The sequence below is a fragment of the Pleurodeles waltl genome, chromosome 9 (assembly GCF_031143425.1).
Source record: "Pleurodeles waltl isolate 20211129_DDA chromosome 9, aPleWal1.hap1.20221129, whole genome shotgun sequence".
Lineage (NCBI taxonomy): Eukaryota > Metazoa > Chordata > Amphibia > Caudata > Salamandridae > Pleurodeles > Pleurodeles waltl.
The window spans coordinates 984,239,206-984,527,563 of NC_090448.1; the positions used below are offsets into that span (position 1 = coordinate 984,239,206).

Here is a 288,358-nt window from a genome sequence, read left to right on the forward strand (position 1 = left end):
TTGGCTTGATTCTAGACTAAAGAAACTCACTTCTCTGTCATTCCCTAAGTATAGCTAGCTTCACTCAGAGCACTTCTACATGCTGTGGCCTGCTTTGTTACCAGACACATGAAATGTAACCACATCATACCAATGCTGCTGTCCCTCTAATGGCTACCTATTGAGGCGAGAGCTAAATTTAATACAGTTTGCATCACACATAAGGTCTTGCATCCTTGTTTGCCTACCTATCAAACAGAAGAACTGAACATTTCAGCCATAGAAGACGGTTCGCAATACACAAAACCTTTCTCCTGGAGCCAACCTCCCACCTTCAAAAGAGAATGATACATGAAGCAATCATTCTCAGTAAGTGACACAAAATCTGGAACTCTCCGACCGTCCATATGACCATATGCTGTGTTACCTTTAAAAAGCAACTTAAGGCTCTTCTCTTTGAAAGTCACTAGGACCAAATCTGTGAACTATCAAACACTCTAGAATGTCTGTTTTTCACTGTACTGTACAACCACAGTGTCAAATATACACTTGCAATGATTATTGGAGACTGTACTTTTTTAAAGCACTCTGATGTCCCTGGGCCATGTCTGCACTATATACAATCACAAAATAATAAATGAAAAATAAATCACAACACTGAAAATGTGGGAGGAGGTAACAGCACTCTGCAAAGCTTCAACACAACGTCCCAAAAAAAGTCAGTAACGGTATAAACCCTCCATTCCTGGTCAAGCCCCATTGATCATGAATAAGGGAATGAAAGGGGGTGAACATGTAAGCCTAATCCAACACAAGAAAACACTGCAAAACAGCATAAAAACCCACTAGAGCACTTATCTGACTGCCGAGTAGGAAGAAAAGAGGAGGTGCTAAGCTCTGAGGAACACTATGAGCATGGACTATAGACTGGGATTGGTTGGTCCTGTGTACTTTATGACATATTTTCTTACTTATGGGAAACATAGTCTTAAAGGAGTTGTACTGACTTTTATAAAGCTGTTGAGAAGTAATATAGAAGAAGTACGTAATACTCAACTCCAGTCTTGTTAGGAGAAAAAAGGCCCTGCATGGTGATAGATGTGCACCTCTGCCACAAGTGTAATGATGTCTGGATCCCTACTACTGATTTTAGTTGTCACGACTAAACATGGATCATGCGAGTGCGCCATGACATTGGCCTTTCTCGCGGATTGGGCTCTTTTCGGACTGGTAGGGCCACCCGAAGCTCCATCCTCGTAGTGGTGAAAGGCTACTGCCTTTACCAGGAGTTAATCAGCACAAGCATATTTGAGGGGGTCAAAAGAACTGAAGGGAACTTACCTGTGGTGGGAGACCGCAATCCTCTGATGTCTACAATAAAACTCCAACTAAATAGGAAAAAACTACGGATGGTCAGGAAGGCAAGGAGAGGCAAAAGTAAAAAATGACACAGAGAAACAAAGGGGAGGAGGACAGAGACAGGAAGAAACACCGAAAATAACAAAGGACTGCTCTGTGCAGGAGGGGGACATAGCCAAGAGAGGTAAAAGTTCAGAGGACTCTGAACAGAGGGCAATCAAAAGAGGAGCAATGAGTAAAGCCCGACCTGGAAGAGGACGACGGAGCCAAGAAAGAGGGCGCACGAGAAGAGTGGCGAGTGCAGAGCACAGAGGAGAATAATCTGGCACAGAGAGAAGTCGAGGAGGCCAAGGAAACCGAAAGGAAGGAAGGAGGAGGACGAGTGGTGCAAAGTCTGGTCAATGCCACCAGCAGTTGCAAGGGAGTCAGCCACAACTCAGGAGCGTTGTGGCCCACGATGTGAGTGACCGGGAATATATATCAAAGGGGGAAGATAAAGGAGGGCGAGAGGAAATTTTGTTTCATTCCCATTATTTGTGTTAATTTCTTCAACATTTGGGGAATACCTGTGTCACATCTGGGTGTCGGCCTATTTGTTTCACTGTCTGGGAAAAGGGGAGGAGCGATACAGAGAACTGCTCCTTGTTCTTGCTAAGAGGGAATTCCGACGGTAAGAAAGGGACAAATTACCCATTCCTCACAAGGAGTCAAACCTTGGGTGACTTGGGGCCTTTCCTTAGTATCTCCCCTTAGAATGCATGCTCACAACTGGGTGAACTAGGTATTAGGTACAGATAATATTAACAATAAGGCTAAAGCTGAAAAGACAAATATAAACCAAGGCAAAAGGAAATTGATGCACCATACATATACTTACCTTGGTGTTCTGATTTTAAAGGTGCTAGTAGCATTGGTCCAACAGACCTAGGAGAAAGAAGAACCTCATTAAGCCTCGTGGGAAGGACAACCCCCTAGTAGTCACTCAGACTAAGGACTTTCCACACGTGACCATTTTTTTTCTTTTTTTTATGATTCCCTTCTAAGGCAACCTCTTGGACCGGGCCCCTTTTGCAAGGCCATCCCCAAACTTTTTGCCTCCCTCCTCCTGTTTTTCTGACCCTCTTTTGATGGATTTAGGTCTCTGGGCACATGGGGCCAGATGTAGCACACAGTTTGCACATCGCAAACAGCAAATTTAGCTGTTTGCGACATGCAAACTGCACTTGGCAATGCACAAAACCCCTTTTGCGATTCGGTAACCTAGTTATCGAATCGCAAAACAGGTTTGCGAGTCGCAATTAGGAAGGGGAGTCCCCTTCCTAATTGCGAGTCGCAGTGCAATGCCAGATTGCTTTGTGACCGCGAACGCGGTCGCAAAGCAATCGCAGTTAGTACCCATTTCAAATGGGTTCTAACCCATTCGCAAAAGGGAAGGCATTCCCATGGGACCCCTTCCCCTTTGTGAATGGCATTAAAAACATTTTTCCAGAGCAGGCAGTGGTCATATGGACCACTGCCTGCTCTGAAAAAATGAAACGAAAACGTTTAATTTTTTATTTTTGTAATGCAGCTCGTTTTCCTTAAAGGAAAACGGGCTGCATTACAAAAAAATTAAAAAACTGCTTTATTTAAAAGTAGTCACAGACATGGTGGTCTGCTCTCTCCACCAGGCCACCATGCCTGTGAGTGCCGCGAGTCTCAAGTGGGTCGCAAATTGCGACCCACCTCATTAATATTAATATTTTGAGACCAATGTGTTTTTCTTGCTGATCATGTATGTACATCCTAGCAAAATACATTTGCCTGCCCAGGATATCCACTTATGGGTCTATGGTGCCCTGGGATGAAGCGTGTGTTTCACTGATACTAAGGTGCTTGAGGGAACACTTTGCACTCTATGTGTGTGATCATTGTATTTTGTGCACTAATGTTATTACATATGTTGTTTTGACCTTTGCAGGGTCAGGATAACAAGTATCATTTCAGGACTGCGTAACCAGTAGTGATGTTTTTGGTGACTGATGGATATTCTACATTGCATAATGATATGTTGTGCCCTGAATGTTTATACTGTCTTTCAGGACCTGCTGTAATATTATCTATCATTTTTGCCTTGTTAGGGTGATGAGAATATTCCCAGGATCTGCCTTGTGTACACAGGGAGGGTGTGTTTTTATGACAGGTGCAATGGGGAAATATTTCTTTTACTTGCACTATGATGATGTGACAGCTGCCTAGTTGGCAAAGTAGTATGTGGTCTATGATTTAGATGTGATACAGTTTATTTTCATATAATTTTGTGTGGAGTCTCTTAAGTGGTGTATTTATTGTGTCAGTGGTGTGAGTGTTGTGCAAAAGCTTTACACATTGCCTCAGAGATAAGCCTGACTGCTCTTGCCAAGCTACCAAGGGAGTGAGCAGGGATCATCTTTGGTGTGTAACTGACTCACCCTGACTAGAGTGATGATTTCTGCCTGGCTGAGGTGTGTGCTCTAGCCAACCAGAAACCCCATTTCTAACACAACTCTAATGAAGAGTAATTATTAGAAAATCTGAGAAGCCTCCAAAGCCGTATTTCTGATCATCCCTCCAGAAAGTGGTTTCAGAGGTGGGATGGGAGAAAATGGAGGCTGTTGTTGCCAAACTTACAGATGGCCAAAAACAGTTAGAGAGAGTCTTTGTGAAAGTTAGGATTATGCGAAAGAGAATAGAGAGTCATTCAAGAAAGCCTTTAAAAGCCAAGCAGAACAAATAGACAAAGTGTCGCAGAGTCAAGATACAGCCATAGAAAAATGTGTCAATGTTTTGGGACCACAACAAGACCATACCGCTTTACCCTCTGTTGTTCTACAGACATACTAAAGGGGAAGATCTTGATTTTTTCTTTAATAATTTTGAAAGAACGTCTCAGTCTGCCGCGTTGCCAGAAGAGTGTTGGAGGACAATATTTGGAACCTTTATTAACAGGGGAACTCTGAACAGCTTATCAAGCCATTAATCTGTGAGTAACAACCCCTCTATGCTGAGATTAAAAAGAGTGTTTTGGAAATATTAGGTGGAGATGAAGAAACGCATAAGATCAGACTGCACCAAATAAAAGAAGGGGTCAATAAAACACCACAGGTTTTGTTTTTCAGAGCTGAAGACTTAACAGATAGGTGGTTGAGACCAGAGAAAGCTACCAAGAAGAAACTGCTGAAAAAAATATATCTAGAACAATTTCTGAACTCTCTCCACCCACCAGTACAACAGTGTGTGAAACAACACCCAGTGTACCTTAGAGACTGTTGTTGACCTAGCAGAGGCTTATAAAAAAAAGACCAGGAAAGTAGGAGTATCTCGGGAAGGCCTCACTCCAGTGACACGGGTTAAAAAGGACCTGTTCGCTCCTATTAATCACTACACTCCATGCTGCCACCACTGCACTTTTGCTGCCAAATTCCTATTGAAGGCAGTAGCCTTCCACCACTATAAGGGTAGTGCTTTGGGTACTCCTCCCGAGCCAACAAGACCCAATCCATGAGACAGGCCTATGCCATGGCGCACATGCATGAACCGTGTTTGACTCTGACAACAAAAAATTAGGATCCAGACAGCCGTACAGCTGGGCACTCAGGGCAGGGGTACACAACATTGTTCAGCCTCTTGCCACTTTGTTCAGCTTCTTAGTGCTACTTTAGGCCCTTAACGTCTACTCAGGACTTGCAGCCAGCTTAAGGTGTGTGTATGGGCCTGAGCCTGCCTTAATGTACTTTACCTGATGCAGTGTCAAGAAAGCCTTTCCCGGGGAGGAGCTGGCGGTAGCAATACAGGCAAAGAATAAGTTACTAACAAATGTTAAACATGGACTTGTATTTTAGTGGGGCTTTTGAGCGGTTTCACCTGTGGCTACCATCCATGATTCTCTTCTCTCTGACACTGTGCATAGCCTGGCTGATTCCAGTGTTGACTTGGTTCATTGCAGCGATTTATGTTGCATCTATATATCTGGGTATTAATAGTCTTAATTTCCTGCAGCAGGCAGAAAGAATTGCAATGCTGTGTATCAGCTTAATTTAGGTGCAGGATTTGTTGCTGAATGCAAACTTTCTTATTTATCCTATGGCATGTCGAAGTTAGTTTCTGGCAGCTAGCTTGTCTCTGCCTTCATTTTGCACTGCCCTGGGAATAGTTTTCAATGGCTTCTAACCTGTAACACTAATCACGCTTAGTTTTCATTGCAATTGTATAAATTCCAATGGGTTTGTTTCGACTGACATGGGTTGAGGGATGTACTGGGCGGATTCCAATCACTGCTTTTCCTTACGATACATTTACTGATTTGGACACCGACTCCTGTTCATTCACTCAACACTCATGCACGTCACACTTCCCCCTCCCTGTCTCCGCCCCTCCTTCAGAGCAGGTAATGGCTTAGATCCGGATATTTCAAGACGCCCTCGACTGAAGCTAAACACATTTACAAGGCCGCTATAGTATGGAGGCTCCCTGCGGCCCGACCTGACAGCAGGGGTGCAGCCAGAAGAGAACTTTTTATTTTGAAGAAAAGGGCTACTGTTAGTCTAGAGTCAGTGCTGCTTTTATATTATTCACTTTATGTACCAGAGTTTGTTGAGGTATGTTAAAGATATGGCACACAACCTCTCTCTGAAGTCCATTATGACTTATTTATCTGAGACCTGTGTCTTCAGCGAACAACTCCAACTCCGCCTCCGTCCCCCCACCACCAACGATAAATTAACTACCCTCTCGACCCGTAACAAAATGAGAGAAAATGTTTCCTCTGCACACAAAGTAAAACATTTATAATAACAATAAAAATAAATGCCCTTATGTTTCAAACAAGGGCGGGTGGAACTATGCCAGAGCTGAGTGCTAAAAATGTCAAATGGGTGGGTATATGCTGCAGAACCAGTTAAGGTTGATGCTTCTTTCAAATGGCCTTGCACTGCTGTTCTCCAGACACAGCCTTTGAGAAATGATGCCCCTCTCAGAGGGTAGTCTCTGGCCTACAGCTTCCAAAACAGAGGCACAAAGAGTTGAGAACACTCAGTACTTCCCTGCCATCAGCCAAACTGATAGTGTGAGGAACGGCTAGGCCTCACCTAAAAGGTCTTCTTACCTTTGCTTAACCAAATCTGCAGTTCCACCCCTCACCCCTACGATGTGTTAAAAGGCAGCTCTACGTGAAATCTAACCAGCAGTACCTTGCTAACAACGTTTTTGTTTAATTTCTTAAGGAAACCCCCTCACCTCAGGGTCTGCATATACAACCACAGGAATGCAGGCAAACCACTTCCATTGTCTGGAGAAACTGTCATCACCCTCCATTGTGAACCATGTCAAACAAGAAGACCCCACTATGTTTTAGAATTAATACTGCAGGTCAAACTTGAACTGAACATGAATAAACATTCACTCTAGCACTTGCAGAATCACCTTTCAAAGCTTGTGTCCAGCCATTAATGCATTTCTGAAAATTGATCATAACTCATTTCAAGTAGCAAGTAGCACAACCTTCCATTTTTGGGGAAGTGAAACCCCTCCAACCTAATACTAACTACATACATGCAAACATTTTTGAAGAGGTAAGTGGGTGATTTACAAAAAAAAAAAAATATATATATATATATATATATATATATATATATATATATATATATATATGTATGTATGGAGAATGTTTTTCACTTATTGACTTATATTGAAACAGTCAATTTCAGGAAGGAGAAAATTGGCAGTCTCCCGTCTGAATCGGGTCTGTTTGCAACTAATCTCTTCTATCATGTTCATGAACCATATGTTGGAACTCACATACACGTCTTCCTCACTAATGATCACACTTCACTCCTATTTTTAACCTAATACAAAAAATAAGTGAAAACATGGAATGGTTTGCTTCATTGCACAAGTTTAATACCAGTAACCAACAATAACCAATACCATTAGCCTGACCACTAACCTTAGATCTGGAGATGTGCACTGCTCGGTGTGAAGTGTGTCAATACTTCGCCAAGAGTTGCAGTTGCTATGTAAATGCAATTACTAAATACAGAGGCACACATGGATGAGAAGTAGGGATGATGGAAGAGAAGCAGGGATGATGGAAGAGAAGTAGGGGTGATGGATGAGAAGTAGGGATGATGGATGAGAAGTAGGGATGATATATGATGGATGAGAAGTAGAGATGATGGAAGAGAAGCAGGGCTGATGGAAGAGAAGCAGGGATGATGGATGAGAAGTAGGGATGATGGATGAGAAGTAGGGATGATGGATAAGAAGCAGGTATGAGACGCAGGGATGAGAAGTAGGAATGATGGATGAGAAGTAGGGATGATGGGTGAGAAGTAGGGATAATATATGATGGATGAGAAGTAGGGATGATGGATGAGAAGTAGGGATGATGGATGAGAAGCAGGGATGAAAAGTAGGAATGAGGAGTGAGGAATGAGGATGTCCTAAAATTGATGCTGTAAGTGTGGCTGCTGTGGAGCATGGGTAAAAGTTAGTGTTCGAGAGTCGAGTGAAGTGGAACAGAGTTGAGTGGCAAAGAGTGGAGTAGAGTGCTTTAGAGAGGAGTGGAGTGTTTTGGACTGGAGTGGAGTATAGTGGAGGGGCACCGAGTGGAATAAAGTGCTGTAGAGTGGAGTGTTATAGAGTGGTGTATAGAGTAGAGTAGTTAGTTGTAAGTGGAGTGGTGCAGAGCGACCTAGAATGAAGTAGAGTCGAGTAGTGGCGTAGAGTGGAGTAGGAATGGGGCATAGGGGAGTAGAGTGTCAGAGTGGAGGAACGCAGGGGGGGAATACAATTTTGGAGAGCAGAGTGACGAAGTGTAGAGTGGAGTAAAGTATCAAGAGTGGAGTGTCGTAGAGCGGAGTAAAGTGTCACAGAATGGGTTAGAGTGAAGTGGCAAAGAATGAAGTGCAGTGTTGTGGACTGTCGTGGTGTTGTAGAGTGGCTTAGAGCGCCGTAGAGTGGAGGGGGACAGAGTGTAGTAATGTGGTATAGTGTGGGAGTGGCATAATGTGGAATATGCATAGTGTGGTAGCGCACTGACATTATAGAGAACACATTTTCAATTGAAATGACTTAAATTTGCACAGTTGTACTGATGAAACTATACAACGTCCAAACGATAATGTGTGGAAATGGCATCATCTTAATCTGTGTTGATCATATTAAAATATTTATTTCCCCCACACTTATGGATTACAAAAAAATTAGCTTTTTTTGTGCTTGCCTAATTGTGATATATTCTGAAATGTGTGCACAGTTTACTAACGGACATTTAAATTGTGTTGTATGGTAGAAAAAAACCTTTTCTTTTCCAGTACCAGTCAAGATTGTCTCATAAATCCTCTCACTTTGGAGTCAGAGAAAAAAAAGTAAAGACTAAGGGCCAGCTGCAGTAAACTCCAATTTTGCGACTTGCAAATTGCGAGTCTGACCGACTCGCAATTTGCAACTCGCAAAATTGGATGCAGAAAGGTGTCTCAGACACCTTCTGCGACTCGCTATGGGGTCGCAAAGACCCACCTCATCAATATTCATGAGGTGGGTCGCAGTTTGCGACCCCATAGCAAGTCCCTGCACTCACAGGGATGATGGCCTGCTGTAGTCAGCAGACCTCCATGTCTGTGACTGCTTTGTCAATAAAGCAGTTTTTTTTTTCATTTTGCAGCCCGTTTTCCTTAAAGGAAAACGAGCTGCAAAATGAAAACTAAACCAATGGTTTCGTTTTTTTCAGAGCAGGCAGTGGTCCATAGGACCACTGCCTGCTCGGAAAAAATATTTTTTTCGGCATTCACCAAGGGGAAGGGGTCCCATGGGGACCCCTTCCCTTTTGCGAATGAGTTACCACCAGTGTGACACTGGTGGTAACTGCGAGTTGGTTTGCGACCGCATTTGCGGTCACAAAGCAACTCTGAATGGCGATGTGGTCGCAAATAGGAAAGGAACACCCCTTCCTATTTACGAGTCGCATTCCCAAATTGCGAGTCGGTACCGACTCGCAATTTGGGGATGAGCATCGCGTTCTGCCTTTTGCATGCCGCAAACTGCGTTTTTCGCAGTTTGCGACATGCAAAAGGCTTCGTACATCTGGCCCTAAGCTCCCTTGGAAGAGAGAGCCTGACATGTGACCCGTCTTTGAACTCACAGCAACTGTGAGAAGAAAAAACATGTAAATGCCTGTTTACAGAAAGGAGGACTCGTGGAAGAATACAATGGTGAACAGGCTTTGCTCCACAGAACTGACGATGCTATGCTGTGTACAGCCTAAAACAAATAAAACCAGTAAATACTAAGTCAGAAAAATGTGAATTACAAACAGCAAAACTGCACTGTCTGGTAGCCTTCAACCAAAAAGAGGACTTGCGCGCTGAAACCAAAATTTCAGTTATTTCAAAATACAATGGGTAATATGGGTTCCGCAGCTACAAAAAAGGTTTTCTCGGCCTGCTGCGTAGTAGTGTAGCTGCTGCGCTAAACCCAAAATGTCTCTTATTTCAAAATACAATGGTTATGGGTCCCGAAGCTAAAAAAAACATTTTCCAGGCCTGTTGCCTAGGAAAGTGTAGATGCTGCACCCGTTCTGAGCCTGCGGCCTAAGAAGGTGTGATTCAACAGCTGAGGCCTGCACTCACTACCTTCTTCCTTCCCGCAGCTCACTATCTATAGTCAGACCGCAGGGATGTGTGACGCTACTCACAAAAGAGGCGGGGCCTGAGAGAGTGGGTGTGACCTCCTGCTCAGACCCAATGGCATTTCAGAGCCGTTCCCTGCGAGACGTGAAGCGCCGGACGTGAAGCTTCACGAGCTCGATTAGCGTCTACAGAAAATACTCAGGTACTTTTATTTTTTCTTGTACTGGAGGTCAGCTGACGGATTTTTCTTCTGAAAGGCGGGTCATAAGCCAAAACAAGGCCTTTGTCACCAGGTATCTCAGTTCTCCGCACCCTGACTCTGGCCTACAGTTTGTGTGCGCTTCTAAGGCTTGTGGACCTTTGTTTTGCCAGCTGAATTTGGGTCGCTGACAGCCACGTTGTAAGAACAGAGGGCGGGAGATTACGGGGCAGAACTTCATATAATATAGAGGGGGTCTTACAGAGTTTCAACGCCGCACAAAGGCCGTTTTTACGGCAACGAGAAGCAGATAAAGGACCTCGTAACCGGTGATGCTGCAACAGTGTTCAGAGTACAGGTGCTCATTGCTGCCTTCAGTGTTGCATCACCTAAGTTACTGCGATTTAGAAAAATCAAAGCGTCACACAGAGGGCAAGTGTAGTAATTGTGACGCATTCAGCTGGAGAGTGGTAGGGGTGTATTATGTAGCCGGTGGTGCACTTAGGAGCACACTGCTGCAAATATATTACTAAGAATGGGGAGATCGCCCACGGTAATTTACAGATCACATTTTCTGTTGAAATGGCAAGATAATTTGCAGAGACACGCAGGTTTAAGTAGGACACAATCCAGGTGTGAACGTTAGGCTTTTCCATAACCTGTGTTGTGGAACTGTCACTTTTGGAGACACTCCTGCTGTTCCAGATTGTTTTTCCAAGACTAAGTGAGAGCAAAGGAGTAGGCACTTAAAAAGAAGCAACCCCCTTCCAACAATTTGATCCTAATAAAATATTTGTTTTCATCTTACATCATAATTACAGTTAATTGCTTCATTCGTGCTTTCCTGACTGTTGACATATTTTTAAATATCTGTCTAGTTCATTTAACGATAATTTACTTTTGTTGCGTGATAAAAGCAAGTTGACATCTTTCAGCCTTCCCTGCAACACTCTATACCCCAACAAGATTGTCACATATTTCACTTTACAAACTGATCTCACTTTGAAGTCATAGAAAGAAAAGTAAACACCAGTTTTGTTAGTAAAAGCTGAAGCAGCGATTTGTCCTAAGACACAATCTGACATTTAACCTTTGTACTTAAACACACTGCATATTTGACAAAATAAAAAAAATTAAAGGCATCTTTATTGCTCATTCACCTTCTGAACTCAACTCCAGCATGCCTACTTAAGGGGTGCATCAGCACCCTCTGCACCTCTGCTTCAAGCTCCTATGTTTAAAACCTGGAGCAAATTAGTAGCAGTTGATGTACAATCTCATAAACTAGAAAACACTTAGACAAAGTAGGACACCAGAGGTGGTGACTCGATCAACAACCCATAAGGTGAGACCTATTGCTGCATGTTCTCAGACATTGGGCTCTGCACAGCTCACACAGCTTCTCACATCTTTGGCACACTGTTAGAAATGGGGTTCCTGGTTGGCTAGGATAGGCACCTTAAACAGGCAGGGACCTCCACTCTATTCAGGGCAAGAGAGCTTCAAACCCACGATAACCCCTGCTTGCCCCCTTGGTAGCTTGGCATGAGCAGTCAGGCTTATCCCAGAGAGGCAAGGCGTAAAGCATTTGCACAACAGTAGTGACACAATAAATCCATCACAAAAAAACTCCACAGCAGGTTATATAAAAATACATTGTATTGCATAAAAATTAGACCAAAAACTACCTAAATCAGCAGTACTCTGCTAAGCAAGCAGTTGTCAGATCATCATCATTATGAATGCAAAAAAGCAAACACACCCTCCTGTTGCATACAAGCAGATCCTGAAAATGTGTCACTCCAACATGGCAGGCACGACAAGCAGCATTAATCTGGTCATAAAAAGAAATGCAGCGTAGATAATGAGGGAAAAAACATTGTGGGGAAATATAGCCTTGCCAGTAATCAACAGCACTTCCTACATGAATGTGGCAGGGCGTCTGTGCTTTTTATGCAAGGTATGCAGTACCATAACCTACCCCCACATGTCTGGTTTAGAAGCTCCTGTGCTCCTACCACCATAACTGTGGTAAAGTACCTAATCGACCTAGCAGGATCGGGGACCTCCGTCGACGGTCACCACCCAGTCCTGCTATCTGTACAATCAATGCCATACCACCCCTCCCGCAGGTCAGGGTAAAGGAGAAGGGCTCGCATACAGCGTCCACTAAAGAGAGGAACTACTTGGGTCCCTTGCGAGTGAGGAAGTCACCAGGCAGCCATCCGCTCGCTACCTGGAAGACAAAAGCCCTGGCGCTCCTACCAGGGGGACTGCGGCCTTGCACGACCGTAGCAACTGGGGTGAGAACTTCCCTCTGGTTGGACAGCGACCCGTCAGGAGTAAGGTCTCGGGCATACACCACGTGGCAAAGCAGTCAGGCATGCCGTGCACACCCCTCCGAGCCGGCAAAGGGTGAGAGAGGCTGGTTTCCCTCTGTCTGCTGCAGAGGTGGGGATCTGTTAGGGGGATTTTCACCAGAGCAGTTCTGTTGCTCCCTGATAGCCTGGGGGTGCAACAGGACGGCACTTATCCTCACTTTCTTCACATCGCAGCCCCCTTTCCACAGAAGGTAAAGAATCACAAAGGAGGGGGGTGGCATGTGAACATCATCAAGGTGGGGCGAGCTCCCCTTACGCCACGGCCCACAAACTCGCAAATTACGGGAAAGCCACGAGGTGGTGGATAAGGAGCACTCTAGTCCAGCTACACATGATCAGGACTTAAGAGTTCTTCCCTCGCTCTGTTGTCAAAACTTCACTCCAGACTCCTCAATACTGGTTAGCCCTCCAGCACCTCATCTAGCGCTTCCAGTAAAAGAATATAGCACTCTCCAAGCGCTAGTAATAACATGGGAGAACAACTGGGGGGAGGGGGCACACCACTTAGCCCCTGGAGATCACTGGGAGAACACAGTGCAGAGGGAAAGCAACAGACCAGCTCACTAGGGTCCTTGCAGAGTAAATGGCAGACCCTCTTGGGGCTTAGCAGGCCCCAGGTCTGCACAACATTAGTCAGTCCATTGGCGGTTCCTTGCAGCATAACAGCCCCCCCTCCAGCAGCGTCTGGTTCCAGGTCCAATCAATGTCTCTGTGTCCCAGTGTCTCTCAACATGAGGAACAACCCCTATACTTATACTCCTTTTCTCTTTGATCTCAGGGGACACTTCGAAGGACCTTCAGAAGTGCACAACACCCCCCTTCAACCGCAGCCCTGGCTCCAGACATCAGTAGTGGGTAAACAAGCCCTTTGTGTGAGGGCAGGACATAGCCTATACAAATGTAAGTGCGGCCTGGCATCTAACCCTCTCAGCACAGGAAGACCACTCAATATGCAGATGTAATCTTATCACACCTCCACCCATCCTATGTGATGGTTGTCTGGAAGGTAAGCACAAAGCCCAGCTGTCCCTCTACCCCCAGATGTGGATTGGAGTCAGATTGCAAAGCACAAGAGTAATAAGCATAGAGAAATGCCCACGTTCTAAAAGTGCAATTTTTACAATGGTAATAAAAAATCCACCTACACCAGTAAGCAGCTTTTCTCACTACCATTCCAACCATAACAAACATGCCAGCGCCACCCCTCATAGATCAGAAAATACCACTTAGCCATATGAAAGGGCATTCCCAATGCACTCATTTGAGACAAACAGCACTCATGAAAGTGGGAAACCAAATAGGCTGTTTGCCACTACTAGGACAGGCCACACAACAGAGCACATGTCCTACCTCTTACTTACACATTACCCTGTCCATAGGGCTACCTAGAGCCTACCTTAGAGGTGTCCTAAATGCGGTAAAAGGGGAGTTCCAGGCCTGGAAAGTAAATTTAGATATCAAGCCAATGTGGCAGTAAACTGCACCTGCAGGCCCTGCGGTGGCAGACCTGAGACAGGTTTAAAAGGCTACTTCTGTGGGTGACGCAAGATGCGCTGCAGGCCCACTAGTAGCATTTAATTTACAGACCCCGAGTATAAGAGATACCTCTATGCAAGGGACTTACAGGTAAATTAAATAAGCCAATCAGGTGTATGTTAATCATACCAAGTTTAGGAGGGAGCACGCATACACTTTAGCACTGATCAGCAGTGATAAAGTCCCCAGAGTCCTAGAGCCATCAAAAAAAGGTCAGAAAAATAGGAAAAGGAAGGCAAAAAGTTTGGGGATGACCCTGCAAAAAGGGCCATGTCCAACACACACCTTGCACCAGGCATCACCTCCTATCTCGGCAGCTGATTAGAAGGCCATACTTTCCAAAGATGCACATTAATTACTGTGACTGAATTACCGGTAATCTTCATTGCTTAAAGTGTAGTTCTTATTTGTCACAGTCCTCAAATATAATGCCCTCCCCCAATGAAAGGGCATTGGCTAGCTAATAAATCTCAATAAAATGTCATAAATATCCACTCGCTCTTAAGGAATTTCCTCTAACCTTAACACTTCCAATAATGTAGCAAGTCAGGAAAGACCAGTGGGCGCCTGCTACCCCATTTGTAGAACTGTAGCAAGGAAGAACTAGATTTCAATAATGAGGATTATCAGTAAGTAATATATATTTTCTGTTCACCGCCCTCAATAATGAGAATACGGCCAACTGAGTAGATGTCCAGCATAACACAGAAGACAATATCAAACAGACTGCAATGCACACAGAAAATTCTTTAATAAAGGCTTATAATCTAGAGCTATATTAGAACAGAAATAAACATCCCTTCAGCTCTTTATAGGGGATACAAAAGCCACAGTAGAGCTGCTGGATGTCACAGGAGCAGTGGCAGAACATGCCGTAGCTCTGACAACAGCAGAACCAAAACAAGGAGATGCAACCTGGAGCCTGCCGTGATTATTAAAAATGTCAGGAGATGCCCAAGTAGTCTAGTTTCAGATTTCCAAAATGGAAACTCATGTACACGTAGCCGATAAAGCCTCAATACCCCTTATAGGCTGAATATGAACTGTAAAAAAAGGGACATTTTAAAAGGATTCGTAGATCAATGTAATGGTTAACTCAATCCATCTAGTTATTGTGGAGACAGATGGTGTACTTTCCAAATGGTGCAATCCAGAAACAGCAACAACAAAAAATCTGAGTTTTAAAATTATTCTGTTTTGAAAATGTAGATCCAAATTGCACAGTCTACATCCAGGAATCGTCAGGACAAAAAATGTGTAGCTCTCGCTCCTGAATGGAATTCAATGATGACTGAATCTTAGGTTTAAAGAAAGGAGATGAATGAGAAGTACACCATCATAGAGACCTATTAGATAAAGAGCAGTACATAGAAACGTTCCAAACTCACCCACTTATGGTATGATAATTCAACCCCACTGATTCCAAAGTCCCAAAATGAGCAGTCCGGAGGGCTACAAAGACAAGTGGAAGTTCTCTGGAGGGAAGAAATGGATGCATCTTAGATGTAGTTATTTCAGAACTATAGAGAAGATAAACACAGAGTGATTTATTGTCTCAAACCCACCCTGGTGATTCTGTCAATTGTCATGAGGATCCTAAAGTCACTCCCCACATGCGCTGTTGTCATCTGTTTTTAGGGTTAGGGGACTAGGAGGGCGAAAAGGGACACAGATGAAGCTTTTTCAACTGCCATTAGAGAGCCATACAAATAATTGTGACAGGGATCCGATACTCGTAAACCTTGGATTATGGATTCCACCAACAACATATATTAGATCAGAGTTTTCAAATGAAGCATTCTCAGGCTTACAAATCCCGTTATTTATGAGGTGCACATGCATGTTTGACTGAGGAGATGGAGAGGAAAACATATGCTGAGAAACTCGGTCATAGACCTTTTTGCATACATTGCTGGAAATGGAATGTCTATTTGTTTTACATTTATGGGAGTGCTGGGCAAAGACAGCCTTTCTGCTTGCTAACATGTCTTTTCAGCCTTGTGCTGTCTTTCTTACTTTAACTGTCATTGACACTTAGTGCAAATGAAAATCTTAATATAAATGGTTCATAAATGTGCTTCGGTATTAGATTAGCGCAGAGATGGATGCACTAGTCAGTTGCCCTCCAACCGAGCTTCTCCCTAGCATTGCTTGTATTTGCTTCAAATGAAGGTTTCTCCTGGTTGTCTTCCTAGATGTGAATTCTTGGACAGCCACAACATCAGAAGCCAACTGCAACTGCTTTTCCATTCCTTCAACCAGCGTGCAAAAATCATCTCCCTTCATTATCCTAAAACAGAGTTTGGAAATCCTTCAGCAGTTATAGTGCTGTGTGTGCAGCAAAAGTCTCAAAATGTAAGGCAAACATGGATGTGGGGTGAGCATATTTGTGGGCAATCTCCATCATTTTATTGGAGGAGGCTGGCCTGGTTTGCAGTGGGTACCTAAGGTACTTACACCTTATATCAGGTCCAGTGATCCCTTATTAGTGAAATGTAGGCAGTGTTCTAGCAGTTTAGGCTGTCTAGGGGTAGCTGTAGCAGAGCAACCAAGGCTGAACTAGGAGACATGGAAAGCTCCTGCAATACCACTATAGTTACACAGTACTTATACACAATAAAAGACAATACTCAGTGTTAACAAAAAATAAAGGTACTTTAATTTAGTGACAAAAGGACAAAAATATCTTTAGAGGCAATACTCCTTCTGGAGGTAAGTATTATACACAATATATACACTAGTAACCAAAATCAGGTAAGTAAACAGCCATAGAATAGTGCAAACAGAAAATACAATAGATTGCAATGCGCCTAGGGCAACACAAACCATATACTAAAATAGTGGAATGTGAATGTCGAATATCCCCCCCTAGGCAAGTGTAGTGTGTAGAGGGGCGCTGGGAGTGTAAGAAAACACCAAAGGTAAGTTAAGTACCCCAACCACAGAGCCCAGGAAAGCAGGAGTAAAGTACAGCAAGTTTCCACAGCACACACTACAAGTCGTGATGAAGGATTATGCAAGAACCAAGCAAGACTGCAAGCAACAAACAATGGATTCCTGGTCCTGAAGACCTGTGAAGAGAGGTGACCAGGTCCAGAAGTTGAAGAGTCCAGGAAGAACAGGGGCCCCTGCCAACCTGGAAGAAGGTGCAAAAGTGGATTCTCCGGTTAGAAGAAAAGTACAGAAATGCCCCAAAGAAGATAGCTGCGGGTTCCTGCTTGGTGCAAGAGATGTCCCACGTCGAGTTGTTGGATGCAGGCTGCTTGCGTCGCTGGATTCCGCCAACAAGCCTTGGTTCAAGCAAATACGTGGTTTGTGTCAAAGAGGAGCTACCTGGACCCAGGAAGGCCTGGGGGTCTCAACTCAGACTGAGGAGACAGAGGGGGCTCTCAGCACTTCAGAGAGCCCTCAGAAGACCAGGCAGCACCCACGAGAGTCTCAGAACACGGGGACAAAGAAGATGCAAAGTGCGGTCATCGCAGCACTACACGGGAGGGTCCCACGTCGCCGCAGAACAGCTCAGAGAGCTGTGCGTCACAGGATGGAGTGCTGGGGACCTGGGCTATGCTGTGCACGAAGAACTTTTGGAATAAGTGCACTGAAGCCCAAGGAACTGCAGAAGACATGGTGCACCGGAGTACTGTCGCAGGATGGGGAGGCAAGCTCTTACCTCCACCAAATTTGGACAGCTGGACCTTTGGACAGTCTGGGTCACCTTGGTCCACCACCTGTGTTCCAAGGAGCATGCTCACTGTCAGGAGAGGAGTCCCAGAGTACCGGTTGTCATCGCAGAAGGGTGCCTGCTGAAGCAGGGAAGTGACTCTGTCACTCCACAGGAGATTTCTTCGGTTCTTCTGGTGCAGGGTGAAGACAGGAATTCCTCAGAGCGTGCACAGCTTGGAAACTGTTGCAAATGCTGGCTGGAGCTGAAGTTGCAGATCACAGGAGTCGTCCTGGATACTTTGTTGCAGTTGCAGCGGTTCTTGGTGCAGTCTGCAGTTGATCCGACTGTCAGAAGCTGATGCAGACTCCTGGAGGAATCTTGCAAACCGAATCTGAGGAGAGACCCTAAATAGCCCTGAGAGGGGGATTGGCTACCTAACCAGGTATGCACCCATCAGGAGGGATCTCTGATGTCACCTGCTGGCACTGGTCACTCAGAGGTCTCCAGAGGGTCCCCACACCTTGGAATCCAAGATGGCTAACGCCAGGGACACACTGGAGGAGCTCTGGGCACCACGCCTGGGGTGGTGATGGACAGGGGAGTGGTCACTCCCCTTTCCTTTGTCCAGTTTTGTGCCAGAGCATGGACTGGGGGTCCCTGAACCAGTGTAGACTGGATTATGCACCGTTTGTGCCCTTCAAAGCATTTCCAGAGGCTCTGGGAGGATACCCCTCCCCTGCCTGAAACACCTATTTCCAATGGGAGAGGGTGTAACTCTCCTAAAGGAAATGCATTGTTCTGCCTTCCTGGGATTGAGCTGCTCAATCCCCAGAAGGGCAGAAACCTGTCTGTGAGGTGGCAGCTGCTGGGGCTGCAGTGGAAACCTCAGAGAGCTGGTTCGGCATTACTGGGGGTCCATGGTCGAGCCCCAAGGGTGCATGGGATTGGTCCCCCAATACCAGATTTGGATTGGGGGGCCAGTTCCATGATGTTAGACACCTCACATGGCCATATTTGGAGTTACCATTGTGAAACTACATATATTTATTGACATATATGTAGTGCACGCTTATAATGGTGCCTTTGCTAGTGCAAGGGTGTCCTCACACACAGTAACCTTGCACCTAGTCTTCAGTAAAAGAAGGTTAGACATATAGGTGACTTATAATTTACATAGTGCAGTGAAAAATGGCTGTGAAATAGTGTGTGCACTATTTCACCCAGGCTGCAGTGACAGTCCTGATGAAAGGTTTGTATGAGCTCCTTATGGGTGGCAAAATAATTCCTGCAGACCATAAGGATCTCGTGGAACCCCAATGCCCTGGGTACCTCAGTACCATGTAATAGGGACTGATAAGGGTGGTCCAGTGTGCCAATCAGAATTGGAATAGGGACTCATTTGGTAAGTAGAGAGAGCATAAGACTGGAGTTCTGGTTAGCAGAACTTCAGTGACACAGTCAAGCAAACTGACAACACATGTAGGCCACAAACTATGAGCGCTGGGGTCCTGGCCAGCAGGACTGCAGTGAGACAGGCAAAACACACTGACAAATTGGGTTTTAAACTATGAGCACTGGGGTCCTGGCTAGCAGGATCCTAGTGAGACAGTAAAAACACACTGACAAACAGGCCAAAAATGGGGGTAACCATGCTAGAAAGAGGCTACTTTCTCACATTTATTAACAGAATCATGGGTACTTTGTCCTCCGTGGTGAAATTAGTGTTCCTTGTCCGTACTAGAGATACTAGGTGACCATCCATGTCGGAGACCTAGTTGTTGAAGTCGTCAAAAGACAGCAGAACATCCATGAATCTGATAAGAGACAACCTCCCACTGTGCCACCCTCTGTCACAGCATGGCTGTTGGGAAAGCATGAAGGACCTCAACTTGTTGACAAAGACTTAAAAATCAGAGCAGTTCTGCAAGAATTGCCTGCAGCCTAGGTCTTCCGTGGATACTCAGCATGCACACCAGCCAGACAGTGATTTACTCATTATGACAGTATTTATGGAATGCTTCTTTGGATCTCTGAGGGAGGATCTGCTCCCCATAAAGCAAGATATAACTAGGGAACTCTGGGATGTGACGAAGGACCTTATGGACATAGAAAACAGAATATTCATTCTCAAGGACACTGAGCGGCCCAGAAAGAATGTTTGTGTAGAGTTTCATAAAGTGCATGGCTGCCAAACTAGGTCTTCATGCGCTAAAAAAACACAGAAATGTATGCTCACTTAGAAAAGCCAGGGTTTAAGCTGGTTCCAGAAGATGGCTTTGCTAGGGCTATGATGAAGTTGAGGGGAAGTGAATTCCAAAGTTTGGAAGCAAGGAATTTAAAATACTGTATTCTGTGTTTTGAATCTTCTAAACTTAACTAGGGACAGCAGTCTTAAACTAGAAGATCTTGAATCTCTCCTAAGGATGTAAGGCTGTATCGGATGCCTAAGCAACAGAGGGCCTGAGTCTGAGAAAGTCCAGAAAGCAAAGCACAAGGCCTTATATTAAACCCACTTCTCCACAGGAAGCCACTGGAGGTTAGTGAGATGGAAAAAGACTGACTAAAAACTAGGTATGTGTAGCAGGACCCGAGCCTCTGCATACTGGATGATTTGCAGTTGTTTAATAGAAGACTGGGAGGGACCCAGATAAAGGACATTCCAATAATCCAAGCAAGATGCAGTTGGCCTGAGCTACAGTTTTTTTTTTTTTATGTGATTAGATTAGGCAAGGTCCATTTTGAGTGTGATTAGGCAAGGTCCAAAGTATCCTTCTATGGCTTTTTAAAAGTCCAAAGCAGAACCTGACAGCTTTTAAATCAGGTGGTCCATAGTAAGTCTTTTGTCCTTCGGGATGCCAAGTTTTTTTTATTTACTCTCCTTTTTGGAATGGAGAAAGGGCTTAGTTGGTGAGGCCACCAAGCAGGTAACCAGAGACACGCTGGTTCCCTACCACCAAGACTTCTGTCTTTCTACCATTGAGATGCAGGCAGTTATGGCTCATCCAATTGGATACAGCTGTGAGACAGCTCTTAAGTTGTCCCAAGAAGCTACCCTGCTCTGGTGCCAGCGAGTGGAGTATCATCCACATAAGAAAACAGGGTAAAACCAAAATATTCCACAACATCTGTCGAAGGACAGATGTAAATATTGAACAGGGTTGGGCTCGGAGGGACCCCACAAGAAATGGGTAATTTGTCAGAGAAAAGTGGTTTGTCAAAAACCATGAAGTTATGGTCCTTTAAATACAAAAAGAACCTGTCTATAGCCTTGCTGTTAAGCCCACAGTCCCATAAACATCTGAGCAGCATGTTGTGGGAAAAGAGGGTCAAACGCTGCACAGCGTCTAGACGGGTGACGATCCAGAGTCCATTTCTCTGAAATAGAAAGTAAGGCAGACTCAGTGCTAAGGTGTGGTTGGAGTCCCGACTAAGGTGCGTGAAGCAGGTTGCGGGATATAAGATACATGGAAGGTTGCAGATTGGTGTGTTTTTCATGCAAATTAGCAAAGAAAGGGAGCAAGGACCAGGCATTTTCCAGATTTAGAAGCATTCAGCAAGGGTTTTTGAGCAGTGGAACAATAACTACATTCTTCCATGCAGTGGAGACCGTGGCAGTGGAGATGGACGAAATAAGGAAGTTAAACAAAACTGACTAGATAACTGCTGAGGCCGATTTTAAGACACCTGTCTGAGAAGGATTCTTGGGTGAACCAAATTTAACCGTGACAGCTAAGGCCGTACGATAATCAAGAAGAAGTTGAGATGCTGCAACAAGAAATCATGGTGAAAGAACAGCAACTGGACTTGAAAGCACTAGCAGAAGACTTGGAAAACTGCATTTCAGTGGGAAATGTGGTTATTCCAATGGAAAATGTGCTTGCTGTAAATCACAGTCCACAACCATATCATTCTTCTTTAATATATTTATTAAAGGTAAGAGTTTTTAAACATTACCTGAGAAATATTCCTGCTGCCTGCCCTGATGAAATCACTGTTAGTGACCTAAGAGGAAAGCCGGGGGTTATGTGTACACTCTTTGTAGGCTAGCTTTGTATTATACATGAAGCAAAAGTTTAAACTATTAAACAAGAGTACAGCAGACATGCTGTAAGCACATATTTGAAGGTGCTCACATGTGATCATGGAGAAAAAGCAAGAACTGTGAAATAAGATATTTGCTCAGGATCACACAAGTTGAGCCAAGTTTATGGGTCAAAAGCATTACAGTTAGGTCGAGTAGATTATTCAAGTCAATAGACCTGCAGGTCTGCTAACATTTTTATGTGGTCTGTAGCACCGATTTAATCTTGATTATTTAACTAATTTCCTGAAAGCGGCTCTCTCGCGTCTTCAATGCTAGAGGCATCTACAGCAGTCATACCTAAAATGGACAGAAGCACATCACAATGTGGCTCAAATAGACATAGCTCACTTATTAATATAGATGCTAACCTACATGCCTGGCTTGGTTGATCTCGGCTAAGTGGGATTTACCCCTGAAAGACGATGTACAGATAACACAAAAATAATACTTAGTATCATAGATAATATGGATAGATCAGCAAAGAGTGCCTTACTGTTTTCCATTGAAACTGAAAACACATTTGACAGAGTACATTAGCCATACCTCATGGAGACTCTCAATGCTTTGGATTAGGGCTAGGTTTTGCTAGTGTATTCACTGCAGATATACCTCTCCCAGACCCACAGAGTAAGAGTAAACAGAGTCTTTTTGCTCCCCTTTTTTATCCAAAGAGGGACACAACAAAGCTACCCTTTGTCGCCATTACTGTTTGCTCTATATTTTGAGCCATTGTCCCAGAGAGGGAGAGCCAATGTCAAAATCAAGGAATTGACATTGGGCAGGAAACACAGTAGGTTTGTATGCAAGCAATGTGATTGCTGCTTTCACAGACCCCATTTGCTGTTTGTCAATGTTAATAGAATAAATGGACTTCTCTGCATAAAGCACAAATTCTGATTTTTTTTGTCCCACTTCAACAACAAGATACACACTCAGTTTCCAATCTCATGGGTGACCAAACACATACCCTATCTAGGAATAGAAGTAGCTAACACATTCGCTACAACTACCACTCTCAATTACCAAAACCTTTGCTGCAAACATGCTCCATACTAGGTAAAAATACAGATTATCTTGGTTGGGAAGAATAGGTGTCCTAACAATGAGTACTCTCCCGAAAAGTCAGTTTGCTTCAATTCCTTCCACTCCAGCCAACCTCTGAGAACATTACAAAGGGAGGTGAATAAATGTCCCTTGGGAGATCAAAAGCCACGTATATCCCATAAGCTAGCCTACAGGCACCTAAAGGAGGATAGGGTGGGAATTACACATTTAAGCATTGGTGTTTCATATATGAATTTATAGCAAGAATGCATATTTGGAAAGTTCTGTTACTACACAGGGGGCAAAGTGTTTGGGGACTATACTCCACCCTAGTTACTAGATCCTCTTTAACAGTATGAGATAAAGTTGCAGAGAAAAAAAAAGCTTACTCCTGTTCCTTTCACAGCTCACACCAATAATACCTAAAAGAGACTTTACATCTGTGTTTCCAGGGAGTCGCTTTAGAAACCTGCAGTGTATGCGATATAAACCAATTGATAATCTTTTTGAACAAGTGGGAGAGATCCCTTTGATGAATTAAAGAAAGTCTACGACCTCCTGTAACCGAACATATGCAGTACATGCTGTTCAGCCATTGGTCCTGTGCAATGCAAATACGTTTACCTCTGCCCTGAATGCCCAACTGTACTGTTGTCTGGATCCTTAATGCTGACTTCTTGTTGTCGTAAGCGAACACGGTTCACATTTGTGTGCTCTGACATAGGCCTGTCTCACGGACTGCAGTCTTATTGGACCGGGAGGGGTGCCCAAAGGGCTAAGCTCATAGTGTAGGAAGGCTACTGCCTTCTGCAGTACTTAAGCAGCACAAGCGCGGTGGTGGCAGTATAGGGTGAAGTGATCAGTATTACTGAACAGGACCTTTTTACCTTGTGTCAATGGAGTGAGGCCTTCAGGCTCACTCACATTTTTAAAAGGTATTCTGCTGTATGCTTAACTAACCCTTTGCCTACATCAAGTAGAATGTGTGGTACTGCATAGTGCTGGGGTAGTGACTCTATGCTGGATGTATATGTGTCTGGGAAGTTTACAGTACTGATTAGAGCAGTACAGGGTAGTGAATATGTTGAGAATACATGTATTTGAGTGTATGTATCCCTAAGAGGAGTACATTACTTGAGAGATGTGCTGCGCAGTGCGTGCACAATGAGAGCATGTGCTGGATGTGTGTGCTTGAGTGAAGTACAATACCTGAAGGTTGAAGTGTTGTGCAGTGCACTCATGGTAAGTATGTGCTGGCAGTATGTGTATTTGTAAATAGCACACCCTGGTTAAACATAGAAAAGCTTCACTACTGAACAGTGCATGAAGAAAGAAAGAGAGCTGAATGAATGTGTACATCTGAAGGTAAGAGTGCCGGGCCAAAAGTGTGCGTGAAGGTACACTGAGTGAGTGTGCCTGCAGTGGTACATTGCATGGATGACCCTGGGTTCCATTGAGGGAAGCCAAGGCTTGCCTGGTGAAAACATGAGGGGGAGACGAATCCCCCAAGACAGATTTGTGGATGGCTGTATTCCTGTGGACTGGGAGGGCCACACATTGGAGGGAAGGTAGAGATTTCCTTTGCATTTCAAGAGGTAGCTCTTTAATTCACTGATAGATCACAAGGATAGGGCCAGGGCACCCCTCAGAAAGGGGGATGGGTCTGATAAGGGAATCATAAAGAAAAGGGCTGAGAACCTAAGGTGAACCTTTTGATACACATATCACTGTAGCTGACATCCAGGTGTGAACTCCGGTCACTCACTCCTATGAATTGTGTTGTAAGTCAATCAGCCTCAGTCATGCCTGTTGTAACATACATTTTTCATGAGCAAAGAGAAATAGAGAAGTGTCCTTGATAAAAATAAAAGCAGAACCCCAACATCAAACTTTAAAAACTCAAACCTTAAATCACATATGGAGCCCTGAAAAGGACTATGAAAAGGGGAGGTTGATTCCCCAAATATTGGTCATCTGCCAAACAGCCAGACAAGCTGTTAGAGAAGTGGAAGCTCTACAAGACTTCTGCCTGTGACCAAACTGAGGGTCCAAGGCTTGCTAGTCTCCTTTCTGGGTGAGGAGACATCACCCAGGGAAACTAAGACCAAGTGTCCCTGGAGTACCAGTGCCTTCCTTTTTGCTTAGACCAGTGTGCCCTGTGAGGAAGAGGAGATGGCTGGATAGAGCAAGGTCCAGTGGGGAGCCCTACCATGCCATGAGAATTCCCTGTGCAAGGTGTGAGGATTCAGCTGTGCACTGATCGGGCCGTCGCCTGTGTGCAGTATTGTTTTTGGTGACACTGCCCTGCCCCCCACCCCTCCCTAGTTTGTCAGGAAAGGGCAGACGTAGACAGCTGTGTGTTGAGTACCATGTGAGTCTTGCAACACCCACACTGCTGTGCTGCAGTGACCCCATATGCCAGAAGGGGTCACCAGTAAAGGTGACAATTCAAAAAATGCCAAGACTTGTGACAGTCTGAGCAAGTGCGCTAGTCCTGGAAGAGGCTACGCCGGTATAACCACGTACTGTGGCAACCCTATATGCGAGGAGGGTGGATGCAGTTCCGACGTTGCCAAAGGATTCAGACCACTGACTGAAGGACAGACTTGAGGCTACAATCCGTGGGTTGGACTCGCACTGTGAGGGAACTGCCTCCGATTTACTGGAGAGGAGTGCCAGAGACGCTGTGGACAACGTCACATCCTTGCTGGCTCCTTTCAGAAGCTGAAGAAAGGATTCCCCCCTCAGTTGAGCAAAGGCAACTTACCACGTCTTCGCGAGCAGGGAGCTGCCTGACATCTGGGTGACCTCCAGCAGTGTTGCGCAGGAGAGAGGGCCTGCGCCTCTGGTGCTGCCATGTGGGCTGTGATGAAGGCTCTTGCTCCATCGATGAACTCTTCCATGCTGCGAGTTTGGGTAAAATGTAAACTGGACAAGTTGGATGTCGGTGGACTCGCTGCTAGCACTGCTGCGGCACCATAGACACTATTTTTGACTCAATTCCTAACCAGTCAAAGGAAGAACTCTTGAGTACGACGTAATAGTTTGCATTCTCTGATGTGGCCATCAGTGAATGGGGAATAGCCCTGAACGTGGTACATGAAGGGGGATTGGACAATAATGGCTTAAAATTGCTCAGAGTGTATGTCTTGTTTGTTTGTGAGGCGGGGGTTACCTCTTTTTTTCTGTACTGTCAGCCCCAGGGTTGTAGGTGACTCATAAAGGTATTCCTTGCTTTTGGGCTGCACACCTAACTCCTCTTCTCCATTGCTGCTTTCAAGTGGGTAATGATCCAGACTCTTAGGTAGCGTCAATTCTACTAACTAGTTTAAAGAAAGACTAATCACCTTATAAAACATGCAAGCTAAATATTATGCACCAAAGTTAATTCCCCACTATGAAGCCCATCAGCAGAATAACATTGAGTTTCAATGGGCAGTTTTGGAACAAGTATTTGGCTCCAAGAAGAAATTAATTGACTGTGACTGTGTAAAGAACAAAAATGAATCCTTACTCAAAAACTGATACAGATGGTCTGAATGAGAAATTTGATTTTATAGTTGTCACTAGCTCTGGCTTTGCAGTTTCCCAAAAATGTTTGAAAATTAAAAAAGTATGTTAGAAAACTTACTGCGTAGTAAGAACTTTTTTACCCTGGCACAGAACCTTTCAATTGAGCAAGGGAAATGGGGGTTTTCTTAGCAAAGGTTGTAACAACGTATTCCATTATGGCGTCTTTTGTTTCCTGACAACCTATTGTGTCCTAGTTGAGTCTTTTCCGTTAATCATGTTGAAGTCTATGTGGTTTGAAGTAGTCTTGGATTGTTTCTCTGTATTGCAATGACCGGGCTTTTGAAAATGTTCTATCCACTATGGCATGTGGAGGATGCTTCCTGCACCTCTGTAACACTGGAGCTTGAGTCACGTGGTGGGATGTTCTATAGAAATGATTGGGCTATTTGGTCAATTCTAGCCTCCATTAAGTCTATGGTTTCGGCAGTGTCTCAATGATGTCGTCTGACTCTCTGTTTAGTATTCAGCGTTCACTAAGGTCATATTTTCATTTTTGAGATACACCGTTAGCATTAAAAATATCTAAATTTTTGTGGGGTTGTCTATAATTTTGATGTATTATAGTGTTAGTGCATAAACAATTTGCGTATTCATTCCTGTGGGTTTGCCACACAGCCATTAGTTTTGGTTTCTTCCCTGTGGTCATGAGAGAAGGATATTTACTTATTTTGGTATGTGCTATTAAAGAACAGGGTTTTGCTACACAAAAAAACACCCCCTGTTTTGAAATTGGACATATCTCCTTTAACAGGGAAAGGGCTGTTGTTTTAAGAGTGGCCCCACTGTTGACAGGTTAACAGATATAATGATAAGTTGCCCATAATGGACGTATGCCAGGTTATTTTGGATGTTTTCTTGGTGGAGGATTTCACAGTTCCTTAAGAGTACTTCTTTGAAGTGATATTACCTCGGTGTTCCACTCCTTTAGATAATAATGGTGGTGACTGGAGGGCTCTGTTACTCTATTAAAAATTACAAAAATACTTTTTGTGTTACAGGCAGTTGCTTACAAATAAAACAGATGGTGGTGTATGCATGAGTATTTGGAATAATATTCAACGAGTGCCCAAACAACATTCTGTCCTGATGAATCTGTGAAAACATGTAGACTGTTTTTTAAAATTGTTTTTATTTTAACACCTTGTTATTATCGAGACACCAGTAATAAGGTTTTAGGAGGTTAGGTAATTTCTGACAGTATTTTTCTTTTTGCCTGTGCGCAAATATTTTTTCAGCACTGTGGGACTTCTAGATCACCTACTTTGGTAAGGGGTGAGCATAGAATAGGGCATATAGTAAAAGGCAGCAACACCATCCAGCACTAGATTAGATAGGCAGGGACAGAGTCAGATGTCAATGGGAAGGGCAAGATGAGCAAAAACTCAGTTTAGTTAATTTTATGAGACTAAACTGTATACTTTATAACTTCCACAACTTTGGACTCCTCTAATGAAAAATACAGGGTGCCACAATGATCATCTGATGTAGACCCCACTGGTGTTGCTCTCGTGAGGTGTCTATAGTTTTTACTTCATACCTTTTTTTGTTTCTTACTGTTTTCTGTGTAGCCTCTTACTTTTACTTTTCTTTGCCTCTTTTTTCACAAATAATTACATTGTGGTTAGACTGTGACTTCAAATTTACTACAAGCAGATTGTGTACCTTTTAAGCAGGGTGTTGGGCATTGCTTCAGTTGAGACAATCCCCAAATTGATGTTCTCTACTAGAGAGTGATTGGTCCAATTTTTGATGTGGTCAAGGCCAAATTCATGCCAACCTTAACTGAAGGATTAGTTGCTTTTCCTGGAGGGACTTGCAAAACTCTAGAAACAGTGCAGTCAGCTTCCTACAGGATGTTAATTAATCTCCCCAAAAAAGCCCCTATCAATCATAGGTCCACGTGGAATTCGCCTTTCAGTAGCAGTTTCCTCTCTTTGCTGCCGATTAGCTTAAATAAGTCATCCGCTCAGGAGCTCCAGGGCCCAGTTATTTAAATATTTAACATGGGTTGCCATTGCCTAAAAGCAGGAGGTTTACACAGTCTTTGGGTACAATACTGGAGGACTTTTTGAAAACATTGTATGGTACTGTTCAATAGGGTTCTAATCCTTCTTTCCTCAAACTGAAATCTAGACAAGATAAAAATCTCTCACACAAAGAAGATCTGAATTACTTTATGAAAAAAAGATAACATGTGCTACTGTTGATTCATACAGATCAGGTGTACGACAGGGATGCCTCTGCAAAACCATGAGCAGTGGAAGTTTGGATGATTGAGGATTTTTCAGATCCCAATTAGATAGTTTAGAGCTAGTTGAACAACTGATATTGTTACTGGCAGCTGCTTTTGCTTTAGTGGTATCAAAATCAGTCCTTAGTTCAACTTATGTACACAGTGTCTGAGTTAGAATCTGTGCAAACAACACTTTTTATTATTCTGTATGAATAAAGGCTGGCATTAGGAGCTGCCAAAGAGCCGTGTTGCACTGCTTCTCGGTGGTAATCTGCTAAATTTGTAGAAGTTATGGCTACGTTGATGAAAAATAAACTCATTTTATGTTTACTTGTTGAATTGGAGTTTGATGATAACATCTTTTTAAAATTCTGTTTCTAGGTCCAGTTATCCAATTCTCTTGCACTCTTATTAAGTTTTAATGAGGTGGCATTGTAAGATTTAAGTAATCAAACAATACAGATGTGAACTGAACTGACTACTCATCCTCCCCTAATTTTGGAGAAAGCACTGTAATTGTAATTTGATATTTTTTAAAAAAAACCCTTACTATTGTCTCAGTCTGTTTTCATGGAGTCTTCCAGTCTGAAATAATCTGAGGTCTTTCAGGCCCAAAAGTGTTGTAACCAAAGGATCAGGACATGTTAGATTGAAAACAGGCTTTCTCGAGTTGGTGACTGCCTTGTGTCAGACCTGCATGCCTTACAGAAATACAGGCGCAATGTGTCCCTGTAATTGTGAAGTGACTTACTCTCTTTACCCACTACTGAGAAATCATATGCCATGTGAGACTTCTTTGTCCAACTCTAGCAGGCTTTCAAGGATCAGTCTCGAAGACAATAGCATGGTGAAAAATGTCCTAATTAGAAAGTGCAGAGGATGTCATTTATAATTCATTGTTGTGTTCATTTTGTTGAAAAAGTAGCCAACATCTTAGGTATTGGTGTAAACCTCACAAATCTTAACACTGGGAATTCTAAAGCACATACTTGGTCACAAAGTTTCTGAACTTAAACTGAGATTTGCGAGCTGGAGGAAGCCTTTTTCTGAGCTTGCAGTAATACTGCCATTGGGTTGTAAGTATGGCATTCCCAGGTTCTTTTTAGATGTATTTCCTGAGAACCAATAGAGTCCCTGATTGTGTCAACTGATTGAGAAACCAAAGCTTTGGATATGGCTTGAAAGAAGACTACCCCAACTCATAAACTAATTCTAAACCAAGCTAGTTTGTGTGTGTTGTTCTTCAAATACCCCCAATTGCTCTGGGATGGTTTGAGTCACTATATGCCTATGCATTAGGAATCTTACTGAGAAACAAATTGAGATTTTTGAAAAAGGAGGTTACAGGTGTGACTGTGGAAGCTGATTTCTATAGATAGATCTGAGACTTGTAAAGGGTTATGGCTTCAAGAATTTGCTTGCCTTTTGTTTTGAAAACTGAATTATAGACTTCTCTTTTGATAACCTTCAGCTCCAAAGATAATAAGATTCTAGAGACATTCATGGCCTCAGATGTCAAGCTCTGGTATAAATATTTGTTCGCTTTCCGGTATATAATTTTCCCTTTCTCTAGAAACAATCCAATATCGGCTCCAACCTAAGGATGTCAGAGTTCTCACTTGCACGCTGTGCGCTTCTGTGTTTCAGACCTCCATTGTTATATTCTCCATTGTTGGTTTATTCTACAGTACTCTTCAAAGACTTCCACCTGTTGTGATTGTTGTGATTTGGGAGGTATAAAGGCTTTCCAGGAGATAATTAGTTATATTCTTGCTTTCCACTGTGCTTATTAAATCAGATTGGGTTTGTTATACTTAATATTAACACTAACATGTTTTTCTCCTGATAAATTCAGCTTGTTGGTCCACATGCTTGCTGGGTTCCATATACCAAGAAAACTGGCCTCCTTTTCAGTGTTTTACTAACTACCTCATTTCTGTTCTCCAGTGTATGGTAGAGACCTTGATTTATTGTATATTATTACTGCAGCTATCTATTGTTTATTCTTAAAATGCAACCTGTACTGTTCAGCAACTGTCTTTCTGTCATATACCTATCATGCAGAAACTCGACCTTTAGAAACTATTCTTGTAACTAGTTAAGCAACCTTTCCTTCTCTATACATTAAACATTCACTTCAAATTTATATGCTTGATTTCCTGGGTTTTCTTTTTCATTATTCTTTGTGCTCAAATGGAATACAAAATCTAGCAACACCAGAAATACAGCTATTATTGAGTTGACAAATGGCAAGCCACTTTGTTATATGTTCGTGCCAGATGATAATGGAAGCTCGTTCCAAAATCTATAGGCCAAACTGGCTAAGGTGAACTTGCATTTAGCAAACACAACAGAAAAAAAATACAGAAGATATAAGTTTGAGTCTTTTATTTGGTGACTGAGTTGTGTATCACAATGTCATAGAATCATGGAAGGACCCTCACTAGGTATTGACAGAATTCCGGCGTGTTGATTTTAATTTGGCGAGAAGCACTTTTGTCCAGGGGCACAGCACAACATTGTTTAAGACTAACTCAGGAACCCACATCCTGCTCCCTGGTTTATTTACTTCTCTGTATCACTTCAGTGAGCGTGTTAGCATCATCATTAACTTCACATAAGCCCAGGAAATAATATTTTTTTTCAGAATTTTGTGTTTTTTTTTTTCATTTACTTTGTCTACGACCCTGCCTCCCCAGTGTGTTCTCCCTGCACTCAGAGAATACACCCCAACTTGCAAAACTCACAGAAGGCACATGCTTGTTCTGCATTCACATATTCACTATATGCGTATCAACTCTAGTGTAACTCTTTTCATGTTCGCTCTACATACTCTGAACCTTGTGCATGTCATCCTTCTGCTTGGTCATCCCACAGCAAATTTGTATGGTGTTCTGTTGCCGGCATCCTCACTGAGTTGAAGGTAGCACCCCAGCAGTCACCAAAATGTGTGACGTCATGTGTTCATCAGGAAATCAACGGGGAGCCAAAGTCTTCATTGTGGGACCCCACCCGGCTCGTGTAATGAGTTTGAGTGATTTTAGGGAATCAAGTTTCAGCTTAAAGGTGCTATGAGTTGACGACTTGTGGATGTTGTTTTTTTCTGTTTTGGTCCCTAAATACTGGACCACCCTCCTGTTCACACAACTATCTTTTCTTCTTCAAATTCTCAATGACATTTTTAGTTCCATCATAATCTTTCTTCTCATCTTTTCTCTTTCACTCATTCATCTGTTTAAGGTAGGCCCCAGAACATGTCTAGGAATGATTGCACGCTTTACAAAAATCTTATGACCAGATTTTTTGGTATTTTTTTTAATTTGAAAAACATTTGTCCTGTAAAAATAAAAACTTTAGACAAAGCACTCGATTTAGCTATGGACATTGAAATATCATAAGAAGATCTCAGAGAGTTAGATACTGTTCTTGGTCTGCCCAGCAACAGTGCAATAGTGCATAGAAATTCTGACAGATTGCATTTTCACAAGTATCAACAGAACCTTCCCAAAAGCCAAAACAAGTAACCACGCGAGGCAATAGGGGCAGTAGGAGTGTCAGCTTCAAGTGTGAATTGGCCATGCATTTTACCAAATCTGGCCAAAGTTCTAGACTGTAGGAAATATGGGACGTTTGGCCATTTTAGCAAGGTATGCTGGATTAAATTGGAGTTGTTGTATCCTTAATAGAGACATTAATTGTATTAAAGAAAGCAGTGCCTTGTATGTGGCATAGATAATTTAGTTTGGGTGGTTGAAATGTTTGCTTCTACAAGAGAAACTGCAAAGATCCCAAGGTTAAGGATACCACTGATTTAAAAAAAATAAAATAAATAAATAAATAATCCATTTAGTGGTAGATTCAGGGGCGATGACCGCTATTCTTTCTAGCGAAACCATAAAAAAGTTAGTCGCAAAGTTATTGCAGTGGCTTTTGAAAGCATCAGAATTGATTTATTAGGCTATTACTGTGCTGATATTGCTTTTATGGATTGTGTCATTAAGGAGAAGGTGTGCATGGCAAAGAAATGACTCAATATGCTTGGGTGGTGGTATCTAACTGATTTCAAAATCCTGTTGAGACCTGGGGAAAAAGGTACAGGTTTCTCTCTTTGGAGAAAAAGTTGCTGACAATTTATTGGTGAAATACAAAAGTGTGCTTAAAGACAGGTTGGATGGAATTACAGATTTTACACATAATAAAAGTAAAGAAAGAATGTTCAGTCGTCAGACATGTTAGAATTGGGGTTTCTGGTTTGTTAGGGTAGGCACCTCAGCCTGGCAGAATCCACCACTCAAGTCAGGGCAAGAGAGCTACACACTCCAGATAACCCCTATTCACCCCCTTGGTAGCTTGGCACAAGCAGTCAGGCTTATTCCAGAGGCAATGTGTAAAGCACACAACACCAGTGACACAATAAATACACCACAAAGAAAACTCCACAACAAGTTATATAAAAATAAACGGTATTGCACGAAACAACATTAGACCAAAAACGACATACATCAGTAATATCCTGCTACACATGCAGTTGTCAGATCAGCACATAGTTTACTAGTACTCTGCAAAACCAGCATTTGTTAGGTCATCACTGTTCATAGATACAGATAGGAAGTAACAACTCCTCCCTCTACACATGTACTATAAAACATCTCAGTGAATTCCCGTAGAAGGAAACATCTCTCCATGGTCTATGTCATAAACATACAATGCCTTCCCCAAACATATAATGTATATTCTGAAACTGCCCATCATTATATTATAACAAAACAGAGAGGCATGATACGCCCAGAGGGCATGAGACCGTCATAGTAGAGAGAGGCAGAACATAAAGGGATCGCTCCAGAACCCTTTCGACCGAAAAGTCAAAGCACATTGGCGCTTCTCCTACAGAGTGTGCATGGTAATTGCCAAACCCTCTCACTCAGCACTGAAGCCTCCGCGCTCCTATTATAGGGAATAGAGTAATCAGATAAAAAGGGCTGGCAGGCACAGGTCCTCCATCGAGGATTCCCCTCCCTGTCCTGCCAGTTGTAATGCCCTGCTTCCCCAAGATATGAATAAGGCCTTACATGCAGCACCCAAAGCCCCCCATGGCCTCTGGTACTTATGCAGCGTGTGGAGGGGGGCTAGGGCAAAGGCAATCAAAGCAGCTCACCACTCTTTGGGGCGCAAGGGATACCTCTCCTGGTCTCCCTGCGTAGACATTCCAGTGCAGCAGCCCGTTACCACGCAGTGTGGCTGGCATGGTGGTTTACTGCACTCCGCAAGACCTCTGAGAGCGTGTTCAGAGCCCTCCAGGGCATGCTGAGTTGATACCGTGCTCCTCAGGGCATCCACCCAGCCTTTGGGGCTCCTCCAGATGCTTGTGAGCCGCGGGCCGGCTGGGCCTTCGTTCCCGCCCGGACAGCGGCGGTGATTCCTCTACGGAGGCACTAAAGGCAGCACTCGTCCACGGGGCTCCCAGCGACCTATCCTACGTAGGGGGGGGGGAACCCACAACCATGATGACAAGGGCACTCTCTGCATCCGCAGTAAAAAAAACAGCAACAAAGCGCTGTTCACGTGCTGTTTCAGGTCAGGTGGAGCGCTCCTCACACGCTGAACCACTCAATGAAAATTAAGCACTGTCCTTGCACCATGGGCTGAAGTCAAGCTTAGGTAAAGCGCTCCTCAAGTGCTACCATGAACGAATGCAGTGCTAATGAAACAGAAATGCAGGGGGACAGGAGGCACACCACCCAGGCCCTGAGACAGCAGTGGGGGCACAAGGGAGTAGGACCTAAGCAAGCAGGCCAGCACAAGGGTCCAACAGAAAGCAGTAGCAGTCCCTCTAGAGCCCTAGCGGGTTACAACAGTCCAACAGCTGAGCAGTCCCAAGGCGGTACCTGGCGAGTCCCTCCATCAGCATCTAGTGTCCAGTCCATCAGTGTCTGTTCTCTTTCACATGGAGGACAACCTCTATACTAATACTTAGTTTGCTCAGCTTCTAGAAGTGGGGAGAAGGTTCCAACCAGTTCCAGGAATGCCCCTTCTCCTCCGCACTGGCTCAGACATCAGTAGGGGGTAAAAAAAAAAAACTTTGGAGTCGGGGCAGGACACAGGCTATACAAATGTAAGTGTGCCCCACCTCTACCTCGCCCAGCCCAGGAAGACCACTCAGTAGATGTACTCCTCTTTCACACCCAGCCCTTCCTGTTTTACGGCTGTCTGGAAAGTATGCACCAAGTGGCACTGTCACTCTGCCCCCAGACTTGGATTGGAGTTAGGATGCAAAAGCACTAGAGCTCTAAGAACAGAGAAATGCCCACTTTTTAAAAGTGCCATTTCTACAATGGTAATAAAGATCCACCTACACCAGTAAGCAGCATCTCTCACTACCATTATAAGCATACCAAACATGCCCACACCACCCCTCAAAAATTCGAACATACCACTTAGCCATATGAAAGGGCATTTCAAATGCACTCCTATGAGACAGACATCACTCACAGTAGCGATAAACCAAATAGGCTGTTTGTCACTACTAGGACAGGCCACACAACAAGGCACCTGTCCTGTCCTTTACCTACACAGCACTCTGTCTATGGCATTGCTTAGGGGGTGACGTACATGTAGTATAAGGGGAGTTCCAGGCCTGGCATCTAAATGTAGATGCCAGGTCCATGTGGCAGTAAACTGCGCACGTAGGCCCTGCAGTGGCCGGCCTGAGACAGGTTTGAAAGGCTACATCAGTGGGTGGTGCAAGCTGTGCTGCAGGCCCAGAAGTAGCATTTAATTTACAGGCCCTGGGTATAAGTGATACCTTTGTACAAGGGACTTGCAGGTAAATTTAATACGCCAATCAGGTGTAAGCCAATCAAACCAAATTTAGAAGGAAGAGCACCTGTACTTTAGCAGTGATCAGCAGTGATACAGTGCCAAGAGTCCTAGAGCCAACAAAAAGAGGCCAGAAAAATAGGAGGAGGAAGGCAAAATGTTTGGGGATGACCCTGCAAAAAGGGCCAGGTCCAACAAGACACAAATTGTGAAGTTTCCTACATAGTGTTTAAGGTGAACTAGACTGAGATATATATATATATATATATATATATATATATATATATATATATATATAAACATGTTTAAGCAAGATATTATAAAACCCGTGGATTCCACTGTTTGGTTATCGCTTATTGTTCTTGCTCATAAAGTCAGGAGAGTTGCACATGAGAATAGATCTGTGGAGTTTAAACAAGACTCCCGGGATTGAAAGTTATCCTCCACTAAGGATGGAGGGTCTCTTGAATCCAGGAGGTCCGGCCAAATGGTACACAAGATTATATCTGACGACTGGTTACCGACAGATTATGCTACATCTTCATCCTTTCCATTTCACCCCATTTGTCACACCTATGTGTACGTACCAATTTTGTATGGTGCTTGGCGTTTGCGACTTCAGTGATTCAACAGGTGAAGATTTGGGCTTATGAGAAATGTGTATCATTTTTAGAGCTACATTGATTTTTTTTGGAGCTAGCCTTGAAAAATATAACTGTTGCGAATGTTTAAAAGGTGAGGGTGGAATATACCTTCAGGAATGACATGTTTGCGTTTAGAACTAATAAGACTGAATTCTTTGGTCATGTATTAGCAGACAATGATGTGAAACTGAGATCCAGATTGATTGACTGCATCTCAAATGATCTGTTACGAGTGAAGAATGATCAGTTAAGTTTTTGATTGTGTGAATTCTTTGGCAAGTTTTTAAAGGGATTTGCTAGCATTATTGAATGTTATAGATCTCTTCTGAAAAAGGCTAAATACGATCTAAACAGTGAATGTCAGCACGACTTTCATCAGGATCAAAAACATGGTTATTGAAGCACCCTCAATGCAGTTATTTGTCGAGGAATACCTGACTTGCGACATAGTGGATGCCATTTCATATGGGCTAGGTGCAGTTTTGAGTCATGTGGAAGGCAAAAACTAGTTCACATTTGCATCAAGACTGTTAAAGGATTTTCAGCTTCCATTATTAAGTAATTGAGAATGACATGTTGGCTTTTGTATAGTGTTTTAAAAAGTGTAAAGCATACTTTTGGGGAAGACAATTTGTATTGAGATTGGAAAATCATCTTTTAGTAGATTTTCTCTCTGGTCACAAGATAAATAGAATGAAGGCATATGTGGCTGGACTTTCAATGAAATTGTCGGAATATAATTTCAGACAAGATTATAAGGAGAATGTACTGTCCATGCAAATTGTTATCTAGGTTGCCTTTTGGAAGTGGATAAATTGCAAGATGTGGAAGGGTGCATTATTGCAGAAGCCTTTGTGGAGGTGGTGGTTTGTGAGGACATGCATTAAAGAAAGATGGAAGTGAGAAAGGATGCAGTGAGGTAAAAGGTTCTCAAATTCATGGCCAAGAGAGCGAGAAAGAGAAAGTTGAAATGGAGATTCAACCATTTTGGAAGATTTCAGGTGAATAGTCTGAGGTGGATGGAATTATGTTAGGGGAGAAAAATTGGTTCCTCCTGAAGGTCTACATTATAAACGTTTGTGTGTAGCACATGAAGGCCCATGGGTGCATCATTTACCAAATGATGTGCACATGAGCAGTACTGGTGGTCTTGCATGGATGCAGATATTGCTAGAGCAGTTGAGGAGTACAGTCATTGAGCTTTAAGTGAGAAGGATGTTGTAACGAGGTCTCCCTAAGAAAACCCACTCCTTGTCATAACAAGAGTTGACAAATGTAGGATTGAATTTCTTGGGTCTCTTCTCTGCGCAGCCTCATGGGATGCATCAAATATTAGTTTCCATTGATGATCTTTCAGGGTGGGTATTAGTCAAAAATGGAGGTCATTAGATTTTGCAGGACATTTTTGTTAAAGAAGGGATGCCATGATCTATCTGCATGATCAATGGGGTCTAATTTACTTCGAAAGACATGGCAGAATGTTTAAGGAGTTGTCGTAGTAACCATTTAAGGACACCATTGTAAAGACTGTAGAGTAACAGAAGGATCAGGAGTACCTGCAGAAAATGTAGAAGTGTTTGCGAAACATCGAAGAAATTGTTATGGGCTTATTGATCGACTCCTCGTGTAGCTACTGAGAATTAAAAAGGTGTGGAGAAGGATGTAAGGATGTTGTCTGAGGTGAATTCTCTAATATTGATATCAAGGAAGGAGCAACCTTTGTGTGGCCTTTCAATGAAGCCAAGAGCAACCTGATAAATAGAATACGTGGAATGGAACGTGCTTGAGTGGACTCAAGTTATGTCTGTGGAAAGTCAATGACTGGATAAGGGTGAAAAACCTTCTACTACAGAAGAAGGGGCTATCAAACTTTAGGGAGCTGATACACATGATGGAGGTGAAAGGCAATGCAATGAAGCTAGACAATGTGCAACGTTGACATGAGGAAAGACTTACCAAAATTACAAGCACACGTTCCAAGGCCGGCACCATTTTGGCTGATCCTTGTGAGGTGATTCTTCATAAAGGCAACCAGCATGATGGCCCACATAATGTTGCTGAGTCCACTATGCCTTCTCTATAACATTGTCTTCTGTTAACTGTGGCAAAAGTTGTATTTGCAGCTGCTTTGGGGCTTCTAGAGTGGAGTAAGTTTTTTTAACATTATTTCTAATTATCTCATCTTGTTTGATATTTTATGTGTAGGACTGTGTTTCCCATTGGAAAAGGAGATATGTGGTCCATGATGGTAGAGCATCATGGAAGGCCACTCAGTACGTCTTGACAGACTTTCAGCATGTCTGTCAACAACTAGGCAGTTGAGAGAAGCGGTGTAACTTTCTCCTGAGCCTCAAATAAACTGCCGCATATCCATTACTGGCGTAAGTCGGGAGGTCATTTCCTGCAACAAAAGCTGTTACTGGTTTTCATTGACAAAACAACTATCAGAACATGCCCACTTACATATTGGGACTGCTGCCTAAATCTGAGACCAATATTCAAGTTTTAAGGATTGTAATAGTAATAATTTTGATACTGGTCGCTCTTTCTACTAACTGGGACAATGATATGACAACATGCACTTCCAGGTTTATTTATTATGCCTATGTTCGTGTTCCAGATGTCACCTGCACCGCTTATGGGTTAGATTGGGTTTTGACACAGTGCACCCACTGTTACCACCTGTGCTATAATCGTCTCTTTATGAATGCTACACAGCTGCATTTATGAAAAGGTGTATTCTCAGACTTTTGAAAGCTGTATGTCTTGATTATATGTGCAGCATTTTTGCTATTTTATATATTCTGTGTTTTATAATCTCTATCTGAGAAATTGGAGTTTATTTTATATTTCAAACTCTAAGCAGACAAATTATGAGAATAAAGTAATTCCCGTTCTCTGCACAGACTGTCAACCCATGTTAACTATTAATGACTCAGCTCCTGATCTAGTAAATATGTCCCTATTCAGGAGACTTTAAAATCTAAACCGTGGTGCTGGATATTAATGGGCTCTCACTAGTGGCATAAAGGAAGGGTGAAGACAAACTGAGATAGTATGTTTGCTTTTGATACAACTTTAAGATTGATCACATCTCATCTGTGGTGACAAAGAAGGTGGTATTTCCTGAATTAAATGGTATTATATGTTGACTGATTTCCTGTAAACTCTTCTAGCATCTTGTTGTCAGAACAGGGCCATGATCCATACACCTCATTTTGTGGACTGTGCTTTTTTGGGGAGTGGGGGGTTTACAAACAGAACAAAGTAGACACCCCTGCAGATCATAGACTGGGAGGCTCCTTGAAACTGAAAAGCAAATTCACATTCAGTAGTACTGATATGGATAAACCAGAAAAAAACAGTGATAATGGCTAGAGATGCTATGTATTAGATACTCTCATGGTGATCACTGTGTGTGAAAGATCTTATATATATCAGTTTGTAGTATTGCTTGCCTGCACTTGCTGAGTCTTAAGTGGTAAACTCTGCCGCCTGGCGTGCTTCATGACACTACTTTAGCTGTTCAGCTTGCTAGACTTGGAGCCTACCCAGAAGAGACCAGAGTCCCAGAAGAGAGCCATAGTCCTGGCGTCCAAGAGCCAGGTGGCAGTGCAATAGAACCCAATTGGATGTCCCAGAGTGTGTGGTCGTGGATCCATATTCTAAACATAGAGTGGCCGGAAACCTACTACCAAGTGACACTGAGTCACAGTCTCTCTTGTGAACCCTTTGTGCTTGCTTGTCCTGGGTTTGGGGTGAACAGGAACTCTGTATCAACTGCTAGTCTCCCATTAACTACCATCAATATTTACCATTGATGATCTGTCAATCAGTCACAGAGTGGATGGACTTTGTGGTTTCATTTGAGTGGAAGGTTTGTGGTGTACCTTAGCAACCTACTGATTAACATTCATACCCCTCTTATGCATAGGTGTGGGGAAGACCCGCTCCAGTTACAAAAAAAAAGCCTATGCAGTAATTTTTCTTCTAGATCACCCTTACGTTTCTCTATTTTACACAGGAGTTGATAAATGAAACCTGGCACTGGTCATGAAATGAAAGACAGGATAACATTCATTATCACAGACCGTGTCATTTATTTCATACAACTAATTGTTAATACAGCATTGAAAAAAAGATTCTCAATCAAGTGCCCACTAGAGACTTTATTAAAAAATAAATGTTGCAGCCACTTTTCCACTCATGCCGACCGTTGCCTCTATGCATACACCATCCAATCCATATTGTAAATATTCACCTACTCATAAAGCCATTTTTTTTCTATGATAGTATTTAATCATGGGATGATTTAAAAATGTTGAAACATTGTTTTGGTAGAAACTTTTTTCTTTTTATCCACCTTTTTCAGGACAAAAAGCCGAAGGAAAAAATAATTGTATGAAATAAATGCAACTGTGTGCTAAAAAAAAATTATTCTGTTTTTCACCTCATACCAGGTGCAAGATGTGATGTGAATTGCGTAGACCTTAGGAACATAGAGAATGAATGATCTGGGATAGAAGAAAGACAACAGGATAGGCATCTGTTTGTAATTGTCTTCTTGAGCAACCTTGCTAAAGACATGCAGAAGACTGCGGTGCTCCAGGGATCATGGGACTGCAACCTGCATTGTCCAGACACTTCACCAAGAGCTGTTCCGTCCACAACTTCTTCCAATGGTGGTCTACTACAAAAAAAGAACTGTAGTCTGTGCAAGGGCTCCCGAAGGGTGCAATGTTGGGAAAGATTCAAAAGCCAATCCAAGAACTGTGAGCAGTGGAGGGGTTACTGTGGGTACGGGATCTTGGCCATGAGCAGTAAGAATTGCCTGGATTATAACTCCCATAGTGCACCATGCATAGCTCTGCTAAAAGCCTGGAGAAAATCTGTGTGAGTTGGCTTATTACACAGAGCTCGGTCCCAGAAACGCATTGGGAGTACACTGCAAATACAAGCTAGAGCCTTCTGATTACCTGGATTAAATTGGCTGTATACCATGTCTGTGACATTGAATGCGTAGTACTGAGCTGTTGTCAGAATAAAAGTACTAGTACCACAACAAACAACAGCAAATCAATGAGCACAGTTCCCTGTGTAAGCCTTGGACTGCGTCCCTTTTATAACCTAAGGGACAAGTGCTAAAGAGATTTGCTTTATGATCCGATTAGGCACAGGCTATAGTTAAGGTCTGGCATATAGGAAGTAAATAACCTAATTGATGGAATCAGTGCCCAATAGCCCCTGGGTTTACCCAGGACTCCCAAACCACTTAATTTCCCCTTCCATCTTGCCAGCAGCTGGAATTCTGATTGTGGCATAATATAATTTCCTGGCTCTGCAATAGGATGTATTTTTGTTATTCCTGGTTCTTTCATTTTTGTGTCATGAGATTATATGTAGTTGCCCCTTAGATGCGACTTTTGATCCTGGTGAGTAATCCGGGGTGTAATTCTTTCAGCTCCTGCAACACTTGAGGATGTTCTTTGATCCACAATGGCACGGTGCCATGGCTGTGGCATTATATACAACAATAATAATGATTAATTTTTGTAGCTTATTCCCTTGTTACTCCATGGTCATGGACAGTAACATCAGGTCAGATCATATGTGCATCACCTTACCTCAGGATCTTCATAGGATTGCGAAAGGAGTGCTATGTGTGGATGCAACCCCTTTCCACTTCATAGTCACTGTTTAATATGCAAAGGAAACCAACCCATGAGCTACAGAGTGCAGAATTTGCACACTAAAGGCACATAGGCAAGAATTAATTGGTGTGATTTCAGCATTTGTAAAGCAGAGCAGTATTACAATTAAACCAACGGTTCTGTTATGTCCACATTCCAACATGCAACACTGTGATTGTTGAACCATATCAAAAATGAGTTTCATATTTGGGAAAGACATGGCACTGATGCATCATCAACCCGGAACAGTGATGGTTTTTACTGGCGGAGGTTAAATGACATTATGACAAGGGACTTATGTTTTGTCTTGTAACCCGAGGTGTAAGGTTTTCTAAATAAAAGCTCAGATGCGAATCTTCGAAGTCGTCAGACTTATGAACAATGGTTAAATGTTACCTTTCTCTGAAGAAAGGCTTATTATTATACTTGTTACTTCAGAATGATTACCTGTTCAAAGCAGCAGCATCTAGCAATGTTTTTGGTTTACGTTGTTGGAAAATTTGTTCTTATTCTTCTGTGTAATTGATTCCCCTCTGTTATGTTACTGTCACTTGTGTTGGATGTGTTGATGCAGGTCAGTACTAGCTCGGCTGAGCTGCGTGAGAAAATGTTAAACATTTTTTGTCCCAGCTTGCACACTGGGTGATCCAGATTCAGAAGAAACACTTGGAAGATTGTAATTATGTCAGGCTTTTTCCTGGTGCTGTTTAAAACCTACATGTAGACCCTTTTACAAGATAGGGCAAGCAGTTGACAATAAATGCCTCAATGGATTTAACAATCCGGGATCTCTGTATAACTCTAATTGATTACTGTAGGAATCTGGCATGGTGTGTGGTGAGCACTAATGGTGTTATCACCTTATACCAGGTATCCCCTGTTAGTGAAGTGTAGGCAGTATCTAGGAAGCCAGTGCTCTCTCGAGGTATGTGTGGATGAGCAGCCAAGACCTATCTAGCAGACATGCAAAGCTTATGCAATACCACTATGGCCACACATCACTTACACACGTTAAAGGACCACACAGTGGTTCATAAATTAAGGTCCTTTATTAGGGTAACACAAATTCTAGAATACTGAATAGGCAGTCCCCCAACTGGTGGTAAGTAAACACACTATTATATACACATTTGCAATCAGTAAATGGCATAGGAAGCAATAAGCATTGGTAAAAATAATAGCAAATAGTGAGGGCCAAACCATATTCTAAAAAAGTGGAATGTGAAAGGCAGTCCCCCACACAAGGAAGTGGAATCAGTAGAAGGGAGCTGGAGGAAATAGGAACCCCAAGAGGTGATTACCAGAGTGACCCCCAGCGACTAGGAAAGCAGAGGTAAATACCTGGTTTTCCCAAAAACCAACATGAGGACTTAGGAGAAGGATTATGCAAGACCCAAACAAGACTGGTAGGAACCCAAAGCTGGATCCCGACAAAAGAGGACCTGCAAAAGAAGGGGACCAAGTCTAGTTTGTGATGGAGTGTCCGGTTGTGGCAGGAGCCACTACCCACCCTTCTGTGGATGCAGGACCAGGTCGACGGTGGATGAAGAGGGTCAGCATTGAAGCACAGGAGATGAGGAGAAGTCTGAGAAGTGATGCAAGTGATGTCCTAAGTCTGCGGTCGAGATGCAGTCAGTTAGTGGTGCTGGAAAACCACCAATGAGGTCCAGGGGACTCGACCCAACGAGGGGAGTCCGGGGTGACCCTCAGCAGCTGGGAGAGTCACAAGAAGAGGAGACATCCCCCACAGCAACCCACGGGCAGTAGGCAAAGGAGTCGCAGTGAGGCCTACACAGCGCACCTGTAGAGGAATCCCATTTCGCTGAAGCAGCAGACAGGAGACTGTGCTTAGTAGAAAGGAGTGCTGGGGCCGGTGCTGCACGGAGCCAGAAGATCCCTTGGAGGAGAAGCAAAGAAGCCTTGGTAGCTGCAAGAGTCATAGTGGACAGGGGTACTGTCCTGCAAGGAGAGGAAAGGACTTACCATCTCCCAAGTTGGTCAGCTGCTAGAGAGGACCTTGGGGACCACTCCAGACCACCACCTATGATGCAGGATCCACACAGTTCTGGATGATAGAAGATCCACACAGCCGGTGATCGTTGCAGTTGGTGCCTGCAGATGCAGGGGAGTGACTCCTTCACTCCAAGGGAGATTCCTTCTTACTTCTTGTGCAGGCGGAAGACTCGCCTTCCTCAGAGGATGCACAGCTGGGGAAATGTTGCAGTTGCTGGAAGGAGACGGAGAAACAATGTTGCAGAACGGAGTCGTCCCTGAAGTTGCAGATTGTTGGTTCCTCGAGGGTCCAGAAGATGAAGTTAACAATGCAGAGGAGTTGTGCTGAAATCTTGTACATCTAATCTGAGGACCTACCCAAGAGGGAGACCCTAAATAGCCCAGGAAGTGGGATTGGTCACCTAGCAGGGTGATCAACTATCAGGATAGGGCTGTGCCGTCACCTATCTGACCTGGCCACTCAGATGCTCCCAGGGGTCTCTGCCCACCTTGGATTCAAGATAGCAGAATCAAGGGGCCAACCGGAGGAGCTCTGGGCACCACCGCTAGGGTGGTGATGGACAGGGGAGTGGTCACTCCCCTTTCTTTTGTACAGTTACGTGCCAGAGTAGGGACCAGGGGTCCCTGGACTGGTGCATACCGGTTTATGCAAGGAGGGCACCAAATGTGCCCTTCAAAGCATACCGGTGGCTTGGGGAGGCTACCCCTCCCAAGCCATGTAACACCTATTTTCAAGGGAGAAGGTGTTTGCCTCCCTCTCCCACTGGAAATCCTTTGTTCTGTCTTCCTCTACCTGAACTGGTCAAGCAGCAGGAGGGCAGAAATCTGTCTGAGGGGTGGCAGCAGCGCGGGCTACCCAGAAAACCCCAGAAGACTGGTAGGAGCAATGCTGGGGGGTCTTCTAAGGAGCCCCAGAGTGCATGGAATCATACAACCAATACTGGGGTATGATTCCAACATGTTTGATACCAAATATGCTCAGGTTCGGAGTTACCATTATGTAGCTGGACACAGGTAGTAGTGACCTGTCCGGTACACAAGTAAAATGGCTTCCCCACACTTACGAAGTCCAGTGTAATGGAGCTGGAGTTCGTAGGGGCACCTCTGCTCATGCAGGGGTGTCCTCACACACAGGTACCTGCACCCTGCCCTCTGGGCTAGGAGGGCCTACCATAGTGGTGATTTGAAGTGACCTGTGGTGAAAGGGTGCATGCACCTTTTCACGCTGGCTGCAGTGGCAGGCCAGCAGACACATTTTGCATGGGCTCACGTGGGGAGCACAATACATGCTGCAGCCCATGGGGAACACCTGGTGCCTCAATGCCATGGGTACCCAAGTACCATATACTAGGGACTTATATGGGGGCACCAGTATGTCAATTGTGGGGTGTGCAAAGTCCTAAGCAACTAAATTTGGAGGGAGAGAGCACAATCACTGGGGTCCTTGTTAGTAGGATCCCAGTGAAAATAGTCAAAGCATACTGACAGCAGGCAAAAAGTGGGGGTCACCATGCCATAAATAGGGTACTTTCCTACAATTATGCCCTAAGCTTGATGTTTTTTTGGCTTCACTATGGGGTGTGCTACAGTCAGTCACCGTAGAGACGATGCTCAAGGAAAATAGATCGGTAATAGTGGGGACATGAGGTGATAACCCTGAAAATAAGCATTGCCAAAGCCAATAGGTTTCACCTTTGTCTTTTTTTCCTATGTAACTGGCTTACAAATATTAGAAAAATGTTATAATAATGTTTGTTTGTAATTTGATAAACATTATTATTAAATTTTTCTGTTATTTGCAATCCTGTTAGAAAGACAAAAGCGAAACCCATTGGCATGCTGGTTAGAAGACAAAAGATGCCTGAAGACAGAAGGCGTGAGAAAACAGAAAATGACAGAAGACCAGAGCAAAGACCAAAGACAGCATGCAGTAAAGAAGACAGCGAAGACTGAAGACGGCATGGGGGAATGATGCAAGAAGATAGCAAAGGCAGTGTGCAGAAATAAAAAAGAAGACTGTCGGCAACGAAGAAAGAAGACAGAGAAGAAGGCATCAAAGAAAAAAGACATCAGCGAAGAAAGAAGACAGCATGCAAGAAAAAAAAAGTACCTTCAGCGTTGCAGCCAGAGGAAGGACACTGGGCAGTGTCCAATAGGATGTGACCAGAAGGAGTACTTGGTCCACAGGCAACTCAACGGCAATGCCGGCGAAGAAGACGATGACAGGAAGTGGCGGGAAGACAACATGTTGCCCAATCCGAAGCATATAAATCAGAGCAACGTTGGAGTAAGCCAATGGTTAGTAAGGGGCTAGTTCTAAGCCCCATTTATGATTTTTTTTTTTTTTTAATAACAAAACAATTTGCAAGTGTGTGTGTGCAGGTGAAACCTAAAAATTACTCAAACTTGCTTGCAGCCCAGGGTTGGAAAGCATTGATCTGATTAAACTATGGGGCAGTCAGAAAATATTGACATTTGAGGCATGTTTTCGAATGTGGACCTTGTAAGGAGGAGTTATATATGAGGTGAGAAGGCATCAAAAGACATTTGAAAAAGTTTTGGGAAAGAGGGTTCATTAAAAGGTCGGTAGAGAAAAATGCGACTTGCATGAAGTAACTGGGGACTGTGTTTGACTTTTCTGGTCTGGGGTTTATAACCAGAGTAAGCAATGTATTCTTACAATTATACTACTTGTATGACATGTTGGTTGCTGATCCAGTAACTGATCCAGTGGTTTTGTGGTTTTATATGTGTGATTGAAGCACTGAAAACCAAGGAAATATAATTTTGAGATAAAAAGCATTGTCCCAGCTGTGGATAGCCAGTGGAATGAATCACACAGAGTCTACCAAAAGTAGGCTGCAGGAGTTGAAAATGTATATGTTGCACTACCACAGAAGTAGGCTTTCAAAAAATGTCTTCCAGATCCCCTGCCCCTCCAGAAATGGAATGAACATAGTCCACAGATTAAAAGCTGATCAGCAAAATCCAAAGCAGTCGAGTGGCACCTTTAATTATCAAGAAGCTGTTACAGAGATCTTGTTGACAAAATGTGAATGAGAGCTGTGCTGTAGAACAGCAAAACGAATAACTTCTTTCAGAGACAAATAACAAAGCAGACTTAAGTTGTTATAAGAAAGACACTTTGCATGTTGCAAAGATAGCGTTAGAGGTGGACTGCATTTGTTATCATGATTGTTGTAGCAGATTAGTTGTGTACAGGCAGTCATGGGTGTAAGGTTCTATCTTCAGGCCAGTTATTGAAGATTGTGTTCTTGACATGACGCTCAGTGCAACTGATTTGTTCAGCAAGAATGTTGAAACCTTGAAAATTAATGATCACTTGGCATCCCACAAAGATTACTGACTTTTTTATCATCTAAATGGAAGTTGTTGAAAAATACCACCCAGTACAACATTCATTCTAACTAGTGGAGTTTCCATCCTGGTGGCCATAGAGTAAAAGATCTTCATAGCTTTCGTTCAGTGCATCCACATAGAGATGCAGAGAAGGAGACAACAAAAGCAGGCTAAACCTCCCCATTAGGCCATCTCATCTGGGGGCTAAGGCACCCATTATGCTTCCAAACTGACTGACATAATATCAGGCCATTTGTTAATGTGGCCAGTTTAACATTGGGTCAAGTTTAGGAATTCATATCTAAACAAACTCATCAGTCTTCATTCAACCACACATACACCATTGGTGAGACAGCTGCTTCTTTCACTGATTGAAAGGGAGTTATACAGCTAGTTTTTAGACAGGGGCAAAACAATAATTTGTGTCATTTTCTTGTGTAAACGAGGTTTGAGAACATCAGACACTTGACCCAAGTAACAGTAGCAAATCAATCCAATCTTTCTGGATAGCTACATTGGCTCTTAGTTTGCCAAACCGCCAGCCAGGAGATCTCATCAGTTTTCTTTGCTTACAAGATACATCTTTTCACATCCCCATTTAACTGATATTCTGTTTGCTGTGTGCGGTTTCTGCCAACACACTGTCAGATTACTACCCTGCACCTAGTACTGGCTTTTGCATTATGTCTTTTAACAAGTGCATGCTCTCCTAGATGATAGTTAAATAAAAACGCAATTTCAGTGCTAAGCAGAAATTCTACAAACAAAGCCCTAGTTAAACTTGTTGAAATCAAACCACCAGCAATCTTCTCTTCTGGGAGAAAAGCCTAATATCATTCTAGGTGCCATAAGCCTGGCAAACCAAAATTCAAACAATGATTACCATGGCTCAAGAATTGGTGGTTGCATTCTCACTCACTGTAAGAAAGCACAACAACCATCTTAGTTACACTCATCCTGCATTCTAATGATCCTTTTCTGTAGGTCAAAGATGAGTGCTTCAGAAATAATTTCACTTTTCATGGGATGGTGGACACCAGACTAAGAAGAGACAGTCTTTACAACAAGTTACATGAAGAAGGCTGAAATGGTGGACCATTTGTAGAACCTGGCGATGAGGGACATGCATCTGCAGATATAACAATCATACAATAACTATTGGGGGATTTCTTGATGGTCTACATCAGGGAAAATGTTTACACAAAGTTGACCTGGCTTTCCAAATAAACACAATAAATTTGGACATGTACCTATAAATGTTGTCTAGTTAGCACCCTACCTGCTATACGTGGCAATGAAAGGGCAGATTGTCTTAGGCAGTACTTTAAAAGTTGCTTACAAATGTGAAGTGGGTTAAAAAAACATTGGCCAACACCAATCTCTTGGGGTTAGACAGTCAATGGTGGTAGGAAATTTCTGTGTTCATTCAAATGATTTGTGAAACTGTGTAGTGGGATTAGGAGGACATTTTGAGTTTCATCATGTAGTACGGAAGGTGCTAACGTGCACGAAGGTGAAACTCGTTATGTGGCAGATGATTAAAGAAAAATAGGGCAAACAAGGGGAGGTTGATAGGGACAGGAGAAACGTAAAGTGAAATCATGCTCGTTGTCTTGAATGGTCAGTGGTCGCTGCATGTTTGAGGTGCTATGTATTCTTTAGTCTTGTGTAATAAAATTGAATTGGTAATCATGTTGAATTCCATTCTTTGTTGCAGATGTAATACAATTATGTCAATGTTTCTTGGTTTCATACTAGTTGTCTTTATCGTGTGAGATGTTGTTCATTTTGTGCGGTTGACTAATTCTGCGATTTATGCAAGTGAAGATCTGGAAAGGTGGACTATCTTTGCCGTTTCTATTGTCTTTATGTTATGTTCTCTTCAAAGGGAGACTAGGCAGGTGGTGCATATGCCTGTATTGGTGGGGAGGGCTGCCGATGGTCGTATTAATAAAGCAAACTTATTTTCCATGATGTCATTTTGAGAACTGCCAGCTTTTGACCAGTCTCCTGAATTCGAGGTGGATCATGATGGCTTTTATCTTTGTTGGCGAAGGAATAATTTGGGAGCCTGTATGGAGAAAGTGCTGACACGCAGCTTTTTTTTTTCCTGTACTATAATAATTAGCTGTGATGCTAGGCGGAAACCAAAGTTCCTTTTTTTGAGAATGTTTTGATTTTTATTTTTTATTTTTTTATTTTTTGTGTGCCTAAACATAGGGCCATTATCATTTATCACGCTTTGGGTGACTCATGATGACTTGAAAGATTATCATCTTCCATCTGGTAACCAGTGTAGAGCCTTCAGCACAGGAGAGAGACAGTCTCAGGAGAGAGTAACAGTCTTGTTGTTGAGTTATGAATTCTTTTTAGCCTTTCCTAGCTGAGAGCGAGTTTTTGTGGCACATTTAACTAGGGAATCTAATTTTGACAGGATTAATGATGTTGCTTGAATTGTTTGAAGAAATCTGAGATGTGTAAATATACACGATAGGGTTTTCATGAAGGATTTGGTGGATTTGGATTGTTGGTGTGCTTATATGTTCATAGACTGTACAGAGTCAATGATAATTCTAAGATTTCATATATCTTTAACTGTTTTTGGTGGAGGTCCCAGTTTGTGCAGCCAGAAGGATAAAGAATCATAATTTTTCCATTAACAAAAATCGGATATTTCAGTTTTTCAAGCATTAAGTTTGAAGTGATTCTGTATCATTAATTGGTCTATGATAATGAGGTGGGTGTTAAGTTTCCATTAGTTCTGGTGACTGTTTCCAGATAATGCTGAAAAGGAGGAGGTGATAAATTATTTTGCTGCTACTTCTGTTGGAATACTGAAGCCAGGGCAGATTCCTGAAACGTGCTAAAATGAAGAAAACACCTTAGTCTGCCTTCCAGGTGTTAACTGCGTGCTATCTTTTGTAAATAAACACATAAGTATATAGATGCACTGATTCTGTAAAAAATATTTATGTGCAAATATAATTCTCCATCCTCGACATCTTTCATAATCAAATCAAATCATTAACATTTATAAAGCGCGCTACTCACCCGTGCGGGTCTCAAGGCGCTAGGGGGAAAAGGGGGGGTTATCGCTGCTCGAACAGCCAAGTCTTTAGGAGTCTCCGGAAAGCGGAGTGGTCCTGGGTGGTCCTGAGGCTGGTGGGGAGGGAGTTCCAGGTCTTGGCCGCCAGGAAGGAGAAAGATCTCCCACCCGCCGTGGAGCGGCGGGTGCGAGGGACGGCAGCAAGTGCGAGGCCAGCGGAGGGTAGGGGGCGGGTGGGGACGTAGAAGCTGAGGCGTCTGTTGAGGTATTCCGGTCCCTTGTTGTGGAGGGCTTTGTGTGCGTGGGTGAGAAGACGGAAGGTGATCCTTTTGCTGACTGGGAGCCAATGCAGGTGTCTCAGGTGTGCGGAGATGTGGCTGTTGCGGGGTACGTCGAGGATGAGGCGGGCCGAGGCGTTTTGGATGCGTTGGAGGCGGTTTTGGAGTTTGGCGGTGGTCCCGGCGTAGAGGGTGTTGCCGTAGTCCAGGCGACTCGTGACAAGGGCGTGGGTCACGGTTTTTCTGGTGTCGGCGGGGATCCAGCGGAAGATCTTGCGGAGCATGCGGAGAGTGAGGAAGCAGGCGGAGGACACGGCGTTGACTTGCTTGGTCATGGTGAGAAGAGGGTCCAAGATGAAGCCGAGGTTGCGGGCGTGGTCTGCGGGGGTCGGTGCGGTGCCGAGGGCCGTGGGCCACCAGGAGTCGTCCCAGGCGGACGGGGTGTTGCCGAGGATGAGGACTTCCGTTTTTTCAGAGTTCAGCTTTAGGCGGCTGAGCCTCATCCAATCTGCGACGTCCTTCATACCCTCTTGTAGGTTGGTCTTGGCGCTGGCGGGGTCCTTGGTGAGGGAGAGTACAAGTTGGGTGTCGTCGGCGTAGGAGGTGATGATGATGTCGTGCTTGCGTACGATGTCGGCGAGGGGGCTCATGTAGACATTGAAGAGTGTCGGGCTGAGCGATGAGCCTTGAGGTACGCCGCAGATGATCTTGGTGGGTTCTGAGCGAAACGGAGGGAGGTAAACTCTTTGGGAGCGGTTAGCGAGGAAGGAGGCGATCCAGTCCAGGGCCTGGCCTTGGATCCCGGTGGAGCGTAGGCGGGTGATTAGGGTGCGGTGACAGACGGTGTCAAAGGCAGCCGAGAGGTCGAGGAGAATGAGGGCGACTGTTTCACCGTTGTCCATCAGGGTTCTGATGTCGTCTGTGACTGAGATGAGGGCGGTTTCCGTGCTGTGGTTGGTTCGGAATCCGGTTTGTGAAGGGTCGAGCAGGTTGTTGTCTTCCAGGAAGGTGGTCAGCTGTTTGTTGACGGTCTTTTCTATTACCTTGGCTGGGAAAGGTAGAAGAGAGATGGGGCGGAAGTTTTTCAGGTCGCTTGGGTCAGCCGTAGGTTTCTTTAGTAGGGCGTTGACTTCAGCGTGCTTCCAGCATTCGGGGAAGGTAGCAGAAGAAAAAGAAGAGTTGATGACGGTCTGGAGGTGCGGGGCGATGATGTCGTCGGCTTTGTTAAAGATGAAGTGCGGGCAGGGGTCCGAAGGGGCGCCGGAGTGGATAGAGTTCATGATGGATTTGGTTTCTTCCGTGTTGATGTGGGTCCAGTTGTTGAGGGTGATGTCCGGGGAAGCGGGTTCAGTGGTGTATGGTTGGGTCTGGTGTCCGAAGCTGTCGTGGAGGTCGCTGATCTTGCGATGGAAGAAAGTGGCGAGGGATTCGCACAAATCCTGTGAGGGCGTGACGGCGTTGGCGCTGGCGCTGGGGTTGGAGAACTCTTTGACGATGCTGAAGAGTTCTCTGCTGTTGTGGCTGTTTTTGTCATAGGTTCATTTGTGACCACCCTAAGAGGAACTATACAGGTAACAACATTTGTACACTATTATGATTACTGTTTCCTAGACCTTCGGTCTTCCCCCTTCTAATATGATATATCTGTCCTGCCCTTTATAATTATTCTGGTCCGGAAGGAAAGATTTGTAGTTCAACCTAAGTTGACTCTGGGCAGGGAGCAGTCTGTGCATGCTTTCATGGTTCATTCTGCTATGTTAAACCTGTCATTATATAGGAAACTGACTTCCCACACTTATAAAGGAATGGGGAAGGGAACTGGAAGTGTGAGTGTGAGAGTCGCAATGGTGAGTATTTTTCTCCACATTGCAGGACACTGTAGTTTGGGTTAATCATATTTGTCTTTGAGAATTACCTCCTTCCGAGAGACAAAATGCATAGGTTTTCTCCTGGAAACATGAATAGAGTTCATGTGTGTAATGTACATAACCAAACTGGAACTGATTTAAGGTGATTTTCTTAGAAAAAGTGAGAAAATGTGTTTTTGTTTTAGAAAGAAAAAATAGCTTACAAATATTTTTTTTATATATTTATTTTTTAGGATTTCTAAAGTGATCTTCGTGGGTTATGAATTGCTTCTAAACTATGAGAGTTGAGGAGCCTCCGTACCCAGCCTGAACTGCTATGATTCAAAGCTTGCCTGCTGAAGTACGAGCTCGTCTGCGGTCTGGAGTGACCATATGTTCTTTTGGGCAATGTGTGGAGGAACTCCTCCTCAACAGCACCGATGCCTCTGCCTCCTGTGTGGCCATCCGAGTGGACATAGAAACTTTTCGGATCCAAGTAGTAGATAATGGCACCGGGATGTCGCGAGAAGATGTGGAGTTAGTTGGGAAGCGTTACTTCACTAGCAAATGCCATTCGGTTGGAGATTTGGAGAACTTAAATAGCTCTGGATTTCGAGGTGAGGCAGTGGTAAGCATAGCAAACATGGCAAGTCTTGTGGAGATCTTGTCAAAATCCAACAAGTCATCAAAGACGTTTACCAAGATGTTTCAGAACGGGAAAGCATTGGAAGTCTGCGAAGCAGAGGTGAGCAGGCCAAGTGCAGGCACCACAGTGACCGTCTGTAACCTTTTCTACAACCTCCCTGTGAGGCGCCAGTGCCTCGACCATGTCCTTGAGTTAGAAAGGACACGGCAGAAGGTGGAAGCCATTTCTTTTATGTACCCTGCCATTTCCTTTTCCTTGCGTAATGATGCTGCAGGTTCCATGTTACTCCAGCTCCCCAAAACCAAGGATGTGTGTTCCCGTTTTTGTCAGATCTATGGTCTGTCTAAATCCCAAAAGCTACGACCTGTACAGTTTGAGCATCGTGGATTTGCAGTCAGTGGCTACATAAGCTGTGAGGGCCATTATAACAAGAACATGCAGTTTTTGTATGTAAACAAGAGACTGGTGCTGAAAACAAGACTACATAAACTGATTGATTTTTTGCTAAGAAAAGAGAGTGTGATATGCAAGGCAAAAGCTGTCCCTCCTTGCAAGCAGATTAGTCCTTCAAGGCACCGTGCTGGACCAGAGCTTCATGGAATCTATGTTATCAATATAAATTGCAGTTACTGCGAATACGACATTTGCCTTGAGCCTGCAAAGACTCTCATTGAGTTTAGAGACTGGGATGGAGTTCTAAAGTGTGTTGAGGAAGGGGTCAAACTGTTTTTAAACTGTGAACACTTATTTATGGAACCCTCTAATGACGACATTACAGAATTTAATGAAAAAAATGATTTTACTCTTTCGCGCCCTGATATTCATCCCAATATTCCTCGTAGGAATGCTGTTCAGGAAAACTTTAAGGAAAGATGTGGTACTGTTACCAATTCCTTTGAATTTTCTAATCTTAAATCCAAAGATGTTTTAAGGAGGAAAGTAACAAACACTGAATTGTTTAATAATGTGACTCCTGATGTTAACACAGAAGTAATACAAACTCCAGCCCAAAAGACCCATTTATGTGTAGGAACTGAACAAAGGAGACCGTGTGAGCCTTTATCTAAGGGGGAGGAAGGAGTGCAAAGCGAAAAACTAAGCACATTTATTTCAGGAGCAGAAGAAACCGTGAAAGAGAAAAGGAACGAGCACCATAACATTGAATTACTTCCTCGTTCAATAGGCAGCCAAGTTGACAAGGTCCCCTGTACAGAGGCCATGTCTGATATTTCGGAGCAAACCAGTTGTGTAGGAACTGAAAACTGTGTACAACTAACACTTCCCACCCCTAGAAATTCAGTACTTTCCAACGTTCTCGGCAATCCTGAGGATATTTCCGTCAGTGGCGACAACCCGGAAGTGAGTCATGAGTGTGGCTTTGAAATGGAAGCTTGGCCCAGTATTTCTTTGGAAGGAGCATCCTCGGAAATGTGTGACATGCTCAAGAATACAGAGCCTCGTAAAGGCAGACCAGGAACAAAGCCAATACGTGACAGGTTGTGTTTAACTGGCTTTATAACTCATCTTGCCTCCAGTCCAGTGAATGAAATCAACCTAACACATAATTCAGGACAAGACATTTTGGGCCTCGGTATGAGCATCGCAAAACCCGATCCTAGTGGGACAAACTCTGCAGTTGCTTTGACAAATAAAAATGCTAATTTGCATAGCAAAATGGAAGACGGATGCAATGACCACAGGATAAGCACAATTCATACACAAGAGACTTGCATATATAGCAGCTGGAGTGGCAGTAATATGAGATTACCTTTACAAAAGTCACATACTGTGACTTCAACATTTTGTTCTTCACGTAAATTCAATACAGAAAGCAATGTACATAAAGGCAACACAGCAAGCAATGCCCAGAGCACAACAAAGCAGTCTGTGTTTGCCAAGTCTCGAGCTAGCAGAAAGCTTTCCTTGAGTGCTCATTTGGGATCACTAGAGCGATTTAGAAGATGGTGTGGAAATATGCAGAATTCATCACCACACTCATCATTTACTCAGAACAGTGAGAATGGAAGTTGTATTGCACCCAAAATCTTATGTGCAGAACCCGAACATATCCTACCTCCCTGTACCAATGGACAACCCATTCAGTGCCTTGATCCAACTCTGACACCTGAAGCTAAAAGTAATATCGCTGCAGCTCCTTTGACAGAAGGTTACCCTGACCTGATAGTGGAGACACCTCCAATCACTACTGAAGATGTAATGTTGCGACATGAGCATAAGATGGAGACCCCCCTGACACTGTATGATTATACTCAGTCCAAACAAACGGTCTCTACAACCGTGCCCTTGAGATCACTAGCTTCAAAGTTGTCCAAAATGAGGGGTGTCCATAAAGAAACTCCTACAGTAGAAAAAAATGATCATTATAGAGGTGCATCCTTGATTGATTTCAATGACAATGTAATATGCAAACATGTCTTAGAACAGGAGCCCGATACCCAGGCCAGCCAAAAGCTCCAATTGTGTCATGGAGTTTTAGGAGGTGGTAACTCTAGGCTCAACCAGGACATCGATAATTACCAGATCCTTCACCACGGTGGAGAGAACACGGTCAGTGGTAGCAAACCTCCTGAATGCTTGAGCAAACACTCCATGTATATTAACGCAACAGGCAATGACTTATCCTGTGGGGGTGTTAGCTTAGCTATGGGAAGCGCAAAGCTCTGCTCTAACAGTAAAAATGAAGATACATGTGGTAAAACTGCATTTTTAAATGTGAGTTCAAAGGCCACAGAAGGTCCTGTTGAGCCGTTTCCCAATAACTTGGATTGTGACACAACAGACATGGTTTGTCTGAGGGTAGATAATAATCCAAACCCTTGCTCTTCAGGTTGGCTGCAGCATTTTGATGCGTCGCTTGGTCGGATAGTATATATCAATACAGCAACTGGACTCAGCAGTTACACTGCGCCAATTGAAGATAGTCATACCACTTGTACCAAGGACCTAACAAATTTGGCTGTGAATGTTGTCTCCAGAACTGGTATGTACTGTTTGACTTTTTAAGTTGTGACGATTAATGTTAAGGAGCTCCTTGTAACCTGACTGGCAAGCTTGATGAGGTGAATGTTAATGGCTATTTTCCAACAAGCTATCTACTTAGGGCAAGGTGCTGTTGTATCTGAATACAGCTGGGGTGACTGTCTCAGGACTGTAAGACATATTGTTCTGATAGATAAGAAACGCTATTCTCTGGTAGCACATCTGAAGAAAAGTGCCTTACTTGTTTGTTGTTTTATTAACTGCTTGTCCGCTATCAAGGTACTAGAGAATTTGTGACACCCTCTTGCACAAACTGTTTTTCTTGGTTTTCTCTAGCCCTTTCTGCTCGTTATCCCTTCATTCGGAGAACAGCTGAAGCGATTCTCCCTACGCGGTGGTGCTAAGCCTGTTCATAGCATTTAAACATTCTCAGAATGTAGACTCTAAAAGTGTAGACAAAGAAAAGGTTAACAACTTATGCTTGAGGCACATCCCTGTACAGAATATTTATAGAAAAGATTATTTATTTGCAGATGTGCTCCTTTCCGCTTTTTCAAATGACAGCTCCTCACTACTACACCCCTTGGCCAACTAGAGTGGGGGTCTTGCCAACTAGCATTAGCTTTGCATATGTGTTTTCCTTCCTCTCTTTTGAACATCTCACCTATCAAGTCTCACAACTGGACTTGGGCTAAACGCTTTGGGGAACAAATAAGTTATCTTTTAGTAAATTAATCTTAATTAGAAATTTTACATACTAAGCAAGAGAAGACAAATACTAAGACCCATATGCATATTTTCAAATACACATTAGAACAAGCTCAGCGCCTCCCTAGAATTCCCATATTTACATTTCTGTATAGTTATTGTTAGTTCTAGATTGGCAGGGAGTGTCTTCGTAAATGCGTCATTTGGTAGACATGTGAAGGGGAAAGTCCTACTCCGAAAAGCCTTATTTATGCCAGTGCAGTACAAGGATATTTTCCACAGCTATTTTCTGAGTACTAAGGGACTTATCAGCATGTACATAACACATAGAGCATAGTGAGGTTTCTATAGAATCTTGATTTCTGATAGATACTAATATACACAGATCCCTCACCTTGTAAATATCTCAAGGCACAAGACTGGATCCAGAAGATTTTTGAAGCATAGCCCGTTTGTGCCATTAGGTGGTGTTCTGTGACTCTGCTTCAACTTCTGCGTCCGGAATTGATGTTCAGAGCTGCATATAAGTGCCAGCCTTGTGCACTGGAATACTTTCCTTTATTTCTGTGTTTTTGTACGTGAATCCAGAGCTAGCTCCCAACTTCTTCAGTTGACACAGATTTTCTCAAACGTCTGATTTTCCAATGTGCAAGGGGCCCTGTCTCATACTAAAACCAGGTAAACCTTGTAGGGACTGTCACAAACAGATGTCTGTGACAGGTCCTCACAGCGTGTGTGTCTGGTGTTAGAGTTTGGGCCACGACTTCAAGATGTGCAAGAAGTGTGTACTTATGGATCTGAAGGCGATCCGGTAACGCAAATCCAAGCTGTTTCTTGCTGAACACCAAAAGAAGTCTCATAAATCCCATCTCAGCTTGATGTTGAGGGCGCTGACCTGTTTCCACTATGCTGCCGCTCACATGGCAGGTCTTTGTTACGGTCCAAGTTTAGAATAAGTCAAAAGCAAAGGCACAAGAAGGCCAAGTGGTTCTTGTCCCAGTCTCTGCACTCTCTTCCTGTAAAGTTATGAGGACGGCAAGGTGCCTCTTGAGCTTACTTCTGGCCCCCAGCCGAGAAGATGATTCTGGCTCAGATTACTATGCACCCCAATATCCAAAATCCGAGGTCGTCTGCGACGTTTCAACAGATTAAGGCTTTCAAAGAAGCCATTTTGCACCCTTCCAGTTATCTCTAGTGTGCATTCAGGCCTCACAGGTCTGTGGAGGCCTCCAGTCTGATTACTTATGGCAGATCAGTCTCTGGTGCTTTTTGCGCCCCACTAACCCATTGTGGATTCAGGACTGACTTCAGACCAGGCACCAAGATCCATGCTGGTTCCTGACACACCGACGACAGAAGAATGCTGTTCCAATTGTTGTGACTGGCTTCAAGCTGGTGTTTTGACCAAGGTTGCGTCCCAGAACAGTTCCAACTTGTCCGGTGTCATTTTATTATGACTGTGACACAACTTTTCCTTTACCTAGGAACTGCCCTCCAGTGGTCCACCAACTTTTTGGATCAGACTCTGACAACTGCTGGCTGTTTGTTGATGATGGATTATCCACACAGTATGATGACAATTTCTACATGGATCTACAAGAGGCCTGCGGGTTGGCTACTTCCCCTGATACTGGGTTGTGTTCTCCCCTTAGCCCCTCAGCTGAAGAGACAGCCTCATTTGCTGTGGTCACCAAGCATGCAGCTGAATTCCTAGACTAACAGTTGCCTTCTGTTGAGGGAAAAACAACAGTGTCCTCACTGAAGTTTTGCAACCTAGGCAAGCTTCGTCCAATCTCTTGTTGCCATTCAGCAAAGCTGTGACTGACAGTTTAATCGGTACCTCGGCTAAGACTTTCTCTTGTCCATTTGTGAATTGGCAGGTATTGTGACTCCACAGGCTTTTCCAGGTGATCTTGCTTTCCTGGCACAGCGCCACACACCTGCCAATCCTGAATAGCTTGTGCCATGTTGGCATGCAGTTCCTCCAGGATGGAGGGCAAGATCTCGGCAACCATGTCCCATAATGCATGGAAATACCTAACACAGCAAACAGCTGGTGCTGACTGACCAAAGGGCTTGGCTGGCCAAGAAGAATATTTGTTTCCCAAATGCTTTGAGTTTTTTTTTTTTATTCACTGCCTGGGGATGAAAGGGCCATAGATAAAGAGTTAGGATCAACTATGCTGACAGATTCCTGAACTACCAGGCTCCCAGGGTTCCTCCACCTTTTGTGTATGGAGCCTCATTGGTGGGATGAGGGCAAAAGGAAGGCTTCACTAGTGTTTGGATGCTGTGTGAAGAACAAGAAGAACAGAGATCTGGAAACCATTACTTGCAAACAAAATGATTTGCATCTAAGCAGATGCAATCATGTTGTCATGGCAAGGCTTTTGAAGCTCTGCCCATTGTGACATCAAAACTCTAGTGGGGATTGAGGGTATTTATACCTTGAGAGCTGCAACTGACACCAACTCCTCCACCAAGTCCAGGACTGGCCATAGAACCCCAGGTTTTTAGGTTCAGACATTTGAAGGAAGCCTTTCTCTGCGGTTGCCATCAAAATAGTTGAACACCATATCACGGATCCCCTGGCACTGTCCACACTTTGGGCCTCAATATGAATGCCCTTTACTGTATCCCAGTAACTCCAACCCCCAATGTTACCAATGCCAGGGGAGTAGAGTATTACTTGAGGTATTTGGGAACCCAAAGGTCTCTGTAGAAATTAGAAATTACAGGGGGAATCTTCAGATCTGGTGCTGATTTCCCAGTCCCACTCTGCCCCTGGTATTTCACCTCGAAAAGGGGAGTCTTGGGATGAACATGCCACATCCATGGAGTTACAACAGATCTTGTGATCCTGACGGGTCTGGTAAGAAGAAGAGAGCCCATTCAGACATACGGACATGGAGGCAAGGTGTTTTGAGACAAATGGGAAGATGATGGCCCACTATGGTACCCTCTCTCTCACACAGCCCAGTGCAACCAATATGGCCAGCTATTGTCTTCACCTCTGGCACAAATCTGCCTCCTTGTTTCTGGAGTGCGGCAAGAAAGGGTGCAACCTTTTGCTCATCTTTGGTAATTATGGCAGGAAGCACAGGGACCTCATTGAAATAGGAACCGAGATTTGTATCTGGCCATGTGGCATAAGTTGTAGCTGGAGACCCATGATAAAGTCATCAATATCTCATTCTAAGGGAAGATAATGTGCAAACCGCTATGGATAAGGTCATCCAGAAACCGAAAATTTGAACTTTCAGGGCCATATTATGTAGTGCAAATCCCATTGACACCGGGCAGGCAGCCTCATCTTTTCCAGATGAAGAAGACCTTCCAGTCTTTAAAGGCTCAGCTAGTCCTTTTGGAATCCAGGTTCAATCTGGTAGCTCCTGTTTTTCAAGATGTGGCCAGTAGGCAGGCAAAGATAAGGCACTTCAAGGAGGGAAAGTCTGGTCATCCTACGTCAGCCAATGACAAGAGATTCCACTGACTTCCCCATGAGCTAGTCACTCTCCTTGGAACAATCTCAGTCGCCATACTCAATGCCTTTGAAGGGAAGGCTTTCCTCAACTGCCATAGATGGACACAAATCACCAAAAGCGCATGGATTGTTTCAGAGGGTAGGAATGGCTATGCTCTCAAAATGCCAATGCCACCATAATTAGGATACCTCTGCATCAGTCAGCATCCAAAAAACATCTGCAGGAGACATAAAGGCTCTACCTTTGAAGAGCAACGAACCTAATCCAAGCCTTGAAAAGGCTGTATGGATATGATTGCCATTACTACATTGAAAGGGAAAGAAGTGAACATTCTGCTCTTCCTAGACCATAACAATTTAAAGCAATTACGCTCCCTTAAAAAGTTTAAAATACTGACTTCGACTCAGTTACTAGGAGCTGTACTGAATAATGACTGGTTTACTCAGTTGATCTTTAGGATGCCTACTTTTATGTTCCATTTCAGAAGGAACACATGCAGTGCCTCCAGTTCACAATAGGAAACCAGCACAATCGGTAACTGATACTGCTATTCAAAATTTCCCTTCTTAGATCTTTATAAATATCATGTTACCAGTGTCTTCTTTCTGTAACATCAAAATGTCTACTGTTGCCCATAATGAGATGATCGTCTCTATCGAAAGGCCTCCAGGGATGGTGCAAACAAATAAGCCAATTCTATTTTAAAGAGCCACTTCTCTTAAAGATATTATAACAACTTTTTCGTAAGCCTTTTTGATAGAAAACGAGAATGTAAAGCTGGGCAGCGTACCCAGACAGGCTGCAGTCTTAACCTGCTTTAAAACTGACACTACTGCTTTACGAAAGAGTACTTCACGTTTATTCCACTCTCCACTATCAATGACTTTGAGTCATTTCTGTGTTCCTGCAAACAAGGTACTAAAACACTAAATTTGGCCTTTCTGGCATTTTACCTTTGTTAAGCTTTCCAAACCACATTACTCGATGTCATTTATTGCAGAGAGTCAATTTTGTTTGTTTTCTGACAGCATTAATTTGGTTTTTCAACAGAATTCAGTTTCTCTATGTAAAAGGAGCTTCCTTGGTAGGGAGAAGGGACGGACAGAGCTTTATAATGTTTGTGTACTTTGGCTGCAGGATTCCCATGTAATAGAGAAAGGGCCATTTTGTCAAAAAATTTGCAAGAGGGCTTTAAAGAAAGATTCGTCTTCAGAGCCTGATTCTACATCAGGACTTCTGATGGGCATGGAGAGTGGGCTCCTCTACATTAGCTTGTTCATCCAACTTAAGGGACTCCTAGAGAAAGTGATCCAAAGAGGTCTCAACATGAGGAACACTGTTGCTGCAGTTTGACGTTGAGGTCCATGACATCAAAGACTGCCATATACTCACTGTCAACAGCAAGTATGCTGTCAAGCTGCTATTGTCAGAGGAGAAAATAAAAACATCAGTGTTCAAGCTCCCTCAATGTCAAAATGTAATTTGATGTGAAAGGACTCAACACCAAGTAGGTGTTTTCACTTTTCAGCAAAAAGAGCTTGCAGGATAAGAAACAGAAGAGTTGCTGGAAACTTGGCCATGGAGTATTGCAGGTTGAATTCACCTATATGTAAGTCCATGCCAGCAGTGAATCTGTCCTTGGCCTCCACCTATCTGTGAACTACTTCTCCACAGTGCCAGCATTTCAATACCTGCTTCTTCCTTGCTTACTTCTCCAATGGATCCAGCAGCTCCTCAACCAGTGACTCCTCCACAGCCACCTTCACTGACTTCCCCAACCAAGTCTTTTTGCAGGAAGTCTCCTAAACCTATGAGAAGATGTAGGACTCCATACAGACACTCCAATGGTATAGCCATCACTCATTTCATTCCAGATAGTCCAGGTGATGTTCCCGAATGTCTTGTAGTTCTCGTGCATATACATTCTTTGTTCTTTTCTATTCTTTCTAGAATATTACTAATTGATGACATCACTACATTCACTTGTGATAGGCAGAAGTTTTCAAAGCTGAACATTCTTATAATAGGCATCTTTGAGAAGATGCATCATCACTGATTCTCAAAACCACGTTTACCTCTGGTCCAAGGGTTATTACACCCAGCAATAGAACTGCTCATAATGTTGGCTCCTGTTTTGTCTGTGTGTGCTTAGACACAATGAAAACAACAAGTGCTACTCCTTTCCTAAGCAGTTATGACAGATGTCCATGGGACTCTCTGCATCCATTCACTGAAAAGCTTCTTTCAGTGAACAATTAGAATTCTCAAAAAGTCAACCAGGAAGGTATGATGGTTCCTAATAAGCTCATCAAGGCACAAACTGCCTTCTTAGACATGGCTTTGCATGGCTTCTGACATGGTCTGGGCATGCAGCATATATCTAGTCTACAACTTACAAACTTGAAGCTGGAAACTCAGAAGATAATTTTAAACCTTCTCTTTTCTGGTAGTTCTTTATTTGGCTTGCATGTAGTTACATAATGTAATACATGAAGACTGAGTTGTAACTCCACAGGGCTGTTAAACTGGAAAGAAATACTATAGATAGAAAGAATCAGTTTAAGCCTTATGAATGCTGGTTCTAATCCCTCAGTGACTGCAGCAATATAATTGCCAGCTGAGGAAACATTACCAGCCAAGAAAGTTATCAGAAGGTGGAGGTGGCTGCCTTCATCTGCAGAAAAGCCACCTATCAAACAGTTACTCCTTCCTTCACACTACTCCTCTCTACATGGCTATGAGAAAGCATCTGTACTGACGTGCCATAATAGAAACAAATCACAAAAAAATTGTTGGGTGCTGAATATTATTTAAATTGGGTAATCAAGGAGGTTCAGTTTCTCAAACAGACATACTTCCAAAAAAGGTATTTCTGTGCCTCAAACAAATGCTTCAACAACAGGACAAGAACACCGTGCAGGGGGTCATTCATTCCAAAAAAGAAAACAGGAATTTATTCTCATTACTCTCTTGTTCGAAAGAAGGGTCCCATACAACAGTTCAGACACATTCTCAATCTGAAAACTGCAAACATGGATTAAAAAAGAAGCGTTTTGAATGTTGGCCCTCCATTGGTTGTACCCAAAATTTCCCAAAGCGACTGGATGTGTACCATAAATCTCATCGAAACTTATTTTCCTATTCCATATCAAACATCGAAAGTTCCTGAGGTTCAAGGTGGGCAATAACCACTACTAATTCTGAGTTCTTCCATTTGGTTTCAAATTGTCTCCAAGAGCTTTATTGTGGTGCATGATGGTAGTCGCCTATCATCTCAGGCCGAAAAGGATTTTCGTGTGTATCCTTACATGAGACTAGCTTATCAAAGGGACGTCAGTGGTTTAGCAACACTTCCACATGGTTATCTCCACCCTTCTACACTGCGTTCTTTGCGTAAATAAGGCAAAATCAATAATGGTTACAGTTTAGTCCATCCATTATCTGGAGCAGTCTTGTGGTGCAAGCAGCAATGGTGTATCCTAATGAGGAGAGACATCCTTCTTCAGTCTAAAGTGCTGCGTGCATAGATCAGACAGCCAGTCAAACTTAATCCCTGCTGGGATCCATGTCATTGTGCAGACAAATACAGCACTCTTTGGAAGATCAATGGTGCCAATATTCAGGTACCTGAAAAGATGTTCACTGTCATAAAGACAGTGACCTAGTTTCTTCCTTGTTGGTGCTGATTGGGAACTTCCCTGGAAGGAGTACCATTTTTCCATGATGCTCCATCACACACAGTAGCTAGGATGCCTCTCTTGTGGAATCGGAGGCGGGCACACATTGTTCACTTTCAAGTACAAGGGATGTGGTTGAAAAAAAGAGAGATCCTACCAGATCAGTTTCAAGTTGTTCCTTCTAGCGTTCAAATCAAACTCTCTTGTCATTCAGATGGACAACACTACCTGAGTCCTGGTTCTTTCTGACACAGTTGATGTGAAAATGGCTAATTGCTAGAATTCTTCACAGCAGTGCTGTCCACCTCCCTGGTGTACAAAAGGCGCCCCTACACTCTATCAACAGAACCTTTCAAGAGAATTATGAGTGGGTGTTAATTAAAGCAGTACGTATTCACATCTTTTGTGAATGGGGTGGCTCCTCGGATATCTGTTTGCCGATACAGAAAACAAAAAATTCCTAAACTACACTTGAGGTTTTATCAACCAGGCACAGATGGGAATCTCCTGTTGATGAACTGGTAAAGGCACTATTTAATAGGCCTTTACTCCGATACCTATAATCCATCGATCATCATCAAGCTACAATACACCAAGGATCAAAAGATCCTAATTGCCTTGGAATGGACACATCAGTGGTTGTTAACCAATTTTCTTCACTTCACTGAGCACCCTCACAAGAAACTGCTGTGCACATAGTATCTCCTGTTCAAGTCTGTTGTCCGTATCTTCTATCCCAACTTTCATGTTGTTGAACCTGTCAGTCTGTCTCTACAACTCCTGTGTTATGAACAGCCATGATTGTTATTTTTAACCAATCGGCTTGGCTTCCTGCTTGCATTAACGACCAGCCCCAGAGATTTTAGATGAACTTTTCAATTACCTTATATATTTTTTCATAATTGCCAGAGTTTGGCAAAGTCCCTTTTCCCTTTTCTATTGGTAATTTGTTATTTTAAAGAGTTTTTGCTTAGCAACAAATAATCTCAGCCATAAATTAGCCCTGCATTATGATGATTTGATGTGTTTTCCATATACAATTTCAAAGTGTCCCACTTTGCCTTAATGCTAGGCACTAACCACAGGATTTCAATCCGGGTATTACATTAATCATTCTATCTTATTCTACATGTGCAGATTCAAACCATTTTCTTGCTGGAACCCTTAAAAGTGCACCTCCACTTAGGGTCAAGGCTTGTGATTATCATTCCTTTTGGGGTAGGCCACAATTTGAAAATGAAGGCAAAATAGAACTCTTGTAATAAAGTATAATCTAACAATGTAGGGTTCTTTTGTGGAAATAAGTCAATTGGGCAGGCATGTGTGTTGAATCTCACAATTAGCACGATAAGGCTATAATGTAAATATTATTTTATTAACCCAGCATTATGGGTTTGATGTTAGTTTACGAACATATGCTTAGTTAAAGCCAGATCCCACCTCAGCAGATCCTCCAAAAAAGTGATTTGTAATAAATAAATTACTATTAAAACGGGCTGTTATTAGAATGACTCCTCCTGCCCCTTGTGGATTGGAGAATCACTTTTACTACTTTATAGAGGGGTCCATGCAAAGCAGAAATATCCCTGACTAACCTGGGTGGAAAATAAATATTATTGTATGTTTATTTACAGATTTGAAAAAAATAGCAGTTTTTTATTCTAGTTCTTGAATGTCTTTATGCCTATGTCTGACCTGCATTGCTCAGTCTAATGTAGTTGATATGAAAGCGATGAGCATGCTGCGTGCAGAATAATTTGAATTCTTAGTCACTGGTACCTTGTAGTTTGGGATTGTTCGAGCCTCTCCCCAGTATTCTTGCAGACATATGAACTGGAACGCTTCTGAAAAGATAGGTAAAGGTTTATCTGAATTATTTAGGTTCTTTCCGGATACTGCATTGTTCCACAACTCTTTTTTTAAATTCGTATTTTGATCACCACTTTATTCCACAAAATACCTAATTCAGCTAGAAGTTTCCATGTGGAGGGATGCTAACTTTGCCAAGGATGTTTTGCAGAACCCCAGAGGCTCAAGTTTCCTGAGTTGGCTTCTGCTCCTCTTTTTCTTGTGCTCTTTTGCTTTGAACTGTTCCCACCGGGGTGCAGTGGGCAACAGACAGGACATAAGGGCAGGATAGTTACCTTTATGGAGGCTGTTATTTTTTGTCCACAGGCTCTTACCGTTCTTTAAAGCCCTACTGCCATCCTTTCAGTCATCAGTCAGAAGGGGCACAATGATCAGCTCCTTTTTATAAATGTAAAGAATCAGGAAAGGACGTACAAACATGCAGGGTTAGGGAAGTTCTGATTATGACATATGTATGAGTATGTGGTAGTGGGGCACAAATCTCTGTCTTAAAATAGCTGTAGCTGCAATTCCTGGTTCCATCTCTTGGTGCAAGGGTGACCTTTTGTTGACAATGGGAATGGGGTTAGTGACTATGAGTGACAGTTACCTTAAAGGTAACATTATTGTTGTAATGATAAGGTGAGATCTCCAACATAAATATAAATACATTTGGGTTTATTAGCATGTAGCTCCTTTCCAAACACCTTGCTAGCTTCTCAGCCAACCACCAGTACCTGTCTCTCCGAACCTTCAGCATCATCTATCAGACGTTTCTATCATGAAAGAACTAGGGATGAAGATACCTTGAAACGTACCATGGTAGAAAGGGACAAGGAAGAAAAGGAGGGAAAGGAGCTGCTCCATAAATAGAAATACATTTGGAGTGCTCTTGCAGTAAAATATAACGGGTACATTGTATGGATGACTTTAGATACCCATTGCCAGTCTATTTGCAATCACCTTGCATATATCACTGACTGACCAGGATGTGGAAAAAAGAGGTGGATATACAGCTATATTGCAAACATGGGTTGCCCAGTTGATGTATAGCATCCCTGAACGCAACAACAGCTTTAAGAAACAGTACTTGGTCTCGCCATAAGGTGTTCTCTCAGTGCTTAATGAGATTAGTGAAAGGTGAAAGTCTAATGCAGTGATTCCCAACCTTTTGACTTTTTACTTTTGTGGACCCCCACTTTATCCCGGGGACCCCCATTGAATCATTATTGAATTCGAGACCCCCTATCCCCCCCCAAATGGAGCTAGTTCTGAAAGCTGGGGAACTAATCTGTTAATATTATTTAATTTTCAAAGCAGTCGCGAACCCGCTGAGGAGGCTTTGCGGACCCCCAGGTGTCCCTGGACCACCGGTTCGGAACCTCAACACTAAGACAAGTTTCCCCTTCTTCAGTCCTTGTATCGTTAATAATTTTTCAAACAACCTGTCAGGGCTCTTAGTCAAAGTTTGTTGGCTGCTCCTTATACGTGTCCCACCAAATTTAACATAGATTTCAGAACTGGGCAGTATTTCAGCCGTTTAGTTGGTGGATGAAGTTTGAGTTTAAATTATGGTAACACTAGAAAATTCAAGTTGCTTAAGTATAACATATTACAGATGCCTCTCCTTGTCTCCAAATGGTATTTTATAATCCTATGAATGTATAAAAGACCCTAGTTGGAGATCCAGTTATAGGTAAGTCAGTCATCCTCACTCTAAGAATGGAACCATGCCAAATAGATTGAGGTGAGTTTTGCAGTCAAGTATATTGTTAGCCAGTGTGAAAAGAGCATTACATTTATTCTGGGATTATAAAATCTTTAGGAGGTTATTACCATCCCAATTTGTGCCTTTATCCGTTTGAACAGCAGATTTGTTGTGCATCGGGCATTGTGGGAACATCTCTCTTGGGTGAAAGTTTACGTCTAATTGCAGTGCCCAAGGAACAAGGATTGTCTTCATTTTGAGGTTTGATAGCACATCTAGGAAAGTGTAACGACATAGAGACAGTGAAAGGGAGACAGTTCCATCTCTTTCAGCTTCCAAATAGCTGTTTAGTCAGACTTAGTATAGTTCCTAATTTGAAATATATGTTCCCCATTAGTGCTTGCTTGAAAACATGCAATATTGAAAATAATCTTCTAAATACATTTGAGGAGTGTCACGACAGCACAGACATATTTGGTTGTGAACCCTAAAGCAAATACTGTTATTACTGTCCTATATTGTAGCAACTGTATTATATGCACCTTATTTAGAGTTGGGTAGATGTAGGTCATCGTCCAAAATGTAGCAGATGGTCCTTTCTGTCGTATTAACGATGTATTGATGTAAATACCACTGTAAATATAGTGGCCATCTGCCACTTCTTGGAGGGTGTCCCGCGCCACCAAAATAAGGCACTACATTTGCATCTAGTTAATCCTTGTGCAGCCACATACTGATCGGTGACCATATCCATGCTCTTCTGCTGTCCCTTCTGCCTAGGGTTTCGGTACTGGTGCCATCCCTTTAGGAGTGAGCTGCTTCTCCCCTTCCTTCCTAGGCCCAGAGAAGAGCGGACTGCTGCCGCTCTGCAGCCTGCAGGTAGGATAGTGTGAGGAATATGAATAGTAAATATTATGCATAAATGGGACAAAATTATGTTTTATAGTAACTGTTATTAGAAGAATATATTTTTTGTTTTCTTTTAGTCAGAGGCTGTTACAGGTGCCTGTGTGCCTGCTGGGGGACTGAGCATCTTAAGGTGAATTCTACAGGGAAACAATATTTGACATTTTCATTATTCAAACCACTGCCAGTATATTTTTTTCTTGTCACGTTACAAGAGGATGGAGTGGCCGCACACAAACCAAACTTTCTGGTATTTCTTTAATGAGACGTGGCAGGTTTGGCCTTTTCTTTTGAAACATTCTCTTCTCGGTATGATGTCATTTCTAGTTTCACACATTGCCAGACGTGTTTTAATTTTGTTTACTTTCACAACGAAACTTGGCAATATAATCATTTAGCACAAAAGTGTTGCCTGTTGCTAAGCAGGTAAAAATACAATAGCAAGTGTCTGCATATACATACGTTCTATTGTCGTGAGGTTATTTTAGCATTTTTACGGGCACATTATTTTAGCTCTGAGCCTGTGCCTATGCCCTTTCACCTAATTACATTTTATATTTATTCCTCTGATTATTTCAGCAAAGCTTCATTTCAGTGGAGATGTTTTATTATTTTTTATCAGTTGCCCCCATGCAGAATTTGTTATTATTTCTTTGCACAACATTTTCATCCTGTGCTCACCCAAGCCTGCACACAATGTTTTACCTGGTATTGACGGTACACAGAAAAATATGTATTGTCACTTCTGAGCAGTTCTTAGGACATCAGATGTTTTCATTATAAAACACCACACTGCCCCCACCACCCTGGAGAGGACATTGCAGTCAGCCTGCAATCTCATGTTGCACGGTGTTGTTTCAGCTTCTGCTGAAACTCTGCATCTTCTCTTCAACCATGTGCGAGGACTCCCAGCAGACCAACAGACCTCATCTCTACCTGTAGCACAGGTAAGGGGATTGGGTTTTCTTCCAGGGACTAGATGGGCAGATTCGGGCTAACACTGCTATTGCTCTCATGTAGAATCATAGTAGTGCAGGTAGGGATTTTAGAACCACTATTGTCACAGTATGGTCTAGAGCTCCCATCCCAGCTAGGGGAAATGGTGGGCATAATCCTGACCTCAGGCTGAGCGGAGCCATATGAGACGGTGAACCACCAGAGCACTTGCGGATATGGAGGGGGCCTGATTCTGCCTGTTTCGGCGGGCGGGTCGACTTACGGTACACTGGGTGATGGCCCTTTAAGATGGCAGCCATTCGATTCTGCTAGAGTGGCCGCCGATTGCTGTGCAGCTTTTGGGGACTGATTGGTGTTGCTAGACTTTGGGCCTGATTACAACTTTGGAGGACGGTGTTAATCCGTCCCAAATGTGACATACATTATATCCTATGGAACTCGTAATACGGTAGGTGGTATATCCGTCACATTTGGGACGGATTAACACCGTCCTCCAAAGTTGTAGTCAGCCCCTTTGTGTTGAAGCCCTGATTGCCAACCCAGAGACAAACCTAATCGATGCCTTGGGTGGCCTGAGATCTGCAGCAGCCCCTGGAGGAGCAGAACACGCAGAGAGAGGAGCAGCGGCAGGAGTTGCGCTGATAGCCTTACTCAGCTGCCGTGAAATGTGCTTCCAGGAGTCCTGGAGTGGGAGCAGCCGGTGGTGTATTGTCTCTCTCACCATCCCAGCCCCGTGGTGAAAAGGTCTGAGACTGTTGGGTTGGCCCGCGGGGAAACTCAAGGTGGATGCCACAAAGGCAAGATGGCTGCTGCTTGGAGGTTTTGATGCGGCTGCCGGATTTGAAATCTAGAAAGTCACTGAACTAGATTTTTGTGCGAAAATAGACACTCTGTGGGGATGCGGTGCGCAAGGGGGGTGAAATAAGAAGAGGAGAAATTCTTGGAATGTGCATGCGACCCGCCCTCAAACAGAACAAGATAATGGCTTCTGTGTAAAGGGGAAAGATATAGCCTTGGCACCTTGGGGGATAGATCTATCCCTCATTTAATAGTCTGTGTGCTCCCTGCCTGAGCCGCTGTCTCTCTGGTTGTACCCCTGGTGCTGAAGACTCTGAAGGTGAGCATCTTGAGAACCCTGTCACAGGGAGAGAGACCTGGATCGACATTCTGGATAAGGGGGCTGTGCTGCAGGATGCTTCAGACACAGGGCTATCAGGCTGTCTGGTGGACCTAAACAACTGTAGATTCTCCACTAAAGATGTAGTGGATCCTGCTGCGTACAGCTTCTCCACTAATGTATCCTGAGTGAAGGGGCTATAGTGGCCTGAAAAGATGCTCTGAAATACCACTGGGGTGTATCTGTGTAGACACTCTGATTGCAAACATGGTCAAACCAAGAGCCACCAAGGAGGAGCTCTCATATGGGGCGCCTTAGGGAGCCCCCCAGGGAAAGTGGATGAATCGGAGACCCTGGCTGCGCACACAGCCGTGATATTAGAGGCAATAAAAGGTACCACAAAACTCTGGAGGCGCAAATCACAATGATTGTGGGGGAAGTTGGACTCCTCAGAGAAGACCAAAGAAAGCTTGCTGACCATGTGAAGGAGACTGAAGGTATATTAGAGACTACGGTGCCAAAGGTGAATGACCTTAACAAGAGGGTCTCCTATGGAAAAAGAACTGAAGACTTTGCCAAATAAATTTGAAAATTGGAGGGTAGGTCTCGTCACCACAATATTCGCTTGGTGGGGGTTCCTGAGAGTTTGGAGGGGTCATTGTTGGAGCTCTACGTGGAGGAATGGTTGGCTGTAGTGGTCCTGGGGGTGCCCCCTCAAAATTCTTCTCTGTAGAATATGCCCACATTCCCAGCAAGCCCGCCACCGCCTGGAGCGAACCCTCGACCTATTATCTCACGGTTGATGAACTTCCTGGATGGGATATGATCCTCCAGATAGCGAGGAACCATGTCCCTGAACGATAGATGGCCAAGAGATTGACCTTCACCCTGACTACACCACCTGTGTTGAACAGTTGAAGGGGGCAAATGTCCCGGTGAAAAAGTTAATGCGCCAGTTGAAATATGCACTCCGTTATTCAGCAACGCTGGGAGTGGAATACAGGGGGCACCTCAGGGAATCTGCGAATAGCTAGAAACATAGGGGCTGTGTCATGATTGATTGTTGGACACAGAGCTGGGGGATGGCCCGAAAAGACAATTGAATAAGCACAGGTATAACAGTAAATGTAATAAGACTGCTCTGACACAGGAGCAGATGAAAGCTGCGCAGGTCAAAACTGTGTTAGAGATAGGGGCATCTTGAACAGCAATAAATTGTGGACTCTGGCACTGGAGGGCAGCGGTAGTGGATCGGACCATACAGCGACAGATCAAGTCTCAGGTGACGAACAACTACCAGTTGTTACACCCTTGCTGGCGGACAAGCTGTGTTAGGATGAGCCTATTGTGGGTGACCTGGAAGCGGGGTTGAACACTTGGCGACCACTCTGGCCTAAGGGACTTGATTCCCTCTGGAAACACCTAGATGATGCTGGCGACTGGTCGCGCCCCGGCGATGGACTCATATCCTGTTGGTTTGTTTTTCAGGTTTGGGGACTGAAAACACTGTGTCAACACGATGTAGTAGGTTGGGGGGAGGGGGGGTAGTTTTCGGTTGTCATTATTTTTCTTGTTTTTCTGTCTGTCTTCACATGACAGCATAAGAAAAGTATGGGTTAGACGTTCACAGAACTCATTGATATGGAGGGGCAGCAGAGGGGAGATATGCAATGGTACATCCCAAACAGCTGTCGATAGTGACATGGAATGCTAATGGGTTGGACAACAAGGTAAAAAGAGGGCTGGTCCATAAAGCACTATCTCGTTACCAACCTAACATTATTTACCTGCAGGAGACCCATCTAGCAGATGCACAGCACCGAGGTATTGAAAGGGGGAAGTACAAGCTGATTGGTCATGCTCAACACACGTCGGGCTCTAGGGCTGTCTTTGTGCTTATCCGTAGATCCTTCCTGTTCCACACACTTCGAACATGGATTGTTGCACTTGGGTGCTAAATAGTGATTCTGGGGGAGTATGATTAGTTACCTTTGCTATTTAATGTATATGCACACCCTGGGCTACAGAGACTTCAGGAAGTGGGGGCAATCCTGACTGAGGCACCAAATGTAGACATGATGATGCAGGGGTGACTTCACCTTAGTACTGGATATGCACCTAGATGGACTAGCAAAAGAATGCAAGTGGGGCGACGAAGGGCAGATTAGGAGGGTTTGTGCAGGCATTGGGGCTTTGTGATGTAGGGAGATCCTTACATGGACAAGAGAGGGGATATTCCTTTTACTCTGGCTCCCACAGACTTTTCTCCTGGTTAGATTATTTTTTCACAACAACATGCCTATTACCCAGCTTTGGCAAGGCAGAATGCCTAGCAAGAGGCATCAGTGATCACTCTCCATTAAAAGTAAGATTGATCCTTCGGCCGCACACCTGTATGAGGTTGGTAATAAGGCTGGGAAATTACTTGCACGGATTGGGAGCATGGGAAGAGAGAATAAGTTCATTAGAGAACTACCCCATTGGCAGATCTATAGTCTCCCTTGATGCCAATAAAGCCTTTGACTCTGTAGAGTGGACGATTCTCTTTGGAGTGCTGGAAAAGATGGGATTTGGCCCCAGGTAGAGTATTACATTGCTCTATGACAGACCCAGTGCAAGGCTGAGGGTCAATGGCAGTGCCTCTCATGAGTTCTGGCTCTACAGGGTTACGAGGCAGGGCTGCTTCTTGTTGCCAATGCTGTTTGTACTGGTTATAGAGGGTCTGCTGGAATGGATACAGGTGGATGCGCAGATCTGGGGATAGCTGGGTGGCTCAGGTGGGGAAGAAAAAAATCTCCCTGTATGCAGAGGATATTTTATTATACTTTCCTCAGGTGCCTGTGACACTTTAAAGGTTGCAGGGCATCTTTCAGGTCTATGGGGAGGTCTCTGGGTTTGCTATAAATTGGGATAAATCCCTACTGTTTCAGAAGGTTTGCTGGGGTCAGAACCATTGGCTCTGTCTTTCAGAGTGGAGAGTACTCAATTTAAATATTTGGGGATCTGGATCACCAGAAGCTTGGATGTGTAATATGAAGCTAACCTAGTCCTTCTACTGGCGTGCTTTGACCAAGATGTAAGACACTGGCAGTCTCTGCCTATTTCCCTGATGGGAAGGTGACAATTTTTAAGATGTTGTTTCTTCCCAGATTTCTAAACACTCTTCAGAACTCACCATATAGAATCCCAGACACATTCTTCACACGAGTTGAGACGTAGGTGCGCACCTTGCTATGGGTGGGTGGGCAGCTGATGGTGGTGCTACATACTTTCCAGCAATCCAAATACGAAGGGGGGGATAGCGCTGCCAAACATTCACGAGTATTTTGAGGCTGTGTAGTTAACCATTGGGCATCTGCCCAATTGGGGAACCCAGCATTGTGGGCTTACTGCCAGGCTATGGGGACTAGAAGCTATCTGTATTGACAATACGGAGGCAGACTGGATTTGACACTATGTCCAACTACGGAATTGGTGGTTCGGACCTGGAGGAAGTTAAACAAAGAAATTGGATGGTGCATTCGATTGACCCCGAGAGCACTATTGTGGTAGGGAGCCAGGCTCCAAATTGTGATGATCTTGAAAGGGTTTTGCTGTTGGAACAATATAGGTACCTCGACACTGGGGGCAGGAGGGGGAGGGGGGGTGAAAGGGGTTGTACACCAATTAAGTAGTCTCCTTTGCACATTTGCAAAAAGAATAACGGATGCCTGCCATGCAGTGGTTGAAATATGCCCAGTTTAGGGCTGTTCTCCGGCACAGCACCCCACGGATGCAGAGACACAAGAGGATTCGCCACTGGAGAGGAGATTGCTGGATGTGATAGGAAAAGAAAAACTGATCTTCCTTGCTTATGCGATATTGATGAGGAACACACAGCCTTCCTCGTCTAGACTTCTGAACAGATGGGTGTGAAATTATGGAGTTCTAGAGGAGAATGGTTGATGCGAGGCAGTCATGTTCCCGGTGGAGACGGCCATTCCGGCGTCTCTCCTACTTATAGAATTCAAAATCCTACAGAGAGTCTACTATATGCGCCCGCTGCTTTTATAGGCAGGGCAGGGTGGCAAATTCTGGTTGTCTCAAGGGGTACGTTCAAGAGGGCACCTTTTATCATACGATGTGGAGCTGCCTTAGAGTTGGGGTCCTCTGGGCGGCGGTTAGAGAAACATTGGAGGGGGTAAGAGGGATACCTGTGGAATTGAGGCCCGAGCTAGCGCTACTGGCTGTATGGGGACAGATGGACCACACGTGATGCCACAAACTATTAATCAGTCTATGGTGGTGAAACAGGATATTGCCAGGAAGTGGGGGTCAGGGATTGTTCCTCAACACCAAGAGTGGCTAGATAGTATGGACCCTGCAGAATATTAGACAAGGAAATATTTTGTGGTAGGGGATGTGAACAGAAATACTAAAAGGTCTGGGGGGCTGGGTGTTGGGGTCTGGTTGAAAGGAGTACCCATAGTGGAGATACCACTTGCATGAAGTGAAGTCCAAACGCTGATGCCACAGGCTAAGGGCAGGACCAATCGAGAGCTGGGACTAGGAGAAAATCAACAAGGATTGGAATACTGTGACAAACTTAACATAAACTCTGTACAGTTAATGTATATATGTACTGTGGTGGTGTGGGGGGGTGGGGGGGTGGAGCGTGTTTGGTTATGTTTTGATATTGCATAAAACTAATAGAAACATTTAATTAAAAAAAATCCCACATGTTTCTCTTCTTGCCTGAAAAAAAAGGTTGATCTGTGTGTGGAAATGTTGCTTGTGCAGTCGTGAGCTGGCAGTCACACAGTAATGTGTAAAAACAATTAATTGAATCAGACTGCATGACTGTAATGCTATCTTTATTTAACCACCAGTTCCATCTTGACCACTAACTCAATTTTGTGCTTAGCTTAGCTTTAAACGCCGTTACATTGATGGCGCAGGTATTTTTCCACGCACAGCTTGTTAAAGTGTTTTTCTTTTTCTCACTAGGAAAGGGAATATAGCATGGGGGAGGAATGTAGATAAGGATATACCAGGCTGAGAATGTTTATGGCAGAGCAGGGTACAGCTCGGTCTTGGAAATACACTGTGAGATCTGGTCAGTCTATGTCTTTTTTCAGCACTGACCAGGTACTGCCAGCACTTGAATTTTACAACTTACTCAAGGGGAGGGGGGTTTCTAGAAACTTCCTCTTAAGTTTGTTTAATGTATATAAGGTTGGGAAGCTTGACAGCTGAAAGAGGAAGGAACTCACCTCTGGGGGAAACAGAAGTAGCAGAAGTTTATTTTAAATGTATGTACCACATGCAGAAAATGCTATTGCACACAAACATGCCCGACCCCTGTCCTATGCCTCACTTTTCATCACTTGCCAGGTTTTTGGAAAAAAAATTGTTTGTCTTTAATCAATGTTGGCATCTTAGGCCTGCTACATTTTTGCTTCCCCAGGCTATCTTGAGTTCTCTCACTTCTCCTGTCACTTTTTTTGCTCATAGATGCATCAGATGCCACAGGTGATGGGAAGTCTCTCGAAGTATTGTTCTCAGAATGGGAAAATCCAATCTTTGCTCGTTATCCCCAGGTCTGTCTGAATAAAAGAAGAAACGTGAATTTTCTGTGTCTTATGCTGGGTCTCAGAAAAGCTGTACACTTTACTTGGCATGTTAGCACAATGTCTGCTTTCCAAGGGAGTACATAAATGGGGAAGGTTAGTTCCACTGTCTGACTATTTAAGCATGGCAAATTCCATGCTATAATGAATTTGTTTGTTGTCAGTATTTGCAATTGCATTTAAGGTCTGTGGGTGGTTCTACCATCCTCAATCTAGAAATGTTGCTTAATTTGTTATACTTTTATTTTGTTCGTGTTTGATTATGGTTAAATGTATTCCTTTACATTTGAGGAATGTTGGCTGATGCAGTGAAGTCTAAGTTTTTCCTTGGATCATAATTCGGAGCTGGATTGTGTGACATTGTAACCAATAAATGTAGAATATGGCCTGCTGTGTCCCCCTGATCTCTCCAAGGATCGTGTTTTCACCTGGTGTCCCCTCTCGTTTTGATCATCTTGTATAGTGTGATGTCAATGAGTGTTGATCTCCTCTTTGATATGTGTGTGCAGTGCCTCATAAGCTTTGAGCTCTTCAGTTGATAAACACATAGTATGTGTTGTTAACAGGAATTTTCCTTTGATCCTTTTTTTATTTTTATTTTTCGAGTGATTTGATTTAAAATTTGTCTTGGGTATATTTGTATAGTATCTTTTTTGGCATGACCCTTCATTTTGAATTGTTCATGTCATATCGTATATTATGTGGCTTGATGTTTTTTTTTTCATTTCATCAGAAGTGTTTGTTTTTTAATTTCATCAGCTTGAGAAGTGTTTGTTTTTTAATTTCATCAGCTTGAGAAGTGTGTGATTTTTGGCTTATTACATCTCCCCTTTTGCAATGTCCCAGTTCCTTTATTGCTATGAGAAGGTAGTCCTCCTGAAGGATGGGACTGGATATCAGGTCGGCATATACTTTAAAAAGCTTTTGAGCCTGAATTGTAGATGTATGAGAGTTGGTGGCTCCAACTAACTATGTGGCTTCTGCCATTTCCTAGTTATTTCCTGCAGTACAGATCTATATCACGGGAGTTTCCATTAAACTCGTAAAAATTGAATCGCCCCACCTCGGTCTAGGATAGTGGAACACTTTTTTGTTTTAAGACCACTGCCTCTTTCCAAATAAATATTTTATTTATTTTCAAAACAGACGCATACCTAAAAGCCAAAGCTTCTGTATTTTTTTAATATATAACCAGTTTGAATTAAAAACCAAGTTCTAACAAGCAAGACTGAAAAGCCCACGAGTTCTTCCTTTTTTGAAAGGAAAGAATGCTGGAAATGGGGTTATTATTCTAGAGATATGCTACATTGCGCTGCAGTACTGTGTAAGTTAGTTAATGTTTCCCCTTTAAAGAGCCAGTAATTTGAACACAGGGTCTCTGGCACCTCATCAGTATTTTCCCTAAAATGCCTTTAGTGATTTTTTTTTTTTTTTTTTTTTTTTTTTTTTACTTGAGTCGATGTTTTATGCTTTTTTTTATTTAAATCATTCTCTTGGTGAGGTTTATGCTTTTTGAGGATTTTCTTCCTCAGTATTGTTCCCTCGGATCATTAAAGGTCCTTCCACACTCTAGTGTTTCTCTTATTGATTCTCTCTTTAGAGACATAGATTTCTGTTGAGGGACAGAACACAATTTCTTTGTTTCCTGGTGAAGAATTTCAATTCTCATAGCTTTAGTGAATAGAGAATCATGATTTCATGGGAGGGCATGGAGGCCAATATTGTTCATAACCTATTTATTGCCAACTAACACAGCAGCAACTTGAACTAACATTTAGAATTTAGAACACAACTTCAGCATTCCAATCCATTATATAATCCTAAACAAGGCAGTCATCTTCCTTCTTTGTTGCTGCTCACAGAAGAGCTAAGAAGTATCTTGCTTACATAGTCAGTGTAGTTAAATTACTGAGAAATGATGGATACATTTGGGAAAATATTTGGTTTAAGGTGAAGATCTGACATAATAACAAATGTCCAAATATATATATAATTTTAATAACAAGGTTAAATGCTTCAGAAAGCACAGCATAAATATAATACAAGTACGGTGAGGTTTATAGTTAGGCATCCTTTTCGTTAGTTAATTAATTAAGAAATAATGTGAGGCTACAGTTTGAAATATTAGGTCTCAATGGATGTTAGGCATTCAAAGAATGCGGTATGCAGGCGCGTGATAGAATGCTGACGAGAACGCAGCGTTTTATCTTCAGAACAGGGAGCCCTTGTGATCCTAAGCATACATCAAGGCATGAAGAACACGCGCTCACTGAATACAGGAGGCTAACGCGAGGTGATCGCCTTTTGGTCACAGATTAAAATATAGTGTTAAGTGTTCTCAGATAATACATTTAGGATATGTAAGATTCAGTCAAGTAAAAACTCGCCTACATTCTGAAGCAGGGCTGTGTGCTGAATGATCGTTAGCAAACACCGTAGCAGAGGAAGTAAACGGGTGGCCATTTTGAATTGGGTTGTGAGCAGAGAATATAATGCAGATCTTCAGTATCCATCTTTTGGGCTATAGAGAGATCGTTTTTTCCTGTCAGTTGAACTCATTGACTGGAGTATCAGGAGACAAGGGGAAGTACTGGCAATTGTAGTAATTAGGAGAAGATTGAAGGAGTGATTATTAGGAAGAAGTTGTTTGATTAACTATGTTAATTGGGATAGTACTTTAAAAATACAATGGACAGTGATTTCTCAGCTGAAAGGAGTCTGGATGATAAATAAAGTATAGGATTGTGTAAGTAGGCTGCTTTTTTTAATTTGGCAAACCAGTTAGGGAAAAGACTGATTGTGTGGAGAAGTTAGAATCTAAATTTGGCAATAAGGCAGAGGATGAACCGTTTTTGTTGGTAGAGGAGGTTGCTGTCAAACAGTAGGGGAAAAAGGAGGAAAGGTTACTCAAAAGAGAAATAATTTACAGAAAGAAAGGGATATTAAAATAAAAGGATACCATTGTGTGAAAGAGGGCCACAGGGAAACTTATTTGGAGTTGGATGGAAAGGCTATAAAGGCCAAGAAAAAGGATCACAAAGTGGCCTGTGCTGAATCTTTTAGCAGTGGTGATATGGTTATTTCTTGTTCATCTGATTTTGAGGACTCTGAGAATGTGGAATTGGAAAGAAAGAAAGTTAAGAAGCACTCAGGTGACAGTGAACATATGAAAGACCCCTTAGGGGATTATATGTTTGACCCACTCTGTCCCCAAAATGGGTTCCACAGCAACATGTGGCAGAGTATGTGGAATATTGGATTAGGCAGGAAATGCCTAATGAGGTGAGAACAAGATTAAGATGAGAGACCACTGTTGGCAAACAAGGTGGCATTTACTCTGGAATTGGATGCAAAGATGTTGACATTTTTATATAAAAGAGAGAGAGACCCTAGAAGGGGCTTAGATAAGGGTCAGAAAGGATGCCAGGATCTTCTTTTGGATTTTTTGGGTCCGTTAACAAAGATCTTTGATATGTCTGAAGAAGCATATTTAAAAGAATCGGCTGTGAATGTTGTGGAATTAAGCCAGCGAGTGCAGCGAGCAGCGTGTTTAGTTGAAAACACGAACGCTGCATTGTGGGCAGAATGGAGAAAAATCCTCCTAATGAAAATTGGCCCGAAATTGGCAGAACTGGCAAGCAAAGAGTCAGGACAGGACGCAAAAGGCATGTTGCTTGGAGAAGAATTTGTCAAAGAGATAGCAAGATATGCAGGTGCCGTTAATTCAATTCAAAAAGTACAAAAGGATATAATAAAGGTTTTTGGTGGAGCCGGGAGAATGCGGGTCGACTTACTGGCCATGGATTTGGAATTACATGGGCATCTTTCTCCCGTGGGTACAGTCCCTCCGGTTTTACAACACCATGATCTACCCTCAGTGACAGAGGGGAAGAGGACGATATACAGGAGAAAGGAGGCAAGGGCAACAAGGTATGTTTGCAAAGAGACCCTTTGTAAATCCAAAAAAAATTGGGCGGCAGACTCACCCAGTTTTTGGACAGGTGGATGGAGTTTACAGGGGATCCCTGGGTGATACAAACTGTACAGGGTTATTGGTTAGATTTTGTAGGGAACCCAACACAGGTAAGGTGGCCGAAACCTCTAAGGTTCTCAAAAGAAGAAGAAAGGTTGATGGATCAGGAAGGTCAGGGGCTTCATGACAAAGCTGCTATAGAGAAAGCAGGAAGTCAATTGAGGGGGTTTTGTGAGCAATCTGTTCTTGGTGGAAAAGCCTAATATGCGCCCTAAGGAGGTAAAACATTCAAGAAGTTCCGATAGGTGGCCAATGAAACATGTTGCAGACTATATAATGTATACAATCAGGAGGCCTCTATAGAGAAAGGAGAGAAATTACTCCTAATCTAGACCCAGAATTAATAAACTATCTAAGCCTGGAATGGATCCAAGGAAAGTATTGGAGCGTGCACTGAAACAATATGAGGATAGCTTATTGGACCTTTTAGGTCAGTTGGCGCATTTATTTGATTTGGTAGAGGAGGCTTATGTCCACGGAAGTGGCATAAATAGAGCTCCTAAGAGGTTGAAGTCAGAGGGCTATCTGTTGCCTTGGAAAAACAATTGCAGGTCTAATTGCTGAAAAGGTAAAGGCGGTTTAGATGCGCACACATCCAAAATTGGGAGAGTGAGCTAGAAAGAAATCCTCTCAAGATGCTAACGGATTGTTGTTTGGAGAGGAGATGGTAAAATCCCAAGGCAAGTATGTCTTCACTTTTACAGCTTTGGACAAAGCACAAACTTCAAATCGGGAAAGTTTTTAATTGAGGAAATATATATGGTAGGGCTGGAAGGAGAGGGCAAAGTACAGAGCACAGTAATAATCAAGGAAGGGGAGTGTACAGAGGAAGTCAGTCAGGAGAAGGATTCTACCCTAAAAGGGGTAGAGGAGGAAAAGCAGGAACCTCAAGAGGGAAAGGTCAACAGCCTACAAATTCACAAGATGTATATGTGGATTATTACTGGTTTTATCCAGAGAAAGGTTATGACAGTTCTCATAGGAGTGGACCTTACACAAGATCCTTGGGTGATTGCTGCATTACAACGATATGTGATAGAATGCGAACAGGAACCTTTTCAGGGTGGAGAACCAAGGGAGTTGATGTTCAGTCAAACTCAGAAACAGGTTGTAGCAAGAGAAGTAAGTCTAAGTCTTTCATTAGACAAAGAAGCTATTGTGAACATTGTAGAAAAGGAAAAAGGTAAGCACTCTTTTTTGGCAGAGAAGAAAGACAAGGTTGCAGACCAGTAACAAATTTAAGAGATGGGAATCGCTATGTAACTTCAATTTCAAAATGGAGGGAGTACACATTGAGAAACATTTCACTGGAGCTGGTTTGGATGGTGAAGCTAGATCTTAAAGATGCCTATTTTACAATTCCAATAGATAAGGAAAATCAATATTTTCTTAAGTTCAGGTGGGATGGTCCGTTGAACCAGTTCCAGTGTCTTCCATTTGGGCTTTTGTTGGCACCATGGCGCCTCACAAAGCTTTAAACACGGTGGTGGGCTTTTTACGACAACCGGATGTGAGAATGATTATATATTTGGATGACATTCTTATCATGAATCAAAGTGTGGAGATGTTGCAAACACATTTGTGTAGAGAATGAAAGGCAGTTATGGGAGTTTTATTAGGAGAACAAAATTAATGTGTTAGCCTAGTACTTGTTAAATCTTTAAGGCAGTGTGTGTATCTACTTTTGCAAGATGCGTGAAAGAGGTCATGAAGGAGTCTGGTGTGAGTGTTGGAAGGTTTAAGTCACATTTGATGAGAGGCGCTATAGCTTCTAAGGTCTTTACAGCAGAGGCACGCTTGGAGGAGGTGATGAAAGCAGCTGATTTGTAAAACGTTGAGATTCATGATTCAAATTATGCATTTAGAGACATTGAACATGTATAATGCTAGCCTCCTGTCTTGCCATAAAGTGTCAATTCTCATAGTTTTGAGAAACAGAGAATAGTGATTTTTATTAAAGACAAGGATGCTTGCATTATCCCAGCCTTTCAGATGCATAAGGAACAATTTTGGTATCGAAGGAAGCAGAGGAAAAGTGGATAAACAGCAGCACCAAAAAAGGGAGAAGATGGAATGCTGCTGTGCTTTAAGGATTATATGTTCTAGATTCCTTATTATAAGTCAAGTAATGTTCTACTTTGGATCTTGTGGAAGTAGTAAATAAAAGTTAAAGCATAATGCTATCCTCCATGTCTTTGATAAAATTCAGATTTTCCACAGTAAGGGTGGGAAAAAAATCATAATCTTATTAAAGACGCAGATGCTAATAATATGTATATCCTCTTAATTGCCTACTCACACAGCAGCAACTCCCATAACTGCCTTTCATTCTCTACACAAATGTGTTTGCAACATCTTGATTCATGATAAGAATGTCATCCAAATATTTAATCATTCTCACATCCGGTTGTCGTAAAAAGCCCACCACCGTGTTTAAAGCTTTGTGAGGCGCCATGGTGCCAACAAAAGCCCAAATGGAAGACACTGGAACTGGTTCAACTGACGTTCCCACCTGAACTTAAGCAAACATTGATTTTTCTTATCTATTGGAATTGTAAAATAGGCATCTTTAAGATCTAGCTTCACCATCCAAACCAGCTCCTGTAAAATGTTTCTCAATGTGCACTCCCTCCATTTTGAAATGGCGGTAAGTTACATAGCGATTCGGATCTCTTAAATTTGTTACTGATCTGCAACCTTGTCTTTCTTCTCTACCAAAAAAGAGTGCTTACCTTTTTCCTTTTCTACAATGTTCACGATAGCTTCTTTGTCTAATGAAAGACTTAGACTTACTTCTCTTGCTACAACCTGTTTCTGAGTTTGATTGAACATCAACTCCCTTGGTTCTCCTCCCTGAAAAGGTTCCTGTTCCCATTCTATCAAATATCCTTGTAATGCAGCAATCACCCAAGGATCTTGTGTAAGGTCCACTCCTATGAGAACTGTCATAACCTTTCTCCCACCATTCTCTGGATAAAACCAGTAATAATCCACATACACATCTTATGAATTTGTAGGCTGTTGACCTTTCCCACTTGAGGTTCCTGCTTTTCCTCCTCTACCCCTACTAGGGTAGAAACCTTCTCCTGACTGACTTCCTCTGTACACTCCCCTTCCTTGATTATTATTGTGCTCTGTACTTTGCCCTCTCCTTCCAGCCCTACCATATATATTTCCTCCATTAAAAACTTTCCTGATTGAAGTTTGTGCTTTGTCCAAAGCTGTAAAAGTAAAGACATACTTGCCTCAGGATTTTACCATCTCCTCTCCAAACAACAACCAGTTAGCCTCTTGAGAGGATTTCTTTCGAGCTAACTCTCCCAATTGTGGGTGTGTGCGCATCTAAACCTCCTTTCTCCTTTCAGACCTGCAATGGTTTTTCCAAGGCAACAGATAGCCCTCTGACTTCAACCTCTTAGGAGCTCTGTATTTGTCACTTCCATTGACATAAGCCTCCTCTACCAAATCAAATAAATGTGCCAGCTGACCTAAAAGGTCCAATAAGCTATCCTCATATTGTTTCAGTGCACGCTCCAATAGTTTCCTTGGATCCATTCCGGCTTAGATAGTTTATTAATTCTGGGTCTAGATTAGGATTAATTTCTCTCCATTCTCTCTAGAGGCCTCCTGATTCTATACATTATATAGTCTGCAACATGTTTCATTGGCCACCTATCGGAACTTCTTGCATGTTTTACCTCCTTAGGGCGCATATTTTCTGACCTAATGGGTCCTTTTACAATTTTTTTTCTTTTAATTTAAAAAAATATATTTTAGTCTAACTCCAAATCATTTAAATCTCCAAATTAATTTCCTGATAAATTATCGGCCTCCAAATCAAATAATATTCATCCCACCCTCTGGTGCTTACATCTGAATTGGTGTGTTCCAATACCCCATTATTAGCAGGGATATCTTTGTCACTGTGGACACCCTTTCTATGTGAGTGGCATGAGACTCCTTTCCCTGAACTCTCCGCCTCCTCCTCCATTGACATGTGCTGCTGTTTTTCTTTAGACACTTACCTCCTGGTCCGTCATTCATTAAATCCTCCTCCGAAATTGACCGATACTCTTTCTCATTGTCCCCTATATTTCTAATTGTCTGCTTTTAAATATGGATTTCATTGTTTCTTCCATAGAATCCTTAACCTCCTGCCTCACAATTTACCCTAACCTACCTTCTTCACTTACTCCCTGCTCCTCATCCATTCTGACAACACAGTACAATACCCTATAATCTTCTCAATACAGATTTTTCTATTTTTTGTTAGCTCAAAATCTCCAGATTGATACTGGCACACCTTATATTTCACAGGGTATAGTGAAAAACGGGCTCCTGTGCGCTTGCAACAGTTTGTTTAATCATCTTCCAGTCGTGTTTCTGCAGTGTAAGGATCTTTCCTCCAACGTGCAAGATTTTCAAGGTCTAACCCCATTACAAATTAGGCCTATTTCTGTGCTTGCCCACTTTAAAGATGGTCGTCTGGTTAAACTTCCATTTGAAGTAAATTCTTCAAATAAGCCCTTATTACACTCAATTCAAGGCATCACAAAGCATGCTTTTCAAATATCTTGCCTCAAACAGAATCGCTTCACTCTATGATCCTGAACGTTTTCACATTTTTAAAAAGGTAATAAAATAGCCAATATCCTACTTTATATTAACCTCTAAATACATTTATTGAACCCACTGTTTTCAAACAAAATTGCCCACTGTTTTAATCTTGCAACAAAATATGACCTTACCTATCTAAATATTTTTCCTAATCCATAATATATATACTTTAACAAAATCCATAAATTGGATTTACACCATTTTAAAAATTCAAACAATACTGCATATACCTGAGATGTATATAGATGGCCATACTTATCTGATCAGAAGCAGCAAACAAATGAGGGAGAAGATGGAAATGTTGCTGTGCTTTATAGGCTATATGTTCTAGATTATAGCCCTATGCTGAGGGCTATACCAGTTGTTAAACACCTTTAACCTGAGTTATAAGCCCGAGCTGCAGGCGAGGGCCTATAACGAGGGAGGGGGCCTTTATCAGCCGTTATAGCACGAGGCAGAAGGACTATATGGCTATTAGAACATTCCACCCACTAAGGGTAGAATGTTCTAAATTTAAAAGGAAGAAGCAGAAAAACAGACATTGGAATGTTGGAGCTCTGAGCTAATACCAGCAATTATAAGCCCAGAGCTACTACATTGTTTTCAGTGGAGCTCTCAACATTCCAATGTTCTAATTCTTATTATGAGTCAAGTAATGTTCTACTTTGGATCTTGTGGAAATAGTAAATATGAGGTAATGCATAATACTAGCCTCCTGTCTTGCCATAAAATTGTCTTGTATTTTTGTGGCTTGATGTACGTAATTTAAATATTTTTTCTTCTTGGGGCCAGACTAGAATGGACCGTGACCATTGAAGTTAAAACGAATGTACTAACTGAAGTTTGCAACTTGTCCAGGTGCCACTGTTACCCTTCAACAAGGCACTTACTAACACTCTTTTGAGCACTTGACCAAGCCCTGTTCAGGACTGCCTGTCAGTAAATAGATTGCCCGTCTCCATTGCTCTGCACTTGATCTCCTTATTTTCCTAACACAACATCCCACGCCAGGGAGCCTGGTGGGCCCAGCTTCCATCAGCAGGGTCAATACAAAGGCCTTCCATACCCTTCCTCCTGATTGTTAGTCCAAACAAACAGAAATCTTTGGCAAAAGAACATTCTCCTCCACAAGCGTTGTTCTTAAGTCGGTCAATGCCTGATGTCTCTTTGGCTAGTACCATATCTGATCATAACCTACTAGTCCCGATGTTGGCTTGGGTCCCGACCCCATCCAGTATCTCGACTTGGCGACTCAAAAGTGAAAATCTGGAAGACACAGCTTTTCATCACACAACAGGGGAGGGAACTTGTCAATACTTAACCGATAATGTGGAAGCAGCTTTCTCTGATTTGATAGAATGGGAGGCCTTTGAAGTAGTGAACAGAGGGCTGTGCAAGGCAGACTTGGAAAGGGTCCACAGAACTCTTGTACATGAGGTCCAAGCACAGGAATGCACCCTTAGGCACGGGGACCTTACCCAAAATCAGGATCTCTGTTGACCTAGCTAGCAAATCCATCGCTGACGGGGTCCCCAATACTAGAGTTAGAGGATGACAGAGTTGACCAAGTATACAGACAGCTTGAAATTAATGAGTTGTTTGAGAAATACTATACTACCCTAAACCCCTGACGTGACCATGCACCACCCACGTTCTCATACCTCACAGATGCACATGCCTTCCTTTCCCCCAGATGCAGCAGAGAGATTGGGGGCAGTTATTACTAGCGAATTAAGAATCACTCAGTTACCGCCATGGTCCGGGGTAATGTACCAAGCTCTGACGGGCTCCGGCTGGAGTTTTACGCTACGTACAGAGATTTATTGGTGCCCTGACTCCTTGAGGTGTATAAGTTGGCGAGAGACACTCGTTCCCTGCTGCCAACTATGAGAGAGATGCTGATTGTACCCCTGATCAAGCCAGGACCTCTGACACACAAGGTCGCAGCATATAGACCTCTGTCGATGTTAAATGTTGACTACAAACTCTTTGTCAGAATACTGCCCATGCGGCTCCTGTCCTATATGCGCATATCCACGCAGACTAGGCGGTTTCATACCAGAGCGGAATACAGCCTTTAACATCCAGAGGGTTATGGCACTCCTGTTGGCAGCCCCACAATTGAATCCCGAGGCAGTTGTGATGTCCATGAACATAAAGAAAGCTTTTAACAGCTTAGACTGGGAGTATCTTTTTGCTGTGATGGAGAAAGTATGCCTGGGCAGGGGCTTCATCAACTGGAGCGAACTGTTATGTACTTCATCCATGGCAAGAGTGAGCGTTGGCGGGGTGATCTCTAATGCTTACTGTGTCAAGCGGGGCACAAGGCAGGGATGCCCCTGTTCCTCCTGTTGTCATCACATTTGAACCACCGGTGTGTAAGGCCCCCCTGAGTACTGCGCAACACCCGTTTTATTTATTTATTAGTGTTTTACGGATCTAGTAACAAGCAATAACTAATACATAACAGAAGCAAAAAAGTCAGATCAAAAGATTGTGACATATCATATGTAAGGGTACATCTTATGCATATCGCACGCAGTGCATCGTTTTGGCAGGGGTTCAGTTACATGGTTGGGAGAAAGCAAGGCCAGCCAACTGAGTAGTGTCTGGAAAGGCTAGAGATACCATTCCCGGGGGCATTATCGCAGCAGATATTCGGGAGTGTAGAGTGGGGAAAGAGGATAGGAAATCTACAACCTATGTGGTGCCAATAGCTGATCACGATAACCCAAATGTCCATGATGAAGTGGTAAAGGTCTGTAGGGAGATGTTTGTTCTCAATTGCCTGTGGTTAAATGTCATCAGCTTCATGTTCGATATGAAGCAGGTAGGTGAGCAGTGGATCGCATATATCTCTAGGTCGGGATTGTGGAGTTAGAAGTTCAGCATAGGTAGTTAATTGGTCTTTCCAATAAATGAAGTCAGACAGCTATTTCTTGAATTTAGGCTCTCTGCCTCATCCTCATCTGCATCTGCATGCTATTCTGCATTTCGCTTGGAGAAGGCCTAGTGTCACAAACTTTCTGTAACATGCCTCTTTCCAGTGTGTACTGGACTAGAAGGGCTGTGAGGGGAGTAAGCGTCAGGTGTTTGCCCACCATTTCAGTGAGTGCCTAGAAAATTTCCCCCCACTCTGCTTGAATAGGGCTACAGGACCAGACCAGATGGAGAAAATCAGCCCCAGTTTGGTCACACCTACCGCAGCAATCATCCGGACAGAAACTAATGTGGTGTAGCCTAACGGAGCTGCAGGACATTCTCTGTAGGAATTTATGATGTATAATAATGCGTGATCCGCTACTCGAGGCAATGCGCCCCGTTTGGTTACAACAGTAGAGCCATTTTTCATCTGTAATAGATGACCCGATATCTATTTCCCATCTAGCCCGTGCCTGTCCTGACGAGTAAGGCATCTCCAATTGGGTGGTTCAATAGAGGATAGAAACGTGGTGTCTCGGACTTTCGGACACAAGCAAAGTGTGTAAAGTATTTAGTGTGGTGGTTCTTGTGGAGATTTGTGGGTAGGAACACCTGTTTTTAAGTTAATTTTTTCGTACTTACGCATAGCATATCTCGCACCGGGCAAAATAAACCAATATTTCAATACTACCCAGGCTGAGTGCCCCAGATGCTGACCTGAGCTGTTACACATGGTATGGGAGTGCCCGCACCTCACTAGCTTCTGGGCACACATAATGACATTTACTAAGAGCATCACCTACCGCTGTCTAGAACTGTCGCACTCGGTGTGCCCTTTGGGCCTTTATCCTAGACCAGCCAAGCTCAAGGTAACTACCAAATTTATAGACCTTACACTGATATTAGCCAAGAGACAAATAGCCATGAACTGGAAGAACACCAGGGGCTCACTGTTGGCGAGATGGCGTAGCGACCTCACCAGTTGGGCGGAATATGAGAGTATAACCCCGATGAGAGATGACAAACGTGAGAGTCTCGAGGGAGGTGGCCGGAGCCCAGGAGGGTCTACTCTACTGATTACCTTAAGCGAGGTGAGAATCTTGACTGCGAAAGCTCCGCCACACCAGAGTTGACCACGATGACAATATCTGTACTTTGCACACACCTCCTCGGACCCACACGACACCCAGCCAGCCGCTGTTCTGTGTGCCAGCCCTAGACATCGGCCCGAGCGAGGACCCCTACTACTACATATACCTCTTGTTTCACTCAGGACGTTGGCACTACAAGACCACATCTGTAGCATCTCAATTGGGCAGCAGCTGGCCAGGCAAATGGGAGCGGGGTTCGAATTTTTGTTTCACTTTTTATTAACATTACGATTACTGACACTGTTACAACATACTGTTGCAGGAACTAACGAGACACAAGCACTTCTGGGAACATGCAACACCTCGCACAGATTGTAAGCTATACTTTAAATGTATATATGCTCTGCTTGTTACCACATGCGCGGAGAATATCCACACTGTATGCGATGGCGCCTGCCTTGTTTCATCTTTGTTACCTACCACAAAATGGCAATAAAGTGTGATTAAATGAAACTATATTCTATGTTGTAGTGACCTGTACTTTTGGCTGCTTTCTTCTCACTGTGTGTGCTAGGAAGGGGAATGTACATGCTAGTAGCAGAGTTTGGCCATGTTGGTAATGTAGTATGATATTTATGTCCACCTTTTAGTATGGATTTTCTTGTGACACTTACTAGACCTACATTTGATATGACTTTGTTTTTATAGGTCGCAGTGGATGTAAGCAGCAGTGAGGCCACCAGTCTTTCAGTGAAAATACATAACATTTTATACCCATATCGGTTCACCAAAGAAATGATTCACTCCATGAAGGTAAGAGAAATCCTTTCCTGTTTACAGAAGTGGAGCGCTGCCTTAAACAGTCACATTGTGGTTCATAGCATTAAATGTACAATTTTGCATCATAGGCTTTTCTTTGATTTAAAAGTCTAGAATAGGTCCCGCTATGTGTGGCAGCCCAGAAACACTGTTCTATAACATGCTTGTGAGAGCGTGAAGAATTCAGCACAATGAATTCCAGCAAATTGCCCCCAAAAAGCCTCTTCAGTTAAGTTTCCAAATATTTAGACCATATGATATATAAAGAAGCCCTGCATTGGAGCACTTAGGAAGAGAGCCTACTGATTAATATGTCTAAATAGAGAGTGAAACAAGATGATCATTGGTGTGCTTTAAGAGAGCTAAAATAGCACCCTTCACCTTTGAGTCCTTTTGTTCCCAGTTTCTTCATATAGTTGCTCCTGTTTTTTCCGGCTCGTGTGAGTGGGCTCCTGAAGCATTTTGGGTCGGTTTGTGCCTGTTTATTCTCAAAAATCCTGTTAGAAATTTTACTTTTTTTTAAAACTTCATTTGACACTTTGATGCTAGAAAGCATTTATAGGTGTTTTTAATTTGTAATTCCACCATTACTCAGCATTATGCCTTCACTTTTTGTGAAATGTGTTTCTTGTTGAAGGGCAAAAGCTGTCACAGATTCTCACAGAGTCTGTGTGGTCTGTCTTCCAGCTTCACACTTGGCCACTGAGTGTAAATTCTGCCAAAACAATGTATGAAAGAGCTTAAAGAGACAGAGGAGGCATTAGGCTGTGAAGGAAGCTGAAAGACCTCAAGACCAAAGGAAAAGAAGTTGAGAGGCAAGGCTTCCAGGGAAGCCCAGAGAAGTTGAGAGACGAGGCTTGTACTGTTACTGTGCCTTACTCTTCTAAGGACTCCATTGGGGGAGATCCAGGAGAGAAAATTGCAAAAAGAAGGGGAAAAACAGTGTCATTGTTGTTCCAGTTTGACATCAAAGGCATTAACGTTGGTGAAGGGATTGGCGCGGAGTTGCTTGCTATCAAGGGCAGAGTCGGTAGCAGCGTTGATGGCACTTCACCATCGTCCTTCGGCAACAGGCAAATCTATGTCTTTGAAACTCTTAAGACTATCTTTGCTGTCACATTCGCCGTATGTCATTTGGACATCACTGCAGCTGTTGATGGCATGCCATTCAACATCAAGGCACCTGCGATTGTTGAGGCACCAGTTGACGTTGTGACACCACTCTGTCACAGCATTACTCTGTGTCCCAGAGATAGATTTAAATATTCTCAATGTCAAGCTCTTCACACGAATTGACACCTAAGTAGAAGTTAAGAATATCCCCATCCCAGTTAGACCTTTTTGTTTTATCATTTCAGCAGACGGCCCTTTTCAGGCACATCTGTAGCTTCTCAATTTGCCACCTTCTCCACTGAGGCCTATGCAAGTGACAAGACATATGTTGAAATCTCCTACTTTGAAGAACCTGTTGACACCTAGGGTCTATCATGTAATAGAGCCTCCACAATATCCTGTTTTTAACATCCAGGGACTGCCATTTACAGGTTCTACTCTCTTTGGCCCCCACAATGAAAAAGACATGCAGAGAATGAAAAAGTAGACTGACACTTTCAAAGCTGTTCATCTAGAGGAGAGACATGGAGTCTGCAAATAGCAATTTAGGCAGAGAGATTGCACGTACTGTTGTCAGAGGATTCAGTCCCCTCGGCTCTACCAACAGCTGCAACATTAGCAACACCCTCAGGGCCAAAGGTACCTGCACAATCAAATACGAGTATCAAGAAATAACCCTTCTGTAAAATCAGCCCTCTGGCTAATCCAGGAGACCCCCTCCCACCCAAAAAAAGAGCAAACAATGACTTCCTATTCCCCCACCCCCCTCTGTCATCAACTGCAGTAGGCGGTGCCATAACACCAAATCTATAAGAGTGGTAGAAAATCACAGTTGACCGATAGGTGCTAATTATTGTAAATAACGGCTCGCCACAAAGTTTCAAAGCACCTTCACTTGCGATACTATCAAAGCTCTATGCAAACTTCCACCTAACCAAACTACACAAGGAAACAACATCGCTGATTTCCAAAAGAGCAGTAGAGCCACTCCAGCTTTTCTGCAAGCACATTCATTCAAGATATTTGCTGGTTCACAAAAATGCCTAAAAGCCTTAAGGCCAAACCAAACCTTAATCTGCTTTTTGTGAACAAGTTTATCTAAAGCGAGAGACGTTCCTCATGTTAGGCCTCCTTCAGATTGCTCCTCATCTCAAAGAGGGGTATTGGATTTGCACTGTAGACCTAATGGGTGCCTATTTTTACATTCCTTCAATAAAAACACACATTTTCTGTGCTTTGTTGTGGATAATTCTCACTTTCAGAATGCCGTTTGACGTTTTGCTCTAAAGTCTGCCCCTCAGACTTTTCCCAAGTGCCTATTAGTAGGGGCAGCACATCTCTGTCGACAGAGGATATTAAATTACCTATATCTGGACAATTGACTGACAAAGTACACAATTCACAGAAGGCGATGCAGGACTTGCAACAATCCATCTGTTGCACCACTTGGCTTTACAGGTACTCCTTCTAAAATCTGTGGCATCCCTTGAACAGGTTATCTTCTATCTATGAACAACATTAGACATCCTGCATATTCTGATGGATACTTCTAGCTGCAGATTCCTCACCCTAAAATATCCTGCAGGCAGCAGACTGGATCTGGTGAATTTTGTGACAGTGCTCCTGCATGCCGCTAGGTGGTGCCATGCAGCTCCACGCTTGTCCCTTACCACCCCTTAATTATGGGACGAAAACACATGTAAGTGACACTCCTGTATGCTGATGTTGGTTCCTTACTTTCCCCACATTCAGAAATTGATCTGTTCCCTACTGCCAACTTGTCAGTCTTTTGATCATTCGTAGAGCGTTTCTATAGTGTACTAGGGAGCGATGTCCTTACTGAAAATGACGAGATTCAACCTGTAGTGCCACTGTAGAAAGCAGATGTTGGTCATGTCCCGCACAAGGTGTGCCTTTGGTCCTGAGCTCAGGACATGGCTCAGTGATGGGATAAGTGTGCTGTAATGCACCCGAAGGTTCTCCAAGACTTGGTGGCAAATGTGTATGTCAATAAACACAAGAAGTGGTTGCATCCTTTGCGTAGATCTCACTCCCACTCCAAGTTGCAGGCCCAGCCCGAGTCCTCTTTGGAGGACTAGACATGTAGACTGCTCCACTTCCCACCGAAAACCTCAAGTAAATCGAAGTGAAAGCCCAGAGCAAGCATAAAAAAGAGAATTGAGACTCTACCTCAACCTGCTGTTCCCAGTCGAAAGATAAGGTGCCAATTGAGTTCTCTGTCCATGGAGTCTATTACTCAGTTGGTCTTTATGCGCCCTGAGTCTCCTGTGCCGTCGTCTCCCAATAGCAGATCAAGACTTTAATCATGCTGTTAATTTTCAGTGCGCTTCCAGCTCCCTCTGTGCAACTTCGGCCCCACAGAACTACAGGGTTCTTCAGTCGACTTATTGTAGGCAGGTCCACCCACAGAGCGGTCTGCACCCTTGGGACCCATTGCCAGGCCTGTACCAACTCCAGTACGAGCTTCCACCCGGTCCCGAGATTCACGCTGATTCCGACCACCTCGATGTCAGTGCCACTGGCTGATGATACAATGCCAACGCTGATGTCAGATTCTGAGCCAACATCACCCCGCGCTTGACTGTTGCCACACTGAGATTACACAACTTATTTTCATGCATTCTGGTTCTAACCATGTGTCTTCACCACTTTCACACTCTCAGAAGAGTCTCCATTCTTTTTTTTTGGCTCTCATTCTGACCCTGTTTTGGAGCAAGGTGTACCCTAGGATATTCATGAGAATAATGGTGAGAAGGATTTCCTGATCACCCCTCATTATACTGATGACATTAATGCCTTTATTTACAGAAAGCCAGTGGGCTTCATACCTCCCCTGAGACAGAACTTGACTCGCCACACAGGCTCCCAACAGAAGAAAATGTCTAGTTTGCAGTGGTGGTTTGGAGGATAGCTAAAGTGCTAGCATTAAGCTGCCTTCCATTGAGACTAAAACAAATGTTTTGATGGAATTCTACAGTATAGGCTGACATCTAAGCTCCTTCTCCCATTTAATGATACTCTCATATATACTGTGATAGTTACCTGGTCGAAACCATGTTCTTGCCTGCCTGTTAACAAGGAGTGACCAGATGTCATAGACTGGTACCTGGAAAATGGCTTCAACAGCAAATGCCCAGCCAGTGGGGTACAGGATTCAGCACTTCTCACATCCAACAAATAGGTCTTGTGGATAGTTCAAACAGGCTACACCCTACTGTTTTTCTTCCTGCACACCCAGCATCCTTCTCATTCCATAACAAATTTCAGCAGAGCGTCTATCCATCCTCTTTCAGGACAGGACAGACAGACCGGGAGGCGGACTTGCCATCGTCTTCAAAGATTAGAACCAATGCTCCACCACATCGGCAAGCACCAACAGCAACAAGGAATACCTGATCTTCAAACTCCACATCTCTGCCCACTACACCCTAAGAAAGACACTCATTGACTGATCTCAGAAAAAAAACTCTCTCCTCAGAGCTTCTACACCACTGACCGCAACACCTCAACGATCTCCCCAGATCCAAATCCAACTTCAATGCTTGGATCATCTCCTATACTTTACAGAAGAGCTCAGACTCACCAAACACCACTGCAAGCAACTAGAACGCATATGGAGATAAAACCAGGACGACACTGACAAGATAATCTACAGCTCAGCCCTCAGACGCTACCACCAACAAATCAGAGCAACCAAACCTTCGCTCTCACTGAACAAATTGAAAGGAACACCAATATTGCCAAGGAAATACTCACCATTGTGAAAGAGTTAACCTCTCCAGCAGCAAGCTCCTCCAGTGTCATTCCTTCACAGGACCTCTGCACTCGGCTGTCCCTTTTCAGTAGCAAGATCAGATCAGCAGCATCCAAGACAACCTTGAGCCCCTAACTGGACACAGCCACCCTTGCAGCCCTCCTACCCTTCACAGGAAACACCCAAAAGACACCCCTGCCACCACATAAGAAACTGCAGCGACCATGTGGTCCAAATACTCTGGATCACCCTTGGACTCCTCCTCTCACCACAGCTTTGCAAAGGCAGTGGACCCCATCAGTGCAGCCCTCACCCCAATCCTGAAAGACTTGTTCAACACACCCACCTTCCTGGACTCCAGGAAACATGCCACAGTATTTCCCCTCCTAAAAAAAGAAGAATCCTTGAGCTAACCTGAAAACACTATCCACCCACCGGCTCAACTCCCCGCTACCCAACCTGGAAAAAGTCATGAGGAAGGTCATGAACAAATGGCTAGCCATACACCCCAACGTCAACCACCTCCTTAACTCAACTCAGCCCGGATTCATGAGCACGTGAATTAATGGATTTACTGAGACCACCCTTACTGCTCCCGCGGATGATATCCAACTGATCATGGTTAATAGAGACACTGCTGCCCATGTCATACTGAATTGATCTGCCGCCTTCAACACAGTCGCCCAACTTACTGTCATCCAATGCCTCCGCAAAGACAGCTTTTATGACCCCATACTCTGCTGAATCTGCTTTTTCCCAACAGACAGCTCTGAATCAGTAAGTGTGATTCACTTCACCTTAGCTGCCGCTAACCTCATCTGCAGAGTTCCACAAGGGTCATCACTTAGCCCCATTTTATTCATCGTGCAGATGGCCCCTCTCGCCGGCATGATCTGTTCACTCCAAATTAACGTCCTTTCCTACAGAGGTGACACTCGGCTCATCCTCTTCTTTTTCACAAAACACCGAACACCTGTAACAACTTTTCCGCCTGTATGACTGATGTTGCTAGATGGATGAAAAACAAATGTTTCAAGCTCAAGACCTACAAAACAGAAGTAGTAATCTTTGGCAAAGGCACCTCACTATAGAACTCATCCTGGTGGTCTGTTAAACTTAGTCCCACACCACACCAGGCCACCCATTCAAAGGACCTTGTAATAGTAGTTGAGAACTAACTCCCCATGACGTCCAACTGAACAAAGTCACCACCTCCTGCTTCCACACATTCAAGGTGCTCAAGAAAATCTTGAAGTTGCTTCCTGTCAACACACACAGAGCTGCCACCCAGGGCTCATCACCATCAAGCTGGACTATTACAAAATTTAGCAGCCTGACTCGCACACAGACTATAGTCTTCCCCCCCCCCCCCCCCAAAAAAAAAAAAAACCTCCACTAGCTTCTAGTCCCTAAACAAGCACTCTTCAAGCTCCTCACACCCACTTAAAAAAACATACTGGCTGGAATGGAACAAGAGACTCCTGTACGCCTTCCCACCATTACACACCCTGCCCGAGTTCTGAAGAATGGCCTGGACCAAGGCATCCTGTTGGCTCTAGATTGGCACAGAAGAGTGGATGCCTGGCGCTACTGATGATTTCAATCTGTCTTCCAATCAAGCAACCACTTGAAGAGGACTTTCTGTCTTTGCAGCGCAATGGAAACCACCGCCCAAATCATGCAAGTTACACCGGGATGCATGGAAATTGAGAGTGCTTTCGATCTGCTGAGGTGGTAGAGCTCATCTTTGCCTCCAAATCCCACCACGAAATCCATCTAGGCTGGATGCTGGTAACCTGGTGTGGTTCCTGGGTACTGACCCTTGCATGCCCAAGTTCTTGGACATCCTTTTGTTTGTTTTGTTCTTAGCTTAGCCAAACCTTGCAGTGAGTACTGTAAAAGGTTATTTGTTGCCCCTTTTTGTCTTTCTACGTTTTCCTGATCAACCTCCGTTCTTCAAATCACCTGTTGTGATGAGATTTATTAAATGTTTGACACACATATTTCTTCCCACACCATTTGTTATGCTACTTTGGGACCTTAACTTGGTCTTGACTTTCCTCATGTGCATGTCTTTCAAGCCAGTGCATAGCTACTTGCTGCTGCTTCTTACATTGAAGTCTGTTATCCTCTTAGCGATTACGTCAGCTTGTCTCATGAGTAAACTCCTGACCGCACAGCAACCGCACTACACCACAAGTTTTCTAGTTTAATTGGTGCTGAGGAGGTAGCAGTCTTTCCAAACATCATGACTGCTTTCCATGTTGGATGGTCAATTAACCAATGTTCTGCACTCCCCCTGACCTCTTGAAAGAGAAGGAGAGACACAATCTGTTAAACCCCAAAAGGACTTTAAACTTTTACATAAATTGACCCAAGTACAATCAAGTAGGCAATTAACTTTTTTTTAAGGTTCTCCGGAGCAAAGAAAGGGAAGGCTGTGGAGAAGAGGACCTTGTCTAGGAGGATAGCCCCCCTGCATTAGGATCTGCTTTGCAGTGGCCACAAAGCTGGCCCAAAAAGCCTGAAGGCCTGTTTTACCAGGAACAAAGCTGCTACTACTACGTTGCACAAGAGGTGTCTGACCTTGATACCTGCTACGTAGGCACGTAGGTGCAGCGCATATGTTCATGAAGCACTACTGGCTTGATAGGTAGGTGCATTTGGAAGGGCACTTCACTTTTTTGGTTCTGCAAGACATTTTGGCTTGAGTCCACTCTACAGAACCTCCACCCTGGGTTGGTAATTCTTTGGTATGTATTTTAAGATAAGGACTCTGCAGTTAGACGTATGCATCAGAATAAATTACTTACCTTTGGTAATGCTTTTTCTTGTGGATGTAACCGCAGATTCCTCACTGGGTTTCCTGTTCCATGCAATGTCCACTTTTAACATCTATTTAGCTTGCAATGATTAGTTCTCTAGTTTGCATCTGCCTGTAGCGCTGAGACACTGAGTGGCTGTGCGCTCTGTAAGTTTGGATATCCATTCAAAAAGGTCACAAGTTGGTATTCAGTACACTGTTACACTGTTACCAATAATCCTTTATGCTCTGCGTATCAGGGAGCGGAAAGTGAAAAGCTGAGAAACTAATGTCAGTGCGCAGAAGAGGTGGTAATATGCAGCTTTTCTCTGTCACTTCAGGGATCGTATGGAGTCTGCATGGAGCTGCAAAGCAACGCACAGTTCTCCATGTCCAGTCTGGCCCCTGGAGAATATTCTAAAGTGAGGAATCTTTAGTTCGAGTATCCACCAGAAAGGACGTTACAGAAGGCAAGACTGCACATGGGACCATGTCAGCAATGTGCAGATGATCAGTGGTCTTAATAAAAGGACAACTCAGATGACAAACCCCAACTTTTGAAAGTAGCAAAAAAATGGCTTTCATAGTGGCCCAGGATCAGCAATCTCTTGTAAGGCATGCCTTTTCAGCAGGATCCTTCTGTTCGGACAATAGTCACAGATGCCTCCTGTAAGGAAATGCCTCCTTGGCATGGTTACCCCCTGACTTTTTGCCTTTGCTGATGCTAAGTTTTGATTTGAAAGTGTGCTGAGGCCTGCTAACCAGGCCCCAGCACCAGTGTTCTTTCCCTAACCTGTACTTTTGTTTCCACAATTGGCACACCCTGGCATCCAGGTAAGTCCCTTGTAACTGGTACCCCTGGTACCAAGGGCCCTGATGCCAGGGAAGGTCTCTAAGGGCTGCAGCATGTCTTATGCCACCCTGGGGACCCCTCACTCAGCACAGACACACTGCTTGCCAGCTTGGGTGTGCAGGTGAGGACAAAACGAGTAAGTCGACATGGCAATCCCCTCAGGGTGCCATGCCAACCTCACACTGCCTATGCAGTATAGATAAGTCACCCCTCTAGCAGGCCTTACAGCCCTAAGGCAGGGTGCACAATACCATAGGTGAGGGCACAAGTGCATGAGCACTGTGCCCCTACAGTGTCTAAGCAAAACCTTAGACATTGTAAGTGCAGGGTAGCCATAAGAGTATATGGTCTGGGAGTCTGTCATGCACGAACTCCACAGCACCATAATGGCTACACTGAAAACTGGGAAGTTTGGTATCAAACTTCTCAGCACAATAAATGCACACTGATGCCAGTGTACATTTTATTGTAACATACACCCCAGAGGGCACCTTAGAGGTGCCCCCTGAAACCTTAACCAACTACCCGTGTAGGCTGACTGGTTTTAGCAGCCTGCCACACTCGAGACATGTTGCTGGCCACATGGGGAGAGTGCCTTTGTCACTCTGTGGCTATTAACAAAGCCTGTACTGGGTGGAGATGCTTATCACCTCCCCCTTGCAGGAACTGTAACACCTGGCGGTGAGCCTCAAAGGCTCACCCCCTTTGTTACAGCACCCCAAGGCATTCCAGCTAGTGGAGTTGCCCGCCCCCTCCGGCCACGGCCCCACTTTTGACGGCAAGCCGGAGGAGATAAGGAAAAACAAGGAGGAGTCACTGGCCAGTCAGGACAGCCCCTAAGGTGTCCTGAGCTGAGGTGACTCTAACTTTTAGAAATCCTCCATCTTGCAGATGGAGGATTCCCCCAATAGGGATAGGAATGTGACCCCCTCCCCTTGGGAGGAGGCACAAAGAGGGTGTACCCACCCTCAGGGCTAGTAGCCATTGGCTACTAACCCCCCAGACCTAAACACGCCCTTAAATTTAGTATTTAAGGGCTCCCCAGAACCTAGGAACTCAGATTCCTGCAACCTAAGAAGAAGAGGACTGCTGAGCTGAAAAACCCTGCAGAGAAGACGGAGACACCAACTGCTTTGGCCCCAGCTCTACCGGCCTGTCTCCCCACTTCTAAAGACACTGCTCCAGCGACGCTTTCCCCAGGGACCAGCGACCTCTGAATCCTCAGAGGACTGCCCTGCTCTAGAAGGACCAAGAAACTCCTGAGGACAGCGGCCCTGTTCACCCAAGACTGCAACTTTAAAACAACTGCATCTCCCACCGGAAGAGTGAGACTTGCTACTCTGCACCCGACGCCCCCGGCTCGACTTGTGGAGAAACAACACTTCAGGGAGGACTCCCCGGCGACTACGAGACTGTGAGTAGCCAGAGTTGCCCCCCTGTGCCCCCACAGCAACGCCTGCAGAGGGAATCCCGAGGCTCCCCCTGACCGCGACTGCCTGCTTCCCAGATCCCGACGCCTGGTAAAGACTCTGCACCCGCAGCCCCCAGGACCTGAAAGATCGGAACTCCAGTGCAGGAGTGACCCCCAGGAGGCCCTCTCCCTTGCCCAGGTGGTGGCTACCCCGAGGAGCCCCCCCCTTGCCTGCCTGCATCGCTGAAGAGACCCCTTGGTCTCCCATTGATTTCCATTGGAAACCCGACGTGTGTTTGCACACTGCACCCGGCCGCCCCCGTGATGCTTGGGGTGTACTTTCTGTGCTAACTTGTGTCCCCCCCCCCCCCGGTGCCCTACAAAACCCCCCTGGTCTGCCCTCCGAAGACGCGGGTACTTACCTGCTGGCAGACTGGAACCGGGGCACCCCCTTCTCCATTGAAGCCTATGCGGTTTGGGCACCACTTTGAACTCTGCACCTGACCGGCCCTGAGCTGCTGGTGTGGTAACTTTGGGGTTGCTCTGAACCCCCAACGGTGGGCTACCTTGGACCCAAACTTGAACCCCGTAGGTGGTTTACTTACCTTACCGTAACTAACTCTTACTCCCCCCAGGAACTGTTGAAAATTGCACTGTGTCTAGTTTTAAAATAGCTATATGTGATTTATTTGAAAACTGTGTATGCTATTTTGATTATTCAAAGTTCCTAAAGTACTTACCTGCAATACCTTTCATTTGAAGTATTAAAATTTGAACCTGTGGTTCTTAAAATAAACTAAGAAAAGATATTTTTCTATACAAAAACCTATTGGCCTGGAATTGTCTCTGAGTGTGTGATCCTCATTTATTGCCTGTGTGTGTACAACAAATGCTTAACACTACTCCTTTGATAAGGCTACTGCTCGACCACACAACCACAAATTAGAGCATTGGAATTATCTCTTTTTGCCACTATCTTAGCTCTAAGGGGAACCCTTGGACTCTGTGCATACTATTCCTTACTTTGAAATAGTGCATACAGAGCCAACTTCCTACACCGCCCTATCTGACCGGGGAGCCCATTCAGATAATCTTTATGTGTAATTCCTACACAAGAAAAGAGTGTCTCTATGTCATAGCAGCTATTTAAAGTTAAGAGGAACAGTTGAACAAGGTCGAGACTCTTGTCTCTGCTGCCTCCCTAAATATGGTCATATGCCAGAGCCAGAAATGTTAAAGAAATCCATCTGCCAGGAACACAAAATTATCAATCAGCCTTATCAGGTCTTTTGCAAAGAAAAACACAATTAGGTTTTAAATGAAAATGTCCTTCAGATAATCTTTGCAGAATGGGGTCAGCTAACTGTAGATCTTTCTGCTCCTTCTCTAAGCCAAAAAATCCAGAGACTTTGCATCCAGGAGTTTGAAACTATTCTCTTTGGGCAATGCACTTTTGCTAAACTGATTATTCCCCATGCAGAATCTTTGGAACTCCCAAGCAACAATGACCTTGCTTGCTCCTGAATGGTTCATGCATTAGTGGTGCCCAGATTTTCTACAGATGTCAGTAAAGCCACACAAGAGGTTCCTTGCAAATTAGGCCTCCTGACCAGATCACAAGATCAGTTGTTCCATACAAACTTAACATCCTTGAATTTGGCAGTATTTATCCTTGGATCAGACAATATGGTCACCTGAATTTGCCTCAGCCCTGTAAAGTCGAGTTAAAATAGTTTGAAATAAAATCCACTAAGAACCTCCTTTTCATTGAAATAGAAAAGATTTGGTTTGTGTGTTAAACCGAAAAGTCACAATCCCATCACTTGCCCAGAAGTGATTTTATCCTATTTGTTATATTTCACTCAAATCAGTTAACAGTACTCTTCTATCAAAGTCCATTTGGTGTTAACACAGTGTACAGAACATGTAAACGTAAGACCATTTTTTTCAAGATTCCCACAAGTAAAGACTTTCTGGAAGGCCTAAAGAAGTCATTTCCTCTTGCAAAAATCCCTCCACCTCTTTGAGAATTTCATTTGATGTTATAAAACGTATTGGCCCACTTTTTAAGGCTTCATTGCAGCATCTGTCTTGGTGGACAGCTTTTTATTTATTTTTTAGTGGCTCGCTCTAGGTTTTCGGGTAGTGAGATACAAGCCCATTTGACAATGGATACCTATACCATGTTCTGTTCCAAAAGTGTTGTTATAAGAATACAACCATCATTCCTTCCTAAAGTAGTTTTGGATTTTCATATGAACTACACCGTAACTCTACCAGTTAACCTCCACAATCTAAATGCTCAATTGTGAACTTTCTTTACATTCACTTAATGTTAAGAGAGTGTTATGCTTTTACTTAGATAATACCATTGAATTACGTAAATCTAACCAGTGATTTGTCAACTATGTTCCTTTACACTTAGGACTTGCCTCTTCTAAAAATATGTCTCTAAATGGATATTCTCTTCTATCTCCACTTGTTATTAGTTAGCTGATAAAGCCAGAGCTCATTCTATCAAAGGTAAAGCATTTACAATGGCGTGGCTGAAAAATATTGCTTTGTTAAGCATCTGAAAGGCAGCCATTTGGAATTAATTCCACACTTTCACAAAGTACTGTTCTCATGATTCTGGTACTAAAGATGACTCTAGATCAAAATGCTCGGAACAATCTTTTTGGGTAATGATTCATGTAGATTACACTCTATTCATGGCAACAACTGGAAATTATTTATTGTGCCGTATGGCCAAGAGCCGTTCTGCAACATAGGTATCTTCTCTGAAGACCACAGAGACCTTCGGTGAATTGGTGGCAGCTTTTTGCCTTCCACATAAAGGGCACTTAAAAAAAAGTGATGGCATTATGCTAGTAAATGGTGGGGAAAGAAAGGTAAAATGCCTTTACATGGTTCCAAGCACTATAAAAAAACAAGTAAATGAAAACAATTACAAGCTCTGAGAGGGTTTTTGAAAAATGCCACCAAAACCACCCCAAGTGTTCCAGGTTCCTACTCATTCTAGCTGGAAAAAAGAACTGGCTCTATGAGGTAACTCATGGGATATGGAAATCCAAGGACTCCTAAAGGAGCAGCATGCTATTTTAAATCTTTAAACATTTTAATGTATGTCTTTCAGGTACTCATTTCTTCTCTATTTAGACCTGTTAAGCAGAATGCTACCTTCTTTGGTGCTGCAGTGTAGTGCTGGGAAGGATATTTCTAACTTATTTATATATTATGTTCTAAATATTCAGTAGATTTCTCCCGAATAGGCTTTTATGAATGATTTGTTGCACTGCTCATTGCTGAACTCTTCACATTCACAAAAATTCATAAAATTGGATATCAGTGTTCCAGAGTGCTTGCAGGCAGTGGGCAATTATGCTTAAATTTATGACTTAAATGAGATGCTTCTGATGCAGAGCCAGGAATACAAGTATGTATGAATTTCGTATATCTAGAGCAGTGTCACAGTTTAATTTAGAGATTCTTATCCCTGAGCCATGAGAAACTAATCCAAATATGAAATGAATGTGTAAATGCTCTAAATAGGTATGCATGGTAAATGTGTGGCTATTGTTTAAATTACAGGTTCTTCGACAAGTGGATAATAAATTCATTGCCTGTTTAATCAACACCAAGAGTGAGGAGAACGCAAACCCAGGTGAAATGGGATCTTGTGTAAATGTTTGTACTGTTCCTGGGTAGACAGGATCTTGTTTATCCTTAGTACAGGGAAAGGTGAAACCTCAAAAGAAGGGTCATATTGTGGTAGGAATCCACTCTACTCCACTTTTGAAGAAAAGCTAACCTTCCCTTTTAACATCTAGCTGAATTTGTGCTGCAATCACAAGTAAGGCTAGTGTTTCGATATTTCTGTTAACCCAGATTTATTTTAGCTTAACTTGACACCCTAAAGTGATATACACTTTTTGACACCTGCTTATGAAGGAAGAATCTTTTTTCCAGACATTTCTCCATAGCTGTTTTTCTGTCGGTAGCATTCAGTCAATATGTCTCCTTTACTTGACTGTGATATTATTGTTTGCTTTCTGCTTGCCCCATCGGACTGATCAATTTATTACAGGGATCTTTGACTATCCCAGTGGTCACAGGTTTGAATCTCGAGGTGCCTATTCAGTTTACTGAATGGGCACCATTGAGTTGGGTAATAATAAACATCCATATAGCTCCAAGAAAAGTCTTGTGATGAGTGTGCACTTTTCAAGTATGTTAGGTTAATGTTAAAGAAATGTTAAGAAACCACCATTGGTGTTTAACATGGTAGCATTAACTTTTCCAGTTTTGGATCTTTCATAGATTAACATGTTCAAATCATCATTGTTGTCGAGCTGGTAGCCCCATGGTACAAATAGAGAACAGTACAATGCTAAACATACACATAAAGTGTTCATATAGTCACAGAAGTAGCCTATTTGCATCATTTACCCAGGTCACCATACTGAGTTTTCTACCACAAGTCATGTGTGAAGGGAGTCCCTAGAGTTCTGCCAGATATATGGAAAATGTTCTGCTTTTTCTGTATTCCTGTGAATAAATCCATCTTGCTTATTCTCTGAACATCTGAATCCTCTAAAAAGGTATTTTAAGGCCACGTGGAAGGAAAATACTTTTTTCTGAAGATCCCACCTCAATGACTGCATATATTGCTTATATCCTGATCACAAGTCTAAGGATTACAAGCCATTTCACACTTTTTCCATTAATAAAACTTCCAGATTGTGAGTGTAGACTAATTTTATGACTCCAGAAGTGCATATCAAAAGAAACCTTTATTTCAAAAAGTAGAATAACTTTTATCTGAGCAAAATTTCTCAACCTTTGTGGAGCCTCCAAGAAAATGTCATAAACATTTTTGAGGCACACTGAGGTGACTCATGATGTAGTGGTGCTGATTGAAAAGAATAATGTAAAGTCAGCCCATAAAATAAAAATTAATAGCCATCAGCCCCAAAGAAAGCCCGTAAGGGGTTGGCATCAAAATATAAGTCAACAACTTCTTCATTGTCAATGAGATCATTGTTGGCATCATTGATAACTAGACTACCATCAACAAAGAACACTTCACCGTCAACGACGAAGCTACCTTTGACAACAGCACCTCTAAGATCCTGACAGCAAAGTCAATTATAACATTGTCAGTAATGACACAGACGACTGCTGTTTCAATACAGATTACAGGGCGATCCAGGACAACTACAACACTGAGGATGAGTTAGTCGACAACAGTCCAATCTTCAGCAAAATACTTCAGGATTACTCTAATCACAGAGAACAGCATTGCAATGCCACTAATACTGAAACACACCTCACTGAGCAAGGTATTTTAATTCTCACCACACAGACTATTCGATACGAAAGGCTCCGACGATGATGGTGATGACAAACCATTTGGTCCTGGATATACTCCGACTCGGCTAAGGGGTAAGTGTCAGTGAGATTTATCGATCAACAGAAGATCTCTACTCAGGAACCATAGTCATCCACAAGACCTAGATTACAGAAAATGTTACCAGCCCTTTCAAAATGATGATGACGCCTGGCAATAGAGATATCCTCTTTATAAGCAAAATGCACAGACTTCGCAGGAAGAGTTGGTACAAACTCTTGTAGCATTGGTTACAGATTAACACCTAATGCTCTCAGACCACTACAAATGATTTCCAGAGTCTACATCTCACCATGCAAGCCACCCTCCAAGGCCACATTCTTCACTTCGGTCAAGGCCTCATGCAAGACCATCCACTCTATGAACCCATATGCGTTCTTTTACAAGATAGCCACCATCCACGTCTTTGGTATCACACTTACCCTTGACAATGTAATCGAATCCTCCAGCTACAATCAGCCCATATTCTGGTAATCCCCAATCAAACACGTCCAATTTCTCCTCAGTCCGCAGGCCCTGAGTGGGATGGCTATATAGTACCCTTTACAAGAGATTACACTCCACCAACGTCAAATTCACCTTCAGGTGACATCTGGGGTTTTCACAGTCTCATTGAGAAAGCTAGAGAAAACGTCTGCTTTGTGTGTCATTTTAAAAACCCTTCAAGAAAGACAATAAAACCCATTCTAGCTATTGATCAGATTTGAACAGAAGCTCTTGAAGTAATGATGAACCCAGACACAGTGGCTCTGGTAGTTCCTAGATCATACAAAAAATATAAAGCCCTGACAGCACCATAGCTTGTCTCATTGGTAACCCCATTGCAGATTCAGCAGTGATGCACACAACCCAGTGACAATTGAGGAACCCAAATCCTCCATGCTCAGCCCTACCTGACACAAAAGGAAGAAGGCTTGACAACATTGGCAAACGTTTTTCAGGTACTACAGCGATATCTGTCAAAGCAACTAATGCTTTGGCATTTCTTGCGAGATATGACCACCAGAAGCACTCAAATATTGGACTGTTTTCTGAATACCTATGTGATGATAAGAAGGAACTACAATTCTGCTTGAAGGAGAGAAAACCTCTTTGAAAATCATATATAGCCCAATGGACATTGCTTCAAAAGGATTCCGTCAATTAGCTGGTGCTGCAGTACTGCGCAGGCAAGGTTAGCTTTGCTCTACCTTATTCAGACCTAAGGGACAGAGTAGAAAAATAGACATCCAATACAATGGAGAATCAATTTTTGAACAGCATGTTTATGAAGCACTCCAGGCAATTGAAACAGTTACAGAGAAAGCACTGTCCTTAGGGATCAAACAACACAGGTGTCCGCAGCCTTTTCAAGGAGCGTGAGGGAGAGGTCAATTTTCCTCATAGAAGACATTAGCAACCTTATAAATATCAACCGTACCAACTAATTCAACAGACATACAGTCAGAGTTATACGTAGCAATATGGACCTCCACCACCAGCATCCTACCGTAAGCATGTCCCTCAAAACAAATCCTCAAATCAATCAAGTGGCAACGAGCACTCTTGATTACAGTGACACTACAAAACTGACAGGCACAATGAATCAAGGAATGTCTGTAGGTCGAATAATCACATCTTTTTACAGACAGTGGGCAGCTATAACATCCGTCCACTGGGTGATGAATCTCTTACGGTTTGTTCACACCCTGGAATTCATTAAAAAAAACTACACCTACACAACCACCCAGAGAGCCACATTCAGATCTCCATCTGTTAAAAGCTAAGAGTTGCATAGTGTGCAAAAAACGGTGTAATAGAAGAAGTCCCCAAATGGCAGCGAAATGTGAGCATCTATTCTCACTTCTTCCTCCTAAAAAAAGAAGTCGGGAGAATGGAAACTGATTTTGCATTTTTCAGATTGTTATGCCGATTTGTAGAGCCCACTATCACCTGGGAGGGTATCCTGGCGCTGAACAGATGTGACCTAGTAGGACTACTTGAAAAGCCAGGTCTTCAGCTTCTTGCAGAATTTAACAAGTGAGGAAGAGGCTTTTATGTGTCGCGGCTAGTTGTTACATACATCACCATAAATACCTGCAATTTGAAGTGGCCGGTCGCCACTGTCATTTCAAGGTTTTTACTGTTTGAACTCAAGTCAGGCCCAAGAATATTCATAAAGTGCATGGCTACAGAAGCAGGACATAAAAATTTCCCATATCTATATGGACCATCACACAGGCCCTCATCACCAGCCGCCCCCAGACTGTGGCAACGCCCTACATGCCAGACTCACAACGCAGCTCATGACAAGACTCCAAATCATCCACAGCCAGCAGCCAGGCACCTGAGGAACCTCCTCTGGCGCCCCATGCACAAACTATGCCAATTCAAGTTACTGACATATACTTACAAAGCCTTACACAACCAAGGACCTGACTGCTTGAACCACTGACTGAATTTCCACATCCCCTCCAGACACCTGTGCTTGTCCTCTCTAGCGCAACCCCCACCCCACTGCATCTGCTGGAGCACCTACAAAAGGGCACATATTCTCCTACATCGCAGCAGAAACCTGGAGCAGCCTCCCCATCCAAGAACTTCTCCCTCAATCCAAGAATTCATAAGAGGCCTCAAGACCTGGCTGTTCGAATGAGGATCCTGGCAACAGCCTCAGCGCCTGGATACCCTCACTTGCGATAAATGCGCTATACAAATCTGCTGAATGTTTGATTGATTGAGTGATTGACTGCTTAGTCAAAGGAAATTCCTGCAAAGTCACAAAGAAATCTATCAGACACAGCTTGTGGCTAATCACAGAATTAGGACCTACTTTAAACAAAAACATATCTTCATTAACCCTTCAAAAATGATACAGTTCCTCGTAGCAATACTACATATTGTGGTGCAGAAAGCCTGTTCATTCATGGAGAGACAGGAACACCTAAAGAAAATAGCCAAGAAAGTATAAAAAGAAAAGTCACAAACTCTTCAAGTCATTTTCAGGGATGATGTCATCCAGCATCCGTTTGATTCTTCATTGCTCCCTTCCCATGAGACCCTTTCAGGTGGAACTCTACAAACAATTGTGTCAAGTGCAAGGATCATTTGACAGTCTCATAAAAGTGACAGACCGAATGAAAGAAGCTTTACCATGGTAGACACAACACAAAAATACCGACGCAGGATTGTCTTTGCTACAAGACTGCAGTCAGTTTGTCATGAATACGGACACCTCCTTAAGAGTGCTGGGGAGCTCACTTGCAGGGAGCTCAGTGGCAAGTGGTTGCCCAAAGAAGCGCTACTGCATATTAACATACCAGATTTGAAAACCATAGCATTAGGCCTCCATTCCTTCCTTCCAATAATAAAAAATTCCTCAGTGATGATACGAACAGACAATAATACAAGTATGTTTTACGTTAACAAGCAAGAAGGAATACATTTCCAACAACTGTCCAAAGAAGCACAAAAAATATTTGACTGGGATAGGTAAGGGTGGAACATCCACCAGGTGTCATTAACTCCTAAGCTGACAACCTCAGCAGAGCTCCAAAAGAATGTCACGATTGAGAGTTGCATCAAAAACAATTCATTTCACAGGGATAGACCAAATCTGAACCTGTTAGAAACCGTTGAGAGCAGCAAATGCCGGTACAAAGCGAGCAGGCATGACCTTCCCGGATCATGTTGGAATGCCTTTTGAGTCAAATAGTCAGGAATGTGTAAATACGCTTTCTCACTCTTTCCATTTATCCCAAGTGTCCTGACAAATATTGAGAGAGTAGCGTTGGCTCATTCCAATAGCTCCCTGGTAGCCCAGAAAGTCCTGGTTCACAGAGCTACTTCTCTCAGAACAACCCAGAATTCTGTTGAAACCATCACCAAACCTGTTGACATTATGCAACTGCCAAATTCTACACCCAGGTTGGAGTTCTCCAAGCCTGACAGCTTGGATCCTGAATTCATTGAAATCTGCCTTCAAGATATTCCAGAGCACTGCACAGATGTATTTCCAAATACCAGAGGAGCTTCAGCAAACAAATGTTATGGAGCTAAATGGAAACAATTCTGTTCTTGGTGTGCTAATGATCATATACACCCAATATTATCTCTGCCACAACACAAATTGCTGTACCTTTTACAACTAGCTAAATCTGAATTAAGTCATGCATCAGTCAGAGTCTATCCAGTGGCCTTATCACTATAAAGGAGGACACTCAATCAGCCATAACTCTGGTCTGATAGAACCATTAAAGAATTTTGTAAGGCCTATTCAGGCTTTTTCCTCCAATCAGAATCCCACCTAACCATTGGCATTTAAACATAGGCCCAACTATTGAAGAGTCCTTTTGAACCAATCCACAAAAGAGAGTTTAAATTCCTTTCTTGAAAAATGCCACTTCTGATAACACTGACTTTGCCAAGATGGTTAGTGCGATTCAGCCTAAAAAGGAGCCTATTCTCTAGTTCAGAGATGATAGTCATATTGCAAATGAACCCTTGTTTCATATATAAACCACAGATGAACCTTAAACGAGCCAGTAATGTTAAAACATGTTTCCAGCATCCAAGCAATGTAGCATAAAGAGCCCTTCATCCCTTGGATCTCCAAAATGTTTAAAATGTTGTCATATTGACAGAACAAAATCTTCCCAACAATCCGATCAACAATTAGTGTCCTTTCGTCACCCACAAAAAGGAAGATAACTTTTGAAACAATGAATAGCCTGCTGGATGTCTGCTGCCATAGTCTCTTGCCATAATAAAGCAGGTTATACTCTTACATTAAATGTCAGGGCACGTTCCACAAAAAGTGAGTGTCTACTGCTACAGCCATATTTGCTGGAATTCCTATTGTGGACATTTGCAGAGAAGCCAAGTGTTCGATGAACAGACATAAATTTACTCAGCATTACTGTCTTGACTCAACAGTTAACAGAGATGCAGCGTTTGGACCAGCTGTACTGCATCATCTTTCATTAAGGAAAGCCTTTTCTTCCTTTTATCTTTTTTCGACCATCTGATATAATCCTTTGTGCTGTAAATTACTGATTGCTACTCTGATTCAAGTGTGTGAATCTGTGAAAGATCCAAGCTTGGCGAAGGAAAAGGTTACTTGCCTGTATCTGTAATTCCATGGTATTGGTATTTCTCATAGATTCACTTACAACCCACCCTCCTCCCCATCTAGGGGTCACTCATGCCGTGTTCATTTTTTCAAACACCTGTGCTACAAAATCTTAGCAGCATGGTGGATTGGGCAGGGAAAGGTAAAGAGCTTCTGATATTTTTTAAATGATGTGAATATGTTACTTTTTTGATCACGACAAAGCTTTCTTCCCATGCAACATAGTACTGCTCGCTGTGTGTATTGTGGAACTCTCAGCTCGTCAATGGGAATGTTTCATGCATGTGAATCTATGAAAGATACTAAAATTGAAGAACTATAGTTACAGATACGTAACTTTTTCTTTCCCTCTTCATGGAACTTGCTTACAATCATTTATGGTGCCCCCCCCCCGCCAGGTGCCCCCTCTGCTATACCCATCATAGCAGAGACGGTAGGCTAACTTGTAAAAAATAAAGTGTTGTTGTTTACTATTTTAATAACTTTACTGATTATATTACCACTGATCTAAATTTTCACATGTTTCTCACTGCTTATAGATGGTAATCTACTCGTTCTAGTAGATCAGCATGCAGCCCACGAACGTGTTCGTTTGGAGCAGCTCATTGCAGGTGAGAGCCACAGGATAGCGTCATATAAGGCTTTTAACCAGCAGCCAGCTAATATGTATATTTACCTGGGGGTGGCTAATTTCAAGCAGTCTGCCAGGGTTTTCTGTTTGTTGAGCACACTGCCCATTAGAGCCTCCTCCAGGAGCAGTTCACTAGAGACATAGGGTAAAAGGTGTACTTGTTTTCTGCCCACCTAAAGGGTGCTTGTTCCTACCTAAGTTTTTCCACTCTTCACTCTCATTCCTAGAGAGAGGTTCTTCAGAGGCTTCCTTCCAAATTGAGTGAACAGTGATGTTGAGATATTCCCTCGGTTAACAGAGAGTCCCTTGACATTGATACTTGGTACTTAAGGATATCCATCATGCCACTTTATGCCATTAATCTACAAGGCTTCTCCCTAGAGGGAGGGCTCAGTGGCAAGGACTTGAAGCCCAACAGTTGAACCTAGAGTCCATAGGACCCTCAGTATCTAATGACTCCAGATTGTGCCTCACGCCTATGTGAGGCAACTGTCCACAAGGCTGTAAAACAAGGCTATGATTCAGAAGCACAAACAAATCAAAAGGGGCTGGGACATAAGAGAGCTGGGATGGCACAGTTTGCTTTGCTAGAAGTTGAATTTGACATACATAGATTGGACTTAGAGCATTACTATGAAAAAGGAAGACAAGGAGAGCTGTTGCTGTTCTAGTGAGTGTTCATGAACATTATTTACTACCTCATGATGAAGATAAAAATACAACTTATATGGGGTACTTCTTCTTCACCACAGGATTATCTCTAATATTCTAAAAAGTAGAATATCAGTCTGTGTCCCTGAGCACAACATTTTAAAAACGTTTTCCAATAAAGCCAGAAAACAAAAGCATCCCAAAGAAAGAAACACTTTTTTTTATACAAAGTAGCCAAACAAGCAAATCGGATATGGTTAAAAATGATGACCCAATGCAAACACATAAGGAATTAAACACTGCTTCTTTAAGAATCTGTGATGCCTGTCCTTTCCAATATTGCCCTTGGTAAGTCTGTTAGGCAGTTCGTTTTTTTCTGCTATGTGTGAAGGATCCTGAACACAGTCCTGCTTTCTTTAGCTTCACTTGACATCTTTGGGCATTTCCTTTCTTTCTACTACTCTTTCTGAGTGAAAAAACAGCATTTGTATTTCCTGACACTGGTGGTATTTCGTGTCCCAGTGCTTTTGGCCACTCTTCCTGTGCTCTTTGATAAATGCTCAGCCTAGGGAGGAAAGATGTTGAGTAATTATGACCATGAGTTCTGTGTGTCTTCCTTATTCCCACAATGCACTTTCGATGTGCAGATGGAGAGGATTTCTTTACGCTTCTCCTCTGATCCACTTCTTCCCAGGATGATCACCAAGTTGACTCAGCAAAGCAAAACTGAACCTCATCATTCCAGATTGCCCATACCAATGGTGATGTACAAATGTTCTTTAGATGTCCCTTCTGATACATAAGAGACTAATGAACAAGCTAGTTTATATTTATTGATGCTTTGTGTACTGGTGAACCATACATGTTTCTGTTCCATCAAAACAAAAGGACTTTAGGAACTCACCCTTCTTTTCTCCGAAAAGGTGCTCTCATTTTCACATTATCTCAATCATTTTACTTCGCTATGTGTTTCTAAATGCATTGTCTCCAGCAGAGAGGTCTTTATTGATTCCTGATTTTGATAAAGGCTTTGTGTTACTATTTGAATACGACTAAAGACAAATGTTAAGGTATAACAGTTGTTTGTCAGTGATGGTGCTGCACAGACAGGCTGAGCCTCCTGTAAACAGAGCATAGTCAGGTGCATAATTTCTAGCATTATTTCACTACGTAAAAACAAATGGGCTTACCTGGCAAGCCTAGGGCTCACTCCACGAGGGAGAAGGTGGCTACTTCTACTTTAATGAGGAATTTTCCCACCCCTGACATTTGCTGCCACTTTCTAAACAATATTGTATTTGATTCATACACCAACACAGATACTTTTCTCTTCAAGCTTCTCTTAGAAATGTATTTCCTTAAGATTGTAGCCCTTTTTCATTTCTAGGTTTTGGGTTAGCTTACTACTCTTTTCTACCTATTATGAATATCCGATATAACCCAGTGGTGCAGAAGCAAAAGTTGTATACTCGTAACAGTATTTCTTCACTATTCATAAAAGCCCCACCCACCTCCCTGCTTTTAGGTCCACAACTTTTGAATTAGATATTGCAAATATGCATTTCCTGGTACTTCAAAAGCTGCGTGTTTTATTTGTTCTAAATAAAAAGAAAAGTATTAAGAGTGTCGTTTTCAGCCATATGTACTGTTTTTTTCTTATGTTCTAGCTTCAAAATAGCACATCATTTTGCCTTTGTTTGCCGTGTTTTCATTCTGTTTTTTTTTTAGCTTTTTGGAAACATGAAAATTAGTTAAAATGTTGTGTTCACGGATCTCTTACATGCCTGGAGATATTATACCTTTTATAAATTCAGAAAACTACTGATGGTAAAGAGCTATATTTATGAAATCCACAAATAAATTGCTCCCCACCTATGAGAGATATGACAACTAAGAACTTTCTCTCTCCTTTACCTGTCAACATGAACTAATTCTAAATTGACACTGCTCTGTATTGTAGGAAATTATACATACATGCAGTGGCAGTCTTATGCCTCTGTAATGAGTCGGATGTCTGTGTGGCACCATTTTATGAGCTTTGCAAAAATGTAAAAGTAGGATTTCTGACTCTGTATATTTGCAGTTAAAACAGGAAATGTTATGTTTTCACAGCCAACTTTACATTATTTATTTTTGAAGGAGAACCTTTTTGTTGAATTTAGTGTTTCTGGCATCATACTCATGGATGGAACTATTAAACCTTTTTTGATTTTAGCGCAGATTCACATGATAGCGAGCTATGGTTTATGTGGTATTCGCCACACCTAGTGGGCTATTCACACAGGTAAACAAACACAGGAGTAAATCTACATGTGGACACATTGTAGTAAATTTACCTAATTTGTGCTGTTCACTATTTACAAGTGTAAATTTAGTACAGAATGTAGACTTGTATGTTGCCACATTTGAAACCAGGGGAAGAAGCCTCATTTACAAGCGTGAAGTTACTACTTGTAACTTTTCATACATAAGTGGAGATATCTGGCACAGGGGCAGAGATCTTTCTATAGTAAACTATAGGAAAACGTATGAAGCTTATTCAAATTAAAAAACAAAATTGTAAAAACTATTTTGTTAATTATTAATGTAAACTAATATAATATATTTATTATAAAAAAAGACCCAAATAAAAAAGTCACTATTAAATGTATGTTAAATTAACTATTTATTAACTTACATTAATTATATTAAGATGATTTTTTAAAGATCTATTTGTATGTTTATAACATGTTTATATTACGTATTAAAGTAATGTATTAAATTAATTTAACTGAGTGTCTGTTTTTTTTTTATAGTTTTATTTTTAAATTGAAAAATAAATACAAAAAATATGAAAATAATGTGAAAATAAAATGTCTATTTTTTATTTATAGGTAAATCTTTCAACACTAAAATACATTTTTATATATTTTTAAGTAGAAATATATTTATTTTAGCATTATTTTCTGTAGGGTTCTATTTTATGTCCATAGCCTCATTATGTTAAAAAGGAGGGTGTTGCAGTATCAATGGTTGGCCATGGATCGTGATAACTTACTCCAAGTCTGAGCTGGAGTACATTTACAATTGCCCTTTTTGGCGTTAGTAACCATACAAGTGCAGTTTGCAAATGGGAATGGGCTTGTTCTTTTGTGAATTGGTACAAGTCTGTCTCTTAACACCTCCTTAGTCCACTGTAACCCCCTTTCAAATACGCCAGCCATTTGCCCCCGGCCCTGTCTCCTCACATTTACTGCAAAAACCAATGTGTGGAGATCTCTGCAGTCAGGTTAGATATCTCCACGCACTAAAGTCAGGAGAGGCAGAGACATCTGCATGTAGGTTTGTGAGCAATATTTTGCAGTATGTGACTAGTTTTACTGTAGTACTTCTAACCGCACTGCAAAATGGGACTAGGCCTCCTGATATTTTACTATGGTTGACTGAGGGAGGCAAATGCTGATCCACCTGCTTATTATATCACTTTTTTGTTTTTTCGGAATGTGACGGACTGTGTCTTCACTTTGCTTACATTGGTATTATTGATAGACCAAGCATAGTGTTAACTGCACTGCATTTGTTCCCTTTTTATTTGCTGTTTCATTCATAGGTTCCTATCAAGCTGTTCCTAAGGATATTAGGAGGAAGAGGTTGCTCTCCTCTACAGTATGCCCACCCATGCAGATTGAAGTGACTGAGGAGCACAGACGACTTTTAAGGTTGGTACTGATGCTGGCAGTATATGACCTGAGTAAGGACGATGCTGTGTCACAGGATCTTTGCTAATACTCTTGAACAGTGAACATCTTCACTTCCGCACAGGACCCCGGAGCAGTTTTTAGTTTTTTTTAAAAAGAGAAATATTTTATTTAAAAAAAAAAACATTTTTAATTTATTTTATTTTTTATTTAGAATAGACAGAACAAAGGAGGCATTCTCTAGGATCAAGCATAAAAAAGTAGTCCGAAAAGGCCCAATAGAAATGCTTGATGTCTTGCTTTTGAAAGGGATCTTACTTATTGTTTAGTGTTTAAAAAAAGCCAACAGTTTAGTAACATCACCTTCCCCAAGCAGTCCACCCAGGTGGAAACACAGTGGAAACAGAAGTAGAGAAAAACATATTCAGTAAAGGTGCTCCGTAAACAGAGCACCAGTAAGCCAACGACCCCTTGATTTTTTTTTATAGGATCCCATAGCATATCGACATCTTACTCAGTCCTTTAGCATGTAGTAGATTCAGACCAGCCTCAGTACTGTAGTATCATTCTCAATCATACAGGTAGCAGCTCAGGTAAAGACACTTCAATCTGATAGACTTCTAGCTGTAGATTCCTTACCTTAGAATTAACCCCAGGTGTAAGACTGGATCTGGAGAAAATAAATTGTGAGCAGAACCCTTGCGTGCCAGTAGGTGGTGGTGTTCAGCTTCACGTGGCATTATCAGCGTTGTCTGCACCTGATATGACGTACGCAGTACATACATAGGTGCCACCCAGTGTGCTGACATCAGTTCTCTTTTCTTTCTGGGCCAGTTGGTGCAGATCCGGGAAGAGCTACCCCTTAGTCATTTTTTGACTAAACTTATTTTTTGACTTTTGTGAAAGAGTTTTTTTGTTTTTGTTTTTCCTCCTTGTATGGCAGGAAACCATCAAGGAAGTCCGACTTCAAGCACTAAGATTGCCTGTCACTGAGCAGTGTTGGTGATGAACCCACACCTTGTATGCCTCTGTTGCCTCAAGCTCGACTATGACCCGAAGGCCTGTGCCGACGGCTGGGCATGAACCCAAAGGCCTTAAGGAGTGATCTCTCAAGCTCCTAGCAGGTTGATGTGCATTGCCATGACCATTGAGGTCCCGGTCAGGCGGAAGGTCCTGGGAGCGGTCACCGAGTGTGAGATCCTTCTCGAGCTTGAAGTAATCAATTCACTCCTGTAAGTCACACCAACACAAGAAGAAGAAGAGGTAAAAAAGACTTCACCCTGTCAGCCGCCCAACAAGATGAGGTAGCTCCCACATTCGAGGAGGCCAGGCTCCAGGGGAGAGCCATCGCCTGGGCTGTTTCTGTGCCTCTTGAGTTTCTGAAATGCAGAGCAACCCTTGAGTTCTGTGAGGCCATGTGCATCATATTTCGGTGGCCCGTTCCCTCTGGCACCCCGTTGGGCCCCGAGGGGTCAGCAGGGTCGCCTTCTGGTTCTGTGCCTGCAGCTCTAGCCCCAGCACTAGTTGGCCCCTAGTTGGATCAATTCCTGGATCCGGACTGATGCCTGTCGTGGCATTGCAACCTTCCCTTATGCCATTTCTGATGTCTATGCTCCCAACTCCCACCGGCGCTGCTGTCTCCATTCTAATCCCCAACTCTGATACAGAGCCAGAGGGGCGTCACCCAACGCTGACTCTGGTGCCAACTGGAGCCATGCCTTCCAGGTCAGAGCCTCAGCCCTATTCTTATGGGCTAGGACTTGGGAAGGAATCGAAGGGGTCATGGACTGGTGTGAGGATCTGGATGAGACCTGTGGCCTGGGCAGTTCTCTAGATACTGGCAGTCTTTCCCCCTCTACCGTGGCTAGGGAGCGTCCTTTGCAATGGTCGTGAGGAGGCCAACCAAGGTCCTGGACTTTAGCCTACCCTCAGTGGCGGTCAAGACAAATATCTTGACAGAAGTGCTACAGCTGGAGTGACCCCATCAGAACTTCCCCTTCCTTTTGATGAGGCACCTACTGATATCTTGCTTGGGACCTAGTGCAACCCCAGCACAGGTGCTCTTGTGAACAGGACAATTGCCTGCTGTCGCCGTCCCGCTCCTGGGGGCCCAAACTTGTTCTCACAACATTCCACCCCGGAGAGCTTGACAGTCTATGCCTCCACCTCCCATGTAAATCCTGGCACATTCTCAACCACACCACTGGCTCGGGAATCCAAGAGGCTGGACACTTTAGGGAAGCAGATGTTTTCTTCCACTAGCCTGGCACTGCAGTCTGTGAACACTACGTGCCTTTTGGGCTGCTATTCCCACGTTCTGTGAAATACGGTTGTGTAGGTGCTGTTGATGGTCTCGGAGGAAGTGCAGGCTGTTCTTTCCCAGGCTGTTGCCGCCGGGGTTAGGATGCAGCTAAGTTCCCAATTCTGTGTGGACTAGACACGAGTGACTCACTGGGCTGGGTGGTTTCATCTACATTGGCCTTGTGATGCCACGCCTAGTTGAGGGCAACTGGATTTTCTGGGGATGCCCATGCATTGCTTCTGGACATGCTCTTTGATAGCTCCTGTCTCTTTGGAGACAAGTTGGATTCAGCGCTGGAGCGCTTTAAGACCAGGAGTGCTGCAGCCAGGTCCTTGGGCCTTTCCATGGCTCCTTGCTACCCCCACTCCATGTTTTGCTTCTTTCGTGGCCATGGCAGGGGCTTCCAGCCACATCTATACCCCCCAGCCACCATGTGGTGAATGCTTTCCAGCCTCTGCGTGGCCAAGAATGTGGTACCCACAGACCTCATGGGTTGGGCAACCAGCTGTTGGGTCAGTCCGGCACCTCAATCCCCACACCCACCAGCTGCAGCCTCCAAACGCTCATATTCTGTCCTCTTACAGTCATGGGCACTTAGTGGGCGGCAGGATTCACCATCACCTGCCCCACGGCGGTCCATAAGAACGAACAGGTGGGTTTTACAAATTGTCCAAAGGGGCTACTCTCCCCTTCGTGACTATCCCTCCCCTCATGCCACCAATTTATGACAGACTGACGGAGGATCACCTATCCCTTCTCCACGAGGAAGTGATGTCTCTCTTATCCGAGGGAGACAGAGAGATGGTGGAGATGCCAGAAGGTGGACGTGGTTGCTATTTGTGCTACTTCCTGGTGCCAGCGCCAAAGTCACATCTGGCTCCCTCTTAGATGCTTCCCTTCATCATAGCTGTTCTGGACATGGTGCAGTTCCAGGCTTATCCTTCTGAATGGCAAGTCCAGGATATTCAGGCTATGATACCAATGTTTCAGTCTCTATCGTGGATTTTGTTGAGACTGACTCTGAGGCTGCTGGGACTCATGCCCTCCTGCATCCTGCTTGTGATTTATGCCCGCTGACATATGAGGGCTCTGCAGTGGGATCTGAAGTTCCAATGGGTGCAGCATCCAGGGAATCTCTCCGAACCCAGGGGAACTGCAAAATATCTGCAGTGGTGGCTAATGAACAGCAGATGGGTCAGCGACAGACCCCTCTTCCTTCCCCAACCAGATCTGACAATAGTAACAGATGTGTCAGACCTTGGATGGGCCGGCCCTCTCGGAGAGGTGGAGATCAGAGGACTCTGGTCTCTGACGGAATCCGGACTCCACAACAACCTGCTGGGGAAAGCTAGTGCAAGTGTTCAGACAACACCACCACCATGTGGTACTTCAGCAAGCAAGGCTGGGTGGGGTCGTGGACCCTTTGTCTGGAATAGCTGGAATGTCAGAGCATATACCTGGTTGTTCAGCATCTAGCGGACTCTCTGAATACCAGAGTAGACAAACTCAACTGAAGATGCCTCACAGGTCAGGCATCTCCATCCGGAAGGTGGTGCAAAGTCTCTTTCAGCAGTGGGGAAAGCCACCGCCCGAGAACGTGCAATGTCAGTAGTGCTGCATGCTGGAATTTCCAAAGCGATTCTCCGTCTGGGACGCTTTTCGTCTCAAGTGGAGCTTAGGTGTCCTGTATGCCTTTCTGCCCCCACTACTCCTGCCCAGAGTTCTCAAGAACATCAGGAACAATCGGGCACAAGTCATTCTTGTGGCTCTGGGCTGGGCGCGTAGTGTTTGCTCCTTCAGGAGGATCTTCTGTCACAGCAGCTGGGGAGGGTTCTCCACCTGAACCAATCAGCTCTTGTGCCTTCTTGTGTGGAGATTGGGCAGCAACAGTTGACAGCTTTCGACCTTCCAACCAAAGTCAGTAACATTATCTTGGCAACCGCACGTCCCTCCACAAAGATGGTGTATGCCTGCCATTGGGGAAAATTTGTAGCATGATGATCAGAAAGACAATTGGATCCCCTTTCTGCCCCCCCTTTCTCAGGTTCTCCTTTCTCTTGCCCAGCATGGTTCTGCTCTGAGCACTCTTAAGGGCTATCTCTCTGCTATTTCTGTTTTTTTTTTGTGGTTGCCTGACCAGCCATCCCTCTTCAAATCCCCTATTGTAAAAAGATTCTTGAAAGGTTTGCAACATTTGTTTCAACCTTCCCTTTTCATTATGCCCCAGTGGGACCCTGATCTTGTCCTGACTTTTCTTTTGTGTGCTCCCTTTGAGTCTTTGCACAATTGTCCACTCATGTGCCTTACCATCAAGACCGCTTTTCTCTTGGCTGTAACATCTGCAGTAGAGTCAGTGGGCTTCAGGGTTTTTCAACTAAGCCTCTCTACTTGAACATCTACCCAGAGAAACTGGTGCTACAGAGCTTCTTTTCTATTAGAAGTGGTTAGCAGATATCGGAAATGCTCCCTATAATACGGTTGAGCCCACCCTGGTTTAAAGGGACCAGAATGAGACTCGATGATGAAGCATGCCACAGATAGTGTGGGTGAGATTCAACAAAACAACCTATTAAGGTCCCTCACAGTTTCTCCTACCTGGATCTGTTTATACTGCTAAATGAGAACTAGGACTTTGATTAACAGATATCTTTGATGTTGCTGATTAATTTAGGGAGACCGTATCCTGCATCCCAAAAACAACCACTCTCCCATTCCCAAAATAAGCCTCTGGTTTTAATCTGGGTTTGTGTGTAGAAATATTTGGTAGATGGAGCTCAGTGCAGTGGACCACATTGTAAGTGCTGGCAAAGGGAATGAACAACTCCAGACCATGGAGTTGTGTCTCTGCTTCTCACTCTTTGTTTCAAAGCACATGCAAAAATCAGAATGGCTATGTTCATGCCTTCTTTTCCAGGCAAGGGTAAGTGTTGTTCTTTGGAAAGACATGCTGGTAATTACCAAGGTCAGGGTCCTAGAAGCTGAGTTATGAAGATGTTGTTCATACTTGAGAAAATGAAAACGCTGGATCATTGACCTTTTCCACCAGATCCCAAGCAATCTTGCATTACCGTCATTCCTGCGCCTGTCATAATGGAGGCCTCTATAACCCAGATTAGTAAAGTCCTAGAGGCACACCCTGCCTACAGCAGGGATCACAAGCAGGACTCTGGTTTGTTAGCTGCACAAATGCAAAAAGGAGAGGCTTGTGCCAAGTAACAAGCCTGTAGGCCCACTCTTAGTGCAAAACATTGTGTGGTCACAGGAGCAGCATGTTGTGCACTTGCACCTAGAGCCAGCAGAAGTCCTCTTCTGTAAATACTGATGTGCAGCAATTGCTCAATTAAAAATACTGGTAGCAGCAGCTTTTGGCCCTGATGCAATTGCACCAGTAATAGCTATTTCCTGCTATTATAGAGATTATAGAGCTCTTTCTCCAATTTCTTTCTGCCACACATTGGGTTTTTCGGAAACAATGAATGCATTTCTGCACAGAAAATGGGTGTAACTACAATAAAATAGCTGTGATGGCGCCCTGGTATTTACACCTTAAGCTCTTTGTAAAATCACCATAGATATTTCTCCATTGGTTGTTTGGGCCTTTGTTAGTTGACTTGAAGCGCTGTGAGGGAGCAAACATCAGAAATACATGTTCGATGGCATATGTTGCTGCAGATACACATGTTTTGCACAGTCCGCTGCCTGGTGTTGGGCTCGGAGTATTACAAGTTGTTTTTCTTCGAAGAAGTCTTTTTTTTGGTCACGGGACCGAAGGACTCCTCCCTCTTCGGCTCCATTGCGCATGGGCGTCGACTCCATCTTAGATTGTTTTTTTCCGCTGTCGGGTTCGGACGTATTCCTTTTCGCTCCGTGTTTCGGTTCGGAAAGTTAGTCAGAATCTCGGAAGAAAGCGTCGGTATTGTTCCGTTCGGTATCGGGATAGTTAGGTACATCGACACCGATCATCGGAAGACTTTGGGGTAGCTTCGATTCCCCCATCGGGGCCTGGTCGGCCCGACCGCGTGCGACATCGAAGCCGATGGAACGGACCCCGTTTCGTTTCTGCCCAAAATGTCACAGTAAGTATCCTTATACAGATCAGCACTTGGTCTGTAACTTGTGCTTGTCCCCCGAGCACAAGGAGGATACCTGTGAGGCCTGTCGAGCCTTCCGGTCCAGAAAAACACTCCGGGACCGAAGAGCCAGGCGTCTACAAATGGCGTCCACGCCAACAAAACAACGTTTCGACGACGAAGAAGAAACATTCTCGGTTCCGGAATCAGAATCCGGAGACTCCGACGTCGAACAACAGCAACAAACAGTGAGTAAGACGTCGAAAATTAAAACCATCGAGAAGACAAAAGCCCAGGGGACGCCACTGCCAACAGGCCATGGCTCGACCCATAAAACCGGCAACCCGTCGAAGGCGCCGAAAAAGGGCACGCACATAGCGAAGACACCCGACTCCGGTCGAGGGACCGCCATGGAGCAACCTCGGAGCCGAGAGAGCGGCTCCGAGAGGCAAAAACAAGATGCCGGCACCGAAAAACATCGGCACCGAGACACACTGCCGAAAGCCACAAAAATTCTGTCGGTGCCGAAGCCGAAAAAAGATTCTCTCTCGGCGCCGAAAAGTTCCACACCTTCATCCTACACAGAGGAACAAGGAATAAGTGGCCAGATGCACAGATTTGGACAAGAGCTCCAAAGTGTAGAATCAGACTACACACAAAAGAGACTGTACATCCAGCAAGACACAGGGAAGATATCAACCCTTCCCCCAATAATGAGGAAAAGAAGGATCGGACTTCTCAAGGATGACGCACAACCACAAGCCAAAGTGGTTAAAAAAGTCACGCCTCCGCCCTCTCCACCACAACAGGCATCGCCGGCACAAACACCGCCACAAATGCACTCACCAGCGCAAACTACCATAAGTCAAGATAATCAGGATCAAGACGCTTGGGACCTATATGACACCCCAGTGCCGGACAATGATCCCGATTCATACCCCACAAAGCCGTCACCGCCAGAGGACAGTACCTCATACTCGCAACTGGTGGCTAGGGCTGCAGAATTCCACAATGTCCAACTGCATTCCGATCCTATAGAGGATGATTTTTTATTTAACACCCTCTCGGCTACACATAGCCAATATCAATGTCTCCCAATGCTACCAGGGATGTTACGGCACGCAAAACAAATTTTTGAAGAGCCCGTAAAATCAAGAGCCATCACCCCAAGGGTGGATAAGAAATACAAACCACCACCCACAGACCCAGTGTTTATTACTTCGCAGTTACCACCTGACTCCGTAGTAGTAGGGGCAGCTCGCAAGAGAGCAAATTCCCATACATCTGGCGACGCCCCACCTCCGGACAAAGAAAGCAGAAAATTTGATGCGGCAGGAAAAAGAGTAGCATCACAGGCAGCCAACCAGTGGCGCATCGCAAATTCTCAAGCGCTGCTGGCCAGATATGACCGCGCACACTGGGATGAGATGCAACTTCTCGTAGACCATCTTCCCCAGGAATACCAAAAAAGGGCGCAGCAAATAGTTGAAGAGGGACAAACGATCTCAAACAATCAAATCCGCTCTTCACTGGACGCAGCCGATACTGCAGCGAGAACAGTCAACACTGCTGTCACCATAAGGAGACACGCTTGGCTCCGCACTTCAGGCTTCAAACCTGAAATCCAGCAGGCTGTCCTTAATATGCCCTTCAACGAGAAACAACTTTTTGGCCCTGAAGTGGACACAGCCATTGAAAAACTTAAAAAGGACACAGACACGGCCAAAGCCATGGGCGCACTCTACTCCCCGCAGAGCAGAGGCTCTTTTAGAAAAACTCCATTTAGAGGGGGGTTTCGTGGCCAACCCACAGACACCACCAGCCAACAAACAAGAACCACACCATATCAGGGTTCATTCCAAAGGGGAGGTTTCAGGGGATATAGAGGGGGTCAATTCCCAAGGAGTAGGGGAAGATTCCAGACTCCAAAAACACCTCCACCAAAACAGTGACTTTCAAGTCACACAACCCCTTCACTCAACACCAGTGGGGGGAAGACTAAGCCAATTCTACCAATCTTGGCAGCAGATTACAACAGACAATTGGGTATTAGCAATAATCCAACATGGCTATTGCATAGAATTCCACAAATTCCCACCAAACATCCCTCCAAAAACACGCAAAATGTCACCACAACATTTGGAACTTTTAGGACTAGAAGTTCAAGCACTACTGCAAAAGGATGCAATAGAGTTAGTACCAGTACAACAAAAAAACACAGGAGTTTACTCCCTGTACTTTCTAATTCCAAAAAAAGACAAAACATTAAGACCAATATTAGATCTCAGGACACTAAATACCTACATCATATCGGACCACTTTCACATGGTCACACTACAAGACATCATTCCACTGCTCAAACAGCAAGATTACATGACCACATTAGACCTAAAAGATGCGTACTTTCATATACCGATACACCCTTCTCACAGAAAGTACCTAAGGTTCGTATTCAAAGGAATACATTACCAATTCAAAGTGTTGCCATTCGGAATAACAACTGCACCAAGAGTGTTCACAAAATGTCTAGCAGTAGTAGCAGCACATATCAGGAGACAACAGATACATGTGTTTCCTTACCTGGACGATTGGCTAATCAAGACCAACACAGTAAAAAAGTGCACAAACGACACCACATATGTCATACAAACCCTTCACAAACTGGGTTTCTCCATCAACTATACAAAATCACACCTCGAACCGTGTCAGACACAACAATATCTAGGAGCAACCATCAGCACATCAAAGGGAATTGCCACTCCAAGTCCACAAAGAGTGCAAGCATTCCACAAGGTAATAAGTGCTATGTTTCCAAACCAAAAGATACAAGCAAAATTTGTGCTAAAACTTCTAGGCATGATGTCATCATGCATAGCCATTGTCCCAAACGCAAGACTACACATGCGACCCTTACAACAGTGCCTAGCATCACAATGGTCACAGGCACAGGGTCAACTTCAAAATCTGGTGTTGGTAGACCGCCAAACATACCTCTCGCTTCTATGGTGGAACAGCAACAATTTAAACAAAGGGCGGACATTTCAGGACCCAGTGCCTCAATACGTTATAACAACAGATGCTTCCATGACAGGGTGGGGAGCACACCTCAATCACCACAGCATTCAAGGACAATGGGATGTACACCAAACAAAATTTCATATCAATTACCTAGAACTGTTAGCAGTATTTCTAGCGTTAAAAGCCTTTCAACCCATAATAACACACAAATACATTCTTGTCAAAACAGACAACATGACAACAATGTATTATTTAAACAAACAAGGAGCAACACACTCAACACAATTGTGCCTCCTAACACAAAAAATATGGCAGTGGGCGATTCACAACAACATTCGCCTAATAGCGCAATTTATTCCAGGGATCCAAAACCAACTAGCAGACAACCTTTCGCGAGACCACCAACAAGTCCACGAATGGGAAATTCACCCCCAAGTTCTGAACAAGTACTTTCAAATTTGGGGAACACCCCAGATAGATTTGTTCGCAACAAAAGAAAACGCAAAATGCCAAAACTTCGCATCCAGGTACCCACACCGCGAATCACAAGGCAATGCTCTATGGATGAGTTGGTCAGGGATATTTGCATACGCTTTTCCCCCTCTCCCTCTCCTTCCATATCTAGTAAACAAGTTGAGTCAAAACCAACTCAAACTCATACTGATAGCACCCACATGGGCAAGACAACCTTGGTATACAACTCTACTAGACCTTTCACTAGTACCGCATGTCAAACTACCCAACAGACCAGATCTGTTAAAACAACACAAACAACAGATCAGGCATCCAAACCCAGCATCATTGAATCCTGCAATTTGGCTCCTGAAATCCTAGAATTCGGACACTTAGACCTCACACAAGAATGCATGGAGGTCATAAAACAAGCTAGAAAAGCTTCCACTAGACACTGCTATGCATCTAAGTGGAAAAGATTTGTTTGCTACTGCCATACCAATCAAATCCAACCATTGCATGCCTCTACAAAGGACATAGTGGGATACTTACTACATTTGCAAAAAGCGAATCTCGCTTTTTCATCTATAAAAATACACCTCGCAGCAATATCTGCTTACCTACAAACTACTCATTCATCGTCTCTATTTAGAATACCAGTTATTAAAGCATTCATGGAAGGGCTAAAAAGAATTATACCACCAAGAACACCACCAGTTCCTTCATGGAACCTTAACATCGTCTTAACAAGACTCATGGGTCCACCTTTCGAACCCATGCATTCCTGTGAAATGCAATATCTAACCTGGAAAGTCGCATTTCTCATTGCAATCACATCCCTCAGAAGAGTAAGTGAAATACAGGCATTTACCATACAAGAACCTTTTATTCAAATACACAAAAATAAAATAGTTCTAAGAACAAATCCAAAATTTCTACCAAAAGTAATCTCACCATTCCATTTAAATCAAACAGTAGAATTGCCAGTGTTCTTTCCACAACCAGATTCCGTGGCTGAAAGGGCACTACATACATTAGACATCAAAAGAGCACTAATGTACTACATTGACAGAACAAAGCTAATCAGGAAAACAAAACAACTGTTCATAGCTTTTCAAAAACCACACATAGGAAATCCAATCTCTAAACAAGGCATTGCTAGATGGATAGTCAGATGTATTCAAACATGCTATCTTAAAGCCAAAAGAGAATTGCCTATTACACCAAAGGCACACTCAACCAGAAAGAAAGGTGCTACAATGGCCTTTCTAGGAAACATTCCTATGAGCGAAATATGTAAGGCTGCAACCTGGTCTAAGCCTCATACATTTACTAAACACTACTGTGTAGACGTACTAAATGCACAACAAGCTACAGTGGGCCAAGCTGTACTAAGAACATTATTCCAAACTACTTCAACTCCTACAGGCTAAACCACCGCTTTTAGGGGAGGTAACTGCTTTATAGTCTATGCAAAACATGTGTATCTGCAGCAACATATGCCATCGAACTGAAAATGTCACTTACCCAGTGTACATCTGTTCGTGGCATTAGTCGCTGCAGATTCACATGTGCCCTCCCGCCTCCCCGGGGAGCCTGTAGCCGTTTAGAAGTAGATCTTAAATCTTAAACATTTGTACATTTGTAAATAATTATTATAAACTTTTTATGTACATACGTATTCACTCCATTGCATGGGCACTATTTATAGCAAACAACTCCATCCTCACCCTCTGCGGGGAAAACAATCTAAGATGGAGTCGACGCCCATGCGCAATGGAGCCGAAGAGGGAGGAGTCCTTCGGTCCCGTGACCAAAAAAAAGACTTCTTCGAAGAAAAACAACTTGTAATACTCCGAGCCCAACACCAGGCAGCGGACTGTGCAAAACATGTGAATCTGCAGCGACTAATGCCACGAACAGATGTACACTGGGTAAGTGACATTTTCATTCTAGCTTCCGAAGCCAATACGACTGAACAATAAGGACCAGGATTCAATTGGAAAATAGACTTCCCTCCAACGTGTTTCGGCCGTAGCCTTGGTCACGAAACACATTGGAGAGAAGCCTATTTTCCAATAAAGACTTTATTGATTATCAGCAGATTGGAGGTTTCCCGGCTTTTCTTGAATATAGATGAAGATTTGCAGTATGTTTGGGAGTTCCGGAGCCTGTCTGGGACCGCTGCGCTACAGCCTCTGCATTCCGGATGTTGTTTTGAGTATGTATGTATGTATGTATGTATATATATATATATATATATATCTATATACCATTTTCGTCTGTAGATTATACAAAGTTTATTTGGCCTCTGACAAAGTTTTATTGTCCTCATCATTTGCTGGGACATAAGTACAACAAGCAGACCCAATTTTTTCCACAAGCCCCATCTTCCATGGCCGTCCTAAAATCAAGTATGTAATGGTGCTGCATTATCATCATTCTCATAGCATGCAACTCTTCTTTTATGGCATTAAATCCATTGTTTGTAGTGTTTATAGGCTTCATAAGTTCCCATTGAGTTATCTGTAGCCATTGAGTAGTTTCTTTTGCCTGGACAAATGACAGAATACTTCCACCAAAGAACAACTGTGCATCACCAAACAACCAGTACTCTTGGGGAACACATCATTCCAAGTGGTAGTTCCATAACACTCTGCAGTTCTTCACCCTTGATGATGATGATGTAACAAAATCGTTGGACAGCTCTAGGGTGTATTTATGAAGCGCTGACAAATTGGCTCCAGGAATTACCAAAACAGGGATGTGCAAGGTGACCTTGGTACAAAGGGCATTCCAGTTCAGTGGTATCTGACTGTACAGTAGTTCTCCACACTGCCAATAATAGTCCATGAGGCTGGAGATGCCCACCTGTATGTCGGCGTTATCTGTTGTGGCACTGCAATTGATATTTCTGATTACATTAACAGTGCCATTTCCTCTGAAACATAAAGAAACAGATGTTAATTTCATGACTATCTGAGGACTTACTGTTCAGCCTATCTAAGTGTAACGTGCAACATTGTGGTCCCAGACATTTGCACACTGTTTTACTGCATTCTTACTTACATCAGTTCTGTTCCATAACTACATAACCCTACAGGAAAATTCCATATCATAATGCCATTGATCATGGGCAATAGCTGATTCAGCAATTCTGAATCCTGGTCTACACACACCACCTGAGGGTACAAGATTTACTAAATACTGCACACTCAGTGGGCGGGCGTGTCACTCCTAAAAAGCCTCAACTTAAGACCATTTGTGTCCATTCTGCTGTGTTAGGATGACCTGTTTTCTTCGTTCATGCTATTTCGTCGTTGATGTCCGGTCTATCTCTAAGGATGTATAAAACATCTGCTGAAGAGTCGGAGAGTCATATTTTGTGGTATTAACTAGAAACTGTACTACTCTATACGTTGGCTGCATTCGGGCCTTAATCCTACACAAAAAGAGATGTAAAAGACAAAGAGCTGTGCATTGGGGTACTTCCATAGTTGAATGTAACCTATCTGACCCTGTGGCACGTGGAATTAAAGAGCAAACAAAACATGATTTATCAGTATTTTCTGAACCTGTATCCGATGTGCTAGTACCACATGTTATCTAATAATCTGGTATGAATACTAAGGGACACATTATCATATGTAGAAAGTTCTCTTTGCCAGTGTATGATGTAACTAATGGAACTAGAATATATATTACTATGAAAAAGCAATAGTATATGTAATAGTAATAAGAGACAAAAAAGAAAACAAAAATACACAACTTTCGTTTTGCTGATTCAAAAGATTGTCCAAAAGCAAAGAATTGTCCAAAGGCAGAGATGGATAGGGTATCTTTATGGTCACAGTCTTCTTTCCCCCCCTCTTGTTCCGTTTATATCACTGGTAGTTTTTGGCATGATGCAGGGTTCAATTGAATGTCTGATAAATGAATCCAAGGTTTCCTACCATCCCCCTTGAGGGCAGTGGGAATAACCATGATCATGGTGAAAGGTACAGCGAACCTTGGCTCCCTCCATTTCCGAACAAAATTCCTAACAAAAACTGTTATAGCCTGACTGCACAGCTGGGAGCTTGACCTCAGTGGTGGCGCGCTTATTCAGTATTGGATCTTTCATAGATTCACATGCTTGAATCATTCCTCGTCATCGAAGTAGGAGTCCCATAGTAGAGCAGTATGTAAAACTATCATTGGCTAAAATGGCAATAGGCCATCAGTGAATAGCCTATCTATGACCTTTTTAAAAAAGGATCAAACTTAACTATGACCCTCTAGAACACTCCCAACAGAGGCGGATTCCCTCTGATTTTCTACTGTATGTCGTCTGAAAGGAGCTTTCCTGAGCTCGCTCAGTTTTTTCCGATATATCCCAGCTTTTCTTCATCTACAATCTCTGAGTCTTCTAAGAAAGGCCTCTTCAGATCCTGCAAGTCCTGAGAGAAGAAAAAACTACAAGTGGATGACCCACACAGAGACTGTCTCTACTGCCTCTACCCTAAACACCAGGTAAAAGAGTGCATAATTTGCCGCACCTTTTCTTCAAAGACCTAGAGAGACAGAGAAGGGAGGCTCATTCTGTGGCTACAGAAGTCTAAATCCCCAAAATCCAGCTCTTCTTAGGAAGACAGCATTACATCTACAAATCCCCACAAAAGGTTAAGAACCTCTGACCATGGGGCATCTGAGGAGAGTAGAAAGACCATGAAGGTACACCATAAAGTCCTGGCAAGAAAGGTGAAAGTCAAACTTTTTTCCACAGGTACAATACTGTCAATAAAAACACCATCAATAGCAGCACCGTCGACAACACCATCGACGATACCACCATCGGCGACAACATCTGCAGCAACACCGCTGATGACCGCACCGTTGACGTGGGAATTCATATCATCGGCACCTCAATTTACTTTCACATCGTCTACCAGATTAAAATTACCAAAATATCCAAAACTGTTTTAAGGCTTGAAGTGATCTCTCCAAGCAAAGTTTCACTGTTACTACCCAGTCACTTGTTGGACTGGAAGGAGTCAGATGATGAGGAACCTTTTGGGGACGCACACAGTCCTTCAGAGCTTCACATGAATATACCAGGAGGATGAACAACTGTGTTACCAACCATACTATGCCCCTCCTAGGCGCCATTATGAACACCATGAATATCACCCACATCCTCAGCCTAGACAAGATGTTATGGAGATGCCTTTCTCTCTAGTTCAAGATCTACAGTCCATGTTACAGAAAAAGATTTCCTAAATCTCCACAGGAACACCCACCCGCACTACCCCAACCTGCTTCTCCTGTTAAAACAAGGAACATCCCTCTTACGATAACGCCCAAGATAACATCTGCCTCGAATATTGCAGCACCTCCAAGAGAAGACCTCTTACCTTCAGAAGATGAGAGGGAGGAAGGCGAGATCCCTGAACTTCAACATCCACAGGAGGAATGGGATGACTACCTTGTACCTACTCCACTTCCTCATCCTTCTGACTCTCCCCCAGAGGACTTCGGGGGGGTTTTCATAATCTGACGGACAGAGCTGCAGTCCGTTTCCGTCTGCCAACTTGACTGCTTTCTTCATGATTTAAAAGAACAAGCCAGAAACTATAACTGGGAAGAAGGAATGAAGACCATGAAGAATCTGGCTTCTGTACCACCAGTTCCACCTCGCCTGGATAAAAAATACAAAGCCACAGATGATTTGCCTGCTTGTCTCACCGGTCATCCCAAGCCTGTTTCCGTCATCTCATAAGCAGCGCAGAGGCGCACAAAAAATCCTTCTGCTCCCATCTCCACGCCACCAGACAAAAAAGGCAGATGCTTGGACAAGAAGTCAGAAACTTGGACAGCGTTGGGAAAAGATTCTCTCTATTGTCTGCTATCACTGTGTGAAAGAAAACGTTACAGGAAGGCGAATGTACTTCCTCATAAATCAAAGACTGTGCTCTCAACATTACCTCCACAGTCTTCAGTCAGTTGACCGGAGCAGTGGTCTTGAGATGCCAGGAATGACTCAAGGCTACCTCTTTTAGACCAGAGGTCCAATCTAAGATCCTGGACATGTCCTATGACTGTGAAACTTTGTTTGAGAAAAATATTGATGATCCCTTATTGGCTATAAAGATGGACACTGACACCGCTAGGTTTCTTGGCACTCTCCAATTCAAAAAGCTGCACATTCGGTGGGTTGAGAGGGAGATGTTTCTCTACTTACAGAGGTGGATATCCACAACCTCAGCATTATCAACCCCAGTCTCAATACAGGCCCTCCTACCATCAGGTCTTTCGCCAGCCACCTTCAGCATCCTTCAATAAGCAAGGCGCGCACCGGAAGCAACCTCCCTAGGGTTGTGATACAGCCCGCAAACAATGACCTGGATCAGGTACTGGCTACATCCGCTCCTTCCATCCATGTGGGCGCGAATATCTCCAGCTACCTCTCCCAATGGAAAGAGATAACATCAGACAGATGGGGTTTGGACCTAGTAAATTATGGACATATGATGGAGTTTGTGCAAAAAGCCCCAAACAATCCTCAGAAAGGAGCGTAACCACCTCAACTGATAATGCTGGCCAAGCGTGCAATAGAAATGGTTCTTTCTCATCAAAAAAGCATGGGATTTTACTCCAGTTTTTTCCTTGTAAGAAAGAAGGCAGGGGAATGGAGACCCATCCACCATCTCAGGAAACTAAACAAATGTTTGCACAGTCTTTCCGTATGTTTACTCTATCCGGCATCCTCCATGTGTTAAATGGCGGAGATTACATGACATCCCTACATTTACAAGATGCATACTTCCACGTTCCCATACATCCGAAGCATCACAAGTATCTCCATTTCACCATAGCCAGTACCTGAAGTCTGCTCCTTGAATCTTCACAAAATGCCTCACCTCGGTTGCAGCCACGCTCCACAAGCAAGGTCATCAGGTATCCCCCTACCTAGATGACTGACTGCTAAAAGACTCAACAGCACCAGTTTCCAAAGCTACCAAAGCCTGCCTCGCACTGTTTCACAGTCTAGGCCTCACTATAAACTACTCCAAATCCTCCACCATTCCAAGTCAAAATATGTTTTTGGGTGTGCTCTCCATACAATCAGAAACAAGGCATATCTCTCACAAGATAGGCAACAAAGATTGTCAAATCTGGCTCGACAGACCTCCAAAAGAAAGTCTGTTTCAGTACGACTGTTCAAGTCGCTCCTGGGCATGATCTCTTCTGCAATAGGCCTGGTCCCGGTGGCGCAACTAAAAATGAGACCATTACAGGAAGAACTCCAGATAGAATGGGTCCAATCACAAGCCTCCATCGAAGACTTTATCACCATTACCCTAAGGATGAAGGAGGCAATAGCAAGATGGTTTCACATAAATCATTTCTGTCAAAGGCCTCACATTCCTGACTTTAGTACCAGACTTCATCATCATAACCATGCCTCTTTGGAGGGCTGAGGCGGCCATTTACAAGACCTACAAATACAAGGAAAGTGGTCCACCGTGCACAAATCAATGCACATCAATCGCCTGGAATTGAAAGCGATATTTCTCAATGTACAAGCCTTTCTACCACGAATAGCAGAGTCTCTCTGCTAGTCCGTACAGAAAATACAACCAGCATGTATTACATAAACAAACAAGGGGGAACCAGGTCTTTATCTCTCTCTCAAGAGGATCAAAACCTTTGGAATTGGCTCATAGTCCACAAGATATCTCTAAAAGCCGAGCACATATCAGGAGTGAACAATGCTTTAGTGGATACTCTCAGCAGATCCACGGACAGTTGCCACAAGTGAGAACTGGATCAACTGGTATTGGACAGGATATTCTCACGATGAGGCAAACCAGCATTGGACCTCTTTGTGACAGACAAGAACGCCAAATGTCAGTTTACCTCAGTCGATACCTACTCCCAGGGTCATGGGGAAATGCCCTTTCAAGGAGATGGTCGGGGATTTATGCTTAAGCTGCCCCCCAATTCCCTTTCATACCAACAATCCTCAACAAGATGAAGAGGGAGAGCTGTCACCTCATTCGAATAGCTCCCAAATGGCCTAGATAACATTGGTTTACAGAGCTCCTGCTGCTCTCAGAATCCAGTTCCATCCACCTACCCAAAATCCAAACTCTCTTGACAAGGAACAAAGCCCATATCTTGCACCCGGAACCAGCCTTTCTCCAATTACATGCATGACTCCTGAATTCAACAAATTCTGAAATATAAATCTCTCTCAAGATTGTGGATATATTTTGGCCAAATCCGAATCAACAAACAAGAGGTACAGGTTGAAATGGAAAAGATTCTGTTTGTGGTGTAAGCAATGTAACCTACATCCCTTAGAAGCGGCTCTGGAGCAGATTTTTACCATACCTACTTTCACTAGCCAGATCTGGTTTGGTATACCCATCTGTTAAAGTTCACCCAGCCGCAATTTCAAGATACCGACATTCCACTCATACTATCTCTATGTTCAACTAGGATAGTCAAACAATTAATGAAGGAATTGTTCAGAGTTTTCCCTCCAATTCGGGCTCCTCCCCCTAGAATAGCATCTCAACGTACTTCTCTCGCAGCTCATGAAACCTCCATTTGAGCCCCTTCTCAAGGCATATCTGAAATTCCTTACACGAAGATCGCTTTATTGTTGGCTCTCACCTCTACAAGAACAGTCAGTGAGATCCAGGCATTCACAATTCAGGAACCGTTCTTGCGTTTCACTGATGACTGTGTACTTCTCAGAACAAACCCACGGTTCATCCCCAAGGTTCCATCGCAGTTTCACCTCAATGAACCTATCATACTTCACACTTTCTTCCCAAATCCGGAATCTCCACACTTTGGACTTTAAGCACCGTCTTACATTTTACCTACACCGTCCCACACAATTCCAAAAATCTGATCAGTTATTAGTCTCTTACGGGCTCTCTCAGCAAGATGGATTTCTGCCACCATACAGTTTTGCCACACCAAAGCTGGCAAACCACTCTCAACGAAAACAAGGGCAGTGTCTACCTTGGTTTCTCTGCTGGTGTTCCACTAGAGAAGATATGTCGTGCTGCGACGTGGAAGAACACCCATGCGTTCATGCAGCACTATTGCCTGGAATTGGCGCAGAAAACCGATGCATTGGTATGACAGGCGATTTTATGTCATCTATTTCAATGAGGTGAGCCTCTTTATATAGAGGTGTTTTTATTCATATCAAATTCAAATATTTTTCAGTCAACTATATATTACCGCTTGGTTGTTCTATTAATGCTTATTTATCGAAAGCAGTGATTCCCAACCTGTGGTCCGGGGACCCCTGAGGGCCCGCAAAGCCTCCTCAGGGGATCCATGAACTGCTTAGAAAATTAACTAATATTAAAAGATTAATAAAGTCTATATAAATAAAGTGGTTAAACGCACAAATTAAAAAATTTAAACGTACTGTTGATGTCCAGGAATTTGAAATTGGAGGCTAAAATTGTAATTAGTATACTCTGATTGATTCGTGGGAGCAGGCAGCTGCATCAGACAGAATATAGTATGGACGATATGTGGCTTCAATTGAATTTAGAAAAGCTACCACCTTCCTATTAAAAATACCTGTTTTTATTGTATTTGTTTGAAAATTAAATAGAATGTGTTGTCATTTGTGTATGTGTGTGATGGAATGCTTGTTTCTGTATTGTTTGTGTATTATTTTGCACTTCAAATCATCGACAATGTTTAAGTCTGGGTCCCCGCTCCCAGTAATCACTCAGTGAGGGGTCCCCAGATTCCAATAACAATTCAGTGGGGGTCCCCTGGGAACAGAAATGATCAATTAGGGTCCAGAGAAGTCAAAAGGTTGGGAACCACTGATCTAAAGGATTAGACCTGAATGCTTACTATTAAAAAATATATATATATATTTATATCTTTTACCTACTGGCAGCCACCAGTAGGTAGCTATAGTTGGGACTATGTTTCCATAGAAAAAGCGTTTTTTGACTTGTATGTATCTTTGGCCCCGTTTGATGAAATTTCCCCCCCCAAAAAAGTGGCACGGTGATTCTTGTTGCGCTAAAGAACTTTCGGGCTGTTTTGCTAAGAGAGGGCGGAGAAAAAGGGAGCTAAAAAAACATTGTGTTTATCATGTTAATTCCCATAGGACCTGTCAACACGTCTGCAGCCCGAGCCACTGGATGGAATTACACCAAATTTGGCAAAATACACAATTTGCCGGTACGCAGATTGTGCTTTTTTATTATTAGGTGTAAATCTGTTCAGTAGTTTACAAGGATATTAAGGGCAAATAAATTTGTATATCTCTGGCTGCGATTAATCGTGAAATTCACGAATATTCACGAACAAGCGTGCAAAAAGAAGCATTGCAACTGGTTGACCGCAACCGTACTGGAAAGTTCCGACCGCCAATTTCTTTCAGGGGTCAGGGTGAAGGTAACCTGATCCACAGGGTGTGGTATAGGTGGGTTAAAGGGACAAATTATAGGTTTAATATAATTTTGTATCACGGTCCTCGACATTTGTGAAAATGTGCATATTTTTGTGAATTTCTGCTAATTATTTGCAAAATATTCACGATTCACAGTTCGCCCTCTGCACCAAATGGACCATCTGAACCTGTCCCAACACTATTTCTGGTGCCCATACCGACTTCGCCTCCAGCTCCACAACCCACACCAGTTCCCAGAATGCCGGTGCAGGAGGAGGAGGTAGTTATGGTGCTCATTGTGGCACACAACTCCAAATCAGCGCCACATTGACCGAGACCGTGCTTGCTTGCCGTTGAATCTCAACCTGCACCTTCACAGGGACGATCCAACACATTACATCCTTTATTTGGCACACAATGATTATGACGCAGGTGAAGAAATTGGGCACGCCAACCATGAAGATTACTGGTATGATGACCAACAAGACACTAGTGGCCTCAACGCCTCTCTTGATTCTAAACTCCTCAACCCCAATGCCCAATAACTAAAGAGAGTACTTCTTTTGCAGTCGTAATACAGAGGGCGGTCAAAGTTCTTGACCTCCAGCTCCCCAACTTAGAGGTCAAAACATGTGTCTTGATTTAATTTCTACAGCCGGGGCAAACTACTAGCGAAGCCCCTATATCCTTTTTAGCAAGACCCTTACTGATACCTTTGGGCCAGACCCTTGCTCTGGCCCCTCGGTCAGCTGCCAAATCACATAACACCACCAACCTGCTCCGGGCAACCCTGCATTTTTGTAGCAACACCCCTCTTCCCAGAGCTTTGCGGTGCAGGCATCGACTAGCTGGACTAATCCGAGCAATTTACTGACTACTTTCTCTGATATGGAGTCCAAAACAGTAGAAATCTTTGCAAAGACGATATTTTTTCCCACTAGTTTAGGCCCTCAGGTCCCTCAATGCTAGTTGCCTGCTGGGCTACTATTCCCGTGCTCTTTGGGATTCAGTGACCTAAGTCCTCCAAGGTGTCCTGAAAGACCTTCGACCTGTCTAACCCAAGCTATATAGGATGGTCGTGATGCGACCAAGTTCACAATTCGTTGTGGCTTGGATACCAGTGATTCCATCGGGTGAGCTGTTGGCACCAGGGTAGGCATTCAAAGCCACATCTGACTGTGGTTAACGGGTTTTTCAGGTGATGTCCAGTCATCCCTCCTGGACATGCCCTTTGACATGACTCTCCTGTTTGGCGACAAGGAAGATTCCCTCTGGAGCTGTTCAAAGAGAGCAGGGGCACAGTTTGCTTCCTGGCCTTGTCTTCTGTCTCTGGCCTGCCAGTCAGCCTTACCTTTTCTTTTGCGATTTCGGCAGCGGTACCCCATACCACCAGTCATTTCTGCCTCAGCAAAGTTTCGCGGCTGGGGCCACAGCCCTCAGTGACCATGTGGTCACGGTCACCGAACCACTTACCCCACTGCTCCCCCACCACCCTTCACAGCCACACCTGCCTATCGCCTTTAGCATTCCCTTAGTGGAACAAAGCCATCTGATTGGAGGCAGGATCCAACAATTTGTAGACCATAACATCAGACAGGTGAGTCCTGCAGATAGTCCAGAAGGGGTACATCCTGCACTTCATTGGCACTCTCCCACACCTTTCACCGACCCCGGAACAACTGACGGAGGATCATCTGTCCTTCTTACAGCATTAAGTGCAAGCCTTTTGGCCAAATGGGCTATCAAGAGTGGGCCTGCACCAGAAGTAGGTTGTGGTTGTTATTCCCACTACTTTCTGGTGCGAAAGGACAGAGGCATTCTTCCTGTTTTAGACCTGTGCCCCCTCAATGCCTTCCTCTGGAAGGACAAATTCAACATGCTCATGCAGGCCCAGATCATGTCTGCCCTCGACCCTAGAGACTAGATGGTGGCGTTGGATCTGCAAATGTTTATTTCCATATACCTGTCCTGTAGGCCCATTGGTGCTACCGGAGTTCATGGTGGGACAGGAGCATTTTTAGTTTGCTGTGCTTTCCTTTAGTCTCACCAGCTCCCCATAGGTGTCAAGGAAAGCAATGGCGGTCGTATAAATTCACTTTCGGCGGTCAGGGGTCCCAGTCTTCCCCTAAATTATCGACTGACGTCAACCAACCCTAGACTATGGTGAACCTCCTGTCATCTTTGAGGTTCACTCTCAATGTGGTAAAGTCACACCTGACTCCATCTCAGACACTTTCCTTCATCTACACCATTCTGGACATGGTTCCATTTGGTGTCTTTCCCCCAGAAAGGAGAGTCCAAGACACTCAGGCTATGATTCCGATCTTTTAGTCTCTGTCCGTTGTGTTAGTGAGATTGATTCACAGGCTTGTGGGACTGAATGGCTCCTTTCCTTTTGGCTAAGCACACCAGGTGGCATATGCAGGCTCTGGAGTGGGATCTAAAGTCTCCTTGGGGCCATCATCAAGGAGACCTCTCCGACCATGTCCAGATTTCAGGAGAGACTGCGAAAAACCTGCAGTGGTGGTTTCTAGACTGCGATTTGGTCACTAGCAGACCCCTAGATGAACAATGCATCACTTCTGGTTTGGAACTGCCACTTAGGAGAGATTGAGATCAGAGGTCTTTGGTTTCCGGCAGAGGTCCAGCTCCATATCAACCTCCTAGAGCTACAGGCCATCCACTTAGCATTTAAAGTCCTCTTTCCATCCATCAAAAGTAGGCTGGTACAGGTGCTTAAAGACAATACCACTGCCATATGGTACTGCAACAAGTAAAGAGGAGGTGGTTCCTGGGCCCTGTGCCACGAGGCAATACACCTTTGAAAATGACAGGATCACTAAGGAGTCTTCCTAGTGGCAGGTGAACTACCTGCCAGGATCTATGAATGCAGGTGCAAGGTATGTTCTGTGAATGGGGAGAACCGTTACTCAATGCATTTGATGCTGCCGAGAACACAGTGTCAGCAGTTCTGCTTGTTGGAGTTTCTAAAACATCTCCTGCTTGGAGATGCGGTTTGACTATAATGGATCTTAGTACTCCTGAATGCCCTCGACCGATACCTCTTCTGTACTGCGATCTGAAGATCATCAGGATCGAAGGGCCCAAGTCATCCTAGTGGGCCACACAGAAAATATGATATGTGAGCTCCTAAGCTTGAGCATCTGTCCTCTGACCAGCCTGTCTCTCCAGGTGGACCTGCTCTCTCAGCAATGGAGCTGAGTTCTGCACTCAAGCTTTCGCAATTTCCACCTTTAAGCATGGGCATTGAACACAGACAGCTGAGCGCCTTCAGTTTTGCTGTGGAGGTGGTGGATGTCATCTTTGCAGCCAGGCTTCCCTTGACTGAATACACCTGTTGTTGTGACAAGTTTGTGTTTGGTATGGCACATGCCAGATTGACCCCCTTCAAGCCAAGTTAGCTGATGTTCTGTTGTTTGTTTGTCTCTTGCCCGGCAGGCTTTGTTTTGGGCACAATTCGGCCATTTTACGGTTGCCGGACCAATCTTAGTATTTAAATCACTGGCTGTGATGCGTTTTTTGAAGGGCCTGCATAACCTTTCCCCCTCCTCTCCTTTTCTCATGCCACAGTGGGACTTTAATTTGGTCTTCACATTTTTGATGTGCACTTCAGTTGAGCTGCTTTACAGCTGTCTGTTTCAGCTTCTTACCCTTAAGACAGTGTCCTCGCCTTCATTACATGTGCGCGGCGAGTGAGTGAACTGCAGGCCCTCTGCTTCAAGCCCACATACACCATCTTCTATCTAGCCACACTGGTTCTGCGAATGCAAACATCCATCTTGTCAAACATTGTGACGTTGTTCCACTTCTGTCAAACCATCACCCTGCTGGCATTCTATGCTCCACCTCACCCCTCTAAGGAAGAGGAGAGACTCCATTGCTTGGAACCCAAAAGGGCGCTGAGCTTTTACATCGATTGTACCGAAGAACATCGGGTGGGCGATCAGGTCTTTGTGGGGTTCGCTTGACTGAAAAAAGGCTCTGCCTTTTTTACCGCGGAAGCCAGTGGAAATATTTCCAAAAACTTTATTTTAAGGATTTCACTCAAAGTCTTTATTGACTTAGAGTGGTTTTATAACTTTCTTCTGACAGGAAAGAACTTATTTTCCTATCAGAATGCCTTCACTTTTTGTGAAGTGTCCTCCCTGTGAAATGAAGAAAGCACAAACAGACCCACACAGGGTCTGTATTCACTATCTTCCCAAAGAAGGACATTAATGGACAGAGAGAATATCAGACTTAATGGACTTCAAGGAAAGCAGCAGGAGAAAGCTGTTGCATCTCCAAGAGGCCATGTGGAAGGTCATTTTGACACCACCCAGAGCAACCCTCCTCCTGCTCTAAGGACTCCCATACAGGCAGATCCAAGGAGAGAAATCATCATAGGGAGAGGCGTCATTCCTGATCGAAGTGGTGGAGTATAACAGACAGTCTTCCCACTTGTTTGCTGTCAACAGATACTCCACCGAAACAGCACTCAACATCGAGATGCCAGTCAGAGTTGAGAGAAACTTGATGGACACTTCAAAGCAGATATCGATGTTGAAGACACTTCGGTTGAGACCTCCTTCGTCTGCATCAAAACATTCTTCAATGACATTGAAGACACCTCTGCCGCTGACACCTCCGCCAACTCTAAAGCATCCACCATTGACGTCCAACCAACCAAAGTGGACGTTAAGGCCATCTTCTATGGTACCATTAAAACTAGATCTAGATCCAAGTCAAGATCTCATTCGCCTTCATTACAAGTATCACCAGGATAGCTGCAAAATCTCCTTAAACAGCTATCAGGCACTCCACGTTCTGACTACTCATGAACCTATTCACCTTCTACTCCTGAGAGAGCACATTCCATCTCACCCAGTTTTTCACCAGGTCCTGTGTCATCTCTGAGAGTACTAAGAGCATCAGTTTGACCTCTGACTCCACCATCAAGCCGTCAAACGGACAAAAGATCTTCTCCAAGAAGATCAAGATCTCCCAGGGGACGATGTCATTCATGCTTAATTTCTAGAACTAGGTCTAAGAGAACGTTTAGAACAAGGACTTCCTCATCTCGTTTCAGAAGATTTGGTAGAAGATCTGGCTGTCACCTCAGAAGGCATACGCCATCTTGAATGACCACCTCACACTCTTCTATCAGAGATTATTCTCCAACTCTAACATGCACTTCTCCTGCAAGATTCCTGCTGCTAGGTGATCTCACTACATTCAATGAACATTTGAGGTGCGGCAATGTTAAATATTGCACTGCTCACAACCGCGACATAGGTCATATTAGAAACTTTGCACCACACAACCTCTTCAATGCCCTCACTTAATTTGGTTCCAGGTCTACTGGAAGTTGCTTTGCAGTTGTTCCTTACAGCAGCTTTTATAACGTCTGCTCTATCAAGGCTCTTGAAAAACTACAAACCACCTGATCTGGACACTCTGTTCCGCAGACAGGACCTTAATCCGTATTCTGTCATTGTGGGTGCAGCATGGATATCCCACATAGTCGCTCCTACTTCTTCTGTTCAACTAGATAACAAGAGCATAAGAATAGATTCCATGGTTAAGAAAGTATGCGGACCGCCTGCATTTATCATGAAAGCAGCAACTGCTCTTTTGGGGAGATACAATTGATCCCTTTGGGATTCTCTTCAAAAGTATTGCGACAAAGATAGACAGGATTTGCAAGAAGTCCTTAACAAACTTAATCTGTTATCTAACCAAGTCATTGTAACAGCAGCAGATACTTCAGACCTGACAGCACATGGGTATTGGTATGGCATCTGTACTAGATGCAGTTCTTGGCTTAGTATCACTGGTCTACAACCAGAAGCTCAGCAGAGAATTCTAAATTTACTTTTTCCAGGAACCATGTTATTGGTTCACAAGTGAACGAAAAAATGCCTTGTATAAAAACAGAGATACCGGCTTTAAAAGAGGTTAGCCTTGAAAGAAGAAAATAAATCAGGATAAGATACAGGCCTTGTGATAGGTGCTACTACGCTCATAGAGTTCAAACCCCACATTAATTGCATCAACAGCAATAATTGACCCAGTCATACCATCCTAGAAATTCTTCCAGAGGTAGAAGAGGTCAACAATAACCAAATTATGCTGCTTCAGGAAAACCTCCTGTAAATCAAGGACTTCCATCTTCCTCCTGCTCTATCACCAACTCTGGTAGGAGGAAGCATAACCAATTATTTTCCAGAGTAGCTGAAAATAACCAAAAACAAATGGGTCTTGAATATTTTACAGGATGGAGGCTCTCTACGCTTCAGGTTTCTCTTCCTTCAGTATCACCAGCTAGAACATCGGCTTAGCTAGATCTGTTGTAAAAGGATGTCAACATATTGCCACAGACAGATGTGGGGAGGAGGTTCCAATTCATCGAAAAGGATTGTGAATTTATTCCCAGTACTTTTAGTTCGAAAAAAGGACCGAATAAGAGTTAATTCTCATTTTAAATGTAAAAATATTGAACAAATACATTAAAAAAGAAAAGTTCAGAATGCTTGCAGTACATCAAATCTATCCTCAACTATATCAAGGAGACTGTATGTATGCTATTGATGTTTAAGATGCCTACTTCCATGTGCCAATCGTCAACAAACATCAAAACCTTTTACGATTCGTAGTAGGTTCCTAGCATTGCCAATACTAAGTCTTGCATTTTGGTCTAAAGGCAGTGCCAAGAACATTCTCAGAATGCATGGTTGCCGTTGCAGCACATGTAAGGAGCAAAAGACTTCTGTATACCCTTACCTAGATGACTTGCTCATAGAAAATCCACCTTCAGAAACACCTCTTAAACATTTTCAGATTTGTCTGAACACTTTTTCAAGTCTGGGTTTTCGGATCAATATAAAGAAAACAACAACCCTACCTGGTACTGGAAATACACTATCTAGGAGTGTTGCTGGATACCCAATCCTCAAAAATGTATACTTTGGAGAAGAGACTTTGGGCGCTGAAGTCATCTATCTGTCTGAAGAGTCTCAGTCTCTTGAAAAGGCATCGTCCTATGGCACAACAGATATAATCTCTTCTAGGGTCAATGGAATCTTTTATATTCCTGCTACCTCATGCCAGACTTCATATGAGACCGTTGCAACAATGTCTGGAGGATCAGTGGAACCAGTTTTCAGGCAGCTGGGATCAGACACTAACTCTTCAATAATCTGCGATTCAGTCTCTTCCATGGTGGACCAGAACAAAAAACTGAATGGAGGGAATGCCATTCCAGCAAGATCTCCGAGTTCAGATGCTGTTCCCAGTTGCCTCTCTCTAGCAATTGGGTGCTCAAGTGAACCATTTGAAAGTTTGTGGTCAGACAGGGAAAAACTTAACATATCAATAGGTCCTACAGTTAAGAGTGGATCACTTGGGCGCTGAAGTCATTCCGAACTTTGAGCAGGACAATCTCTCTGTTAATTCAGATGGCCAATACAACACCAAAGTATTACCTGAACAAACAGGTAGGCACACACTTCAGATTGCAATCCCGTGAATGCCAAGTCAAATGGAAATGGCTCATAGCAAGGCACCTAACAATCGCAGCAGTCCACCTTTCAGGTGCTTAAACATAGAGGCAGACTACCTCAATCGTACTATTCAAGAGAACCACAACTGAGGTCGAAACGACCACGTTTTCTAAGAATGGTGCTACCCCCAAATAGAATTATTTGCAGATGCAAAAAACAAACAAAAAAAATCCAAGATTATGCCTCATTATTTAACCAACCAGGGTGGAAAGGGAATACTCTTTTGATCAATTGGTCAAAGAAATTTCTCTATGCATTTCCTCCAATCCCCCTCATTCTAGCAGTATTGATCAAACAGTACAAATTCAAGACAAGAGTGATGATAGTGCGGGAATGGCCTCATCACTGGTGTTCCAAAGATCTTCTTCACCTCTCTGAGTATCCACACAAGATGATGCTGTGCAGATAGACCTCCTTTACAAGTTCGGGGGCCAGATTCTCAACCCAGCCTTCCATTATTATGTTTGACTTCTTGGCTCCGGAATTCCTGCAATATGGTTATCTAAACTTACCACAAGACTCTGTGAATATTTTCAAGGATCCCAAACGTCCTTCCAGTAAAAAAAAGTGTATGCTTTTAAGTGGAAGAGAATTTGTATTTGGTGTATACAAAAGAACTGCGACCCATTGACAGGTACCATACCTACTTCACCTGGCAAATTCTAATTTAAAGTTCTTGTTTATTAAGGTACACCTTGCAGCTATAAATACCTATTTGAAATCTCCTTCACAAACCTCCTTCTTTGAAATACCTGTGGTTAAGGATTTTTGGAAGGCATTAAGAAAAATTACCATGTTAAGTTTCTTCCTCCTCCATGGGAATTTAACATTGTTTTATCCAAATTAATGGGACCCCCCAGTTTGAACCCATTCCTAAAGCCTCTTTACAACACCTTACATGGAAAGCAACAGTTTTAGATGCCATTACTTTGGCGCACAGAGTTAGTGATATCCAAGCCTTCTGCACAACCAAACTATATACTATATTTAGCAGCATTAGAGTAGTAATGAAAACCCAATGAGAACCCATCCAGGTTTTCTTTCTAAAGTAGTATAGGTCTTTCACATTAATATTACAATGTCCTTACCTACATGTTTTCGTAGTCCAGCAGAGAGATCTCTGTATTCCCTTAATGTATCAATGGTATTGAAATTCTATTTAAACAAAACTAAAGATATACACAATCTAACAGGCTGTTCATAAATTATAGACCAATAAGAACAGGTTTACCTTCTACAAAGCAGTCCATTTCAAGATGGATAGTTACTTGTATAGTTTCTGCATACCAGATGGCAAACAAACCCTTACCTGGTAGACCTAAAGCTCACTCTTCTCGAGGCAAAGTGGCTTGGATAGCCCTTCTTAGAAATGTCCCTGTTTCAGAAATTTGTAAGCCTGCGACCTGGAGATAGATTCACACTTTCAATAGGCATTATTGTCTAGATACAGGCTCCAAGGAAGATACTCAAGTAGGTCATGCATCCTTGAGGATTTATTTTGGATGATTGGTGAAGCTGTCCGTTTCTTGTCTGCTCTTTTGACGGATGGGCTTGCTATTATACTCAGTGCTTATGACTATTGATGAGGATCTCCCAGAAGTGAAGGAAAAGTTGCTTACTTGTAATCCTAGTTTTCTTCAAGGTGATGGGCTTGCTATTATACTCAGTGCTTATGACTATTGACCCCGCCCCCCCCCCCATCCAACCTCTCAGGACAAGAAATACTACAGTTCACCCAGAATGCTCCATTATTCTGTAAAAATGATGAACATTGTCAGTTTTGTTAGCTAGGCGTTTCCTTGCAGCCTATTGGCTAATTCTGTCCTCCATTCCTTTTAATTTTTCCTATTAAAAAAAAGGTTTGTGAAAGAATTTCTATAGTCACTTATCTTTTTAAAGTATCATATTAATAATTGGTCTCTTTTAATTTAAATATCATATATTTTTTAAAGTGCTCCGGGATCCTGCACATGGGAGGACTATTCCGTGCTTATAACTTTTAATGAATGTTCTCATCTAAGATTACAGGTAAGTGCTTTCCCATACTCTTAAAAATTAATAAAAGTGTATTTCATTAACATCCAGAGACGTTTCATTTTAGTGCATTAGATTATAGGACTACATTCACAGGTATTTATTACAAGTGATAGTCCTCAAACATGAGCTTAGAAAAATTGGTGCCCGCCCTGACAGCCATGCCAATAGTTAACCCAGAGGAAATTTAGTTATCATGTGCACCCGCTATGTTTCTTAGATTATCATTATACATGAACAGCGTGGTAGTACAATAAATCAAGCATAAGAGGTTTTTTAGTGTGCACATCCTGAACTCATGTACTTCAAGGTGCTCTCAGATATGATTATGAGCAGGAAGGAGACAAAGAGAAATAAAACAATTGCCTAGGATCATAGAATTTGTTAAAGTGGGGAAGCCAGGATCGATATGATTCTTTTAGGGACTAGGAGGTTAATTTAGAGGTCATCATTGAATGAAACCCTCAAAATAACTTGACCACTCACTTTGCACATCATGCATATGCGTCACATCCCCTACGCCCACCTTCCAACCCCTCTCCTCCCTGCTGGATTCAAAGTGACCCTCTGTCGCATCCCAGCCTATACCTTTTGGCCCCTATTGAAAAGGTTTACGAGTAACTACAGTTTACTCTGATGAAGGCTGTTTCCCTTTCAGTGGGATTTTATCAGTTATTCTAGGTTTAAACGTAAAACACGACAGCCTACAATATATATATATATATATATATATATATATATATATATATATATATATATATATATATATATATATATATATATATGTAAAAATAAATGGCCATAAGTTACATAGAGGACATTTGGGTCCGCTCTGTTCTGCCATTGGTTTGTCTCAGTGTCATTTACACTCTGCTTCTCTCTGTGAGCGCGTCCTGCATGTGCAATGGCTCAGTACACATCGGTCATTGGTTCTCTTGCTCTGTGAATGACAGCATTTGATGATTACATGCGTACATCCAATTGAAAATGAGTGTGCTTCAGTGTCGGAGCTGGTTTGCCAGTCCTTTAGTTTTCAGTTTTCTCCCTTTGAAGTTCCTTTTTCATTCTTTTAATTCTCTTTATAATGTAATGTTTCTTAAGAATATACTGCAGCTGTCCAGGCAGTGCTAACTGGTTGCTTGCCTGGTGCTCATTTCTGCAGTGCGCCTCATCCCACATGGCCACTTCCTCTCGAGCGGAAGACCATAGTGCATCATTATTTTACCGTTCCAAGATAGCCAACACATTTGCTGTAAATGTGACTGCCATGCTGAAATGTTAAATTAGCAATAGCTGTTTACAATACTTCTGGAGACAGATTCCTGCTAATATGTTAGGTTTCATTATTTGCAAGTGTATGCCCACTGTGTTTATAAAGCTGCATGTTTTCTTTTTTCTGCTTTTGTTCTTTTATTTTATCTTGTATACGTTAAGATTCCGTGTGTTTTGTTTTTTGCAGTTGTGTTGGAGGTAAATACAAAAAAATTGTCAGTGGATGCATAAGTGCAAAATTAAGTGACAGTGCGTGTATGATGAATTGATTGTGTAAACCCATCAGTGAAACAAAAGGCACTTAATTCATAAGCCAATCCTATTGGCAATGCCATTACATGTCTGTCAAGTGTGGATGAAGCCTGTTTATGTCTATCTAGGCATTTGTCTTTTCTTTTTAAAATGGATTATAGTTTAACCTAACTTAAAGTTCTTTGGGGTGCTTTACTAAACATATTGACATTTTCCTTTTTACTAGTCTGTAATGTTAGAAAGAAAAGAAAATTCCTAACAAGTTAGGCCAAGATAGTTTATACTTTTTAAGTTGTAAAAATAGGGTTTCAACAGAAATGTCTCTTAAAAATTATCCTGAAATGTCACATGGAGGTAAACATATTAAGCTTTCGTTAACTCAGCAAGGATTCCTAGGACAAAGAACCAAGTTTGCCAGTAAGTAAATGTTTCTTCTTTCATATCCTATGTAGTGGTTTTTTCGAAATCTGCTTAGATTGTGGCATCACTTTTCCCAAATGGGGCACGACTATATATGTTTACTGTAACTACCACCCGAACTTACGAATGGTATGAGGGAGAGAGGGCAGTGTTGCTAAGTGTTACTTGTGGGTCTCTGAGAGTCCTGTGTGAAATGAGAAATTACCCAGGAAGATGCTTTTAGCAGGGATCCCTAGGTGAAGTGCACCCATTCCACACTATGCTTCTAGGGCTTATAATTCCAATTAGCCAATAGCTCACATTAGTGGCGCTATGGAAATTAATAGGCCATTTGTAAGGAGTTACTTGATATTAAGAACTAAGAAACCTCTGACCAGTTTCGAGGAACATTCCTCCAGCGAACCGCAACAGTTCACAAGCAGCTTTTCTCTGTCAATGTGGTGTTTTAGTAAATATGTACTTGGGTATCAGTGTGTAAGCCTTCAGAGTGTTTCTGAGGCCGGGTGTGAGACTTAATACTATCCTTCCTCTGCAGATCCTACCAGAGTAGCCTGCGGGACCTGGGACTTGGTCTCTCCTTCCCAGAGAGCAGCTCTTCCCATGTTTTAGTGGACAAAGTCCCACTCTGCTTTGTTGAACGAGAAGCTAATGAAGTTCGACGAGGCAGGCCGCCAGTGACAAAAGCTATTGTGGAGGTGAGGACAGATTGAATACAAGTGAGACATACTCTGAATTATGGAGATAATTTACTTAAAACATACACTTACAACTACCAAATGGCTACCACAATGATATTATTTGAAGAGAAGTACATAACATTCACACTTGAGATCAGCAGGCTTGCATTTAACAATCCAGTATATTTCTTTACAGATATCATATATAGATAACTTTAAAATACATATGGGAGATAGAGAGGTTGCCAGAGAAGGCAAGGAGAGAATAACACAGCGAGGGAGTGAATTTGAGAGGACAAGCAAGTTAAAGGCAGTACAGAGAGATGAAACCGAGGGCAGAAGGGATAGAAACAGAAAGCAGACATTGAGTAGCATCTGGTCAAGGCTGAGGACAGAAGGGATAGAGTGGGGAGTAGAGGTTGAGCATGACTGTCTTTTTCTGATTTTGTTATAACATGAACTGTATCAGAGTAACAGAGCACATGATGTATGTTGGCACTTAGTATGTCATTTATTGAAGAGTTTTTCTTGCAGGTTAAACAAAATATAGGGCCTTTCAGTTTCACACTCACAGGGAAATTATTAGATTTAGTTATCAATTGTATTTCTCTCATGCGAGGAAAGGCTGCAGTAAAATGTGTATATCTGAACTTTATTCCACTTCAGTCCAACCTATTTTCATTCCTCCTTCTTGAAGTGATTTAACTGCTAGAATCCTCTCACGTATTCTACCTTAAGCAGTTGTTTCTGTTTTACTATATCAATGGCGGGCACCATGCCATGTGCATAGTCGGCAGGTAACTCATTTAGCACACAGGGGGAGGTGCTCCTCCCCGGAATGAATTTACTTTTACCTGAACGAATTTGATGGGACATAATTCCCCTCTATCTTGTTCACTATTATTTTCCATAGGATTTTTCAGTTCAGGTTTACGATGGACGATATGATATACAGTCTACAGTCTCAGTCTGAATTCAGTAACATGGTTATGAGCACTTTGTGAAATGTAGATGGAAGCTTGCCTCTGCCTCTTGCGACCTTGCACATATGAATTAAGGACTCTGTTTGCAAGTTGGAATGTTTTGAAGAATTTTGGCAGGAGACCTTTACTGCCTGAATGTAAGAATCCTCAACAATGTGGAACTGCATTTCAACAACACACGAAATGGATTATGGTTGTATGATGTCATGGCTAAGTACTCAGTCATCTGTATGTGTCCCATAAGGTCTTACGTTACAAATATCATTTTGATACATGTGTGCAGTGCAAGAGTAATGAGAGTATTCCCTTTCTGGGGGGGGAGAACTGCTCTCCATGCATCCGTCTAGCCCCGGCCCCGCCTTATAGAGGGGGAGGGTATTTATCTCTTTTGACATTGAGTATACAGATAAAGTCTTCTATGAAAAATGATTTATGAGGGGCATTGGAGATCAGCGCAGAAGCTGTGTTTAGGTGAGGGGCCTGGCCTGTGTTAGTGGAGTTAAAACCCAAAATATAGATGCTGTTGCTGCATAAACATCTCCCCTACAGGCCAACCTTCGCTTCTTCTCACAGAAAAGGGGATCCCCAGTCGCACCCAAACAAGGACACCCCTGTGATATAGAATATCAAATGTTTTCCCTGTTGCAAGGGAAAGAAAGAACAAGAAAATGAAAACACAACTGAGAGAAGAAATAGAGTAACCAGAAAGACGCTAGCAAACGAAAGATAAAGAGGAAAGAATAATGGTGTGAAAAGAAAGAGAAAAATGAACATTAGCAAAATAAGAAAAAAAGACATGGTGAGAGAAACAAACAGCGAAATAACCAGGGCATGTATGTACTGATACATTTCCCACAGACACAGAATGGGAAAACCACTTTGACTCTTCAGGTCCTAACAGTAACTTGTGGCTTCCGCATACAGATGGGAAAAAGAGGGATTTATAGTAAAACGGAAATTGTCAGATTAAAGATAAGAAAAACACCAGAGAAAGGAAGGAAAAAAGATCTAAAAAAAAAAAGTGAAAGGACACATTCTGAGTCAAAGGAAAGAACAAACAAAAAAGACAAAGAATGAAGTGAAGAGAAAAAATAGTGAACGAATGAAAGCCTGAAGAAGAAAAAAAGAGTAACGAAACAAAGAAAGAAATAACCAAGTTTTTGCGAGTTTGAAAGAGGAGGTAGCAAGAGGGAAATAAAAAAAGGGAGAGGAGTTGAAATAAACAGTTAAAAGGAAGAGCAAACCTGTTAATGTGTGGATTTTAGGAGCTGGAAAGCGAAAAGTGCGAAAGAAAGACAACATTGAGAGTAAACAGCGTAAAGGAAAGAATGGAGTGAGATAGAAGTATCAAACCCTCCCAAATAAAGATGGCAGCTAAGAATAGATTTAATTTGCTCCCCCACGTCCTCAAACAGAAGTCAGAGTGTGGAACAGCAGGGGATACTGCAGAACAGCAGGAGGTGCATTAGCAGAGTTGTATGTGAACCACAATACAGCAATATTGGGGCACTTCAGATCAGGGTTGGGGGTATAAACAGAGTTGTGTCCCGGCCCAGTGCTAGAATAGCAGAAAGGCAGCAGGTGAGGTATGAGAAACGGAGCGCCGTGTAATTCCTGGTATTTGAATAATGGGGCGCTCTGCTTTAGGGTTGAGGTGCACTAACAAAGTTGTATGTGGGCTGCAGTACTGGAATGGTAACAGGCACACAAGGTCAGAAGTGAGGTATGTTAATGGAGCTCTGTGTGGAACCTTGTATTGGCATGCCAGTGTTGCGGAGTATGAGGGCTTGGAGTGTGCGAACTGCAGTGCATTGATGGAGCTGCGCCCGAGGTCCCAGTACTGGAGCAGCAGAGTTTACTGACTGCAATCAGTGAGGTATTCTGGCGGACAGCATGTGTGGGGTTCCTGGCACTGGCACGGCTGAAGGCTTGGAGTGTGTGAACTGAGGTGCACTGATGTAAATGTAAATGTAAAAATGTAAATTTTGCACTTGTATAGCGCACTACTCACCCGTTAGGGTCTCAAGGCGCTGTACTCATACCGCTATGGAACCCCTCCTGGCTTTTCCCTGTGAGGTGCCCCCAGGGTGAAGCCAGGCATCCAAGCGCTGTTGGGGCCGTTGTGGAGATTAAGCAAGCTATTGCCCAGAGTTGCAGAGTGGGACCCATTAATTAGATTAGGCACCGAGGCGAGAATTATCTGGTCCAAGGGAATTGAGCCCAAGACCTGCCGAAGCGGGACTTGAACCCTGGTCTTGAGCCAGATCTCTGCTTCAGGGTCTGCCACTCTAACCATTGTGACAGAAGTGGGCACTGTCTCTAAGGATTGCGGAGCCCTGGTAGAGGTAGGTGCCTAGGCTATAAGCAATTACAAGCAATCCTCTGCCCTTGCTCTCAGCACACAGGCAGGCACATTTGGTAAAGAAAATCCAAACCAAGGAAGGGTGTGAGCCAGGCAGCTGAGAGAGGGTGCAGAGAGCCCACAAACACCAAATGTGTCCAAGATAACAGCCTGATTTATAACCTTGTTTACAGCTAGGCTCAGAGGAAGAATGTTCTGCAAATGAAAAGAGAACAAAGCGTAATCATACACAGTAGTTGGTCCCTGCTCCCACACAGAAGAAGGAGGGATGAAGAGGCATGGCTGATCACTAGCAAGCAAGGATTTTTAAATGTCACTGAAACTAACAAATGAAACAGCTGGAAGCCCACAGAAAGATGTAGACGTAAAAGTATATAAGAGGTTGTATGCCTATGCTCAACCTAAACATTTGCTCAACTGGAGAGCTCCACCCAGGGCTGGGCCTTGAACCCTGGCCTGCCCAATCATAAATACCCCCAGAACACAGCCAGAAAGTGAGATGAAGAAAGAAAGAAAGAAAGAAGGGTATTCTTTGTGGAATGTTGTGGATAAACACTCCATCTCGGCTCTGTGTCTGCATATATGAGCTTCTAACTGTGGTCACTATAACCACTGCAGATAAATTACTTTTGCTACTGAAGTAGCGGCCAAGCAGCTGTCCCACCAAGGGTGCTTCCCACACCTGCGTTGGCATTAATATACCTTCCAAAGATCATGTGTCTATGTACACTTCAATACCATAACGTTTGCTGCTCCCAACCTATTGCAATTCTAATACAATACCTCAGGCTGAATTGAAAGGTTAGGATTCAGCTTGCAACAACATACGTACACAGGATTCATGTGCCCACACCCCATCCAGTTAGTTTAGATCAGTGGTTCCCAGCCTTTTGCCTCCTGAGGACCCCAACTGAATCACTACCGGAAGCCAGGGACACCCAGCAATTTGTGCGACTTAAATTTCAAACATGAAAACAATAATTCACAACAAAATACACAAAGAAGTACACACCAAGCAAATACTCGAATTACTAAAAATATAATTATTTTATATTGAGAAAATAAGCAAAAATCGAAACATTTTAATGGGAAGGTTGGCGCTGCATCTCGGCGACTAACTTTTCAATCTTTGGTTTCATTTAAGAAAGCTGAATCCTCTGGTCAGATTGTACATTTCCCAAGTGATTTCTCGTTTTTTTTTTTTAGGTACTTAAAATCTGAGAAAGCTTTTTCACAAAAGTATGTGGTGGGGAAAGGGAGTAAGACCATACAGACCTCTCATCTCTCCATATCCTCTCTGTCACATGTAATTCATTTGTTTTATAGCACCTGTCATATCAGTGTAGGGTGTCGGAGTACTTTACAGGGGACTACAAGGGGTAGAATTCACGTCATCTACACATTTTCTAAGAGTGCTTGTCCTGGAGAACCACTAACTCAAGATTCATAACATAAAACATTGGTTTGCGTTGACTTTAACAATAAGTATGTATTTCTACGCAAGCAAACCTTTTTTTTTTTAGCAGCATAAGGAAAATGAAAGACTGGGGAAAAACATAACTTTCTAATTTGTGTTGTGCACTTTGCATGCAGCTCCTTGATGGGAGTTCATAGCTCACTGTACTAGATTAGGATTGTTATTTAAGAACTGCACAGTAACAAAATAATCTCTATGATAAAAGCAGTAACCATTGTGCAATGCAGATAAAATACTGTACTTTACATGATACATGTTCTTTGCAGCAGGCATATTAACCATCTGCGCTTCCCTAGATGAGTCAAAACTGCTACTAGACTAAACGTTCTCTCTCCAGCAGATACATTAATCACCACAGTTATCTTGACGCTTTTATTTTTGCCTGAGGGCTGATGGTTATGCAGGGAACTTTGCAGTGCTTTTAAGACTGCTCTACAAATGAAGTCTTCAATATAAAAACATGCATGTATTTCTGTCCAGAGGCCCAGTCCCAGGCCTGTGGACCCCCTGGGAATGTGTCACAGACCCCTAGGGGTCCAAGGACCACAGGTTGGGAACCACTGGCTCACTGTGTTATACTTAGGAAGCCTGATGAGGTCACATAGGCCCCCAGGTGAATCTGTAGTGAGGCCAAATTCTAGTTAAGCAGACCAGAACTCCAAAGACATGTCCGGCCACATTGTCCTCATTAAGCATAGGAAGAATAAATCCTCTATTGAGACTGAGGGGCTTAGGTTGTCCCTTCTTTTGGGTTCATCAGTTTTGGAGAGTTTATATCTCTCTACCATGGTAAGAGGCCTTTAGAACACAATATTCTTGGAGTTGTTAGCAAGACATCCCACATAGTGTAGAAGTATAGTATTGTATAAAAGGTCCAAGGTGTTCTCTTTACAAGAGCACTCCCCTCAACATGCTGTCGCTGTTATGACTATCTGTCCATATCCTCCTCAAGGTTTCATTTTATAGGAAGCCCAATATCTCTGTAATGTTTCATCATCTAATACAACACCTCCCTTGCATATTGATGTTCATTACATCGTAAGTGACAAATTCCTCTCATTGAGAATAAAGGGCAAACTGCAGATGTCTCTTTTATTGTGGAGTCTGAAAGTGAGACATGCATGTTTCTTCAGGCTCAAACCAACATGCCAAGCCTTGTATTTTCTTGGGAGTCCTTTTTTGAAGATTCTTTTATGGACGTTGTCAGTTTGCCTACAACATATGGAGGCAAGAAGTCTTAACTCAGTTGTATACATTTTCTCAGCAGCCTCTAGAGATATTGAGGTTACCTCCGTACGTAAAGCCATGTTGAAACAATGCTAAATATCAATATAGCAGGACAATCGTACTCGCTTCTTAAAGAAAGATGAGGAAATCCCTGTTGTCAAGCGTTTGCAATCTATCGAAACGTCTGTCCTATTGTAATCCAAACCACATCAGTGCCTTTTTAGTCATGCAAGACAGAAGGGGGTTTCTCTATTGCTTTTGACTACACATTCTACAAAGCCTCCTAAAAAATAAAATGGACTCTCAATGTTGGTATTAAGAAATGTCTGATATCCATTTCTGTGTTTACAAATACCTTAGTTATATTAAATAAACTCAGAACACCACCCTTTTCTAACTATAGGCTATTGTGGGCCATATGTATGAAAGTATTTTAGGACTGCAAAACCAAGAATTAGTCAAATCAGCTTGTTTCCGACTGCAAAATTATTTTTTTAATGTACCAAGCCCATTTTATGAATCAGAAAAGTTTTTCTGACTTGTAAAACAGGTTATGCGACCCATATGGAATCGCAGTTAGGAAGAGGCATTTGCTTCCAATTGTGAATCAGTCTAATATGTATCAATTAATGTATGTTTCATTAGTTATATATCTTCCACCTCTTCTTTTTGCTTACAGTTATATAGTTAGCAATACACCATTGCAACTAGATTCAGTGGTATTCTTTGGACTCACTGCATGTACAGTATGATTAAAGACCAGAAGATCATACCTCTTCTAGTTTCCCATTGTCTGGACCTAATGTAACGCCAGTTTCAGTATAAGCCACAGATTAAGGAAATCTCTCAAAAGCTGGAGTTCTAGTTTCAACAAAGGAGAATACACAATCTTTGTTCTTAGCAAGTTTATTTGCAATGAAGGTTCCAAGGGTTAAGCCCAGAAATCTTATAATTCAAACAATTAATTTATTCATTGGTGAATCAAAGCTTTATTTATACTTTATATACATTTTAGTGGTGTAAAATATACATAGAATCTTCACTGGTGATAGTTCCAAAAGACCAAGAAAAAAATCTGGTTGGACAATTTGAGTTTGATGCCAGCATGACAGAGTAAGTTTTTTCTTTCCTAAAGTCTCATATTACTCATGGTAAATTGTGAACAGGGCATCATAATAACGGCCCCTGACCTCCTCTACTCTTGCAAAAGTGCAGATAAAGTACAACAGAGACCGCTAACCACTGAGCCATGTTTATAATTAGGACACTGGGGAATCAGTCAGCCGTCTTGGTCCTCCCTCACCATAAAAAAGTACGGTGAAGGCGAGTATGGGTAGTTGATGGCGGTCTGCTGTCCTGTTCACATTTGCAAGTAGGCCACTGTGCTGGTCCTTCCTTATAAAATAAAAATTGGCAATGAAGGAAGACTGACCCTGATGCCAGCTGCCCATGCCATATTCGCAATTTGAACAGAGCACGGCACAGCTTTCAGGTGTCTTGATCTTAAACTGGTACAGCTGACAGCTAAACTGTTTCATTGGAAATACTAAGAGGCAAACTGCCTGCTGTCTGGGAGGGGGTCACAGATGTTTTTGAATACCTTCTGTTCTGTACTTACCGGCTGTTAAGAGAGCCGGTAAGTACTCTCTTGACAAAACTATAGTTGTGTCAGTCCAAAGCGCTTTTTACTGTTCTCGTAGTTAAATAGTGTTCTGCATTATCAGAAGGCCGATAGAAGTCTGCAAGTTAGGTCCATAATTCCCTCCACAAGAGAGAAAGTTGTTATTGTACGCTTAATGAGGAATGCCCCATTAGCTGAATTTTAAAGCATGATCATCTGCAGATCATGTCATAGGTTTGTCAGATGTTTTAACATAGATTCTCACTCCAGACGAACACCCAGGTGGGTCAAGTGTTTATACCTAACTTTTTGTTTTCACACCACCACAGTAAATTTAACTGTTAAGAAAGAAAACCCCATAATAGGGTTACAAGTAAGTAACTTTTACGTCTTCGGTGCAGGTGTGGAATGTACAAGATCATCCTTATTGTATTGAGAGTAGAAAGCGGACTCGATCATAAATTGTTTTAACAATATCAATGTATTTTTCTCAATTGCAGGAGTTTATTCGAGAAGAAGTTGAGGTAAGAGGATTCTTCGTTGTTGGAAGTGTGCTGGTTGATCAGGCTTAAAATACTGTAACATGAAGCTCATTGAGTATGACATGATGTGTTGCGGTATCATGCTCTGTAGTCACTGTAGGACTTTAGTGCAGGGCTCTGTGACCATAAGCTAATTATTTTTTCATGCTTGCATCATGTTTCTGTATTCCAAAAACAGTCCTCCATGTTATGAAAATCAAATACATTTTTGTAGGTTGTGTAAGTCAACTTCGATTGTTGGGCATATTTTGTAACAGTTAAGAGGTATTCTTTTTATTGGGCTTGGTATGTTTTAATGCAAGATGATGTGTTTTTTTCTAACCCTGAAGCATTATATAATTCTCTTCTTCTTGCCGGGATAGTATAGGATCTTCTAAAAGTTGAGGTTCTCCTTCTTGATGGATTGATGTTCCCTTTTGTCAGTTTGTCACTGTCCAGTGCGGCTCATAGAATGTGGCTTTTCTTTCATAAGCATAATATCCATTTCTGTTTAGATGTTGCAGACAGCAGGAAGAGCACGAGGGATCCTGCCTCTGACAGTTATGAAAGTTCTGGCTTCCCAGGCCTGCCATGGTTAGTATTATTTCCAAAGAGTTGTGCCTTTGTGCAACATACCTGAATGTAATTGCATTACAGTTCAAGGGAATTGAAACAACTATTTTCTTTAGATATTCTGGCCTTCGGAGCCAGAACAGTGACAGATGTATAACAGAAATCAGGTTGATGTGACATGGACAAATAGTTCAGGCTGGGAAGAAGTACAACCAAGAAGAAAAGGCGGTGGTGGTTGATGGTTTGAGAGTGCAGCTATAGAGAAGACGAAGGGAGATGTTTGGTGGAATAAAAGTGTAATGCTATATGGTACCTTAGTGGGAATAAGTGGTAGAGATGAAAAGGTAAAAGTAACACAAGTGGGAGTGTATGTTTAATGTTGAATATTGCTGGTTAAGCAGTATTGCATGAGTGTAATAATATTGAAGGGGCTGAGAGTGGAGTGAATGGAGGCTTATAGTGTTAAAAGCACTGTTGGCTGAGGAAGCGGTAGAACTGAAAGAAGTGATATGTAGCATTCATGTTACAAGGGTACTGCAGAGGCGAGAGGTGCTCTGAGTGTAGAAGGAAATACATTTAGGTATGGTTGTATATTTATTTTATTGTATTAGCAATGACTTGGTCTGAGATAGTTGGGAAGGAGACGTAAAGGGTTGTTTAGAGCCTGTACACATGGGTGATACGGTGAAAGAAGGTGGTGTGCCTTTCAGTAAGAGAGACCCCCCCCTCCAAATATATTCATATCATACCTGCTTCAGCAGCCCAAGGGAGATCAATAATTGCTCCCTCATCAGCAAAAGCAGAGGGCAAAGTAGTGGATTGTGCCTTCCAGCATGTTAAAGGGACATTAGTTTTCCCTATCTTAGACAGCTTTGTGTGGTCAAATGTGAGTCTTAATTAGACACATTTATGAAACCAAATTAAGCCATGGATCAGGATTCTTCCCTATACAGCGGTGTTGGGTGATGAGGGTGACCAGATAAGGGCAGGATACACTTGAGATGTTCCTGCATGACTAGTTGTTTATTCCCAGACTGTTAAATGCTGTTGGCCATTGATTTACAACAGCTGTTCTACTACAGACTGTGACTTTTTCAGGTGCTATTAAATTCAACAAGCCATTGAATGTAGAGGAGTGCTGCTGCCTCATGGAAAGCCTGTCCTGGTGTAAGCTACCCTTCCAGTGCGCCCATGGGAGGCCCGCCATCCTGCCCCTGGCTGACATGGATCACTTGGAGCTGCACAAACAGGTATCAAACAACTCTATAAAGTTTATGTCATGAACAGAAAAGGAACAAGGCTAAAAAGAATAGATGGAACTTGGCAGTCAATGGCTTAGAGCAGGAACACAAACAGAGCGGTGCCTAAAACATTGTGTCAGTTAAAAGGCGAGACAGAGCTGTGAAAATTACAGAAAGAGCAGCGAAGTGATGGGAGCAACACAAAAGGGTCTAGATTGAACAGAATAAATGATAAGCTAGCAAGAAGACAACTGAGAAGTTCAGGAAGATAGATAAAAAAGGATATAAATCTACCCGAACATGGAGTGAAACAAGAAGAAACTGCGGTGTATAGAGTGATGCAAAACAACAAAAGGCATAAATACAAATTATAGATGGTAGGTAGTTGCCAACTAGTATATCCAATACAAAGGCCGTTACTGGTACCTACGTGTGCCTTGACAATACTCTTATTTTCCATTCCAAAAGTTGATTGTTTTGCTACCAAGGCCTCAAATACTTATCCACTATCTGCATTTCATTCACAGCTGTCCCTAGTAGCTTGAGTAAAGGTTACATCTCATTCTCATCTGCCCTATATATGGGACTTTTATTGTACCTGTGAACAGTAATTGGCACACTGCTGGCCTCACCAATGCAGATTACTTTCTCAATTTTCATGCTCATTAATCTGATTTCATATTTTTCTTAGTATATTTCTATGGAAATACACTTTACTAAAAGAAGTCCGATTTCTATCTTTCATCCCCTTATCAGTTCCAGTCTTAATACCATTTGAAAACGAATGTTACTAAGGCAACTTCCCAGTCATGCTATGGATTTTGAATCATTATGCCTTTTCATGTCTGTGCAGCCCACTTAATGTAGAAAATAAGTCGTTTTATTTTCGCTCATTCTCCCATCGCTGGCTGAATACAGTTGAGAAAGAAGTTATCTCACTATTTCTGTGTTTTTCTGAGAAGAGACAGTCATCCTTTCCAGAACTGGATCTGTCATAACACTACATGCTGTACAGCTTATTCACCACTGTTATGCTAGGAATCACAAGAAATATTGCCTTTTTACAGCAACAAGGAGTATGGTGGCACACATTCTGCCTAATAATTTCAGGATCTTAGACTCCTATCTGATTAAGAGTAAGTCTTGCCTAGCTCCACCCGCATAGCTATTTTAATTATTCTTCTCTGACTTTACATTTAATCTTGTGCTTAAAATATTGTTCTTCAAATATTGTTCTTCATTTCCTAAAAACAAGGCCCACAACACTGTTTGTTTTTCTCTACTAGGATTAACCCCTTCTCTGCCAGCCACCCCCCCCCCACCACCCGCCACCCCCCCCCCCCCCCCCCCCCCCCCCCCCCCCCCCCCACCACCCCCATCCTAAACCATTTTTCACTATTTGGGGTATGTCTTGCTTAGGCCGCCATAACTTTTTGTCCACGTAAGCTATCCACGCCAAATTTGCTTTCTTTTTTGCCAACATATTGGGGATTCTAAAGGTACCCAGGGTTTGTGGATCCCCTTGGAGACCGATAAATTAGCCAAAATACAGCTAAATGTTAGATTTTTGGGGGGGAAATGGAAAAAGGTGCTGCAGAAGAAAGTGTCTATTTTTCCCTGCAGATGGCATCAACGAAGGATTTGCTGTGTTAAAATCACCATCTCATCAGCTTTCAGGAAAGGGCTTAATTGAATCAGAAAAACAAAATTTTCTACACAGTTTTGGTAGTTTACTGGGTCATAGCCCATTTTTATGCTTTCAACCTCCTTCCAGTTTGTGGTGCAAATGGGTGTGAACCCAGTGGTGGATCTCAGAAAGCTACACATTTTTTAATTCAGCAAGGGGACATTTGTGTAGATCCTTCAAGATTTTCCTATTAAAAGTAATACTTGAAATAATAAAATATTGAAATTGAGTTGAAAAAAACAGCCATTTGTGTCTACGTTTTCATCTGTAACTTTTTTTTTTTTTTCCTATGGCAGATTTTCAAAACAATATAACGCTACGTCTGTTTGACCCTTCTGGTTGAGGGGATATTTAGGGCTTGTAGGTTCACTAAGAACCTGAGGTACCCAGAGCCAACAACTGAGCTGCAACTTGCAATGGGTTTTCCTTGTGTACCGGGCATGTAGCAATTTATCAGGTAAAATATAAAGAATGAAAAATAGGTATCAAGGAAACCTGTGTATTTCCGGAATGGGCACAAGATATGGAGTTTAGAAGCAGTAGTTATTTGCACATCTTTGAATTTGTGGATACCCATACTAGCATGTGAATTAGAGGACATTTTTAAAAATGACACTCTTTCATTTAGAAGGAACAAATGCAGAGAAAGACAATTGGTAATAACACTTGTTCTGCTACTCTGCATTCCCCCAAGTCTCTTGATAGAAATGGTACCTCACTTGTGTGGGTAGGCCTAGTTCCTGCAACAGGAAATGGCCCAAAACGTAACATGGACACATCACATTTTTCCACTGAAAACTGACCCTTTTTTTTGCAATGTGCCTAGCTATGAATTTTGGGCCCTAGCTCACCCGGCACCGAGGAAAACCTAGCAAACCTCTACATTTTTGAAAAGTAGACACCTAGGAGAATCCAGGTGACTTGTGTGACTCTCACCACATTTGTTTTATCCAGAATCCCTGGCAAACCTCAAAATCTGTTTTAAAAAAACACACTTTCTTCACATTTTGTGATGGAATGTTCTGGAATCTGATGAGAGCCACAAACATCATTCCAACCACCATTCTTCCAACTCTCCAAATAAAAAAGGGTACCTCACTTGTGTGGTTAGGCCAAGTGCCCGTGACAGGAAGTGGCCCAAAATGCAACATGGACTCAGCACATTTTCCACCAAACACTGACCCTCTTTTCCCAATGTGGGTAGCACTAGATTTTGGATCCCAGCTCAGCCGGCACCTAGGGAAACCGAGGCAGCCTGTACATTTTTTTAAACTAGACACATAAGGGAATCCAGGATGACTTGCATAGATCCTGGTAGTTTTTTTTTTTTACCCACAATGTCCTGCAAACCTCTACTTTGCCAGAAATCACATATGTTCCTTATATTTCTGTGATAGAAACTTCGGAATACGCAGGAATCCACAACAGTTCTACCACCCAGCGTTGCCCCACCTGTGCCAATAACAGTCCTTCCCCACTTGTGTGGCTGGGCCTGGTGCTGGGACAAGAACAGATCAGACCAGGGACAATGGGACCCCTTGTGTGGAGACTCCTATTGACAACTGTTGGATCCGTTCCCGTCACTGGCACTAGGCCTAGCTACACAAGTGGAGCAGAGTTTTTATCGGTACAGATGGGGCAATGCTGGGTGATAGGAATTTTGTGGATCCTGGAAGTTTCCATCATAGAAACCCAGGGAATATGCGTGACTTCAGGCACAGTTGGAGGTTTGCTAGGCATTGCGGATTTTTTAAGAAACGTTTCTATTGTTTGATAAAATTTCCATGCTTTTATATTATCAAACAATGACGCAAATGCGGCGCTAAAGAAGTATAAATCAGGCCCTAAGTTCCTGCTCCTTCAAAGGAGAGAGATTCTGTATTTGGTTGCACCTACAACTTTGATCTGACCACCTGCCAAGAAGAAACTTTACTTTCTTTTTTGCTTCATTTTGCCAGATCTGGTTTACCAGTCTCTTCAATTAAAATTCATTTGTCAGCTGTTACTGCCTATAGAAATTGTCCTTCACAAACTTCTTTTTTCAGGATACGCATGGTTAAGGACTTCCTCAAAGGCAATAAAAATGTTTTCCCCTCAGGACGTAGACTATCTCCTCCCTGGGAGCTGAACATTGTATTGTCACGTCTTATGTGCTCAGCATTAAAAAACAATCCATAAATCTTCCTTATAATACCTCTCCTGGAAAGCCACTTTCGTTGTAGCTATTACATTGGCATGGAGGTTTAGCGATATACAGACTTTATATTTATGAATTCTCATCTAAAATCTCTTCCTAAGGTAGTTTCAGAATTATATAAACCAGGCCATTACTTTACTAGTGTTCTTACAGAACCCTTCTACCCTACAAAAGAGATGTCTCCACATGTTGGATATGAGAAGAGTTCGGAAATTGAACCTTGACAAAATTAAAGAAACTTTGTATGTGCAAAAATGTATTTCTAAATTATGTCCTTTTATGCACATGGGTTAGCAATGTCTGACCAATCTGTGGCCAATCTGTGGCCAGATAGCCTAACAGAAAGCAACAAACTAGCTATCGGCAGATAAATCCTTAACTGGTAAAGAGACAGCCCAGTCTACCAGATGAAAATCTGCTACGGCTACGTTAATGAAAAACATTCCCATTGCTGAAATTTGCAAGGCAGCCACAAGGTCTGTTCACATTTTTACGAGACACTGTTGTCTTTATTCAGAATCTAGGACTCCTAAATATGGCAGGCTTCCTTGATCTCTTTGCCTAATTGTTTCTCTGAGTTATCTTTCTCCTCTTCCAGCACGTTTTTGGGGACGAGCTAGCTAGTCTGTTCAGTGCCTGTGATTATCAATGGAACTCTCCAGAAGGCAAGGGCAAGGTAATTTGAGTTTTCCGTTAGGGGAAACGGAGACAAAGAAGGCAGGATTACAGCTTTTGTGCATTTCACATCATGAAAGGGAACAAGTGGTGGTATGATGGCCCAAACACTTGTTAGTGATCTTTTCTTAGAGTAGATCACCTACTTTGGAATCCACTCATGAGCAGCTTAAAAAACCTTTTTTTCCATCAGTGGCAGATTTGGAATGCTTCAAATTAAATGGCGTGTTTTTGACATCTTGAACTCTATCATGTATTGAAATGTTGGTCTGGTTCAACCTTTTTCTCTCTGTCTACCTTTCTAAGACTATCTTAGTCAGGTACATACCTAGATACTCCAAAGGGCATCTTGAATGGAGTGCGAACATCCAATATTCCTCCAGTCAAATTATTTAATGCACTCTGGGCTGTATTCAGTTGATGGAACCAACTCAGTCCTGAACTTGACAGACTACATGTCAGGTCTTGTTTAAGCTTACTGTTGGCTCACTTAATAAATCTGTTACTCTCAACATGAAACAGGTGCAAGTAGTGGAGGCATGCTCCTAGAATAGACATAGTATCCCTGAATGCTTTTGAGCAAACACCGGATCACTGTCTGAATTAAAAGTATGAATTGCTCACATGGGTACCAAGCTTTGCAAGTCCTTTATGATCACTTAAGCATCAACATTTCTTTGTGGCCAAATCCATAAGAATTAGAAGAATGAATCCACTGTAACCAATCTATATTTATATTGATTAACAGATATGATTGGTTGAGATAAATTACATAAAAAGGGCAATTGGAGATAGTGAGACGAGCTTGAACTGGCATTTTGATAGAATGTTTAATTTGTTGACCAATGGTATATTGCCGTACACTGGCTTGTTTATGTAACCCTGGCCACCAGTATTGTTGTTGGGGCAGCGACACAGTAGCACTTATGCCAGTGTGGGCAGATGCTATATCTGCATGAGTGGCTTTAATTAAAGCTAACTTAAGCTGCTAATTAGGTGTTATTCAATCTCCCACTTCAGGCAGAGAAGCTAACAGTGTGTTATCTTGTTTGAAGGTGTAGGGGTGCTGCTAGAAAAGCAAATTGGAGGCTTTTTACTCTTAATTGTTGCTTGAATTGCTGTCAAAATATCTGTCAATTTTTGATTGAGATCTTGTAAATCAGTCATCCAACACAATTTGTGTAGCTATGGTCCCATTCAGGATTTGGGTAATTGCCACGGTCATTGCTAGTGGATGGCTCTTTTTCAGGTTTGGGGACCTCGACAATGGAAGCCTAACTTGTAGTGTCTGAAAGGCAGCCTATCTCTATGGATTTCTTACAGACCTCCAAAAACACATCCACCAGTAGTCCAGCGTATATTCAGTAAAGGTTTCTTCAGAGCCCATCTAAATGGGAGTCCTTCCCTTTTTCATTCCCCCAGAGTTAGCCAACAAGTGCTCTTTTGAATTGGGGGGCATCCAGGCCCTCTCTCCCTCTGTTCTGCAATCAGTGGTGGTGTATTCAAGTTACCCATTTAGTGTCTCACTAATTGTCTGCCATTTGCATCACTTTTCTTGTACAAGGCTTTCAGATATTTATGGAAGACTGAATTTTTCCCTGCTTGTGTAATCTGTAAATCTTCTTTATGATCAGTGATTCTCAACATTGGTCGCCTCCCAGTTTCCAGGCTAGTATTCTATACAATTTCTGTCAGAATGTTGTTTATGAGAATTGATATAGCGTCATAAGTCACTATAACTCCTTTTACAGTTTCATATGTAATTCTGGCTTATGCACCTCCCGTTCCATTACAGTCAATTCCTCTTCAGTCATCTTTCTATTGGCTTGCAGTTTGTTGCCATATATATATTTCCTTAAGTGTTGCACTTGTAATACTGCTTTCGGTGTGACCCACTTTGTTGCCCTGATGGAGGCCATGGTCCAGTTTTGCTAAAATATTTGTGAAGTGTCAGTCTTGTGTCTCACAAAAGGTCATGTCTTGCAGGGCCTCCACCTGCAGTATCCAGGTCCGTATGCTGGACCTACCATTATGCCAGGAATATACACTGAGTGGAAAAAAATCTGACAACATTCTGCTCTGGTAATGTGAGTCGGACCAAAGGTATGCAATTATATTGTGGACAAAGATGTGATCAGTTCCGCTATAGAGAAAAAGGAATATATTTTATTGTGAGAGTGGTGGTCCTGAGTAGTCTACACGGTCTGATTGGATACTGATCTCCCTCAAATGCATGACCGCCTTTGTGGATGCAGTCACTCTAGGAGGTGCCCATCTACTCTTCAGACATCACAGTTAAATCTCACCACACATCATCAGGGCACAAGACCAAGGAACCAGCACTTCAAGTAATCTTGAAAGAGCATTGGGTCCAAGATTCTCGGAGCGAAGACATTAACAAGGCAAAGCTCATCTGTTTGGGGGTTCTCCTAACAAGGGCAATGCACCCGTCCGTGTCCTGCAATACTGAGGTCTTGTTAAAGGTCACACTCACACCCCCAAGCCATTCATATAGCTACCCCATTATGAGTGAGATGATTAATACATCTCCCACCTCCACTTTTTTTTGTTTTTTTAAAACAAACTTAGCATGTTCCTCGGCATTCAGGTGGATTTCTTTAAGAGGGCAGGAACTAGGTTTTTAAATTTCAAGTGTCTGAGGACCATGCCTTTCTATAATTTTTCAGGCCTCTTACATTCTGTCATAGTCCCTACCCCTATCCAGCCCTCTGAAAAGTGCTCTAAAGTTGTGTGAACCCTCTTTCATATGAAATACCGCAATGTGCCACCATCCATTGCTGCCCCACTTCTATGTTCCTTCTTCCTGACGTGGGATCTCTGCTACGTAATCAAAACGTTTAATGTATAACCTACCATCCACAAAATAATAAACTTTCAAGTGGTGCAGTATTTAGCTATCAGCAGTTCCTAAAATGTCGATAGTCCCTTGCAGCTTGGTTCAAACCAAAACTCCAGGCCAACTTCGCTCTTCTTGTCAAGCTAAAAAGTGTACAAAAGATTAACCAAGAAAAGTGTGCATAGTGAGCAGAGCACCAACATTTATTTCGCTCATCGCACCCCGCCCTCCTCTCTCCCCCTTTGCAGAAGGGGAACTAGAACATGTCAGATTCACACCTGGCAATGTTCAGGAGGTGGGAGACAGTCTTTAACTCGCTGACCACCACATTGACGGATATTTGTGCCTTGTGATTTGTTTCTGTGAGAACGGCGAGCTATCTCACAACTTGCAATCCAGTCCCATGCATCTCTAGAGACAAAGAAATAATCATGGAAATCCTTGAACACTTTCAATTTGGTGAGGAAAAATAGCATGTAATGCATTTCGTGTTCACGGGGATGTCTTAGCTGATTCAAATGAGTGGTGTTGAAGTCTTTCCTGCTAAGTAAATGGTCAAGAAAGATTTTAAGTGTTGGTTCTTCTTACTGCGCCCATTCGTTCTAACATGCTCTGTGCAAAACGGCTTCCCTGTCTCAAACATCCACGAAATAGGCCGTGATGGCCTGCATCTGTGTGCCAGGAAACTGTAGAATTTTATTTTGCCTGAGTAGGCCGGCCCAAGCATGTTTTTCACTGTGGTGCACTGTCACAACTAGCAGCATCTCAAGCTGCTGGCTTCCACATCACAAGCGCCCCTCTGGAGTTCATATAGCGTTTCACAGGAATGGTAGAGTGCTACATACTTGGCGTCTTCCCGATCGCTGACATCCACAGAGCAACCCAGCACACCAAGGCCTCCTGGTGTCAGGGGAACAGCTGTAGCCAGTAGGCATCCTGCCCATTGCGACCAGCACAGTCTCTAGTTTCAGATTTTCAGAGCTGGTGCAGGTTTGTGGAACATCCACGGACTCTGCCACAACCAAGCATGGTACAGGACATCACCGTGGACACTTAGGTTTACCACGAGCAGCCTCCTCATGTTCTTCTGTTTTCACCAATTCCATACACTAGACGCAAGGCTCCATTTGTACACTGTCTTCTTACATAACAATGGCACCTCCACACCAGTCTGTCGTAGTTGCCAGAGTTTTGCCCAAGTCTACCTTCTGTGCTTTTCATTTCTTATGTGGCCTGGATTCCAGGTTTTGCTGGATGCCACAACGAGGCGAAAGATGAGCTAATTTACAAAAGCATTAAAGATACAAACGGCATTAGTGGTGTAGTCCGTAAATGACATCTTTTGGGTTTGTTTTTATACTGTTGATGAGATCAGAAATTTGATACATGTGCTTCTAGTAAAAAAAAAAAAAGTGACACTGAACATTCTGAAAATATCTTCACACCTTTTGTTTGTCCAACAGAAAGATCCAAAACCAAACCTAGGTAACCTGCGGAAAAAGTTCAGAGCCTGGCAGATGTTCGGCATGCATGAAAAGTCCAGCCAGCCCACTCCAATGAAAGGAACTGCAAGAGAGACCTACACGCAGTCACAAAAAGCGACCAAGCCACAATTCTCATCGGAGGCATGCAGCAAACCTGACCATTGATCGTGAACAGCTTGAAGCAAAAGAGAATATTTTTAACAGAGAAACATCAGCATGGTCAGATTTTAAACGGCAATAATTCTGAAGGGGGCTACTAAATGAAACTGGTGAATGACTCTCCTCATCCTCACCCCCGAATGGACCTACAGAGTGCTTTTTCAGTATTATTTTGAAGAATACAGGCCACCTAGTGATCTGCAGCACAAATGTGAGAGAGCAAGTCCGGAAATTCTGAAATTGTGCACGGTTACCCTGCTCCAGTGAAGACCCATGTTAAAATTGCCTCAAATTAACTTTTAAGACCTGCACTGACAATTTATCTAATTAAATGAATACAGAGATTCTTCTACAAGCTCAACACCAGTATTTATTAATGCATTATGTACTTTGTAAAAATATAAATCTGTTCTAGTCATATTGTGTGTTAACTCAATGAATGACTTTTTCAGCCAAAATGTTGACATGAACTTCTCTTTATTTATGTGAGTGACATTTTGAAATGGTTACCTGTTTGTGTATAATGCCAAATAGCCACTCCAGGGTGCAATTCTGTAAACGTACTGCTGGCAGCATGCTTGTTGCTTCAGGATGACTCACTCCAAAGTAGTCCTCCTACTCTCCCCCACTTAAAAAGCTCGGTCTGGGAGAGACATTTGCTAACTTATTTATCCAAAGATCGTGATTCGGTTCGAAGATTAGTTCTTATATTGAGCAATATACTTTCCTAATATGAAATACGTACAAGAAAGATAAATATGCACTTCTGTCCAGAATGGGCTCCCGCACACCAGGCCATTCTCTAGCTTGGCTTTTGTTTGTAAAAGCTTAGTTCATCATGGCCCAAATTTGTTCCCGTTTCTCTCAATCAGACATGTTGTCTGTGCCTCGGTCACAGCTCATGGTCACCGGGATGGTACAGTTCACTCATCAGCCGATAGATGTATGAAGGAGCATTGCCTCCAATGTTGGAAATGAAGAGAGTTATGAGCTCGGGAGGAACATAGTCAAAAACTGGGCACTGCACACTAATCTTGGATAAGATCTCACCTGAAGGAAAAAAGAAAAAAAGATCAGTCACAGTAACGGGTAAGTAACGAGGTTATACTATTGCCGATAAAGAAAATCACTTTCAAACATTTTACTTCCAGTTCACCCCTGAAAGCTCCGGGACAGATGTACATCTGTTCCGGAGCATATGCAATGATGCCGGTCCAACTCAAGAATACTTACTTACCTACACATTTGGGGTTGGCAGCTCCCTTCCACTTAATAGGTTGGAAGAAGAAAAACATAATTTAAGTACTGCAGAACCCGGACACTTTGGGGTAAATTATCGATGGGTGGGCATTCGTGCAGCACAACACAAAATGTACAGTTTATTTACCAGACATTATTAAGGTCTGCAACTGCATGAACATGTGTAAACATTAAATAATTCCCTCCCCCCTTTTAGACTGCTGAATCCTCACCTGGATTAGCAGTGCCTTTATGTATTAAACACAACACAAATAATTATTTGGTGCAGTTGGAAAGGAAAAGTCTCCTGTAAGGGATGAACTTTCTCTGTGCATCCCCATTCATAACACCCTGGACCTCCAAAATACCAAAACTAAGTAGTTGTTCCTTTACTTTTTTGTAAAGAAAAAAGAAAACTGACAAAAGCACCCAAAGAATGGAAGGGAAGTGGGAGTGCTTGGTTGTTCTTTAAAATATATATATATATATATATACATATATATATTTACTTAAGCCACAACAGCAGGGCACCCAAACTACTGTTTTTTTCTGCTCCATCAAAGCAAGGTGTTGGAAACATCAGTTAGTGATTTTGCATTGCCAAAGTGCAACGGATGTGGCCAGACATGGGTCCCATACATGTTGTGCCACTGGAACAACCTTCAACTGACTGAAAAGCTCCAAATAGGGTGAAACTGGTCTTGGCTTGTTTGTGTTCTGCTTCATAGAGGACATGCCTTGTCAGTTCAGACTGGACTGTACCTAGTGGAGAAGAACGAAGGCTTACTGGCATATCGCTGGTTCATGTCTGAGGCGGCATGGTGGGTACAAAAACAGTGGACTATACTGCACCCCGATAATTACCAGTGGCTGATTAATTTAACCATTAAACACCCCCAGCCCCTCCTCTTTTTCTTTTTTTACATTTTTGACTGCCTTTTTTTAATTGCAGTTTTTAACCACCCTATCTGCCTAGCGTTCACAATCTGATTTTTTTGTTTTTTTTTTGTTTTTTTGTGACGATCCCCATAACCCCTCACTCTCCAATAGCCGAGGAAGGTAGTTTCATCTTATGTTCCGACTGATACTGTTACCTCCCCAGGCACCAAACTGGATCAAGAATTTCGCAATACCACTCCACTCCAACACCTTTTGGATGTGGCATCATGAAGCTCTATATTGCAGCACTTGGTGCTCAGATAGATGTCTATTCCATTTTTTTTTCATGTCCTTTGCTGTAGATCGAAAGTGCTCAACTTTGAGGTTTTCTTCAGATTTTGAAGTTTTGCAGTAAAAATAGCCTGTTGCTGGTGCCCTTGTTGGTTTTAGCCTCGATGTCTTTTTTTTTTTTTTTAGTACGTGTGTTGCCCTTCCCCTGTTGGCTCAAGTTTCTGTCTTCAAAGTCTCCCATGGATGGTAGTTTTACCTCCAATGGACCCAAGATGGTTGCTATTTATCCTGATCTCTATCGTTCTGGGCCCTGCGAAAAATGTAATAATGACTCCTTTGTCTAGGTCGCCCAACCGTGGGCACATTACTTCCATCTGGTTAAGCGGTGTTCCTCCGTCACACACCCACATCATTTTCAATTTCAGGAAATGTAGTCAGTTCAGGGTCAACCCTCAAACACTGTATGGCTGGGCTGGCTAGAGTTCCAGCACAGATAACCAGCACTGTTCTGCATCTGTAAAGTGCCCCATGCTGCTAGACCCTCTCCTGACTTTTTTGGTATCTGGTGCTCATCTGCTTATGTGGTGGAGTAAACCTAGGCTCTATTGATCAGGCTCAGACCTCCTGTTCCCTCTTGCGCCTTCGGGCCACTGTATGCTTCTCAACCAGGCTGCCCTGGAGCCAGTCGGCTTTGAGCACCTGACTGGCGACTTCCTGGCCCTGGTGTCTTCTGCGTCAGCTGGCTTAGTCGACCTGGTAGGCTCCATACTAGCCTGAGGCGCTCCACTTTGCTGCTAAATTTTGTCTCTTCTTTTTTTGTCATCACTGCTGATGACAGGGATGCCTTAGCGAGGCCTGCACCCAGCCTCTCATGCCAGCTGTAGTCGATTAGGACACTGGGAGTGCTACTGGTGATAAGCCCACTTGTGCTGCACACTCCCAGAATACTTCTTATTTGAAAGTGGAACAAGCTCAAAATAAAAATAGCCATATTGCTCCAGTGACAAGGCCCCAGAAGCTATTTTCAGTGGCAGGGCTGTAGCTGAATCCTAGAAAATGTCGAAGTACAGATTATAAACTTTCATCTGTAATTTATGGCATCTTCCACAGACTATTCTTAATATTTAGTAAAAACCCAAATTGGATTTGTAATAAATATTTAGGAAAAGTAACCTTTAGAAATGTACCTCTACCTGCCTGAACCTCAAGTAGGCTAATTGGCATTAGCCTACTGAACTCTGGTCTGCCAGTGTTTGGCATAATCAGGTTTGTAACTGCAGCCGGACCAATTGGCAGAAAGGCCAATTAAGGTGGACCTAGGAACTTCATTAACTTTTAAAGGGGCCTTCACTTTCACATGTAAATGTAAGGTGAGACCTCTAGATGGCAAATTCTCCCCCCACCCTCCCAAGGAGGGGAGCTACTCCTAGAATCAGTTTTGATAGCCCAGAGAGAGAACTGCTTATTTCACTGACCACAACTCTCGGTAGGCACACAAGCTCTGCACAAAGGAGAGAGAATTTCTCAACCTTTAATTTTTGAAGTAAAGTGCACTGTGGGACTGTGTGCATTAGGTCAACCAGGAACAAAAGTAGGTAGTATTGCCCCATAGAACTTTTATTCCCATTGGATACAGAGGAGCCAAGGGTCACCCCGCCCACTACCCGATGCCAACCATAAATGTGACACCCCAGGATTTCCTCCTCAGAATATTTTCTGGACCTGCGATGCAACGGAGGAATGGGCCTGTTCTTTCTTGTACCCAGTACAAATAAGTGGACTCCAAGGGTCAACTGACTGATTTTCTGTGGGCCTACTGTAGGGAGCTGGCTATCTATGTAGTGTACCAATGTCAGTGGACACTATGCAGATAGTCCAGGGCAACCCTTATTGTTTTGGAGGGGTTATAATAATAATCCCAAAAGCTCTCTTTTGTGGTAGCGTGGGCAAGCAGTTATGCTTATCAGAGGATAGTGTTAAGCATTTAGGAGCACCTGACCACAGAGGTACGTTTCAGCAACGGGTGCCTTGTTCACTTTAATGGGAAAAAGTCCTTCGACAAAGAGGCTGCAAGTGGGGACTGGGGGGCCAGTTCAGGTGAACCCAAAGGGGAGTGGGGGGATTAGATCTTTAAGGCCTCGGGTCACGCTGCTGAAGACTCACTGCTCTCAGTCCCTGCAAAGAGAGGCTGCAGATGGCAACTGGGGGACCAATCTGGGCAAACCCAAGGGTGGGCTCAGCTTCTGTGGGTCTCAGTGCTCCAGTGGCACAGTCGCCCCCCCCTTGGCCTCTGGCTGTGGGGCTCGGGTGCAGTGGAGCTTGGAGGCATCAGGTCACAGTGGTCAAAGACTTAATCTGTGTCTTGGTGACCTGGGGAGGGGTCAGCATCTCTGGACTTTAGGGAAGTGGGAGGGCTGACCTGAGCTCAAACAATCTTCTCCTGGCTCGTTGTTGCCTCGGTGGGCCCAAAAGGATAGAGAACCGGACTTCGCAAGCAGTGCCTGCAGGTGCAGGAAAGCAGCTCCTCTGCTCCAAGGGAGATCTTTCCAGGTTGTTGAGGTGGTGGTTAGTCCTCCAAGGGTTTGTGAAGGTCAACCAGCTCTTTGCGAAGTTGGACCCAGCGAATGTTGAAGTGCAAGCAGATTTGCTAGGCTTTTGTGCCACTCTTGGTTTTTCGTTCTCCTCGGTCATTCTTATTTATTCCTCAGTTCCAAGTAGTCGAGTCTTGACTTGATCTGCTTTTCTGGCATCAGGGGGCCCTCTAAATACTTGAATTAGGGCCAGGAAGAGTAGTAGCCAATGGGCTACTTGCTCATTGGTGTCACTACACCCCCTAGATGACCACTTCCTATGGGGAGTGGGCATCACCCTGTCACAGAGTTCCTAATTCCACCACACACAAGATGGTGGAATTATCCTTTTTGTGTTCACTTCTGGCTGCCCAACTTAGGGGTGTGCTCAGCGTGGAAGTGTGACACGCCTACTGACTAGCTAATTTTCCCACCTGTCCTGGTGCCAGGTGGGCCTCATGGCAGGTGGCTGTCTCTCCCAGGTCTGGAGGAAGCTGGTTTCACGTATCAAAAGGTGGCAGGGCTTTGAAGTCCCTGATTGTGGTATGCAGATTTACTAGACATCGAGCTGGAGAAGGTGATAACACCTCCTTCCAGAGCAGATATTGTTTTTGACCTCAGTGTGGGTTCTCACCTCCAGGGGATCAGAAACTCATCTGAGGTGGCAGACTGGTCAATACTAGTCAGCCAGCACACTAGAGGACTAGCAGGGTTTCAGGTAGCACCTCTAAGGTGCCCTCTGAGGTGCATGTCATAATAAATCCAACACTAGCATCAGTCCAGTTTCCCATGTATACAAGTACACATGCTGCAAGAGGCTTTTTTCTCAAAGTGACCAGGACCAACTGGACATTGCTGGTTGCCTCTGCTGGAATGAATCTTGGCCCCAAGTGTTGACCCTGAAGTCCTGGAAGAGGCAAACTCAGAGGAGTTACTCTGCAAACCCTGCAAAGTTGGGACAGCTTCAGACTTGTCCTGCTGGATAATGGTGAGGCCCATTTAGAAAAAAGGCTTGGACTAACCCAGTTAGTGTATCTGACCCATGTTTCACTACTTCGATCTAAAATTGTGCATAGTTTATGGAAGCTGTAGACCAGGACCTATCACTGGTGCTATTTTTACTTACAATGTTTATTTTTAAATGATTTTTTTTTTAATTCTCTAACAGGTTAATTTAGTGACTTTGGGGTTCACCCTGACAAGTTAGTGTCTGCCCACCCCACATAATAATCTATTTTCTAACATGTGGTCAAACATATTGGTAAGAAAAGGTTTTCTTTTTGTGTTTGCAGCGGCAATTCCACCAATCCTGTCCATTTTGCTGTTTGGGACGGTGCTCTGGTTTCAGTGGAGTCCAAACCAAACAGCCTTTATGGGCTGGGGCACGGGAGCCATACTTAAGTCGTTTCTACTGACTGCTCTTTTGATGATGTGTCCAAGTATTAGAATTCCTGGTTTCATTCTTTTGGGCCCTCTTTTGAATTTTGATGGCTTTTTGATCTTCTGTCCATGACTGAGGCATACGGTTGGCCTGGTTACTTTTTGCAAGCCCTTGGTTTGCTCCTCAAGTGCCACTGGTTGTACCTCCACTGACTAATGATAGAATATGCTGCATTGGTGCCGAGTGGTCACATGGTGTGTTGGTCCCCACTTTCCAGCCTCTCTTGGCTGTTGATTTTTGGGTTGTTTTGGGCCTTTGCTTTCTCTCCATAAGCTGTTCAAGTGATTATATTTGAAGACCATTGCAACCTCTCATAGTATGTCAGGAGGGGATTGTGGAGTTCCTCCCTCATGATTCTGCAGTGCTTTGCCACAAGGTTTTTTTAACCTCTATCTCTTATTATCTTGGTCGATGTCTTCAACTGTACAGCAAGCAACCTCTTACAGCCTTACACCATGTGATCCTTGCTTTCCCTCCTAGTGGGGGTATGTGTTCAACCTGCAGAGCTGTTCTATTCCCATTTAGGCCCTATAGGAGCCTTCTGCTAGAGAATGATAGAGTGCTATGTCCACTGGGTCCTTTTCTTTTCCTTCGCTTCGGAACAGAGGCTAGGTTCATATCACATCTCATTACTGGGTTTGTGTGGATGGGTGATTCTTCTTTCTAACCAGTGGATTTTCGTTTGCCTTTCCTGGGTTGGTGATTTCATTTCCTTTGGTGATAAACTGGCTAAGATGCTGTGATAGAAGGTTGATGTCTTTAGCAAAGCACCCTGCTGTGTTCTTCGGTTCTAGTGATGGCACTTCTGATTTGGTGCTTCTTTGCCCTTGCTGGTTTAGGAAGGATCAGCCAAGAACATAACCATTCTTTATCTTTTAGGGGTAGCTTTTTGTTGCTAATAATAGGAGTAGCACTCTTGTCAGTCAGTTCTATGGTTCTGGTCACTTCTGTCGGGACAAGTTCCTATTATCTGCTGCAATTCTCCGTTTAGATTTAATCAACGGGGGCATTACGTTAACTTTGTCAGGTTTGCTTCTGCCCATTAGGGGATGTCAGAGCACCGGGTGGTGCCAAGTAATGTATATAGCTCAGTGACATCACATCCAGGAGGCGTTGGTGGACTTGAACCTTTGGCACCACCTGCCAATGTTAAAGAAACACATTTTGCAGATCCAGTCTGGTGCTTGGGAGAGGTTCATGAGGTGAGAAACCTGCTGGGAGATGGGATATCCATCAGAAGGATTGTTACAGAGGTAGGAACCTTTTCCTTCTTGGTCACTGCCCTTGTGGGATGGTAATCATGTGACATTAAGCCTTTTCTGCCTTTTCTTATGCTTGTCACCAAAACAGCTGCAGTCTCTGGGAGCCCTTCATAGAAAGTCTGAACTGATTCTTACTTTCATTGTATTTTTCAGTTTGATGGCTGAGATTCTAGGTCCATTTTTTATTTTTTTTGCCCAGGGAGGTGGGTGGGTGGTCGCTTGATGGCGTGGAATAGGAGATCAAAATACAAAAGCATTTAGGAGGACTTTGGTTCCTTCCTGCACAGTCAAAGAGCTTAAAAGGTGTTAACCACTGATGATGTGCTTTGGGGTCATGTTATGTGCAAAAGGGACTGTCTGTATTGCACGCTAAAGAGGGGGTGTTGAGCCACGGCACTCTGTGCGGAGAGGTGTAAGACAGTTCTAATCTCGAAGATGCAAGGGAGGCTTTGACAAACGTTGCCATGCTTCCTATGTTTTGTCAGATGATGGGAGAAGCCACTGACAACTGTGGCCCTTATTTACTATGAATTTGGCCAGTCTTGACTCAAATCTGAGTATCAATTAACTTTCTGATGCAAATGCATTTTACCACTAAACTGCTATTTTGCCTTTGGTGCCCCGGGGTGGAACAGTTTAAAGTTTATTGGGTTGTGATGCGCAGCCAGCTCAAATAAAATAGCCTATCTTGCCTGTGCATCAAAACGTTATGTCAAATGAAACCGTTTAATATACCTATGTGTACATTATGCGTTACACAAAAGCACATATCTTATTTAGCTGACCCCAGTGCAGTTGTCTTCATACAGGAATTTGTACTGGAGAGGGTACCGTGGTATAGACCTACACTACAAATTGCTAGCTGAGCTGGCCTTTGCTCCATAGTACGAGGGTGTCAAGCCCAACAGCTTTTTTTTTTTTTTTTTTTTTTTGCATCGTTGATCTCAGCTTATCTGCTGCATTACCTGCATTGTTCACATAATTGTATTCTAGATATGTATTGGAATTTTCAGAGATCTCACATACATTTCAGTATATGCAAGTTGTACATACCACCTACTCGGTAGTTAGTCCATCTCTCACATTGGTATCACTGAACTATATTAATTACTTGTACCTTCGCTGCTGCTATTATCCTTGCTTGGCCCCAGTCTGTGTTTTGCTAGTGGCTGATTTGAGGACTCCATTCTTTCCCACGACTCTTAACACACCAGGCTTACTTCATCTAATGTTTAATCAAACATATACGAGGCACACAGGTTCTCAGGAGTTACTGGGCCCTTGGGAATCATAAGTTTAACAAGAACCGTACTGGTATTCAGTCTGAAGATTTGACCTGCTACACGAAGGTGAAGGCTCACGTGAAACACCAGGGAGAAACACGCAGGAATCAGTAAATCTCATTCCTGCATTTTCTTCCCCAAAAATGTATGTTCGATGGCATGTGTGGCTGTAGATACACATGCCATCTAGTTTTGGGTCCGGAGTTCTGCAAGCCGTTTTCTTCAAATGTCTTTTGAGGTCGAGTGACTCCTCCCCTCAGTGATACTGGACATGGGCATCGACTCCATTGTTAGATTGTCTTCTCCCTACCGTTGAGTTTGGATGTGTGTGCCTCTGTTTCATACAGCTTTCTTTTCTTACTGTTTTGATTATATTGTTTTTAATGGTCAGTTTGGGCTTTGAACAGTCGCCCTTTGGGGGCGCTAATGCCAGTCTCGCCCTACCTTCCGCATGTCTCCTCTTTCAACAAAAATGTTCTTCTGATGGAACGGGCACCCTTTTGTTTTTCTTCACATTGTCACGCAAAATATCCGCACACTGACCAACACTTCATTTCCAACCTCTTGACCCCCAACCATTGCAAGGCCGATTGTGACATTTGCAAGTCGTTAGGTCGAAAAAGACTCTTAGGGACTGGAGGGCTCGATGACTTGAAATGACCCAGAAAACATCGACCAAATCCCCAGATCTATTTGGGGAAAAGCATGCACAGGAGGAGCCAACTGCAGAGGAGGAAGGGGCCTTCTCCACTGAGGACAGCTCCAACTCCTATGTGGAGTTTGATATCGAAATGCAGGACTTCCCATCTGCCCAGGACGAGTTCTTTGACCCCTATTCCATCACACAAGCCCTCCAAAAAAGTCCCCACTACCGGTCTTGGAGGTTGCCACACCACCAGTGCCTCCCAGACATGGTCACTATTGAAAAACTGTTTTGGCTTCCCCACCTTCGGGCTTGACTCCTAAGATTTCCATGAAGGCTAAAGCCTCAGCCTCGACCTTGGGCTTATCGGACCGAGAACTTGTTTTGGTTCGATCCAAACCTCAGCACCGAGCTGGCAGCCGTCTCCTTAGACACATGCAAAGCTAGCTGCATAAGTCAAAGCTTTCAGTGCCCAAAGCCTTGCAGCTGAAACACTCCGGCCCATCTTGGACGTCTACTCCTGTTGAGCCACTCCTCGAGAGAATGAAAGACATGCTAAGGATATATTTAAGGAGCCAGGCCGAGCTAGGGTTATCATTCCTCCCCTCCCTCCCGCCCCCCAGATGGATAAGAAATACAAAGCAACTCATTTAGATCCACTCTTTATTAGGAGTTCCACCTGACTATTGTTGCCACCAGTGCCTGCAAATAGGCAAATAGTCAAGCCACTGGGGACTCACCTCCTGCTGCGAAGGAAAGCAAGCAAACTGATGCTGTTGGGAAGAGGGTGGCGGCACAGGCTGCAACCCGTTGGCGCATTAACAATTCACAGGACCTCTTGGCCCGCTATGATAGGGCACATTAGAATGAAATGGAGGAACTGTTGCAGTACCTCCCAAAGGAACACCATTAAAGGAGGCAACTTGTTGCTGAAGGACAAATTATTACCAACAACTCTATAAGGTGCGCCCTTGATGCAGCAGATACAGCGGCAAGAGGTATTAACACCAGTATCCTTCTCAGAAGGCACTCATGGATACGGTGTTCTGGTTTCAAATCAGAGGTCCAGCAGGCAATTTTAAATATCTATACCTTTTGATAAGGAGCACCTGTTCGGAAAACATGTAGAAACAACATTAGAAAAATTTGAAAAAAGACACAGATACTGCCAAGGCGATGGGAGCATTACAATCTGCCATTGAGACGGGCTCCTTTTGTCTCCCTGGCTATAGAGGAACATACAAGTCCTCCTCCACTAACACCACCAAATCCCAGCAAAAACAACCCTGGTCTTCTTACACCAAGGGTTATTTCAGAGATCCTATAGAGGGGCAAACAACAAGGGTAGGGTGAAGGCATGCCTCCGCACGCAGAGCAACACCCACTGCCAAGCTGTGACTACCTACACCCTCCCTTTGACCACACAACACCTATCGGGAAAGACTTCAATTTTCCCACCCAGTTTGGAACTCCAGCACTACAGACAAATGGGTGTTAGTCATTATCCAACATGTCTACTGCTCATTACCACACCACTCAACATTTCCCCATGCACGCACAGGAACACCTCGCGCTTCTCAAAACGGAGGTCCAAGCCCTTCTTCGCAAATGGGAAATAGAACCTGTTACTCCCCAACACCGAGGCTCAGGAGTACATTCCCTATACTTCCTGATCTCTAAAAAGGATGGATCTCTAAGACCAATCATAGATCTCTGACCTCTCAACAAATACATTGTATCAGAACACTTCCATATGGTCACTCTACAGGATGTCATTCCCCTTTTTCAACAGGGTGACTTTTAATCAACACTAGTCCTAAAGGACGCCTACGTTTACATACCAATACACCCTTCTCACAGCAAATCAGGGTGGCTCCTCTGCTATGCCCCCCTCAGTGTGCATGTATGTTAGTCCGGCTGTCTCGGGCCGGCCAAACACAATGCGAAGTGGGCTCTCTAACGCAGCAATGCAGCCACTGCTTTGCTGGGTTGGAGACAACAGATAAGACTTCCACCCAGCTTCGGAGCGCCCGCTACTCCCAAAGCTGCTTTCATGCAGTCAGCAGCATGAAAGCAGCGTTCGGATTAGACAGAATGCAGAGTGGGAGCCTGTACCTGCAGTCCAGTCGAGGAGCGGATGGGAGCAGCGAGGCACAGCACAAAAGGTAAGGTTTTAAAAAAAGAAAATTGTGCCCCCCCCGTACCCCCCCACCACGAGCCGAGCCACCCTGCCCCTTTTCCCACCCACAGGCCACCACTGCCACAAATACTTAAGATTTGTCAACATGATGTTCACAACTATCACACCTGTATCAGACCATATGGAAGTAGACACTTCACCACAAAATTCACCTGTTGGCTGAATTCCTTCCGGAGGCAGAATATGACTTTGCAGACGTGCTTAGCAGGATACATCAACAAGTCCATAAATGGGTACTCCACTCTCAAGTCCTTCTTTCATACTTCCAAACGTGGGGGTCCTCTCACATAGACCTTTTTGCCACTACAGAAAACGCAAAATGCTCAAACTTTGCCTCTGGGTATCCACTATCTGAGGGCAATGCACTATAGATGAGTTGGTCAGGGATGTCTGCCTACACTTTTCCAACTCTCCCTCATTTAATTTCTGGTTCGGATGCTGAGGCAAACATCTCTCACCATGTAGCTCCCACATGGGCATGCCAGCCCAGGTTCACCACACTTCTAGATCTTTCAGTAGTACCACATGAGAAGCTCCCCAACATGCTGGACCTTCTCATCCAGAATCAAGGGCAAATCAGAAATCCAGACCCCAAAATTACTCAACCTTGCCATCTGGCTCCTGAGGTCAAGAGTTTGGCTACCTTGAATTACCATAAGAGTGTATAGACATTCTAAAGGAAGTCCGTAAACCTACCACTACAGCATGTTATGCAGCAAAATGGAAATGCTTTGTTTGCTACTGTGAAATGAAACAAACTGATCGTGTCAAAGCCACGGTGCCAGACGTCACCTGTTACCTGCTTAATTTTCAAAAAATAAATTTGGCTTGCACTTCCATATGGTTAAACCTGGCTGTAATAGCTGTTTACCTTCATAACAGACAGCAGCTCTTGCGGTTCAAAATACCAGTAATCGAAGCTTTCATGGAAGGACTTAAAGGAGTCGTTCCCCCCAGCACCCTCCTGGAACCTCAACATGGTTCTGCCTAGACTCAAGGGTCCCCCATTTGAGCCTCTATATTCATGCCTGCTTCAATTTCTAAGACAGGAGATTACATTCTTAGTCACCATTACCTCACCAAGGGGTGTTAGTGAGCTCAAGGCTTTAATCTTAGAAGGACCTTTCTTCAAAATACAGATACAAAGTGGTTCTTCATACCAATCCTAAATTCCTACCCAAAGTAGTTTCACAATCTCACAGATTTGTTTCCCTGCAACCAGACTGTTGCTAAAAGAGCTGTACATACCTGAGATGTCATGAGTGCGCTCATGTTCTACAGTTATAGAACTAAGACTTTCAGAAAGACTAAACAACTCCTTGTAGCCTTTCCTCCACCTCAAGTCAACCCGATATCCAAATCAGGCATGGCCAGATGGCTAGTCAAATGCATTCAAACTTGTTACATTAAGGCCAAAAGACATTTACCTGTTTCTCCAGAGAAAACTCTCCTTGTAAAAAGGAAGCTACTGTGGCCTTTCTTGGGAACATTCCCATAGCTGACATTTGTAAGGCAGCTCCATGATCAGCTCCACACACCTACACCACGCACTACTATATGGATGTTTTAGGATGCCAACTAGCCAGTGTAGGTCAGGCAGTCTACACTCTTTTCCAAACTACTGCAACTCCCACTGGCTAGCCACTACTTATTGAGGGGGGGGGGGGGGGGGGGGGGGGAACTGCTTTACCGTCTGTGCAAAGCACGTGCATCTACAGCCACAGATGCCATCGGACAGATTAGGTTACTTTCCTGTAAGCATCTGTTCGTGGCATGTAGTGCTGTACATTCACATGCGCCCTCTCTCCACCTCAGACGCCTGTGGCCGCTGCACTGTTTATTTACATTTAGCACGGACATCTTTTTTTCTTACACACACCTCTCACTCCTTTCTCACCCACCTGCGGGAAAACAATTCAAGAATGGAGTCGTTGCCCATGCGTAATATCACCAAGGGGAGGTGTCACTCGACCTTGTGACTCGAAAGAAAAACAACCTGCACATCTCCGGACTTAACACTAGATGGCAGGAGTATGCAGAGCATGTGAATCTACAGCATTACACGCCACTAACAGATGCTAACAGGGTACGTAACAATCTATTCCCAGTGTCCTACTCCCATCACCCAAAAAATACTGGGAGGACGATTACTGTAATTCTGAGGGGGTGATATGCCAGGAGTTCTAACAAACCATTCAGAATTTTGCCAATCAGGCAGATTTTCTAAAATAGCAGCGAGAAAAAACCTTGCATCGAAAACCACAGTCATTGAATCTAGTTACCTGGCATATGAAATATTACATTTCTTGTAGCTTCTTAAGGAATTTATGGACATTCTTGAGGAAGTGTTACATTCATCACAGCCTACTGTACATTAAAGTAGAAGGGTTTTGCAAACAACTGCGTTATAATACATGTTGTTCAGGCATCAGTCTAAGAGATCAAATATGTCAATGTAACAAAAGTCAGGCTTGGCTTACAGATCTATACCAGTTATCTGCCGACTATTGTCCATTTAGAGAACAGTAAGCCTGCTTCTACTTTTAGCATACTCTTTGTAAAGGCTTTAGTGGGAGGTATTAAGAGAACTGTCATGCAAAAAGTACTTTAGGTACCAGTTTATGAGTTAAACATTGTTCTTAACTGACTTATGGGGGCAAACGTACAAACCAATACACTTGGGCTCATAAGAGAAGTTGGTACTTTTTGTAACTATAATATCATTGCTCAAAATTAGTGAATTACAGGTGCTATCCATTGAAGAATCATACTTCTGCATCATAGGATCTTCATTGATAGTCAAACACTTGAATAATTCCACGCTGACTGTATGGTCCCCGGAGTACTTTGTATATGTAGATATTGCCCATGAATATAAAAACACATGGTGCTAGTGTCCCTATGTCCATTAGATGAACAGCAACCTTTAGCGGTCTATCAAAGGTGAACCTTTTTCCTGCATGTAGTCTTTTACATTGAAAAATTAACATTTCAACACTGCATTGCAGCATCTTAGTTCCAAAAAGGATTGAAAGTGTCTTATTTGAAGCAGAAAGAATGACCTCCCCAATTCAATAATCAAGCCAACCAATCCACCTATGACTGGAGGTTAATGAACAATTTGATGAGTAACAAATAAAGCAAAACTGAAATGCTGCCTTGTTTGCTACGTTCTTCGACCTCAAGTGTGTCCAAAAGGCTGTAGATAAATTGTTTTTTAAAGAGACAGACCCCTACTCCCCTTTCATCCCCCCCTCCCGTAACCCCACAGGTTTTTTTTTGTTTTTTACTACTACATAAGAGGGGAGATTTTTAAGATCTGTCCAGGTGTATGGGAGGAATTCTAAGGATATGAATCTGTAGAAAAGACATGAGATAGATAACTACGGGAACACTTAAATAACATTTCCATGTTCCTTTCTAGTCCCCAAGCCCATCACAAACACCTTAAACCAGTGTACCTTCAGAGAAGGGAAGCACCTCCTGTGGGGACACAAACTTGTGGAAGGAATCCTCTTCATTAGGAAACTGAAATACAAAAATGGGACATGTTAATGTTCCAAAGCACTTCAACATGCAATATATCTCTCCTCATATCCAGTATAGGAAGGTTTGCACACAGTGAAAACCTCTACATCACCTCCAGTTGTACTAGAGTGCAACAGAAAACATGGATATAGTAATGACCGGTTGTGGCTCCCATCACACCCAGCTGTGCCTCAACTGCAGATGACCAGGTTATCAGCTCTGCCTAACCTACCTATTATGCATCCATTGCTACGTGACAGCAGATTTTCTCCTCTCTTACAACCCCCTCCCTGGCTCTCCGCTGTAACATCCAGTCTGAGGGGCGGAGTGAGGCTGTGCACAGGGTCTAAATAACCCTCATCTATTTTAAACTAGGGACCTCCAGAAATCTTCAATCATCAGTTCTGTGTGACCCATTATACCCTCCTTTTCAGATTGACAACCAAACGTTTATCTTTGTTTCACCCAGACCACCCGTTCACACATGTAGATTGTCCTTTTCAACCCAGACCACAAATTTTTTTAACTATGTTACACTATGCTTTGCTAAGGGGAAACTAAGTATTAACCAACCCTTTTATGCCACTTTCATATCTTCTCTACAAAGTCATTTTTACAACAGGTGCATGTTTTAATTTCCAAGGGCAGGTAACATACATCCCGACTAACCTGTGGCGAGAGTTTGAACATGGGAGCACAGACAATAAGAGGGGTGGAGTGGTGCTTGGCTGCTAATGCCAGTGTGTGGGTCCCAGCCACAGCTCTCAGAGCTCCATTGGCCAGAATCGTTTTAGTCCCAATGATAACCTACAACAAAAACAGGAAAACACTTTAAGATTGAAGAAGCATGTGGCTCCAGTAACAGTCTTCCGCTCAGTATACACAGAGTAGGTCCAGCCCAAAATGTGTGTTTTTCCCCATTGAGGAAACTAGTTTACCTTGTATGGCTAGCTCCCAGATGCAAGCAGAGCTGCCGGTCCTCTCCCAAAATCACCATATAGTAGTACCACTTCCGGCCTAAACAATACTTAGAAGAGTGAGCTAATTATGTCTCTGAAGCATCAGCCTTTACATTCCGCCCCCTTTGTGCCTGTCCCATTGTCTCTACAGTGCTGGCAAAGCATTGCTGCTTACTTGTTTTCTTAGAAGGGGTGTTTGTAAAATATCTTCCTATAACACCTACTGGAATGTCTGGCCTACCCACAGTTCAGTTTCTCTCATATTATTCAAAACAGGTTTTTGCAAACTGTAGAATTTGTAGTTTGCCTAGCGTGTTGTACATTCACATATATACCGTCATAGAGCAAAGCATCACCCAGTTAATGTCTGGATAGCATCTGCTACTCTGGTGTAATTTGGCAACCAGAACCTCAAATCTTAAGGGGAGGCTCAGAAGGCCTGGTTGCTCTTGTGGAGCAGAGTGCTGAAATGAAGGGGTTTAAACCCAACTGCACCTGGACTGGGCTTTAAGGGAGAACATGTATAGAGGCATGGGCACCTAATAAAAGGTAATAGTGTGAACTTACTAGAGATTTCTTCTATTGTAGCCCATGGCTGAAAGCACCATGTTTTACAATGCTGTAATATTTATCGTTGGCTTACCCAGTCTGTTATTCTATTTTCCTCGTACCTGAACCATGTATTCCTGTTTTATTGCTTTATGATCTAAATGCCCTCCATACCTTATTCACCCTCGACATAACAGCAAAGATAGCTGCATCTGTTATGACTGTGGTTTCGATGTCTGCTTCGGACAAGCGCACAGCCATTTCATGACCCTGGGTAAGAAAAATGTTTTAAGCATTAAACCAATGCATCTTAATAAGAAAATCCAAGTTTTCACTCAAATCCAACAGTTTGTATTCTCTGAAGTAACCTATTTTCACACCAACCAACATTTGTGCATGCCCCCTGCAAAAACACTGTCCTCGTGGGCTCCTCTCCATCACTTTTACAGCCATCTTTCCAAAAGATTATTGCACCACCCCCTCTCACAGACAGAATCCTTTGCCGTCCTCTAAATCTAGCACTCCTGTATACAGTAAACACCACTGCCACAGCGCCCTTTCACCTGCCTGGCCAGCAGGTATTGGTCATTACCTGACAAAATGGTGCACACTCCGCTACAATGACATGGAATTTACGCTTTCGTGCAGCCTCCAACAGGAAGGCCTCTACGGTACGAGATCGGCCAATGGTCATTATCACTTCGTTGGAGTGGATGTGTTCCAGGGCCTGCATTGCAATGTTATCTATTGTCCCCTCTGCAAAGACAAAAAACACAAAAGCTATGAGTAAACATGTCTGAAAATGAGGGCGGTAGGGAATTGGTAACATCATAGGCACACAGCTAACAGACATCCTGAGCAACATTTAGGGCATGGGCTGTATTGAAAATGTCACTTACCCAGTGTACATCTGTTCGTGGCATCAGTCGCAGTAGATTCGCATGTTCTGCAATAGCTCGCCATCTGGTGTTGGGCCGGAGTGTTACAAGTTGTTTTTCTTCGAAGAAGTCTTTCGAGTCACGGGACCGAGTGACTCCTCCTTTTGTCTCCATTGCGCATGGGCGTCGACTCCATCTTCGATTGTTTTTCCCCGCAGAGGGTGAGGTAGGAGTTGAATTGTAGTAATAGTGCCCATGCAATGGAGTGACTAAGTATGCACCTATTTAAGGTTGAGATGATACATATATAAATAATTGAAGGTAACTTCCAAACTGCTACAGGCTCCCGGGGAGGCGGGTGGGCACATGCGAATCTACTGCGACTGATGCCACGAACAGATGTACACTGGGTAAGTGACATTTTCAGTTCGATGGCATCTGTCGCTGTAGATACGCATGTTCTGCAATAGACTAGTAAGCAGTTATTTCCCTAAAAGCGGTGGATCAGCCTGTAGGAGTGGAAGTAGTCTGAAATAATGTCCTTAATACAGCTTGACCTACTGTGGCTTGTTGTGCGGATAACACGTCTACACAGTAGTGCTTGGTGAATGTGTGAGGCGTAGACCATGTGGCTGCCTTACATATTTCTTGCATTGGGATGTTTCCTAGAAAGGCCATGGTAGCACCTTTCTTTCTGGTTGAGTGTGCCCTTGGTGTAATGGGCAGCTGTCGTTTAGCTTTAAGGTAGCAGATTTGGATGCATTTAACTATCCATCTGGCTATACCTTGTTTTGAAATTGGGTTTCCTGCATGAGGTTTTTGAAATGCAATAAAGAGTTGTTTAGTCTTTCTGATGTTCTTTGTTCTGTCAATGTAATACATTAATGCTCTTTTGACATCTAATGTATGTAGTGCCCTTTCAGCTACGGTATCTGGCTGTGGAAAGAACACTGGAAGTTCCACTGTTTGATTTAGATGGAACGGTGAAATAACCTTCGTCAAAAATTTAGGATTGGTCCTTAGGACGACTTTATTTTTGTGTAGTTGTATAAAAGGTTCCTGTATAGTAAACGCCTGAATCTCGCTTACTCTTCTCAGGGAAGTAATGGCGATGAGAAATGCCACCTTCCAGGTTAGGAACTGTATGTCGCAGGAGTGCATGGGTTCAAAAGGTGGACCCATAAGTCTAGTTAGGACAACATTTAGGTTCCATGAAGGAACAGGTAGTGTTCTTGGTGGTATAATTCTCCTAAGGCCCTCCATGAATGCTTTAATGACTGGTATTTTATATAGGGAAGTTGAATAGGTAGTTTGCAGGTATGCAGATATTGCTGCAAGGTGAATCTTAATGGAAGAGAAAGCTAGGTTAGATTTTTGTAAGTGAAGCAAGTAACCCACTACATGTTCTGGAGTTGTGTGTAATGGTTGTATTTGATTAATATGGCAGTAGCAAACAAACCTCTTCCATTTACTTGCATAGCAGTGCCTGGTGGATGGCCTTCTTGCTTGTTTTATGACTTCCATACATTCTTGGGTAAGTTGTAAGTGCCCGAATTCTAGGATTTCAGGAGCCAGATTGCTAGATTCAGCGATGCTGGATCTGGGTGTCTGATCTTTTGGTTGTGCTGTGTCAACAGATCTGGCCTGTTGGGCAATTTGATGCAGGGTACCACTGATAGGTCTAGCAGCGTTGTGTACCAGGGTTGCCTTGCCCAAGTTGTTGCTATCAATATGAGTTTGAGTTTGCTTTGACTGAGTTTGTTTACCAGGTAAGGAAGGAGAGGGAGAGGAGGAAAAGCGTAAGCAAATATCCCTGACCAGTTCATCCATAGGGCATTGCCTTGGGATTGTTTGTGTGGGTATCTGGATGCGAAGTTTTGGCATTTTGCGTTCTCCCTTGTCGCAAACAAGTCTATCTGAGGTGTTCCCCAGAGTTTGAAATAAGTGTTCAGTATTTGGGGGTGAATTTCCCATTCGTGGACCTGTTGGTGATCTCGAGAGAGATTGTCTGCGAGTTGATTTTGTATCCCTGGTATAAACTGTGCAATTAGGCGAATTTGGTTGTGAATTGCCCAATGCCAAATTTTTTGTGCTAGCAGGCTTAACTGCGTGGAGTGCGTCCCTCCCTGCTTGTTTAGATAATACATTGTTGTCATGTTGTCTGTTTTGACGAGAACTATTATTGGTTGGAAAGCTTTTAGTGCTTGAAAAACTGCTAGAAGTTCTAGGTGATTGATATGCAGTTTTGTTTGATGTACGTTCCATTGTCCTTGTATGCTGTGTTGATTGAGGTGTGCTCCCCACCCTGTCATGGAAGCATCTGTTGTTATTACGTATTGTGGCACTGGGTCTTGGAAAGGCCGCCCCTTGTTTAAATTTATGTTGTTCCACCACAGAAGCGAGAGGTAAGTTTGGCGGTCTATTAACACCAGATCTAGGAGGTGACCCTGTGCTTGAGACCACTGTGATGCTAGGCATTGTTGTAAGGGCCTCATGTGCAGTCTTGCGTTTGGGACAATGGCTATGCATGATGACATCATGCCTAGGAGTTGTAATACCATGTTTGCCTGTATCTTTTGTGTTGGATACATGCGTTGTATGATGGTGTTGAAATTTTGAATTCTTTGTGGACTTGGAGTGGCTACTCCTTTTGATGTGTCTATTATGGCTCCCAGGTATTGTTGTACCTTGCGTGGCAGAATTTTGGATTTTGTGAAATTGACGGTGAACCCTAGTTTGAAGAGGGTTTGTATGATATGATTTGTGTGATTTGAGCACTCTATTAACGAATGGGCTTTGATTAGCCAGTCGTCTAGATATGGGAACACATGTATTTGCTGCCTTCTTATGTGTGCTGCGACTACTGCTAGACATTTGGTAAAGACTCTTGGTGCGGTTGTTAATCCGAAAGGCAGTACCTTGAATTGGTAATGTATTCCTTTGAATACAAACCTTAGGTATTTCCTGTGCGATGGGTGTATTGGTATATGGAAATAAGCATCCTTGAGGTCTAAAGTTGCCATGTAGTTGTGCAGTTTTAGCAATGGCAATACTTCTTGTAGCGTGACCATGTGGAAGTGGTCTGATTTGATGAAAGTGTTCATTACTCTGAGGTCTAGGATTGGTCTCAGCGTTTTGTCCTTCTTTGGTATCAGAAAGTACAGTGAGTAAACTCCTGTGTTTATTTGTGTGTTTGGCACTAATTCGATTGCATTCTTTTGCAATAGTGCCTGCACTTCTATCTCCAGGAGATTGGAATGGTGTGTTGTTAAATTTTGTGCTTTTGGTGGTATGTTTGGAGGGAATTGTAGAAATTCTATGCAATAACCATGTTGGATAATTGCTAGAACCCAAGTGTCTGTAGTGATTTCCTCCCATGCTTTGTAATAATGACCTATTCTTCCCCCCACTGGTGTTGTGTGGAGGGGGTGAGTGACATGTGAGTCATTGTTTAGTAGTAGGGGTTTTGGGGCTTTGAAATCTCCCTCTATTTCTAGGGAATTGCCCTCCTCTATATTGTCCCCGAAAACCTCCTCTATACTGTCCCTGGTAAGTGGACGGTGTTGCTTGTGAGGTGCTGGCTTGTGTGCTTTGACCCCGAAACCCCCCTCGAAAGGGCGTTTTACGGAATGTGCTGTAATTCCCTCTGCTCTGCGGGGAGTAGAGTGCGCCCATGGCTTTGGCAGTGTCCGTATCTTTTTTGAGTTTCTCAATCGCTGTGTCCACTTCTGGACCGAACAGTTCTTTTTCATTAAAAGGCATATTGAGAACTGCTTGTTGAATCTCTGGTTTAAATCCAGACGTTCGGAGCCATGCATGCCTTCTGATAGTTACAGATGTATTAATTGTCCGTGCAGCTGTATCTGCAGCGTCCATGGAGGAACGTATCTGGTTGTTGGAGATGGTCTGTCCCTCCTCAACCACTTGTTTTGCCCTATTTTGGAAGTCTTTGGGCAGATGTTCAATGAGATGTTGCATCTCGTCCCAGTGGGCTCTGTCATAGCGCGCAAGTAGTGCCTGGGAGTTCGCGATGCGCCACTGGTTTGCAGCTTGTGCTGCGACTCTCTTACCAGCTGCATCGAACTTGCGGCTTTCTTTATCTGGGGGTGGTGCATCTCCAGATGTGTGAGAGTTGGCCCTTTTCCTAGCTGCTCCTACAACAACAGAGTCTGGTGGCAGCTGTGTTGTGATGAAAACCGGGTCCGTAGGAGGCGGTTTATACTTTTTTTCCACCCTTGGTGTGATTGCCCTACTTTTGACCGGGTCCTTAAATATGTCTTTTGCGTGCCGGAGCATACCAGGGAGCATAGGCAGGCTTTGGTAGGAGCTGTGGGTGGAGGAGAGTGTGTTGAACAAGAAATCATCCTCGACCTGTTCTGAGTGGAGGCTTACGTTGTGAAATTGTGCTGCTCTAGCCACCACCTGAGAGTACGCGGTGCTGTCTTCTGGTGGAGATGGTTTTGTAGGGTATGCCTCCGGGCTGTTATCTGACACTGGGGCGTCGTATAGGTCCCATGCGTCCTGATCTTGGTCACCCTGGCTCATGGTGGTGTGAGCTGGGGAGTGTGATGGCGTTTGTGCTGGTGAAACGTTAATCACGGGCGGAGGAGAGGGTGGTGGTGTAACTCTTTTCACCACTTTTGGTTGTGGTGCTTGTTCCGTCTGGAACTCCAACCTTCTCTTTCTCCTAATGGGGGGAAGGGTGCTTATTTTTCCTGTCCCCTGCTGAATGAAGATACGCTTTTGCGTATGGTCCACATCAGTTGCTTGTAGCTCTTCCTCAAACCTATGCTTTTGCATTTGGGAGGTTAGCGAGTGCTCTTCTGTATAAGAGCCTGAAGCCGGGTCGCTTGCAGTTTGTTTCGGCATCGAAACTTTGTCTGCGTGTTTTTTCGGCTCCGAGGTGACTTTTTTCCTTTTCGGGGCCGAAACCTCTCGGCGTCGATCTGTTTCGGTGCCGCTGTCTCGGCGTCGAGCCGTGTCCACACCGGCATCTCGGTGTCGAGGCTTGTCTCCAGCACTTTCTCGGTCCCGAGAAGGCTGCGTGCCGGTGTCTCGACCGGAGTCGGACGATCTCGGCACTGTTTGGGCCTTTTTCGGTGCCGACGGTCGGTCACCGAATTTATGGGTCGAGCCATGGCCTGGTGGCAGTGGCGTCCCCTGGGCCTTGTAAATGTTTCTTTGTGTGGTTTTCGACGTCTTACTCACGGTTTGTGTATCGTCGAATCCTTCGGAGTCTGAGTCTTGGATCGAGAAGGTACCTTCCTCTTCTTGTTCCTCGAACTCCCGTTGGGCTGTCGGTGCGGACGCCATTTGAAGTCTTCTGGCTCGACGGTCTCGGAGTGTTTTTCGGGACCGGAACGCACGACAGGCTTCGCAGGTGTCTTCGCTGTGCTCAGGTGACAGGCACAGGTTGCAGACCAAGTGTTGGTCTGTGTAGGGGTATTTATTGTGGCATTTGGGGCAGAAACGGAACGGGGTCCGTTCCATCGGCGTTCTTCAGCACGCGGTCGGGCCGACCAGGCCCCGACGGAGGATCGAAAAAACTACCCCGAAGGGCACCGGAGCTCTTCGATCTTCGATGCGGTGTGGAATCTAAGTACGCCGATCCCGAATGCAACAATACCGACGAAAATCTTCCGAAATTAACTATTTTTTCCGTTCCGAAACTCGGAGCGACAGGAACACGTCCGAACCCGATGGCGGAAAAAAAACAATCGAAGATAGGAGTCGACGCCCATGCGCAATGGAGACAAAAGGAGGAGTCACTCGGTCCCGTGACTCGAAAGACTTCTTCGAAGAAAAACAACTTGTAACACTCCGGCCCAACACCAGATGGCGAGCTATTGCAGAACATGCGTATCTACAGCGACAGATGCCATCGAACACGAAGTTATGTGCAGACTCATTTCACTAGCATGTATTGTATCCAGAAAGAGTAGGCCTTCATGTACAGGACTCTGTTGATGGGGTTGCTCTATGGTCTCCAGACCTTCAGCATTACCCTCTTCATATCTCTCGTTCAGACATACTTTAATATTTAGACAAAACACATAATTTTCAAGTATATGCATATTTACAAAATCAAACACATTTCAATGTCACAATCTATACACATACCAGTTTCAATCAGAATTTATATATAACATTTTAAAAACAAAAATTTTAGCTATCCTTCCCTAGAGTTCATTATTTCTAAAAGTGCAATATACACACTACGAGTTTGTTGTCAAAACTGCTTCTGTAACATATTCCGATGCCATACATTGCCAGTCTTAAAGCCTTAGTTAGTCACGTCACAGCTTTACCCTTTTATTTAGACTGTGACAGTCACCACCTCCTTTTCAATTGACTTACGAAACTGCAAACCCCTTTTAAGGTTCCAGAGTGATTTATGGCTAGGAGACAGCTTAAGAAATACAAATAGATGACCCCCATTTAATTAGATAACCGGGATTAATTGTGTATCCAGGCATATAGCCATCCCTATCTTTCCAGTTTGTTCCCTAAAATGCTTTTTCATATTTGCAAATTTGAAAATTATAAAACAAAAACAAACATTTTTGGGGAACGAACTGGAAAGCTGGATTGATGTCTTCATACAAAATGAATACTTTGTCATCTACCTAGCTGAGTTCATTGGTTTGTATTTCTTAAGCTGTAAGCGTAGCGTTGCTAAGGCTTTCTGGCGGATGCGTGCACACTCGTTTTCAATGTGCTCCCCAGCTACTGTTTTTTGTTTTAGGTTACCACCACTAAGGTTTCTGACAGCAATCTTGTATCCTACTGCCATCCCAAAAAAGAATGGATCTGTTCGTCCAATGATGGAGGGTAAGTAAGTTATATGTCTTTTGTCAAGCTTCCACCATTCATCTGTAGTTTTACCAGCAAATCACTTGGCTCCAGGGATGGGTCTGCATCTGACACAGTACACAGTTTCCACTCCAAAGAGCAATGGCAGTGATCACTACTTATTATGTATCCCCCATTCAATTATGGAAAACTATTGTAAGAAGAAGCATGTATAGAGCATCAGTTATGGAGGTTTTCCGAGAAATATATATCTAAAGTTTTTCAACCAGATGAACGAGTTACTTACCTTCGGTAACGACTTTTCTGGTGGATACATTAGCTACCTGTGGATTCCTCACCTGATGAATACTCCCATGGCGCCAGCATTTGACGGAAATCTTCTTACTAGTCTCTGCACGTCGACGAGGACGTCACTCTAGCCCACGCGACGCCGTCTGACGTCATACAGGCAATAAGAAGTCCTCGCCGACGTGCCGATGACAGTACCAACATTTTTTACGTGCATGAGAATAATAATAATAACCCAATGCAATGAAAGAGCAAAGCAACATCTCTTAATATTGTAAATCACACAACATTGCAATAAAATAGCTGTAGATTTAATATAACCTTTTTTTTTTTTTTTTTTTTAAACAAATAAATATAATTATACATACGAATCATGTATATACCCAATATATATATAGATTTATATATAAATATACACATATATACAAATATCATACATGCAAAATGTATTGCAACTTTGAAGACCAAAAGGAGCACACTCAAGGATTGCTTGGAGAGACCAAAAAGGCAACGGGGAGGCGGGTGGGACCGTGAGGAATCCACAGGTAGCTAATGTATCCACCAGAAAAGTCGTTACCGAAGGTAAGTAACTCGTTCTTCTGATGGATACAACTACCTGTGGATTCCTCACCTGATGAATAGAGTCCCAAAGCAGTACCACGCCCGGCGGTGGGTGCCTAAATGGTCAAACCAAGAAATCCTGCAGCACTGACCGTGCAAAATGACAGTCCCTTCTGACCTCAGAGTCCAAACAGTAATGTTTCACAAAAGTGTGAAGGGACGACCAAGTTGCGGCCTTGCAGATGTCAACCACAGGAACACCCCTGGCCAAGGCCGAAGAGGCCGACTTAGCTCTGGTGGAGTGAGCTCTAATGCCCTCAGGCGGATCCTTCTTTGCCAAAGAGTAACAGATTTTAATGCAAAGAACAACCCACCTGGAGAGTGTTCTCTTGTGGACTGCCTTTCCTCTCCTCTTGCCCACGTATCCGACAAACAGCTGATCCTCCAGCCTGATATCCTTCATTCTGTCGATATAGAAGCTCAACGCCCTTTTTGGGTCCAGGCGATGTAGTCTTTCTTCCTCCTTTGAAGGATGAGGCGGAGGATAAAACGTGGACAAAGTGATTGTCTGAGCCAAATGGAAGGGTGAAACAACCTTCGGAAGGAAAGCAGCCTTGGTCCTCAACACCACCTTATCCCCATAAAACGTTATATAAGGGGGTTTAACCGATAAGGCCTGCAACTCACTCACTCTCCTTGCAGATGTTATAGCTACCAGGAATACTGTTTTAATAACCAAATACCTTAAGGGGCAAGAATGCATAGGCTCAAAAGGGGACCCCATAAGGAAAGTCAGGACCAAGGACAAATCCCATTGAGGCATAACGAATGGTTTTGGAGGATATTGATTCAGAAGACCTTTCAAGAATCTGAGACAATAGGGGATTTAAATAACGATGGTTGGTCTGGAAGACAAATGAAGGCTGACAAGGCCGACAAATAACCCTTAATGGTAGCTACTGCACAACCTTTCTGCGCTAGAGACAGTGCAAAAGACAAAACATGTGACAGATGAGCATGTAAGGGATCAATCTGTCTCTCTCCACACCACATAACAAATTTAGACCACCTATTAGCGTAGATAGATTTAGTGGAGTGTCGCCTGGCCGCTAAGATAACATCCACTACATCAGGCGGGAGAGAGAAGGAACTCAGGTTGCCCCGTTCAATCTCCAAGCATGTAGGTGCAGACTCTGGAGGTTGGGGTGTAAAACCTGCCCCTGCGACTGCGAGAGGAGGTCTGCCCTGAGAGGGAGACGGAGCGGAGGGCACAGTGAGAGTTGGAGAAGGTCGGAGTACCATACCCTCCTTGGCCAATCCGGAGCTATTAAGATGACTTGGGCCCGGTCTTGGCGAATTTTCCTCAACACTCGAGGAATCAAGGGTATGGGGGGAAACGCGTAAAGCAACTGGTCGCACCAGGTTATCTGAAACGCGTCCCCCAACGCTCCCTGCATCGGATACTGGAGGCTGCAGAATAACGGGCAATGCGCGTTCTCCCGAGTGGCAAACAGATCTATCCGAGGAAACCCCCACATCTGGAAGATTAAACAGACTTGATCTGGATGGAGACGCCACTCGTGGTCTGCCGAGAATTGGCGACTGAGACTGTCCGCACGTACATTCAAGACCCCGGCCAGATGATTTGCCACCAAGCAAATCTGATGGTCCTTTGCCCAGGACCATAGCCGAAGAGCTTCTCTGCAGAGAAGGTACGACCCTACTCCTCCCTGTTTGTTTATGTACCACATCGTGGTAGTATTGTCCGTCAGGACCTGTACCGACTGACCACGAAGGGATGGGAGGAAGGCCTTGAGAGCCAAACGTACAGCCCGTAACTCCAACAGATTGATATGAAACACCTGTTCCTCTGGAGACCAAAGCCCTTTGATCTCCAGATCCCCCAGATGAGCTCCCCATCCTAGGGTGGAGGCATCCGTTATTACCGTGGCCACTGGTGGCGACTGCGCGAACGGCTTCCCCTGTGAAAGATTGTTGCCCGCAATCCACCACTTCAATTCCACAGCAGCATCTCTGGAGATCTTGACAGTACCTTCTAAATCTCCCTTGTGTTGAGACCACTGCCTTCGGAGGCACCACTGAAGAGCCCTCATGTGCCAGCGAGCATGCGTGACCAACAGAATGCAGGAGGCGAACAGACCGAGCAGACGAAGGACCTTGAGGACTGGAACTACCGCTCCATTTCGAAACATTGGAACCAATTCCTGAATATCTTGAATCCGCTGAGGCGGAGGAAAGGCTCGACTCAATGTTGTATCCAGTACTGCCCCTATGAACAGGAGGCGCTGAGAGGGCTCCAGGTGAGATTTGGGCACGTTCACCGAAAAGCCCAGGTCGAACAACAACTGGGTTGTTGACTGCAGATGATGCGACACAAGCTCCGGGGACTTGGCTTTGATCAACCAGTCGTCCAAGTAAGGGAATACTGCTATCCCCTTCCTTCTGAGCTCCGCCGCAACCACTGACATCACCTTTGTGAAGACTCGAGGTGCTGAAGTAAGACCAAACGGGAGGACCGCAAACTGATAGTGCTGCGACCCTACCACAAACCGGAGATACTTCCTGTGCGACTTGAGTATCGGGATATGAAAGTAAGCATCCTGCAAGTCGACAGACACCATCCAATCTTCCTTGTTCAACGCCAAAAGCACCTGTGCTAGGGTCAGCATCTTGAACTTTTCCTGTTTGAGGAACCAATTCAAGATCCTCAGATCCAGGATTGGTCTCAACTGACCATCCTTTTTGGGAATCAGGAAGTATCTTGAGTAACAACCTCGACCCTTTTCCTGCTCTGGGACCAACTCTACCGCGCCCTTTGAAAGGAGGACTTGAACCTCCTGTTCTAGCAACAGGAGGTGTTCTTCTGAACAATAAGATGGGCGGGGCGGGATGAGGGGCGGGAACTCCCGAAAGGGAAGGGCGTAGCCTTTTCCCACAATGCCGAGAACCCAAGTGTCCGTTGTGATAGACTTCCACTTGTGGAGAAAACGCTGTAATCTTCCCCCTACAGGAGAGGAGTGAGTGGGAAACGGTGGAAGCCTAAGGCTGCTTCCCCTGCTGCACCCCTCCAGAGGACGAGGAAGAGGCAGAGTGCTGTTGAGAGGCTCCTCTGGTACGGACCCCACCCCTCCCCCTCCCTCTAAATGACCTATAGGGGAGGGAAGAGGCGGGTTGCTGGAACCTCCCCCGAAAGGAAGAGGAATAAGAGCCACGCCCAAATCCCCGAAACCTCCTGAAAATTCTAGAAGAGGCAGAGGAAGAAGGAGCTTGCAGTCCTAACGATTTGGCTGTGGCTCTGCTCTCCTTAAATCGTTCCAAGGCTGAATCTGCCTTGGCTCCAAACAGTCTGTCCCCATCAAACGGGAGGTCCAGCAGGGTCGACTGCACATCCGCAGAGAACCCTGAGTTTCGGAGCCAGGCCTGTCTTCTTGCCACCACAGCCGTGCCCATCGCCCTGGCCACCGAGTCGGTCGTGTCCAGCCCAGACTGGATAATCTGGGTCGCGGCAGCCTGGGCGTCCGAGACCACATCCAAAAGACCCTGGGGAAGCTCCGTGAATGAAGACGAAATATCATCCATCAGCGCATGGATGTACCTCCCCAGAATGCACGTGGCGTTGGTGGCCTTCAACGCCAAACTGCATGACGAAAATATTTTCTTGGACTGCGCATCCAGTTTCTTGGAGTCTCTGTCTCCAGGCACCGTCGGGAAGGAACCAGGCGCTGACTTTGAGGAACAGGAGGCTTGCACCACCAAGCTCTCCGGCGTAGGGTGTCTAGAGAGAAAGCCAGGGTCAGATGGTGCAGCTCGATACCTCCTGGCCACAGCCCTATGAACGGCCGAGGAAGACACCGGCTTCTTCCACACCTCCAACACCGGATCCAGCAAAGCCTCATTAAATGGCAAGAGAGGCTCAGCTGCAGCAGAGGCCGGATGCAATACCTCTGTCAGCAAATTCTGCTTTGCCTCTGCCACCGGCAAAGGCAGGTCCAAAAAACTCGCTGCCTTCCTCACCACAGCATGAAAGGAAGCAGCCTCCTCCGTATATTCCCCTGGAGATGAAAGGTCCCACTCAGGGGAAGTGTCCAGCCCACTGGCTGTATCCAGACCATGCAGTCCGTCTCCAGAGTCCTCAATCTCTCCCTCCTCTAGGACTCGCTGGTACTCTTGCTCTTCTAAAAGACGGAGAGCACGCCTCCTCGAATGAAGTCTCTCCTCGATACGCGGAGTCGACATGGCCTCCGCCGACGTCGAAGAACGGCGCCGATCTCCAGAAGCATCTGACGCCGCGTCCGGCGCCACAGGCAGCTTCGGCGCCGAGGCAGGAGCCGGAGGACGAGGTCTTGGAGCCGATGGACCAACCGGAGTCACAGGGCAAAATCCTGACTTCGACGGAGGGGCAACCTCCGGGGCCGAAACATCCGAAGCCACCGGAGCGGCCACCGACGCCGGCACCGGCGCCGAGCCCACATTCCCAAAAGGGAGAAAGGGCATAAAGGGTGCCGGCCGAAGAGGCGCAGGATCACCCAACGAAAAGGCCAAGGGCCCCGAAGGACCAGCCGGAGCAGCTCCTGGAGCCATCTGCTGAAAGATGGTATACATCGCATTAAGAAACGCTGTACTATCGGCTCCAGGAGTGGGAAAAGCCGGATACTGGGGTGCCTGGATCGAGGGCGACCCCGACGCCGGCCTCGACGTCTGCGACGCCGGAGAAAACACAAGAGGCTGCACCACCTCAATCACTGACGCCTGACCAGGTGAAGTCGGTGACGCCGGAGAGGGCAACGGCGTCGATGGATGCGGCGTGACCGTGGGGCTGACCTCCCAAGTCCTCCGACGCCGAGCCGAAGGTGACCTCGAATGAGACTCCTTGCTGGAGTGACGTCGTGAGTCTCTACGGCGCCGGGAGTCTCGATGACGCCGGTGAGACCTTGGCGAAGAAGACTTCTTATGATGTTTCTCCTTCTTCTTTGACTTTGCCATGAATAACTTGGCCTCGCGCTCTTTGAGGGCCTTCGGATTCATGTGTTGACATGAATCGCAAGTCGAGACGTCGTGGTCGGAGCTCAAACACCATAGACAGTCGGAGTGAGGATCTGTAACTGACATCTTGCCCCCACACTCTCGACAGGGCTTGAAACCCGACTTCCTCTGAGACATTGTTACCGCAGAGAAGACTACGCAGCAGACAATACACTGTAACCACGAAGGTAACAGTAACTCCCTCGAAGATAACCGTTTCGAATGCACGGAAAAAAGGGAACTGTCATCGGCACGTCGGCGAGGACTTCTTATTGCCTGTATGACGTCAGACGGCGTCGCGTGGGCTAGAGTGACGTCCTCGTCGACGTGCAGAGACTAGTAAGAAGATTTCCGTCAAATGCTGGCGCCATGGGAGTATTCATCAGGTGAGGAATCCACAGGTAGTTGTATCCATCAGAAAGCCGCACCTTGGTGGTCTACCAGCAAACACACTGCATCACTTACTACACCGCACGTGCCCTCTGAGAACCCAAAATAAATCAACTTTTACATGATGTGTAATGAGTCAGACAATATACCCAATGATGCCGCCTTTGCCAACACTGCAGCAACCCACCTTCCAATGGCAGCTGCATGTTCCCTGCCCACAGCACCAAGGCACCACTAAAGACAGCAATGCGTGCTCAGGTATCAGGTTGTGCAGTCCCCGAGCTACAACCATGGCTAGATACTAAAAATGATCCCCTGGCACCACCCCAGCCAACACTGTAGATTCAGTTTCCATTGTATCACAATTGCCTCTCCCACTATATCAGAATCCAATTCTAGTGGTACCTGCACTACAGTCGCCTACGCAATAAACAGACTCTCATGCTAGGACATCATTTGATAGTCACTGCTAAAGATGAAATACGCATTTCTGGGATTCCCTCTGATATTGTAAACGGTCAAATACATTAGCAGCTGTGCAGGGCCTGGAAAACAGTTTTAAATATACAAATCGTTTTTTGCAGAAAGCTACAAGGGGTGGGACCGGGTAGTTCAAGCTGGTATATGCATAAGGAGTTGGGTCTGGTCTTTGCATAAGAGCATGCAAAAATTGCACCTATGTTGTTGTGGATATCTCTCTGGCATGGGGAAATGTCAACTTTTAACGGAAGTCATTCAGGACTGCCTCAGTTGTGACGTAGGCCTTAAAATCCCATGGCTTAACTATATTAGATATTTAGCTTTATCAGCGGGCGCCCAGAATTATTTTTTTATCCTGAAGTGTTGAAACAGGCTGACAAAAAGACTGTGAAGGAACTGCTATTAACGGAGCTCAGTGAAAGTAGAGAAAACGCAGCCTTGGGTAGTAAGTCAGCCAGGGCCCTGATAATTTTAAATACTACTCTTGGCCCTGAACCCTTTTCCTTTGTCAGAAACCCATGGGAAAGAGTCTTTCTCACCAGGTTCAGACTAGGTTCCCTCCGTTGCAACGTATGCTTCCTGCCTGGCCAATATGAGCCATCTGCGATAAACATTTATCCATGTGACAATGCTTCGCTCCAGACATTAGAACACTTGGTCTTGTTCTGTAATTTTTATGATTCTCTTAGAAGAAGATTTCTTCTGCCCATTTTATCAATATAGCCCTGCTTTATTATATTTACAACTGCTGAATGTTTCCATGGTTACAGTGGCAGTTTCTAACTTTTTTAAAAAAGCCTTGGGCTGGAACAAGATTATGAACTTTGGGCCTTAGATTTTTATGGCTTCTGTAGATATAATATATGATTTTTTATTTAAGAATCTATGGTCGGGTTATGGCCTTTTTTCTTTTTAACGTTTTAAAGTTTTTTTAATATGTCAGATTATTCATTATATGAATTATGCAAATTGTAATGCTTTGTACTTTTATGATAATTTTTTATAATCGAAATAAAGGAATTTGAATTATATACATATATTCTTATCATTGAAAATATTTTATAAAAATAAGCATTCCAATAGTAAGCAACATTGCCCGTCTTTCTTTCTGAATCAATCCAATGACACTAAATTAGTCATAATAAAAGTAGATTACTCAGGAAACATCACTGCAAAAACATATGTTAAAAGCAAAAATAAAGCAATTCCTAACATGGTTGAGCTTTTACATTTGACAAAACTAAAACGACTACTTTAATAATTCCAGGAGTTATATTGTGGTATCATGCATAGCAGGGTCTATCAAGCGGATTGCCTTTGGAGATCAAGTGGAGAAAGGATTTATTCAGACCGAAAAACAAACTTTGCCCCGGCCCAAGGGGAGGTGAGTGGGCTATTTAGAATACATTTATATAAAACAAAATCATAAGTAGCTTTTCCTTCTCTAGCATGAGATTCTCAGGTACTCAAACAGCAAATCTAACCCCCCAGCCCCCCATATCTCAGTAGTGGGAGATCATGAGCACAGTCTGCAATATAAAAGGAGAACCATGCAAACAGAGTGTATGCAAGAAAGCTAGATCCTCAAGAGTATGAACTATGTGGTCAGAACCTATTTCACAGTTTTTAGTGGACTTGCATACTTCTGTGACTAGGGCAGTCCTTATTACAGAAACTGCTGCTACAATAAGCCTTAAGGTTACCATGCAAATGTCTGCTGGATAAATGGCAGCCATCATTGATACAGGAAATTATTCATTTGACAATGGATTATTTGACTGAAGAAAAGCCTGCGCAGCAGCTAACTTGTTGACAAAGTTGTCATTAATATTTTCTAGCAGTCAAATATATTAGTAGCTGTGCAGGACCTGGAAAACAGTTTTAAATATACATATATTCGTATTATTGAAAATATTTTACAAAAATAAACATTCCAATAGGAAGCAACAATGCCGGTCTTTCTTTCTGAATCAATCCAATGACACTAAATTAGTCATAATAAAGTACATTTAGCGGAAAACTTCACTTCAAAACCATATTTTAAAAGAAAAAAATAAAGCAATTCCTAACATGGTTAGGCTTTTACATGTGACAAAACCAATGCTGCCACTTTAATCATTCCAGGAGTTACACTGTGGTATGGTGTATGTGAGGATCTCTAAAGCAGACTGCTTTTGGGGATCAAGTAGAGAAAGGAGTTACCATGCAAGGATTCCCCTGCAAACGTCTGCTGGGTAAATGACAGCAGGTGTGGGTACAGGAAATTATCCACTTAACAATGGATTATTTGACTGAAGAAAAGCCTGTGCAGCAGCTCCCTTGTTGACAAAGTTGTCCTTAATATTTTCTAGGTAAAATCTGGGGCACGCTTTACATAGGAGGGATTGAGGAAACCTTCTGCTGGAGATTTAAGGGTTGGTAAAAAATAAGTGGTAAGTAGACTGTATAGGCAATTTTTGTAGTTTTGGTTGAGACTACTTTATCAAGAGTGCACAACACAGAAAGCTCCTCAATGCAGAAAACCATCCCATTGTTGAAATTCTTTCCTCAGTGTAGTCAGTCTCCTCAGCGTTGACAGCCCTCACGGTTGGAAGAATCTAGAATACAAGGCTAGCAGCATACATAGGTCTGATGAGGTTTTTGGCGTATTCGATGGCAGTGGGGAAGGAAAGGGAAACAAAATGGGCGGCGGGGAGGAAGAGGTAGTGCTTCAATTTAGATAGGACTTTAATTTCAGAGGGCCACCAACCAGCTCTCAGATTACAGAAGGGTACGCAACTTCCAAGGTGGAGGTGTCCTTAAATTGAAAGAGGGCACTATCCAGGATTCAAGAAACACCATTTGGGACAACCTCCCAACCCCCACTCACTCACTCACTCACTCACTCACTCACTCACCTTGTCCCCCGCCGCTCTCCAGAGAAACAAATGCTATTCAAATCCTTTTACTTACTCAGCAAATTGTGTCTAGAGGATGTGCCTTAGCATGCAGCTGCTTCACTTGTAACATTTTGGTACAAACTTCACGCCTGGCCTTGGCCCGACTACTTTGTAACTTTGGCAAAAGGTCAGCTGTTGCTCCATAGGACAGTTGTTGGATGAGAGCAGTCCTCTCCCCTTTGATCAGCTGGGCAAGGACTAAGCACTCCCGGAGAGGGAACGTTTGCACTATTTTAAGGTTGAACATTGGCTCTTGCACTCTACATTGCGGGCCACAGTGCTCCGGCCCCTGACGGCACTCGAGAAGTGGTTGGTAACAAAGTCTGCGGACAAACCACTAGTCATGGAACTATATAGTATCTTACTACATGCCTCCCCATCCTCTAAGACACCAGGGCAGAAACGCTGCAAAACTCGAAATGGGTCGGCAGCTAACCTCCAGAGAATGGAGTAAGATACACCATAGGGCTCGCCACACTGTACACAACACCGCTAACATTGAGATGGCCACCAAAATCATTATGTACTGGTATCTTACACCCCCTTCACTTGCATAAGAATGATCCTGCACAGAGCGTGGACTGTTGACGGCAGTGTGGGTCTCCTGGGCCTTTACTCCATATACTTTGGGACCTCCCTAAGTTGGCGCAATTCTAGGATGCAGTCCTTATGATATAGTACACACCTAAACACACAATTGCCCTGCTTCCCAGTTTAGAGGATCCTGGGACACCCCAATATGATCACCTTCCCGCTCAAGTCCTGCAGAGGCTGCCATATAGGCCTGGCATTAAAGCAGCCTACCAGACTATACTTGAAAATTGGGGTACCACCAAACTCCTGACACACCTGGGCTGGCTCCATCGCCTGTGGCATATCTTGGGTATGGATAAGCTCTCGTTTGTACTGATATCTCAAGGGGACTCCTACAGAGAGATTTGACGACCCTGAAACTCACGCATATCCCAAGTATTAAGGGAACTGACATGTCCAAAGTATTTGCCTATGCTCGTCTTAACTGATTTGACCCCTCCTACACTGACTGAGCCAAACGGAGAAACAGAAACTGCACATGCTAATTAGGCACGCTCTCGCAAGTTAGGAGTTTGCAAGTACCCTGGGGTGAGGAGAGGGAAGGGGGAGTTAAAGAATTGTTGAAATCCCGTGCAGTGTGTTTTATGATTATATTTCTGGATGTTGTGACGCTTGTTGTTGTAGTCTTGATGGGCTTGTATCGTTTTGCAACAATAAAAACAGATTTGAATCATAACATTTTTGGTAACATGACATGTATACTAATGAACAGTAGGTTACTGTGTATTTAAAAAAGAAAAAAACAAAAAAAAGGATATAAACCTACATTTTGTTTTTCCCCAGTGATCAGCATGGTATGTCGGTGGACTCTCACCTAGGGACCAGGTTCTTCAGGGGTATTTTATACAGAACACACCACAAAAGCTCAGAAGGACAGCCAAATGCTGCTGACTAGGTAGTGGCAATAATGCACTGCAAGGTAGGTCATTACATGGTATACTCCACTGAGGAAAGAAGAACTTTTTATTTTATTTTGGTCAATTTTTTTTTTACACAATTTCAATTACTCAAAGAGCCATGAACACAAACCACATCTATACACGCTGTGAACTACAGCCCATGTCTCTCACTTCTCTCAAGCACACTGAAAAATGCCACAGTTCGTACAGGTAGATGTCTGAAATGTCATAGCAGCATAAAGGAATTCCACCCCACTCGTAACTTCTACCCATTGTAGAGATCTGAGGCAACAGATTGTAACAAGGGCTGAAAGAACCAGGTCAATGCACTGAGCTTCCAAATGACATTGACCTTTTAGGTTTTCTCTCCCAGGCATTACTGCGTGGAAGATTTTTATTCTAATAAGGTAGCCATGAGAATTTACCAAACCTCCCTGTCCAAGATAGTTTCTGACTTTTATATAAACAAAAGGATTACTCTGTCCACGTCCTTTCAAAATCGATCATCCACAGCAGATATATTATTGCACATGCTTTGAGTACTGATGTTGCTACATTTCTATTTAAATCAAACTAAGGGCAACAGAAGTTGTTTGTGATTTATTGTCCCATATGAACAGATTTAGCTTCGTTCAAGGGACAGACTTCCGAATAGATTGCGCTCTGTAAACCTCTATGCAATCAAAAGATGAACAGACCTCATTCTGGGAAACCTAGGGCATAATTTGTAAGGGGCGAAGCTATCACAGCAGCACTGTAAGGAAAATCCCTATTTCTAACAATTGCAACTTCAGAAAACTTAAATCTCCACGCATACATTTACCAAACTCTTCTATTTGATTCAGACTGGCAGGTCCAGGGAGAATATATGTTCTGAACTTTAGACTACTATCTAGGATTTACTATTCTGTAGCCTTTCCTCCGATTCTGCTAGGGAAGGGTTTTATCTTCACTGAGATAGAACTGTTACCAACTTGAAATCCTAGCTGACCATTATGGTAATTTTCACAGAAATCATAATTAAAATTAACTAATATCTTCTCCTGCCACATTTTTAGGGTGTCAAATCGCAAAAAGACAGGATCTTAAGGTTATGTCAAAATGAACGGATGCGAGTGCCAGTATTTTCCCTTTGTGAACTTCTGCCTAACTGGCTCCGTTTCCCCATTTCCTTTACCTTTAAAAATCATTATGGAAACATAACCATAACCAACTACTTAACTTTTTAGATTGGCATTGGCTTACTATGAAGATACTATGTATTGTAAAAGGGCTCTGGGATACAGTACATCGGCAGGACAATTCAATGACAGAAAAATTCCCATAATGATGAAAATAGTAAAAAGCAACTTTTTCTGGCACTAATTAGGTCACAAGCCTCCAGTTAAGATACACCAGGCACCTTTTCGCAGATTACACAAAGGCTCTTTCCAATCCTTTCTTTATTACAACAGTAAAAGTTTTCATAACGAAGTCAGAGTTGTCTATCCCCCGTGAGGACATCTGAACACTATCCTCTATAATTTGATGGGCTTACCTCATTGAGCCTATATCTTGTTGGGGGCGAGGGGGTGTTGAAATAATGGATGAAGCAAGTGTTTAAGCCAGATTAAAAAATGTGATTTGAATAATTGACAATAAGGCTGAATCTGACGTTCGAATAAGGTCCGCACACCAGCAAAAATGAATCGATTTAAAGACCTCAGACTTTACCAGGGGCCAACAGATCCTAAGATAATCACTTGCAGTGGAAATGTAACAAGGCATGGCAATGCTTGAGCAGAATAGAAACCACACTTCTCAGAAACACTGGTATTTGTCTATTGAAGGTTACATAAATAAACTGATCCTACAGAGTTACTCAGCACTGATTTTTCCATTGAAACCCAGCTGACTATGGTACTTACCAAAAAAGGATCTTGAGACTTCTTAGAATGGTGGACTCAATGGACACAACCTACTTGGAAATTAATGGTGAAGGCAAAAGATGCCTTTGTATACGGTGATGCCTCTGCATTCTTGTGGGCCGCCCCAAGGTGATTCATTGTTTGGTGACAGCAGCAAACTGTTAGAAGCTACCCTGAGTCTTGACTGGCGAGATGGCTGGTTGATGAAATATATGACTATCAGAGTTGAAATAGTAACATCTAATTTGTAATCCTACCATGTTCTTTCTCTCCTTCCGATGTCCCTACTTGTCATGGTATAGCACTGTAAAGGAGTGTTTAGAATAAAACATGTAAATAAAATCATAATGGCTTGGAGGAGGTTGTGTCAATTTGGAGAGTGAGATAGGAAGGAATATGCATTTGATGACTGTACTTTTATGTTTGGCTAATACGGAATGTCACACTGCCCCATTAATAAACCTGACACTTTTAACCCTACTCAGTACTCTGAGGCCTCTACAGGCCTCGAAAAATCCTAAAATTTTTACTAGACCTGCAGGTCGAGTAACTTGAATAATCTACTCAACCTAACTGAAATGTACTTGACCCGTAAACTGGTCTCTAATTGGGTAATCCTAGGTAAATATTTTATTTTACAGAGCCGCCTTTTTCTTCATTCTCACCTGAGTGCACCTTCAACTACACGAGTTCAGCATTTCTGCTGTACAAAAAATCTTTTGATTTAATAAATACACTAAACGTTTGCTCCATGTATAATAAGAATCTAACCCACATTTAGGGTACACATGATCCGTAACTTGCCCCTTAGTTTACTGGCATTGCCATCAGGGCAGGGGCAGGAGTGTTTCTCAGTTAATGTTTAAACACTCACTTTTAATACATATGTTACTAAAGCATGATGTGGTAGCACACTGTCATTTACAGACAGTAAATTTCCCATGAAATGGCAAAATAACTTTCCTACGAGCTTTACTAATAAAACTACACAGTGTATTAAAAATAATCTGTGAAAACATTAATCATTTGCACATCACCAAGTAAAGTGTTCAGATTTGTTTTTATCCTATTAAAATATTTTTTCAGCCCTCAGAAGTACAAAAAATGGGCTTTCAGACCTAATGAAATATATTTTGAAATGTTTGTGCAGTTGACTTATTTATTTAATTGTTGTGTTAGGAAAAATCCGATACCCTGCAGCCTCTCATTTCACTCTCTCTTTGTACAGCAGGTCAAACAGTTCACTTTGCAAAATGCTCGAACTCTGCAGTTAGACAAGTCACCTGACCTCTTTCTCTGAACACAGAGCAAATGTGACAAGCTCAAAAGAAGTTCTACTTCTAGTACTCAAAACTATTATATCGAACTTTCACATTCTGACAATTCTTGCATAACATTCAATGCACACATCATACTCCTGGAAATAATGCCTCTGATATATTAACCATAGATGTCTTATTTGATATTGAAGCAGGCTATACGAGGACTGTAGGGATATTTAACAGTAGCTGTATTCAAACGGCCCAGGAATCTTGAGGTTTAATGCTACTCATGTGTACAACTAAAACCACCTAGTTGTCAAATTATATGAAACTAAAGATCGATCTATGCTAAATTTCCAAGTCCCTAAAAGACAAATAATTTCCAATAACATGAGAAAGCAGGGCAACTTGTAGCAGATCTTTTAGTAACCAAAAACAGGCTATACACTAAGAAATAAATGCAGGGAGTGGATTTTAGTGCAATGAAAGCTGAAATAATCTATAAAATGACTAGCCATTTTGAGCACCAGAATTTGACTTTCACTCTTACCAAGTTCTATTAGCAGCTCATTGACTGCCTCAATTACATTTGCCTTCAACAGGGGGAATGGGATGTTAAAATCCTCACAAGGCCCACCAGCTGTCAACAGTTTGTGAAGTGACTCCTGCTGATCCGTCTCCTCACTGCGACCACGGAGCCTGTAGAAATATAAGGATACACAGTAATTGATAATAGAGGGTGAAGAACAACAAACCAAGGCTTGACAAGTCTGCTGGGGCTTTTCACATGACACCTGAAGCGCACTTCAAAGAGACCTCCCTTGTCACAGTCACTTGGGCTGGGCACTTCATTTGTTCCCCCACTAGCCAGAAAGGCCCCAATCAAGGTGGGCCTCATTCATTTGAAGTCACAGCCTGTTTGACAGGTCTGCTGGATTTACATATAAAATTGGGAATGCACTTCAAAGGAGGGAAACAGAATGACAAAAACTATTTGTATGCATCCACTGTTTGGTTGCTGAAAACTCAACTTTGTTCTACTATACTTCAGTCACTAAGTTCGTTGGGGGTACATGGATTGCCTCAAACTGCGTGTTACTTACTGTCAGATGGAGAGGACACTAGAATTACCATAATAAATTCCCCACAAACAAACTTACACATACAAACACACTGAGCCTTCAGAGCCCAAATTTAGTGTTGTCAAAGACCTCAGCCATCTTGAAGATGCTCAAAGTGCGTACGGTTAGCTCTAGGAACCTTTACCTCATTGGTTAGAACATCCCCAAGGGCCATTTCCACCCACTGGCTTATGTCAGGCATTTATGTAGCATACCCAGGAACCACTACAGAACACTCGGCAACCTGTTGAAGACCAGAAGAGGACTGACCTTGCTATCAGAGACCTGAGAGGAGTATAGAAGACTGGGTCTGCTCTCCCTCTTGGAGCCCACTTCTTTGTCCAGTGCACAAGGGTCAGTAGGCTGACCTGCTGCTAAACTTACAGGTTTACAACAAGATACAGGAAGCCTTTTCCTGCAACTGCCCAGCAGCAACTGAACCTTGACTAGACCCTGCTGTTTGGCTTATACCTGACACTTTGAAAGTCTCTTATGTGCCTCCCCTGAGGTCCTGGGGTGCATTAGGTGTGTACTACTGTGGTGGATTGGGACTTAAAGGACTAAAATCAAAGAGTAAAATCTTTCATCAAGACAAACCTGGCTAGTGTATCCAATCAGCGCTCTATCGTGGTCAAAGTCCAATTGCGCCTAGGACCTGTTCCATTTCGACCATTTACTACCATTGGCACATTGTGCTTTTTGGCGCATTTCTACTTGAAACTTCAAAAATGTATTTCTCAGATTCCCCTTAGAAGATCTTTGTCATTCTGCTGTCATTACGTTTATTTATTACATTTTACTCTAATTTTCAAATTCATATTAGGATTTTTATTGTTTTGCACTTTGCCTTTATTAATGTTTTAGTACTGCATAAATACTTTATAAATTGCCTCCAAGCTAAGCCTGTATGAGCATAGCTTCCAGGGGGTTAATCTCCAGTTTATTTAGTGACTTTAGTGGTTCACCCCACAAAGGACTGTGCTTATTATTTGAGGTGGGTATTTACTTCCCTCAACTAACAACCCAATTTTTTAAACTGCTGTATGGTACTGATCAGGCCTCTACACAACCAAAATAAATGCAAGTTGGGCATGTCCATGAGCTTGCTTAGCACTGATCTACCAAGGCTAACAAAAAATTGGAAACAAAAATACAAATCAGTCTAATAGAAGCATGGTATGTGAATGTTGGACATACTCAAGGCTGCCACAATCAAGAATTGACAAGCTCTAGGCTCTTTCTTGAAAATAACTTTACATCATTTTCCAGAAGGGAAAGGTTCAGACAGTCCCTCTACTTATAGCACAGATAGCATTCAAACCAGGAAATCATCTCTTTTGTTTTATCAGTGTACCGGCTATATTCCTTTGGCTAAAGAAACATTACAAAATTGGAATGTTTTCAGAACTCTGCAAAGAAGAAATTGTTTCAGAATTTACACTCATCTGCTAATAACATATATAGGCCCTCATTATGACTGGCGGTCTGACCACCATATTATGACTGCTGACGGCTCTCCGGCATAAATTGGGCAGAGAGCCACCAGCAGCCATACTGGCGGTTGGCGGTGCAGTGGAGGTTGCTCCGCTGGCACCACCATGTCAACACAACACCACCACGCCTTTTATGACTTAGTAGTAGGCATGGCGGTGTTGTGTTGGTGGGGTGCTGGCGGCAGAGCAAGCGCCATCGACCCCGTTCCCTCCCAGATCACCACCAGGTAGAGTGATCGACCGAGGGGGAAGGAGGAGGGGGCGGTGTGTTGAGTATTGTGTGCGTGAAAGTTGGGGGGGGAGCAGGGGGGGGTATTTGTGTGATTGGAGGAGGGTGGAGGGTGCTGTGTGTTTGTATGCAAATGTAGGTGTGCGTGTGTGAATGCGTGTTTGCGTTGGTGGGGTGTCGAGGCCATGTGTGCATGTATGTATGCCTGCATGGATTTACGGGGAGGGTGGTTGTAATGGGGGAATCGGAGGGCCGGGGTTGTCACTGCTTTTGGGGGGGGGGGAGGCTTCAGATGGGGTCAGGGGGTGGGGGTCCTACATGGAGGGGGTGTTGGGGAGTGCTGCAGTGGCGATAGGAATGAGCATTCCTGTCACCAGTATCGTTACCGCCAGGGATTCCGTGGCAGGGCTGCGGCCACGGAATCCCTGGCGGTAAGGATGCACAAAATACCACGGGCGGTGTTAGGTGGACCGATGGGTCGAATGTGGTCAACCTTTGGCCAGGCGGTCCTACCCCCCTGGCTGTACAGGTGGTGAACTGGCTGCAATACAGCCAGTTCACTTCCACTGGCATAATTTGGCAGTCCTGCACCGCCATGCTGTTGGCAGTCTGGACGCCACTGCTGGTGTGGCGGAGGAGGGCTGTCAGAGTCATAATGACCCCCATAGGGTGTATAACCCAGGAAGTAATGCAACAAAGGCCACTACTGTGAGGCTTCAAAAATCAGAGACACTAATTTCTCCACCCCAAATGTAGTACTAGCTAGCTTATAAAGACACATTACTATGACAGACATTAGGGGCAGAACCATGGGCACTCTTCATGCCTTCTGCAAGTATTAATCACTGAAAGCATCTTAGGTAAAAAATAAATGCAGCTTTTGTTCAGGAAGATATTCACAATGTATTTCCTTGAGGTCTGTCTGGCATATGCTGTCTGCCCTCCCAAAGTTATATGTGCAAAATCATTTAGGGGTATGCCCAAATACACCCAATACGACTCGGCATGGGACTTATTCTGCAAGTATAAAAATGTGTACTGGGAAAGAATTATATACAACAGTTCACCACAGTGAAACCCCCTACTTAATCACTGGGTGGACCAAACAGTGTGGCACACATTTTTTATTCTACATTACTCATATCATGGGTAGTGATCTCGTTTGCTCACAGACCCTGGGCTTATTAAAAATTAGACATGACAAATAGACACAAAACTCAGGACTGACAGGTATATTAACCAAGTAACTTCTAACACAATAGGTACTGTTTTTCACCCACTTTCCTTATTAAATAATCTGTGGCTGTAATCCTTATTTCTAGAACAGTCGGAGGTAGTCACATTGTAAAGCAGTCGTGCCTCCATATGTGTCCATAAAATGAATTATGAGATTGATAAACTGTCAACACATTTCAGCCCCTATCCCTTCTGGGCATCCTCAGGACTTAAGGAAAGGTGGAGCGACCTCTACTCTATTATTGGAGTAGGTGCAATAATTACTTTTGTAGCAAAACTCTCACCTCCTGACACGATATGTGTGACAAATTGCCTGTTATACCGCTCTCTCTTTAGTAACTGTGAGGCGTCCTCTCACTGCCAGACATAGTTTCTGCAACCGCTAGGAGCCTGTAGGAAGCTGGCTCTTAATATGATATATCAATATGAGATATATCATGCAAAAAGTCTAGGGGGTTCCCCGTACCATTGGACAGGGACTTGCTCTAGCAATCCCAAGGTGCTCTTTTAGGGGGATAGTGTTGTCGAGAAGCCTTAGACTTATCAGAGAGGAGTGTTGGACATCTGCAAATACACACCTGGCAATAAATGAGGCACACAACTCAATAAGGAGGACAACACCAATTTACAAAAATTACAAATATCTTTATATATATTTAGGCACCAGAATCAGTACAATCAGGTAAGTACTTTTTGCAAGAAAACTCTTTACAGTTTTGAGAATTCAACAGTGCAATATTTGGAAGCTGCAATGTTAACCTATGGCGGAAAAACAAATATGGCAAACAGGTACACTACAGCGACTTGCTGGACCAATCTCCTGGACTTAAGGTAATATTGGGCAAGAATCAGGACGACACCAACAGGTCACACCCTGGCGACACTGGGGTGGCCGGGTGCAGAGGTGGAGTATGGTGTTGGGTGCCCAATGTTAGTTAATGGGGATCGGCCCAGTTGAAAAGAGGCTGCAGGTCTGGACAGGGAGTCCAGTCAGGAAGAACCATCAGGTGGGTTCAAATCTTGAGATGCTTGAGTATCTGAGCAGACCTTAGGGGTCTTATTCCCCATGGGCTGGGGCGACAGGTGCAGAGAAGTCTTGAGGCATCGGGTTTTGTCCACCAGGAGCACCTGCGGTTGAGAGGGCCCAGAAGCAGAGGCTGCAGGTGGTGTTGGGGAGTCTAGAGTGGGCAAGTTAAAGGTGAGATCTATATCTGGAGGGCTGGGGACCAAGTAGGCACTGTTGGCCCACTTCAACTCGGGCTAGGCGGCACGGATGCAGTGGTGCTTTCCGGTGTCGGTTTTTTTGCGTAACAGAGTCCTCTCAGGTCTCTGCAAGATATGGAAGCAGCTCTGCTGCTCCACAGCCATTCCTGGGTCTTTATTGAAGGCAGGCAGTCCTCCTAGGCTTTTGAAGGCACAGCAACTTGCAAGAAGAGTTGATATTTGCACAAACCGGTGGGAACAGCAGAGAGGCTGGCATGGCTGGGGTCAAGCCAGGTGCTTCATCCTCAGGTTTTTTTTCTCTGCCCTGGAGTGTCCTCCTTTTTCGTAGGTCAGCAGGAATCTGATTTCCTAGTGCCAGAGGCTCCTCTACATACTGAATTTAGCGTTGTTTTGGGGAGCGTAGGGTAGTAGCCAATGAGCTATTTAACCCTGGGTCACTACACCCCCTATAGGGCCACTTCCTCTGGGAATTGGGCATAACCCTGTCCCTGATTTCCTAATTCTGCCAACACCAAGATGGCAGATTTCTAAATGCTGTGTCCACATCAGGCAGGTGTGGCTGACCTGAGGGGTGGACAAACCTCTCTGAAGACAAATTTTCCACTTGTCTGGGTGCCAGAAGGGTCATGGGGCGTTAGCATTTCTCCTTTGAATGAAGCCAGATCTGCATACCAAGAGCGATGGGCTTCTTTGAAGCTCCTTGCCTTGGAATACAGATTCATCCAGTTGGGTGGGGTGTGTAAAACCCTCTCCCAGGACAGGCTTTGTTTCTGACCACTCAAGATTAAAGGCTCTCACCCATGGGGGTCAGAAGTATGTCTGGTAGTGGCAGGTTAGTTAGAACTAGTCAGCCAGCACACGGGTAAATGGTAGGTTTTTCAAGGGGCACCTCTAAGGTGCCCTCTGGCTGCATGAATTAATAAATCCATCACTGGCATCAGTGAGGGTTTATTAATATGAGATGTTTGATAACAAATATCCCTTTTTTCAGTGAAGCCATGATGTAGCTGGGGAACTAGTACTGACCAGTGTACTGACCAGTGTCCAACACATGCCCTTAAAATGGCTTCCCTGCCCACTCACTATGTCTAAGAATCGACAAAGACTCCCATGGAATATAATGCACCTTGCCTTAGGGCTGGAAGACTTGCTGTAGGGGTGACTTACTTATATTGCATGCAGTGTTAGGACAGGCTGTGTGCAGTGTTGTGTTTTTACTTTTAGCTGCACCACGACATGCAGCCTGCAATGGCAGTCTGCATGTGCTAGGTTAGGGGTCCCTAATGGAGGCACAATATGTGCAGTAGCCCTTGGAGACCCTCTTGGTTACCCATGCCTTAGGTACCAATGGTACCATTTACTAGAGATTAAAAGGGGGGGGGGGCAATAGTATTACCAATTGGAGAACAATTGTACAGGTTTGGAGAAAGAGATCTGTCCCCAGGGACCTGGATTGCAAGGAACCCAGTGCACTTTCAGTCAAAAATTGCATCTTGTACCAGGCAAAAAGTGGGGGTGACCATGTCAAAAAGGGGCACATTCTTACATGGCTGAAACGCGTTAACAGTTTGTGTTTGTTGGAGTCATTCAAGTCGCAATCTCATAATTCATTTTATGGACACATATGTAAATGATTGGAGGCACGACTGCCTTACAATGCAGGGGTGTGGAATTTAAAAATATATCTACCTGTCCATGGGACATGTTCCTTCATAAGTCTACTTGTTCTGTAAAAATAAATCTACTTGTCCTTTTGGTGCCATGTAGAGCTTAGGCCAATACTATAGTAGGCTTGAATAGTAACAATTTCCTTATTTTGCCACTTTTCCGCAGATCTACATACTAGGGCTGGAAGCAGCGTTAGCAAAAGTTCCAAGGTTGAAATGCCTTTTGGAAAACCTACTAACCTGCATGTTTTATTGGTCCTCACTAGCTCTTCTCTAAACTTTTCCCATGCTGGGAAAGGTTGGAAATTTACTCCGGACAAGGGCAGAAGTAAACCTTTTTCCAGGGTTGGTGAAAAAAGGTGGTAGGGTGGAAGGTGAACCTGTAAACACTCAACATATTTTCACATGAGCAAATCTAAACATGCATATTCGTTTGTGCTAAAATACAGTTCACAAATATTTTCTAGGAGCACAGTTTCCTGGTCTACTTCTGTAAATTTGTTTAAGTTCATGAAATATGTAAATCTGCACTAATGCAAGTGCATATCCCATGGTTGCGCGCGCATATATATTCTTTTTTTTTTTGTCTCTCTCTTTTTTTTGTTTTTACTGTGAGTGATAGCAATCTTCTCTTTCAAAAGGAGCCTATCAGCATACAAAGTAGTTTTGTTCAGTGCCACAAACTAATGAGGCAATCTGTGCTTTTTAAGAGCAAAATATATTTTTGCATTTTGCCAGTGTTTGTTACAATGGTGTTGGCCAGGCAGCTCCCACAACAAACAAAAGGTAACTACCCATGTTATGAGTGATTATAGAATAAAAAACTGTGCAACACACTGTTTGGTCCAACCAGTGACCGATTAGGTCTCCTGCAGTTTTAGGCAGTGGACTTAGGTTCCCAACCAGTTAAAAAAGAGGAGTCGGACAACGCAAGAATAAGAAAATATTTTTTAACGCAGATTTAACTACTCTTGGTATTTGCGTGTTCCACAACCCCCGCCCTCAGGAAAAATGACATGTGTACAACTTAGTAGAAGCTTGTGGGGCAGCAAGTGACACATGCTTGGGGTCACACTCAGCAAATAGCTTGCCTCACACAGAGGAAGGGCAGATTATAAAAAAATATGACAGTAAAGTGAAAGCATTTGTGAAAGGTTTAGTTGTGAAAGAGGCAAAGCAAGAACTAGGGTTACTGGAATCACCAAGAAAGTTATTCCCATCTTCAACTGGCAAACTGAGGTCATTCCACCTGAACAAAATTATGAGTGACGGAGTCACCTCGTTCCAATGGGATAGAGCCTCATGGAGCAGGGAGGGGGAGGAACTATGAGAGTCAAAGGGAGTGTGCTACCAATCTCCAAAAAAATAGGAACAGTGCCCAAGCGTCCACCCCTTTAGGTTTGATGTCGGAGTGTGACATCAGGACACAGAGGAACATCTAACCTGCCATATTCTTCCCGGATAATTTTCAACACCCTGCGCACCATGTTGCCCACTGTGGTCTCAGACGGCTGTGCTGCTGTCATCCTCCGGCCTTCTTTGTGGATTATATCAATCAGCTCACCTAAAAAATAAGGAAAATTATGTAACGTTAAATTCACTTTGAAAATGCAACATTCACTAAAGGTTAATGTCTCTTTCAATTAAAGTGAATGACATACGCGATGCAAGAACAAATGTGGTACATTTATATATACCCTCGTGAATCTCAGGAGCTTGAACTTATTCCTAATAGAGAGCAGTAAAATATTCCAAGATCTAGGGTGGCCAAAGGAAACAAGCATCTACAATGTCACGGGTCTCACGTTTGCTCGAGTTAGAGCTAGTAGCATTGTAAAACAGTTTCACATAAGCAAGCGGATTCAAAGCACCGTAATGAGCGTGACGGCGACACACAAAACGAAGAAGTTGGCTCCCAGTCAAAGTTATCAGCAAACGTGCAATTATCCATGTAACGGTGGACGATCCCCAAACTGCCCTAACGAAGGAAAAACGTAATGTAGTTACCAACTAAAATAAACGATTTTTTAAGGCAAGCCCACGAATGAGTGATGGGCATGCGGTGGGCGTTGTTGAATGCCAAGAAACATACCAACACATCCGAAACGCAGAGCTTGCACGCTACTATGCGCGACCTAAAAACTACTTGTAGCTCTGGTCAGCTAACGTTTGGTATAACATGTGTATAAATATTTGCTAATATAAGGCATCCTTAAGTGAGGATGCCAGAGAGGTTAGGAGACGCCCTATAGCTGAGCTGTGGATAGAAGTGCTGGTGTACTAGGAACGCCCAAGTAGGGACACAGATTTCGAACAGGGTATCAAAGATGACCATAAGAGGGAATTCAAGGGACGTCTCAGATAGGGAGGCTGGAGCAGAGCCACACAGAGGAAAATGAGTCACTAGATGACCGTGATACTGCGCCACACTCTGTCTGACATGCAGCTACACATCACGGATCACATTAAGCATTGTGTTACCTACCCCACCACCGGATGTGGAGACATTCACTTCTGAAGCACTAAGACACATGTACCATGCTAATGCCTTGAGAGCTGCACCCCTCTATAATGTGTTCCGTACCATTAAAAAAACCAACAAACCTGAGACACACAAGTTACGCCTTCGTTTTTATTAGGTCGAGCGTAAGCTTAGGACCGCATGAATATATCATTTGTTGGTTTCAGTGCCCTTCAAAAATCCTTGCTTGTTAGTGGTCAGTCAAGCCTCTTTGTCCAGTCTTTTTCTCTTTGCGAGCAGGGACTAACTACTGTTTAATTACGCCATGGTTCTTTATCTCTTGGTTTCAGGACTACTTTGTTTTCCGTTTCTTTCTGGTGTCACAGTGTGGATGCTTCAGGCCGAGATGGTAGAATTTTATTGCACCATTCATCCCTCCCACCTCCTCCTCCCAAGCCAGAAAAGACCAGCTGTTGTGCTCTGATCCGAGCTGCTCTATTATTTGAAACATGAGTGCACTGACATCACAAACACAGAAGAGGGATAGTGGAGGGTGCGCTCACTCCCCAAATGCTATTGTAAACCTGCAGACTAATTCCGTGCCCATCTTAAACGTGACATAATTTGACATTACAAAGAGGGGCGATACAAATTCGGTAACGTGAGTACGAGTGTAATAACACACCAAAGAATACCCACAGATAGCAAAACAACAAGATTGATTCTAAAACATTCCTTTAAATAACTTCTGTAACATTTATTATATTTCTGGAGGATTTCAAATTTGCTTGTCTCTGGCAAAAATCTTCCTATTTCTGATGACGCGCGATGCCAATGCATGAAGGCCGGGGTTTCTGGTACGGTTTCATAAGACCTTCCTGATAATTTATCCATGGACTCTTCCTCTGTGGACTCCCGACCTCTGGGCTGCGACATGAGGTTGTTCACCTGTCTATGCTCGCTGCCTTAAAGAGCACTTCTGGGGCAGCATTTCCTCCTTTTTGGTTGTTGACCATTTTTTGCAGGCGTAGGTGAGGCAGTGCTCTAACTACGTGTGGGTGTATTGTACTGGGAGAAAACTAGGCGCTCTGGGTAGCGAGGTGAATATCAACGAAGAATTTCGAATCTGTAGGTGAGGCAGTGTGTGAACGCAAAAAGGTCCAAACCCTGGGCGCTGTGGTGGGACCTGGGAGGAGAAGTGCTCATGATATAGTTTTGGAAAACCCCACCAGAGCAAAGCGAGCCCTAGATAAGTACCTAATGACTGCAGTGGGGGAGAGGCCCTGCAAAGACTGGGTGGGGGCATTCTAGCATGATAATGGCACTAAGCGATGTGGTAACCGGGTGAATTAATCCAGCCAGGGTTCACTATTGCAGTACTTTGACAGTTAATTATCAATGGGTGCTAATTCAGTGCTATCTATTGAAGTATGCGAAGGGCGAAATCCTGCTGTTAAATCGATATAGAAGGCTGCATAAGTGTCATCACTGCAACATGGGATCTTTCGACCACCACATTTACCAGGATGTGTTTATCTGGGATTCAGGGGTTGAACTCTCCATGCAGCTGTCCAAATACATGCGCCTTCTCTGGATTGTTATATGCTTGTTTTATAACACACAAGGAGCCCCACCACCAATCCTGGCTTTGAGAGTAGGCAGGGGTCACCAGTGCTGCTCGCACACAACTTTTCAATTCTTTGATTGCAGCCCTCAAGCGGGGGGAAAAAGGGCCTAGTTCACACCAGAGCACCCCCTTCCCTTCTTCTAGCTGTGTGCCTCCACCATCCCATTCTCCATGGACCGGCGCCCCATCCTTGCTGACTTCTGAACCGGCGCCTCCACGGTGTGCTTTCTGTTTGTGTCTCAATTTGGACCCCCAAGCCCATCTGGACGTGACATATCCCATTCCGGATTCCTATCTAAGTGGGGTCAGAGAGCTGTGGAGGGGTCCCCAAGGATGAAGCCAGCATTTTCGATCTCTGTGGTGTGCAGTCAGTGTGTCCTGCAGGTAGTAGGTGGCTGGCATGGCCTCGGCGCCCTGACCTGGCACACGGGCTGCTCTAGGAACTAAGTGTGTGCACATATTCAGTTGTTTATGTAGTGTCTTTCTGACAAGATCCACTTATAACGGAGAAGAAAGTTTGGGTGCTGGAGAAAATTGTGCTCTGCTGACGACTACAGAGTGTAGCAATCTAGGGAAACCAGGTTTAGAACTCAAGCCTCCCAGGTCTACAGTCACTACAACACACACACTTTACCTAAAAGGCTGACACATATACAGTGTGTGTTTCCTAACCCTGTTTGTAGGGTTGTGCAGTTTGTGTCGATCTTTGTCTTCTGATGCAGGATAGGTTTTCACATTTTTAAGCTTGGAAAAATGCCCCTCCTAACACGCTGCAGAAGGCAGCTCGGTGGATTTGTGTGCCTATATGAAGTGTATTGTCTTCCATCCTGTGACTTCTATAGTGCGAATCACTTCCTGCCTCTTGTCTATCTTTGCATCTGTCTCTGCATAACTGTCACTTTCTGACTCTTATCTGCTTAGCTTTGCCTCTGTCACAGTCTTGCTGTCTCCGCTTGGCTGTCTCTTTTGATGCTTTTTGATATTTGGGCTCTGCCTGGGTGTCTTTGCCTGTGTGAGTGTCTTTGCCTGTGTCGGTCTCTGCATGTCTGTCACTCCCCCTCCTCTCTACGTCTTGATCATGGATCACTAGACTCAGAGGTGGCGCAGCCTCACGTCTCTGCCTACCGGGCCTTGAATGGTGCTCCTGATGGCAGCAGAGATATTGGCTCTGTATTTGCTGCTCTGACATTAACAGCAATCTGTGCTCTCCTCCATAACTTAAGTGCATCTCCCCTAATTCCTCCCAGCCTGGGCGCTGCTCCCCAGCGACCTCGTCCCACTTTCATCCCTCTCTTTCCCCTTCAGTCTCTTTCCACTGTCTTCCTTCCTCTGTCCTCCAATGGTTCTTTCTCCTCCAGCAGATTATCCTTAACTCTGTTTCCCCCTCCCCTTCATCTCTTCTATCTCCTTATCTAAGCCTCCCATACCCTCTTCCTTCCCACCTCCCCATCCCTTATTTTTCTTCCACCATACATCTCTTCCCCGCACGCTCTCCTTCCAACTGATGTTCCTCCCTTCTCCCCGCCTCACTCCTTCTCATTTGTCTCTTTTCAGTCTCTCTAACACCTCACGCCATGTCTCCTATTCCTCTCACCGAGCCTCTCTCACTTCTTCCACTCCTAGCCCATCTCATACCCATTTTCCCTCACCACCCCTTGTCTCTTGTGCCAATGCAACCCCCTCACAATCCTTCTTCACCGTTTTCTCCTTCCTCTTCCTTTCTTTCCCATTCTCCCCATCGTTTCTGCCATTTGTTTTCATGTATGGCCACAGCGGTGCTCTTGTTAGCTGACCAGAATTACATTACGGTGACAAACTATTTTCATAGTCTACGTGGACTGTGCCATAGTTATAAGACCAGAATACAATTTTTCCAATGTCAACATTAACACATGCACAACTACTGACATCTAAAGCCCAACTTCACTGCTCAGTCAGCACCATTTAAATGATGTATGCAATTTTTTCCTGGCTTTTTCATAATACTTTAATAGCACAAAGCAGCAGGCATTTACATCTGTTCCATGCCGTGCTGTATATATTTACAAGCAGCGCGATGAGAAACAGTGGAACTGGAATAACTATTTATGGATCTGCAAATAGGTATGTGTATGCTTATAATTTCTTAACGTATATCTTTCCTTTACTAACTCTTCAAAAAAGCCCCCATTTTATTATATCGTTTGGTTCTATTTTACATGTGGTTTATTAGTTTACAAAACTGTACGGGAAAAATGCCTTTTTTTTTTTAACCAATGATAAATCCTCCTTTAAAATGTTTGTGGAAAATGTATCACAATGTTATATCAACATTTGATGGGTGAGCCCATCCTGAGGGCTTTGGAGCGCATTATTTTGGTCACCAGTTACTTCATTTAAGGGCACAATTCTTTGTAACAAAAACATATCAGCATCATATGGTTTCTAGGCTGTTTTAAATGTTGTTTATAATCTAGAAAGATAGCTCTTTTTAAACCCTTTGGTGCCAGGTCTTTTTTTGGCTATTTGGGGCAGTTCGCGCTCAGGCCCTCCTAACTTTTTGTCCACATAAGTTACCCATGCCAAATTTGCATCCTTTTTTCCTCCAACATCCTAGGGATTCTAGAGGTACCCAGAGTTTGTGGGTTCCCCTGGAGGAGACCAAGAAATTAGTCAAAATACAGGAACAAAATCGTTTGGTTTTTTTTGTTGTTTTTTAAATGGGGAAAAAAGGGCTGCAGAAGAAGGTTTGTGGGTTTTTTTCCCCTGAAAATGGCATCAACAAAGAGTTTGCGGTGCTAAAATCACCATCTTCCTAGCTTTCAGGAACAGGCAGTATTGAATCAGAAAATCACATTTTTCAACACAATATTGGCATTTTACTGGGACATACCCCATTTTTACTATTTTTTGTGCTTTTAGCCTCCGTCCAGTTAGTGACAGAAATGGGTGGGAAACCAATGCTGGATCCCCAAAAGCTAAACATTTCTGAAAAGTAGACAAAATTCGGAATTCAGCAAAGGGTCATTTGTGGAGATCCTACAAGGTTTTCCTACAGAAAATAACAGATGAAATAAAAAAAAATATTGAAATTGAGGTTAAAAAAACAACAAAAAAGCAATTTTTCTCCACGTTTTACTCTAACTTTTTTCTGCGATGTTGGATTTTCAAAAGTAATATACCGTTACGTCTGCTTGACTCTTCTGGTTGTGGGGATATATAGAGCTTGTAGGTTCATCAAGAACCCTAGGTACCCAGATCCAATAAAGGAGCTGCACCTTGCAATGGGTTTTCATTGTATACAGCAATTCATTTGCTGAAATATAAAGAGTGAAAAATAGGTATAAAAGAAACCTTTGTATTTCCATAATGGGCACTCGATGAGGTGTTGAGAATCAGTGGTTATTTGCACATCTCAGAATTCCAGGGTGCCCATACTAGCATGTGAATTACAGGGCATTCTCAAATAGACATCTTTTTTTTTTTTTACACACGGTCTTACATTTGGAAGGAAAGAAAAGTAGAGAAAGACAAGGGACAGTAACACTTGTTCTGCTATTCTGTGCTCCCCCAAGTCTCCCAATAAAAAATGGTACCTCACTTCTGTGGGTAGGCCTAATGCCTGCGACAGGAAACGCAACATGGACACGTCACATTTTTAAATTGAAATCTGACATGTCTTTTGGAAAGTGCCTAGCTGTAGATTTTGGCCTCTAGCTCAGCCGGCACCTAGGGAAACCTACCAAACCTGTGCATTTTTTTAAAATAGACACCAAGGGGAATCCAGGATGGGGTGACTTGTTGGGCTCTGCGCTAGCATTTTTTGTCCTGGGCTCAGCAGCCATATAGGAAAACGTACCAAACCCAAACATTTCTGAAAACTAGACACCCCACCAGGGAGTTGTGACTTCCGTGGATACCCCAGTGTTTTCTTACCCAGAATCTCAGCATACCTCAAAATCAACTTTGTCGCACATTTCTGTGTGGGATCACTGCACCAGCACATATTTCCTACCACCCAATGTTCCCCTCAGTCTCCTGGAAAAAATGATACCTCACTTGTGTAGGTGGACCATGTGCCTGTGACAGGGAAGAGCCAAAAACAGGTCTAAAATGAGGGGGAACCAAAGTGGATCCAAAAGGGCAGTTTGGAAAAAATTGTTTTTAGGCTGATAAGTGGGGCAGAATTTATCGGTATAGATGCGACAATTCTGGGTGGTAGGAATGTGTGAAACACACCACCCTGGAATCACCCAGATGTTTAGGTTTCAGATGTGTATAGGTCTCTTAGATTTTTCTACATGGCAGCGTCCCAAAGTCCAAAAAGTGCAGCCCTCACCATTCCAAGTGGGACACTTTTGAGAGTTAGACAAGCTCTCATGGCCCAGCTGTAAAACCAAAAGCCAAAATAATCAAATGTCCTCTTGCTTGCTGTGGGATAAGATGTTTTAGTGTACAGGGGTAGAGGTGAAAGACTGTTACCCCTTTCAGTTGGAGTGGGGGCATAACCATGCCCATACTGGTTGGTAGCCACCACCCCACTATTTTTATTTTTATTTAATTCCCTGGCATCTAGTAGACTTTCTGCCCCCGGGGAGTGGATTGGGGGTAACTGCCCCATCTGCCCACCGGAAGGCAGAATAACTTTGCCCCCATTTATTTGGGGTGGGGGTATGGCCATACCCCACATCCCCCTTTTAAAAAATAAAAAAAAAAAGAATATCTTCACTTGTCTCTGGTGGGCTTTCTGCCCCCCTTGGGGGCAGATGGGCCTTACAAAAATAGGCCAATCTGCCCCCAAGTAGGGCAGACATGGCCAACAGTAATGGGCCCCCATAGGGAGCGACCCTTGCCCAAAGAGCTGCCCCCCTAAACAAAAACACACACCAATCCCTGGTGCCCAAGTGGTTTCTGCCCCCATCGGCCTAAAGGAAATAGGCTGATCTGGAATAATATAAATTTGCCCCTCAGGGGAGCGACCCTTGCCTAAGGTGTCGCTCACCTTGTGTGAACTGATGTTTAAAACAAAAACAAATCCCTGGTGTCTAGTGGTTTCTGTCCCCCTTAGGGGCAGATCGGCCTAATTAAAATAGGCCGATCTGCCCACAAGGGGGGCAGGAATGGACTAATACTAAATTGCCCCCCAGGGGAGCGATCCTTGCTCAAGGGGTTACTCCGCTTCATTCATAATGTGAAGAAAAAAAAAATGGAAAAAAAAAAAACTCTGGCATCTAGTGGCTTCTGCCTCCCACCCACCCCTCAAAACCTCCTTGGGAGCAGATCGGCCTAATTAAAAAGGCCTAGTGATATTTTGGGGAGCAGCCCTTGCCAAAGGGGCCACTCCGCTGATACATAAATAGTTAACAAACATCCCTGATGTCTAGTGGGCATTTCTGCTGCCCGATCGTGAAATGCTCAAAGAGACATGACAGGAAAGGAAGATCTTTCCTTTCATGTCCCTGTGCCGCCCCTAGGATCGGAAGAGAAATGCAAAGCGTTTCTCTCCGATCGCGCAGGAAGCTGAGCTTCCAGCGCAGTGGGGGCGGACTCTGACAAGGTCAGCGCGTGATTGCGCACTGACATCGTCAGACGCCACTGCAGGGGTCGGGCAGGGATGAAAGGGGGAGGTGATGCCCCTTCCATCCCTGCCCATGGGAGGGCGGTGCGAGGCCCTCTGGGGAGCGCTAGTGCTTCCCCCGATGGCCTATATGAGGAGGTTACGTCCCTGGCACCCGAGTGCCACGGCAGAGGACGTAACCACCTTGTCCTCGGCACCCTAGGGGTTAAAACGTATACTACTGTAATCACTTACACCCTTGTTGTGAAATTTGATTTAGCTGTGCAATCACACTTGTCACATTACACAATATAGTTAGGAGGGCTTTTTACAGAAGAAATTGTTTCACACTGAACTGCATTTTACTCGACCATTGATCGTGGGTGAAGTCAATCCAAGGCATGGTAGGTTTAAGCTGGAGTAGCATTGTATGCTCCTCATATGGTACTGTAGCAGAATTATCAGACCTGGACACATTGGGCTTATGGCTTGGGGCAGTCTTTCCATCCCTCAGTCCATTAAATTACAAAACACAGAATTACACTACATAAAATAAATGCAAATTTGCAACATGCCACATAATTCCACACCTTATCATACAGCGCCACACCATACCACATAATCCCACACACCGCACAATGCCACACAGTTCTGCACCACACATTACACTCCACATACTACCACTCAATGCCACATAATTACATTCCACATAATTACACTTTTATCAAATCAACTTAAAAACACCCCACATAAATGCATTCTGTGCCACATACCAGCAATCCACATAAATGCACTACACACCATTACAATAAGCATAATCACACACGCCATACAGTTCCACAACACACAATTCAACTCCACACATTTCAGAAACACACCACCTAATTCAAGCCCAAACTACATATTTCAACAGCACAACACAATTTCACAACACAGCACATACCTCCAATACATATCACAAAGATTAACATCATGCCACAAAATGTAACAGCACACCACATAATTCAACTCCACGACACCATTACACATAATTAAGTCCATAACACACAATCTCACTCTACTAATTCCACAACTGTTAGTACCATGTAATTACGGTCTACATAATTCCACAGCACAACATGCCTCATTTTTCCACTACACATCCCCACCACACTACACAATCCCACACAATTCCTGTGCTGTATCTGCTGTGTGTGATGGAAGTTTGCATTGCTGTATCTGCTGTGTGTGATGGAAGTTTGCATTGCTGCATGTGCTGTATCTGCTGTGTGCGATGGAAGTTTGCATTGCTACATGTGCTGTATCTGCTGTGTGGGAGGGAAATGTACATTTTACATCCTCTGTGAGGGAGCATGGACTGCTGCCTGTGTGTGGGGGTGTTTGTGTGTGTGTGTGGGGGTGTTTGTGTGTGTGTGTGGGGGTGTTTGTGTGTGTGTGTGGGGGTGTTTGTGTGTGTGTGTGTGGGGGTGTTTGTGTGTGTGTGTGGGGGTGTTTGTGTGTGTGTGTGGGGGTGTTTGTGGTGGTGGTGGGTGTGTGTGTGTGTGTGTGTGTGTGTAGCATGCACTGCTGCCTGTACTGTATCTGCTGAGTGTGAGGGAAGCTTGCATGGTACATTCTCTGTGAGGGAAGCTTGCACTGTACCTTCTCTGTGAGGGACGCTTACATTGTACCTTCTCTGTGAGGGACGCTCACACTGTACTTTCTGTGAGAGGGACGCTCACACTGTACTTTCTGTGAGAGGGACGCTCACACTGTACTTTCTGTGAGAGGGACGCTCACACTGTACCTTCCGTGAGAGGGACGCTCACACTGTACCTTCCGTGAGAGGGACGCTCACACTGTACCTTCCGTGAGAGGGACGCTCACACTGTACCTTCCGTGAGAGGGACGCTCACACTGTACCTTCCGTGAGAGGGACGCTCACACTGTACCTTCTGTGAGAGGGACGCTCACACTGTACCTTCTGTGAGAGGGACGCTCACACTGTACTTTCTGTGAGAGGGACGCTCACACTGTACTTTCTGTGAGAGGGACGCTCAAACTGTACTTTCTGTGAGAGGGACGCTCACACTGTATCTTCTGTGAGAGGGACGCTCACACTGTACCTTCTGTGAGAGGGACGCTCACACTGTACCTTCTGTGAGAGGGAAGCTTGCATTGTGCCCTATCTGTGAGGGAAGCTTGTTTATTGAGTACTGGGTTGCTTTTGAAAAGTTTAGAATAAACAGTTTTCCAACTTCCTACACATTTGATACCATTCCTAGATTTAGAAATGACCAACTTTTAAAAATGTGGAAGCAGAAGCTCCCTTTTTATGCATCTATGGCCTGCTCTCCCCTTCATCCTCTTGCTCACACACCCTTCATTCACCACTTCATGCACAAACTACCTATCCCTCTCTATCTTCTTTTCTCTATATTCTGTTCTCTCACCCCCTATCTATTCATCATTCCACTACACACCACACAATTCCACAACTAACAATTCCAATTTAACCCATATAATTCCACTCCACACCACATACACCTACTACACTCCGAACCAAAACACACAGGTAAAAGACATTGTCATTTACAACGTCAATAGCTCTAATTCTTGCAAATGTGAGACCTACTGCATTGCAAATGCTAGTTTTTGTCTTTTGGTGCGTTAGTTCAGATTTACGGCTCACACTGCTGTAGGTATTGAGGTTATTTTCTTTGTTCTTACATTTCTCCTGGTTTTCCCCCATCTCTATCACTGATTTGGAGTAATTTGTGAAATCCAAACCAAGAAAACTTTCATATAGAGTCTGAGATCTGGTAAAGAATAGTCTAGCGAACACATAGTGAAGACATTGCACGAGTACATTGTCGAAAGTGTAAGGTAAGGGGAGATTTATGAAAAGAGGGAAAGTACACTGCATGAGCTCCTGGCTGCTTGTACATTGATTGCTACTGACACAGCTCTAATGTGTAACCCCACACAATCACTAGCTTACTGAGCTGTCCTGCGCCATTGTGTAATTGTTTATGTAATCACTAAATACTAATAAAGATATATATTAAAAAAAAAAAAAAGGCATTCTTAATTAGTATCACTTGAACTTATCGGCCAAAACAATTGGGGGGTTTTATGAACAGCTTAAGGGGATATCACCATAGACAATGAGATATAAAGCATTTTTCAAAAGATGGGCAGCACGTGGTAATGAGCAATTGGGTTAAACATTTGCAGTTGACTTGTCAAATAAGGGTAAACATTTTAAAGTAGGACACGTAACATTTGCCATATACTGAAAGTTGAGATCTCCATAAGTTTTCTTAAAAAGGTTCTAACATTGCTGTTATTAGAGAGCACGGTTGAATATCAGTCCAAGTAATAAGTGTTTTCTCATTCTTGGTTATAAGACCAGCTCTAACATTATTATGTATTTGCACTATACACGCTTTTCAGGAGTTTTGCCACACTACTGTCCCTTTGCTTCTATGCCTTTTGTTTCCTCGCCACCTTCAAGAAGGGGTACATTTGTTATTGTATTCAGTGTTTATGGATATTAAAGAAGATACCAGGATGAAGAATGAAAGCTCACCCATCCATAATAGCAGTTATGTATTGTGAGTATTGTCATTAAATGTAGAAACAACCACAGCTCTTCCCTTGGAGAGCTGCAGAAATGGAAGCAGATGTAAATGGTAAGTCGTCCATCCTCACTAGACTAACAAAATTAACTGAGGGGCTTACTTTCATCCTGTTGAATGCCACGATTATGGTTGTCCTTTGTTAGCCCGAAAGTTATACTAAGTTACAATAAGGGTCCCAATGTTCTGTTTTTACAGGTCAATACAAAGAGGAAACAGTGTGTTTTCGGTCTATATTTATTTTTTAAAGTGGAAAAATACTGAAAATTCAGCTTCTTGTGAGTCTACATGCTGTCTTTTGTGAATTTCAGGACAAGAACTGAACAGACAGCAGGGAGAGTTAAAAAACAGGTTGAAATTTTCTTAAATACAGGCATATGCTAACATATGTTTATAGTATAATGCTTATATTTACCTGTGGGTGTAAAGATTTGCTATATTTGGCTACTTAACCCCTTGGCGCCAAGGACGTAATGGTTACATCCGTGGCTGTGGTGCTGAGGTGCCACAGATGTAACCATTACGTCCTACTACTGGCCCTCGGGGAAGTGCTAACACTCCCCCCCACCCCCCCGAGGGCCGCACCCCCTCCCCCCCATGGCAGGGCTGGAAGGGAAATCACTTCCCCTTCCACCCCTGACCCCCCCAGTGATGTCTGATGAAGTCAGCTTGCGATCGTGCGCTGACCTCAGAGGCTGCAATTTCTCTTCTGATCATGTGATGAGGGCCGGAGAGGCTTCAAATGGAAGAAAAGGAATGTCCTTCCCTTTGAAGTCTCCCAGAGCATTTCAGCAGCTGGATCATGAAGCGATAATTTTAGTGTAGTGAAATTGGCATAAGGGGAGCGACCCCTTGGGCAAGGGTCCCTCCTCTGGGGGGCAAATAATTTCAAGGCCTTTTCTGTCCCCCAGGGGCAGATCAGCCTACTGTTATTAGGCAGATCTGCCCCCTGGGGGGCAAAAACCTCTAGGCGCCAGAGATAATATTTTTTAGTTTTTGTTTTTTTAGAGGTGGGGAGCGACCCCTTAGGCAAAAGTCCTCTAGGGGGCAAATTATATTTAGGCCATTTTTGCCCCCCTTGGGAGCAGATCGGCCTATTTTTATTAGGCCAATTTACCCCCAAAGGGGGAAGAAACCACTAGACACCAGGGAGTTTTTTTTTTTTAAGGTCAATTTCACTCAAGGGGAGCAACCCCTTAGGCAAGGGTCGCTCCCCTAGGGGGCAAATTATATTTAGGCCATTTTTGTCCCCCTTGGGGACAGATCGGCCTATTTTTATTAGGCCAACACTGGACACCAGGGATTTTTATTTTTTTTGCGTCAATTTCACGCAAGGGGAGCAACCTCTCGGGAAAGGGTCGTTCCCCTGGGGGGCAAATCTATTTTAGGCCATTTCTGCCCCTCTTGAGGGCAGATTGGCCTATTTTTATTAGGTTGATCTGCCCCCAAGGGGGGGAAGAAACTACTAGGCACCAGGGATTTTTTTTGCCCCAATTTCACGCAAGGGGCGCTCCCTTGGGGTGTCAAATTTATTTTAGGCCATTTCTGCTTCCCTTTGGGGCAGATCGGCCTATTTCTATTAGGCCGATCTGCTCCTGGGAGGGGGGGCAGAAACCACTTAGACACCAGGGATTGGTGTGTGTGTGTTTTGTTTGGGGGGTGGGGGTGGCCCCTTGGGCAAGGGTCGCTCTCCATTGGGGCACATTACTGTGGGCCATGTCTGCCCCTCTTCCCCCCTTGGGGGCAGATAGGTCTATTTTTGGAAGGCCAATCTGCCCCCAAGGGAGACAGAAAGCCCACCAGAGACCAGGGAAGATTTTCTTTCAAAATAGGAGGGTGGGTGTATGGCCATACCTCCCCACCCCAAATAAATGGGGCCAAAGTTGTTCTGCCCACCAGTGGGCAGATGGGGCAATTACCCCGATCACCACCCCTAGGGGGGCAGAATGTCTACTAGATGCCAGGGAATAAAAAAAATTAAAAAAACACAAAACAATAGTGTGGTGGTGTCTACCAACCAGTATGGGCATGGTTATGCCCCCACCCCAGCTGAAGGTGGTAACAGTCTTTCAGCTCTCCCCGCTACACACAAAAACATCTTATCCAATGGCAAGCAAGAGGACATTTGATTATTTTGGGTTTTTGTTTTACATTTGAGCCATGGGAGCTTGGCTAACTCTCAAAATCGTCCCATTTGGAATGGTGAGGGATACACTTTTTGGACTTTGGGACGCTGCCATGTAGAAAAATCCACAAGACCTAGACATATCTGAAAACTAAACATCAGAGTGAGTCGAGGGTGGTGTGCTTTACATGCAACCCGCACCATTTTCTTACCCACAATGCCCTGCAAACCTCCAACTTTGCTGGAAATCACATATTTTTTTCCACATTTTTGTGATGGAACCTTCCGGAATCTGCAGGAATCCTCAAAATTCCTACCACACAGCATTGTCTCATCTATACCGATAAAAATTCTGCTCCACTTGTCAGCCTAAAAATGTTTTTTCTCAAACTGCCCTTTTGGACCCGCTTTGGTTCCCCCTCAATTTAGACATGTTTTTGGCGCTTCCCCGTCACAGGCACTTGGCCCACCTACACAAGTGAGGTATCATTTTTACCGGGAGACTGCGGGGATGTTGGGTGGTAGGAAATTTGTCCCGGTGTGGTGATCCCACACAGAAATGTGGGAAAACTGAGATTTTTTAAATAAATTTGAGGTTTGCTGAGGATTCTGGGTAAGAAAACATTAGGGGATCCACGCAAGTCACACGTCCCTAAATTCTCTTGGCTGTCTAGTTTTCAGAAATGTTTGAGTTTGGTAGGTTTCCCTATATGGCTGCTGGGCCCAGGAACAAAAACGCAGGTCCCTTCCCCGCAAAAGCAGGTAGTTTAGTATTTGATCATTTTGGTTTGTCCACATAGTGTTTAGGGGCATTTCCTTTTGAGGGCACTAGGCCTACCCACACAAGTGAGGCACCATTTTTATTGGGAGACTGGGGGAAACGCTGTGTGGAAGGAAATTTGTGGCTCCACACACATTCCAGAACTTTCTGTCACCAAAATGTGAGGAAAAGGTGGGTTTTTTTGGCCAAATTTTGAGGTTTGCAAAGGATTCTGGGTAACAGAACCTGGTGAGAGCCCCACAAGTCACCCCATCCTGGATTCCCCTGGGTGTCTAGTTTTTAAAAAAATGCACAGGTTTGGTAGGTTTCCCTAGGTACCAGCTGAGCTACAGGCCAAAATCTACAGCTAGGCACTATGCAAAAAACACATCAGATTTCAATGTAAAAATGTGGTGTGCCAAAGTTGTGTTTCCTGTTGTGAGTATTAGGCCTACCCACACAAGTGAGGTACCATTTGTATCGGGAGACTTGGGGGAAACAAAGAATAGCAAAACAAGTGTTATTGCCCCTTGTCTTTCTCTACAATTTTTCCTTCTAAATGTAAGACAGTGTGTAAAGAAAGACGTCTATTTGAGAAATGCCCTGTAATTCACTTGCTAGTTTGGGCACTCCGGAATTCAGAGATGTGCAAATAACCACTGCTTCTCAACACTTTATCTTGTGCCCAATTTGTAAATACAAAGGTTTTCTTGACACCTATTTTTCACTCTTTATATTTCAGCAAATGAATTTCTGTATATCCGGTATAAATGAAATCCCATCGGAAGGTGCAGCTCATTTATTGGCTCTGGGTACCTCGGGCTCTTGATGAACCCAAAAGCCCTATATATCCCCGCAACCAGTAGAGTCCAGCAGACGTGACGGTATATTACTTTTGAAAATCTGACATCGCAGAAAAAAGTTCGAGTAAAACGTTGAGATTTTTTTTTTTTTGCCTCAATCTCAATATTTTTTTTATTTCATCTGTTATTTTCTGTAGGAAAACCTTGTAGGATCTCCACAAATTACCCCTTGCTGAATTCAGCATTTTCTCTACTTTTCAGAAATGTTTAGCTTTCTGGGATTCAGCATTGGTTTCACACCCATTTCTGTCACTAACTGGAAGGACGCTGAAAGCACAAAAAATAGTAAAAATGGGATATGTCCCAGTAAAATGCCAAAATTGTGATGAAAATGGGGTTTTCTGATTCAAGTCTGCCTGTTTCTGAAAGCTAGTGATTTTAGCACTGCAAACCAATTGTTGATGCCATTTTCAGGGGAAAAACAAAATCACAAGCCTTCTTCTGCACCCATTTCTTCCCCTATTTTTTTTTTTTTTTTAAACGAAATTTTCGCTGTATTTTGGCTAATTCCTTAGTCTCCTTCAGGGAGCCCCACAAAGTCTGGGTACCTATAGAATCCATAGGATGTTGGGGAAAAAAAGGACGCAAGTTTGGCATGGGTAGCTTATGTGGACAAAAAGTTATGAGGGCCTAAGCGCGAACTGCTCCAAATAGCCAAAAAAAAGTCCTAGCACCTGAGGGGGGAAAAGGCCTGGCAGCGAAGGGGTTAATCTGCTAAAACGCAACAGGCATCAAAGTATGAGTGTGTGTTTATCAGTTAAATAAATGTGAAAACATACCATTTTATGACTCTATTTATTTCAAAGAGCACACAATGCATTTGTATAAATAACAATAAGAAAGCAAAAAAAATATGGATAAATACAGAGTGAAACGTTTAAAAAAAAAAAAAAAAATACTAGAGAATCGGGAGCTCTGGTTATAATGTAGCTTTTTCAGGAATTCAGGCTGTATGCCTATGAAAAACAATATTTCCATTTTCCTCATTCAAAAAGGGAGAAACTGAGTAAAGGATTGGCAGCAAAGCTGTTTTATAGCCATTTTTAATTTTCGAATGGGTTTTTTTCTAAGTGTATTTTACTGATACATAAATACTAAAGGATAAACACTGGGAAGCCAATTAAGCCTTTACATAGACGCTGTTATTTGGTTTACTAAAGAGATTCGCTCGCTCTCTGTTTTCATGATATTCTGCACCTGGACAGGTGAATTAAGCGTTTACTAATATTGAAGAAGCTGTTCCAATTGAGAACTAAGCATTTTTGATGCAGGCACTGCTGTGCCCACCCACACATGCCAGCACTGTGTGCAGACATTTTTCGATAAACGCCATCTCCTCTTGGTTAAAGAAGACAGTAGTCCCTAAAAATATACATATACTGACTACTTACATTATGGCCACTGGACATTTGCAGTGACTGTCTCTGCTGCGTTTACTGACAAGGGAGTCAACTCATTTGTTCCCAATGAAGGACACGCAGTGTGAGGTTCTTCAGTTCATAATCCTGAAGTATTTTTCTGTGGCGGCAGTGTGTATACAGCAATTAATCATGAACCACTGCATCACTTCCTTCTTGAGGGCCACGAGCTGGACTGTTTATGGAATTATCAACTTGATAATCTCTCAAGCTTTCTCTCCACATTGCCCTGCACTAATGATGATCCTGTATCTGTAGGGGATCGAAACAATAACCCATTCCTTACAAGCTTACAAATGAAATAATGTATTGTATTTGTTTTGGCTGTATGGACAAGCACTGTGTGTTATGCACTGAAACGAGTTGGAAGTCTCAGTGTATATCACATCAGCAGCAAACACCTTTCGTCCCTTCTATCTGATGAGAGTATGATTGATAAAGTTATGACAATTTTTTTTTATTGCATTTGACAGAGTATATTAAGTAATAATGTATACATATTTTTAGGGATCATGGTAGTCTTTAACAATTATGTACCCCACACTGCTTCCGAATCCCTGGTTTTCCTCGTCTTTCTTATAGCTCCTGTTTTTGGCCAGTTTGAAGGGGATACCCGTTCCTTAAATTACCCTGGTTGAACAACAAATGTATACGCTTCTCTGAAGGATGATTACTTGCACCAAGGACAACTATTAAAGATGCGTCTTGGGCACCTGTTTTTGTGCAGTATTTCAAAGGAAACTTCTTCAGAAACTGAAAACGATGGGAGGAAATGACTGTGGCCCCTAATCAAATCGACAAGATTTGATGACTCAAAATATGACCAACACTTGAAGACAAACCCAACATCAATATACGGACACATCCACAACTATCTGCATGATGAAGGGTAAACTGCTTCTGGGAAAATGTGCTTAACGTGTGGCATAAAGAATATTTTTCATATTATCTCCAACCCAACCCAGGAGAGCACAAATACAAGGACCTCACTCCTGGAAACACATTCACCCTTGTTAGCCTCAAAGGCAGGATGGCACTAATTGCAAATACAGATTTCAAGCGGCAAAGTCACATGAACATGAAAGTAACTGATCTGTTTCTCCAGCCACTGAGCATCAAGTCGCTAGGTTTTCTGTACACAAAATAAAAATGCAATGGCCAAGAGACCTCATGCTGTAAATCTGTATCACTGATTATACCATTCACTGCTATATCAACAGTATTGTCACTGTCAAAATCACGATAGAGAAGAGTCAGAGAAAGCTTTCTCACTTGGCTTTACTGGTCCTGTGTAATGCAAAACAAATCTGCCCAAGTGGCTCATGAGTGTCACGCTTATACACGGGTTTTCAACACATCTAACAAAGATCACAGAAGTGATTTCGAACGGATAGTGACTGGTACGTTGCGATCCGTAATGCAAATACAAGGAAGGAGGGTTGCTTTCCCAAGTAGGCTTGCAAAACTGTCCTTGCCACCGTTCACCTGGCTTTTCTAAACAGAATCCCTGCCTCACTAATATTAATGAGGCAGATTTTGCAACCCAACCAAATATCATTTATGTTACGATTATATCTATTGCACCACAAAAATAATATCAGGTGACTTTCCTAAACATGCTGTGCAAAAAAATGCATTTGCAAGGTGACTGTAGTGATGTTTTGGTTTGTATGTAAAAGAAGAATGCTATGACATCAGGGGAAGTGGAATGTTGGGGCAGTGGAATGTTGGGGCAGGCTGTGACTGGGGATTGGAATGTTTTCATATGAAAGATCGGAGTTGTGCCGGTTTGGGGATGGCGAGCGCATGTATCTCTGTCTGTACATTATAACTGGAAATAAACTTTTAAGGAAAAAACAAGAAGAGCCAGTGTACTTACTTCACATGGCGACGAGCAGGATCGTAAAGCAGCAAGCATTGGACTGAGAAAACTGCAATTATTGGAAGGCAACGCTACAGACATCAGACTGAGGATTGGAGAGCAGCTATTTTCGGACCTGCTTTGTTAAAGGCAACTTATTTTAAGCAAGTGAGGGAATTTTTTTATTTTTTATTATTTATTTATTTATAATACAGTTGCCGTTGTTTACTTTGTTTGAGGCGTGTGTGTACTGCTCAAACGTTAGATTTTTCATTGCGTTGGTCCTCGCGTGCACCCCCGCGTGGTTACTGGTTGCCTGGACAACATAATGCTTAATAACAATGTCTTGTGAACGTGCTGGTTCTTGCGCTGGTAGTTACTTGGGAGCAGGAACAGCGCCCTTTTAATGTTAATTAGTACCAAGTACATGGCATTATTTTTACTATTCTTAACTTTTTAGCAACTTCATTGCTGAAGTTTATCCGGCAGAAAGGAAAACTAACAGAAATTATTATAACAGAGATACATGTCTTGCTGAAGAAGTAAGCTAAAGAGTTATATTTTACAGCTATAATTTTTAGTACACTATGTCTTCGAGTGGAGATTCTTCTGGTACAGGGACGTCGTTTTCTTTGCAGTTGAATACACCGAAGGAATTTTTAGCGTCTCCGGCTGTACAATGGAAGGAGTGGAAGGAATATTTTTTGAATTACATCGCAAACTTAGAAGATTGCAATGGTTTAATCTTTGCTGAAAGAAAAAAAAGGATCTTAATGCACTGTTTAGGCCCTGAAGGTCTTCGTATTTACAATCAACTACAAAAACACGATAGAGGCGATGAAGATGTGTTTCAAAGTGCTATTTTGGATTTAAATGATCATTTTTCTCCTGCTGTTTGCATTGCGGTTACTCGTCACGCATTTTTCCACAGGAAACAAGAGAAACACGAGGACATAGAGAGCTACGTTTCTGCTTTTAAACATTTAGCTAGCTCATGTAGGTTTGCTGGTCTACATGATGAACTGGTACAGGACCAGACTGATGATGATGATGAACGGGATGATGAACTGGTACGGGACCAGACTGTAATGTATACTAAAAACAAATCTATTCAAGAGAGGTTGTGGACTGAAGGCGAATCCAGTCTAAAGGATATTATTGCTTTAGTGAAGAAAGCAGAATTATCCGAAAGATGTGCGAAAATCACTTTGGCACAGGATAAGAACTTTGAAGAAGTCGTTGCCAAAGTTAGTGATCGCAAGCACAACAAATGGTCCATGGATAAGCGGGATAATGACTTTAAAAAAGAGAAAAATCAAACTTTTGCAAAGAATCAAAAATCTAACATGCCTGATCGATCCAGAAATGAGTGTTTCCGTTGCGGGAGTTCCTTTCATTCTGCAAAATTTGATGGGTGTCCAGCTAAAAATGCTAAGTGTTTGGAATGTGGAATTGTAGGCCATTTTGCTAGGGTGTGCAGGAAGAAACAAATGAAGAAGGTGAACAGTAAAGTGGCCTGCATTAAGGAAGTGGTGGAAGACTGTTCTGATGACAGTGATGAAGATGTAAATTATAAACTGAGGGGTCACAAAACTGTGGTTTTGAACATTTCAGGACAAACATCAAACAAACCCTTGTGTTGGGTATCATTTGGGGGAGTTATGCTGCAGGTGGCAGCAGACTCTGGTTCCCCATACAGTATTGTTTCAGAATGCACATGGCAAAAGCATTTTGTACATAGTTTAGGGGAACATTTAGAAACCTCTGACATTTCGCCTGAAAGTTACACTGGTGATAGAATAGATATTATTGGTTTTAGATTGCTGGTATTCAAATTTAAGCAAAGACAAGCCGTTTGTAAATTATATGTGGCTAAGGATGGTCCGTCGGTATTAGGCTGGAAAGACCAAAAGAAACTGCATATTGTGCTTGATCCTAACAGTGTAGAGCAAGTCTTAGTAATGTGTGATGAAGAAGACACAAAAAAATGGGTCACACAAGAGTTTCCAGGAGTGTTCAATGGGCAAGTAGGTCAACTGAAAGGCTTTATACATCAGATTAGACTCAAAAAGGATGCCAAACCAAAAATTCATAAGGGACGGAATATTCTGTTTATTGTCAGGGAAGAGGTAAAAAAAAAAGAGTTGGACAGGTTACAAAATTCACAGATTATAGAACCAGTTGAAGCTTCCGAGTGGGTTTCACCTTTGGTTGTTGCGCGTAAAGCTAATGGCAAAGTGCGTTTGTGTGTGGATTTGAGAGGTTTGAACAATAATATCATAGTAGATCAGTTTCCTTTGCCTCGTATTGATGAGATGTTGTCTGCCACGAGAGATGCTAAATGGTTTTCCACTTTGGACTTGTCGTCTGCTTACCACCAGGTTAGGTTGGACTATCATAGCAGACATCTTACAACTTTTTGTACACCATGGGGTTGTTTTCGTTTCAAACGCATGCCATTTGGTTTGGCGTCGGCGGCTGCCGTCTTTCAAAGGTTGATGGCGCAGTTAGTTGGACATTTGCCTAATGTTACATTCTTTCAGGATGATATTTTAGTTATGGGAAGTAGCAAGAAACATCATGATAAGGAATTGAGGAATGTTTTGAACATCTTACAAGAAAAAGGTTTGACCGCAGAGATCAGTAAATGTAGATTTGCACAGAGAAAAGTAACGTATTTAGGACATGAGATTGATCATGAAGGCATAAGACCTAAAAAAAAGTTGGTGGAAGCTATTAAGAATGTCCCATGCCCCACATCTAAAGATGATTTGAGATCCTTTTTAGGTCTAGCCGAGTTTTATTCGAAATTAGTAGAACATTTTTCAGCTAAAACCTACCAAATGAGACTGTTACTAAAAAACAAAGTGAAATTTGAATGGAATGTAAGTTGTCAGAAGGCTTTTCAGGAAATTAAGAATGCAATTGTGAGTGCTCCAATGTTGCATGGGTACGATCCAAAAGCTTGTTCTATTATCACTACGGATGCGAGTGGTAAGGGCCTTGGTAGTGTATTAACACAGAGTGACAATGTGGGTAAAGAATATGTGGTTGCATTTGCATCCCGTTCTTTGTCTCCCACAGAGGAAAAATACTCTGTAATAGAGAGAGAAACTTTGGAATGTGTATGGGCATTAGAACACTTTCGGAAATTTGTTTGGGGGCAAAAATGCATCATACGGACTGACCATAAGCCTCTTACTAAATTGTTAACTACAGAAGGTTTATGTAGAGCATCTGCGAGAATAGCTAGACTATCTATGAGACTACAAGATTTCTTATATGAAGTGCAGTATGTTCCTGGGGTAAAAATTTTTACTGCAGATTTTTTAAGTAGAATGTCCTTACCTTTAAGAGAGTTGGATCAACATCCATGGAATGACTGGTGTGTAGCTGGTGTGTTTGATGAGAATACTTTAAGCTCATTGCAAAAAGAAGAATGGATCATGGAGTATGAGAAAGACGAAGTGTTGAAAGAAGTTAAAAACAAAGTGATGTTCGGCTGGTATAATGACAAGAAAGTCAAAAGCAGTGATATGTTAAGAGCTTTTTTGGAAGTAAGAGATGAATTGAGTATTAAAGGTGATTTTGTGTGTAGAGGTGGGAAGATTATTCCCCCCTGTGGTATTAGAAATAAACTTATCGCTATTGGACATGAAGGTCATTCAGGAATATCTCGCACCAAAAGAGGAATTAAAAGTACTTTATTGGTGGCCAAAAATTGATGTAGAAATTGAGAGATATGTACGTGACTGCATGCAGTGTGAGAATAGTGACAAATCTCAAAAGACACTTAACCCGCCAATTTCTTCTTCAAGTTGTCCTAATATACCATGGGAAGAAGTTGCTTTAGACATTATGGGGGTCATTCTGACCCCGGCGGTCTCAGACCGCCGGGGCCAGGGTCGGCGGGAGCACCGCCGACAGACCGGCGGTGCCCCGCAGGGCATTCTGACCGCGGCGCTTTGGCCGCGGTCAGTGCAGGAAAACCGGCGGTCTCCCGCCGGTTTTCCGCTGCCCGTCAGAATCCTCCAAGGCGGCGCAGCAAGCTGCGCCGCCTTGGGGATTCTGACACCCCCTACCGCCATCCTGTTCCTGGCGGTTCGCCCGCCAGGAACAGGATGGCGGTAGGGGGTGTCGCGGGGCCCCTGGGGGCCCCTGCAGTGCCCATGCCAATGGCATGGGCACTGCAGGGGCCCCCGTAAGAGGGTCCCGCTTGTATTTCACTGTCTGCATAGCAGACAGTGAAATACGCGACGGGTGCAGTAGCACCCGTCGCACCTTCCCACTCCGCCGGCTCGATTACGAGCCGGCTTCATGGTGGGAAGGTCGTTTTCCCCTGGGCTGGCGGGCGGCCTTTTGAAGGCCGCCCGCCAGCCCAGGGGAAAACTCAAAATACCCGCCGCGGTCTTCCGACCGCGGTACGGTATTTTGGCGGCTCCCGCCGGGCGCGCAGTGACCGCGCCCGGTAGGAGTCAGAATGACCCCCTATGGGTCCTATTACGTGGCATGATGGGACTTCAAAGTTTATTGTGGTTTTAGTTGATTTGTTTTCAAGGTGGATTGAATTTTCTGTGTTACAAAAAATTGATACCAAGGCAGTGATTAATATTTTGGAGGAAATATTTTTGAGGGAAGGATTTCCCAGAATTTTATTGACGGACAATGGTGTTCAATTTAAATCTGAGGAAATTAACATTTTTGCTAAAATGACTGGTATTGAAAAAAGGTTTACAGCTTTATATCATCCCAGGGGGAATGCTGTAGTGGAACGTATAAATAGGATTTTCAAGGGCATCATTCAAATTGCAAAGCATGGAAACAAAAGTAATATAGATTCTGAGTTAAGGAAAATGTTATGGGCTTATAGAGTGACACCTCATGAGACAATAGGTGAAAGTCAGTTTGATATAATGCGAGGTAGAATTACATTTTCGAAGATTAACCCTGGTTGGATGCAAAGAAGCAGACAAGTACTTTGGAGCAAGGAACATGTAAGAAAGTGCATAAAGAGTTCACAAGAAAAGAACAAGAAATATTTTAATAATAAATATGGCATTAAAGAAGCACATTTGAATGTGGGAGATTGGGTGAGAGCGAAATCCGTAAGGAAAGTGGCTAAAGGTGAGAGCAAGTATGGCGAGCCTATAAGAATTAAGAAAGTGATGAGAAATACTGTCATTTTGGATGATGGCAGTGTATGTCACATTAGTCGCGTTGCTATTGCTAAGCCTTGCAAACAACAATTTGTGCAGTATGATTTGCTGGAAGGTAATAATAACAAATATTGGTGGTTGGAGTGTGATATTGATGGTAACAAAGATTCTAGAGTTATTGGGGAATTGGGAGCTAGGGGCTGTCAGGAAGGTGTCCAGACTCGTATTAATATGGGAGAATTTGAATGTAATGTGAATGAGCGTCAACAGAATAAAAATGTAGCTTGTGGTGAAGTGAAGAAAAGTTGTTTCGGCAGGGTTTTGAGAAAACCTAAGGTATTAGAAAATTTTGTGTGTGATTAAATAAAAATATATATATTTATTTATATACATATTATTATTTTTTTCTTGGTTTTTTTGTGATTTTTTTTTTTTAAGGGAAGGGGATGTGTAGTGATGTATTGGTTTGTATGTAAAAGAAGAATGCTATGACATCAGGGGAAGTGGAATGTTGGGGGCAGGCTGTGACTGGGGATTGGAATGTTTCCATATGAAAGGTCGGAGTTGTGCCGGTTTGGGGATGGCGAGCGCATGTATCTCTGTCTGTACATTGTAACTGGAAATAAACTTTTAAGGAAAAAACAAGAAGAGCCAGTGCACTTACTTCAGTGACCCAAAAATAGTATAAAAGGCTTTTAGTTTGGGTGACGTTTTCCAAAGAGAAATTTGAAATCTCATGCAATACATCCCAAGGAGCCTCAACGACTGTGGTTACAATACTGGGCATAAGGACAGCTTTAGTGTTGCTGTTGAAGGTTTGATTAAGAAACAAAAAGCAATCTAAAGGGGCTTCCTAGCTCAACTGATGCGGCCATTGTAAACTCTCTTTTTGTGTTCCAATCATGGGGACATTCCATGATGCAACGCGAGGAGTGGACACCATGCCTCCTAACGTGGTTGAATACACAAGGAGCTCATAAGTAGATGCAACACACTGAAATAAGTAACCTGAACAGCTAGAAAAAAATGTCCAAAAAAGCAACATCAAGATTTTAGGAACACATTTTTTCTCACCATGCAACATAAGCAAACACCAGAAAAGCTGTGCTGCTCGCTTCTACTACCTGTATCATCCATTCTTGTTACACTACTGTCGTTCCTGGGCACTGCCAGTCACTGTGCCTTCTACATTGCAACTGATGAACTTGTAGTTTACTGCGATCACAAAGTGATGTTGGACAAAAAGGCATTACCCCTTACATCCATCATCCTCGTCCCAGTCACTGAGGAATATCAAAGCCAACTGGCAATCGATAATCTCATTACAGTCATTACTTACTATGAATACAAAAGCAAGCCTGCAATTGATAATCTCAAACAACAAAATAAGTAACCTGAGACGAGGATGATTAACAATTAGGATAATGAAGATTACCTGTAATCAGAGAGGAAGTGGGTGAGATCTTTGAAGCACAAAAGGCCCAAACTTTTTTAAATTAAGAAAAACAGCTCCCCTACTTTTTGTTAAAAGGTGACCGTCCTGGGAAGCTTAATTCTAAAAACTAAGATGCCCCAGCTGACGTGGAAGTCTCCTGTACTAGGAAGCCGAGGGAGGTACAGATAGCTGAGCTGAACAAAGAACAAGCCTTCTTGCCAGGGTGCTTGTTGCCTGAAAGAAACATAAATGTGTGCAGATGGTTAATCTGCCAATGTAAATGCTGCTCAGAAATCGGTATAGGCTTTAACTGATGGAGTCACATGAAACTTTGAGATGACAAAGATGTATTCTTTTGAAAAGTATCGCAAGGATATTATCATCTGTGTTCTGGACTGCGTGCTTTTAATGCAAAGTTATACAGGCTGTTAACGCTAGGTACAGTGTTCATATTAGTAACATCTGTATTTTGGAAGTACTTTTTATGTTAAATCTAAATCTTTTAGCACATTCTGTGGCAGGTTACTGTATACTGTGTGCAATGCAAGTTTAAAATAATGTATTACATAGTCACAGTAGCACTAAAAATGATTCCCCGCTACAGCAACCAGGGTCCTCTGGTTCAAGACGTAGACATCTGCAGTGACTGCACGAGTGACTAACCTAAAAATGTTTCACAACGTGACATTATGTATTTTCCACTGCATAGTTTAACCTGCATTTATGTTTCATTTAAGATATGTGCTATTTTACAAGCAGTTATCCGAAGTTATAAAACCAACAAACCAGTTGCAGAATATTTTGTCTTTTGAGCCAAGCCTTTGACCCTACAACCACTGCACTAAGGATCGTCGTTTTCCTATTTGTTTAATTCAGTTCGATCGCTATCCGTAAGTAATGATGTCACTGGCTCAGGCCCTCAGAAGTGATATTATGACAATCTAACCCTTATGCCGCACGCACGCTCTTATACACCAGAACTTCAATCGTCCTCTTCTAGTATGGAATCCACTTCCTTTAAGTTTAACCAATGATGCAGAGTCTTACGCCCCTATCCATTTTTCCTCTACCATGACGGTATTTACTTCTCATCCCCTCACCTGCACTTCCCCATCGCTCTTGGGCGATGATTCTCCGTAAGAGAGACCCGGTTTCCCGTGCAGTCTCCTCCGAGCTCGGCCGGTTACCCTCTCGCTTCAGCCGCGCCACGAAGGCCTCAATTCGCTCAGACAGCTCCGGACCCCGTTCCCCTGTTGGCGACATATTGGCAAAATAGAACTTAATTTCCCTAAGCACTGCACTACTGTCATGGCATGATAAGCACATCCGGGTCACAGGAAAACGCGACGGTGAGTTCTCCGAAGTTGTGATACAGGCCTAGAGCGTTAACTTCAGGCTCAGACTGTGCGTGTAGCGAGCGCCATGCTGCAGGTGTGAAAATTCGAACAACCATTTACATTCATAGTGTGATAACTGAACACGAGTGAAACGAACCAGCTATTTTTGCTACCGCAGATTCTTTCGTTCCTTAGTTTAGTCACGAAAGTTTAAAATCAAAGTTTCAGTCTTTAATCTATTGCAGAATTTTTATCAGGGCGTTTCGTACTTTTAAATGTCAAACTATTTCTCAAATGTGCATTGGGATAATGTTCTTATAACTAACACATCTCGAAAGAATTCACGTTGTTAAGAACATGAGGGAGAGGGCAGAGTGTTTTGTAAGTGCATTCATATAACGCTTACTACCATTGGAGTGTGCAGCCCTGAGGGCAGTGGACTGCTCCAGATTCCAGGGTTAACAGGTAGCTCTGTGCATTTAATTCACTGTCTTCTTGGTGTGTTAAATTAGTAGGAGCTAGCATACTTGCCAATGCAGGACGTTCACAATTTAAAGCCAAAAATGGGTTTATTTTATTCCATGCAAATTGCATTCACTTACATGTAAGTCAATGGGGAAAATAAAGTCTCCCATTTTTTTCCTTCAGAAGCTCTCTCTTTCCTCTTCCCAAACGTTGGCAGGTATGAGTTAGGTATAACCATTAGTGTGGTTATGTGAGTCCAGGCAGATAGTTTGTGGGATTAGTAGATGACCATACACTCCAATAGGCCCAATTTGGGCGGGAGACTCTGGATTTCTTAAGCCAAAAATATTGTTATTTTGGCTGTCTCCCACTTGAACTTGCCTCTGCTTTACATAGCTACCAAGTTTTGAGGTTCCATATGTATAACAGTTTCATGTTTGCACTCTGCTAATGAGTGCCATTTCCTGCCTTATGTGTGACATTTTAAATGACCCTTCATAGTGAACTCCTTTATTGACCTCCAACATAAGAATGAATGAAAGTATATTGTATGCCGGAAAAGGGGGGACTGGCCTTGCCAAATTTCAAAGATTATTATTATGCATTTTTTGTACATTATTATGCCAGCTTTAATTTGGATCATTTCGCGGGCTCCAGGTTTTTTATTGATTTTCGGGGATTAATATGTAGGGAGCATAATATTGGGAACCCAGCTCTCTTGGTGAAATCACCTAAAAAAGTTTGTTATAAGATTCTTAAATGGTTTTTCAAGAGAAGATCAGACTTTTCTTTAGAAAATATTCAATCCCTTCTTTACATTTTGACACTCCACTTTCACAGATTTTTCTCCATTCCGGGGCTCAGCTTAGTGAAGACTTGGTAAAGAGGTGGGAGCTCGTTGGATTCAGTAAGATTAGAGATTTTCGGGCTGAGGACAATTGGGAAACTCCATTAAATATCCTGATTACTGTTAAAAAAAAAGAATGAAACTCAGTTGTCTACAACAAGAATTGCTGCAATTGTCCTCAGCACAATAAATCATGGCCATGAGTCATGGCCACTCCCAGCACCAGGACTCCTGTTGTGGGTAACAACCGGACAAGTTGTAGTTTGGATCACAATCTTTATTCCATGAGCGACACAACCTGGCGTCAGGCTATTCCCGTGGTTCCAGCTAATGGATATTTCACTCGATTAATACAACAAATCTTAACAAAACAAAACAACTAATCAATGTTGCTTTTCTCCAAGATAGACAGTCTCTGACAGTCCCAGAACAATAGCCTAAGATGGTCACCAATCCCCTCAGGTGAACGGTCTAGTCTTTTCCTCCTTGCAATGTTTCAGTGTTTAATGAAATAAAGATGGCTGTTCTGATGCAACAGAACCATGGACTCAGATGGCCGCCACTCTCCTAAGGTGAGCGGTCTAGTTTTTCCTCCTTTCGATGTGCGATCGAAATTAATCGAATGAAAATGCAGCTGCGATGCGACAGGATCAAAACAAGGTAGACACACTTACTTTCCTGCACATGCGCGCTAAAGTCTGTTGAGTCCATTGAGTATCGCATACCTGAACACAGTGCTCCTTCCCTCCCAGAGCTCATTCAGGCGACAACTTCACAGTACCTCGGCGTCCAAGGCCCCATCAAGAGGTCACACCCAAGTGAATTGACTTTCACCTGCCATTTGCCAGCGCTCAAACTCTTCCGACGCGTAGATACGTTACGTCCCCGTTCATCGGCAGTCAGCTACTGCCCCTACCGCTCAATGTCCATAAGTTGTAGTTTGGATCACAAAGTTTATTCCATGAGCGACACAACTTGGCGTCAGGCTATTCCTGTGGTTCCAGGTCAACTGACAACCTCCGAAACCTGGGCGCCTTACACTCTCGAACCTAAAACACATCATATCAACTCCCATGCGAGCACTGCTTCGATGTCCACTCTCCAGGTTCTAACAAAGCACAATGTCTGACATTTGCCTTGCAAGCACTGTCCCCTACCAGCTTGCCTGCAAGCATTAACATGTATAACAACTACATGTTCTGCAGGAACCTACAGTCTTTGGCGCCACAGGCTGCAGCTTTCTAAATGAGGATGAGCCCTTCTTTTAAAACGCAGTACAGCCAAAGATGTTTATTTTTTGCTTTTGGGGACTATCAATAGTAATAATGTTTACTTTGCAAATGTCACTTAGTGCAGTGATCATATATGGCCATAAAGGTCTTCATTAGATCTCTGTGCATACAGCTAAAGCTGTTTTATGCCATACACTAGTATGATATCAAGTCTATATTGAGATGAGGCATCCTGGTACTTGTAGTCCTGTGTATTTGACAAAATAGGGCTGTTTAAACTATATAATCTTGGAAAACATTTTTTTTTAATGTTTGAAATTTGAATACATACAGTTACATTTCACTGATACTTTTCATCTTAAAGAATGCACTTTGTATGCATTCCTGTTTGCATATTGTTAGAAATGGGGTCTTTGGTTGGCGGTCAGGTTACCCCCTGTCCAAGCAAGGACCCTCACTCTAGTCAGGGTAAGTCACACACAATCCAAATTATCCTGTGCACACCCTCTGGTAGCTTGGCACTGAGCAGTCAGGCTTAACTTAGAAGGCAATGTGTTAAGTATTTGTGCAATAAATCATACAATAACACAATATAGCACCACAAATATTCACCACACAGTGTTTAGGAAAATATATCATATTTATCTGGATAAATGTAGGTTAAAACGATTAAAATGCAATATGTTGAGATATCGCTGAAAAGTGATATAAAGTGTCTTAAGTCTTTTTAAAGCAAACAAAGTCTTTTTCAAGCACAAAGTACCTGGTTCGCATGAAAAATCTCCGCAAAGGACCGCAGAGGAGGAGATGCGTGGAAACAAAGGGTTGTGCGTCGATTTCTCGGGCCGCACACGGCGATGCGTCGTTTAGTTTTCACGCAGGGATGGCTGTGCGTCGATTTCAGGTGCTCGGACATGGATCCTCTTCGGGTTGCAGGGTTTTCAGACGCCCCAAGGACGATGCGTAGATTTCCCACGCTTCTAGGATGAATTCACAGGAGCTGCGTCGATCCAGTAGGCGTTGCGTAGAATTTTCTACCGCACGGCAGGTGCTGCGTCGATTCCTCTCTAGAAGTCAGGCTGCGGCATTCCGGCTCAGCTGTGCGTCGATCCGGTGAGGCCATGCGTTGAATTTCCAGTTGCTACACTGGCGCTGCGTTGATCTTCTCGTTGCGAAGTTGGGCTGCGTCCTTCCGGTTTGGCATGCAGTAAAAGTTTCACTACGGTGCAGGCTGTGTGTCGTTTCTGGCAGGCTGTGCATCGATTTGGGCAGCACAAGGAGTTCTTCTTGCAGAGATGAAGTCTTTTTGGTCCTGAGACTTCAGGGAACAGGAGGAAAGCTCTATCCAAGCCCTTGGAGAGCACTTCTTCACCACAGCCAGAGAGCAGCAAGGTAGCAGGGCAACAGCAAGGCAGCAGTCCTTCACAGAAAGCAGACAGGTGAGTCATTTGAGCAGCCGGGCAGGTCTTCTTGGCAGGATGCAGGTTCTGGTTCAGGTTCTCTTCTCCAGGAAGTGTCTGAGTTGTAGGGGCAGAGGCCCTGTTTATATACCCAAATGTGCCTTTGAAGTGGGGGAGACTTCAAAGAGTGGCTTAGAAGTGCACCAGGTCCCCTTTCAGTTCAATCCTGTCTGCCAGGGTCCCAGTAGGGTGTGTGTCAGTTCTTTGTGTGACGGCAGGCCCTTCACCCTCCCAGCCCAGGAAGCCCCATTAAAAATGCAGATGTATGCATGTGAGGCTGAGTATCCTGTGTTTGGGGCGTGTCTCAGTGAATGCACAAGGAGCTGTCAACTAAACCCAGCCAGACGTGGATTGTAAGGCACAGAAAGATTTAAGTGCAGAGAAATGCTCACTTTCTAAAAGTGGCATTTCTAAAATAGTAATATTAAATCCAACGTCACCAGTCAGCAGGATTTTATATCACTATTCTGGCCATACTAAATATGACCTTCCTACTCCTTTCAGATGGCAGCTACCACTCAAACAATGTATGAGGGCAGCCCCAATGTTAGCCTATGAGGGGAGCAGGCCTCACAGCAGTGTAAAAACGAATTTAGGAGTTTTACACTACCAGGACATGTAAACTACATAGGTACATGTCCTGCCTTTTGCCTACACAGCACCCTGCCCTATGGGTTACCTAGGGCATACTTTTGGTGTGTCTTATATGTACAAAAAGGGGAGCTTTAGGCTTGGTAAGTACTTTTAAATGCAAAGTCGAATTGGCAGTGAAACTGCACACACAGGCCTTGCAATGGCAGGCCTGAGACAAGGTTAAGGGGCTACTAAAGTGGGTGGCACAATCAGTGCTGCAGGCCCACTAGTAGCATTTAAACACAGGGCCTGGGCACATATAGTGCACTCGACTAGGGACTTATAAGTAAATTAAATAGCCCAATTGGGTATGATCCAATGTTACCATGTTTAAAGGGAGAGAGCATATGCACTTTAGCACTGGTTAGCAGTGGTACAGTGCGCAGAGTCTAAAAATCAGCAAAAACAGTATCTAAAAAGTGCAGGGAGGCAGGCAAAAAGTTAGTGGTGACCACCCTAAGGCTGTCAGGTCTAACACATATATGGATGGTAGTCACCTCAATCCATATCAACAGGACATGGTTAAGAAATGAAACACAGTAATGGGAAACATATTGCCCAGATGATAGATACATAGTGTGGAGTTAGGCTGCACGTGATATTGTTCTATGCAGCATGTAAACGTTGCAGACAATTGGGAAGCTGGTAAAAGAGGCACATGCTTTGTCAAATTTCTGCCATCCAGACCAAAATTGGGTTGTTCTGAGACTCAGTGTTTTCTTTTTTTATGACTCACTCATATATACTTTGTAACAGAGATGACAGTTTTTGTTTGAAAAAGCATCTCCTAAAAGGGCTTCTTTGTGTTCTCAGCCGTGGCCCCAGCAGTAACTCAAATTGCACTATACTGGGTATGGCACAGACCATAAAGAATCCACATGTCTGGACTGATAGCTGAATAGTGCACTACATTCACATGCAGGTCTTCACTGAAGCTTCCAACAATCAAAAGAGCCTGTGGTGGTCTCCATTGCAGCCTCTCACTTTTCAACCCCAGGCTCCACAGAGCAAGCCGGCATCTCTCGGGATGACAGCTTGCAAAGGCTATAAATTAAAATGTTGTGTTAGAGCACCTCGAGCAGTGTCTAATTTGCATGACCTGCATTTCAGTGCAGTGATGCAGGATTTGGCACTGAAATGCGTTAGTTTAACGCACATTGCATGGCACTTGGCAGGGCATACTTTAATAGATGTCAATGAGGGAAATGCATTCTCTCAATTATTTTTTTAAATCTTCCACTTTCCTCTTCTTGAATGTTGGCATGTATGGATGACTTAGAAGAGATTAGGTATTCCTAGGTTGCAGGTTGTGATCTTTGAGGTGATGTATAAGAAATGTTTAGAAATACAATAAGAGATGAATGCAAATGTACATGACTTTGAGCATGCAGAGAATGGAAAGTAAGGCAAGGGTAATTTAAAGTACTAAACTAGTACTAATACTAAATACTAAAAAGTATCAAACTACCTAAAATTAAGTATTGAGTTTGTGTTAGCATACATGATAATAGACCGATTCAGACAGATTGACTCTACTTCAGTCTGAGTCAATGGGGAAAATACATTCTCTCAACTATTTTTTTTTAAATCTCTTACTTGCTTGCTATAAAATGTTGCCATGTATATTAGTGTGCCATCCACTAGTGTAGCAAAGAAAACATGGCTTCAGGCCTACCATTACTACAGTTATAAAAACAACCAGTACAGATATAAATGCACACTTAAATAGATGTGTATAATCAGTGGGCACACAACTGCATACATATGCTGACCGAAACCATGTGCTCAAGGCTTTAGCTATAAGGAAAGCGTTAACATGCTGGAGCACTGGGATCCAATGTAGATCAGGGAAGGTGTGCTGCAGACATGGGGCTAACTGGTGGTGGAAGCAACACTGGCAAAAGTCACTCATCTCCATACCTGCAGGACAGATGCAAAACAGCAGGGTGATGAGATAGGGTTTCCACAACTCCCAGGGCTGGTAGTCCTGCCCCTGTCTCCAGGCCAATCCATCCAGCTCGGCCTTTAACTACTACGCCCTGCATGTAATCGCTTTGTGATTTTTCACTCACCAGTGCTGTGGAATTTTAATATATTTATACTGCTTATTGTCCCTCATTCTTCTCCACTAATTAATTCCCTTTTTATCTCTTCATAACCACTGCACCTCCTTGCTTCCCATAGATTGCTGTAGCTCATTCCTACCTGTAGATTCATGCAACTCATTCCTCCTAACAGAGTTTTGTTTCTCATTACTCAGCACAAAACATTTCCCCTTATTTATCACAGCTCCAGCAAGCGTATGAATATAAGTACCTTGGGGTTATTATTTACAAATTAGGCAATTTTGCCGATCAATGGGGTAGTATTACAGGAAAAGGCTTGGCCTTAGCAGTATCCCTAAAAAGACTAAAAACACAACTGAACAGGCCGTCTTTCACCCCCCTCTAACAGGTAATGAAAGCCAAGCTCCTGCCTACAATAACCTAAGGGAGTGAGATCTAAAGAGGAAGAGATGCGCACATTTTAGATTGCACAATAGCAAAAGTCTACAGGATCATCTTCAGCCTACCGAAATACACATCTGCCCAAAATAGACTGGAGTTTGATCTGTTGAAACAATCTTTGGCAAGATGAGGTACATGCATTAATCTTTGGCACAAAATCGGGTCAGCTGCTCCAGACTCCCTTGACTATCATTTATGGCCGGAGCACCAGTGGAAGGATGCCTCACCGGCCAGAGCCTAACTGGAAGATTCTCTGAGGAAGACACCCATCTATGGGTGATTCAAACTACCCACAGTACTTTTAAAATAGCAGTTTGGTAGTCAGGCTCCGATCCTTAGTGGAGGATAAGGCAACCATCCTAAGGAGGGCCCATGCCTGGATGGCACTGAACACATACACAACCTTGGCACCACAAGCATACCTCGGCCTGGGTTTCTCAAGGCATATTAAGGAGCAGGTTCTGCGGTACCATTTGGGGATGCTACCCTGCTTACTAAATTTAGCTCCATGGCTGAGAGACAGGCAAACACGTCCTGTCTCCTGTGTGCCTCTTGCATAGAAGATTTTCAGCACTTGCTTTGTACTTGTGAAAAACTTGCAACAGAAAGGAAAGCACGTCTGAAAAAGCTATCCAATAAAAGGGGTTTACGAACAGGGAACAAGCTATGCTGGCTTGTTTTGCCTCAGTGGACTTACAGTTAAGTTGTCGGTTTGTAAAATTATTTACTCTGGTAAACAAGAAGCAACAAGGGCTAGCACAACAACTTTGTTAAGGTAACTTGTTACCGCACTCAGCATCCTATTGGTCGCAAACAGAACCATTAGGACATGTAAATACGCTCAGAACAAAGCCCAAACAAAGACAGGAGTCATGCCCCCTTGCCCAATGGCCATCCCCTGGGCATGGCCATTGGGCACAGTGGCATGTAGGGGGGCCCAAATAAGGCCCCCCTATGCCACTTTAAAAAAAAAAAAAATACTTACCTCAACTTACCTGTACTTACCAGGGATGGGTCCCCCCATCCATGGCTGTCCTCCAGGGGTGAGCAAGGGTGGCAGGGGGTGTCCCTTGGGGCAGGAAGGGCACCTCTGGACTCCTTCCATGGTCAGAGACCATGGAAGTGAGCCCACAGGTCCCTTAACGCCTGCCCTCTCCCAGGCGTTAAAAAATGGCGCACATCAGGCTGTGTGCCGTTTTTTAAGGCCTGCCCCATCCTTTGCGTCAAAATGACGCAGGAGTATAAATAAGGCACACAGGCCTTAAAGTCATTTTTTGGGCGGCAACACCTACAATGCATGTCATTAACGCGAGGCAGTTTCCCGCATCCAAAAAATGACGCACACGGAGGAATTTTGACGTCCGCGGGCTCGGGTGTCAAAGTTTAAATATGGTGCGGGGTTTGCGCCAAAGGTGCGTCACAGTGTTTAAACATATTTGTTTGGTTGCCAATCGCATACTAAAAGTTAAGGAAGCGGACTTCCTCTGCAGCGAATGTGCTTCATTTTGCCATTCTGGTCATTGTTTTTTGCTAATATACTGTAGCGCAACACTGTACACATTTAGGAAGCATTTATCCTCCCAAGCAGTGTGGCTTGCCGCACCCGTTTTGATCAAGACATGGCTTTTTGACAAGACCCCGACTGAGCACATCATGAACTCAGTGCATGGATACCCTCTCAGGTGAATAGCTATGCTTTATAACTATGCACTGATTGATTGGTTGATTCATCTTGTGGAGTGGGAGAAAAGGGAGCGAGGACATGCAGGCGCCTTTTGCACAGTCCTCTTTTTGTGTCTGCAGTCGGGCGCTTGGGTATCTGTACATTGGCAATTTACTCAGAGCCTGCAATTATAGGCTTGTTTAATGCATAGCAACGTGTTTTTCCTTTGTGCCTCGCCCCGTTCTGCTGCTTCCAGATGATGCGATGACCAGAAATATTCCTCAGGGGTTGAAAATATTATCAGGCTTTGCCTTGAGTGCTGCCGGTCATCCCACCACACTTTATACCTACTTCTATAATACTTTGACCTGCTTTTGGGGTTATATATTTTCTGCACTCCCCCTGACTACTCCTGACTAGTTTGTTGGTCTCAACAAGTACAATTTGGTCATTTCTTATCCCCTGAGGCACTTTAATATTGGCTCTGCAAGCCCTGACAATGTATGAATATGTGGATGAAGATATGGAGGGCTGCTATTATGATGACTCTGAGGGCCTTTGGAGCACGACCTGGCCATTGTCAATTCGGCATTGCAAATTGCTGTATACCCACAGAACGACAAGAATCCGTCCTCTTCAAAATCAACCCAAAGCTCACTGAGCTTGTGTCATCTGATACAAGATCCCATAGCTCAAGGATCCCCTCCCTTAAATAACTTTTAAGTTTGTGGACACTTAGAGCAATCTTGACAAGGCACAAGGATCTCATAGAAAGGTATTCAGACCACTTTTTTAGCAGGTCTGGACACTTCAGAGGGCATGAGTTGAGCTGTGGCTACCACCAAGGCCCCTAACAAGACTTCTATCTATGAGGTAGAGGAGGAAATCAAGAATCCTCCTACAACCCCATGTTCTACATCTCCCATCCTTGAGCCAACCAGAATCGCTTCAAGGAAGGACAATACAGAGGTTCACAAGGATCTTCCCAAGAACATGGTAGCATAGGTAAGAATTATCCTACTTTCAGAAGTCTTACTGGGGGGCAAGACCAAGTTATTTCTTCACAATTGTCAGTGTCTAATGCAGGACCCTTAGATTCTCAAATCCATTCAGGGTTACTTATTAAAGGTTTACAACACCCCGGTCCAACCATGTCTTCCACAAACAATGTATTTTTACCAACAAAAGCAAGATTTAATCTCTTCAGTAATCCAAACTCTGTTGGAGAAGGGAGCAGTAGAAGTGTCATCTCTACACCCAAATGTATTCCTCAGTTGTATCTTTCTAATGGAAAGGAAAGGGGGCGGGTCACGTCTGGTATTAAACCTGAAAGACTTCAATGGGTAGATAGCCTACCGTCCTTTCAAGACAGAGGGTATCAACCATTTAAGGAGCATCCTCAGGGAATGAGACTGGATGGTTTGGTTAGAATTAAAGGACTCCTACTCAACCGTCCCCATTTTTCCTCCCCATCAACATTTTCCCCAGTTCCTATGGCTAGGTCTGTGTTACAAATTCAGGGTTCTCCCTTTTGACCTATCCTCCACCCCCTGAGGTTTCACAAAGATCAAGAGGCCTGTCGTGGAGTCCCTGCAAGCTCAAGGGGTACGTCTGATCATCTATTTAGACATCATCATTGTCATGGCCCAATGCCCTTAATTAGCTGACTCATCTAGAATGGATGATCCTTCTCGTTCAGGATCTGGGTTTCATCAGAAATGCTCAGAAATCGATCCTGACCCATTCCCAGCATCTGGAATTCCTGGGTTTTCAGGTGGATTCTCTTTTGTCGCAACTGGTCCTACCAGCCCAAAAAGTCCAGAACATCAAGAACGAGTGAGGTTAGCCTTCAGCAGACACACTGTATCCTTGAGGTCTATAGCCTGCCTTGTGGGACTGCTGGCCTCATCAATCCACCCCATTTTTCCTGGTCGTCTCCACTATTGTGCCTTTCAGCGACCCAAAATCCAGCACCTCTGCAAGGGTCTCAGCTATTCAGAACAGATAATTCTATCAGAGGAAGCCAAGACTGAAATGTCTTGGTGGCTAGGCCACATGGAAGCCTGGAATGGCAGGGCAATGTTTAGCTCAATTCTAGAGATGATAATAGAATCAGACGCCAGCTGCTGAGGTTGGGGTGCTTGCTGTGGTCCAATCTCCACGGGGGATCGCTGGGCCACAGCAGAGCTGGATCTCCATATCAACAGCCTGGAACTTTTAGCAGGCTCTTTTGCCATTCGGAATCTCTCTCCGGAGAACACAGATTGTTGCATTCTTCTAGGAATGGACAACCTTTCTGCAGGTAGGCATGTGAACAAATTGAGCAGGAACATTCCTCGCCTCCGACTTTAGATAGCCAAAGATTTTTGCCATTATTGCCTTCAGCATCAGATCTCAGTAGTGTCAAAATATCTCCCTGGTCAATGCAATACGATTGTGGACTGGCACTCTCACCATCTGCAAGACTTCAGTGACTGAAAGCTTCTTCCAAAGGTCTTCCATGTGCTTCACCGCCACCGTGGCCATGCTCAGTAGACCATTTTGCATCTCGCCTCATTCGTCAACTTCTGAACTTTTCCAGTTGGCGCCCAGATTCGGAAGCCCAAGCCATGGATGCGTTTCTCCAGGACTTGTCCCCCTCCCTGGGAAATGACTTTTCCCCTTTTATGATGTTTCTCAGGGTTCTGAGAAGCCAGAAGGCAGAATTGGGCTTATTGACCCTTCTTTGGAGAGCTCAAGCTTGGTTTCTGATGATTCTGAGACTGACTTGCGCTTGCCTGATCCCCTTCTGTTGGAATCTCCTTGTGGATCCAGTGAGCCATCCACATCAACTGATCCTGTAGGAACAGCTTTCTTTGGTGGCTTGGAGGGTTTCTGTGAAAGACAGAATCTCCCAGGCCTTTCACAGGAAGTGAATGCTTCCATTAGTCAAGCATGGTCCTCTTGAACACAGATCCCACTGGAATGGATAGTAGTTTGGTCATGAATTTTTTGTCGTTGCTGGCCTCAGCAGGCATAGCTTACCGTTTGGTGAACAATTTCAGATCAGCTGTTTTGGCAGACCATCTGCCAGTTGATGGTAAGCCCATTGGTGAGCATCTGGTGGTATGTAAGGTATTGCGAGGGATTTGATTGGTGAAACCACATTAACCAAAGTATGCTGTCCTTTGGGACTTTAACGTAGTTTTGCGGATCTTGGAATCCTGGCCTGATAAATATTTGTTAAGGAAACAACTGCCAGCCAAATTGACTGTGCTCTTGTGCCTAATTTCATGTAAGAGAATGTCTGACCTGTGGGCTCTAGATCTGGCTGGGAGAGTTTTTTTGCTGGATGACATTACTTTTCTATTTGCAGATGAATGAAATGCAATTCCAGGTCAGTATCCTACCCGGCTTTTCCGGATAATTCTAAACTTTGCATAGTGCAATGTCTGAAAGTGTACGAGGTGAGTACTGCTGAGTTTCGTACTGATATGAGAGGTCAACTGTTGATTGTTTTACAGAAGCCTTTTAGACCTGTGTCAGCTGCACATTAGCTAGATGGATGCATTGGTTGTTGTCTAAATCGGGCATTGATAACTCAGTTTTAGTGCTTACTCCACTTGAGGGGCAATGGCTTTGAAATCATTTACTTTAGGATCACACTTGAATGACATCTTAAGAGTACCAGATTGGTCATCAGAATCCATGTTTAAGTAATTCTATTACCAGCCGATAGTTGATGTTGCCTCTGTGGTGGTGGCTCAGCTTTAAACAGCATAGTATGAGCTTCTTGTCCTTACATAGAATAGAACATTCTCTAGCATTTGCAACAAAAACTTTCAATTCTATTATGGACACGGAAGCGAGGATTATACCACCCTGTCATTTGCACATATAAATATTTGAATAAATTATGATGTATGTTATTTTCCCTCCCTATTTCATGATGCTTTGACATATAGGACAGTAGTTACGGCTTTCGCATTTGATATTTTACTAGGAAATGAGGACAAGTGATTTGTACCAGATGGATGTTCAATCTTTCTGGAAGTGCTGTTCAATGGTGATAGAGTTCTTCGTGGGATGATCTTCTCCTTGCTATAGCAAGTAGAGGACTTTGAATGTCTTGGACCCAGGACATTTGAGTTGGGTTTTCGTAAAGCCAGTTTTGGTTCAGTTGTTGATGATCCTTCTTTTTAGGGTCCTGGACTGTTTAACTGTTTGTTGGTATTGAGGCACAGACAGTGGAAGTTGTATAGCAACATGAAGGTTGTATAGGGCTGTTGGCTGTATGGTTGGGACTGTAGGAAGCTGGCCTGTTGTGTGGTGGACACCTATGGTGTTGGCACCTTATACCAGGTCCAGGCAACACCTAATAGTGAATGAAGACAGTGTCTAGGAAGCCAGGGCTCTCCAGAGGTAGCTGTTGGCGAGCAGCCAAGACCTATCTACGAGGAGTGTAAAGCACTTGCAATACCACACTAGTCATATAGCAACTTATCACACCTGAAAGGAATAAAAGGAACCACACAGTGTTGCAAAAATAAAGGTACTTTAATATGGTAACACTAAATTAGGTTACTAATAGGCAGTCCCCCAACTGGAGGTTAAGCACACACAGTGTATATATATATATATATATATATGTATATGCAGTAATAGTTAGGAATTAGCATAATAAACAACAGGCTTTGGTAAGAAATAGCAGAAAATAGCTAGGGCTTTAGGTGAGGGCCAAACCGTATACTAAAATAGTAGAATGCAAAGTTAGGTCCCCCACCTAAGGATGTGGAGTAGTTAGTCAAGAGCTTAGAGAACTCGGAACTCCAAGAGGTGAGTACTTAGATGACCCCCAGCGACCAGAACTGCAGAGGTAAGTTACCTGGATTTCCAATAGGCTAACAAGGGGAATTAGAAAAGGAACTTTGCAAGAACAGGACCAGACCAGAGGAACCCAAAGGTGGATTCTGGAAGAAGAGGACCTATAAAAGAAGGGGACAAAGTCCAGTCCACAATGGAGTGTCCAGTCGGGCAGGAGCCACTGCCCAACCTTCTGTGGTTGAAGATCTGTGTCAACAGAGGAGGATGAAGACCAGCTGCAGGGTCCAGCAGCGGCAGAGGACTCCCCAGAGTCATTCAGATGATGTCCCACGCCGGTCGTCAGATCACAGAGGGGTCTGCAGTCAGGAAGACCACCAGCAAGCTTTGGAAAATGCAAACCAGGGCACAAGAAGAGTTGCAAGGCTGAAGAGGACCAGCAAGGTCCTGGGGACTCGACCCTTGTAGGAGAGTCCGGGCGGGCCCTCAGCAGTCGGAAGGGCCGACAGAAGCAGTCTCAGCCCCCACAGGCAACTCACTGGCAGCAAGAACAGTAAGTTGCAGTGCGGCCCAATCAGCACACCTGGAGAGGAGTCCCATGTCACTGGAACAGAAGAGGGGAGACTGTCCTTGCAAGAATGAAGTGCTGGAGGCCGGGGCTACTTGGATCATGAAGATCCCTTCAAGCAGAAGACAACAAGCCTTGGTTGCTGCAAGAGTCGCAGTGCACAGGGGTATTATCCTGCAAGGAGAGGCAAGGCCTCACTGTCTCCCAAAATGGACAGAGGGCTGAGAGGACCACTCCACACCACCACTTGTGTTGCAGGAACCACGCAGTTCCAGAGAAGAGCAGATCCACGCAGCCGGACGTCATTGCCTAAGGTGCCTGCAAATTCAGGAGAGTGACTCCTTCACTCCAAGGGAGATTCCTTCTTGCTTCTTGGTGCAACTGAAGTTTTGCCGACCCAGAGGATGCACCGCCATGGAAATGTTGCAGTTGCAGGAAGGAGCCGCGGAAACAATGTTGCAAGGCGAGGTTGTCTCGGGAGTTGCAGTCTTGTCGGTTCTTGAAGTGTCCAGTTGCGGTTCCAGTGGCCAGGAGCAGAAGAGGTCGATGCAGAGAAGTCCTGGTGGAGTCTTGCATGCTGAATCTGGGACCCACCCGCAAGGGAGTCCCTAAATAGCCCTAAAACTTTGCACGGTGACCACCTATCAGAGGGGGTCACTGATGTCACCTGCCTGACCTGGCCACCCAGATGCTCCCAGGGGCCTCCGCACATCTTGTTTTCAGGATGACAGAATCGTGTGGCCACCTGGAGGAGCTCTGGGCACCACCCCTGGGGTGGTGATAGACAGGGGAGTGGCCACTTAACTTTCCTTTGTCCAGTTTTGTGCCAGAGCAGGGACCGGGGTTCCCTGGGCTGGTGCTAACCGGTTTATGCAAGATGGGCACCAAATGTGCCCTTCAAAGCAAACCGGTGACTTGGGGAGGCTACCCCTCCCAAGCCTTGTAACACTGATTTCCAAGGGAGAGGGTGTTGTCTCCCTCTCCCACAGGAAATAATTTGTTCTGCCTTCCCCTGCCTGAGCTGGTCAAGCAGCAGGATGCCAGAAAACTGTCTGAGGGGCTGCAGCAGTATGGGCTGCCCGTAAACCCTGAAAGACTGGATGGAGCAATACTGGGGGATCCTCTAAAGATCCCCAAGAGTGCATGGAATCATGCCACCAATACTGGCATTGGTATTGGGGTAGGATTCCGACATGTTTGATACCAAACATGCCTAGGTTCGGAGTTACTATTATGTAGGTGGGCCACAGGTTGTGACCTGCGGCCAGTACATGGGTAAAATGGCTTCCCCGCACTTACAAAGTCCAGTACAATGGAACTGGAAGTCATAGGAGCACCTCTGCTCTTGCAGGGGTGCCCTCACACACAGGTACCTGCACCCTGCCCCTTGGGCTGAAAGGTTCTGCCGTAGTGGTGACTTACAATGATCTGGTGTAGTGACCAACAGTGAAAGGGTGCATGCACGTTTTCATGCAGCTGCAATTCAGTCCAGCAGAGACAATTTGCATCGGCTACCATGGGTAGCATAATACATGCTGCAACCCGTGGGGGTCCCCTGGTGTACCAATGCCCTGGGTACTTGAGTACCCTATATTGGGGACTTACAGGGTACACCAGTATGCCAATTGTGGGGTGTAAAAAGGTACCAGGGTAACCAACTTTGGAGGAGAGAGCACAATCACTACGGTCCTGGTTAGCAGGATCCCAGTGAAAACAGTCTAAACACACTGACAGAGAGAGAGGCTAAAAGTGGGGTTTACCATGCCAAAAAGAGTGACTTTCCTTCAGGGACATGTGACCATAGTTGTCACGGGAAAGGAAGGGGCATATTTACAAGCCCCTATCACCTTCCTGAGTCACATTAGTGTAATTCTTTTTACGCTAATGTGGCGTTAAGAAGGCTTTTTTACCACGCCGTATTTACAAAGTGGCGCAATGCTCACATTGCGCCACTTTGCACCCCCTTGCGCCACATTATATCTGCCTCTGACATAATGTATGGATGGGGGGGCGTTCTGGCACTAGGTGGCCCGCAAAAACAGCATAGTGAAATCTCCAAGGTTTCACTGAGACATTTGTGGCGTCATTTTTAAAGCAGGCCTTAAAATGACACATCCATTTAAACCGATGGGCCTCCTTGCACTTTGCTGCACTAGCATCAAAATATTTGACATTAGTGCAGCAGAGTGCCACAATAGCGTCAAAAAGTCTGACGCTAGTGTCCTAACGACCGCCATGGTGCACTGTATTGTAAATACGGTGCACCCATGGTGTTGTTAGGTGGGGCAGGGTCGACGCAAGAAAACTAAACTGGTGCATCAGCATTGATGCACCAGTTCCTTGTAAATATGCCCCATATTGTTTTAAATGTTTTGATTGGCTGCTCAAAATTAAAGAGTAAAGAAAGGCAAGCTTAATCCTTACCTCTGTTTCAATATTAAGACTGAAAATTCTTGTTGTGAATGCTGGATTTTTTTTTATTGTATCCAATAAATGGAGCAGAGACCATACAGTCAAAAGATCTGTATCGCGTAGCCGGCAATTAATGTGGGCTGCGCGGCAGCTGTGAACAGGGATGGACACTGTCCATACCTGTTCACGTTTGCAGCACAGCTAATTGGAGGACTGACAATGCGCAATAGGTACTGTAAATAAGAGTACAGGCTACATGGCATGCGCACAGGCTAAACCCTGTGCTCAGTACCCACTGGGTACAGAAATGACCAGCAGTTATCAGAAGCAGATGTATTGTGCACAGAGCATGTCTGAAGTGCACTCCCTAAGTCCTACTTAAGGGTTGCTATGACCTAGTAAATACTAAACTTACATTGTTTAGGTTAAATATTTCATTCATAACATCCTTTCAGTGGTGGTTTCAAAACCCATAAGTCACAGGACTTATGTCATAACCATTGATTGTTTGATTTCCATTATGCGTTCAAACTGCAATATCCTAGTAAATGAACATTTCTACTGGTTTTTCACTAGAGTATTGAGTTTTAAATATTGAACTACAAACATTTTGTGACCAAGTTACTTAATCCCAAAGTATTGTAATGGTGGGTATGTGCAAGTAAGTAATGGTTTACTAACACAACATATATGTATCTTGGCGACATACATCTTTAAGGTAAGAAGACGTGGAGTTAAGAATAGTAAATCTGTACTTGCCTACATATACTTAGCTTCACAGTATTTTGTTATTCAATTTTCTGGACACAATGTTTTGGTAATTCAACATTCTTGCACTCAATATCACCACATATAATCATTTCTATTTAAAAACACACAATAAAAAAATATGTTACAAGTAAGGTTATTGAGCTCTGGTGGCATTTACAAACCTCTCGACCTTATTTATGGTTGATCATCACTTCACTAAAACCTTTCAATTGTGTTTTAGGACCATAATGTATATTGTAGTATAGTCTATTTGAGGTTAAGTGATAGTTACAGAGAGAATTTGAAATCCGTTTTCAGTCATAGCTTTTGGAATCTTTTACAATTGCCAAATCACCTCCTCCACTCCATGTGCTTACAGGTATCAAGATTGGCTAACATGGAAGAGGTACTTCATGTATAAAAATATTTCTTCAAGTTACCTTTTCAGCACTGTTTAAACGTGATCTCCACAAAGTACTGTAATGCAATTTTTCATATCTCAAAAAAATCTTCTGCAAATGTTGCACACAAATATAATGTACTTGGCCTATATGCATACATTAAAAATGGCAACCACGCCTTAGCTATTTCAGATAAAAGCTTTAAACATGTTCAAGACATAGGGGCTGATTTAGATCTTGACGGTGTTACCCCTTAGCCTCGTCAGCGGCGGACCCGAGAAGACAGTAAAGTTGACAGTGATCCACCCTCCATATTTAGAGGTATTGCAGCTGAGCCAAAGACTGCCAGGATAGAGTGCTCTTCTTAGCCGTCAGGCAGGTGCGTTGATGCCAGCCTTAATTAGATGTTGCAGTTGTAGAGGGGGTGTTCTGCCGGCAGTTTGCTGATGGAGGGAGGACATCCCTGGACCCAATTGACAATGGTAGTGGCCGCGAAATACAGGTAAGTTACCCTCTACCCTTCACATATGCGTACCCTGGATTACACACCACATACACATCAATATCCATTACCATTCAAACACAACACAAGTACATGCTGCACACACACATTGACGTAAATCCATGACACACCATACACACATTATTGATACTGCACCCACACAATCACAACTACACACTCATCTACACAAACACACACATACAAGCACAACTACTCACATCACAACGAATGCCACATAACATGTACCTGAATGTTGCACGCAACAACACACCACACAACATACACAACATCTTCGCCACATGCAAGAAGCACACATACTAACAACCACATCATCCTCTGCACCTCCTTCCACCTCAGCCACCCAATGGCATTGTACACACATACACGTACTGAGTCACACTTACAACTCGATGCACAACATGACAGGTCCCCTTGCAATGTGCACACATCAGCACAGTTAACAAGTGTGAATGTATCGTCATTGTGGTGCCAGCATTCATTTGGCAGTAAATACTGACATCCTTTTGACAGTTGTGCATGTTTGCTACATGTGTCGTGTACCAGTGTGTCCCCATCCGTATCTGAGCCATGCGTGTCCCTGACATATGCATGTCACAGTAATTTTAAAAAGTACTGTGACATGCACATGTCTGCAGTGGTCCCCTGTTCATTCAGTGACCCTCCCAAAGTATTTAGCCAATGTGCGTTGCCTACCTTCGTGTCCAGCGAGGAGGTGGGTCAGTCGTGTTTTCTCCGTGGTCCCATGGCAGCAGCGACGGAGGATCCTGTCCAGTCATGACCAGCCAGAAATGGAAATAGAATCAAGGGAAAAGTAGAGTTTTCACCCTTTTTTCCCTCCAATCTGCCAACTCAGAAGTGGAGGTGGGACCGCCACTTTTTGCGTGGTGAGATGGCAGTTCCAAATCTGCTCGGCGGTAAGCGTGGCTGGAGTCCTGCCGTCAGCCACACTTTCCCATGGCACCATTGCAGCCGATGGGAATGCTTGGCAGAGTCACAGGGACTCGGACAGATTAAATCCCATGGGACCACCAACATCTAGATACGGCGGGCGGACATCATAGCAACAGACGGGTTTTCAGATGAAAACTCAACGATGGGACCGTTATTGCCAACATCTAAATCGGGCCCTTATATGATAAAGATTAAATAACCTCATTTAAAATTTAGAGGGAGCTGAAGAGCCTCCAATTATTGCAGGAAACTCAAATGACAGAGTACGATTTTATGGCTGCATTTCCTGTGTTGTGGGGGTATTACTGTGGAGGAAATTCACCTAGAAGCATATGCTCCATATTTGGAGTCATGATTAGAGAGTATGTGGTACTCCACAAGTGATTATCGATGCAGATTTATTTACCGCCCACTCAAAAAATGTACATTACATAAAAATCTGGTATGTAGTGCAGCTCTTCAACTATCTGGAACATCAGAAATGGAATGTGTATTTTCTCCAAGGAATGTATATGTGTGCGAATACATGTAGACTCTTTCTAGACAACGTGTTATTTGACCCTCATGTGCAATCTCACTAAAGAATGCACAATTAAATGAACAAATGTAGAGAAACACGTTCAGGTATGCAGTATCCACACAACGTCATATTTAGTGGATTCAAGTTTTTTGCAGAAGTGTTAGGTTGCCTATGTCATCTAAATCACTGGTTGAGCAAGTCCTTGTTTCACTAGAACCGTTGCAAGATCTTCAGAAGCCATCAGATGACCTACACAAACTCGAAGTGTAGATACATTATGAAAAATAATTGTTAGCTCAAGTTCAATCAGTCTTGTCTCTGGGAGTATTTCTGGGTTAGAATACACAAAGGTATTTCCTTCGATGAACAGACTGTGATCAATAGTGCTCAAATGGTGGTAACTCCAAACCACGGTAGTACGAACTGTCAAAGAAGTTACTTCTGTGCTTATTTGATCAGCATTATGCCGAATGCCAAGGTCCACATGATTATTGAAGGAGCAGCTGGAGGATCAGTAGTACGAGAGGGCAGGAGATTCAGGTGACAGACGGGATCTTTCCCAAATAACTATCCAGTCTTTTTACCTGCTGTAACAAGAAAAACAACACACCGGCAAAGGTTCAGTTTCTATCCTTACTGCTTCCTTTGTTGGAACTCAGAGCACTCCACCTTGCAATCCTTTCTTCTAGACGTCAAGTTGAACTCAATGCTTAGATGAACTGACAATGCAAGAACAATGTATTGCCTGAACAGGCCAAGCAAAATTGGCAATTCTGGAAATGGACTTTGACACAAAACCTCATATTCACAACACTTATATTTCTATTTTCTGGGCTTCTCTTTATATTCATAAATAGTAGACTATGTTTATGTACACACATCATCATGACTCACATTTATTTATTTTTAAATAATCATACTTTGAATTTTGAAAATTATTATAGAAAACGTACCCAAAGAGGGCAACATTTTGTTTAATTTTTTAAACAAAGACAATGAAAATTAAATCAGTCACAATAAAGTATTTTTCACTGAAAAGACCACTCTTTATGACCATTTTAAAATTAAAAAATTAAAGCACTGGAAAATGTTTGCTGTGTTTGGATTAAGTTATAAAATGGTAGGCAATTGGTTGCGTTTAGGTGCTCATTACGACTTTGGCTGTAATTCACGAAGACTGTGATGGTGGTCTGAAGACCCCGTATTGCGAGTCACCAACAGAAAACCGCCCAAAAACTGCCAAAAATCAGAAATTGTCGGCCTGACTGATGGCAGGAGAGAGGCATTTCCACCGCCAGCAGCGTCACACCGACGACATCCCGCCCTCCCAATTACGACTCACAAATCAGCACCGCGGTCTTTGCACGGCTGTAATCCATTGGTTGTCCGAAACGCTGGGGTCAAAAACGCATCTCCACCAGAACACACCACCACATTGGACAATACGAACACCCAATACCTGATATACATACACACACAACACACACACACCTGATCACAGCACTGTGTAACACACCTCTAAACACCCCCATATTCCTTTGCATACAGAAATTTTGACAGAGAGAGGGAAGACTGCACTAACAGAAGACACTGCACCTGGATATCATAGGCACCATCACACTGATCACGCATCACACAACACACAACAGCATCAGCAACACAACACACACATCATAATTGCACACTAACACCACAAACCACACGCACACTCTAGCACTCAACCTCACCTCAATATATAGCACACCCAGCATCCCTGCACATCACCCACCCCACCACCCACAACAAGGCCACCATTACACTACAAAAACACCCAAGATTCACAGACGAGGAGTTGAGGGTCATGGTCGACGAAATCGTGGAGCCACAACTGTGTGGAGCAAAGGTCCAGCAGACATCCATAGCCTGGAACACTGAGTTATGGCAGAGGATCGTTGACAGGGTGAACGGAGTTGGAAACCATCCACGCACAAGGGATGACATGAGGAAGAGGTGGAAAGCCCTACAGGAGAAGGTACGGTCCATGGCATTGAGACAGCAAATTGCCATAATGAAGACTGACAGTGGGCCCCAACCTCCTCCCCCTGAGTTCACATCATGGGAGGAGAAGGTCTTGGCCATCCTACAGTCAGAGGGCCTGACAGGAATACCAGGAGGACTGGACTCTGATAGGTCAACAAAACTCCCCGGGCATTATGTACTCCTACACAGCATGTACCCCCAAAACCCTGTCACCCCCTCACACCACCCTTACCTGCACCAATCCACCCTGAACCCAATACTCTCCCTTGCATGCCACACCTCCCCACTAACACCATTCCTACACAGGCCCACTTAGCGCTTGGATTTCTCAAACTGCAGCAAGTACTACAACGACCACAATGCAACACTCCCAACCATTGTAGAACTGCTAATTCCACTCCACATTTGGACACCTGCACATATAACCATGTCACCCTTCTTCACCATCAAGAAACTTTCAATGCACATCAGTACATGGCACTGATAGCAGTCAAGACCACCATCAACTATATAGCAAACAATTACAGTAATAACTTCCAACAGACCCAAAAACTAGCAGTTGTCAAGAAACTGTCAATGCCATTACTGGTCAGCAATTGCAGGCAATGATAGCAAACAACCATGTGTACCACGATGACTATACCATCAGGTAACACACTTCCTCTCACTCCACAGGTATCCCTATTACTGCCACACAGTAGAGGATGCCAGAGTCTGAAAGCTAGCCCCTGGAAGTAGGTCCAATAGAGGAAGAATACCATGGATGTTTGGAAAGGGACGACCTACCTGGCCCATCAGGCATGACTGGTGAGTCCATCACCACCAGCCTCACCCTGCCCACAACTGAATCCCTCTCCCTTGTGGAACCTACAACACAGCTGAGTCCACCTTTCCAAACCTGTGTCCTAAGGACAGATCAATCATCAGTGTGCCCCACAGTACAGGGACCGGAGTAGACACCCCTAACCCGAGACAATGAAGGTCCTGGTGTTAGTGGGGGTGGGCACACTGTGCGAGGGGGACAGGCACAGGGAGAAAGGGTCATTGGGAGGGCAACTGTGGGCCAAGGGATGAGGCAGCAACACAACACGACTGGGCAGGAGACCATCTCCAGAGCTTTGGGAGCCTACCAGCAATCCCAGGACACCATTGGCCAGATACTCACCACCTTGCAGGAGAGCCAGAGGCTGCAGAGGGAATACCATCAGGAGGCCACTCAGCAGTGGCAGGCACACAATGCCACCATGGTCTCGCTTGTAGGGGGGCTCACTGAACTCACAAGAATCCAGCATGCGTCCTCCACCCAACAGCAAGCCCCATCCAGTAGTCTTAAAACACCTGTGTCCTCAACATCTGCCCAGCTACTGGAATGGTGACCCAGCAAGGGGACCTACAGGCCACTAGCAACCCTGCAGCTGAGGAACTCCCCCCCCATACACACAAAAGAGGTTGTCCGTCCAGATATCCTGCAGAACCTGAGGCCAAGACCAAACACACCATCAGGAAGTGATCCCTCTCCTGAACATTCTCCCTTGTGTGTCACTAATACACCCTGTTGACTGTCCAATGCCAAACCCCATTATCCCCAGGCTCATGGATACAGGACATGTGGAACCAACAGCTGGACCACCCACTCTGATGAATTTAGCAGAAACCACGACCCCACTCCTCAGAACTGTGATGTGAAACACAAAATAAATACTAATGAACACAAGTAATGGTGTATGTGTCTTCATTGTTTAAAGTGACATATTTGGTAACAAACAGTAATCAAATACACATATCTGTACAACAAGTTTGTCAAAGTGACAGATGTAGCATGAATTTCCAGCAGGTGTGTCAGTACATCCATATCTTAGTAGCATTCAACGGCAAGGGTGCCAACAGTCATGTCAGGAAGCAGATTGTAAACACACATGTGACCTGATTAGGAACCAAAATAGGGAAAAGGTTAAATGAAGTAACCCATGTAGACCGTTATAATATACAAACAGCAGTATTTCACATACACAGGATACATGCTGCAGCAGGTAGGACACCACATATCTACAGGCTAGGATTGTCAGTCGCGCACATGCAAAGTAATGATATCATTCCATATAGGTGACATCCCCAACAGAACACCACCTTGCATTGTCAATAACAGGTAGATGCCAGATAGCTGCTTGGAGTACATAATGATAGGTCTGCCGAACAGGAGAATTCAAAGATGTGTACATTCCATTGTCTTATCAATTCAGACTTAGGACCATGCAACTTGAGTACACCTATATGGATGAGATGTAATGGCACCAGCATTTATCACATATAAATGGCAGCATTGTATGTACATTTCCCCTCATGTTAAGGCAGCATCCCTTTGGGTTTGAAAACAAAGATGGAAGGCATTTGTCTCCTCATACACCTTGATGCATACAACATTGAAGGACAAAATCACATCTCCAATACAGGGTTCAATTGTTCATTAAACTTTAGACCACACATACCTGAGAATCATTGAAAGTATTGTCAAATTAGGTCAGTCCTGTTGTCAGCTGCCTCCTCCTCGTCTGCCTCCTCATCAGTATCCGGGTCACCAGCCTCAGCTACAGCTCCTGCATCAATATCCCCCCTCCTCCAACAGTGGGATGTCCCTTCTGAGGGCCAGATTATGTAGCATGCAGCATGGAACAACGATCTTGCAGATTTTCCCTGGTCAGTACTGTAGGGCACCACCGGACACATGGAGGCAACTAAATCTTGCTTTTAATAGGCCAAAAGTCCTCTCTGTCACACACCTCATCCGGCCATGTGCCTCCCTGTACCAGTCCTCCCCATCCGTAGTTGGATATCTGACTGGATTCAGGAGCCAGGGCAGTTCGGGGCATTCCGGAGTCACCTGTGTAGACATAGGAACAGTACATTAGGAAACTGTGTTAGGCATAGAGCTGACTGTGTAGAGACATAGTGCAGATGGCTGACATGGACAGCAGTACACTTACCAATGAGCCAGGCCCTTTCTCGCTGTAGATGTAACATCCAACCAAGGCGATGTGAGTACCATCAATGGCCCCCATTACACGTGGCACATGAGCAATGTTGTAAAAGGCAGCCTTAACAGTGTTCAGTTCTGGACGTTGTGGGAACCTTAGGTACCTGTCCATATGTTTAAGTAGGGCGTCCAGTGCAACCTGTAACACTACACTGAACATCAGCTGTGACATCCCTGCAGCCAGTCCCACAGTCACCTGAAACGAGCCACTAGCCACAAAATGCAGGACAGGCAACACCTGTACTGTTGGAGGGATGGAATGGGGATTCGTTAAGGCTGGCAGGAGGTCTGGCTACAACTGCGCAACCAGTTCCATGATGGTCAGACGGTTCAATCAGTAGGTCATCATAATGTGCCTCTCTTCCATGGTTTCCAGGTCTACCAGGGGCTGGTAGACTGGTGCATTCCTCATCACTCCGATTTGGTGGTATCTAGGCAAGGGGACAAACAGCACTCAGTACATTTCTTACATTGTCGTGACGATAAATATCATAGGACAATCAGCAAGGATTGGTCCGGTAAGTTGTCAGGCATGTTGCAGATGGAAACATTTATCCACACGGCATTCCTACCCAGAAATTATGGCAGTACCTCATATTGCCATACTTGTGAGAGGGACATGTAGAGTAAATGAAGTCATGAACAAACAATAGCTTCTCATATGTCACACAGTATGGAATGTTCTTAAATGGATGTAAACATACACCTGAAGTATTGCCCTTTGACACCCACTTCATATGTGAGTGGCAATGAGTTGCCACCTTACATTAGGCATATTGTGCAAATATGCAAGTAATGACGCAGTGGGATCACATTAAAATCATTTAAAAATGTAAAATGGCAGCTGCCTGTCCTGCATACAGAAAGACAGATGTAAGTGACCTCATTACGCCTGCGGGAGTCGTCATGGTGGAACACAGTCGGAACCGCCATGCAACTCCTCCTGGTTAACATTGATGTCTATGGGAAACTGGGGCCAATGATGATCACCGCCGGTGATGACGGTCATGACCTCAGCGGCCGCGACTGCTATTTTGTATAGCCCAGCTCACTTGATTCCTGACACTCAAGCAAGCCAGCCCTCCACTGAGCGAGCTGCTGTGTTCTGTATCTGGAAGCCACTATGGCACATACTGCAGGAGATAGTGCCCCAGCCTTCACTCCAGATGAACTGGAAAAACTGGTGCAAGGGGTTCTACCCCTCTATGGACAGTTGTATGGGGCTCCAAATAACAGGTTAGTACAATGTTTGATTACTTACATCTCGGGCGAAAGTGTGTGCACATTGAAATGGGATGTCTGAACGGTGGAATAGTATGCTGATCATGTATGTGGTGTACAGTGTACTGGGTATGTGCACGTGTTGTGTATGCAGTATGCCAGAAAATGCTGATGATGTATTGTATCATCTACATGATGTTCTCTTTTATTCCATGTCTCTCATACAGGTCTGCGCCCTTCAGAAGAAAGGGTTATGGGGAGCTATCGCCAAACAAGTGCGGACCCTGGGGGTCCATAGCCGGCGGGGCACCAACTGCAGGAAGAGGTGGGAGGACCTGAGATGCTGGGCCCAGAAGACCGCAGAGGCCCGGTTGGGGACGGCCTCCCAACGAGGAAGGGGTGCATGTCGGACCCTGACTCCCCTAATGGCCTGCATACTGGCAGTGGCCTACCCTGAGTTGGATGGGCGCTTCAGGGCAGCACAGCAGCCAGAAGGGGGTAAGTACAGAATGTTAGGTGACATTTGTATGGTTTCCTACTGTGTCCCTTACTGGGGTTACGTATTGACGAGGTCTAATAGAATTAGAGGAGTATACAGTCATGGTTGTCACTCCAATTGTGTTGCAGTGATGTGCGTTAGCTTTGTAAAGCCATGCAAGCATTGATGTGGTGATGCTGTACCAAATTGTCTACTGCAATTAAGACAAACTTCAATGTTGAGGCATTCTATAACCTTTATACTCTATCCCTGATTCTACTTTACTCAGCCAAAGTAGTCTTTTAGCTCTGTATTTGGGTTATTACACATGTGTGTGTAGTGTACATTGAAAGAGGATTCATTGCAATATAAAAGGACATCTGTACAAAATGTATTCCACACTTACCTGTCATATCGTCTGTGTATACAGTATCTCTGAAGTTTATTTTTGTTTCATTGTGTTATGATTGACATGTAGGTAAGTATGTTCATGGAGTAAATTAATAGACATGTGAGTACGACAGATGGCAGGCATGTAGGATGTTCAATATTGTCACTTGGCTGAAGAGGTAAGGTAATATATTATATAGTTGGTTATGGCTTCCTGAACTATGTTTATAGTGATTGTATTATAGTCACTATTTGTCACGGCCGGAATGAGTAGATATCTTGTAGGTATGTGTACAAGATGGGTAAGGTTTGACCCTTTCTTCTCTTTCCTTCTCTCCCAGCCTCCTTCTCTCTCCACCTCTGTCAATGTGTGCATTAGCATCATCTGGTGAAGGGGCACCAGCGAGTGGGGAAGCTGCATCCCACAGGACCCAGGAGGCAGAGTCCACTGTTGCCGAGGGGACCAGTGGGACGGTGGGCGAGGGGAGCACCACGGGGGAGACTGGAACAGTTACAACATCATCTTCAGATTCCTCCTCCGATGGTGGCTCCCTGGTGGTGGTGGACCCATCTAGGACCAGCCCAGCATCCTCCTTGTCCATCATCCCCTTTATCAGCACTGCCCTCCCTGTAGCTACCCATGCAGATGCCTGTGCCCGCTCATCCAGGAGGGTGGGCATCTCCTTCGCCGCAGGCACCTCTGCCCCTGCCCCCGTCAGCCTGCTGCCCTCAAAGAGGAGGCTATTGACCTCCTGAGGTAATCTCAGTGGGGCACTCAACCATTGTGAATGCCATCCAGGGACTGGCATCCCAGATGCAGCAGAGCAATGCCTATCTGGAAGGCATTCATGGTGCCTTGGCTGGCCTACAGAGATCGTTTCAGGCTCTGCCCTCCTCTTTGACAGCAGCCAGTATTCCTTCTTCTTCCGTTCCCCCTCCAGGCTACCTGTTATCAATCCAAGACCTCTCTCCCAGAGCACACCTACAGACCAGCATTCACCCACTACAACAGACAAGGTGCGCAAAGACAGACACAGGCACCACAAACGACACCACAAGCATGCACAAACACAACACACATTAGCAAACACGACAACAGACACTTCCTACACTGTCTTCCCCACTACCTCCTCCCTTACAGTCACATCATCACTCACACCTGCTGTCACTGCATCATCACACCCTGATCCTGCCACCAGTCCTATCATACCTTCAGACACCGCAAGAGAAGACACGCAGACACCCACCCCACACACCACATCCGCACTCACCACGACCAGCTTCACTACCACATGCAGCACATCCACCTCACTTGCAGCCACCACCCTAACATACATGCACATATCTTCCATTCCCTCACCCTGCATCTCTTCCCCCTCCTCCCGAGAAACACAAATGTCCTCACTCACCCACCCAACATACATGCACCACACACAAGCATACATTGCACAAACCTGTATCCACGTCCAGCACACCAACATGTCATACAACCACTCCCTCTACCTCCACTCCTAAACCTTTTTCATATGACCTCCCTATGTCCCTAAGAAAGTCTTCCTTGCCTCCCCTGACCCGTTCCCTACTCCTCTCCCACCCCGTTTTGCCCCTAAACCCCCATGCCCCCTTGCCCCTCCTCAGCCCTTCCACCTCCCAGTCCTCCCATGGCCCCATACTAGTGCCCATGCCCCTCCCCCTACAAAACACCCACCCCCACCCAAATCTAAGATCCCTACTTCTACCCCAAAGTCCAAACACCCTCCCCCACCATCTAGACTGAAGCCTAAAGCCCCACCCCCTCCAAAACCCAAAGACACCCCTTCCAAACCCAAGCCCCCCCACCCCTGAGGTGCCTGTCTGCCCCATTGATGCCCTGTTCACGTGGAGGCCGATTTGCAGTCAGGCGTCAAATTGGGCCTATGGAATGTGCCCTATGTGCCCTGGGCACATCTGGACAGTGGACTGGCCAGTAGGCCCATTTTGTAAATATTTTTTTTTTTAAAGTTGAATACATCTATCCACCGAAATGTGGATGTCAAGGTGAAGTACTTGTCCTGGTTTCCTTCTACATGGTAGTGTGATATCTGTCTGCTACAGCGCGTGTTGTTTGTGTATGGGTTGTGTCTGTGTTGTTGCATACGCTGGGTAGATGACTTGTGCCGTGTGCATGTTGTGATGTGTTTGTATGCTAGCTTGTGGCATTGCATGGTGGTGGTGTGTGAGTCCGTGTGTATGGTGCTGCATCTGTAAATTCCTTTGTATGTTGGTTGTACGTGGCGTCTCACCTGTGTCATTGTTTAGATGTCTATTCGGTGATATTGATTTTGTGTTCTTGCTATGTACAGCTTTTTGTTTGTGTGGTTGTGTGGTGTTTCTCGACGTGCCTGTCTTTGACTGCATTTGTGATGTTGTTGTTGTGTGATTGTGGGGTATTGTGTAAGGATGTGTTTGACTGTGGTGGTGTGCGTGTGCATTGTGCTGTGTGTATGACACATGACTGGCGTGGTTTGTGTATTTTGGGTGTGCGTGTTTTGTGTGTGTGTGTAGAACTGTTTGCTGGTATGGTACGTTTGCTTGTGTGCGTGTGGCCTTCGCTGTCCGTGCCGGTTGCGTGTGTTGGGTGTGGGTGTATAATGCTGCCTTTCCCTCCAGTGTGTGCTAGGCGGGATTACTTACGGTTGTCGTCTTCATCGCTGGTCCTGAAGGTATATGGCGAGATACAATGTTTGGAAGCCTTGCAATTCATTTGCCATGGCGGCCGCAGCGCGTCTGTGTACCTGGAGGTTAGTGCCTCCTTTTATACTGCCAGTTTCTGCCTGGCTTTTCGTGGCAGTGGCACTGCCCCGGAAATCCTGGAGGTGTTAAATTGGTCCCCGACGGCCTGGAGATGGCTACCGCCGTCAGAGGCAGTCTGACCACACTGGAGGTACTGGCGGTGTCTTGGCTGTGTTGCGGTTGGATCACCGCTGTGGTCGTAATATGGTGGTCTGCCACCGCCACCACCGGCATGGCGATCCGGTGACCGCCAAACTCGTAATGAGGGCCTTAGTGTGATTTTGTGCAGTGGTGTAATGTTCCAGGAAGGTGTGTACTCAATGTTGACCTTATTTGCATTACAGTGCATGTTGGGCTATTTTACATCATAAAAGGACACTGCATTGTGCGTATTGTTTTGTTGTTTTTAGTGCTCCAGGATTTTTCCTTTTATATAATCAGGAATCATCTACGTGTCGCACATAAGTTTGGATGATGTGTTGAAGTGTGAGTGGTATGTATGAAGTTGGTGAGTATGGTGAGTTTTAGTTCATGGGGGTGCGACGGTTCTCTTTGGTTAAAGAATTCTGTTGAACGTTCTGTGTTCTAAAATATTGACTGTGATGATGAATTTGTAAAAAAAAAAAGTATTAGATTTACTCTGCATATTTGAAAAAGTCTGCCTTGTATTGTTGTATTCAACACTCGCAATAGAGCTTTGTTTTGGAGGTGGGTTGTTTCTCTTCTTTTGGTATTTCTAAAGTCTTATTCATCTTTTGTAATGCTTCCTAAAAGTTGTACTTCTAATTTCAGAATTGTTATAGAAATAAAGTACATTGGTATGAGAGAGAACATGTACTATATATATATATATATATATATGCATTCTGGATATACATAATATTACTATTGCTATTTACAATATAAGAACAGAACAAGTAAGTAGTGTAAAGAAGGGAAGGAAATTCTTGTAGCGATGGGCTATTTGTTGTGAAGCCACTGTATTTTAAAAATGGAAGAGGCAAGTATATGCATAAGTACGAAAGTAAGGAGAATACTCTTCTGCAGATAACACATACATAAGAACATAATCTAGATTACAAAGTATTCCTGTTTTCCAGAACAATTATTTATGGTGGCTTGATTTCCTCATGATAGAAATCAATTTTTCTCCGTATAGGACCATTAGTGTTTGCTTCTCTAGGGCGTGGGGGCTGCACCCATGTTTTTTTCAGAATTATTGCACAATGTATTGCATTGCCATCTTTAACTCTAAAGTAGTATTTTAAAAATGACTGTTAAAGTTGGAAATACAATGCCGCAATTCGACAATGGCTGGCTAATGGAAAAATAGAAGTGCAGGTACTCTGTAATAGAGTACCTGCTTGTTTCTGAGAAGTGCCGGTACTCTCCAATTAAAAGTATTACGTTTTTCTTGAGATGTGCCGGTACTCTTCCCCTCAAAATAAAAAAGTGCCGGTACTCAGTACCGGAGAGTACCGGCCCATTTAAAGCACTGGTTTTTAGCAAGGACCAGGTGGCCGGGTGCTGTAAAACAAGCACATGTGCAAATGCACATTTGCTTGTCTTTTAGAGCCATATGTACAAACACATTTTCCCATTGACACAGAATGGGAAAAACCCTTTGCTACATCTGGCCCTTAGTGCTGTATTTACAATAGGCTAAAGGCTACTTTTTTCCTGCCCAGCCCTGCCGTTTTGGTGGGTCTTCAAAGCCACCCCTTTATGACGCACAGACGTGTAATTTTAAAAGGCAGCCCCATGCACTTTGGGTGTAAGCCCTGGCCGGGGCTTCGTGCCAGTCATCACTGTCTCACACATCAGGGTCACGTGCCTTTAACTCTGCCTCACTGCGCATGATCCAGCACAGAATGCGAGCACCGGGCCCTCACTCATGCACCCTGCCCACTGGTAAGCCCTTCTTTTATTAACATGCGATATTGTTTCAGTTTAGTCTATTAAATTATTACTCTGATGCCACTTTAATGCACTAAACTGGAACACTTTTGCATGTTAAAGACATGCAGTATTTCTTTAACATACTGAAGCATTTAAGTTTAGTGCTTTAAATTATTACACTGCTGTTATTACCAACGTAACAAGTTAATGCCCTAAAATAAAACACTTCGGCAAGATAAAGAAATAATACATTTCTTTCACATGCAAAGCATTTCAGTTTAGTGCATTAGACTACATATTTCGAGAGGCATTTATTAGAAGTGGTTACCTCTACACGTAAACCGTTTATGCGCCTCACCCCACCAACCTGATGACGATGCCAGTAAACACAGAAAGACAAATTATTTACATTGTGTACCTTACATGTGGCCTAGTTTGCCATGCTAGATGGAGAAATACTGTAGTCTATTATGTTACAGCATAGAATCTAATCCTGACCTGATTTTAGGTCAGGTTTCACTCCCCACGCCGCGCAGCTTCTCCTGACTGCCTCCGTGCCCTCTACCCTGCCCTCACTGCTGCTGCGAGTTCGAGGCCTTCCTCCACCCGCAGGCACCCGCCTGCGCCTCATCCCTGGTGCCTAGTGGTTGCCGTAAGTATTGTCTGTCTGTCCTGTAATTGTCTTTGTTTTGTGCCTTTTATTGCTTTTATTGCTCTGTATCTCTGTGTCTCTGTGTTCAGACTCCTTTGCTGTGAGCCTTTTTGCCTTCTTTTCTTAGTTTTTGGCTTTTCAGCCGCTCTCTCCGCTTCTCTGTTCCCGCCGCTGCGTCCCATGCGGCCCGCCCCCTTTCGCCCACCGCTCCCGCCTCCCAGCTGCTCCTCCCTCCCACCTCCCCTTCTTAATGGTGGTTGGTGTGTGGCTGCAAGCAGTGGGCACGCCAGTGGCGCGCCAGAGGCAAGCCCGTCTGCACCCGTCTGCACCTGGACCGCACCCAGCGCCAGAGCCCCTGGCCCCCGCATCCCCCACGCCGCCCGACGCTGCTACAATGCCAACGACCTCCTCGCCCTCAACACAGGCCACTCTGCCTCCTGCTTCCAAGCCACCCTGAAGATCACCCAAGGACCCTTCACCTGCAGGAACTGCAGCTTCTCCTGCCCCCAGGCCACCAAACACCACACAAGAACCAAACGCAACCACCTCAGCTGCATCCTTCTCAACACCCGCTCCCTCCACAAGCACGCCATGGAACTTTGGGACCTACTCCTCTCATCATCCCCTGACGTCGCCTTCCTCACTGAAAAATGGATGAACCCCTCCACGGAACCCGACATCACCATAGCCATCCCCGAATGCTATAAGATCACCCGCAGAGACCGCTCCAACAGACCAGGAGGAGGGATCGCCATAGTCCACAAGAACACCATCAGAATCTCGACCAATACCAATGACGCCCTTGACGCCGTTGAGCACGTACATTTCCAGATTTACATCCACGCCAACACCACCATCAGAGGAACCCTCGTCTACAGGCCACAGTTCAGTGACTCCATCGGACACTCAATCAGCACCTATGCCCTTGCCTCTACTGACTACATCCTCCTCGGCGACCTGAAATTTCACCTCGAGATTGCCGACAGCAACACCACCGCCTTGAACGCCAACCTTGCTAACCTCGGTCTCAAACAACTTGTCAAGGCGCCCACCCCTCTTCTCTGCCAGCAGCCACATCACCTTCAGCCATACCACCGAACTCCATTGGACCCGACCACCGTCGCATCCACTTCACTTTCCAGAAACCCGCCACACACCACCCACAACAGTTCCCCCACCGAGGCTGGAACAAGATCACTGAAGAACAGCTGATATATCCACCCTCGCCGGTGCCCCGCCGCCCATCACCACCGACCCCAACACAGCAGCCCTCAACCTCAGACAATGGATAGACGACTGCGCCAACACCCTCACCCCAATCAGGAAACCCTCCAACAACCGCACCAGCACTAAGGCCATCTGGTTCACCACCGACCTTCAGGCCTCCAAGCGAGAGTGCCAAAGAATTGAGAAGAAGTGGCACCACAAACAAACAGAGAGCAACCACACCGCCCTCAAGACAGCCATCCGCAAGCACCACCAACTAATCCGGACCACCAAGAGATCTTTCTACAAGGAACGCATCGATAACAACGCGCACGACAGCAAAGAGCTCTTCAGCATCGTCATGGAACTCGCTAACCCCAGGTCCTGCTCCATCTACCCCCCTCCCGCGCAAGACCCCTGCGACTCCCTCTCCACCTTCTTCCACCGCAAGATCACGGACATCCACGACAGCTTCAACACCTCGACCCCCACAACCACCATAGCCACCACAATCCCCAATTCACCAAGCCGCACCAACCTCCTGCTCTCCTGGACCCACATCAACGACGAGGACACCATCAAAACCAAGAGCACCATCCACTCCGGATCACCCTCCGACCCCTGCCCCCACCACGTATTTAACAAAGCTAGCCCCATCATCGCCCCCCAACTCTGTATGACCATCAACAGCTCTTTCGAGGCCGCCACCTTCCCTGAGAGTTGGAAGCACGCCGAAGTCAATGCTCCTCTAAAGAAACCCAAAGTGGACCCCGAAGATCTCAAAAACAACCACCTCCCTCCTCCCCTTCCCGGCGAAGGTCATCGAGAAGATCGTCAACGGCCAACTGATCCGCTTCCTAGAAGACAACAATACGCTGGACACCTCTCAATCCGGATTCTGGAAGAACCACAGCACCGAGACCGCCCTCATCGCCGCAACCGACGACATCAGGACCATGCTCAACAAAGGATGAAAATGCAGCCCTCACCCTCCTAGACCTCTCTGCCGCCTTCGACTCCGTCTGTCACCACACCCTCCGCACACGCCTCCACGACGCAGGGATCCGCCACAAAGTCCTAGACTGGATCACATCCTTCCTCTCCGGCAGAACCCAGAGAGTCCGCCTCCCACCCCTTCCTCTCTGAAGCAACCAAGACCATCTGCGGTGTTCCCCCAGGATCCTCGCTCAGCTCAACCCTTTTTAACATCTACATGGCACCACTCGCCAACATTGTCCAATCCCACAACCTCAACATCATCTCCTACGCCGACGACACCCAGCTGATCCTCTCACTCACAAAGGACCCCGCCACCGCCAAAACCAACCTCCATGACGGAATAAAGGCCATCGCCAACTGGATGGAGAGGAGCCGACTAAAACTGAACTCAGACAAGACGGAGATCCTCATCCTCGGCTCCAACCGCTCCGTATGGGATGACGCCTGGTGGCCAGCCGCCCTTGGAACCGCAACAGCGCCCACCAACCACGCACGCAACTTAGGTTTCATCCTAGACTCAGCGCTCGCCATGACCCAGCAAGTAAACCCCTTCTCATCTTCCTGCTTTAACACCCTCTGCATGCTCCGCAAGATCTTCAGATTGTTCCCCATTGAAACAAGAAGGACGATCACCCACTCCCTCGTCAGCAGCAGGCTGGACTATGGCAACGCACTCCACGCGGGAACCACATCCAAGCTCCAGAAAAAACTGCAGCATATACAGAACGCCTCTGCACGCCTCATCCTCGACATCCCACGCCGCAACCACATTTCAGCCCACCTGAGAGACCTACACTGGCTCCCCGTCAACAAAAGGATCACCTTTAAACTCCTCACCAATGGTCACAAAGCACTCCACAACGCCGGCCCTGCCTACCTCAACGAACGACTCTCCTTCCACACTCCCAACCATCAACTCCGCTCCGCCAACCGCGCTCTCGCCACCGTCCCTCACATCCACCAAACTACAGCTGGTGGCAGATATTTCTCCTACCTCGCCACCAAGACCTGGAACTCCCTCCCCATCCACCTACGATAGACCCAGGACCTGCTGACCTTCAGGAAACGCCTTTAAGACCTGGCTGTTTGAGCAGTAGCACTTCTCCCCACCCCTCCTCTCAGTGCCTTGAGACCCTAGCAGGTGAGTAGCACGCTTTAAAAATGATTGATTGAAGTATTTTAAGATGGTCTATCAGTCTCGGATTACCACTTGACCAAATGCAAGTTCCCTTAGTTTCACTGTGCCTCTTTGTCCTTTAACATCACATTTGGTGAAGTCCATAAATTGCCTAGGATTACACACTGTGATGATAAGGGACAAAGAAGCATAGTGAAATAAGGCAATCGCCCAGGATCAGACAATTTGGTCTGGGGAGGACAGGATTGATGACAAGTTTCTTGCTTTAACTCAATCCAATTCAGCTACTAGAAGGAATGTGCTGGAAAATGCCCCAATTGCGCACAAAGGTATAAAATATTCTCAAGAAGAGAGCCTCCCAAAACCCTGGTATAAAAATAAAAGCCCAGCTTTCTTGCTATTATCACTTACCACTTTTCTTTTATTGGTCTTACGCCCCTCCACTTTAAAGCTTCACCAGCTGCCACTGTATAGGACGCACCTTGGGTTTTCAAAGAGGATTGTTGAAGAGTGATAATATCAGCTCCTCTGATAAAAATTAACCTTTGAAAAGAAACATTTAAAAAATTCATCCAGTTAAGAATAATAATTTTACAACAAAGTGTAAGGAATAAGTCTAAAATATAACTTCATCCTCGTCCAAAATATTAGATCATTAGGTCCAGTTAACGAGTAGGAAAATAAAGTTGTGATCTGTAAGTCCTTTCCTATAAAGTTAAAGATTTCAGCCAATAAAACATCATATGAGCAAGATCATCCTGGAGGTGTTGCCGTTTCAACATATTGGAATATTTCAAAGGTGCAACTGGTGTAGTTTCTGGGGAATCAAAAATTTTACAGGTAAGAGTTGAAATGTTGTTTGTACAACAGGCAGTGTTATTTTATTCTTACAAGTAGAGGACCAAATCATTAGCTAGTTATAACCGGTTTGATCTCAGCCTCTAATTCCCATTCAGATTAGTTATTTTATTAGTCTCAGCTGTGGGTTTTGCAGATGAGATTTCTAACTTGCCCTAAATTGGTAACTAAATCAATAATAAAGGAATCCATATCAATCTTTTTAACTTTGGTTATCGCAACCTAATTTTTTATAAATTATAGAATTCAATATTATCCAAGTTACAGATGCCCTGAAGAGAAGCAAATTAATTTTCTTCAGATGTATTGCCTGGTTGATTTGGAGTCCTGTTTAAATAGAACTGCTGATTGGAAAATGTTAAAGTTAGAGAGATTGTAGGGTACTTAGCCCTCCAAAGAAATGTATTAGTTATAATATTAAGTTTGGCAAAAACATCATCTGAGAATATTGCAGGGATCACCCAAATCTAAGTAATTTGCCATCAGGGTGATCAGCATCTTAATTGTTTTGATCCTTCCCCACCATGTTAATAATTTGGAAGACCAACTATCTAGAAGAACCAAGATCTTCCTAAATGTAATACTTTTGTTATATTTAATTGTCTTTGAGAGATCATCATTTAATTCAATATCAGGATATTTTATAAATTTAGGTTGCCAAGCTAGACCCGAGTTACCAAAGAGCTCTTTACACCTCATTTAGTTAAAGCAATGTCTTTGCCCTGTTTAAAGTATAATCAGAGTACTGTAAACTGGCGATCATGGGCAACATTGCCTGATACTCTGATTGAGATCAAAATATTTAGACAGCATCCCAGTCATTCTAACACTAGGTTTCGATTTAGCATAGAGAACCAACACCACCTTTATAAAATCATCTCCTAATTGAAATTTGTGGAGAAGAGCTCTTAAGAAAGGAAAGAATGGCTTTTCGGCACCAAGAGCTATAGTTGTGGTAGGTGGCTATACTAATTGGAATTTTTTAATCACATGACAGAACAGTCTGATTTTATCACTCTATAGTCGATTTTTAATTAAGCTTGGGTAGGGTTTATGAAGTCTGGGAGTAGTTTTTCTAATCTGAGTGCTTGGATTTTAACATATATCTTACGTTCTGTATTAATTAGAGCAACTGGCCTGTAGTTTTTAGATAAAGTAAGGTCTCTTTTAGCATTACTGCAACCACAACTTGCTCGTCTTACCTCACCGGTAGTAGCAAAATGTTTAGTTTTATCCTCTGAGGAAATGCAAGATCAATTTTGTTTTCTGAAAAATTCAGAACATTTTTTTGTTGGTTCAATTTGCAGTTGCCATCATATAGTTCAGTACAAAATTGTTTAAACATGTTTCGCAATATGTTGAGATTTGAAAAGGGTATTACCTACTTTATCCTTGATAGTAGGGATGAAACTTTTATTTTGTGTAAGTTTAAATATGAAGCTAATATGAAGCTAGTGCTTTGATTTCCTTCTCCAACTTATTTAATTAATAATTTGCATACTTAGTCATGCAGTATCTTATACTGATTAAGGATCCTCTTACCATATCTTACAATGCTTCACAGAGAAGAGATGTCTTGCCTAGGATTAACTTTGAAGAATTTCTTTAATTTTGTCATTTATTTTATAACAATAATCTGGATTTTGCAGAATTTCAACATCAAGGTCCTGATTACGAGACTGGCAGTCAACCTTGCGGTGGTGGTACGGTCCAGCTGCCACATTACGACCCTGGCAATCAGAGCACCAGGGTACCGCTGTCTCCGCTGAGCCAGTGATCCCGACGGGCTGGTGATGGAAGAGGTCGGAATTGCCACCCTGCTGATTACGGCCTGGTTAGCAGCACAGCAGCCCACACCTCCAGCAGAGGGCATGTAGGCCACCCCTCAGGAACTTTTGTGCAGTTAGCCCCCTCCAGAACCAGTAGGCATGTGCCCCACTTCAGAGACTGTGGCCTTACACTCCCCACCAGAGACAGTTGGGCAAGGAGTCCCCTCCAGAACCAGTAGGCATGAGCCCCACTTCAGCTGAGGTGATTCCCCCACCCCACCCCTTCCCCCTGAGGTGCCTGCCCATTTACAACATGATGCCCCTGCACAGTGGATTCCGGAATGTGTCAGAAGTCAAGTTGGGCCATGGACTGTACCCTGTGGCCATGTGGCCCTTTTGTACTTTGGACTGGCCATTGGCCCATTCTGCGCATTGACGCTGCATTTGCTTTCGAATAGACAATATGGTGGCTGTTATTATATAATTAGGCCGATCTGCCCCCGGGGGGGGGGGGGGCAGCAACCTCTAGACACCAGGGATATATATATTTTATTTACTTTATTTTTTTATGTATGGGGAGTGACCCCTTAGGCAAGGGCCGCTCCCCTGGGGGGCATATTGTATTTAGGCCATTTCTGCCCCCCTTGGGGGAAGATCAGCCTATTTGTGTCAGGCCAATCTGCCCCCAGGGGGGCAGAAACCACTAGACACCAGGGATTGGTGTGTGTGTATATGTGTGTGTTTTGATTGTGGGGGCAGCCCCTTGGGCAAGGTCGCTCCCCATTAGGGCACATTACTGTTGGCCATATCTGCTCCCCCTTGGGGGCAGATCGGCCTATTTTTGGAAGGCCCATCTGCCCCCAAAGGGGGGCAGAAAGCCCACCAGAGACCAGGGAAGATTTTTTTTCAAAATACGAGGGTGGGGGTATGGCCATACCCCCACCCCAAATAAATGGGGCCAAAGTTATTCTGCCCCCAGAGGTATGGATCCACTGGTGGGGAGAATAACTTTGGCCCCATTTATTTGGGGTGGGGGTATGGCTATACCCCCACCCCAAATAAATGGGGCCAAAGTTGTTCCGCCCACCAGTGGATCCATACCCCGGGGGGGCAGAAAGTCTACTAGATGCCAGGGAATAACAAAAAATGAAAAAAAGTGGGGTGGTGGCTACCAACCAGTATGGGCATGGTTATGCCCCCACCCCAAATGAAGGGGGTAACAGTCTTTCAACTCTCTCCTGTACACTAAAACATCTTACCCCAGCAAGAGGACATTTGATTATTTTGGGTTTTAGTTTTACATTTGGGCCATGAGAGCTTGGTAACTCTCAAAATCGTCCCACTTGGAATGGTGAGGGCTGCACATTTTTGACTTTGGGACACAGGCATGTAGAAAAATCCACAAGACCTAGGCACATCTGAAAACTAAACATCTGGTTGATTCCAGGGTGGTGTGCTTCACATGCACCCCGCACCATTTTCTTACCCACAATGCCCTGCAAACCTCCAACTTTGCTCGAAATCACAAATTTTTTCCACATTTTTGTGATGGAACCTTCCGGAATCTGCAGGAATCCACAAAATTCCTACCACCCAACATTGTCTCATTTATACCAATAAAAATTCTGCTGCACTTCTCAGCCTAAAAATGTTATTTTTCAAACTGCCCTTTTTGGACTCGCTTTGGTTCCCCCTCAATTTCAACATGTTTTTGGCTCTTCCCTATCACAGGCACTTGGCCTACCTACACAAGTGAGGTATAATTTTTACCGGGAGACTGAGGGGAACATTGGGTGTTAGGAAATCTGTCCCGGTGCGGTGATCCCACACAGAAATGTAGGAAAAATTTGATTTTTTTAGCTAAATTTGAGGTTTGCTGAGGATTCTGGGTGAGAAAACATTGGGGGATCCATGCAAGTCACCACTCCCTGGACTCCCTCGGGTGTCTAGTTTTCAGAAATGTCTGGGTTTGGTAGGTTTCCCTAGATGGCTGCTGAGCCCAGGACCAAAAACTCAGGTGCCCCCCCACCCCGCAAAAACAGGTAGTTTTGTATTTGATAATTTTGATGTGTTCAGATATGGTTTTGGGGCAATTCCCATGCTTAAGTTGTGCTTATTGTTTCCGGTGCTGAGCACCGGCACTTATTTTTGAGGGCCGGAGCTTATTCTTCTGCCTCAAGTATTTGCTGCGAGCAAAAGGCACATGGGAAAGACAGAGGAAGAGAAAAAACGAAAAAGTGCCAAAACGGTAGAAACCAGAAAGCTGCAAGAGTGAGCTAAAGGGACAGGGAGTGGCTGTAAATGGATTGAAGAGGCCCGAGATGGCTTCAGGATTACTCTACCTCAGTATTCCTTGTTCGCAAGTTTAATTGCAGCAGCCACGTGTTTAAGGGGAGGGCTTTGGGCACCGGCACTTTTTTATTTACAAATTAAGCACTGGCAATTCCTGTCGCGAGCACTAGGCCTACCGACACAAGTGAGGTACCATTTGTATCGGGAGACTTGGGGGAACGCTGGGTGGAAGGAAATTTGTGGCTTCTCTCATATTCCAGAACATTCTGTTACCGAAATGTGAGGAAAAAGTGTTTTTTTGGGCACATTTTGAGGTTTGCAAAGGATTCTGGGTAACAGAACCTGGTGAGAGCCCCACAAGTCACCTCATCATTTATTCCCCTAGGTGTCTACTTTTCGAAAATGCACAGGTTTGGTAGGTTTCTCTAGTTGCCGGCTGAGCTAGAGGCCAAAATCCACAGCTAGGCACTTTGTAAAAAAAGCTCTGTTTTCTTTGGGAAAATGTGATGTGTCCACATTGTGTTTTGGGGCATTTCCTGTTGCGGGCACTAGGCCTACCCACACAACTGAGGTACCATTTTTATCAGGAGACTTGGGGGAATGCTGGGTGGAAGGAAATTGATGGCTCCTCCCAGATTCCAGAATCTTCTGTCACCGAAATGTGAGGAAAAAGTGTTTTTTTGGCCAAATTTTGAGGTTTGCAAAGGATTCTGGTAACAGAACCTGGTGAGAGCCCCACAAGTCACCCCATCTTGGATTCCCCTAGGTGTCTACTTTCAAAAAATGAACAGGTTTTGTAGGTTTCCCTAGGTGCCGGTTGAGCTAGAGACCAAAATCCACAGCTAGACACTTTGCAAAAACAGCTGTTTTCTTTGGGAAAATGTGATGTGTCCACATTGTGTTTTGGGGCATTTCCTGTTGCGGGCACTAGGCCTACCCACACAAGTGAGGTACCATTGTTTTCGGGAGACTTGGGGGAACGCTGGGTGGAAGGAAATTTGTGGCTCCTCTCAGATTCCAGAACTTTCTGTCACCGAAATGTGAGGAAAAAGTGTTTTATTTGGCCAAATCTTGAGGTTTGCAAAGGATTCTGGATAAGAGAACCTGGTGAGAGCCCCACAAGTCACTCCATCTTGGATTTGCCTAGGTGTCTACTTTTAAAAAATGCACAGGTTTGGTGGGTTTCCCTAGGTGCCGGCTGAGCTAGAGGCTAAAATCTATAGCTAGGCACTTTGCAAAAAATACGTCAGATTTCAATGTAAAAATGTGATGTGTCCATGTTGCGTTTCCTGCCGCAAGATTTAGGCCTACCCACGAAAGTGAGGTGCTATTTTTATCCGGAGACTTGGAGGAACACAGAATAGAAAAACAAGTGTTATTGCCACTTGTCTTTCTCTACATTTTTTCCTTCCAAATGTAAGACAGTGTGTAAAAAAGACGTCTATTTGAGAAATGCCCTGTATTTCACATGCTAGTATGGGCACTCCGGAATTCAACGATGTGCAAATAACCACTGCTTCTCAAAACCTTATCTTGTGCTCATTTTAGAAATACAAAGGTTTTCTTGACACCTATTTTTGACTCTTTATATTTCAGCAAATGAATTGCTGTATACCCGGTATAGAATGACAACCCATTGCAAGGTGCAGCTCATTTATTGGCTCTGGGTACCTAGGGTTCTTGATGAACCTACAAACCCTATATATCCCCGCAACCAGAAGAGTCCAGCAGATGTCTGTATATTGCTTTCAAAAATCTGACATCCCAGGAAAAAGTTACAGAGTAAAAGGTGGAGAAAAATGGCTGTTTATTTCACCTCAATTTCAATATTGTTTCATTTTGAGCTGTTATTTTCTGTAGGAAACCCTTGTAGGATCTACACAAATTATCCCTTGCTGAATTCAGAATTTTGTCTACTTTTCAGAAATGTTTAGCTTTCCGGGATCCAGCATTGGTTTCACACCCATTTCTGTCACTAACTGGAAGGAGGCTGAAAGCACAAAAAATCATAAAAATGGAGTATGTCCCAGTAAAATGCCAAATTGTGTTGAAAAATTGGGTTTTCTGATTCAAGTCTGCCTGTTCCTGAAAGCTGGAAAGATGGTGATTTTAGCACTGCAAACCCTTTGTTGATGCCATTTTCAGGGGAAAAACCACAAGCCACCTTCTGCAGCCCTTTTTCCTTTAAAAAAAAAAAAAACAATTTGCTGTATTTTGGCTAATTTCTTGGTCTCCTTCAGGGGAACCCACAAACCCTGGGTGCCTCTAGAATCCCTAGGATGTTGGAAAAAAGGACGCAAATTTGGCGTGGGTAGCTTATGTGCACAAAAAGTTGTGAGGGGTTAAGCGCAAACTGCCCCAAATAGCCAAAAACAGGCTTAGCACAGGAGGGGAAAAGGCCTGGCAGCGAAGGGGTTAAGCAAGGACCGTGTACTAAGTCAAAAATATATAAAGATAATTTCCCTACATAACAATATGAAATCAAAATAGAAGAATACAATTAGTCAAATATAATGAAATATAGATGAGAAGGAGAGAAGAAAGAGAGGAAGAGGAAGAGGAATGATTGGGCCTTGCAAATTCTGAGCATATAAAATATAGAACTTCTAAAAAATCAAACCCTTGCCACCCCAACCTTCTCTCCCACTTTCCCTCTTTTGTAGGTAATTATAACATGGGGAATGAAGGAGATGATACTCCTCCACTGACTAATGTGTCCACAGGTAACATAAAATAAGTAAAAATAAAAGGTAATAAGCCTCTACAGTTAACATAAGCATACATATTAAGGCCCTCATTATGCGTCTGGCAGTCCTTGGACCGCCAGATTTGCGGTGGCAGTCTTACCGCCGCCGTGCCGGTTGTAAAGACCGCCATTTTACGACTGTGGTGGTTTGGCTGAAACCAAAGTGCCGAAATGCCGCCCGTACCACCAGGCCCGGCACTAGCCGTAATACCGCCATCAGTATTACGACTCTGCAGACCGCCAGCATTTTTGTGGCGGTCGCACCGCAACGAAAATTCTGGTGGTCATGCACCCGGCGACAGGAATCTCGATTTCTGTCACCGGCAGACAAACCCCCACACGACCACCCACACATTTGCTTACATACACCCCCACAGACATGCACCCAAACAGGCACTCAGATACACCCATTCACTCGCATGCACACACTCAAACCGACCCCCCCCCTCCGCATTCACATAAACGTACATGCAGACACCACACAAATTCACACAACACCCTCCCCCTTTCGGATGAACAACTTACCTGCTTCGGCAGGGTGGCCATCTGGGAGGGGATGGGTCCCGGCGCTTTCCACCACCAGCACCGCTGTGCAGGAAACAGCAGTGCCATATTGTGGATCGTGCTACGGTGGGTGGCGTCCTGTTGGCGTGGCGGTGGGAAGCACCTCTATTATGACGTCGGCCAGGCCGACGGTGTCAGATTTCTGTCCGAAATCGGGCGGAAATCGGCACAACGTCGTAATAAGGCAGTCTACGGACCATCAGCACTGACGGTCTTTTGGCGCCCACAGCTTCAGCCGTCTTTCGAAAAGACCGCCGAAGTCGTAATGAGCACCTTAGTTTCTGTATGCTTCAACAAGAGCGTTCATTGTATTGGCGAGAAGGTAACAACTGAAAATTCCATAAGTATTATTATATAAGAAGTGCATCTACTTGACAATAAGAGATTCTAGAAGGATATCGTAATTCGGAGCATGTGTTTGAATTGCTTCTACTGCAAGTGAGTGCACTCGCTATTCAAAAGAAGCAAGGAGATTAGGTAACTGCAAAGCATGATGATTGTAATTGTAAACTGAATTACCGGGGCAACTCGTATCAGTATGCTATACATAGAGTTATTTCTCGTACCTGTTACAGAATATGACAGTTATCCTACTTAAGTGCATATTGGAAAACAAATGTGTTTGCACATATCTAGAGTCCATCTTCTTCAGCATGCAGTTTATATTTAAAAGGTAGTTTGTGAGAAGTGGTATCCATTTCTGCATCATTCAGTTCATCTGAGATCGTTTACGGTCCTTGTTGTCTTGGAAAATAAGTGTAGAACAGTTAAGAAAAGGCTTAAATCTTGAGTGATCTGCAAAGAAAAATGTAAGATTCCTAACTCTCAGTCTTTGCATTTTGGATAAAAAAATGTTTATGCAAGTCAACAGCGCTTTTGGAGCAGTTATTTAATAAGAGGATTTTTTTTACCTTCCCATAAAATGTGTTTATTTTTCCTCATGTAGTTAAGGACAGATTCCGTATGCTGAAACTGAGTGGTGTGCATACTTCTGGTCTAGGGGTTTCTCAATGGGAAACGAGGGCCTAGTTGGTACTCTGTGCGCTCTTTCTATCTCAAACTCTGTTTTAAAACTAGTACCAGCCATCTTTGGATTCTGGGTTTTCAAAAAACGTAGGCATGCGTTGTGTTCTTGCTCTTCCGTGCCTTCGGGTATTCTAAAAATCCATAGGTTGCCTCTAAGTCCACAACATCTCTTTCAAGAGACAGTGATTTATCATGAGATGTTTCTCGATCTTCTAGATCAATAATTTGGTTTTCTGTTTCTGACATCCTGCTATTTACCTACTTCACATCATTTCTTATCACAGTGATTTCAGTTTGCATAGCTTCAATATTTATTTTGGTTGATTTGGAGAGGTCATAGACTTCATCTGAGAATTGTGGCAGAAGAGTTGTTCTTTCTTTTCATGGGAGAGTCCGGTATTGGTGGATGTGCTTTGGTGCGCTTCATCCCTGTTTTGTCTTCTTTTTCTGACATGTCCGTGTTGTGAAATACAGAGTACATCTAGTGTTGACCTTGTTTCTATGAGGAGAAGGTCAAGCATAGATATCAATTGTGAAGTGGTAGTATGCCAGAAGACACATTATATATCTGCTGGCCCAAGAATATTAACTAGACAACAGCCATACTTACATTGTTAGTTGACTTTACTACACTAATATTTAGCAACTACTGGGGCCTGAACAAAGAGGTTGAGTACGAAGATTATTTATTGACCAACTGTAAGGTTTTTTATTTTTAGCTGATCATCAAACAAATCAACGCATTTCAGTTGCACAGTGACCATATTTCACTCTCCATATCAGTTAGATATTATAGTAATGTTGCCTTATTTTTCTAAACGTGTTCCTTGTCTGTGTAAGACCTCAGAATCATGCCCCAGTAGTTTTCCTACCAAAGCTGTAGCTCAACTAAAAGTTTGTTTTCAGTTTATTTTTTAACAGTTTATTTAACATTTAGGAAGATCAGTATACAGCAAGACAATCACAGCCAAGCAATGACACTGACTTCGGCAAACAGTAAAATTATCACATTAAAATACACATGGAGGACATACCTACCGTAGGATGTCCCATACATCTCTACATGCATCATGCATAAAAAGGCAACCCACATGAAAGTCCCATGATCTTTAGCAGACAACTCAAGGGCTGAAGACCAGGGCCATCAGGTCCTCAAAGAAGGAAAGACGACACAATACAGACCACAACCAGTGGCTAAGGCAACTCAATAAGTCCGTAAGGGCTCTCAAAAGTCTCTCTGACGTGGGCTAGAAGGAAGGATGGCAGCTTAAGTCCCAGACCAATCATCATACAGGGTCATATCTTTGAGCCAGTACTGGAAAAGTGGGGCTCTTTGACCAACCCACACCACGTCAACCCTGTGCTTACAGAATAGTATAAAGTTTGTTTTTATTTTACAGGTATCTGTTAGCATTTTGATGTTTTTTTTCAGTGACTCATTAGAATGGGATACACTGTGCAACATTCACACAGATATATCCTGGAACTAAGTCTTTCTTATACTTTGTTTTAAATTTCAATTTGGAGTGCCTGCCGAGCAACGCTTGCTGCCATCTTGGTTAAGATCCAGTTTATTTAAATAAAAAGCATTCCATATGGGTTAAATGATTGCGCATTATCAGGCGCTTGCAGTAGCTTTTTATGGAGGGATCAGTAAGTGCAGCTTTTGCTCCATGCAAGTGTGTCATCTATCGCCGCTCAATTAACTGTTTTGGTTGATGATCTCTGAATTTAAGCTGCCTTTTTTACGCGTGTCATTTGATTTCTAATCGGTTGCGCCTCTGAATTGGTGATCAGTTTGGCTTTAAAATATACCCATTGAATTCAGAGTATCATCTTCTTGTTGGATGTTTCCTTCAGAATAGGCTTACTTCATGTTTGGCAACATACGGTCATCCTGAAGTTGCCACCAAGCAAGAGCTACTGATTCAAGCGGCCATCTTCCTCCGCATCTCAGCCACATCCCTAACTACCTAAAATATTTTTTTAAACAACTGATCAAACGGGACATTACAGTGCAGGCCCTTTTCTTTGCGCAACAAACACCTAACCCATTGGCATTATCTGTTGTACAACAACTCACTCGATGTTCTAGGTGAACATATCGTAATGAAGGTCCATAAACAGTCAGTCAGAGATAGCTATGAATTGGGTTAGAATTTATCTTGACTAAATATTTGTGCAGTCTAAGTTTTCAGTAATAGCTTCCTTATAATTGATTTTTCCAAATTATTTAAAAGTAGTTAGCCTGCACTGTTGCATGCATTTCTTTATTCAAAGGAGCGGTTAAAGCAACACCATGATGCACCTGGAAAGTGATGGCTTCCATCCCATGTAAGGGCATTAAGTTATTACAATTTGAGAATCCTGCAACGCCAATTGCAAGACAGTCATGAGGTAGGTTTTATCATCATGCAAGAATATGCATCTAGCAGGAGCTTCATTTCTTTTTTTAAAATCTGTTTCTTAGTTTTTCTTTTTTTTCATTTGTTTACTGTAAGCTGAACATATCACCAAATTATTGTATCAAGTTATCTTACAATTAGTATATCCCTACAGTTTACATGATGTATCAACAGATCACTCAATCTATATTCAAAAAAAAAAAAGTTAACAATAAACGCCATATATAAATGAGGGGAGGAGCAGCCTAGAGGAAGGGCGTGGGTGAGAGTGGAAAAAAGAAGGGGGGGAGGTGGGGAAGGAGGGAGGAGAGGAGACAAGGTAAAGAGTGAGAAAGAAAGAGAGAGGTAGGCGCACGGCAGTCGAGGAGGGGAGCGTGAACGAGGGAGTGCTTGCGACCCGAGACCAGTTGAGGAGGTGAGTTATCCATTTCGGTGTGATCTTAGCGACATGGAGGAGTGGCACGAGGGTATATCTACCCGTGGAGTAGCCATAGTTCATGGGGGTCGGGTGTCATCTTTTTGTTCCAGCTGCTCTATGATGGAGTCCCATGTATCCGCCCCCTTGATCTCCACCCC

At 43.8% G+C, this 288,358-nt stretch overlaps 2 protein-coding genes across 4 annotated transcripts; one reads left to right on the top strand and one right to left on the bottom strand.

Moving 5' to 3' along the window:
• The first annotated feature begins 10,096 nt into the window (after nucleotides 1–10,096).
• Nucleotides 10,097–166,972, top strand: MLH3 (mutL homolog 3). Of its 3 annotated transcripts, XM_069208470.1 has the most exons (13): nucleotides 10,097–10,185; nucleotides 52,646–56,038; nucleotides 68,244–68,342; nucleotides 75,937–76,022; nucleotides 89,424–89,528; nucleotides 103,081–103,153; nucleotides 110,549–110,620; nucleotides 114,881–114,989; nucleotides 147,313–147,472; nucleotides 155,625–155,648; nucleotides 156,161–156,239; nucleotides 157,317–157,468; nucleotides 166,339–166,972. In XM_069208470.1, the coding sequence occupies exons 2-13, from the start codon at nucleotides 52,729–52,731 to the stop codon at nucleotides 166,522–166,524; spliced, it is 4,455 nt and encodes a 1,484-aa protein (XP_069064571.1). In that variant the 5' UTR covers nucleotides 10,097–10,185; nucleotides 52,646–52,728; the 3' UTR covers nucleotides 166,525–166,972. The 3 variants fall into 3 exon arrangements, with proteins under 3 accessions (XP_069064571.1, XP_069064572.1, XP_069064573.1); XM_069208471.1 differs by lacking the exon at nucleotides 68,244–68,342 and having other exon boundaries at nucleotides 10,111–10,185; XM_069208472.1 differs by lacking the exons at nucleotides 147,313–147,472; nucleotides 166,339–166,972 and having other exon boundaries at nucleotides 10,111–10,185; nucleotides 157,317–157,446.
• Nucleotides 166,973–166,978: 6 nt separating this feature from the next.
• EIF2B2 (eukaryotic translation initiation factor 2B subunit beta) lies at nucleotides 166,979–240,587 on the bottom strand. Its single transcript, XM_069208473.1, has 8 exons — nucleotides 240,349–240,587; nucleotides 213,830–213,950; nucleotides 205,967–206,115; nucleotides 183,955–184,118; nucleotides 183,537–183,632; nucleotides 182,524–182,661; nucleotides 181,788–181,854; nucleotides 166,979–167,568 (listed from the first exon to the last, which is right to left on the bottom strand). The coding sequence occupies exons 1-8, from the start codon at nucleotides 240,572–240,574 to the stop codon at nucleotides 167,411–167,413; spliced, it is 1,119 nt and encodes a 372-aa protein (XP_069064574.1). The 5' UTR covers nucleotides 240,575–240,587; the 3' UTR covers nucleotides 166,979–167,410.
• Nucleotides 240,588–288,358: the final 47,771 nt, after the last annotated feature.

What these genes read in the sequence shown, in the direction of transcription:
- EIF2B2 (XM_069208473.1), bottom strand. Translation starts at nt 240,574, where the DNA reads ATGTGCTTATCATGCCATGACAGTAGTGCAGTGCTTAGGGAAATTAAG. An exon ending in AGAGCGATGGGGAAGTGCAG is followed by an intron (nt 213,951 to 240,348) that starts GTGAGGGGATGA and finishes CTTATTTTTTAG; the next exon opens with GTGAGCTGATTGATATAATC. An exon ending in TTATGTCGAGGGTGAATAAG is followed by an intron (nt 182,662 to 183,536) that starts GTATGGAGGGCA and finishes TTTTTGTTGTAG; the next exon opens with GTTATCATTGGGACTAAAAC.
- MLH3 (XM_069208470.1), top strand. Translation starts at nt 52,729, where the DNA reads ATGATTCAAAGCTTGCCTGCTGAAGTACGAGCTCGTCTGCGGTCTGGA. An exon ending in TGAGGAGAACGCAAACCCAG is followed by an intron (nt 103,154 to 110,548) that starts GTGAAATGGGAT and finishes CACTGCTTATAG; the next exon opens with ATGGTAATCTACTCGTTCTA. An exon ending in ACTTGGAGCTGCACAAACAG is followed by an intron (nt 157,469 to 166,338) that starts GTATCAAACAAC and finishes TTTGTCCAACAG; the next exon opens with AAAGATCCAAAACCAAACCT.